The following is a 288,358-nucleotide window of genomic DNA, read 5'->3' as shown; positions in this document are numbered from 1 at the left end:
ATGATATCTGCTGTTTGTTGAACGTCTACTATATTATTCCTGTGCCAAAGCCTTATGAATATATCTCTAATGCTTTCATCAATCCATAAGGTAGACATTACTGTCAATTTTACAGATATATTATATGTATACATTATTCAGGATTTGAACACAGGTCTTTTGGTACGAAGTCCAAGCCTCTCCCACTTCAAGATGCCAACTCTGAAATAGGAACAAAGGCAGATGTGCACTCTGTTTACTCTCAAAAAGACCTGAGGTTCGTGTCAACCTAACCCCAGGAGTTACAAGAAGCTTTGTGACCTCATTGACTATGGGCGGAAGGCTCACCATGACACCAGGCACCCCCTATATGCAGAGTTTTCTTTCATCCCCTCTATATATTCCACAGGACTGAAGAAACACTCATGTACCTTCTGCTGCCTATTTCTTCCAGGGAACAGGTGTACAGGTTGGCACTCTGACCCTCGAGCGTGAACAGTGACTTCATTCCAACACTTGATGTTTAGTTTTAAGTTACTGTATCCTCATGCCTCTGGCAAAATGTTACACCAAGCCCTGGATTTGCTTCCAAGTGTCAGTAAAGTCCTGTAAAACCTCTCCATTTACTAGTAACTGACCCTTAAGTGCCTTCCACTTCTGTTAAATGCTCCAAATAATACCATCTGATGAATCAAGACAAGAATCAATCAATCCTTGATCCATTCCTTCTTTAGTCCACAAATACTTACTGAGCACCCACTTGGCTTTTGTAAAGGGCATGCAGGAAGCACCAAATAAAATAAATGGCAGTAACTGCTACTGTTATTGAATTTCTTTATCTTTCTATGCACATAGCCAAAATAATGGTCTTCCAAAGATGTCTCCATCCAAATCCTCAGAACTTGTGAATGTTACCTTGCCTGGCAAAAGGGACTTTGCAGATGTTAGACCTTGCAGGTTAAGAACCTTAAGATGGGAGATGAGCCTGGATTATCAGGGTGAGTTGAACATGCTCACATAGGTCCTTAAAAGCCTTTTCCTGCTGAGGTGAGAGGCAGAGGAAGACATGACCATGGAATAAGGGTCAAAGGGATACAGTAAGCTTGGTTTTGACAATGAGAGAAGAGGCCATGAGCCAAGGAATGTGCATGGCCTCCAGAAGATCAAAAAATACAAGGACACAAATGGCCCTCTAGGGCCTCCAAAAAGGAACACAGGACCTCCAACATCTTGCTTTGGCTCAGTGACACACAGAATGGTAAGATAATAAATTCATACTGTATATCTGTGGTAATTTGTTACAACTGCAATAGAAAACCATACACACTACAACCAAAAAAGAAACAGTTCTCCTAGGCTTCCAAACAGCAGGGGAACTGATTTTTTAAAAGTATGTCAAGGGTAAGTATCAATTTTTATGCCTAAAAAATTGGAAAGTACAAGAATGTAATGAATAATATAATAAATATTAGTACTGGATACACTTGGTGCCAGCTGCAAAAATACCCATTGCATGTATCACATTGCAAATCTAAAATCAGTACACAACATTAGTAGATTAAAACGAGCTCCCTCACTAGCTGGGGCAAATGGTCATTCCTAATAATCAGCCAAAAGAACTCCAAACTGCTCACCAAGATCTGCATCAATCACTTGATTTTTTAACTCCAAATATTTTTGTGGGTCACATTTACCTGTAAATTCACTCTTTCAAAAAATGTGTTTTCTACACAGACGATTTTACCCACCGCAAGAGGAAAGAAAAAAATGACCGAAGTGGCCAAGAGAAGAAAAAAATTCATTTTCTTGCAGTGGAGGACTTTGTTAAAATGAAACATCTTTCCTGTGAAATGGATGCTGATACAACACAATAGAACACTAATAAAGACCTTTCATAATATTTTTCCTAAAGAGTACTTGCATTTTAAAAATTGTCTTTTATATCACCCCCCAAGTGATGCTTAAAAAGATAAATCACTCCTGAACAACAGGTACTTTTTCCTTGCATTTCTGGTTAACTTTCGTATGTTTTTGTGAAGTTATCTTCAGTTAACAAAATATAGTTAAAAGGAATAATTTGTATGATTTAAAGAAGAGCTAATAAAGCCCCAGATTTTCCCAAGATAACACACGTGTGTGGCAGGCTCACATTTGTGCTTAATAACTGGGAAAAAGAGTACTTACGTTTAATATTTCACAAACAATATATTCGTTTTATGCACATTTAATTCATGCAATTTTAAACCTGAGCTTCTAAATATTCACTAGTCACTTCATAATAAAAATTGAATGTATCATGCTTTTAGACCTGGGGTGGGGATGGGGTGGGGAAACAGTATATAAATTTCTAAGAAAATGTGTGTCTATTCTCCCCTCAAGAAAAAGGAGGGTAGATCAAGAAAAGGTTGAGGGTGTCGGGATGTTGGACTGTAGGTGAGCAGGTGTGGTTGTTGAAAGGGCCTCTAGTGAATTGGAAGCTTTTAAAAGAGATTGATTCTCTTAACTAATTATTTCAAACAGGCTTTTAAAGGTATTAATTACTTGTGGAAAAGATTCTCCATTTGCTTCTAAATTGTTTCTTTGGATGATTCTTTGCCTATAAAAATATCTGGGGTAAAAGTGAACATTCTGTCACCATAATTTTTAAATGATATATTCAAGCAATATATGAAAATGCTATATTTAAAATTGTGTAAAATACATATTTAATTAAAATTATATAAAACATTTAAACTTATATAAAATGCTTAAATTGTATTTTATATGTAAGATGGCATATTTGTATGTAAAATCATTACATATATTTTATGTTAATGTTAAGATATGTTAATACATTGATATAGTATTGTATTTATTAATAAAAATATATGTAGACATATTTATATACATGCATAAATATATGTAAACGCTAGATTGAACACCTCTTGAAAGTCTGGTTTCTGTTTTACAAGGGCATGTGTGTGTATATGTGTATGTTACATATCTATGAAAACTACTCAGTTTATGTTGCAGAATTGTATAAATTATAATCAGACACAAATCAGTGTCTGCATTACCTTCAAGTTGTTTATTCAAGACTTTTTCAGTTTGACCTGCTAAAGGCATTTGAATCTGCATCAAAAAGGCATCTTTGGTTGTTGCAAAGTATCTCATGTACATCGAATCTAGTATCACGGGGGTAGACAACCTCTGTCATCAAGTCACAGGAACATCACAGACAATCCTATATTGCCTTGTGACTTAGGTCTTGAGTTTTAGCAGCCAGGGGCATCCAGGTTCCCATGAAAATAATGTGCAGCCCCTCAGACACAGCTGCCTCTCACTGTGCAGAAGGAACAATTTCCAGTGACAACAGGCCATTTGGCCAATTCGCTGGCCAGAACTCAGAATAATGAGTCAGAGACAGCAGAATAAAGAAACTTAACACTCTTGACCTTAACAAGTAGGGTAAGGATCAGTCTTTCTAAATGCTCCTTAGTAATGCCATTAAGTAACAAAATAACATTAAAAAAAAACCCACAGATGCTTTGGTATTTAACTACTTTATCTTAACCAGTACTGGCCAAAACTTGTATGAATCTTCCCAGTGCCACCACGTCCACATCTTTTTCCACAGGCACATTTGAAACAAAAAAGAGTATCTAAAAAAAAGATAATTAATTGTATCAATTTTATTCACTCCTGTTAGATTTTTAATAACACCACAACTATTCACCATCACTCATCCAGAGTTTTACAGGCTTTATCACTAATGTGAAATATACGTAGGCCAGTGACACAGAGAAGGAAAAAAAACCAACATCAAAAATAATCTCAAAATACATTTTGAAACACTGAATGAATATCTAATTGTTAAAACCAACACAAAAGACTAAAGCTTTTCTCTCGATGTTCCCAACAGGATAATAGAGTCTAAGAGCTGATAAACACAAGCCAGGAATTAAAACTAAAAACTACCCCAGGTCAGAAATGAGACTACTTTATAATTAGAGAAAAAGAGTACTGGTCCCCAGTGGAGATTAAGAAGGAGATGGTTTCTGAAAATGTACATAAGAGCGACAAAAATAAACAACTTCCACAGTCTGGTGGCACAATTCTGTTCCCTGGTAATGGAAACACAAGAAGGAGCCTCTAACAAGCTCCGAAAATATGTGTATGTGTATTTTAAGCAAAATTTAGCTTTCCAGACAACTACGTTTTTCTGCTGGAAATAATGAACTAACATAAAAATGATATAAGGATGTGTGTAAAAAGGACGTTTCAGTGAAACAGGTTGAATAGCTTCATAAATTTACCAAAGATTAAATTAAAGCTGGATGCGTCAGATGTAGTGATAAAACAATTTGGGGCTGTTCCTTCTTTAAGCAAGAATGGTTTGGGCTTTATCAGAAACCAGGCTTGCATAACTAATCAGCGGCAGGAGCAGCCTAGGCTCTGAAATGGGAGTCGCAGGCAGCCCCTTGCAATACATATACGCAGAAAACTCATTCCGTTTGATATGCCTTGTTCTTGACCTAAATGCTATAGAAATTCTTCCTTGGGGTACATGATATACATGAAAAAGTACAACTTCTTTTTAAAATGCCATTAGAATATTTTATTGTGTGTGGACATACACTCTTGTTACTTCTAAATGCTATTCTATTGAGTACAGTTTATATTCACTGGCAAGGCAAAATCTCTAGGGAAGCCAGAAAGGGAATGCAATTTCTAGTAATAACAGCTCACAACAGTGAATACTATCCACTTATCCCCACAATTTCCAGCTATTTTGGACTCCTTTCTGAATTAACCTTTCATATCAAAAGGAGCAATTCTGCACACTAGAGACTCCGGCACAATTTCATGCATAATTTATTCACTCAGTTCAACATTAAACGCACAGTCCTTGACTTTGTCAAGGTGGATTCTGTTGGCAGACTTCACAAGCAGCAAAACAGGAGAAATGAGATCTACAACTCAACCTCTTCACCTATTCTGTCTAGTGAGAGATGGTGGGTGGGGGTGGAGGAAGGAGAAAAATAAGGCAAGATTGCAGTACAGTGTGTTGTCTGTAAAATCCCTGGCAAGCACATAGTATTTTCACATCACTAGTCTCTCAAAGGTTTGCTTTTATTTAAGTGCTCCCCACTGCCCCCCCAAAAATTAAGCTTCAGTTCTGTTTTACCAACAAAAAGTCTGGGACAATTTATCTTCCTGACAATTCCACCATGCATGGGAAAACAATACTTTTATCCTGGGTTGCTTAGTTAGGCACTGTTGGAAGAAATTACTGGAAGCTCTTATTCAAACAGACCCACACATTAGCTTGAGGTCATATTAGAAGAGCTCACTTTAGAAATTTAAATAACACAGACTTTCCAATGAGATCCCATATCCCAGATTTGCACTCCCAATTTGGTCTTCAAGAACTTAGATACTCATTTTCTCTCCTCAGCTACCCATTTGAACCCCCAAATGAGAGATGTGGGCAACCAGTTATAAAAACGGAACCCTGATAAGCCATGAAATGGTTCGGCTAAAGCGTTGAGTACACAGGAAACCAATTTTCTGTCCTTCAGAACACAACTCATTCAGAGCCATTCTATCCAGACACCTGAGTTCAACTACTGTCCAGGCTGAAACCCATAGGTTGCTCTATTTCTCAGTCCCAGTGGATTACTAACTACTTTGTTCATCCTGTAGCAGCAGGTTTTTTTCCTGTTAATGATCACCATATTTGCATTTAATATATGTCAGCAACTTCACTAAGGGCTTCACAATCATTACGGAATTTATTCTGTCTAATATCACCATGAGAGAACTCTTAACATCCCTATGTTACAGATGAAGAAACTGAGTCTCAGAGATCCTAATCACCACCTCCTCTGTGGCCTCACTTTCCCTTGGAAGGCAAGCTGTGAAACTAAAGCATCAATTAAATTTTAACACCAAAACAGATACTAATGATTTCCCTTAATACACTGGACAAAGTGAATTGGTCTCTAACTTGAGCACTTGCCCTTTCAAATATTATCTTCCAGAAGCCACGGCCCACTTGCCAAACACGTGGATAATATGGGGCCCAGGGGTATACAATGAGACACCTTTGGAAACACCACAAAATGCTGGAAATTCTCATGCAGGACACTGGGGCAAAAGGCTTTAAAATCTAAACTTTCCTTAGCTGACTGCCCCAACAGTCTAGTTAGAAGAAGCCTGAAGCATATAAATTGGAGCCTTACCAAAACTGAGCCTCACTTTTATAATTTGCCTTTAAATTTACTGCAAGACCATGAAAATTAAATGCCTCTGGAACCTTCAAAGAAGCTCGCTGAGAGTTTAGCTGTCCACATGGGTTACCCATTCAGCAGCCTTTTTATTGTCTAGAGACAGTTTCTGGATTTGGACCAAATCATTGAAATCTGAAAACTCAGAGGAGGAGGGGGAATAAGACGGCGGCGTAAGAAGGCAGGTCAGGAACCTCTCCCCACATACACACCGAGCAAGCAACTACAGCAAATACAGGTGACCCTGAAGATGACCTGAAGACTGCAGAAGGACCCAGGTCCTTCTCCCACCCCAGCCGGCAGGCGGGAGGAAAGGAACAGAGCTGGGAGGGGCTAGGTGCCCAGAACTGTGCACCCCTGGCCCTGGAGATCTGCTGTGGGAACACAGGTCCACATTGCACTGGGTTCTGGTGAACAGCAGGACTGGACACCAGGGACAGTGGAACACTCCTGGGGGGCTGGGACTCCAGTCACTTGAGGAGGACAGGGATGCTCTGCCCATCCAGAGGCAGCAGTTTGAAAGATTTGCCAGCAGTGGGAGGGGTACCAGAGGGGTGAGGGTTGGATGGAGCTCCCTCCACAGTAGAAAAGGCAGGTGAATGACACTTCCCGAGCCCTCCCTCAGCCCAACAGGTGGGGCGCTCAGGGAAGCCCCAGATGCTCCATCCTTCGCTGGCAGCTCAGGCCAGACGCGCTTCCCTGTAGACCAGCCTGCCGGCCCACTTGGCCCAGCAGCATCAGACTTTGCTGCCTGGCAGGCAGAGGGACATTTTCCCAGCTTTCTCTGCCCTTTCTCGGCCCAAGCTGGGAGGAGCCCATGAGAGCCGGCTCCGAGCGCTCCTCCCTCCTCCCGGGCAGCTTAGGCCAGTGACCAGCATCAGCGTGCCCTGCCGCTGCTCCCCTGCCCCTCCCGCGCAGTAGCCCAGCAGCCCCACCATTGCTGCAGGGCAGGCAGAGGACGGCCCCCCACCCCAAAACGATCCCAGCAGAAGTGCTGTTGCCGAGCTCACAAGGGGCCAGCTGAAGAGAACTGCCCTCCTCGGCCGACTGAGAGGGACCACAGCTCACCCCACATACAGAAAGAGGACCCCTCCCAAAGCCCACTGACAGCAGCTGGAGAGTAAACAGCCTTGAGCTTCTGGGCACCACAGGACACCTTCTGCATAAAGCCATCACTCTCTAAACCAGGAAGCATAGCAGATCCATCTAATACACAGAAGGAAACACAGAAACCCTATGAGGAGACAGAGGAATATGTTCCGAACAAAACTGCAAGATAAGACACCAGAGATCACCAATCTTCTTGATAAATATTTTAAATTAACAGTCATAAATATGCTTCCTGATCTGAAGAAAAGCATTGGTGATCTCAGGGAGAACTTCAACTAAGAGAAGATTTGAAAAAGAGCCACACAGAGCTGAAGAATACAGTGACTGAAATGAAACACACAATGAAGGGAATAAATAATAGGCTGCTGCGAGTAAAGGAGAGAATCAATGAGATGGAAATTAGAGAACGGGAGCACAACAAAGCTGTGGAACAGAAAGAAAAAAGAATCCCTGGAAATAAGAGGAGGATAAGAGAGCTGTGTAACTGGATTACTGTCTAACTCCATACACAAAAGTAAACTTGAAATAGATTAAAGACCTAAATATAAGACATGAAACCATAAAACTCTTAGAAGAAAACATAGGTTAAAAACTTCTTGAACATAAGCACGAGTGATTTTTTTCCCTGGACACATCTCCTTAGGCAAGGGAAACAAAATAAAAAATGAAAAAGTGGGACTATATCAAACTAAAAAGTTTCTGTACAGCAGAGGGCACCATCAACAGAATAAAAAGGCAGCCTATAGGTGGGAGGATATATTTGTAAATAATTTACCCAATAAGGGCTTAACATCCAAAATACATAAAGAACTCACATGCCTTAACACCAAAAAAAAACAAATAACCTAATTAAAAAATGAGTGGAGGACCTGAACAGACACTTCTCCAAAGAAGAAATTCAGATGGCCAATAGGCATATGAAAAGATGCTCCACATCGCTAATTATCAGGGAAATGCAAATCAAAACCGCAGTGAGATATCTGCTCACACCAGTTAGAATGGCCACTATCCAAAAGATAAGAAATAACAAGGGTTGGCGAGGATGAGGAGAAATGGGAGCCCTCCCACACTATTGGTGGGAATGTAAGTTGGTGCAGTCACTGTAGAAAGCAGTATAAAGGTTCCTCAGAAAACTAAAAACAGAAATACCATATGACCCAGTAATTCCACCTCTAGTAATTTACCCAAAGAAAACAAAACCCTGATTCAAAAAAATATATGCATCCCTATGTTTATTGCCGCACTATTTACAATAGCCAAGATATGGAAGCAACCAAAGTAAGTCCCATCAGTAGATGCATGGATAAAGATGTGGTACATATACACAATGGAATATTATCCAGCCATAAACAAACAAACAAACAAAAAGAAGAAATCCTGGTATTTGCAACAACATGGATGGACCTAGAGTGTATTGTGCTGAGTAAAATAAGCCAAGCAAAGAAAGACAGAAACCATGTGATTTCACTTATTTGTGGCATATAAAATCAAAACAAAGCAAATGAACATAATAGCAGTAGACTCACAGACACTGAGAAGTGACTGGTGGTTACCATCAGGGAGGTGTTGGGGTGAGAGGATGAAGAGGGTGAGCAGGATAGAAGGGCACAGTAATTCTCAATCATAATATAAGTTGGTCATGGGAATGGTAATACAGCCTGGAGAATACAGCCAATGATTCTGTAACATCTTCCTATGTTGGCAGATAGTAACCGCACTAGAGGGGATGAGGATTTAATAATATGGGTAACTACTGAACCACTGTGTTATATACTTGAAACCAATATAAGATTGTATATCAATGATACTTCAATTTAAAAAAAGTGTGTAGGTTTTCAGTTTATGACCTTTCAACTACAGAAATGTTGATTTCCACTCTGATGACATATCAAAATGAGCTTCAGAAGCATCATTTTGCCCTCAGTTCCATTTACCCACCTCCCCAAGCCACTGTGCAATTTGAGATGATTGACAGGCAGCTGGAACATGCATCAGACTCTTTGGGTTCAAGATGCAGTGGCCGCTGCTAGCGTCCTTGACACTGCTGCCCTCATCTCCCTAGCTGCAGCATTCCCAAGGGCCATGAGCAGCCACGGCAGAGGCCTGCAATTTCAGATCCCGGGAGCAGGACCTCAAGCTTGTGACAATCTAGTCACAAAGTTTCTAGAATTCTGTTTATCAAAAGCTGAACAGTATCATAGGGCTTTACTTCCTGATTATACTTGGAAGAATGTCAGCTCCTTTGCTTCCTAGCCTGTTGACCTTGGGCACATGTTAACCTTTCTGTACCTCAGATGCCACTTCAGGAAACAATCTGAATAATATCTACTCCAAGGAACCATTGTGACAATTTTCAGTTGCTTAACCCACTGCCTGGCACAGAAGAGTTCCATATGCACAAGTGACATTTATTTGCCTTTGGTGTATGACATCAATTTTAATTTTAATCTTCACCACACATCTGTGAGGTGGTTACTATAATATCTGTCATATAGATGTAGAAACAAAATGCAGAAATTTAGTTACATTTAGTGTAAATATTGCCCAGCCGGTAAGAGGGGAGCTGAAATTTGAACTCATATCTCTTTGACTTCACATCACAAAAAGTATAAATCACCATACCATGCTGCACACTATTAAATGTTGCTAAAATGAGCTTCACAAGACTTGACAAAGTACTGAGGAGGGACATGGGAAGGGCCATAAACTTAGCTTGCAACTAAATACTTTTAATTCATTACTATTTATTTCTGCATCATTCTCCATGCATTCCACAAGTCTCTCCAGTTGGTGCTCCACTGAGATTCCCTCACCCACTGACACACCCAGCTCCCAGCTGTTCTGAGAACACTGCCAAAGGGCTCATACCTGTGATCTTTGCAGATTTGCCCTTGACAGATGGAAACTACTTCCTCTGAGGCAGAGACTTCCACAGGGTGTATTAGTCAGGATTCTCCTGGGAAACAGAACAAATAGAATGCATGTAGAGAGGAAATTTATTTTAAGGAATTCCCTCACACAATTGTGGAGGCTAGGGAGTCTAAACCTGCAGTGTGAACCAGCAAGCTGGAGGCCCAGGAGAACTGAGCATGTGTTTCTAACCTGAAGGCTGGCATAGAGACCCAGGAGAGTTAATGGCGCAGATGAAGTCCAAAGGCAGCCTGCTAGAGAATTCCATCTTGCTCGGGAGGCTTCTCTTATTTTGTGGCATCTAGACCTTCAGCTGATTGGACATGGCTCACCCACACTATGGCAAGCAATCTATTTTATTCAAAATTCATAGATTGAAATGTCAATCTCATCCAAAAACATTTTCTGGTTGACACATAAAGTTAACCATCACAGGAGGTTGCCCCCAAGCCCTCCCCATTCAGAAAGCCCTTGACAGATTGATACAGAACTCAAAGGGTCCACATAGGACAGCTTTATGGACCAGACTGAAACTAGACACTGCATGAGACCATATCCTGGCTTGGATTTTCCCTTTCCCTATTCAGCCTCCATCTTTCTCCCTCACAGGCTTATGGAAAGGAGCTCTCAGCAATCATAACACAACTAAATAAATCCCTACCTTAGGCTCGGCTTCCAGGGAAACTGATCCAAAACAACCCCTATTAGCCCCTGACTGGCTCCTGAACCCCGCACACTTTTCGTTTTACTTGACTCCCCAGCCACCAACCTCTAGTTGTTTGCCTCATTCCACATGTTTTATTATAAATTAAACTACTCTGACTCTAGCTTTACCCTTCTGAAAAATTGCCCCTCAACCACTTCTGATTCACAGTCTTCATCTGAGTGTGGGGATGTGAGAATCCAATGTGAAAACCAGTGCTTTAAGGAAATTTTCATCATTTTTTTCAGCATTTACTACAATTGCATTTACAATGAGTGACAGTTACCTGGCCTCTCATTCTAAAGCTGTGTTTGAGGCACAGGATGCCAAAATGTTTTTTGTTATAAATTACCTGATGCTAAGATCCACAAGAAGTTTTTAAACCCCTCCTGAATGAGGTTAACAAGAAACCACCATAAATAAGCAATTTACCATATACTCATGGTATTTTGCCACTCCACAGCAAACAGATCTGTTTCAAACGTGTTAAGTCATATTCTCTGACCTTTTCCCTCAACTGTAATAACCTCCAATGTGGTATGTGAGGTTCATATAATTGCACGCCTTAATATGGCATTCAAATCCTTCCACACTCTTTGCTGCAACAACTTTATTAACTTTAACTGACAACCCATCTCTCCACATAAGAATGGTGTCTTAGTCTATTTGGGCTTCAGTTACAAAAATAATAAACATTGAGTGGCCTAAACAGTATTTCTTTCCTACAGTTCCAGAGCCTGAGAAATCTAAGATCAATGCACCAGCAGATTCAGTGTCTGATGAGGGGCCACTTCTGGGTTCATAGATGGCCATCCTCTTGCTGTGTCCCCACATGGATGAAGGGGCAAGAGAGCTCTCTGGGGTCTCTCTCATAAGGCCATTAATCCCAGTCATCAGGGCTGTATGCTCATGACCCAATCACCTCCCAAAAGCCACCTCCTAATACTATCACATTGGCAATTAGGTTTCAATATATAGAGGCATCCCATCCACCTGATCTGACAAGCAAAAAGCTGGGTGACAACTCCAAGTTCACTGTCTTCTGCAGCCCCCATGTAGTCACCACGTCCACTGAGCCTACTGTGCCCACATTTCTCCAGTGTCCCCTCTTCCTCATTCACATTGCCTCCTAACTATTTTCCTTGCCTCTCACCTCTGAGCATGAGATCCCTGCTGAGAATGTTACCTGCTATCCCTTACGTGATAGTGCTGAGTCCTCCCCACGCATTGTAAGACTTTTCATGGTTGATTCCAACACACCTGTCTGGCCTTTCCTACTTCCTGGATCCCTCAGCCCAGCACACCCTGACCTTTCCCGGTTTCCCACGTGTCCTATCCTCTTTAAGGCTCCAAAAAACACTCTGGTCCTTGGTGGCTTCCCACCATCTGCTCCGTCTATCCAGAGGGTAGCCTGTCCCTCAGTCCACACACATCCTCAACAAACTCCTACTCACCTCATTCAAGCCCCAGCTCAAATGCCACATTCTGTCTTTGTTTGGGTTGAGGGCAGGTGGCTTAATGAGCACAGGTGGCAGGAGTGCCAAGTGGGGAGAATGAGAAAGAGAAGAAGGAAAAGTAAATGAAGCTGCAGTTTCAGGGTTGTTGCTGTGGGCAAGGGCAGGGCCTCGGAGAAAATCCTAAGTGTTACTTACAATTGTTCCTTCAAAGGTGGGGAAAATGGGGCCATTAACCTACCGGCTTTCATTCACCCCATTGGCGGGAGGTTGCCTCTGGGGGCATTAACTTCCTGCGCAGTTCACTGTATTTCCAGGTCCCGAGGCTTCATAGGAAGCTCTTGGGCAGAGGAGCTGAGAGGTGCAGCTTGTGCTTTCAAAGTGGCAGAGCTACTCACCTGTCAGGGCAGCAAATCAGAGGTGGGCAGAGAGGAGCTGAAGAAAGGCCCCCAAAGTATCTGCTATACCTTCTTTTCAACAGTTTCCCTATTCCTCCAAACACAGGAGTTCCTCCAAAATCCTCCACACTTCGCCCTGCTACTTAGAACTTACGGGGATTGTCTCTTGACTGCTCTCTCTCCTGAGCTAGGCTCTGAGCTGCTAGAGGGCGTCCTGCTAGGAGAGACGTTGGTCCCTATTTCAGTTCCTCAAATGTTCGTTAAATGAAATCAATCAGTAAAGCTTTTCCTAGGCCATAGCACTAAACAGCTAATTCCACATATTTTGAATATAGATAAAAAAGATAAGGTACCAACCTGTGAATGTGAAGTTTAAGATCTGTAGTCCTAGCTGTCAAATATACAACCAAATACTTTCGACTCAATTCAAACTGCTACAATAAAGTTGTTTTTGTCCCAGCCTTTGTAATTTTAAAACTAATAAGTAACAGAGACAGAGGGAGCAAAATTCTCTAGGCTGAAGGAATTTAAAATATGTGTGTGTGGTATTTTAAAAGTCACTATTCAATATATCTCTATTATATTTTTAAAAAATTTGTTGCTGTAAATTCAACTGACAAAAAGTTACTTTTAAAATAATTTAAACAAGTGGCTATGTATTTTTTCTACTACAGGCTTATTCAAATTAATTAGAAAGATTTCTTTTTCTGTACCAATCTCTTTCTACTTGCTTGATTTATCCTGATATAAATTTAGTACAAATATGGGTGGATGTTCAGAGGGGCAGCATAGAAATGTTAATTGTCTGATCACAATAACAATCTCAACTTAATCCCAGACAATACTCATCTCCAAAAGAATCATGTTCGAAAATTCCTATAAATTTAAAATGGAATTCCAGTGCCTTTGACTGAGTGTGCCAATTTGCATTATTTTTCCATTTGATAAAACATATGGTTGGGAAAATGTGCATTGCACACAAAAATGTGCAACATACAACTCATAAATAATTTTTAAAGTTAAAATAAAATTAGTATATAGCTGTTGGCTTTTGATAAAGTTAGGCACAACATTCAATAGCTATTTGTTGAGCATATGCCATGGGCTGGCATTGTGCTAATGGCTGTATTTATTATTAAGCACTCAGAGCCATTCTGTCATTTCAAGCTCCAAAATTCCATAGTGTTTTAATACCTTATCATTAAACTCTCTTGGAAAATCAAGTTGGTTCCATTAACCAAAGCTAATCAATATCCCACTAATTTTGTATACACCCCAAATAAAAGATTTGTTTCCTTTCAAAGATGTTTACCATCAGTTAAAGGTGAGAGTCACTACAATTTTAACCAATGCTTATACTTAGATTTACATTTCATTGCCCAGCAATATTTTATATGTAGATGTATAGATATAATACATAAAATCTTAAGTGTACAGTTCAGTGTCACTAAGTACATTCACAATGTTGAACAATCATCACCACTATTTCCAGAATTTTCTCATCATCCCAAACAGAAACTTAGTAAACTCACCATGTCAGTATGCACTACACAATAACTATCCATCCACCTCTCCTCCAGCCTGTAGTAACCTCTGTGTTACTTTCTGTCACTATGAATTTGCCTATTCTAGGTACCTCATATAAGTGGAATCATACAGTATTTGTCCTTTTGTGTCTGGCTTATTTTACTTACCATGATGTTTTCAAGGTTCATCTGTGTTAGAGCATGTATCAGAATTCTACTCCTTTTTTGGCTGAATAATATTCCCTCACACGTATATTCTACATTTTGTCGATCCATTTATCTGTTGATGGGCACCCAGATTGCTTCCATCTTTTGAACATTGGGACTAATGCTTCTGTGAACATTGGTGTGTAGGTACCTGTTTGAATTGCTGCTTTCAGCTCCTTTAGGTATACACATAGGAGTGTAATTGCTGGCTCATACAGTACTTCTATATTTAACCTTTTGAGGAACTGCCAAACTTTTTCACAGAAATATATATATTCCTACACACATGCACACATATATATACATATATATATATATTCTCTTTATATCTATACATATTCTGAATATACATTCCTAATCAGCTATATGTGATTTACAAATATTTTTTCCTATTCTGTAAGTTGTCTTTTTGCTTTCTTGATAATGCCCTTTAGTACATGAACATTTTTAAATTGGATGAAATTCAATTTATCCATTTTCTTTTGTTGCAAATGTATCTGGTATTATATCCAAGAAGTCATTGCCAAACTGAATGTCATGAAGATTTTCTTCTAAGTGTTTTATTGTTTTGGATCTTAAATTTAAGTATTCGATCCATTTTGGGTTAATTCTTGCATAAGATTTAAGGTAAGATTCCAACTTCCTTTCATTCTTTTGCGTATAGATAAGCAGTACTCCCAGCACTGTATGTTCAAAAGACTGTCCTTTCCCCAATTTAATTCCTTACATCCTTGTCAAAAAACAATTGACCATATACGTGAGAGGCCCTTATGGGAATATGTGAATTTATATATGTGAATTTAGTCCCAGTGGGTCAGTTATAAGAAATAAGCACTAGAGAACAAGAGCGACTCAATTAGATGAACACATGCCTATGGATCCTACTTAAAATACACGAGCCTTAATTTCCTTATTTGTAAAGTGGGGTTATTAAGAGCCACTTCATGGTGTTGCTGTAAGAAGTAAATGAGATAATAATGTAAAAGAACTCATTGGAATGTGTAGCATATGGTCAGTACTATCCCAGTGGAGTTCTATTTTAAACATATTATTTATCTTTTCTTAGGGAAATTGTGTGGTACATACATATCTTCTCTGGCTATCATTGTAGAAAGAGAAGATTCTCTCTCATGAGAACTACTTGCTTAGTGTCATCTCTGACTGTGGTCTGCAGGATTCTTCCATCTTACATAAAATTATAAAGATGGAGACACAAGTTAGTGAGTCTATTATAAAGTCTATATGAATTATAAAGATGGAGACTCAATAAAGATGGAGACTCAAGTTAGTGGTTGCTTCCCTCAATCACTTAAGGGCCAAACAGGAAAATCTGATTAAGACAATAGATAAACAATTTATTAAATGAAAAAAAAAAGAAGTTTATAAAATCCTTGTCTTTGTATCTAAAACTAAGCACTCATATGTTGTAACTATTTGTATCATTTTTTTTCTTATTCACATCTGTTCAAATTTATTGGCCCTCTCCCAACATAAATATTTCCATAGAGTATGAACCAAACTTAAGTTCATTTAAAAAGATCATTAAAATTAGATTCTATCCTGACAATTGAAGGAGTTGGAATAAGTATGGATTCAAGAAAACATTCTAGAAGTGAGAATCTATCAGGTAATGGAGAGATAAAGAATGATTCCTAATATAGTCTACAAGCAAGGATTTCAACCAAATTTTCCTATTAGAAGTTAAAATCACTACCCCTAAAGCATTAACTCAATATAAAACCATTTTTATCAATCAATTAAGGCATAATTAGAAATACAATGCTGTCTTCTGGTTGAATGGAAAGTGTAGATCCACTATTCTAGCTCTTAATAGAAGAGAACTTTGAAGGGACATTAAAATAAGAAAAGATAACACATTCATCTCATTCACTGTTTAAAGACTAAAAGTAATGACACTTTTAAAACCCTTCAAACATTGACATGGCACCCAGGTAAAGATGGAAAAATTGACTGTTATTGTGTATATGTTTGATGGGCGAAAGGGATGGATCACATGTATTAGCATGTGGCAAAAGTCAATCAAATGGGCAATGAAATTGTTGTTTTCAAATCAGCCTTCAACTCAATGCTTACAATCTTATGTGATGTGGGAGGAGATACAGGTTTAATTTTAAAACACATGAGCTTACATTGTAGCTTACTGATTTAGTTCACAACATCAGGAATCAGATAGTCCAAACACCAGATCTACTATGTCACCTTGAGCAAGTGACTCATCTTCTCCATGCCCAAACTGCTCATCTGTCAAATGGGCTTAAAAACTGAGTCTGTCCTCAATGGGATAATGCATGGAAGCACTCTAGCAGTGGCTGGCCATGCCCAATGCATTTTAGTGATTATTACTTTCATTATCATTGAGGAGGAAAAACTGTTGTGTGGATGATATTGGGACTTGCATTTCTTTCCTTGGAAAAACATTAAATACATCTTATTTTGGATATCCCCAAAGAACGGGAATGACCCTATCTAGAGAGGCTTCATTCCTAAGTATTAAGAAATGATTCATTCACAGTTTTGCTTTCTTTAACACAAAAAAGAATATACCACACTGACCAACGGAATGACTTCTACCAGAACATTCCATTAAATGTCTCATTTCACCTCACAATTTCTCAAATTTAGAGTTTGAGAACTAATGAATAACCAGGCAATTTCTGGGCATGGATATGACACAACTCTGTGGCATACACAGGAATTTGCCATCCACCCACATACCTTTTGCCAGAACAAGAGTCTCCCAGCCACAAATCCTGCCAGTTAGTCCGTTGCTCTGGCTGTAATCACAAGAACAAGTCTTAGGAACGTTTCTCTTGGACAAAGTAAAGAGCCCATAGTAAACATTGCACATCTAAAGAAGCACAGGGTTCATCATCTCCAAAATGAGAGAGAAATAACTTGAGTAGAGAGATTTAAAAAAAAAATTTACCTCCCATGAGGGAACGCATTAAATGGATTTTAACTGAAAATGTGAAGCCACTTACATTTCCTTTAATACTGCCTAAATGTCTGTGGCAAAAACTGTGAAATACTATTTCAATATTACCCCCAAATGAAAATGGTTTTAAGATGTCTTCTGCATTCTTTGCTGGTGCCCGAAAAGAAATCACCACATTACCTTGCACTTTGCTCTTAGAGTCATTAGCCTTAGACAGCACCATCAGTTAAGAAATTTATCATCAGTACTGTCCTTCACACAATATATTAGTGCAATACGTTATAAGAGCACTTTAGCCTGATGATGTATGGCTCCTAAGATGGCAACACCTGGGGATGAATGGGTCTAAGAATGGACCTGCAGTAAGAGAATATGTATAGATCCACCTTATTCTAAAATAAACCAGTATTTGTTTTTCTCAACCAACCTCACCAACACTTGTAATAATCTTTACAACTTCCCTGATTTAAAAAAAGACAATGAGTCCATGACATTAAATTGATTTTTCATGACAAAGAAGGAAGGTTTCTAAAATTAGTGGGTTGATACATTTGAGGGATAACCTAGCACAAGCTTGATGATAAATTTCAATCATGCCTTTCAAGAAAACTCTAATTTAGTCCACCTCTTGCTCACTTAAATTTTTCAGTAGATTCTCCAAAGGAGAGAGAGGAGATTAACGTCGAGTGTCTTCAAAGGTATTAGAACAAAAATTGAGTCACAATTAATTAGTCCTTACCAAATTCTAGCTTTCTACATGGCTGATGATACATTTTTTCCAAAGCTCAGTTCTCCCATTCCCATTCTTCAAAGTCTTAAATGCTGTTCTCTCCATTACTCTGCCAAAATAGGATGCAAATATTTTAGCTAAGTACTGAAATACATCATTATGAATATCTCAAATTTAGAGTTTTAGAACTAATGAATAACCAGGCACTTTTACATGGTTGTGACACAACTCTGTGGCATACACAGGAATTTGCCATCCACCCACATGCCTTTTGCCAGAACAAGAGTCTCCCAGCCACAAATCCTGCCAGTTAGTCCATTCCCTCTGGCTGTAATCACAAGAACAACAGTCTTTTTTCTTAAAGAAAATTATGGCAAATTAAAATGCCTCCATGGCCCAATTCATGGACGCTAGAGAAATCTGCAGGGCCACGGACTTCTTTGGGAAATGAGTTTCCTGGGCCAATTTTACAAACTTCTCAGCACAGTTTGGGAACTGGCCATAGTTTCCCATTTCAAGCACAGGCTTCCAGGAGTCAGTGCTGACATGATGCTCTAGTCCGACTTGCTACCCTACCCCATCATCCCATGGTGCTTCCTTAACCGCAGCTCACCAATATTCCTCAGGCTATGAGAGAAAGAAGATTAAGAGAAGAAAATGCTATGCATAGAGGATCCTGCAGTTAAGTGCAATTAGTGTATTTCCTCCAACTCTGTTGACGGGCCAACCAGTTCAGAATCTTAGTGTGGTGAACTCAGAAGAAAAACACTCTTTTTGCTCCATTCCCACCATATGAATCTCAGAAGAGATTTGGGCTCTCAGCATCTCTCAACCTACTAGAAGATCATCATTTTGTCTGACCTTAACAAGCAAACTCCTTTCCTCCCACAGGACGTTGTGGAGGGAGAGAAAACCCTAGTCTAGACCACTTGTCTATGGTGACCGGAGACTTGATATGTTTTCAACACCCCTGCAGTTTGTCATCTTACAGTCTCTGCCAAAGCAATACCCTATGTTATTTGTTACAGATTTACTAAACCACCAAGAAATCTTGATTTCAGTGGAAAAGAAACAGAGGCAGAAAGAAGTACAGACAAGTCAGAGGAACAAGACAGAGAGGGATAGAAGGAAGAAGGAATGAAAAAGGAATGGGTAAAATAAATAAATTGCTGAGCTTCAAACAGTTTTATATTTAATGAGCTGAAACTCTTAAATCAGAAATCCTATTCTCATAAGTTAAAAGGCAACATATTCAGTTTATGGAGAATAGTATCGAATATCATCTGCCAATGACATTATTTCCTTTCATGAAATACATAGAGAACCTTTGGCAAAATAAAATATTTAATTAAAGAACATATTATTGTGTCAGTGAATAATTTCCCAAAATTATTTCCTCCTTTTTCACTTTTGTGAATTATTAAGCTTTCACTTCTTGTCATTTCCATTACCCTAGTTTGCTGTTTCCTGTTTCCTCTTTTCAAGTTGTTTCTGAGAATAGGATTTCTGATTTAAGGTGGTTGTTAGCTAATTAAATACAAAAACAACCGGAAGCTCAGTATTAATATGAAATCATTGTATTTATTCCGAGATACCTTTTCCTAGACTCTTTCCAACAAGGATGCCTTAAAACTTTACCACACCCCCAGCCCCCAGACAAAAGGGGTTTAGTGGGTTTTACTTTAAAATAATATGTTCTTCCCTTCTAGTTGGATGTTAGCCTGTGATTGTCTCTCTGGGAAGCTCGAAGCTTCTTCCAGCCCCTTCACTGCTTTCCCAAGAATGGGACAAGCCCTTGACTACACAGGCTTCAGGCCGTGTTTCTCTCATCTCTCCCCACATTTGACTAAATAGACCCAAGGAGTCAAATATTCTTGAATTTTCTGTCTCTCTTACTCCTTTTCCTCTGTCTGTCTTTCTTTGCCACCAAGGTTAAGATCCAAGATTTGCATGAGATAAAAGGAAATGGATTATTGGATTTAGGCTCTCGTTCCAGGAAAATAAAGCAGTCTTCCATTAGGGCCAGCCTAAATGGCAGAGTTCTGCACTGAGGTGTGGAGTCAAAGAACCATCTGGCCAGACAAGAACATTCTGATACTTTCCTTGGCCTCTTTCCCACATGTATCTCTCAGGGGCCTTGTAGAGAACAAAAGCTTAGGGCAAAGCAAAATGCAGCTGTGAGGCAGCAGAGTGTATGGCCTGACTGGTCCCCTGGCAGCAATGGCTTTGCTCTTCTCTAGACCAAGCATCTGACTTTCTCCATATGGCATAAGTAGGTTACTGCAAATATTTTATTTGATGGCATATGATAAGTCATTGCAAATATCAGCTAATTTTACTATTATTCTTAGGATATTGCTCTAATATTGCCTACTAGGTCCGGCTCCAATCAGAAAGGATAGGCAAAGGAAAGGAAAAGTAAAATAAGGGAAAGAAAGTAAAGGGAAAGACAGAAAAAAATAAATTATTGTAAGATTCCTAGCCATGGAGACAGGAAATTATTTGGTAGTTTCCACTGAAATTAATAATACTTAGGGAGCCAGCTTCAGAAAAGACTATGAAATGAGTTGAGATTTTGCACTTCTGACATCATGTTTTAGGATCTGATTGGATGCCACATTTAGAAGGAGTTTAGATTCAATTCCTCTAATCATTTTTTGAATTTAAGGGCAACCACATGAAGATATCAACCCAGGTTTTTCATCACATGAAACATACCCAGGCAATCTTTTCTCCAGCTCTAGAATAAAAAGTAAAAATAAACACTATTTTTAAATGACAGAAGCTATTCCATTTGAAAATGACGGCAGCAGATATTTTGTTTCAAGGTGAGAAAGTTAAACCAAATTGAACTTAAGGAGTCGTATGAGCCCTTTAGTTGTACACCAAACTTAGACGAATCAGTGAATTCGTTACTGATATTCTTGAGAAACAACGTGGGAAGACAAACTGAAATGGTGAGATGCTACAGTCTAAAGAGGCCTTGATTCATCTGATCAATTAGAATTGACTTTGGAATTTATGATGCAAGCCAGAATCTGACACAGATTTTGCAGTAAGAATTGAAATTAGTCCCATAAATGTTCCCAAATGAAAGCACAAAAGAACCAAAAAAGAAAACCAACCTCACACACAAGGACTATCAGAAATCCTCAGGTGTTTATTTTTTGTACCAGCTGTGTCACAACACAATTCCTTAATTAAATTAATGAGATCCATGAAATTTTTAAATTATATACATTTAGGGACCAGTGGGGGACATCCCATTGTCATTTGAATCCTGTGAATTTCTGTAGAGAAGAAATTTTTAGAGATCTCCGTATATCTCAGTCCCAACTCAAGGACAACAGATTACTGAAGGAACAGAATCTTTAGGTTGGTAACAGAAGGCTTGTCTTGTTAATGGATTGCCTTCTGGCAAGTCTACTTCTCAGCAGGTGACATGAGACTGTCACCTACCATGGTGGCTAAACAGGTTTAGATGTCAAAGTCTTTCTTCTCCTTGATAGGGACAACTTCTTTAAAAACGTTGATGAAGATTTCACAGGTTTCTTTGAAAATTATTCTTAAAAAAGAAATGGCTCCCAGGCTATATCCATGTACAGCAATCAGCCTCAGCTGTGAGCAAGTTTTTTAAGTCAAGATTTCTGCTTCCTAAGAACAGATTTGTAGAAATCCATCTAAAAACCTTATTAATTGAAGCAGGCTACAGGCCAATTACTCCACTGGCTTGAAAACAATCCCAAAATAATAAAATGTATAATAGCCGAATTCTTCCCTTGTTAATAGCACCACAATCTGAGAAATCCTTTGAGATGTTGCACTAAAGATGATTTTGATATTTAATGACAATTCATTACAGAAGACTAAGGGGAGGTTTTGAAAAGTAAAAAATATATATATATACACACACATATATATATATACACACACACATATATATATATTATAAAATCAGGTATAATAGATACACATTTGGTATTATTTAAACAAGCTATGTTTTCTTTGACTGCTTTTTTAGCATTTTGCCATTTCCTTATTTTCCTGCAGATGTGTTATTTTGTAGGTGGGTGAACTTCATCATTTTCATAGACTAAAATTTTTTTAAATAGGGTGAATGATTATAAAAACAGCAGAAGGTTACAAGGCTGAACAATAGGCTATATGCCAACTTCTTTCTTAAAAAGTAAACATATCAAACAAAAACTAAAGCAAATCTAAGAAGAAAAATTATGTACATTTTTAACTGAAAATGGAAATTCATTTTATTAATTATAATGGCAGGAAATGTATTTTGGTAGCCTCTTACTAAGTTTCCTCACATGCTCCTTCCCTTCCCACTTCAAGTGCACACACACACACATCCACACACATACACAGGGAAGTCTTTCCATGAACTGATGATGTGGTGAAAAGAGAAAGAGCTCTGAAGTCATTTACTATAAAAAATAAAATTATCCTGATACAAACATTGCAACTAAAAGGGTAAAGCATTTCACTCACCATTACCAACTTTTTCAAAACTTGGGTCTGCCATCACGTCGCTCTGCAGAACTGAGAAACTTGCCTAAACGTTTTAAATCTGATCCCTTCACTGGTAAATAACAGCGGGTGCATGTACAACAATACACATTTCATATCGCTATTGGGGAGATAATGAAATGATGTCTGTAAAGGGCTTACCTTGCATCACGCCTCATGAATTGTAGAGGATGCTAAACAACAGCAGCTGCTATGATAATTATTGTTTATTATTACTATTCCCATGAGCTAAGGGGGACAGAATAAGGCCCAACTCAGTTCAACTAGATCATCAGAAGGTGGAGAGAAGTGGATGGATGGAAGCGTGGGGGATGGGCAGCTGGAAGGATCTGCATCCCACGCAGCAGCCGGGAGGGGAACATGGGAGATAAGCAACACCTCCTTGACAAGTCTGCCTGCAGACAGGCCCCACTGTTGACATTTGCACTGCCACACATGCCACTATCTCCAGATTGGTAGGCAAGGGACTCAGACTGCTTTGGGTGCTATAACAAAGACATCAAACACCAAATGGCTTATAAGCAATAGAATTCATTTCTCACTGTCCTGGAGACCAGGAAGCCCAAGACCAAGGTGCTGGGTGATTCAGTGTCTGATGAGAACCCACTTTATGGTTCAAAGACAACCTTCTTCTAGACTTCTTCTAGCTGTGTCTTCAAATGGTGGAACGGGCAAGGTTGCTCTCTGGGGTCTCTTTTATAAGGGCACTAAACCCAGTCATGAGCACTTCACCCTCATGGCTTAATCACCTCCTAAAGGCCCCACCTCCTAAAACCATCACCTAGAGAGTTAGGTTTAAACATATGAATTCTGGGAGAACACAGACATCAGTCTGTAGCAGCAGCAATGAGGAGACCTGTGCAGATACAGGGCATTTGGCTAATTTCAACTCCTTTCGCTATTTCCCATGAAATGTTCAAGTTGTACTCTTTCAGCAAGGGTGCTATTGAATCACCCTGTTCCTGTTGGATTTTCACTTGCCTTTTTAACTTTTAGATCTTGAGTGGGAAAAAGAGTTGAGGGAAGATAAATGAATAAACAGAAGCATAAAAAGGCATAAAGATAGCTTTCAACCCCAAATTTATTATGCTTAATCTACATTTTTCTGAGATTCACCCAGGGATTGCCTAATCACAGACACAATCATGAAGAGTACATTGCAGAATGCCAGCTTTTGGCTGAGATGTATGGTGTACTTTTGAACTCTTCCCTTAAAATCTTTGGAGATTCTTAACCTATAATTGAGGAGCCAAGCAGTTTTCTGAGCTTCCAGTTCCTGGACTTGGGGCAGCATTTCATCACCAAGAGTGTCCCAAGTATTAGTAATTGTTACACAAGCTGTTCATCAGTGTTCATTAACAAAGCCAAACAGGGGACCTCATTGCAAGACTTCTGAGGGCCTTCAGCATGCTAATGGGAGACCTACATTCTCCAAAGAGGTACTTCCTTGATCATCCAAGACATTTTTCACAGAGCATTTCATGGGATTAGTGGTCTCCCAAACACAAGAAAATGCTTGGGGAAGTCCCAAGATGGTTTTTCACTTTGATTTAATATTTTTGTCTTAACTTACTTAGATACGGTAACCCAAGTCCATATTATCTACTGCAGGGAAGAATTTAGAAGCCCCGTAATCATTCTTAGTAATGTTGGTATGACATTCAAGGACAGAGATCTTTAACTGAATCCACAAGTTTGAGAGAGAGATGTGAACAACACATGAAAACCTCATGTTTGACTTATGAAAAAGCCTTTTTCTCAAACTCCAGTGGACACCCTTGAGAATTAAGGCCAGAGGTTACATTGGAGGTTGGAGGAAAGTCTGGGCAATTGAATCTGCTGCTGAACATATTCTCCGTAAGCGGTACCTTTTCAGGGTGTGGAGAAGGTAGTCACAGGCGGGTGCCTCTGATGACTGCTCATCCCCATTCCTGGCCCACAGAGCAGAAACAAAGCATCTGGATTTTGCTGGAATGTGTGGGCTTCAGAGAAAGGTAGTTACTTTGCCTGGCCTGTAGACAGATACGTCCAAGGATAGAATGCATTTAGGTCCGGAGGATTCAGGGAGCATAGTCCCCAAAGGCAAGCAATTTCTCTGAAGTCTCCTCATGGTGGACAAGGGTTAATTGTGTCTGCAATCCCTTCCTCCTTCTTCAGTTACCAAATGTGTTTTATTTTCCTTTTAGGCACTTCCATATCTTGGGGGTATGACCAGGGAAGAGCCCATGAATTCTAACATCATCAGAAAGCAAGTTACTTTAGCCAATTAGCTTTCCTCTGTACTATGGATAAAATCCTGTGTCACAGACCAATGTGTGGCACTCAGAGTAGGAAGCTCTCTCTCCCAGTAGAAATAGTAGAGGCCAAGGGTCATCAGCTTAGAGGAAAGACCATCAGTGACATCAGAGCAGAGATGGATTCCCTGAATGAAGCCAACACAGAGGAAAACAGACTAGAAAGTTGGGAAAGGAAAGATTGCTGATGAAGTTACCCGTTGGTACTTTATCTGAAATACAGCCCTCCAAAGTTTCAAATTACAGGAGCAGGAATGACTTTTCCGCTTAAGCTAGTTGAAGCTGGGTTTGTAAAGCTTCAATAAGAAAGTGGCTGAATAATCCACTTCTATTCTTAAAAATTCATGCAAAATTTGCATTCTCCTTCATAATACATCCAGGTTTGTTTTAAAAGAAAACTATGTTAAATTATTTACCTTTGAGTAAAGTTGACTTTCCAGGAAGATGCGCCATGTTTATATAGTGTCTTCTCAGCCCCTCGGCTCTGCTGAGGACCCCGTTTTGAGTTGCATGGTGGTAGCATAAGAATTACATAGTGCATTTCTCAGTCCTTCCAATCTTTCTATCCTAAAGTCAAGGCAAGGAAAAGCTAAAGAAAAGAAGATAAAAAAGAACGACACCCCAAGTAGGCTTAGGCTTCGACTCTTGGCCTCCTTTGCCTGGAGCCCTGCTAACTGCAATACAGCTGAAGTTTTTTTACCACTTACTTTGCATCATATGCTTTATCTGTATGATCTCAGTTATCATAATAGAATTTGAAGTGGTTACTATTATTAGCTTTAGTTTATAGATGAAAAAAACTGAAATTCACTCAGGTTTAAACACATGGTACTTTTAAGATTACAAACCTAGTAAGAGAACCTAAATCAAAACACTAGTCATAATCATCATCATATTTATTGTGTTCCAAGCACTGCTCAAGTATTTTACATAAACAATTCATCAGATAGATATTATTATCTTTTACTCAAAAGTGGGAGGCCAACTTAAAAAATAACTGATTTGCCTAAAATCTCATAGACCATGTTTCAAAACCAGGTGGTCTTGCTCCAGAACCCACAGACTTGGCCTATGTACTATCTTCTTTACTTGGCTTTTTAAGGTAGATGAAAAGGAACAACAGTGATTGCTTCCAAGACAGAATAGGTCCTGGAACCCTTATCCCATTCCATTTCCTGGAAGAAACCAGAATTTCTAAGAAAGCAAATAAATCCTGACTTCCTAATAAAAATTAAAGATAAGAAGCAGAAACTTGCTACACAAGATCACACCTTTCTCTACATCATACTCAAAGTTGCACCTTCTGAAGTGTGGCCTGGTATGTGTCCTCTGATTTGACTGGGGCATACCAAGCCTCTTCTTGTGGATAGAGTGGAAAGAGGCAAGTAGGTATATTCATTTCCTATTACTGCTGTAACAAGTTACCACAAACTTAGAGTCTTAAAGCAACACAAATTTATTATCTTAAAGTTCTGGGGGTCTGACATCTAAAATGGGTCAGTAGGACTAGAGTAGAATCTGTTTCCTTGCCTTTTCCGGCTTCTGGAAGCTGCCTTTGTCCCTTGGCTTGTGGCCTCTTCCCCCATCTTTAGAGCCAGCAGTGTACTATCTTCAAATCTCTCTTACTCCGACTCTCCTGTCTCTTTTTTGTCTATCAGGACCCTTGTGGCTACATTGGGATTACCCAACTAACCAGCACACCATCTCATGACCCTTAGTCACTTCACACAATTATCCCTGTCTCTTCGGGGCCAAAGCCCAATTGCCTTTTAATCCAGAGCACTGCCACTTGTGGTTGCAGGATGCAGACACCTGATGGAATTAATTTCATCTGCTACTTCCCACCTAAGTTTCCACAGGTATCTCTTTGGTAATTGTGCTTTAAAACATGATGTGAATAGTGATTATTTCCTTGTTTAGGCCTGAGATCACTGTGCTTTCCATGCTTTATAACAGCAAGTGGTTTATTTGTCTTGTAGCTTACTTTCTTGGTTTCCTTCCCAGGTCATGTTTGAATGGGCATTATCAGATTTTCCCAATCTTTGTTTTCTTTGCCATTAGAGAAATAGTACTGAACACCCACATGTTTCTTTTCAGACACTTCTTAACCAATTGACTTCACGTCTATAATAAAAAAAAAATTAAGTCTATGTTCATTTCAATCTCACATGCAATTATGAGATCTCTTTTCTCCCTTGAATTTTAGGTTAAATGAAAGCAGTCATGGCCAATGTAGGCTTTTGTTAAGATTATAGACAAATTATATATGACTAGTAGAAAAAACAAAATTCTCCCCACCCACATACAGGGTCTGGGGAGAAGACAAGTCCTCAGTTTAAGAATGCCATTGGTCAGACCCTAATTATAATTTCAAAGCTTTGGCCAAATCCTTAGGTATTCCAGGAAGACCTGGAATGGAGTTTAGAGGAACAGCAAGGGGGAAGTGAATTGCTCTATATAAGAAAATGAGACTCTTTTTCTTTTTTTCATTTCCTTAAACAGTAGTCATAGACAATCCATAAACAAACAAAAGTAACGATGTTCTAGTATACTTTATGAAGATAGGCGATGGGCCAGATTTGGCCGTAGTTTGCTAACCGCAGGTCTAGTATTTGAAGTCCATAAACTCACCCTGACTCATGACATGTTTTTCCTTTTTTGCTTGAGCTAAATTAAGTTGGGGTATTAAGTTAAACTGTATTTCAATAAAATTGATCTCTTTTGTACTTTACTATATGCATTTGGAAACATTAACCTGAGGCATATTCACCCTAGTGCCAAGGGATCTGAGGCACACAAAAGGAACCCCTGAGGGACTCCCCAAAGTATGAAAAACAGTGCTTTCTATTACATAGACCAATCAGGAGCCAATTATTCCTGAGATATTGTATATGATGAAATTATGAATAGGTTATTAAAAGGAACTGAGGAGGTTTAACAGAAACCATAAGCAATGAGAATGGCATCCCTCCTCTCCTAGATGCTACTCTGAGAGCATCAGCAGCCAAGAGAACAGGACTGGCCCAGGCTGACGCCAAGAGGCATTTCTAATGATAAGGTATGATTTCATTTCCTTTGGTAGTCAGCACCGGAGCAGGAAATCATAGGGACTTTATTAAGCACGAGTCCTGGGTTTGAATCCCACTTCCATCTCTCAGTTGCTGTGGGTCTTTAGACTACTATGTGCTTCATTCCTGAGTCTCAGTTTGTCAAACTTCATAGGGCCCGTAAGAACACCAAGAGAAAGGACACAATGAAGAAAAGGCAGGTGCTCCACCCACATTCTCTTTGTTCTTTCATTTGCTGTGGTTATTGGTTTCCTTTGGATGACTATTTAAAACAGGAGGGTGAAGCATTCCACAAATGTGTAGGAGCACAGCTGCTCATTTAGCATTTCAGGTTTTTATTAAGCAAACTGATAAGATGTATATTCTGTAATCAGTACGTGTTCTTTTTTTTCCTAATGACACTAATCTGTTTTTATCTTAGTCATTTAACTGAGTTTCATGATTGGCACAGGCAAGATTTCAAGGATTTAAATAATTTGTTTGATGTTTTTGCTTTTAGGCATGTTTGATTATTTATTAAAATCGATAAAATCAGCTGTGTCAACTAGTTATTAAAACTATAATTCTTTTATTGGCTAATACCAGGAGGGCTGAAGCAAATGAAAAAGTAAAACATTACATGAATTCTTGATTATAAAGCAAGCTTCTATAGGGGTGGCCTACATACTTTGCATACAGCCTGTTTAGAACAAGTCTGTTCTATCTTTAGTCAATAAGGAAAGGACCAAGTGGGTAAGCATATGTGCGGCTCCTGTTCTAATTTATGCTTTAAAATAAATACAAGTTTGAAAGAAGCAATGTGTTCTGGTCTTCAGAAAAGAAATACGAAATACTTGCTAAGGGAGAGTGGTAAATAGTATCCAAAGATAGTTTCAGTCAATTCCTTCCCTCCCCACATAATGTAAGTCGCTCTCACCATCAAGAGGTAGATTCTATTCCTCAACCCCTGAATCTGAGCCTGTGCTGTGATCTGCTTTGACCAGTGAAATATGGTAGAAGTGACACTCTGTCAGCTCTGTTCAAGGTCTTCTAAAGGCCTTTAGGATGTACTTTCAATGTAGGAAGCCAGATGCTAAACTCTAAAAATGCTTAGGCCAGAATACTAAATGATGAGGCACCACATGGACAGAGAAAAGACACATGGAGAGGCACAGAGATGCAATGTTATAGACAGGTAAGTGCCATCTTCTTCTACTTCCAGCCCAGCCCAGCCCATATGGAAAAGAACTGCTCAGATGAACTCTACCAGAATTCCTGATGCAAATGTTATGAAAGATAAAAAATCATAGTTGTTTTAAGCTCCTAAATTTTAGGGTGGTCTGTTACCCCAAAAAAGTAATGTAAGGGAATGGTACAACTTTTCATGTAATTGCTCAAAATAAAATATCTGGTTGAATAAGTGAGCTTCTATTGGCCTATGATTATCTGTTCCCTTCAAAACAATGTCAAAAGAAAGAGCTCTGCTGGTGGGAGGAAAAAATGGCAGTGTGAGTAGGGTGGTGGAAATCTCCTCTCAAAACCATATATATTTTGAAAACACAGCAAATACAACTATTCCTAAAAGAGTGACCAGAAGATACAGTACAACAGCCAGGCTACATCTGTGAGAACCCAACATCTCACAGAAAAGGGTCAGATACAAAGCCATGATCCAGCAGGACCCAAGCAATCTCCCTACCCCAGCTCACTGGTGGGAGGAAAAAAATCAGAGCGGGGAGGGAGTGCAAGCACAAAACTTCTAAATCACCAGCCCTAGAATCTGCCCTGGGAGCACAGACACACATTACACAGTGCTCTGGATATTAGAGGAGTGGAAAACCAAAATCTGAGACTAAGACTGCAAACAGATGCCCTCATACAAAAGAAAAGCAGGTACTTTAAAAGTCTTAAAGGGACAAGGCTTAACAGGTGGACAAAATTTTCCTGGCACACTCGGCCCAGCAGGCTGGGAACTTTAAGGAACTTCAGGTGCCCTAACCCCTTGGTTGGCAATGCAGCTCCAACTCCCCTCACCGCAATAAGCAGTCTGCCATTCCTTACCCCCGCCAGCACAGCAAGCAAACCGTGACCCACCATTGCTGCAGACCAGCCAGGGAACAGCCCAGCCTACAGCAACCACACAGCTTAACACAGAAGCTTCTCCCTGCACACCACTAACTGGCCCAGACCTAGAGGCTGCTCCCTGCAGGCAGCTGACTCGCACAGACAGTGGAGATGGGCACAGAGTTCTGGAAGCAAGAAGGGGCTCAGTTCTCATGGCAGAACACACGCCACTCACCTGTGACCCTGCCAGCATCCCAGACCATCCAGAGAGCCGCCCTGCCCACAGCAGCCTAGGGGATTAACCCAGATGCTGCGCCCTGTGTGTGGTTACTCAGCACAGACAGTGGAGACAGGAAAGGCAACCAGCAAGCAGGAAGGGACTTTGTTCTCCCAGCTGACACATATGCCACTCACCGCTGACAACTCCCAACACCATGAAAAGGCAGAAGAACCTTGTTAACCTTGTTCAGTCCAAAAGCCCTCAAACAGCAGAGAGGGGGCTTGGTAAGACTGAAATCACCAATATCCCTGAGAAAGAATTCAAAATAAAAGGCATAAGCATGCTGATGGAGCTACAGAGAAATATTCAAGAGCTAAGGGATGAATTCAGGAGGGAGATAACAGAAATGAAACAAACAATGGAAAGATTTAAGAGCAGACTGGATGAGGTAGAAGAGACTGTTAGTGGAATAGAAATCAGGGAACAGGAATTCAGAGAAGCAGAGGCAGAAACAAATAAAACGATCTCTAGGAATGAAAGAATATAAAGAGAACTGTGTGACCAATCCAAATGGAACAATATTCGCATTATAGGGTACCAGAAGAAGAAGAGAGAGAAAAGGGGAGAGAAAGTGGCTTTGAAGATATAATTGCCAAAAACTTCCCCAAGCTGGGGAAGGAAATTGTCTCTCAGACCATGGAAGTCCACAGATCTCCCAACATAAGGGACCCAAGGAGGACAACACCAAGAAATACAGTAATTAAAATGGCAAAGATCAAAGATAAGGACGGAGTGTTAAAAGCAGCCAGAGAAAGAAAAAAGATAACATACAAAGGAAAGCCTATTAGGCTATCATTAGACTTCCCAGGAGAAACCTCACAGGCCAGAAGGGAATGGCATGATGTATTCAATGCAATGAAACAGAAGGGCCCTGAACCAAGAATACTGTATCCAGCAAGATTATCATTTAAATTTGAAGGAGGGATTAAACAATTTCCAGATAAGCAAAAGTTGAAGTAATTTACCTACCACAAACCATCTCTACAATGTATTTTAAAGGGACTGCTCTAGATGGAAGTATGCCTAAAGCTAAATAGCTGTCACCAGAGAAAAATAAAACTACAACAAAGAAAGTAGACAACTAAATACTAACTAAATGCAAAATAAAATCAGCTATCCACAAAATTAGTCAAGGGAAACACAAAGAGTACAGAATAAAATACCTAACATATAAAGAGTGAAGGAGGAAGCAAAAGAAGGGAGAGAAATAAAGAATCATCAGACTGTGTTTATAATAGCATAATAAGTGAGTTAAATTAGACAGATAGTAAAGAAGCTAACCTTGAACCTTTGGTAACCACAAATCTAAAGCCTGTAATGGCAATAAGTACATATCTTTCAATAACCACCCTAAATGTAAATGGACTGAATGCACCAATCAAAAGACACAAAGTAACAGAATGGATAAAAAAGCAAGACCCATCTATATGTTACCTACAAAAGACTCACTTTAAACCCAAAGACATACCCAGACTAAAAGTGAAGGGATGGAAAAATATATTTCAGGCAAACAATAGGGAGAAAAAAGGTTTTGCACTACTTGTATCAGACAAAATAGACTTCAAAACAAAGAAAGTAACAAGAGATAAAGAAGGACATTACATAATGATAAAGGACTCAGTCCAACAAGAGGATATAACCATTGTAAATATCTATGCACCCAATACAGGAGCACCAACATATGTGAAACAAATACTAACAGAATTAAAGGAGGAAATAGAATGCAATGCATTCATTCTAGGACACATCAACACACCACTCACTCCAAAGGACAGACCCACCAGACAGAAAATAAGTAAGGACACAAAGGCACTGAACAACACACTAGAACAGATGGACCTAACAGACATCTACAGAACTCTACACCCAAAAGCAGCAGGATACACATTATTCTCAAGTGCATATGGAACATTTTCCAGAATAGACCACAAAAAGAGCCTCAGTAAATTCAAAATGATTGAAATTCTACTAACCAACTTCTCAGATCACAAAGGTATGAAACTAGAAATAAATTGTACAAAGAAAACAAAAAGTTTCACAAACACGTGGAGGCTTAACAACATGCTCCTAAATAATCAATGGATCAATGACCAAATTAAAACAGAGATCAAGTAATATATGAAGACAAATGAAAACAACAGCACAATGTCCCAACTTCTGTGGGACACAGCAAAGACAGTTCTAAGAGGAAAGTATATAGCAACCCAGGCCTATTTAGAGAAAGAAGAACAATCCAAATGAATAGTCTAAATTCACAATTACTGAAACTGGAAAAAGAAGAACAAATGAGGCCCAAAGTCAGCAGAAGGAGGGGCATAATAAAGATCAGAGAAGAAATAAATAAAATTGAGAAGAATAAAACAATAGAAAAAATTAATGAAACCAAGATCTGGTTCATTGAGAAAATAAACAAAACAGATAAACCTCTAGCCAGACTTATTAAGAAAAAAAGAGGGTCTACACACATAAAAAGAATCAGAAATGAGAAAGGAAAAATCACTATGGACACCATAGAAATACAAAAAATTATTAGAGAATACTATGAAAAACTATATGCTAACAAACTGGATAACCTACAAGAAATGGAAAACATTCTAGAAAAATACAACCTTCCAAGACTGACCCAGCAAGAAACAGAAAATCTAAACAGACCAATCATCAGCAATGAAAGTGAATCAGTAATCAAAAAACTACCCAAGAACAAAACACCGGGACCATATAGATTCACCACTGAATTTTATCAGTCATTCACAGAAGATATAATACCCATTCTCCTTAAAGTTTTTCAAAAAATAGAAGAGGAGGGAATACTTCCAAACTCATTCTATGAAGCCAGCATCACTCTAATACCAAAACCAGGCAAAGACCCCACCAAAAAAGAAAATTACAGACCAATATCCCTGATGAACATAGACGCAAAAATACTCAATAAAATATTAGCAAACTGAATTCAAAAATACATCAAGAGGATCAGACACTATTATTAAGTGGGATTCATCCCAGGGATGCAACGATGGTACAACATTTGAAAATCCATCAACATCATCCACCACATCAACAAAAAGAAGGACAGAAACCACATGATCATCTCCATAGATGCTGAAAAAGCATTCGACAAAATTCCATATCCATTCATGATAAAAACTCTTAACAAAATGGGTATAGAGGGCAAGTGCCTCAACATAATAAAGGCCATATATGACAAACCCACAGCACATCATACTTAACAGTGAGAAGCTGAAAGCTTTTCCTCTAAGATCAGGAACAAGACAAGGATGGCTACTCTCCCCACTTTTATTCAACATAGTATTGGAGATCCTAGCCACAGCAATCAGACAACACAAAGAAATAAAAGGCATCCAGATTGGTAAGGAAGAAGTCAAACTGTCACTGTTTGCAGATGACATGATATTGTATATAAAAAACCCTAAAGAATCCACTCCAAAACCTCTAGAACTAAACTGAATTCATCAAAGTTGCAGGATACAAAATTAATACAAAGAAATTTGTTGCATTCATATACACTAATGATGAATTAGCAGAAAGAGAAATCACAGAAATGATCCCATTCACAATTGCATCAAAAATAAAATACATAGGAATAAACCTAACCAAGGAACTGAAAGACCTATACTCTGAAAACTATAAGACACTCTTAAGAGAAATTAAAGAGGACACTAACAAATGGAAACTCATCCCATGCTCTTGGGTAGGAACAATCAATATTGTCAAAATGGCCGTCCTGCCTAAAGCAACCTACAGATTCAATGCAATCCCTATCAAAACACTGACAACATTCTTCAATGAACTGTGACAAATAGTTTTAAAATTCATATGGAACCACGAAAGACCCCAAATAGCCAAAGTAATCCTGAGAAGGAAGAATAAAGCAGGGGGGATCTCGCTTCCCAACTTCAAGCTCTACTACAAAGCCACAGCAATCAAGACAATTTGGTACTGGCACAAGAACAGACCCACAGACCAGTGGAACAGAATAGAGAGTTCACATATTAACTCAAGCATATATGATCAATGTATGTACTTAACAGTACTGATCTTAGAGGAAAAGCTTTCAGCTTCTCACTGTTAAGTACATTGATCAATAAGTACTAATTAATGTATGATAAAGGGGCCATGGATATACAATGGGGAAATGACAGCCTCATCAACAGCTGATGTTGGCAAAAATGGACAGCTACATGCAAGAGAATGAAACTGGATTACTGTCTAACTCCATACACAGAAGTAAACTCAAAATGGATCAAAGACCTGAATGTAAGTCATGAAACCATAAAACTCTTACAAGAAAACATAGGCAAAACTCTCTTGAATATAAACATGAACAACTTCATGAACATATCTCTAGGCAATGGTAAGAAAAGCAAAAATAAACAAGTGGGACTATATCAAGCTAAAAAGATTCTGAACAGCAAAGGACACCATCAGTAGAACAAAAAGGCATCCTACAATATGGGAGAATATATTCATAAATGACATATCTGATAAAGGATTGACTTCCAAAATATACAAAGAGCTCACACACCTCAACAAACAAAAAGCAAATAAGCCAATTTAAAAATGGGCAGAGGATCTGAACAGACACTTCTTCAAAGAAGAATTTCAGATGGCCAACAGCACATGAAAAGATTCTCCACATTGCTAATCATCAGAGAAATACAAATTAAAACCACAATGAGATATCACCTCACACCAGTTAGGATGGCCACCAGTCAAAAGACAAACAACAAAAAATGTTAGTGAGGATGTGGAGAAAAGGGACCCCTCCTACACTGCTGGGGGTATGTAAATTAGTTCAGCATTGTGGAAAGCAATAAGGAGGTTCCTCAAAAAACTCAAAATAGAAATACCATTTGACCCAGGAATTCCACTCACAGGAATGTACCCTAGAATGCAGGGGCCCAGTTTCAAAAAGACATATGCACCCCTATGTTTATCACAGCACTATTTACAATAGCCAAGAAATGGAAGCAACCTAAGTGTCCATCAGTAGATGAATGGATAAAGAAGATGTGGTACATATACACAATGGAATATTATTCAGCCATAAGAAGAAAACAAATCCTACCATTTGCAACAACATGGATGGAGCTAGAGGGTATTATGCTCAGTGAAATAAGCCAGGCGGAGAAAGACAAATACCAAATGATTTCACTCATCTGTGGAGTATAAGAACAAGGCAAAAACTGAAGGACTAAAACAGCAGCAGACTCACAGACCCCAAGAATGGACTAACAGTTAACAAAGGGAAAGGGACTGGGGAGGATGGGTGGGAAAGGAGGGATAAGGGGAATAAGAGGCATTATGATTAGCAGACATATGTAGTGGGGGGCATGGAGAAGGCAGTATAGCACAGAGAAGACAAGTAGTGACTCTACAGCATCTGACTACACTGATGGACAGTGACTGTTATGGGCTATGTGGTGGGGACTTGATAATGGGGGTAATCTAGTAATCACCAGGCTGCTCATGTAATTGTATAAAAACAGAAAGAAAGAGCTCCTTTTCTGAAACATTGCAGGGGAGAGAAATGCCCAAAGTGTCTCACAGTGGAGGAAATGATGTTGGTCCAGGAGTTTGTCATGTGAAATTAGAGAGATGTCAAGAATTGTTTGGGAGTCTTGGTGGCCCTAATAGAGTGCTTGTATATAAAGAGTTAACTTATTAGTCATAGGCAGCTCTTAAACAAGTCCCTGCATGGACACAGCAGCACAATAAGCAGGTTAAGGTATCAAAAGTATATATCATACTTAAACCTGAATTGTGTCCACAGTTTAGCCTCTGCTCATCTCCTACACACACACACACACACACAAAAAGAAGTTGCTCTTAACCTTGTAAGAAATTAAGTACCTAAGAGAAGAAAGAGAATAGGTAACAAATATATAAAACATATGCAAATTAAAGCAGTATAATACCATTATCACCTGTCAAGTGGCAAGTTAAAAAAATTAATTCCCAATGAAGACAAAATAAAGACATTTTCATTTAAAAAGACTAAAAGAATTTGTCACCAGCAGATGCTCACTGAAGAATATATTAAAGAGGGTTCTTCATACAGAAGAAAGGTTATCCCTGGTGAAAGAACATAGGTACAGAAAAGAGTGAAAAGCAACAAAAATGGTAAATAGTGTGGATATGTCAAAATGGATACTAAATGTATATAAAGCAATTACACCAATGTTTTATGTGCTTTTGCCATAGATAAAACTAAAGTGTATAGTATCATATTAATTATTAGGGGATAAATAGCATTAAACTGGCTAGCATTATCAATAAAGAAGTTAAAAGTACTGATGTTTGACTTTGACAAGTGAAGGAGAGATGTAATAACCATATAAATAACAAAAGACTATGAGTAAAACTTCTAAAATCCTAGAGAAAAATATGAGAAATTAAGAACTCTTTAATTCATCTATAATAATATCAAAAAAAAACAGGGAAAAAGAGGGAACAGACTGGACAGAAGACATTCTGTATCAATCATTGATAATATATTAATCATATCTTTTCAGTGATAAAATATCAATTATTATATTAAATATAAATGTACTAAATGCTCCATTTAAATGACAAAGAATATTTGACTGGATTACAAAATAAAATAAAACAAAAGCCCCTATAAGCTGTTTCAAGGGATGAGAAAAGTAGGGTGAAAGCCAAAGGTTTTAAAGAGAAGAACAATTTATGACATACAAACTAAGAAAAAGGAAGCTGTAAAATAACACAAAATAGATTTTAAGTTAAAAGTACTACAAGAGATAAAGTGAGGTAATTTAAATAATAAATATTTAACTCACTAGAGAAGCACAATAATTCTAAATCTGTATGCACCTAACAACTCAGCCTCAAAATATATGAAGCGAAAATGGACAGAATTATAAGAATAGGAAAATCCATAATCATAGTAGGAAATTTTAACATACCTTTCTCTGTTACTAACAGACCAAGTAAACAAAATCAATAAGGATATAGAAAATTTGAATAACACAATTAGCAAACCCAATAAAGCAAACACAGAGAATACTGCTCAAAAGCAGAGAAGATATTCTTCAAAGGCATGCCACAATTGACCATATAGTGGTCCATGAAGCAAACCTCAGCAAATTTCAAAGGGTTGAAATCATACAAAGGATGTTTTCTTACCACTAGCAATTAAATAAAAAATCCAAAACAAAAAGTGAAAAACCACATATACTTGGAATTTAAGAACTATATCTGGTGGCATCTACTTCTAGCTATAATAGAATTGCTTGCTGATAACATCTAAAAGCTTTGAAAACTTCTAAAAGCTGAATAAAAAAATAATTATGAGTGAATGTAATTCTACCACATTGAAGAGAATTATAAGTGATGGTAGTTGGCTTTTCTTTGTGTTTACATTTATTTTTCCAGTTTCCTAAATTCAGTAGAAAGTATTTTTTCTAAAGTCAATAAACTTTACCTTTTCACTTGCAACCATAAAGAGTTATTACAAATAAAGTTCCATTAAATTTTTTCCATTATTATATATTCTCAATCAATAGTTACAATAGCAAGATTATTCTCACTTAAGGGCCTTCAACACTGATGCTATTAAAATATACATATTCTTTGGTCCAGCGCTTTCACTTCTAGAACATTATCCCCCAAAATATATTCATACATATTCAAAATGGATATACAAGAATATGTTCTCTATGGATGCACATTCTGAATTATTTGCTAGCACAACCCTAGGAATAACTAAAATGTCCACTAATAGGGGACAGTTAAATAACCATGATACAGCTATCTCCTACTTTTCATAGTTCACATTATACCACTTCATTTTTATGGAAGATCTACGTTAGTACCTGTTTTCACTAACCAAAAGAAATCCAAAGAGGATCTTTGCTTTTATGAAAAAAGGTGAAAATAGCGTTCAGCATTTGTTTTGCAACATGCCATTACAGAGGCAGCACGTACCCTGGGCAGCAGGAGTGGCCCCACCAAGCTCCTTCCCAGGGAACCACACTCAGCATCTCAGCATCCAGCTGCCAGAGCTTTGACGTGTGGTCTCTGAGCATCTGTGTTTTATCTTGATTTTGTGCATCCTTTAGTATGCTGTTTCCTAAGGTATCAGAAAAGTGAGAGGTTATATTTTGGGTTTAAGAACTCTCAAAATTTTTTTCCATATAAATTAATGGTAATTGCTTCATTATGCCATTTTGGCTTAGGTGAGATTTCATAGGAACACTCTAGTTTTTGGAAAGTGGGGAAAGCCTGGACAGCGATACGATGGAATGCCCTTCCGGTATTAACAGAGAATGAGATTGGTCTCTATAGTGTATGTCTTTGCTTAAATATCACTGAATACAAGCAGCAAAAACTCTGTACTAGAGTACTTGAGCAAAAGTGAAATGAATTAGAGCCATATGAGATGGTCCACCGAATGGCCAGGGGCCTAGAGAGGAAAAAGGGTTCCATCATCTCGTCTGGACGCTAGCAGCACCCTTCAAACATTGTTTCAATCCTTGAGTCACTCTGACATTCACTCCAAAAAAAGAGAAACTTTGGGTCACATACTGAACCTTTGGCTACCAGAGAACAAGGGAGATGATTTACATTCCCAGAAGAAGTATGCAAAATGAGACAGATGTGATTCACCAAAGTAAAATCAAGGTGCTATCTGGAATATTTGGAAGGAAAAAAGAATGTTATACAGTTTAGAAATAAGTCCTCTATCCACTACTACAGGAATAAAACAAAACACAAAGCATATGTATATCACCATTTGTGTGTTTAAAAATGGGAAAATACATATTACGTGGATACATATAGAAGGTATTCTTAAATAAAAACAAAACACTGGAGACAACATGTGGATCCTCCATGAGACTGTCACTACGACAAGGGCCAGAACTGTGTGTTTCCAATGGCTAACACAGGAGGCTCACAATAACTACTTGCAGACCGAAGGCGAAAATGTAAGTCTAAGGAGAGCAGGGTGAACAAGGAAGACTTACTTTTCATATATTGATTTTTTTATCAAGTGCCTGTAGTTCTCTGCCAAATAGAAAAGGGGTAAGTAGAATTAGTAAGTACAACTATAAGTATTTTGAAAATTCCCTACTCTAGGTAGTTTGGGAATCATTGTTCTGCCTCTGCCCCACTCCTCTGAACCATCCAGTGTGTATGTGCTCAGATAAATACAGGCAGAAGAGAACTCACTGTCCAATAGAATGAACCAGCTTCACCAGGGGAAGCTGCCCCCCTGCACTGCACACACTGCAACTCAGCCACCCTGGGGCCTCGGGAAATAATGACTGTGAAAAGATAAACAATCAAGGGTTATTTGGTCATCACACTGGGGCTCCGGCTCTTTAGAAGTCTGCACCGATAGCAAAAACATTGCTGAGTGTCTAAATAATTTGAATGATATTAGTAGGGAGACCCTGGGAAGAGGGAAACAACAATGGCTTGATGACAGCAAGCTGACAATGGAACAGACTTTCGTGGGCTGTGATGATTGTAAAAGCAAACAATGGTGATATTGTCCTTCTGGTGTTATTGTGTAATGCTGTAATTTATGGATGAAGTGCAATTTCAAACAAAATAAACAGACTTGAATTTGTTAACTAATACAGCAAGCATAGAACATTCTGTTATGTGAAACAAAAAATGGGAATGTTTTATATGCCCCTGCTAAACAGAAATATGTTTATATTTGGCATAAAGGCTTGTTTTCCATGTTTTCGCTAGCTCTTTCAGAATATCCTTTCTCATTTAATCTTGAAAACAGATAAAAAGTGGGTGAAAGAGGAATACTATCAATATATATGACTATACAATTATTGCTCTAGAAGTTTAAGGAGAGAGAGAATATTTCACCAGCCAGAGAAAACTCTTCTGTGAAAACGTCAATTAGTTTACTCATTTGACAATGTAATGCCTCTTCGAACCACAGATACCAACAGTGAGGGCACTCACTGCTTCTCTATCACAAGGAGTTTATGAGGACATGTGGAACAATTTGGTTTCAGCTACCCTCATAAAAGAGGAATCACTTCTATCTAAACTATAAAAAAAAGCATGTGTATATCTCAGTAAGCATTGTAATGACAAGTTACTACTATTTATGGAAATCTTGAATTAACCTTAGCATACTGAACAGAGGGTGAATTATATATCTTGCGCCTCAGTGCTGGCAACAGTGCCTGGCATGTAGTAGGTCATCAATAGCTATTTGGTGAATGAGGAAATATTTGATTCTTCTGTGGACACGGCATTGTTCTAAGTTGGGGATACATCTGTCAAAGAGAAAACGGAGTCTGAGACAAGATTAACAAAGACTGTTCATGCATAAACTTGCAAGGGAACCCAATGGCTGTCACTTTTGTTTCAGGAGGGATTCAAGGGTATTAGGGCAGTAAGTTTTATAGAGTGAAAGGAAAGGTAAGACCGTCTCTGACTGGCCAGGGTTCTATTAAGGTGGGGTTTGGGGAAGTCAGAGTGACTTTCTACAGGTGTATGTGGCAGTCCTGGATCGGCTATAAAGGGGCAAGCAAGTAATTTGGGTATATTGCTGAAACTAATCTTAGGGGCAAAGGGTTTTCTGTAGCCAGCCATTTCCTAGAACACATGGTATTCATTGAGGTGCATTTTTCATATTCAGACTGTCACAACGGTCCTATATGAGAAGCTGCCTGCCACCTGGGTTCTCTTTCTTAAAAAAATGAAGAAACAAATAAACAAACAAAAAAAAAACCCAAATTCTGTCTCTAAAGTGGCAAAAAAAAAACACTCCTAGAAACTCTAAAAATAAGTGAAAAAAGATTTTAAATGAAAACTAAAAAGTACCACTATTATGCCCAAATCCTAAATGCAGTAGAAATAAGAGAGTGATAGAACTTCAACTATTCATGAGAATTCAACTGAATAAATTCATTTTTATATTCATGTTTTATTTAATCATAGATGTGGTCTCAGAACAAAGATAAATAGGTTCAAAATGTTACTGAAATTTGGGTGGTATCAATGAAACATTTCCTGAAGAGCAGGACCTTGTTTGTTACAGGTGTTACTATGTTTATTGTGCAAAATAGCCACCTAAAAAAACAGACAAACAAACAAACAAAAAAAGCTTCTAAACATTATTTAGAAGTTAATTGCAAGGATTAACAACCTTTCTAAAGCCTTTGTCTTTATTAATTTATGAAACAGCCTTGGGTTGGGGGGCAGTGGGAGTATTAGAGACCATGGGAAGTTTTGAGAAATTAAATAGACCTTTGGCTTCATGCCCAGAAAAAAAAAATGTCAGCTCTGTGCAGAAAACCAGGCAAAAGATAAAAAAGATTCCATTATATCTATAACACAATCTTCTTATGGCTTTAGTACAAGTTTCTTCTCTGCTAACAGAAGTCTCTGCAGAAGGTTTAAACAATCTCAACAATTTCATTATGTGAGTGTAGCTAAATCCAATAATGTAAAAGGGCTAGAGAGCCGTCGCATATGCTCAGTTCCACACCCTTTCCTTCTAGGGGAAGTCAAAGAACTTGGCTCTCTGGAAACTGATTCTACTCTGATAGCCTGCGGCACAAATCTTGCTTTGTTGACATCAACCCAAGCTCTCCTGAAGACACACAAAGAGAAGACGCCATTAGAATTTCTTGTGACCCTGCTCTGCCAAATCCAGCCTCACATAAATGAATGAAAATGCTTGTTACATGGCCCAAGAAGCTACTTTGTCCATTTGAAAATTAATTAGACCGTAGCTAGAGGAACAACCATAAGATGCTTTCCCAATGTTCTTAGATGGATGACCCTGGCTGAGTTCCCAATTTTAACAAGTTTACCCTAAAGCAAAGACATGACCTTTTGACTAAGCTAGAGCCTACAATTATAATACTTTCCTGAGTGGTAGCCAATTGCCAAGCACAACCCCATCAGAAAAGGAAGTTAGGAATAGAGTAGTTAAAACTTTTATTACATACAGTTGTAATGACAGATGTTCTTAAAGGAAATTTTTCTCTCAAGGAGCAGATTTAGTTACATAGTGGACTTGGAAAAAATGTTAAAATCTTGTATATGTCATGATCCACGCTAGGTTAAGATTCCTTGATGGTATAGATTCTGTTGCTCCTTGTTGTATTTACGCACAGTGGGACTATGTGGTCGGTAGATTGACTAGAAAAATGAAACAGACCCACGTGTAAACCTGTTTTTGAAAGTGTCAGGCTGAGGGTGCTTGTATGACTGCTATGGATAAGAGAGCATCTTTGAATATGTAAGGTTATGGGCTGCATAATCTTATACATGAAGAGACTAATAGCTACTTTAAGAAGTAATCTGTTCATTGCTACATTAAGAAGGTCCTTCACAAATACTGGGTACAACAATATAAATGATGCTTAACCATCTATAATGTGGAGATAAGGGCAGAGATCAAAGGAATTGGACCTTTTGTGTGGAAAAAAAAGTCCACAGGCTACCAAAAGTAGAGAAATTTTGGAAAACTTGCCCAACCCACAAGTCCTTTATTAATAAAAAGTCTTGGAAGTTGACTCTGTCCCCATGGTAGCTGATTGACACAAGGATAGACATCTGACCCCCATGGAGCCAGTTCATTGATATCTTTCTCTCCATTGGGCTCTTTCAGTCTCTTCTGCACGTGCTCTTTCTGGGCAGACAACGGAGAGCTTTAGGCACGATGACGAGGCAGAGAACCAACTGGCCTGTGGGAAGAAGGAGAATAGTTCAGGTGTTGAGGGAAGGACAGAGACAGGAAAAGGTCATTTTAGCTTTAATTTCTTGATATGTAGGAAGATTATCAAAGCCTAAAAACAATGGAGGCCACCATAAACCCTCAAGAATTCTTTCCTCTTGCCCATCTCCCACCAGGAATTTATATAGTTTAAGTGCAGAGACACCAGCACATAAACGAACTTCTTGGGTTTTCCTAATGTAGCTAATTATTTTAGGACAGGTCTTCCTGCGCTCCCTAACTCTAGATCCTTTCTGTGTTCTTCTATGGCCTTAATAATTATGAATCATCATCCCTACCTACATTCCCCTGGAAATAAAGTTATAGAGGTCTGGGCTCTGGAAGATCTAACAGGGTCAGAAATCTCTTGATGGTGTGGTGCCATGGATGACCCTGGAAAAGATGGACATTAAATTCCTCTGCTCATACTAGACATGGGAAAGGACTTGTGTTGATTCATGTAAGTCTGGTTGGACAGGTAATTCTCCCCATAGAGTTAGAGGAGTCACATTGTTCTCTCCTGTGGAGTCACTTGGCTTCTCCAGGATGAAACATTTCTCAAATCGTACAGCAGGACTGGCCAGTTTCAGATTATCTGGACTCCACAGGAGGCCACCCTGCTAGCAAGCAGAATAACTTGATTTTCTCAAGACAACCTGGTTATTCTGGATGTGCTGAGGTGCTGCTCTATAATTCCAGCAAGCTTGCCTTTAATTAGGCTCATTGATGACAGATTTTTGTCACCATGCTTTTATGAATAATTTGGGTGTTTTCACCCTCTGCCCAAACAACTAGAACTTTCATAGAACATCCAAAAAGCATCCAGAACGATAGATGGTGTCAGAACCCTGTCTCACAGAAGGGACCTTTTTTCCCAGGTGGACTGAGTGAGAGAGGACTACGAAGAGGCGGCACAGAGACCCCCAGGCTAGCTAAGAGGTCCAATAACGAGCATGAAAGATTAAACAGAAAGACTTACCTGACAGATATGCAAACAAGACTCATCACAAATTAAAATGTTGAATATAAAAACACAAATCAATAATAACAATAATAACAATTTGTATTTTCCACGATGCTTTAGCATTTTCAAAGCACGTTCATATACCTTATCACAGATGAACCTCACAACAAGGTTGAAAGAGACAGTTAAGGTATTATCCTGTCCAGATTGCAGATGTAGAAACTGAACCTATAGGAGGTTAAGACACTTTGCTAGAAGATGCAGAATTGTGAGGAAGGGCACACACTGAAGGGTCATAGAGACCTGGATTGCCATTTGGGTTCCCACCTTTTAGTAGCCAGAAGGACTGGGACAAGTTGTTAATAATCTCTCTGTGCCTCCACTTGTTTATCTATAAAATTTGACCAATACACAACAGCTAAGGACTGTTCTAAAAGCTACAAATGCATTAAATATTCTCCCAACAGCCCTTTAAGATAGGACCCCCATTTTACAGATAAGCAAAGATTAATTAACTTATTGAAGATTATACAACTAACTAGCAGCAGAGGTGGGAACCAGGCCCAGGCAGGGCATCCCATGCCCATGCACTACTGCAACAGATCCTCTAAACCTCATTTGTTAGCTGGTGCAAAGAGTAATGACATCACTAGTCTATACTGTGTCTGGCACAGTGAGAGTTCAGTGCACAGTAACCTAGAGCACAGACTAGTATGTGGCACAAAACAGGGATCAGAAATTACTCATAGGGTACATGAATGAATAAGGCTCATATTCAGAAGTCTTCTGGTGAGTTGAGGGAGGAAGGGGTCAAAACAGAGCAAGAGTTATGCATTCTTACCAACTGTAAAGAAATACCATTAATATGAAAGTTAAGACTTTGATTAAAAAGGCATGGTTAGAAGCAGATTGAAAAACACAATTGAACCTTCAGGGTTCAGACTGTAAGTCAGTTCAAAAGGTGGTAGAGGTCTGTTTGGAGTATGTACGCCCTTGTTCACCTACCAGGGCATCCTCCTCCTTTCTCTGACTCCAGCGTTGCCCACACCCCCAGCCCAGCCACTATCCCTCAGAGTTTAGAAACTGGTTCATCCTTGCAGACACCTTACCAGTTTGGGGGCTGAATGGAACATAAACCTCCTGACTCCTATCTCCATTTTCTATCATCCCTTGTGACCTTAAATGCTCCCAAAAGGATTCCGAAAATGGACTAGGATCCAAATGAAAGAACTAGATTGAATTTAGGCAGAAAAGTGAGAGTGTCCTTTAAATGCCAAACGGCGTTGCCTTTGGCATAACAAAGGAGTTAAAACATAATTAAGATCTGAAGGCTGATTACAGGAATGTGTATGATTATTTTTATTATTTTTTCTCTTTCTATCTTTGTGATAGGATGTGATCAACCTCTGCCATGCTCCGTTGCTTAGTAGCAGACAGCCAGAGTTTTAATTATATACTAAAATAAGCTAAAGAAAAGAAAACTGCTTTATGTCTAATACGTATATATCAAGAAAGGCATGTGACAGCATCTAAATTGCTTTAGTGCCTGATAAAGAGTGCCTCCGGCAGGGCTGTCATCAAAAGATCACGGATGGAGTAGGAAAGTATTATTAATAAAGCTGCTACTCTATTTATATGTCCTCCATTGTTTGTGATTCCTTGTTAGAAGCTAGAAATGAATTTTTATCTACCACTAATTTCATCAGGTTTTTTTTTTTTGAGTCAGAGGGAAAAAAAAAACTTTTGTCATTTGCACTGCCAACCCTAGTCCTCCAAATAGAATTCTTTTCACTCCTCCAGACTGGCAATTCCCAAAATATTATGTCTCACCATAAAAAATTAAAGATTCAGTTCATTCATTCTTTCTACATTGAACAAATTGATGTTCTAGCAGCAAACCTCAGAGGCATTTCTCTGCCCTCATAGAGATTAGATTTTAAGGGAAGGAAAAGATAATAAATGAGGAAAACAATGGAAAGATAATCTCTGACTATAACAAGGGTTATAAAAGAAATAAACTATATTATACTATTAGGATTAGTCTGAGCTGCAAGCAACAGAAAACTCAAGACCATTTCACCTTAACCAAGGTTGTAATCCAGCCAGTATGTATTAGGGTAGAGTCAAACATTTTATTTAACACTGACATCTATTCTGATTGATCAGGGTCCTCTTCTCTTTGGTTGGTTCAGATTAATATGCTAAGCAAACTGAATATATGTTGAATATTGATTTGGCTTAAAATGTTTATTTTTCTCTTTCTCTCACTTTAATTAAAGAAGGCTCTTCAGAGCGGGTAAAGCAGTTTTATGAATTCACCAATTTCAACATATGGCTTCCACCTCATGGTCAAAGATGACTGTTTCTGTTCCAGCCATTAAACATGATGAACAAAGGTGAGAAGAGCACCATACTCCCAGCCTGGAGGATAACTGAGTCTTTCTCTCAATAGCCAGAATACAGCCCATGGCTGCAAGGCAAGCTGGAATGTGTAGCCTTCATCCTAAGTGGTCATCTGCCCACATGGAAAGCATGCAGTAATTCTATTCCTAAGGAAAAAGGAGAGCAGATAGACAGGTAGTGAATGCTGCCACACAAGATGATATGATAGAGACTAAATGATGCAGAGGGGGCTGCTTTATATAGGATAGTCAAGGCCTTCTCAAAAGCTAACAACTGAGCTGAGGCCAAAAGGATGCAAGTGGGCTTGCTATAGCATCTGGAGGAAGACACTAAGCAGAAAGAATGTCTTAACTTTAAAACTGATGGACTTCTGCTCACAGAATGATGCTGGCCTCATTTTAGAAATAATATTATGCAACTATGCAGTTTCCCTGGGCTGGATGATAATGTTTTAGTCCCTAATTCTTACTTCTCCAAATCTCAAAACATGTTACTTTATGGGAATTCTTGAGTTATTGAAAACAGTCAAACACTGTCACCCTATAATTTTGAACCTGGTAAGAAGATGGTAAAGAATACATTTAGTAGCAAAATAATATTTGATACCTTATTTAGAAATGTGTCTATTGGTGGGGGAAGGTAGCCAAGCCAAATAAATGGTGCATCTGGTATGTTTTAGAAACCAGGAGTGGTGTAAATAATACTGGGTTCAGAAAAAACTACTCATAAATTAGGGTATTAAATCACAACTCACATTACAATAACATGATTTGGTTTGGTGCTCACTGGAATAGAACCTATCATATGGAACTAATGTGATGTTTTGTGTGACTGTCACATTAGTTATACATTTGTTACGTGACTTTCGTGGGTGCCAGAATGTAATTCACTGGAATAAACAGAAAAGACTAGTGGCATTAAAGGCTAAAGCAAGGGGAATTTGCCTTCATTAAGCCTTCCCATACTGTAATTAAGGTGACATTACATCCAGTGTATTTTCTTAATAAATACCTTACACTGCCATCCAACAAAAGAAGAAATCAGTAATACTATTTATTTCTGAAGATTTCACATGAACAAAGATCATTATGAAATAGCTTTGGTCTAAATGTATCATGCAATGGCAACATGCCCTATTTCAATAATACAGAGATGGTGTGTGTGAATATATATGTATGCACATGTGTGTCAAGCTTTCCTCTGGAGTCTGTTGACCAGATCACAGAAGACAACTGCTGCAGAGATCATTATCATAGGTTTAGAGGAAGAAGCTCTGAGAGTGGACTTTTCCTAAACTAGCCAGTTAGAATGTAAGCTTCATTTTTTAGGGCAAAGACTATGTCCTTTTATACCTCTATAGCTCCAACACCTAAAATGATGTTTGACATACAGTTGCTCAATAAGGTTTAATAAATGAATGGTTACTCTCGTTCACAACCATTTCCACTTACTGAATGCCTCTCTAAGTCCTATCCATGTATTTGACAGAAACCCAATATATAATGTCAAAACAGAAATCATAATTGATTATAAAGAAACCAATGCATTTAGTATTCAGTTGTATACACCTACCTCTCTCTAGAAAATTACCTCAGTATAAAATGTTAAATATATGTCGTGAATGTGAATTGCAGTAAATATATTTAGGTGTGCAAAGAAACAGAAATGGTTTTATCTTTCTAAAACTAGACTGGACTTCTAGTATGAGTCTTCCACCTCTTACTAAGGGGAGGAAGGCTAATCTTTTGTCATTTGGGAGTTCCCTTCTTTTTCCATGGGGCTTTGTCTAAGTTTCACGGGAATGTGTAGACAAGAGGCACTGGGGGAAGAAGGGCATCATGTCTTCATGTCATTCTTTCTGGTCCTCGGCAATGGGCCGTGTGGGTCACTGGGGAGCCTTTTCTCATCCTCCTCTGCAAGGGCCTTCGAGGATCGGTTCCTTCCTTCTTTCATTCCAAGTCTTCCTAATGGGTGCTGTGTAAGGCCCCACCTTACCTAAATACTCCAACCTTTCTCCTGCCTCTCTAGGAACTCATCTGGGGAGAACTTCATGTCTATTCTGCTCAGACCTGTACAAGTATTTGACAATTTTGCCACTTCACAGGCTTTGGTCTAAGTCACAAAGCACAGGGCCCAGCTCCTCAGTACCCACCAAGACCTCTGCCCTCATTACTGACCTCTTCACCCCTAACTAGGGAATCTTTCTGGAGTTGGTTAAGGGAATCTTTGTATCCACATATTTGTCCTACGCTGTGAGTTTTTTTCTGTTTTCCTATAAATAGCCTTCTCTATTTTCCACTTGCTGAAGAAACATCCCTTTTCAGAGTCCCTGAGCCCAGAAAAATCAAGCTCCGTGACACTGTACATAGATCAAGAAGGAAGTTGTAAAATTGAGGGGAAGTTTGGTTCGTTTTACAAAGATATTATTCTACCAAATGGCGCAGTTTGCTGGATCAAAAAAAGGAGGGTTAGGCAGGTTTGGGGAGTGGGCAATAACCTGGGGACGCCGTCTAGGCTGTTGGAGGAGGTGCTGAAGAATAACAGAGGGATGCTCTACAGTTCAAGTCCTGGAGGTCAGGAGTGGTCAAAGGTACACAGCAATCAAGGAAAACCAGGGACCAATAACCAGAAGAACCTGAGTGACAAGTCCTACAGATGGAACAGAGAAAAATTACAGGAGGAATGTTTAAACCAAAAAAAAAAAAAGACCTGTAGTCTTTGACATGTTTCCCATTCACAGTGGTGTCTGTGCCCCTCCCCTGGAATCCGAGAGGGCTGGTGATTGCTCTGATCAGAAGCGCAGCGGAAGTCACATCTTTTGACTTCGATGGTCAGGTCATAAAAACCACACAGTTTCTGTCTGGGGTTTTTGAAACACTTGCTCATGGGCTGCTTCTTCTCAGAAACCAGCCACTGTGCTGAAAAGCCCAAGCCACATGGAAAGGCCATGTGTGGGCACTTCAGTCAATGGTCCCAAGTGAGCCAAGCCTTTTAGTCACTACAGCCCATGGGCCAAACATGAGTGACAGAACCTCCAAATGTTTCTATCCCTCAGCTACTGACCCACCACCCACTGCTGGCGTCTTTCTTCCCTGCTGAGGCCCCAGACATCACAGAGCAGAGCAAACACAAGCCACCCCAGCTATGTCCTGTCCAAATTCCTGACCCACAGAATCCGTGAACATAATAAAGTATCTTTTGTTTTATGCCATGATTTTGGGCTGGTCTATTATGCAGAAATGGGTAAGTGGAGCAGCTGGGAAACAGAAATAAGAAAAACATCAGGAAAGCAATGGGCTGGCTGCCTTGCTAGATTGGAAGTCCAGTTCAAGAAAAAAAAAAAAATCAGCCTCTAATGGCACAGTAAGAGCTAATATTTATTTAATGTTAATCTGTGACAGGCACAAGTCCTTTGACATGTACTAATTCATTTTGCCTCACAACTGTCTGATGTAGATAGATACCTTGCTAAGTTTGTAAGGTTATAAGTGGAGGGCATTGAATGCAAACCCAGTCTGCCATAGGCATCCACATTCTTGACCTCAATATGGAGCCTGGTACAGCCCAGAATGTGTATGGGTCCTGCAGAAAAATCTGTAAACTTAGAGAAGGTCCTATCAGCCTTTTTAATTGAAAAAACAAAAACATGAAATGATTGACCCTTTCTTTCAAGGAAATCTATTTGAAATATAAGGAGAAAACTGAAGTTTGCATCTTACACCATTTCAAGCACTAGGGTCAAAAGCAGTTCTGGCTTCATAGCCACTAAGATATGTTGGCTAGTAATAGAGTTATTGTTTTATAGAGAAAAGGTAACTATTGTTTGAAAGAAAACACTGTAGTATAAACACAACTGGAGAGAAAAAACAACGGCCATCAAATGTTGCCACATATAAGGGCAAAAGAGTTTTTTATATTTTCTTTCATTACTTTTTACACAAGCTTTTTGAGATGGGTAATTCTAACTCCATTTTCTAGTTGAGGAAACTGAGACTCGGAAAGCTAAAAGTATCTGTCCAAGAAGTTATTACATATCCCAAAGCCTTAAAAAACGATGAGAAAACATAGCCCTGTTTTTCTACAGCAAACCACAACACAGACAATAGATTTGCATTAGTTGCATTGTTTCTGCTATGATTTTCGATTTTGGACAACGCCTATAACACTACACTCGGCAGTTCCTCATCTCAAACTAGATACCACTAAAGAAAAAGTTCAACTAACAAAAGAAATAAATATTCAGGGCTATTATCTTATTTTTTATAATAATCTCAATAAACAGATAAAATCTGCCTGCAGGTTTCACAGACCAAAATAAGATACACTACTCTAAGTTGTTATTGCTCTTATTTTTTACTCCTTCTATTATAAAAGAACAAGTACATCTCATTAGCTTTTTTTTTAGGAAATATACAAAAATCCTTAGATCACTTTTGAATTCTACTTCAACTATTCTCATCCAAGCTATGAAGGGGAATATAATTTGTTTTTGCATACCCAGGGAAAAAAAGCTCATTGATCTAGATGATTTGACTAGTTAGGCTCATAGGAAATAGTGTTACTGAAGAAAAGAGGAAAAGGAAGATCAAGAAAAAGAGAAAAAAGAAGAGGAGAAGGAAGAGGAAGAGACATTTCTTCCTCTTAATTGTAAAGCATATAGTGTATTTGTGAGCATAGCTGAGCTGTAACAACAAAAGATCTCAAAATGTTGACATGCGTTTTCACATGGCAGATGAGAGCTCAGAGGTCCTGGGCTACTGGCGCAGCTCTGCCCTAGGCCACAGGGAGCATCTACCCCTGGGCCCCAGAATGCTGGCTGGTTCAGTTCTTTCCCTTCCTGACCAGTAAGAAGAAGAAAGGAAGAAGCTACTTATATCCCATTAGCCAGAATGTAATCCCATGGTCCCACCTAGTTGCTTGGGAGGCTGGAAAAAAAAAGGAATCCAGCAATGTAACTATGAGCTGAGTTCAAATTCAGAGCATCCTATTACTGAAAGGAAGAAGAGAAAACAGCTGTCGGGAGACAAGTTATCCTATTATGCCTTGTCCAGGGGTTGAGAAACGATGGCCCAAATCTGGCCTGCCACCTGTTTCTGAATAGCCTGTGAGCTAAAATTGTCTTTTACTAATGAACATTTATAATTAATTTTATGCTAGAGAAAACTGACTCTGAGCCCCAACTCAGCAAAATGTCATTCTCTCCCCAAAAAGAATTATATTCTTCTCATGAGTGAACATGTTATAAAAAATTGTACTCAATTACTAATTATTTTACTTTGAATCTCATCAATGAAAATCTCATGGAAATTTGTTTTCTCTCTTGTTATACAAGTTCTAACAATATCTTTAATTTGCCTCTCGGTCCACAAAGCCTATGGTATTTTATTTTCTGGTCCTTTACAGAAGTTTACTGACTCCTGTCATAATCTGAGCTGGACTAAATGAGTGTTTCTGAAAAGTATAGAAAGAGGGATGGCTTACAAGTAGCATAACAAAAACAGAACCTATGGCCCCAAGGGGTCTGTCCTGTGTTTGTAATCATAGTAAAACTTCTTCAACCAAGTCACAAACCCAGAAACTTCTATTAGCCAAGATCCAGTGGAAATAAAAGGAAAGTAGGGGAGAAAAAAGTTAATGCACAACCCAAATCACACCATGAAGGTTTATGCATTACACATAAGGACAATCCCCAGATCTGCACATAGGATGCATTTTCCTTGTACAAGACACAATTCTGTTAACTGTTAATGCCTTAGCTGGATCAGCAGTTTGCCCAAACCCACAGCAGAGCTGTAGCAGTAAATCTGAAGGGTTTGGGAGGAAAGAAGACAGAGTAAGAGTACTGCCTCTAGGGCTTCTTAATACAGGGACCACAACTCTATTCCACCCTGGAAGCCCTCAAGGTCACCACTGCATTACAGCTCAGTGAAAGAATGATCTTAAAGATGACCCTGTGCCATCAAGCACAGGTAAAATTATATTCAATATTTTCTATTTCAACAGGCAGAGAATAATACACTTGAGAAAGTCTATCATCAAAATAGTGAAGAGGACATTTTGACCATTTGAAGACATGTTATCTGTTATTTAATTCATACAAAAACTCCTGTAAATATGATACAATGATGTGCTTGTAAACAGATTATTTCTACAGCCCTAGCAAACTGATTTTTTTAACCTAGTTCCTTTTTCCAATCTTCTTTATGCTTTATGTTTTTTAAAATAAGACTACAGTTTTATTGACAATATTACGGCAAAATGTGCCAGTCCTTGTCTACTGATCACAGGTATGACTACTGAATAAGCAATTGACAGGAAATCAGTTCAAATTAGTTTAAGGAAGGTGGGGGTGAGGAGGAGGAGGACAAGAATCAACTGGCTATGAAAGAAATGAACATGGCGTGTCACGAAGATACATGGGGAGCTTCCTTTCCAAAAGGTGATCAGTGAGTGCCCTCTTCTCTAAGGAGGTAAAAATCTAAAACCTAAATAGTAAAGAGAGAAAACAAATGATTTATGGAGCTGTCCTTGGAGTATCTGAGGTCACCATTCTTAGTTTCAGCCCTGGAGCTTTTTGTTTTGTGAACTAGTAAACCCTACTTTGCAGTTAAAGCCAAATGGGAGTTTGGTTTCTGTCCTGGGCTACTGAAAAAATCCTGACAATCCAGTGGGCTATGGACATGACCTAAGAGTCCATGTGTATTCGGAGAAACTTGTGCTTAGCGAGTCTTCTGAACATTTTATCAAAAAGCTTGGGTCCTTAGTTTTCCACCTGGTAGAGGGCTGAGTAGGGGTCTGAGAGCCAGAGAACTGTTTATGAAAAGCTAGCCATGAAAGGTGGGAAGGGTGAGACAGCTATAGGGATCAAATACCTTCTTTCCCTCCCTTGCATCATCCTGATTCAAAGGTAGAGGAAAAGAGAATTCCAGATGGATGCACCTGGGAGCAGCGAGAGACTGGCAAAGGTAGAGCCTGCCCAATCTTCTGGAAAAATCTTCAATGAGTAGTAAGTATCTGTTGTTTGGCCTACCCAGAATCTTTTTGCCATTTTAGGGGCGGCATGCCCCTTTGGAGTCTGAACAAATCCCACCTTCCTTTCTCTTGGTCCACATGGTTGAGGAGCTGCTGAGTGAAATTTACTGGAGTGAACCTTGGGGCGAGACCTGGCCAGGTAGTGAGTTCCATTCTTCTGGTCATGGTGATTAGACTCAAGTAGGCCTGATCCAACTCATTCAGGGGCTTTGCCATAGAAATGGGAAAGAGGTTCTGGCTTAAAACTGGACTTTCAAAATGCTAATGGGTTCCTCACAGAGGAGACTTGGCTGCAGGGAGGAAATTAGAGACAAAAATTAGAGACAGGAAGATTGTGTCCCTTAAATTCAGGCACGCATAAAGTTACATTTGCCATTTGGACTTTGTGGCAATATGAGCCAATAAATTCCTCCATTTCACTGGAGTGAAATTCTTTTGTGTGCCATTTATTCCCAGGCAAAGAGAGAGCCTGAAAATATATATATATTTAAAAAAAGACACTGAAGGAAAGAAATCTGTGATCCTATTTGTAAGTAGTGAGAATATTGCCAATGTGTTTTTCCTCAGACTTTGTAATATAGGGTAGTTCAATTCTAGAACAATCTTAGGACTGTAATATACTTCAGGTAAATGATGATCAATATAATTTTTTTGGGTTAGCCTACAACCAATAACTGAACCTATGAGATATGACCTAGTCTATCTGTTAGGATTTGCCTGTATTAAAAAAGAAATCACTGACAAGACTACGTAAATTCTGGAATACAATTCTTCTTAACTTCCTTTCACCAAAAAAATAATGAGCAGGACCTAAAATTATAAACCAATTCTAATGTACCAAGGTCTCCACCCTACTTCCTGAACATCAGGTGTCTATTTAAAGGGTTAGGAGACATGCAATATAAAAGCTTTTTTTTTCACTCATAGGAAAAGTACACTGAATATGAGCATAAGGAAGCTTGTATTTTCATTGAAAATGAGAACAAATTACTTTTTGAAGTCAGGAATACTAATATTTTAATGGCAATAGTTTCCATAACCAGAATTTTATATTTTCATTGGAAATGAAAACCTAATCTATTCAGGATAATAATATTTTAGTGACAATGGTTTCTATTTCTATTTATAGAATAATAAACAAATGCAAGCATACTTACCTTAGGAATCAGAAGACATTCTCCTTATCAACTCCATATAATTTCTGTACAAGCTCTGAAATTTCCCAAACTATGTCTTTTGGAACCATTGACAGGTGTTTTACACACACAGACACATACACACACATACACACACACACACACTACCTTGTGGTCAAATAAGTTTGGGAAACATGACATATTATTCCCAATCCTGAAAACTTTCAACACACATTAGCCTATTTTAGCTGGTGAGAAGTCTTGCAGTAGAGGTGACAGCTCAAATTTGTTTAACACAGCATTTCCCAAAGTTAACTTCCTCAAAATTAACCATAGTATTTTGCTTCCTACCCCTACCTCCAACCCCAGTTCCCAAAGCAAATTTTGGAACAGTTTGTACAACTAGTTCCATAGAGCACAGTTTGGGAAACACTAGTTCAGTGGTTTCTGTTTACACAGATTTTACTGTCTGAATAATATGTAAGGAATTTTGAGTGACACTTGCTCCCATTTGCATATAACTTCAACTGACTCCATAATTAGAAATTTTAAATGCAAATTTTTCGAAAGCAAACTGCTTTACCATTTAGAAATTTTGCGGAGATTTATTTGGATTTGGATACAATTATATTGCTTTCCAGTATATCTGACATAGGTAATAGGCTCCAAAGACCTATAAATATCAAACACAAACAAGATTAGCCACATCTTAGATTTATGTATAAACAAAGGCTTTATGGTGCTAATATGGCAAATGTACTCTGTGCTTATTTTTATTTTTTGATACATGCCTCTTGGGAAAACTGGGAATGGGATGGAAACTTCATTTATATTCTGCACAGGATGTATATTACAAATTCATGCTAGTGTGGGCGAGGACATGAAGCCATTGCTCTTGAGCCTCAGATGTGGCAGCGAAGAATTAGGAGATCATCACCATCTCTTTCTAAATATAATGGAAATCTAACTTTACAACACTCCTCTTAAGCTTTCCTCAGCTACTTGGCTATGCATTAAATCTTGGCATACACAAAAAAATAAAAACAGGGTAGTTCTAAAGGTTCACTTATGTTGGCTGGATTATGAAGATTAACTCCTCAGATGGTGTTCCAAAGAAGACATCAAATGTAAGTATAATTGAAAATAAAACCTGAAAAAAACATTTAAATATTGATAGGAAAGTGAGCAGATAGGATATAGTCAAGACATCCCTCCTTAGATATATAACATCACTGTATATCATAAGGAATTAAAAAGTATAATTCTCAAGGAAATATAATAGAGATTTCAGCTTTAAGGCATATTTTCTGGAAGTAATATAGTATAATTCTCATGGCAGAGGCACATGCACAGAGTATATACAGATTTAGTACAATTTAAATTTTAGGTCATTTGTGAAGATGTTTTTAAAAAATGTGATAAATTGGGTTTGTTATTAATTCTCTCATAGATTCTAATCTAGAGACAGCAAGGTCTTCTCTAAAGTGGCCTGAGGCATCTGACACCTTACCAATTCACACAAATAGTAGTTCTAAGCTAAAATGGAGCATTTCTCACAGTATTTGCTTTATTTTACATGCCACTGTTGACACACATGATGATTTCAGGTGGTCCAGAGAGTCAATTCTATTTTAATAATGAAGGTGAATATGATGATAATTCAGCTACCATTTATCAGTCATTTACTATGTGCTGCCAAACAAAAATTCTAGTGTATTAATTTGGTTAGACTTTATAAGAACACCATGTAGTAGCTAGCCACTATTATTATCTCCAATGAACAAAATGGAAAATTGAGGCACAGAGAGGTTTAGTAACTTGCTCAATCACACTGCTGGAAATGGGCAGAAATAAAATCCAAACTTAGGAAATTTAACTGAGAATCCATACTTCATCATTTCATGGATATATTTGTCTTTAAAGTGAGTTTACTTAATAATAAATTTAAGAAATATAAGCCTCTGGATATGAAATAGTCATATAAGTTGTAGGTAAATGTTGATGTTCAAGTAACAATACTATAACATAATTATGTGGGGAATTTGAGGCACAGGTAGGGAAGCTAGAGGTCAAGTATCCTTATGGATTGTGAAGTGAATGTTAATAGGTAAGCCTGACAGGTAAGAAATTTGGGTTCAAGACCTGATGCAGATCTCTCAAGATGAACAGCTCCAACTTCCAACTTACCTGCTTTCAATGTAGCTCAAGAAAATTCTTTTGTTCAGATAGGAAATCTTCCTACTTTTACATATTTTTAAGACATCACATAATCACATTTCTATGGGAAATATAAATAATTCAAACAACTCTGAAAAAGAAAGAGCTCAGTTATTGTATACTACAATTTAAGGAAAAAAAAACAGACTTAAGAAAAAGCTGACAATCACATCAGAAGCATTACAGGAAGTTTCTTACTCATTTTCTCCAGAGGTTAAACCAGAGTATTTTTTTAAGAGGGCAGAAGTTTAAGGTCTAGCTAGGGAATAAAGACATGTTTTGTCTGACACTTCCCAAGTCAAATCCAACATTTATCAAATGATTCTTAAGTGCTATATTTAAAAAAAGAAGAAGAAAAAAAAAACAGCCAGGAGCTGGCAACCTGGGTATATTAAGCTTTCATTATTATAAAGTTATATTTTAAAAAATCCAATATCCTTTTTGTAAATATGCAAGAGTTTTTCTGCCAATTTGTCTTTTTTGTAAAGCCACCTCTCAATGGAACATTTTAAATAAAACTCCAGTATCTAAAATGAATTCTTGGCATTTGGGAGTTTAAAATCTCCCCAAATTCAGAGGGGGTAAAAGCTGCATAATGATAGTTCGTCTGAGTGGAAGTCACAAAGTAATAAAACACATTTAAAACCAAGAAGCAGTATCTTAGAATGGCATTTTAAACAAATAAAAAGTACTTACTGGCATCTTTAAATTTTTCATGCAATTTGTTATTCATTAAATCAGAAGACAATATGTGCTCCCATGTTTGATAAGGCAAACAATATTCAAAATTGGCATTAACTGAACACAACTGGCCACCACTATGTGAAAAACCAAATGCTTTAATGAGGCTATCAAGAACAACAGTTCAATTATTTCATTGGATACATTAATATCGATCCATAATATACAGTGCTATGGACCATACAGAAATTATTGCTGCATCCAACAGCAGGTGACTATTTAACATTACAGTACCAAGTGTCCGCAAGAGACAGTCATTTGTCATTTTTTTCAAGAAATAGGGTTTTTAAATATACTGTTATCAACATTAACTTTCCCCCAGTGCATTTTTAAAAAATGTTAGTAAGTGCATTCCTTTGTGCTTTATTTTATGTCTTTTAACTTCCTATGTATTTTATTTGTTCTTATTGCTTTATTATTTAAAAACAACCAGAAAGAACTTTGTCATCCTATATGTGACCAGGTTGGTTGTATGGTTTTTGGCAAAGTCAGAAGGTTTGGTATTTCCATTGCCTTACCCAGAGGCAGGTGGACAAGTTTGGCATTTTGGTTACTCCATATAGAGACCCAACCCTAAGTCACAATTCTGCACCCAGGGATGGGGGGAGTGGTGTGGATCATTCTGTCATTGTCACAAAATGGTGAACCCAAACCACTACCTCTTGGCTTAACTAGTCCCTAAAGTGAATCCACACTCTATTTGGCAAACAAGAAATAAATAAAACCACCCCTGAGATTGCAGCATTCTCCTGGGCTTTCTCACCTGCCACTCCCAGAAATTGTCTCTTAAGAAGGGGACAGAGAAGCAGGCAATGGTGAGCTCAGGAGTTGCGAGTCAGGTCAGGGCAGTGGTACAAGATGCCATGCTTTCACTCAACAAAGCTTTCTATCAGGTTGCTTAACCCGGCCACATTCCCTGGACCATGAGTTAGTCAACCTCACTCTATTTTTAAGAACTCTTGAAATCAGCTAAAGAAAACTAGCATCATACCATTATGATTTTCCACTTTTGCATCCAGCTCCCCTCCCCCCATATAAATATGAAGAGAAAAATAGACAATGCTATGATTGTATCAATGAACACTATGGTACACTTTGCTGCTCATGCAGATTTGCATCACTATTCTAGGAAAAGAGCTATACAATCAAGTGGGTTGAAAGAATGGGAACTAATTTTCCCTACCCCCTTAACTAATAAAGCTATAAAACTGATAGCATCATCAATGTTTCCAAGGATTCTCACTGCCCAACATGCATACGAACGATGCAGTTGATTATATTCACATAAGCCATCCATTCATACATCTGACAATCACTCCTCTCTGAATTCTCCAACACCCATCACCAGTTCACATTTGACATTTAAACTTGTTTTCTTTTAAAAAAAAAAAACCCTCCTGAATAAGGTTTCCTGATGAAAGAAGTTGGCACTGTCACTAAAATATATTTAATATTAAAAATATCTGAAGGAAACTGGAAGCTCTTTACATAGGCACCATGCTATATGTTCCCCTTGACTATGGATACCTTCTTGAAACTTTCTTCTATATTACAGTTCAGTCAGTGCTAGTCCAAAAAAGACTACTGTTATATTTAAGGCACTTCATTCTGAATGGATATGCTTTATGCCACTTCCTATTCAACTGTAGGCTGCTACTGAGAAATTCCATTCCACAGCCTGGCTCTTAACACCACATGTCATCTGCATGAAACATCGAGGCCTGACAGAATACATGTAACACTACTGTTATTGCATAGGACTACATAAGTAGATAATGCACTGAATCTAACTATACAGAGTCACTGCTTGTGAAAACATTGTTATCAAGTAACAGTAATTTGCCAATACAGTATTTCTTTCTTTAAAAAACTTCAGCAAGTTTGCTGAAATAAACCCCAATTTAAATGACCATAATGGGCATGTTAACACTATGGCTATCAGTCTCCAAGACTATTGCCACATTTCTATCACTAAAAATAAATATGTAAGTTTATTATTTCTAGGAAACTGATTTTAACCTGTTAATATTATACCTTACATGTGTGGAAAAACAGTTCTGGTGAGACTGGAATATACAAAATATTCACAAAGCTCTCTTGAAACACAAGACCTTGCATGAAAGTTTTCTTTCACGCATGTGTACAAAGAATGCGGGAAACCACCAGTGAGATGTAAAAATAGTGAAAACTTGCCATTTTAAGATGCATATCCTTACAAATTAAGACAAACATATTGAAAAGAATGATAATAATAAAGAAACTGTACAAATCAAATGAACAGTAAAACATAATTTAAAAAATAAAAATAGTAAAGCCGATTAGAAATGCGCACAGTTGGGTTTCCTTATCAAAAGCAAAATGGAAGGAAAAAAAGAAATAAAATTTTCAGTGCTCCTCAATATTTTACTTTGAGAGGACATTAACTTCCATTTCAAAATAAAGTATATCTTATGAAAAACTGAGTCACACTTATTGATGAGGGAAGCTAACAGCACACAGTGGCTGAGAGCCTTGGTCTGTCTCCCTTGAATTTCAGTTGCACCTAAGTAAGGTACTAGTTACACGTGTTGACCAAACAATCCTTGTGAAAATGGTTGCATTTTTTTTCTTTTACAGAATATAGTATTTATTTAAATAGTTTGCAGTATAAAGAGTAAATGATGCAAGAAAGGTACTGTATCTTTAAGGCAGTACCAATAAATCGATACATTACAAAATGGAAAAGGATTAGTGTGGATTTCTTTCCTGCTTTTCTTTTTTCTCCTCTCTTTCTTTCTTTCTTTTTTTTTGGCTGCTTTACATTCTTTTAATTAAACTTTACATTTCATTTCCAAAGAAGTCACAGGCATAAAAAATCTCAAACCCAGTCTCCTCTTAATAAAAATTAACAGAATTTCTCTGATGCAAAATCCTCTTGCTCAGAAATCTAAATTCTGGGGTGAATTCAGTTCACAGATACTGTACACATACTGTACAATACTTTGGAGGCATTTGTAGTTGTAAAATAGAATATACAAGTCTGTTTCACAAAATTCTAAAAAATAAAATATATCCTGGGCTATTGATAAAGCATGAAAAAAAAAGTCATATTAAAGGAAAATTATCAAGAAAACCCCTTCAGGTAAATTGTTAAATCTGCTGATCAAGAAAGGAAGCAGTTTGTGAGGATGCAGAGCAGGAGGATTTGCTAACAAGCATGCTCGGTTTCTTCCATGCTCATACTGCTCCTTCGGCTGCTTGTCTTGGAAGCTCCGGGGGACACTGATGAAAGAAGTGGGTCAGTTACGCCAACAGGAGAAAGAGTGTCATCCATCAGGATGTCTTCCAGTTTGGATCCCATTTTTGTGGGGACACTATAGGCTTGGCTGCTCTCGGTCCCCATTCGGAGGTTGCTGTTGAAGGTGATGGAGCCATCTGTGAGATCAAGAGTTGTTGTACAGGGTACATCTGCATGATGCTGAAGGAGGTCTTGGGTGCAGTTCTCAAGAGTGGGTTCCTGCTTGATGATCCGATTCACCAAATCTGGAGAGCAGAGACCCGTGGATGGAATAAGGGAAAGTCCATGAGCTCGAGCCTGCATTTCAAGTTCCTAAAATGAACAGTGAAAATCAGACAGTTCAACAGGTGGAGCACGGAGGACTTTGGGACAGTGAAACAGCTGTAGATGATACCATAATGATGGATACATACCATTCTTTTGTCCACACTCAGAGGATGTATGACCCCAACAGTAAGCCCTGCAGTAGTGTCTTTGGGTGACAATGATGTGTCTGTGCAGGTTCCTCAAGTGTAACAAATGTACTGCTGTGGTGGGGGATGTGGGTAATGGGGAGACTGTGTGAGTAGGGGGGGCTGGGATTATGTGGGAAACTCAGCACCTGCTGTTCAATTTTGGGGCCTAAAATTGCGCTAAAAAGTAAAGTATTTAAAGAATCAGACACTAGAGGAAAGCAATTATTAAAATTATTTTTGCTCTTTTAAATTAATAAATGCAGTATTTCTAGAGTATAGGGACCACTGGTGGTACATAGAATGATTTTTAGGAGGTATATGGATTCTGTTATGTATTAAGTATAGAGACAGTCTCTCACAACTGTTAATATTCACAATGAGAAGCAGTTAAAATACAAAAATAAGATTTGAAAATGTGAGCTGATTAAAGGGAAATATTCAATAAATAATGTAGTCTCTGTGGTCCCTAGCCTGAGCAGACATATCCAGCAGTGCCACAATGAGCTTGGAGGGTACTGGGGTTATTTTTAAATTCTAAGGGAAATGGCACCCAACAGTGAGAACCATCCAACTCAAGGTAGTTGGCAATCTCAGTATCAGATTGTGCCACATTCTTTTCCATCACACCTTAACATTAAGGCCGGGTCTTCGGTGGTTGCTGTGATAAAAATGCAAATACAGCATGAAAATCAATGTGGAATTGAAAATGAGGGTGACAGTGTCCAACCTGATTCCAAGGCTGGGAAAGCTGCGCAGTGTTCCCCAAGTACACACATCCCGTTAGTAGTAGTGTGGGTGCTTAAAGGGAAAATAAAAATGCCCACTTTCCTTCAATGTATATGTTTTATATATATATTTTTATTTTCAACAAAGTATTTATTTGTTTTTCCTGAGAGACAAAATTCAGTACAATATTTGTTTACATAACATCCAATATTTTCAAGTGGCTGCAAAGTTGTTAGTCAGTATGTGGCTAAGTAATAGGTGCTTTGGACCTAGCAAAGAAATAGTAGGTATTGCTTTGGTCTAGGGTGCAGTGAAAGAGTTACAAAGATCCTAAGGCACTGTGAACACATACAATTTTGGAAATAATGGCATAAGTTCTGAAGGTTCTACACAAGTAGCTGAAGTTCAAAAAGTATTATTGAGTCCATCTCACCAAGGCCAAGGGAAGTTTTTTGGTTTTTGTTTTTTTAATTTCACAAGAAAGTTCTCATGTGTAAGATGAGCAATTTCTTCCTACACTTTCTTCATATCCTTCCTATTATGGGCTGAATATGTGTGTGTGTGAGTGTGTGTGTGTGTGTGTATCCCCACAAAATTCTTATGTTGAAATCGTAACTTCTAGTACCTCAGAATGTGGTTGTGTTTGGAGAGAGCTAATTAAGTTACAGTGAGATCACTTGAGTAGGCACTAATCTAACATGCAGTAGGATTGATGTCTTTATAGGAAGAGATTAGGACACAGAAGACACATAGGTAAGCCCATGGGTAAGCATAGGGAAAATAGGGCCATAAGAGAGGCCACAAAAGAAAAAAACACAAAAAAAACCCTGTCTGCACTTTGATCTTGGATTTATAGCCTCTAGAATTGTGGGAAAATAAATTCCTGTTGTTTAAGCCACCCAGTCTGGTATTTGTTATGCAGCCTGAACTGCCTAATTCACTGCCTCAGTGTCAGAGAATCCCCCCATCCCCCATTTCATAATGCCTTCCAAGCAAGCTCTTTCCCTTTCCCTTTCTGAGGGGCCCTCCTAAAATGAACTGTAGAGACCCCAATTGACTCCTGAAGAGCATTCTGCTCTGACATACTAATGCCACCCTTTTCATGTTTGTGATAGAATAATACAGTAACAATAGAATATACATTTGAAGCAAGTCACCTTGCCTCATGCAAGAGGAAGAAGTACCTTCCAACATGTTAGAGCCTCTCAACTTTTGCCCACAGCCCAGAAATAAATGTCCTGAAAAGTAATGTTACATTAAAGGTTGTTTGACCTGAAGATCTTTCTCTGGATACAATACAAGGAAGATATGGAAATCTGAGACATCACACAGGTATCTGCATATTCCTTTACACAATCTCCAGAAACACAAGTAACTCCACGAATCATTTTAAAGCCTTGGGCCATTTAATAAAATTACAGTTCCAATGATATTAAGGCTTCATGCTCCTTCTTCTGTGAAAATTTTTGCATGCCTCACTTAGAGTGAAAATGAAGGGAAGCCCTTAGGCTGAAGCTGAAAACGTGCACTGTTATAAATCTACCCCAACATACTAATAAGAATAGCACCCCCACACGTGTAGTTTGTCTTTAAAAAAAAAAAATGGTTGGATTAAGTGAGGCAAACATCTTACTCTAACCGTTTATGGTTTAATTAAAAAGTTTATCAGCTGATTAAAGCATTAGACTTCTAAATAATGTGAGAAATCTCATCTAGAGAACTCAGGCTCATTGCATTGCAGAGCATTCCCGATTAATGTTTTCCATGATATGCAAAAGTTTTAAAGACTGCCTCACACTGTCACTGGAAGAAACCCAAGACATTTCACTGTGGAATTTCCAATTCACATATTTCACAATATTCATATTTCACATGAATATGTTTGGGACCTTAAAACCTGGCCTCTCTTTCAAAACAGTTATTATATTTTATATTTGTATAAAGAAATAACACATCAGTACAAATATAAATGGGTACACTAAGTTCAAGAGACTAAAGAACCATAGCTACTTACTGAAGGGATGGAGCACAAAAGCAACAACAAAACCAAAAAAAAAAAAACGAGGGGAGAGGGAAAGGAGAATTTGCAAATTACATATAACCTCTAGTAACTACCAGGATTCTATAGTGCGCCCCTAGAGGAGAGCTGATTTCTGCCTCCTGCCCCATGGCTGAACATCACTGCAGAGAAATGAGAAATGGGACACATAGAAATGTCAACAGTGGGGCATTAAAAAGAATGACTCCATTCGCTAAGTTCAGTGTCTGGGATAACACCACTAGATGAAACACTCTGGTCTCAGAAGTGCCACAGTTTACACTGATATTCTGTAAGTAGTTCCGCCACAAACCTGAAAAACAACCATTGCTCTATGGCAAAATCTGATAAGGGGTGGGTGCATCTCAGGAAGAAGGTACACCATCGCTGCCTCTTCCAGCAGAATGAGTTCAAGGTCAGAAAGTAAATTAAAATTACTCATGCAAGCTCATTTGGTCATTGGCAGAGACATAGATTTTCTTTCTCTTCTTGAAGACAATTTCAGAGCAAGTTGTGTCTTTACACTCAGCATGAGAGACTAAGCACCCAAGAGAAGTACCAGGAGCTGCTACTAAAGAGGGACCCCATTTCATATTTACGCAGGTCCATAATGCTCACTAAATAGAGTGACAGATGAATTTCACATATTATTAAAATCAGCATTTCTCTCTCTAAAGAGTAGACAGTGTACATTAAAGATACATATGGCATAATTTCATAATATGTAACTTTTTCCAAAATTTTTATCTTGATGATAAAATACTCTGGATGTCTCCAACTTTCCTAAATACATGGGCTTTGACCATGGCCTAAAAAGGCATATAGTCCCCCTTGCAAAATACTATAAAGCATCTTTGTCTGTAACAACCACAATCAGTCCTCATGGTTCCAGGTAGTTATTGCTAGAGACTGAATATCTGTGTGTGCTCTCCTCTTCTAGATTGAATGTCCATGTGTCCCATCCTCCCCTAGACTGAATGTCTGTGTGTCCCCTCCTCACCTAGACTGAATATCTGTGTCCCCTCCTCCTCCAAACTGAATATCTGTGTGTCCTGTCCTCCCCCAAATTCTTATGTTGAAACCTAACCCCCAGTGTGATGGTATCTGGAGGTAGAGTTTGGGCTGTGATTAAGTCATGAGGGTGGAGAACCCTCATGAATGGGATTAGTGTCTTTAGAAAGGGCCCTAAGAGAGATCCCTCACCTTTCTGCCCTGTGAAAATATAGTGAGAAGACAGCCATCTATGAACCAGGAAGTGGTCCAGACACCAAATCTGTCTACATGTTGATTGTGGACTTCCTAGCACCAGAACTTGAGAAAAAAATGTTTGCTGTGTAAGCCACCAAGTCAATGGTATCTTTGCTATAGCAGCACGAATGGACTAAGACAGTTATGTCCTATACAGTTGCTATGAACAGTGAATTAGCAAATACTCAACCATTGCTCCTGGAGGAAATACAGGGTTAGTTTTCTGTGAGTGTCTGGTCACACATTTTCATCAACCAATCAACACATAACCTTGTGTTACGTGTGTTTTGTTTAAAGCACTTAACTTAATAAATAATGTTGAATCATTAACACTGAACTCACAGCCAGCAGCATTATAACTCACGTCTGAATAACACAATCTACCCAAGACACATCACAGCCTTCTTGGGCTTAGGAACAATAAACAGCATTTCAGCACTATGCTTATGGGTCATTCTAAACAGCAAAATCACCCACAAACAAGACAAAAATGTGAAAAATATGGCTCTGAAAGACTACAAAAAGGACAACTGTCTACAGGGTGAGCTGAAATAAGCAAAGAGGGCATGGCTTTGGTCAGCCTCAAGGAGGAACAGTCACATCTGGCAACTCCAACTTGCTGCTCTGCTCATACCCCCGGATGGCTGTGAAAATGCCACAAATATTGATATGGGGGTTACAAGTAAATTTTTGTGAGTAGGCAAATTCATAAATAGGAAACTCATGAATAATGAATATCAACTGTATTGGAAGAATGAAAGTCAACTCCCCCTCATGGCTCATTATACCCTTTCTTCTCCCTTCTCTGAGTCAGTGACACGGAGTGAACTTCACACATCACATGCCTCGTACCTGTATTCTGAGCAACAAGTGCCGGTTGGCGTGCTCCAGTTTTTTTTGTCGGTTTTCAAGTTCCTTTGCACGTTGCTGTTCACGCTGTAACTTTCGGATATAGTCCACGGATGCTTTTAAGATGGTTCCCTTGTTCCAGCGCATGTCTCTGTAATGAAAGCAGAAGCAAACAGATTTCTTGAGGATTTCCAGCTCAAAGAAAATTCAATATTCAGAGCATCCCAGTTCTACAGATGTGATAACAATTAAAAGTTGATAATAGCTATCATTGAGTACTTGCCACGTGCTGGACACTGTTCACCTACTTCTTATACATCTTCTTACTTAACCCAGACAAGTACCTTGAAAGAAAGGGTCATTGTGCATGAGTTGAAACAGTGACTATTTCTTACCCTAGGTCACAGAGCTACTACTGTAAGGGGGAAGCAGGGCTTAATTTAGGTTTGTAGATTATAAAGTCAATATTCTTAAATACTATATTAAATAGTTACAGATTTCTAGGACTATCAAAGTTAACTCACTGAGACAGACAGAATAACCTATGGTAAAAAAAAAAAAAAATCCATGCGTTCCCACTACTCGATTGTGTGCGACATCAAGGTGCACACTCAAATTTTATCATGAATATTCATGGACAGGTTATCTAATCTCACTCCATCTACGTTTCCTCACCCATATATCAGCGATACTAAATTTGCATGAGCAGCCTCATAGGTATGCTACTGGAATCAAAGGAGGCACTTTATATGAATGTGCTGTGAAAAGTTTAGAAGTCAATTCAAATAATGGAGCAAGCATGTGTTAAGGGCTCGATATAATAATTGCAATGGTTATCTTTAAAAGGCATTTGCTCTGTGCCAGGTACTTTTTAAGGTGTTTCACGGCTCATTTAATCATAACAACATCAATGGGTAGGCACTAATATTATCCTTATTGTACAGATTGGAAAATGAAGGCACAGAGAGGTTAAGTGATTTGCCAATGGTCAATTGCCAACACAGCTTGGAAGAGGCAGAGCCAGGAAACCTGAAGACTGGCTCCAGACTCCATACCTTTAACTACTACACTATTCTTCCTCTTATGTGACTAAGTCCTCAAAACAACTAGACTAGGTAGGAATATTCTGATTCCACCTCATTTTTTAACAGATGAGAAAAACCAAGTATAAAAATTCAATTATGTTCCTCAAGGTCAGACATCTAGTAAAGGGTTGCTTTGGAATTCAAACCCAGACAGCCTGAGCTTGGTGCTTTTTAGTTTTTTTATCACTATAGCTTCTAATGCACGCATATATGAGAAAAGAACGTCATTAAGGATATCATTAGGTGTAGGTAGAAGTGAGTTGAAAAATTTAGAGCACTCCAGAAAAATAATTAAGAATGAAATTATCATTACATAAGTACTAGCTTTGTAAGACTTTAATCTGAGCTCTTGTATAGATGATATTTATCATGACAATGACAATGATAAGGATGAAAACAAAACCAATTGAACATACGGCAAGTCTACCGCATTATCTATAGGGGCTTAAAGCAGATCGGAAGTATCAGCTGGGACATGTAAATGGAGGGCCATTAAAACAAGCCAGCAAGTAATTGATCCTCATAAGAGTTATATGAAGAACAAAACAGAAGTTCTCCCACGAGAGGCAGTTATGGCCCCCAGAGTGCTCCTTGCAGTTGATCTCTGGGGTCTGAGCACCAAAGATGGCAACCCAGGGAGGTGTCCTGAGATCCTCAGAGTGAGCACAGAGCAGGTTTGCTCAATGTTCAGCACTGAAATCAAAGTAATAGAAATGTTAGCAGCCAGAGAGAAATGTAACTATAATGAAAGATGTGTTACCTAGACCAATAAGGTAAGAAACCAGTACTGATAATTCAAAGCAGCTACTCAGTTTTTCAGAAGTGACTATTTCAACCAATATCTTGGGTTTTGCTTCCTTGTGAGACCCAATCAATCAATTATACTTTTAGACTTACAGGTAGGGTTTTCAAACTTTTTCTTTTTTCTTTTATAATGAGAGTGACCCTTTTACCACACAAACATGTACACAGGTCCTCAATATATACGTCATTACAAACAGATCTGCTCTAGGGGAGGAAAGGGTTTAGGGTCAGGACCCTCGTCAGCTAGATTGTGTCTCCATAGCAGCCTGAGAGCCTGTTCTGGAAACCTGGTATGGGAAAAGCCCCATAATAGACTATAGTTCATAGTATCTTAAAACAATGCCTACAATTAAAGATCATTATCAGTTCGGATTATAAACACATAAGTATTTCTAATATAATAGAGAAAGAAAATACGCAAATAGAGCAGTCCCATAATTTCATAATATGTTGCTAAAGAGATTCACATGCTACAGTTTAAAAGAATATGCTCACAAGTGAAAGCTGATAAAGAACAGGAAAATGGGAATTCAATTTCAACTATCATGCAAGACTGACTATAGGAAATGAAGGTCACAGCCCCTTCATAGGATAAATTTGTGCAGTAGAACTGAGAATTTTAATGTTTTGAGTTTCAAAATGGCTTTCCTTGAAATCTGCGAAAGCAAAATGTTGGTGATGGAAATTGTGCTTGAACATTCATCAAAACCACCTTACAATGGGCAATGGCTTTATTTTATTTTGACACAAATTCCCTGACAATAATGTGAATAGCAAATTTAATAAGCCTTCCATGAATAATGCTTGATTTCATCTTTACATTTTATTAGATAGCTAAAAGGTCATATTCAAAGGCTAATTTCATGGAATGCCTGTGGGAGCCATTAAAATGTATACATCCTCTAGCACCTTACTTCAAATGGGCCAATTTCTAATGGATGAAGACTGTATATTTGTTGTTCTATTTGCTGACATTGCTGGTAGGAAAATTATCCTAACAACTGTTATCTCTGAAAGGAGGAGGGGGTAGGGGACAGAGACTGTGTGCTGAAATCCAAATTAGCTGACCTGTACTTATAAAAGGATGAAAAATTACTATTTTTTCTGGATTGGTAAAATGTACAAAGGGCATGCAAATTTTTTTTAAATTGACCTTTTGTCTGTTAAATACTGTTAAACTTCAAGTCTCCCACATCAGCTTCGTGCTTATAGACAGTGTCTGAGTTGGAGAGCAAATAGTCAGCAAATCTTGCATTTCCAGCTACCGAAACTTCTGTCTGGTATGAACTGTTAGAATTTTTTTAGCACGTCAAGAGTGTTCATTTGCCAAGGATTCTCAGAATTCAGAAAGTCACCTCCTCACAACCAAAGCTAAACAATTCATGTCCAATAATCCTTTTGCATAACTTAGTTTACTTCTCTTGACATTTTAGTTTGATGAGATTAACCAAAACAAAGGTGTAAGAAATATTCAGAAAAGGAACCAAAGGGAGAGGGGGGTACTTCTTTATGTAGTTTTTATGACTGCACTTTTTGCAATACATGAAATAACATTAAGGTCTGAAAAAAACAGACAATGCAGATTAACACTGAATTGTACTTACGGATCATTTGACTTCGGAATCAAAGTACCTAGTTCTTTAATACGATCATTTATGTTAAATCTTCTTCTTCTTTCAACTTCAAAAAAGAGCACAGGAAAGGGCTATTATTAGTAATGGTACCACATACACATTTAGCATATCTCATTAATGGCATGTGCATATTAACTTTGCCAGGCCACAACAATCTGAATCTGTATTTACCTGTTACTATCATGTTTTTGGTACTGAGGGTAAAGCACTTTTTGAAAAATGAGCTACCTTTGTACAGAACTTTATCATTTACAAAGCCCTGAAATGGTAATTTCTTATTTGATCCTATAATGACCCTAAAACTGGAATTAGTATCTTCAGTTACAAATGACAAAACTACCTTGGAAATATTAGGGACTTGGTGAGGACACCAACAGTAAGTGGGGAACAGGCCCAAACTCAACCCTGATGTGCCAGACCAAGGGTAGCAATCTTTCTACAAAGGACCAGAGAGTGAGTACTTTTGGGACTGTGGGCCAAACAGCATAACTGATGACATGTAGGTGTTTATATAAGAAAGAAAAAAGATTTCTATGAATTTTTAATTGACAGAATTAACAACATGATATTAACCATGGCTACTTTTTGCAAATCAAGTCTACTGACAGGAAGAAATGGTTGCTGAATTTTGAATCTTACATAATTTTCACATATTACATATTATTCCTCTTTTGATTTGTTTAACACCATTTAAAAATGTAAAAAACATTCCAAGCCTATAGGTCATAGAAAAACCCTGCTCTACCCAGTGTCAACCAAAAATATAACGCAAGTTGCAAATGTAATTTTAAATTTTCTAGTAATCACGTTAACAAAATGAAAAGAAATAGGTGAAATTAATATATTTTAAGCCCAATATATCCAAAAGAGTATAATTTCAACATGTCATTTATATAAAAATCAATAAATCGGATATTTATTCTTTTCTTTGTACCACATCTTTGAAATACAGTGTATATTTTACACTTACAGCATATCACAATTTGGACTAGCCTCATTTCAAGTGCTCAACAAGCTGATGTCGAGTGGCTAGAGTACTGAATAACACAGCCCTAGAAGTTAAGTTTAGCATGTTAACTATACCATGCATCCTAACAGCATTTCTATTTTATAAATCCAGTTGTATGTTTACCTTCTTAAATTATCATCTTCTTAAGAGAGGGTGAAATAGCAAAGCATATGAGGCAATAAATATTTCTAATTTGAAATGACTTAAGGTCTAATACATTGGATTAAAGATGTTAATATTTTCCTTTAAACATTTTATAATCTAATACATACTTACGTTCAACCTAGTAATATTCTGTACACTTAGAGAAATAATATCATTCACAACTTTCCCAATATATATTGCATTTTTTCCTACCTGAGTGATTATTCCTAGGATTAAATCAGTTATACATAGTAGTCTCATCATTAGGCTTTTATTAAATAGACATATTAAATGATACTCAATGATTCTGTAGAAGAAAATTTTGGACCTCTGACCTTCTAGGGAACCTCCTCCAAAACTCTGAAGCATGACATGTTTTCTTATTTTTCCAAGCATATAATAATCATAAAAATACAAATACTAAAATAAAATACATAAAGTGAAATAGAAGTCTTCTATGATCCAGATACGGCCACTGTTAAGTTTCTCATGTACCTTTTGTGATTATCTTTATGCTCTAAAAATAAACACACACAGGGTGTAGATACACATCTGGGACACAGTTACTAAGACTCTTCTTTAACCTTATTCACTTCCTGGTGACCTCATTTAATCTCATACTTTTAAATACCATATACACACTGATGATTCCCATAATTGTGTTTCCAACCAAGACATCTCCCCAAAGCTGCAGACTCAGATGTCTCCACGTGGAAGTCTAACAGGCAGCCCAACACTCCAACATGAACTCCTGGTGTTCCATGCTAAACAGCTAAACCCATAGGCTTCCCCACCTCACTTAATGTAACCCCACCTTTCCAGTTACTTAGTCCAGAACCTTGAAATCAATTCTTTACATTTGTTCCCCGCACATCCCACATCTGATCCATCATAAAAATCTGTTGGCTCTACCTTCATAGTATTTCCAAAATCGGTCCACGCCCAACCTTCACCGCTAACTGATAGAAGCCACCATCATCTCTTACCTGGATTACCGCAATCCCCTAACTGGTATCTCTGCTTCACCCACGCCCACTGTCCCCTACCTACCCCTTTGGCTTATCTAGAACACAGCAGCCAGAGGGAGCCTTTTTCAAACAAAAGTCACAGCATGCCCATCCTTTGCTGAAAAGCCTCCAATCATTTCCCACCTCACCTAGACAAAAGCCAGTTTCTCAAGGCATCCTAAAAGGTCTGGAGGGCTCTACCTCTCTGATCTCATTTTTTACTCCTCTCCTACTCTGACCACATCTTCTATTGTGACTCACCTGTGTTCCCACTCACAGCCCCATGGGCTGCTTGCCATTCCTCAATCAAGTCGGACACACTCCCTACTTAGGAATTCTTACAGCTGTTCCCTCTGCCTAGAACACTCTTCCCTAGACAGCTAAAGGATTCTGCATCCATGTACATCAGGTGGTGACTCAAATGTATCTATGAGCCTTCCCTGACTACCCTACTTAGAAACCACCTCCCATTCCTATCCCGATACTCTATCCTCTCAACTACACTTTGTCTCCTCATAGAACTTTCAACCACCTAATATCTGCATATGTCATTCATTCATTCATTCAATATTTATGTTTTTAATGATGGATTCCAAGCACCCACATGAGGCTGGCACAGAGTAGACCTTCAATAATGATGTATTAAAGAAAGAATGATATGGTTAAAGTGGAATTACACTAAAAACAACTCTGCATTTATCTTTACTCACTTAACAGTATATTGTTGACATCTTTCACTGTCAACATTTAGATGTGCCACATTTTTTTTAATTCAGTGACTTCCCTCCCCAATTTATATTTTTATTTTAAAGTGATACATGCTTGCAAAAAACTGCAGAACATACAGAAGTGTAAAAAATAAAAAGTAAAAGCCAATTCTTCATACCATCTAGCATCTACATGCCCAAGGAAACTGTCAATGATAAGGGTGACTTCTAGATTCACACATTCCCCATGCACACATTCATACAAACACACACACACACACACACACACACATGCATGCCTGCAAGCAAAACCTGATATAGTGTGTTCTTTTTATATAATGGGATATTATATATATATATTATTCTGACACTTGCTCTACTCACTCAGTAATATATTTGTACATGTTTGCCTGAGTTGGGTGAAACAGACCAACACCAGTTTTCTTAAAAGCTATGGACAATTCCTTATATGAATATGCCATAAGATATTACAAACCCTCTCCTGATGAATATTTAGACAGTACTAATTTCTCTCTTTTTCAATAGCATATGAATATTTTTGCCAGTGCTTGCATGTATGTTTTAGTCCTGCCATAGTACCTATCTTATGCTGAATACACCATCTTCAGGTATTTACTCCCCCATATCTTTTGTCTGCCCTGATTCAAATGTAAACTCATGAGGCTGGGGAACTTGTCTGTTCGGCTCACTTCTGTAGAAAAAGTGCCTCATATACAATAGAGCTCAATAAATAAATGCGAATGAATAAATGAATGTATTACTTTGTACATTTTGGCAAATACTCTTAAAAGACAAATTTCTGGAAGAGGAGAGCTATGCCAATGGGCCATCTAACCTTGAGTATTAATTTCTAATAGATGAGATTTTAACATTACTTTAGAGCCCTCAGAGTTTGAACCAATTGTGTTTTTTCACTTTAGACAACCTTAACCTTGAGAGTTTAGGGGCCTAAGTAAAGGTGAATATTGTTTTTGACTATATCCAACTTAGTTTTCCAGATTTCAGACAGGTGAAGTTTTGAAAAATGACCAATTATCGTATTTCTAAAGTATTTTAAAACAAAAATGGTCTTAGAGTAAAATCACTTGGGAGCTACGAGAGATCTTAGAAATATTATCAAATTTTTTGATTAAAAGATGTGGACAGCTTCTCAAACCTGAAATGGGAAGTAAAAAGGAAAATGTCTATTCAAAGAAAGAACTCACCCCCTCCTGGGCCCAGCAGTTCATTGCTTAGCACATAACCTGGAGAAACAAAACCCCCTGTACACAAAGACGCATATGCACATTGTTTGTAAGGAAGAACTGCAAAAAACATGGACACTTAGCAGTGGGAGGATTACTACATATCACACAGTCACACTGCAGAAGAGTACGCAACTATTTTTGAAAAGTAGACAGAGCTAGATTAGCAACAGCCAAAGGTCTTTAGGACATACTGGTGAGTAAAAAAGCAAACATCAACAAATATTGACAATATGATAAAGTTTGTGTGAACACATACACAAAATCATGCTATTTATTCAAGGGGTGCATGCGTATGTGGGTCTATTCTTAAATACATGGACAGAGGTTGGAAAGACAAACAACAAACTGAGGGGGAAAAAATGACTATTTCTAGGGACCAGAAAATAATTCTGGCCCTTATTCTATCATCTTAAACGCTGGCCTCATTCTATCAGTTTTAGAAGTAAAAAATGTTTACACTTAAGTTATACTCTTAAAAATCAATTTAGGTAAAAGAGGATAGAAAACCCTGAGATGAGAAATGCACACTTACGCAAACTATTCCTTACCTCTAAATCCAATCCTTGTTATTTCCTAACTGTGCAGCCTCTTTTACTTATGAAACAAAACCTTAATTTTCATAGGAAAAAGTTAAAAGATTTGATCATGAGTAAATCAAACACATAAAAAATTTACATATTAGAAGACCTTTTTTTATAAGTCACAGGTAAAGTCAGAAATTTGGGAGGCTATCTCACCAGTTGACTCCCCTCCAGATGTTTCTTTTTTTTTCTTTCTTTGTTTCAAATCTCACTGGAGATGGTGATCCCACATCCCCTTTTGTTAATAAGTTCCAATGTGAGTAACACTTATAATTGGGTAGTTGGGGATCAAGGCTCCCCCTCACCACACAGACACGCACATGCACACACACCATTACCATAAGCAAGGAAAATAAATACTTTTCAACATGCTGAAAGAAAAAATCCAATTTGATCTCAGAGTATATAGGAAAAATATATACCTTGGTTTCCCTGAAAAATAATTTCATAAAATTGTATCTTTAACAACTATAGGCATCAATTTCCCTTCAAAATTTCTGGGAAAATTTTCATGTAAGCGGAAACACCAACTCCACTCTCAAACATCACAAATATAAACCCAACTTACTCAAGTTGTGATTGTCCTTTTTTTGCCTCTCTTTAGCCAATGCTCTTGCTTCTGACTCTGTGGGAAAAATACACGCTGTGCACGTGAATGAAGTAATTAGAAATTGGAACTGTTCAAGGCACACAAAAACATAAAATACAAAACATCTCATTTTCTAAACATATAGAAGCTTATTTGACTTGACTCTAAATAAAAACACAGTTTTAAAAATTATGACTTTTAAAAAGCTTGCTTTTTTCAAATGTAATATATAGCCAACAAAATGCAAAAACTTGGCTTCTACAAAATGGTAAAATACCAGTAACAAAGATGTCCAACATGCTGTAAACATACTAGGAAAAAATAAGTAACTAGAAAGCTATGGAAATTTGCCGTTTGTATCCTATTGTCAGTAATCAACTTTTCTTTTCAGGCGACAGAACTTTTCAGTTTTTGATGCTTTTGTAACACACTGACATGGAAACTGGGTAGAGAAGCTCCCAAACTGGATCTTTAGCTGATTCATGGGAATGGACTAATTTTTTTAGAACTTGGAGCCAAGTTCCATCAGAACCTGCTAGAGTGAAATCAGGAGTAACTATTTACTGGTCTGAGTTTACAGAAACAAAAATAGGAACAGGGTACAGAGGCATTTGGTGACAACTCCATTTGGCCTATTTACAGTATCTCTTGTGAAATTTTTGTGGTAAGGGATTACTTTTTGCCTTTAAAGAGAGAAAAAAAACACAGAATAAAACGTTTGATTAATCTTAGGATTCAGAAACCTTTGTTACTTTCTTTTCAGAAGTGATACGTGAAACACTACACTACCATAATTCAGAATTATACCTCCAAATAGAAATCTTTTTACCAAACTTTAGCCATAGAAACATATGTATGCATATGTTATTACATACATGTATATATACGCATATATACTATACATATATATATCTGTATTATATAGTCATGAGTATATATGCATATACATTGAAATAAGTCAGCTTCTGAATTATTTCTATATATTCAGAAGCTGTATTATTTTACTTGCAAAGGTGGTCAACCTAAACCATTTTTTATTTTTTTCTCACACACAGGCATTATAGGCAGCTTTTATTTACACACTCTCCACTTCAGTGTCTTAACTTTTTTCTTGTGGTCTTTTGGTTTGCTTTTGTTCTTTGTTTTTTTGTTTTCAGCTTGCCAGCCCTGCCCTGCCCCCGTGGCTTTCTGCCTGTCATCCTCAGCCCACCAGCTGTGAACCAGCTCTGGTCGGCAACCCAGGACACTTGTTGCCATCCAGTGGGCAGCAACCACCTCCCTGCCAGCAAGGCCAGACTCCTGCCCTGGGGAGGGGACTCTCTCCTGGGCGGGGTACTTCCCCAGTCTTAGGCTGTTCTTGAGTATTCATCCTCTCTTAGTAGCTAACTGCCTATACGTGGTTAACAATTATTTATTTTAAATCTTCCATGTTCAAATTGCTGCATGCTCTCTCCTTCCTGATAGGACACTGATACAGGTGGGAAAACTGGACAATAAAGATGATTTTCCCACCCTCGTAGGTCATATCTGTTGACTCCTAAGCCTGTTCTCTTATTGCTGCATTGTCCTGCCTCTCAAGCTATTGGTGGTTAAAACCCTAATTCATGTACATTTTCTACTTTTGCTGGCATTTTAACCCTTGTCCTGTCTGGATTGGTCATCTTCTGAAATACCAGTGACTCCAGAATATATTTATTATATAATAGTCCATTTTATCTGCTCTTTAAAAAATCAATTTATACCCCCTGCACCCACTGCTCCCACCTCATCCCTTGCCTCTGTTGTTTTCTTCTGTTGTTGAATAAACAATCATACACAAAATTCAAAACTTCACTTTGTCCTCAAGTAATAAGAATTTTATTCATGTCAGTCTGACCATACTGTATCATTATTTAATACAGATATTATTTAGCATATTTTCTAACACTTGGTACTTTCCCTTCCTGGTAGGGTACCTATTTGTTTATTAGGTTTTGATGGTTTTTACATACTAATTAATTTTTTTAACCCATCAATGTTTTTTTTTAATGTCTTTCTCCTGCCACAATCTTCCAAAGTATGTTTTTAAAAAGAGACCAGCGAACAGAATAGGAATTTCTGCACAAAATCTAGGTTCCATTCCCTCAGTCTGTTCACCCAATCCTGCAGGATGCAAGGACCAAATATTTAAAAGGGGGATGAAGTGAGGGCAATAAAATTTGGCATGGTTGAATGTCAGTTCTAACATAGTTTTGTCATGTCCTAATGGCCAAATGCCTTCCCTAAAGCATTAAACAAAATAGTGAAATAGGTAATTCACACTTGCCTCAAAAACATTTTATAATTTTATTTTTACTCTGTGTAACAAATCTTATGCACATGATACAGCAAAAATATCAGGGGGGTGTATGAAGATATAAGAAATACAGTCTTGCTTTATCCCAACTGTGGGCTTGAATGTGTGTCAAAGGAAATGCAGACCAGGGTTCTCAAACTCAAATGCCTCTTGGGGCTTGGTGAGTAACATAAACAAACCTAAGATTGTGTGGTAGCATTTTGTAATGCAAAGTGTTGCCTGCTACCCTCACCCCAAAGGGAAGAGCAGCCATAGACACAATAATGGGTATCATAGAGTAATGGTGCCATGGAATAATGGTGGTCCTAATTTTCAGTATCTTAAGAAATACTAGAAATAAGAATTTTTAAGTATAAATCCTCTATCTGAAATATTGCTCAATGTTTCAACTGTTGCATAGACCTAAATAAGTATGTCAGTCAGTTAGAACTAGCTGTAGGTCACTATTTGGATAGCTTTGCTTATCAGACAGTTAAAAGATGATCCCCACTAACAAGCACATGTATGAGGGTATTTACCTGTGAGCTCCCTTTTTATGTTGGGAAGATTGGCTGGACACGAGTTGCTGATGGTGAGGCCTGGGGGTGGCAGACTTTGATTGCCATAAAGGTCAATCAAATTTCCAGAGACAGGTAACTAGAGAGAGAAAATCAGAGATGGAAATGAATAACTGAACAATTCACAAGTTATTCAGCTAAAACCAATATCCTATTCCAGACTATTTAAAAGAAGTAGTTTGATGTAAAAAGTCATTTTTAAAATAAGCATGAAATGTTTACCTTTTCATTCACTCACATATACACTGTCTACCTAACTTTGAGAGAAAAATGGATGTAGAATCTCACCCATAACATGGTGATACTACTTAGTTTATAGGTTTATTCCGAGCATGGAGACAATGGATAATGTGGCAGACCCACTACCTAGCATATATCGTAGCATATAGAAGATGCTTTGTAAATGTTAGCTCTTACTGCAAAATAGGGTTCAATGGAGCTTGACTTTTTCACCAATTGGGTTTTTTGCCTAAGTCAATTTTCTTCCTTCCCTCTCCCCATCAATCCCTTCTTCTCCCTCCTCCTTTTATAAGGAAAAACAATAAAAAGTGTTTTCTTTTTGGAAAAGAAATCGTTTCCTTATTGCTAGAGAAATTATTTTCCTTGAAACTGAAATCCTTCACAAAGCCACGAGAGGGAGCCCAATGACTTTAATAAAATAACACAAATTTGCACTTAAAAAAAAGGAAAAGAAGCAGTTAGCTTTTTCAAACTGGCTTCTCCTCTTGTTCTGAATTGAACATATTGAAAGTAATGAACTTATTTTTTCCTAGACACTGACTTCCTTTTGTCATAAACGCATGTCCCTGTAACTAGGTCACTGAAGGAATCTGAGGTGCCCATTTGTATAGACATCAGCAGCCCAAGACATACCCTTTTCCCACCTCTTAACTACAGGAACACAGTTTAGTGACCTCACTACTTCCACAACAGAAACTTCCTATATCCAGTTTAATTCAAACAATTTCTATAACTATTTTTCGTGGGTAAGAATTTATGTCATTTAGCCCTTCTTACCTTTAATTATACTGTTTGAATTCTACTCTGCATCAGAGAAAAGCAAATACAGATAGCATTTAAGTGTGATTAAAATGTGTAGTGACCAAGAGGCATTAGTAAGAATTGTACTGCAATATTCTACCTCTCATTCTTTCAAATGGTCATTAACATACAGATGAAAATATCCCACAAAATAAAAATAGAATCAGATGTGTTTCCCCTCATCAGTATCCACTGGCCTCTATTATCATCATGACTTCTAAATAATTTATGAACTAAACCCCTAGCTAGAGGTGGGAGGGGCTATACCTAGAATAAGGTACTTTCTGATAGGTTAATATGACACTCTTATATGATTGGTTCTGGGGACAGGGAGGACACAATGAACAGAGCACATCTCTCTTCTACTCAGTCTTTTTTCCCTTTTGAAGGCAGGATCTAGGTACATAAGATGTAACATACATATAGCACAACAAAGATGCATATAAACAATGCATTATGATCATTTAAAATGCCCTTGAACCACATTTCAAGGCCTTCTAGCTAAGAAACTGATAAAATTTGACTTTGCTTACTAGCTGTCATTTCACTAAGTAGTTTTATTTGAAATAAGTCATCATGTTAGGGTCGGGAGTGCCCTGTTGAGTGCTCAGTTCTATTCTTGTCCAACTTAACACAGCAGAGTGAAAGGCACTCAAACGTCTCCATACAGCAGTATGAAGAGTCAGAGTTGAAACTTATAAAGCTGCTATGACATCTCATGACTCCTCTAGATTGCACAGATTTATCCTTCTATCATTCTGGAGTTTCAGGTTTTGGGAGAAGTAATGGGTATTAATACACCAGGAATGTGACTTCAAAAGTCAATGCAACAAACTAAAAAAGACTTCTTCCCATAGTTCCACAAATACAAATCACATGTACTGTTTCCAAATTGCAAATTGTAACTAAAACATGCAATTGTGCTATGATGATTTCTTAGGGACAATTAACAGACAAGTGGTATGTGAAGCTAGCTTTAAAGAAAACCTCTAATTCATCAAGGATCTACTATGAACAGACATGAAATTACAAGCTTCTCCAGGATAAGAAATATTTATCAACCACATTCTAAAGTAAAATGATACATTACATATTCTTAATAAGTGCAAAAGCACAGAAAGAGAGAAAGAGGGGGAGAGAGAGAAAAATTAAAAACTGGGAATGAGACAGAGACAAAGACACAAAAGTGGGGTGGAAACAGGTAGAGAGAGATCCATATACAGAGAGAGAGAAAGAGATAGAAAGACAGACAGGTGGGTCGGGGTGGGAGAGACAGACTGGGGAAGACCCAGAGAGAAACTGATTGGGAGGGCAAAAAACTTAAGAAACAGTTGCTGTGACCTGCGTGGATGGACAGCAGTGGCCCCCACAGAGGGAGATGAATTAAATTATCTATACCAAGAAGCCTTACCGGGCACTCTACTGAGGTCAGACATTATTACCTCTAGTGGAAAAAGCAGCTTATAACCCCTTATCTAGTTCTCTAAAAGATTTCCCACTTCAGCTGCTTTTCCAATGCTTGCTGATTAGGAGCTGGTAGCATAGAGCCTGCCAGAATATTTTACTGAGAAAAAAATAATTTTGTGGACACTTACTCTGTGCCAGACACAGAACTAAAAAGGCACCTTCAGTATGTTACTGTACCAATCTTACAGAAGAAAAAAAAGAAAAAGCCACAGTTCTAGCTATGTCTGAATGGAGGTTTTTAGTAAGAAGTTCATGCATCATATTAATAGCCATATTTGGGGAGTAGTATCAACCTGCCAATATTAACCAATTAGAAGTGCCAATTTCCAATTAATCTCTAAGTGGACTTAAACAAATAACCCCCATCCCTCCTCCTACACCTGCTGCTTGCCAGCCAAGTGTGGATATTCAAATTTACAAATGAATAGTATAGCATTTGGCAATCTGGGCTCAGGAGTCAGAGACCCTAGTTTAAAACCTGCCTCTGGTACTAACCTGCTGTGTGACATTAACTTCTCTGAGGGGTGATGTGGCCCTTTGAAGAGTGGTGATCCTATCACCCATTTCACAGGGTTTTATAAGAACTAAAAGAGATAAAGTCAGTGAAACAGTGCCTGCTACTTAAGTGATTGATAAGCTGCTGTGTTTGCTAACATTATACTTCCCTAGAAAATTATGTATTTCTAGAAAATTTCTATTCCCATTCTACAGTTTGGACAGTCAAGCTAATTTTCTCTTTGATCAGCAAAACCACCTGCTGTGTTAATTACCAAGTATCCAATTGACCATCACACCAATTTTACTCGACTGCAATACAAATCTAAACACAGCAATCAGGAGATCTGCAGGGCTGGAGTGACTAGTCAGAACCCAAAATCTGTGCTTCCCCATTGTGAGTTTTCCCCCCTTGCAGTAGACACTTGTCAATGTCTAGAGACATTTTTGGTTGTCACAGTTTGGGGGGAGATGCTATGGCATGAAGTGGGGGGAGGCCAGAGATGCTACTGTACATCCTACAATGGGCAGGCCACCCCCTACAACAAAGAATTATCCATCGCCAATGTTCATAGTGCCAGGGCTAAGAGCCCACGCCCTAACTGGTGGCTTAGGTCTTTGTAGTAACAGCTGTTACTCATTGAAGCTACAAAAAAGGAAGCTTGATTAAATTAATACAGCTTTCTAACTAAAGGCCAGTCTCCTAACCATGCATATTAAAGAACGGATTCTATAGTTCTCCTTCTGGGTTAGAAAAATACCCCCCTGAACACAGTTAAGATCATAATCAGTCAAAATAACACCTCTGGAGCTAAGAAAGAGGAAGCGGTTTCTTCTGTTAACATAGATATGTATGTCTTTGCTGGGTTTTTATCCAGCACATTAATCTGATGGACAAGATTTCATTTCCAGCATACAAGTTACAGGATGGACAGATCAAAGCCACAGTCTAATTGGGACAAATAAAGAGAAGGTAGATACACATGGTTCTGTGCCTCCAACTTGGTCTAAATTATGTTCTTCAATGTTCTGCTCCACCAAAATGAATATTTTTCCAAGCAAATGATCATTGTAAAATGTTATTATTTTTTTCTCTCTGGATGGTCCCCTTCTCTGAATATCAATTGAGCACTGTTAGCACAAGAAAACTGGGACTTTTATTCTTTGTTTGTGATGGTACAAGAGGGCCCTTGTGCTCTCAGAATGGTTATTTCTAGACTGTAATTCCCTTAGGATAGTTTCCTCTCTAAGTGTTTCTTCCACTTTATGTTTTTTAAGAAGTTGACTTGAAATAAAGCATTTCAAAGAATAACACAAAGGGGGTAAAATGCCTGACATAAAGAATATTAAGTTTAAACTTTATTATGGGGAAAAAAATTAAAATGTTAGTAAGTTGTAGTTTTATCATTTAATTGTGACAATCAAAACCCAAATTTATCAAGAGTAAGAGCTAGTAACTAACATTCAGTAAGAGCTTAAGGAGCATTCTAAATGCTTTTTGTGTAACTCTTAGAATTTTCACATGGATTCCATTGTTTTATATGCTATTATTATCCCCACGTTCCAGGCAAGGAAAGTGAGGCAGAGAGGTTAAATAACTCACTCAAGAATATATATTAAATTCAGAAATCTAGCTCAGAGTCTATGTTCTTAACCTATATGTTATATCATCTTTCCCCTAACAGCAAAATGTTGAAATAGTTTGTCATGCGAAGGCTCTGTTAGGACCACATTTAGCCTTTTCCACGGTGGGAATATAAAAGAAAACTGGACAAAGTAAGTGATTTCTAAGGGTGGCTACAGGCTACTCCTCTCCTGGCTGGGAATGAATTCAGCTCTGCCTAGGGGATCTCTCTGATCTGGGAACTCCCCTGATATGACCCCACTGCTCCTGAATTAGCCTTCTCCAATTAAGGTCTAAGGTGGTCTCTTCTTTCTAGACTGGTAAGCCCCCGAAAAGAGGAAGCAAACCTTACTCGCCTGAGCCCACAGTACCATGCCCAGTGCTGGTGATGTATCAGGCTAAGTCAATCTGAAAATTAGTTCAGAGCAATCAGATAACAAAGGAGTAAGATGACTACTCTAACTCAGACTAACTGAGGAGACGTGGGTATTGGGTCTAAAGGAGAGACACAAATGGGGGTCATGACAACTGTCTTCAGAAGAGTCATGAAGACAAGTTCTCTATGAGGCAAACTGGGGCCCATGTCTGGAATTCACAAGGACTTATTGTGAGGAGTATCTGGATTGTTAAGTATGATGTTATTTTAACATAGCGCTGGACACATTAGGTGCTCAATGAATACCACCTGAATAAAATACTATCAAAGTTATTTTATATTATAATAAATTACACTTATCAATTTAGACATTTTTGAGCACAATTTATGTTTCCAATGTTAAATGTGATACATATACGATGACTATGTGAAGGTGGTACAATTGTCAGTCCCACTTTACAGATGGGGAAATATAGGGCTTCAAGAAGCTAAGTAATGCAAGGTCACACAGTGAATGGCTGACTGACTTGGAGTTTGAATCCAGATCTGATCACAAATTCTAACTCCTAACCATTGTGCTTTACTGCTTTTCTTATGGGTTAGTATCTTTCATCGGAGGATTTTAAGAAGCTGTATTTCTGATATTTTTATGGTGAATGCAGAGGATGTATGTGTGAGTACTAGTTTGGCTCAGATGACTGCAAAGGTCCTCACTACTGGAGAAAAAAAGCAATAATTTTTTTTTAACTATATCAATTCTATAGTCCTCCTGAGTGTACCCAAGTATGCACTTGATTCCACTGGCAAAACGACCACCCCCATCAGCAAAGTTTTTTGGGTGACTAGGCCATTGCTAATTAATGCTGCTAGGGAGTTGAACACATTGTAAATAAACCCATGTCTTTGAGTATATTTATAAATTCCCTAGTGTAAGCTCCCCCAAGTGTTTTGCTCATGTTCATCCTAAGATTCTGACTGCTGACAAGTGAAGCACAGAGTTGGAAGCAGAAGAGTTCCACAAAAGTCAACCACGAACTCAAAGAGGGTGGGGAGAGTCTGGCATGGAAACGTTTGTCACAATAGAAGAACATTAAGTTCTTTCAAAATCAAGGGTAAGAAGTTGGCCAAAACTAAAGATCCTCGGAGAGGTTTCCAGGAGAGTCCTCACCCCTCAAGACTTTGAGTAACTGAACTTAAAGAACTGGACCAAGGTGGCAAAAAAAAGAAACTTCTAGTGATAAAAATTTAGTTTACCAAGAACTTTGGTATAAATCAAGGGCGGTCATGTTCCCTGGCTGAGAGAATTATAGGAATTCAGTCTTTTAAAAAATAGATATAGAATTTACCATCTTAAACATTTTTAAGTGTACCGTTCAGTAGTGTGAAATATAGTCACACTGCTGTGAAATTGATCTCCAGAATGTTTTCCTGCAAATCTGAAACTCTATACCCATTAAACAACAAGTCCTTGCAGCCCCTCTCCCCTGTGGAAGTTAGTTTTTAAATTCTAGTTATTGAAGAATGTGACAGTCTCACGGAAAAGCTTGCAGAAGAAAGAGAAAAGGATTGGACTTAGCTATTCAAAGATCTACTGAGGGGCCCCAACTCTGACACAGCCAATCTATGAATCTTGTGCAACTAGCTAACCTTTTCTAACCCTAAAACTGGGGGCAGTGATACCACCCCCAACTTCATTCAGAGTATTATTTCAAGAATGACACTCACAGAATTATTGCAAGGACCAAGATTTGCATTAAGACTAGCAAAGAGTAAGCATAAGATACAAATGTGAGGAGTAAGAGCAAATAAATACAGGCAAGGCTTCCAATTATAGATGGTAAACAGGTAACATGTAAGAGCAAATATGACTACTGGTTTATTAACTAAAACTGGAATAAATTTTGCTGTTGAAGAAAGGTAATTCAAATGTCACTCTAGCACTTGTGCTGAGTAAGGTACTGTCTTTACAACCTGCATTAATTTTTCAGGCCAACTAGAAAACTACTGTATAGAGTACAAACCATAGCATTTCCCTTGGTAGCTCTGTACTAAGTGGGGCTTTAGATGTCAAGGGGAAGTGGGAGGCCTAGCATCCTACTGCAAGTATACTGGACTCCAGGGAATGCAGAGCTTTATCATGGGGGTACTGATAGACTCATGAGAAATTCTTAATTTCTGATGTTAAAGTCACTTATTTGTAATCCTGAGATAATTCACTTCTTTATTAATAAGAAATTTCTCAATGAATTACAAAGATTAACTAAAGTTCAAGAAATGGGAGAGAACACTATAAATATCTCAAGATTTTCTTTAAAAAAAAGTCACCAATACCGTATTTGCCATTTGTAAGGCAGGATCCATCAAGCTCAGGATTTCTTCATTATAACTTGACTCCAGGCTAATGATGTCATCTATTACATCATCCATCTGCAGGAAAAAGGGCAATGGTGGAGATATAAGGAAAAACTGTGCAAAGCAACCCAAGGAGACTTATGGCCTTTTCTTACCCAAAGAAATAATGCTCTTTAGTTTGACTCTAAGAAGTTACTTTCTCCTAAAATATCAACATTACTGAAGGCCATTAGTACTAAAGGGTGGTAAGGATGACATCTGCAACCAGCAATTAGTGAGTGATTACTAGGTGCTAGGCACTGGGTTCAGGGCTTTTCATGGACTTATTTATCCCTGACAATAATCCTATCAGGGTCGGTCTATTATTGTATCAATTTTCCAGGTGAGATAAATGAGAAGCAACTTGCCCAAACACATCAAAGGGCTAGAACCACAATTTGAGCCCATGCTCTCAATGGCTATGTTAAACTGCCTGCCAGGATAGAACCAGGAAATCACATCTTAAACGATGGATACCAGTTCCCTATTGTCTCTAAAGACTATTCCCCATACCCTTCTTAGACCCTCCTTGGAGTAGAAAAATACAGGTGGTAATCAGCCCCTGGCTCCCATCAGGGAATGTGGGACACCGTGGCTATCAGGCCACTGGCTAGCTCAGCACTGTTCTTACAATGATTTGTAAAATTAGTTTCTCCTTGTACAGCTGCCAGTGTGCTCGGTACTCCCCAAGGAGTACGCCAGGACGAGGTTATCATTACAGTCGTGGAGATCACATTCCCACTAGATCAATTTTATTCCTGAAGTACCAAAACATCAGTTATGATAATAAACAACAGTGATTACATGTGCATTGCAGCAGTTGCAAAGACAAGTCTGTGAAAACATTTCTTTGTAAACACCTTTTATATTCGAGCCAGTTGGTGTGTTGTGTGTGTGCACACACACATGTCTGGATCTTAGATAGGGCTTCATAAGTACACAATGAAATCTCAGCACTCAGAGGAATGCTCCTTGATGTCTTTTTGCCAAGTCCAATTAAATAGGAGGCTCCAAAGTCATGGGGCTCGTTGGAATCTTTATCTTCCCTCTTTCTGTATCAGTGGCAAAGACTAATCTTTAAGAGCCTCACTGGGCCAATCTGTAAAATGGGGTTAATAATACTCATTGCCTTATTGGAGTCTTATGAGATTTCAGGATAAACCATATAAAGTGTTCACAGTGCTGGGAATATAATAAGGATCCAAAAAAATAGTGTTATTCAGTGATCCCTGAGAAGAATAATGGGAAGTTCAGTTTTTAATAACTGCCAGACTATTTATGATAAAGTTCCATTTTTAGTCACACCATTTTATTTGGGTTTTTGTTTTTTGTTTTTAAGAGACGGTTTTCTATTTGAGTCAGTAAAAAGGTAAATGGGCCAGGGGATTTATGTACGACCTCTGTTTGTAAATATTTAATTTTACTTTACAGAAATAAAAGTAATGGGCTTGGTGTGATAGAATTTTTTAAATAATTTGTTTCTCTTCTGATACAAGCAACACAAGGTGAGTTAATAGGAAATACAGAAAAGCAAAAAAACTGTTAGCTTCTTTTTTTAGACACCAATGCACACATTTTAAAACATAAATATACTAACAAATGGCTGTAGCATAATTTATACATCCACTAAATAGGATGTCATACAAGAACCTTAATTACTTGGGAAAGTATCTATGGAATATTATTAAATTAATAAAGTTTCCAAATATATATTCCATGAGATTCTATTTTAGAAAACAATATATATACACATGCACACACACACCAACACACAAAACTTGGTTTTCCTAATAGCCTATTCAAGTTGCTATCCCACAGATTTGGATAACATACCTTGATGATGGTGTCTAAAAGAAGTACAGCATTTAACATTTTGGTTATAAAAATGTATGTATTTTAAGCACTTTTTAATGACTTCAAACAACTTAGGGAAAAAGGCATTTTAAGTTTCATTTCCCTGTTCATAGCTTTCTCTATTAAAAAAAAAATCAATGGAGAGGAGAAAAAAAAAACCTTAAGTCATCGGGAAGGTGTGATTAGCCACAAATATAGATTCTCATTACAAAGTGTTACATCCTTGGGCTGCCAAGCAGTTCAGTACCTGCATGCACGACGCTCGCGAATGCGTGTTCATACTTGGGCATTCGCTCTCCACCCTGTTTTGCTCTTCAAACTTATAAAATCCCTGCAAAAACACAAGCAAAATCAGCCCATGACTTGGATTTGCAAATGACTTTTCAATGACATGTTTACACGAGGCTGATGGTGTAGCAACAGGATGAACTAAGCTTTCAAAGAGAGTGGAATCTGTCCGAGAAATGAAATAATGAAGGAAGAATTTCCATCACATTCGGCTTGATAAATGACAAATATGGACAGAGAAAAATAAGACAGTTGGTTTGGGCATGGGGAAAGATTTAGTCTCCCTAGAAATCAAATCAACCAAATTTCAGAAAAGTCACCTTTGAAATCACATAGACATTTCAGAGTCCAGTAAAACTCCATTAAAATGAGGCTCATCGCCCCATAATTTGGAAATAACAAGCATTAAATTACAACTCTCCTCTTAGGTAATTTTATGCTTCAAATTTTGACGCAACAATTAGCTCGAGGTGTGTTTGAGTCTTGTCTCCAATCCAGCCTTTACAAAAGCAGATTTAACGGCAGCAAAAATTTGATAATGAAAGTGAATTTATCCAGCAATTAAACCTTTGCTTTTCTGTTAAATTCTCCTGTGATATATTGTTCAAATCCATCCACGCACATTCTGTGCTTTTTTTTTTTTTTCAGACTTGGGGAGAAATAAAAATAATATTCCAGACATTCACAACAAGCGGAACTTCTAAACCGCCTGTCCCACACCTTTTCTATTTTTGCTTTTCCTTTTCCACCTTCCCTTCTCCTCTCTCTGCATTTTTACTGCTTTGTAAATGGAAAGGCATTGAAGAGAAGAGAGCACTCAGATAACATAGCGGAAACAGGCTGGGAGAGAAGGTGTCCTCCCCTCCACGGTCCACACGGGGTGCGCCAGGTCCCCCGGTAGACGCATAACGCAATAACCCAGTGACAGTGAGAAGAGGCTGCACTGTGACAGCCAGGTTGCAAAATCTGGGACAAAGGCCAGTGAATGTGGCCCTGAGGACAGACTAGAGTCAAGTGTGGGGATAATATGCAACAGACAGTATTTTAGTGTAAGAAAACAGGAGAGGGGAGGAGACATGAATTACCTCTTTGTCACAGTTGGAGTTAAGTGTGAGCATGGCCATAGGGCTGTTGGGCGCGCTGCTCCCCGGCACTGGTGGCATGACATGGTCGCCAGGCTGGTTTGGACATGGCAAGCTCAGGACTTGGTTGGCATGTTTATTTGCTAAAGTGGTAGAAAGGTACTGCTTTACCTGCTGCCTTTGGGCTTGCTGTATGTGGTACTTGGTGGGGTTTTCGAGGTGGGTCTGCACCTGAACATAGCCACGGAGGGAAGAGAAGACAGCGCTGTTATTTGTGAGTTTCGGTCAGCTCTTTTTTTCCGGCACAAACATGAGACTGGCCAATCCACCAACAGAATAAATTATTAAGCCCCTGTTATGTACCAGGCACTGTGCTAATGGATTTTGATATTACTGAAGTTTAAAGTCTAACTCTCAGGATTTGGGGTAATACTTTGCCCTGTGTTGTTTCCTTGCTAATTAGCTGTACATTTTAAAACCTTGTGCCCTTTTACTCATGTCTAATAATTTAAAGTTTGTAACTATCTGTAGGACAAATATTTCACCTACACACCTGAAAGGGTTTATTAAGATCAGAACAACAATGTAGGGAAAGGGTATAACAATTTATTTCACTTTCCTTGGCAAACAGCACAGCTTTCTGTTGGGAGGCAAAAATATTAAGAATCAACTGTAAAACGGTGTAGAAAATAAACAGAAACATTCTGATGATTAAATCAGCTAACTGTGGATTAATTCCTCCCACTTTGATTTGTACATGATTATTCGGCATTTTAATTAAGATCCTGAACACAACACAAAAAGCAATTCCACATTAAACAGTTTCTTTCAAAAGTGTAACACTTACATGTATGTGTTTTTAAGGCATGACTAGTAAGCCACCAAGATACTTTTCTCCCTTCCTTATAAATGTTAATACAGAATTAGAAATGCTTTAAAAAAATCAATGATATTCAATTTCAAGTCACTTTTTTCCTTTATAAACACAATTTAATCTTACAAGCTATTTACAGGAGCAGATGGAGAGAGCACAGCCATGCACTAAGGGGAAAAATATCCTACTAATATTTGCTTTGTTCAAAACCACATTGAATTACTTCTTAAGGTATCAAACACTAAACAGCATTAAACCAGTAGACTTGTACTTACTGAAAATGTATCTATCACAATAGCGTGAAAACGTGAATTACTCAGTTTATTGCATTTCAGACTCTAAATATGGATAAGAATAAAGCTCACCTGATAGTGATTATATTCTAGCATTTCCAGCATATCGTTTTAGGTGGCCCCAATCCAAGGAGAAACGGTAGACTATCCACTCCCTCTACTTTCTGTAATTCCGATTCAAAGACTGACTGGCATAGAGAAGGCACTACAAACAAGGTATCCTGAGACACCACCGGAAACTCTATCACAGCAGCCCTGCCTATAATAACCTAAGCTAATTAGTTATGCATGTAAAGAAAAAAAAAAAAACAACCATTCATTCACACAAGGGACTTTTTTTTTTGGAAGCCCTACAAGTTTGTTCTTCAATATCAATATCAATTTTTCCCCTGGTTTGACGTCAGGCTTTTTTCATAAAAATAAAAGAACCTTTTTAAGTGATGAGCTATCAAAGTCAAACTAACTGTCAGATCAAGGCCAATTCACTATTCATCTTTAGTTCCAGTAGTATTAATAGACGATGGTATTTCTCTTTCAGCAATAGGTTAAAAGCAAGATGCCCCCTTTGGAGAAGACATCGCCTAAGCTGCTATTACACAAAACTTTTCTAATAGCTAAATAATTTTGCCACTGCCAACTGCAGGAAATCCATCTTTTAGTATGGAAAAGTCTCTGCTGAATTTTCAAGTTCAAATCTTATCTCATATCCTGGTCTCAATGTGCACCTTTTTTCTTAGCTGGATAAATGTGTAACTTTCATACTGACCTCTTATCAGAAAAAGGGGGAGCCATCCTAAATAGAACAGGAAAAATACACACACGTGCGCGCACACACGCACGGAACTGGATGTATGTTTCTGTGGAAAATAAAAAATAAATACCTCCCTAATTTAACCCTGAAATTGGGAAGCATGAAAATTTTCACTAAAAATATTTTATTACAATTATCAGGGCTAGAGAAGAATGAAGGTTATCATATACACAACTGAAACATATTTATCATCCATTCAAACCATTATTTACTGTTTTTATGTGCTAAACACTGTGCAAGGCATAGAATGTACATTGTGAACAAAGAGACATGACTGACAGCTCTATGAGACTTATAGTCTGGAGCAAGGCAAAAAAGAAAAAAAGCAAACAAGCAAATACCTAAAAATTATAATAAGTGGTTAATATTCACTGTTGGAATGGGGAGATATTTTAAGCCCCAAAATTTGAAATTCAATAATTCTGTCCAAATGCCCAGGATAATGAAGTTCTTTAGGTTGACAATCTCAAATTGTTTCAAATGACTGATCTAACATGCACACAGAGGTTCACAGAGACATTTTAAGTTTCATAAAGGGTCCAGACACGATAATGATGAGGACAACAGACATTACTAAAATAAACATAAAATGAGGGCAATGGGTGTAATGTGCTTATTTCACTATTACACTTAAAAAAGAAAGGGCTGCACATTTAAAAATAAATGTTAATTCACTGGCAGATCCTTATTCTTTAATGAATTAGAATTTTATGCTTTTGTAAGGAAAGAAACAACTTCCTCTCTATTTAGCATTGTCATTGAGGTCTCTAATATATCTAGGTTGGGTTAATCAAAGTGGGATGTATTTTGTAATTTTACTGTCAATGCCTTTTTGGTTTTCAAGTAAGTTGAGAATAGACTGGCTGTAAATATAATGCAGCAGGCAGAAAATCTCCAATTGTTTCCAATCTAAACATTTAAAACAGGTAACATAAATGAGGGACATGAGTTGTAGGGTAACAGGGAGTCGTGAGGTCTGTGGCTAACTAGAGCACACATGTCTCATCTAAAAGAAATAGCTGCTATAAGCTGCAGTTGATGATAGACATTTGGTAATATCAATCCAGTCAAGCTAGACCTTCTGATTTTTAAGTTTAGCTGGCAATCTTACCTTTTTAAAGTGAAATCTCCCACAATAAAAATTTGATATCTAGTCATTTGATTTTTCACATTTGTAAAAGACGAGTCAAACATATCTGTCGGCTGGACTCAGCCTATAAGCTACTAGAGTATGGCCTCTGCTTTCCACTGTCCAGGAGGCTACTCTTCTTATCTACATTCCCTGAGGCATGGCCTGGGTTATGAGGAGAAGTTGGTTCCTCTTCTGAAATGTTAGTGTCATATCCAGGCATTTCCTGGTGCTTCTCTGAGAGACAGCATGCCTAACAGCACATTCAACAGAATAGTTAAGAATTTGAAACCTGGGTTCAAATGTGACTTTGCAACTTCCTATTTACATGACTTTCTCTGCAAGTCATTAAATTTTCTAGGCCTTCATCTCCTCATGTACCCAGTGGGGATGATAACAGAGGCTGCCTAGCAGAGGTGTTTTCAGCATTAAAGGAAATCTTACCTCTCACAGGCTTAACACATGTCTGAAGCAGCAGTTCTCAAACTTTTTTTGTTTTGGAACCTCTTTAAACTCTTCAGTTTTATAATGTCTATGTAGGTTATTTATCAATATTTACCATATTATGAATACAAACTGACCAAATTTTTAAAACACAAGATTACACACACTACATTATGTTCCACTGGCCATCAGAATAATGATATTTTAATACTCGGGTAGTCTTTGTAAATGTCTTTATATTGCTGAGATGACCATGGAAAAAGGAAAATAACACCTCTGTATTATTATGAAAATAGTTTTGACCTGTCAGAATCTTCAGGATCCTCTAATGACACTTCGAGAACTGGCTGAGAACACAGATAGTACTCTAGAATTATTGATGCCCCATCCCAGCCATGTTGTTCAGCACTGTGTGTGTGTGACACAGCCTCCATGTGCCTTGCCTCCCTCGTCCAAAAGATGCTAGAAGAAGATAGTAACTCTGTCCTAACTTCCTCTATAGCATTATTATGAGGCTCTAAAGTCCTCAACGATTTTAAAAGCCATATAAATATAATGTTCTGTCTTCAAGCATACTAAACCATAACTTTTTAGTTAATGGCTTCCTTTCATTAATTTTTAAATAGCCAATCAAACAAGCATACAAATGGAATCATACATAAGGGCATTAAATATCTGCATGATTTCCTGATAATTTTTCCATGTTTTTGACCTTCGCACTATCCATTAGGAATTCAGATAGCAAAAGTTGGGTATTGCTGAACACTCAAACCATAGACCATAAAATAAAGCTGGTATATTTCATCCTCCCTCAAAACACAGTATATTGCTGATATAATTTATATTTCACATAAATAAAAGTATGTTATTAGCTATCTAGATAAAGTGCAAAAATCCAAAGGCTTTGAAACTCTTCTTCCTTTTTACAGCTACTTTCTTTTTTAGTTTTTTTTCTTTCTTCATTCAGATCTTAAATCAATAGCAAAAGAATTGGAATGGATCACCTTCTAATGATCACATTTTAGCTTCACCACTTCCCAGTGACATTGACATGTTATTTCCCAACAGTTTTATTCTAAAGAGATTCTGGAGCACATCAGTGTATGATGGGGCCTATCGATATGCCCATCCTGCCTGATAAAAGAATTCACTGGAGGAAAAAAAGAAACGCCCCAAATGATGTCCACTCTTCTATTCTCTCAACTATTTGTAAACCAGAATTTAAGTAAAACTGAGTGAGGAATCCCATAATTCTTTCTGTTCATAATTGATTCTACTTTTTTGCTAAGTTAGTAAAGTGTTCATTTTTCTCCTTTTATGTTGAAACAGAACATGCCCTTCTGCTCAGCATATTTAAGGAAAATTAATGGGATTATAATTCAATCAATTGCTATCCACTACCACCACTATACCACCATTCTTTTCATACTGTTTCTTAAGTGACAATTTACAGAGAAGGTCAATTATGTAATCACCATCCCTGAAAAAATGATGAAGTGGGGAAAGTCAGCTTTCTTAAATAATTTGGGCAGAGTCTTGCCCAGGAACACATCTGATATGCACCAAGGTTCTTTTCAATCCCACAATTATAATGTTATAGAAAACTCAAGCCCAGAATACATGTTCTCAGATGCTAAGTTGCACTTTCTGTACCATCTGTACAAAGGTATCCTTCACAAAAAATAAGGACATCAAGGATATGAATCCTTATGTAAGACAGAGGAATCAAAATCAGGTCCAAACAAAAAAGCAAAAATAGAGACCTTAAATAAAGGAAAGGGAGAAGGGACTAACATTGATAAGCCAAGTCCTTTTCCCTGTCCCAGGGCTCTGTCTACCAGCTCACCCTGGCCTGCTCCCTAGTTTTTTAATTTAATTTTATTTTATTTTGGTATCATTAATCTACAATTACATGAAGAACATTATGTTTACTAGGCTCCCCCCTTCACCAAGTCCCCCCACATACCCCTTCACAGTCACTGTCCATCAGTGAAGTAAGATGCTGTAAAATCGCTACTTGTCTTCTCTGTGTTGTGCAGCCCTCCCTGTGCCCCCCATGCACTATACATGCTAATCGTAATGCCCTCTTTCTTTTTCCCCGCCCTTATCCCTCCCTTCCCACCCATCCTCCCCAGTCCCTTTCCCTTTGGTAACTGTTAGTCCATTCTTGGTTCTGTGAGTCTGCTGCTGTTTTGTTCCTTCAGTTTTCCTTTGTTCTTATACTCCACATATGAGTGAAATCATTTGGTACTTGTCTTTCTCCACCTGGCTTATTTCACTGAGCATAATACCCTCTAGCTCCATTCCTGTTGTTGCGAATGGTAGGATCTAGTTTTTTCTTATGGCTGAGTAATATTCCATTGTGTATATGTACCACATCTTCTTTATCCATTCATCTACCGATGGACATTTAGGTTGCTTCCATTTCTTGGCTATTGTAAATAGTGCTGTGATAAACATAGGGGTGCATCTGTCTTTCTCAAACTTGATTGCTGCATTCTTAAGGTAAATTCCTAGAAGTGGAATTCCTGGGTCAAATGGTATTTCTATTTTGAGCATTCTGAGGAACCTCCATACTGCTTTCCACAATGGTTGAACTAATTTACATTCCCACCAGCAGTGTAGGAGGGTTCCCCTTTCTCCACAACCTCGCCAACATTTGTTGTTGTTTGTCTTTTCAATGATGGCGATGCTTACTGGTGTGAGGTGATATCTCATTGTGGTTTTAATTTGCATTTCTCTGATGATTAGCGATGTGGGCCTGCTCCCTAGTTTTTGCAAACATTCTTAAGAATAGATTTTACAGTTTCAAATGGTTGGGAAAAATTCAGAAGAAGACTATTTGATGATACATGAAAATTATATGAAATTCAAATTTCAGTGTCCACAAACAGTTTTCTTGAAACAGAGCCATGCCCATTCATTTACTTTTTGCCCATGGCTGCTTTCCTACTACAACGGCAGAGATGAGTAGTTGCAACAGAGCCAGCATGGTCCCCAAAACGTAAGATACCTAATATCTGGATTTTTACAGAAAATGCCAATGTCTCTGTAAAAAAAAGTTCTGCCCAACCAGAACCCAGTGTTCCTACCAAACAGAAGGTTTAGCAAGACTTGGAGGAAAGAATAGGGTGATATTTCTAAAGAGAAATAGTATATGTGTGCATAATTTTATAGTTTTTTTCTATATTGCCTAAACTGGACAAACAGCCATGTAAGAATGTAGGGTATCTTTAATTACTTTAAGTATACCACTTTTCAGATAAAAAAATAGGAACTGAAAAGAAAGCGAAAGATTTGCCAGGGTTAGAAATCAAACCAAGGTCTCCATTATTCTGTCCCCAGTAGCAAACTACAGAAACACCCCCGACTATTGACCAGTTTTGATGGAGGGCTTTAACTGAGTAAAGAGGGGAAGACAGAACTGTTTAAACCCAAGGTGTACTCACATACCCTATGCGTGCTGACACAAATATCTGTGAGTTTATATCCCATTTTTATTGGTCTTTATACTTCACATTACTTCCTGTACTAATACTTTGTGGGATCATTTGGCTCCCAAATTCAAAGAAATGAGTTGTAAATGTGTGTGAGGAAAAGAGAGCTGATCAATTTTTCTTACAGTTTTGATACTGTAATAGAATAAACTAGACCAGCCCTACCAAAAATTCCTAACAGGTCTTTCATCCTTAGCTAATGACCCATAAAACAGTGTGCTTATTATAAACTGCAAGGCAGACATGTTTTGGGTTTAAGACAAACAGTATTTAGCAGCCTCAGGAAAAAAAAGGTATTATCATAAGAAAACTCCTACTATATATATATATATATATATATATTATTTTTTCTCCTTCAGATCAAAATAAGCCAAAGATCACAATATAAAAAACATCAAGTTTTTCTCTCAGCCAAAAAGAGATCTAAGAGTGGTAGCCATCTGCCTGAAGAATATTTATAATCCCAGAATAAAAACATCACCTTCAGAATCAAATTCCTATAAGAGAAGCAGCAAAACCCAATAATCTTTACTCACTTTAAGAGAAAACTGCATTTAAAGGTCCTGTGCTCTGAGGACTATATCAGTCATTATGCATGGATATGTCATGTTAAATAGCAACATTTTTTAAAAATATAGGAAACAGAATTAGCATTTATTCACTCAAAATTGCCTACCATGTAGCAAAGACTGCATTTTATATACACTTCTAATTTAGGTGAATTCAAAATTAAACTAAGAAATCACTTGGATAATCTCTTCAAACGGTTTTGTTTTCTTTCTTTAATCACATGATGACAACTGATTGAATACAGTAGAAACAACTATGAAATAGATCTGATTTTGATCATTTTAACCTCTTCTTTTAAGTCGTTGCCATCTGAGAGTATACCCAATCGCTCTCTGGCTGTATACATAAAGACCTAAATACAGGGTTGGGTGCGAAATAGTGTGTGCATAAATCACCTGCGATCTTGTTAAATGCAGTGTGATTCTGTAGGTTTGCGGTGGGTCCCAAGATCCTGCATTTCTAGTGAGCTCCCTGGGGATGCGCACCCTGCTGGTCCCAGGACCACAAGACACATTGAGTGCAAGGCTTTAATAGTCTCATCTGGACTTCTAGCATCAAAAGAATTTATGTTCACCATTTAACAACTATTGCTTAAGCACCAGCCAGGCAACAGTCCTAACCTTATATAGGATGTTCAAGGAATGTCTCACAGAGAAGGTGGTATTTAAGCACATATCTGAAGTTGGGAGGCAATGAGCCCAACAGATAGATGGGAAGAGTATCAAGGGCAAACTGCAAAAGTCCTCAGGTGTGAACAAGCCTCCCCTGTTCAAAGAACAGCCAACAGGATCCTAATGTACATTCTTTACTTGGCTTCTGATTTCCCATACTTGCCAGGTTTTCCCTTTACCTCTTCCATCATTTCTTCTCAGTCTCCTTGGCTGATTTTCTCATTTCTTTTAAATGTCAGAGTGCCTCAAGGTTCAGAACTTGGTTTTCTCTATCTACACACACGGCACTGGTGATCTCAGCCTGTCTCACGGATTCACCCTGACTCAAGTCTCTGAACTTCAAATGCATCCCTACCTGCCCACTCTACAGCACAATGTGGAGGCCTGAGGACATCTCAAACTTCACATCCCTTCCAAGTCAGCTCCTCCCATGGTCTTGTCCATCTTAGTAAGTAGCAACTCCATACTTCTATTAGGTTGAACCATAATGAAATAACCATTTTTCAAAAATGGTCTTCATATGGTTCAACCTACTTGTTCATTCCAAAAACCTTAGTCTTTCACTCCTTTTTTTCCTTCACACCCTTTACCCAATCCATCAAGTAGTATTGGTTACACCCAGAATTTAAGTAATTTTCACCGTCTCTACTGTTACCATCTGATCCAAGCCACCATCATTTCTCACTTGGATCATGTAATTTCTCCTGCTATCTGTTTCTGCCTTTGCCCTCTTGGAATCTATTTTCAGTATAATAACTAGAGTGATCCTTGTAAAATATGTCAGATCATGTCACTCCTCTGTAATGGTTCCCAATTTATCTCTGAGAAAAAGCAAAGTACTTACAACGGCCTACCAGTCCCTAAACCAGTGCTATCACAGCGCTTGTTAGAAATGCAGTTCTTGGACCCCACCCCAGAGCCAGTGAATCAGAATCTCTAGGTGTGGGGATCAGAAGTCTATGTTTTGACAAGCTCTCCAGATAGATTTTTATGTACACCAAGTATGAAGATCCCTGCCCACTTTGCCTACTTCCCACTCTACCCTGGGATTGTGACCTTTCTGATCTTGCTTCCCACAAGGACCCTAAGAACTTATTAAAAATCCCAACCTACCCCTGCCAGCGCTCCAGATCCCTGTACCCTGCTCTCTTTTATACTGAACATGGCCTGGTCCATAGCAGGCACTCAGCAAATATTAAGAGTATCAATGAATGAATGGAGCCAGTGCGGCAGAAGCACATGAGGTGGGGAGAAGAGAAGCTAAGAAAGGACAAGGTGTCAGATTGTCCAGGGCCTTACAGAGACTGGAGGATAGGATTCTGACAGCCTCTAGAAATATCCTAAAGCAACGGAGAAGCCACAGATCCTCACTCTTCCTAATTCAGGAAGCTCTGAAGGAACTAGTCTCCAAGCCAGACTGGAGATTGCCCCCTACTTGATGAGATAAAGCATCCTTTCTCTCAGGGTCTACCCAAAGATCACCAATTCTTATCACTCTCATCTATGAGGCTTAGGGCCCTGAAGGTCTAAGACAAAGGCCAGGGTCTGGGGACCTGGGAATTTGCCTCTGTCTCTAAACTGCAGACATGTAGATAAATCATATGTATGGCATAGGACCCCAACCATGTGGCCCCTGGGCACAGTGCATAGGTATGGTTTATTGGCCTACCCGGTATTTAATTAAAATTTAGGAGTTTACAGCAGAATTTGGATTTCTGTTTTCTCTGGATAAATCAGAAGATCTAGCAACACTGAACTGCATTCTAGAGGCCCAGCAGTAGAAGGAGTTGAGAAACATGTTTCCTCTTTTGATGGACCACCTGTTCATTTTGCCACAGTTCCACCACTCCTTCAGACACTGCAGGTAGTCTGCTTCACTCATTCATCTGCCTGACTCCTGAAGGCATTTCAATTGGCAACCTCTGCCTGATCCTTGCACACTCCATGTTCCTGCAGGTGCTTCCAAATCAGATGGAATGGTGGTGGCATACATGCTTAGAAAGCGACATCAAATGAACAATCTCACATGAAAAAGGGTGAGAAAATAAAATGAATTGGGAGACCTTTAATAAATAAACTACAATACATTGATGTAAACTTTTTAATGGTACACATCCATCCAGCAACTAAACTTGTAAGGGGTACAGATTTAAGTGCAAGGGCCTTATCTGTAAAATGCCCCAAATCACTACCCTAGGGCCAAAAGTCTGGTTTTCTTTGTAAGGTTTAATGGGGACACAGTCATGCCCATTCATCTACATACAGTCTTTGACTGCTTTCAATCTATCATAGCACTAGGGCAGAGTTGAAAAATAGACTATGTCCCCAAAAGCCTAACATATTTAGTATCTGGCCCTTTAGAGAAAGTTTGCCAACATTACTCTCTAATAACAATTACAAAAAAAAACTGGAAACAAATATCTCATAACACACAATGGATTAAATCAATCATGAGGTAGCCATATAAATGCAGGGCTCCCCCAACCTCAGCACCACTGACCCTGGGGCCAGACACTTTTTTGCTGTGGGGCTGTCCTGTGTGCTGTAGGATATTCGGCAGCATCCTTGGTCTCTACCCAGTAGGTGACAGTAGCACCTTCCCACCAATGCAGTTGGGACAAAGCAGAAGTATAACAGGACATAAATGTCCTCTGGGGGGTAAAACTGCACATAGAGGGAAAAATGCAGTCATTAAAGCCCGTTATTGAATAAAACTATTCAATGAGGAGTAAAGTTCATAATGTAAGTAGGAACATAAAGCAGGTTAGAAATTTAGAAATAGAGCATACACTATAATCCTAAATGGGTTTAAAAGTATTGTTTATACATATGCTTAGACAAAAAAGCCCAATTACAAATCATTCAGCAGTCTTAATAGTGACTATCTGGGATGATGAAATTATAAATGATTGCTATTTTATTGGCTACTTTCTATATAATATACATGGAATTAATTTTATAATTTAAAAGAGACTAGAAATTCAATAAGAATTAGATTCTGTGGATCTTGATAAATAAAAACATATTCAGACAGAATTCCTATATTGAAAATTTGGCAACAACAACAAAAAACCATGAAATTGTTATATAATGATGAATTTGACTCATTTCAATTTTTTCTTTAAATTTATCAGACTAAATGACCCTGTTATGTATGAAATTTTTAGTCTAAAATTAAAGCCCAGAGAATTTGAGTGTGTATATTTGACACATTTTTATGGCTTTGTAAAGGGCCATGAGTACATGGTTCAATGGTAGGTACCCTTGTAAGAGCCCATTGTAAGGACCTTCCAGCTACCCCCCCACAATGGGACTTGTGAGCACAGCATCCACGTGCTACAACTGTTCCATGTGCCCCAGTTTAGCACTGCTTCAGAATTGCAGACGCCTTTTTGTTTCAGCAACCCCCCTGCCCAAAAAAGGCCCCTATTGTTTGCAGTTTATCGGGTATTAGAGATCACTATGGCCCAGGCAGCAAAACCTCTTTTCATAAGGGCCGACACTCTGGAGAAATTGGCAGTGGTCAAGTTTGTCAGAGATGAAAACATTGCCCTGGGCCTAAGCAAAAGGTCAGTCAGAAATGAGTGCTGCTGGTTTGAAGGTCAAGTCCACATGAGCTGAAAACTGGCAAAAAAAAAAAAGCCACTTCATAATAACACAGATGTCAGGGTCTCTATCATGGGCCTGGATTTTTGAGGAACTGCATTGTCTTGGGTAATTCCTAAGACTTCTATAGATCATGTGATAATGAAATTCCAGTTTCAGGAATTAACAACCTCGATAAAAACAGCAGCAGCTCAAGAGCGCTTTCTGACCGTGCGAAGCGCTGGGCTGAGAGCTCTACAAGCAGGCACATGCACCAAACCCCATTTAACAGCTCACCCGTGTGAGCCCCTGGGGAGAGCAGCAACTAAAGCAAAGTCCCTGATGCCACAGAAAAACATATTTAAGTGGGGAAGCAGAGATAAATACAGTGGAAACAAATCAACAAAGGAGAATTTCCTTCAGTGTCACAAATGCAATGCAGAAAATAAAGAAAGCCACTGGGTGAGAAGAAATCTTCTGTGGGGTGGTGCCTTTCCAGCTGAAACCAAATGATGTGCAGAAGCCAGGTATGCAGAGAACCCGAGGCAGGAAGCAGCGCGGCGTGTTGGAGAGACAAGAACACCATTAAAACAGCCATGTGGTGTGGCTAGAGCAGGGACCAGGGCAGTGTGGCAACAAGAGAGGCAGTCAGGGCCAGAAGTTAGGGAACTGTAGGCCTCTGAAGAGAATTTTTTCTTTTCTGCCACTTATAAGAAGCACTTGGGAGGTTTTATGCAGAGAAGTGACATGATCTGAAGAACATTTTGTAAAACATTACTTTGGGCTTGATGGGATGGGAGGTAAGAGGTGGACACAGATGGAACAAATAGCCTCATGCAGCTACTACATATATGAGAGGTGATGATGCCTTGGACTCAAATATTAAGAAGCAGTTGGGTATGAGATAGATGCTACCAGTTCTTATCTCTGGTTTCTTAGCTTGCAACAAATCTATTTAAAAATAGCACATACATTAAAAAGCCATTTTATACAGTGCTCTGAAAGATATCACACCACAATCAAGAGGTTATTATAAATAAATGATGCACACAGTTGTAAAATATCCTGTATATACCTGCTTGGGGCACAGAGGATAAGTGTTAGCCAACTGTCAAAGGGCAATGGAGAGAGGTAGTCTAAAATTGCTAATATCTGGCTGAAATTTCAGAAACATCTGACTTCAAATCATAGGCAATTTGCTTAAATGCTTTGAACCTCAGTTTTCTATTGGCAAAATGAGACCATGGATACTACTACCTATTAGTTGCTATGCTTGATTAGTTTAAGTGATAACAATGTATACAAACTGCTTAGCGTGTAGTAAATACTCAACAAATAAATAATGTCCTCTACTGTTGTTGGTCCTGGAATTTCTGCTCTCATATTCAGGTGTTGGATTATTTAGCTCATCTATCTTAAAAAACATAAGGCCACCTTGAAGAAGTGGAGAGGGCAAAAGAGACAGAGCCCACCTTTAATCTCTTCAAGGCACCCTTTTATCTTTTTCTTTTTAGCTGATGCAAATACCATAGATGGATGCTAAGGGTAGAAACAAGAATCTTAGCACATGGGATACTTGCCAGACGGAGTATCATACAGAAGGCTTTTGTGAAATCTCTCCTGCTCCCAAATTAGCTAGCTCAGTCATTAATTCTTAAAACTAGATTTTAGGGAATCTAGAAGTTCCGGAAAATTGCATGCAAACTTTTGAGAGTGCATTTTCATCTGCAAAAAAAGACTCATCACACTGTGTTAAGAAAATCCTCAGAGGAATTTAAAATATGCTGAACATCTACACAAATTTATAAAGGTATGATATACCCATACAGAACCAATACATGTAGTTGGGGTAGTCTCATTTGGATTTCTTTGTGTGACAAAAATAATGAATGGCTGAATGGCAGATGTGAAGAACAAAGGCCAAACTACCTTTTTTTGGAGGAGGTAGGAATTTTGAAAGATGTACAAAAATAAGATATATTCTTATATCCCATATATATACTGGGATTCTTCATAATGAGGAGAAAGAATTAAAAAGTGAAAATGAAGTAATTACTGAGTGCTTATTTTGTGCCAGGTAGTTTTTCTAATATTTTTCATGTATTCACTCATTTAATATTGACTACAACCTTATGAGGTAAGAGCTGCTGTTATTCCCATTTTAGGAATAAGAATACTGAGGATCGCTCCTAACCACCATACTAAATGCTTCCAAGTTATGAGTCATCTGTAAAATTCCTGTTTCCATATATCTGGTTTTGAAACTATAGTGAGAGTCTTTAGGACAATTTTATCTTCTGAGTACTTGTTTTCACACTTCCATTATAAATAAGCCTCTTTTTAACAAGTGATCATCACCTGGTGGACATGGAACATTCAAACCAAAGCTGTGCCCGATTCCTACAGGAACAGAAGCAGGCACTCAGGCCAGCAGTGGGTAAAAGCAGACAGGACTTCACAACAGAGAAAGTCAAAGTGAACATTTGTTATGGGAAAACTGCCTCAGGACATTGAGTAATTCAAGGGTTGATGCTTTTTCTTTCTTTCCTTTCATTTATTTAATTTTGGTTGGGAAGCGAGTTGTGGCGGGGGTAAGAGGGGTTAGCGGGCAAACAGATTCTTCCAGACTCAATAGGAATTTTTGTTAACCAAAAGCATCTAAGTATCATGGGATTTTTAAAGGAAAGGTTAAACTATTGTATGATATAGTAATGTCTTTTATGAGAAAGAAAATAGGCCACTGTATCATTGAAATGCCTGTCACCATATATCTATCAAAAAAGTTAGGGAAGAAGAGAAATGTCCAGATTACTCTTTTGTAAGAAGGCCCACTGTGCTATGCAGTTTGGGTATAAGCAACAACAAAAAGAGATGGTTTAGTCAGTCTCCAACAGTCTATATATTATGTGCAGCAGAGAGAAAGAGGCACCTCAGTGTGAAAGAGAACACCTCACTCCTCTCCTCAAAGGGCTCATAACTGTAGAGTTAGGGTAGAGACAGCAGGAAGGGAGACCCACACATAACTTGTATTTAAGGTGCTCCTACCCCTTAAGACAGTAGTTCTCAACCATAGGCAATTTTGCCCTTCAAAGAACATTGGGGAATATCTGGCAGTGGTTTTGGCTGTCGCAACTCGGGGTACGTGAGATGGACGATGCTGCTACTGGTATCTGGGGTGTAGAGACCTCAGAAGACGCTAAACATCCTGCCACACGCAGGCCAGCTCCACACAAGAGAGAACCACCTGGCCCCACTATCGACAATGCAGAGGCCCTGTTGTGTCAAATCCCCACGCCAATTCTCTAAGGGGTAGATTTCAGAAAAAGGCAACAAAAAAGCAGTGAAACCAAGAATGGCATAGATACCTCATAAACCACTGATGTGTCTCAGTCGGGTATCTGAGCTGCATAGTCAACAGTCATTTCGAGTCTTGTATTGACATGCAAAGGACCTGTCTTAGTTAATTGGAAGGAGGAGGGAATGTCATCACTACCGTAAATCGCTTAATTCAAAACCCAGGACTTCATATGAGGTTGAGTTCTGGACAGCAATGTGGAGGAAAAGCTGTTCTGGTAAATTGATAATTATAAATTAAATACAATAATAATAGACTGTGCTCTAAAACTATACAGAATCAAAGTGACCAATACTAATTATTCAACAAACACACTGGGAACCTGCTTTGGTGTTTCTGAACACCACCTATGAGTACATTGTTGACATCAGGGGGTTTCACAAGTTCCTTCTGTTTGATAAAACACTAAATAAAAGAAAAATACAGTTTGCAGATTCTTAATATTACAATGTTACACATAAATCCTCCTTATTCTCCCAAAATATCAATAACAAAACAACAGTTTTTCATTTATTTATGTCCTTCATCTTGTAAAATGAATTATTTTTTCAATATATTTTATGAGCTTTCAAAAGTATCGTTTCATATATGACACAGACTTTTGTTTTCTAGCTGCTTTTAAAAATATTTTTTAAAAGTGTAGCAAATGCAGATAACTGTTAAAGTTGCATCATGAAGGAGAAGTCACATTGAGCTATTCTTCCTATTTTTGTATATACTAAAGTTCTCCATAATAAAGAGTTATAAAAAAAAAAAACTGAAATTAGTTTTTAGGTGCACACACACACATGCACACACACAAATGTTGCCTTGGTGTAAAATAGTTTAATTCCGACGATTTCAATAGCAAATTCTTTGTGGTCTTCAAGATTCTAGATCTAGTTTTCTTTTGCAATCTGCCTCCCTACTCCATACATTAATAAAACAAAAACAAAACCCAGCAAACAATTCAGAAAGAGAAGAAAAACAGAACTGTTTGTATCTATGTACTGCATAGTGACTGAACCAAAGAACAGAAGAGTTGTTTGTTATATAAAAAAGCAAGTTTATTTTAAGAGGTTTACATTTCATTAGTACCTACTAAACTAGGCTTTGTATCCCCTCCTATGCTTAGTACATTATTCATAACAGGTATTCAGTAAATACCTTTTCAAATGCTGATATGAACTTGACATAAATTAATATGAACTATCCTAAACTGTTCATTATTTTTACAGGTAAAGTTCCTCAGAGGAAGTCGAGCTCAGGCAGGGTTCTCTTCTAAGTCCCCATTTGACAGCCAGCAAATTATTACCACCCAAGCCCATGCAGAGCTACCAGCCCTCAGCAATCACCCTTTCTCACATACTTACTCACCCAACACTGCACAATGATGGCACTGACCCACTGCTCCAATGGAGCAGGCCAGTGTCACTACCACCTCACAAATAAAGTATTCTTAAGTTAGAGGAAGTTTAACAATTTATGCAGAGACAGACCAAAATATACAATGGAGTGTCAAGTTCATCTGCTAATGTGTTCGTGACATGGTCAGATTTAAATACGCTCTTCTGAAATGCAAAATGTTCTTTGAAAATAAAATTATTCAATTCTAATAACAAGTATTGATGAATATGAATTGTGTGTGTGTACGTGTGTGTGTGTGTGTAGTGTCTACCTGCGTACACAAGGACAAGAGGAGGGCAACCCCAACAGAAACAAATGGAGAAGCCCATGGAAACAACAGCTCCCAAGAACAAGCCTTTCTGTTGATTCACATTTCAAAAAGAGAGAGAATTTTCATTCGAAGTGCCATAATCCGTTGTGTCACAGTTAATAAAAAGCAGAGTATCAAATCTATACTGTTTTCACGAAAACCAGTTATAGCTTTATGTCATCCTGAATATGGAAAGGCTGAGCACGCACCACCACTAAAACAATTCAAGGGCCTTTGTTTTATCATGCTATTAACACGTTTGTTAGAATGATATAAAATCACTGGCTTAGTTCACACACTGATGACAATCACGGAAGTGCCCAGCTCTACCCTCCCATCCAATGAGCTGTGCTATTATTTATATCTAAAAAGAGTCGACTGCATTATCATAAACGAGATGCAGTCCATCACTGTGCATGATGATCAAGTTTCTCAAGGGCTGAAATCTGAGTCACCTTCATGCAAACTCAACCATGCTCTATTGTCTTGCTCCATTACCTCAACTTTTTCTTTGGAACTGTAGAAAAATCTTACATTACAAATGCAGGGCAAATGAAAGCTCAAGGAAGAATTCATCTCCTAAGGAAAAATAATGGCATATAACAGGAAATGCAACACATGACATGCTTTCTTCACATATTTGGAAAGAAATGTCATTCAAACTTTAGTAATACTACCATGTTGTTCATTAAACAATGATAAAATTAGCTCATTAAAAAAAATCATAAAACAATAAAGTATAAATCAAGAACAAAAAGCCCTATCTCATTCTTTTCAGTTTCTGCTCTCTAGAAGTAATCATATTTAAAGTTTATATGTATGTTTCTATATTTCTAAGCTAACAAATAGAATTAAAAATATAACCACATATGTATAATACAATTTAAAGCAAACATTTAGTTATATGATGCATATGTTTCTGCAGTTTTCTTTTTTAAAATAGAAATATAACATAGACAACTTTCCAGGTCGACACAGTTTTATCTACCTCTCTTTTTTAAAGCAGCCACCTACTGTCAAATTCTATTAATAAAAGCATTTTTATTCATTCCCAGATTGAAGGGCATTTAGGTGGTTCCCCATTTCCACTATCATAAGTAATGCATAACTGCATGTTCTTGCATTCATGAACATATTGCACTGTTAAACGAGCTCAGGGGTGTGGAGTCTTTACTGCAGAAGGCAGACGGGCAAACGGGGCCTGTTTTACATTATGACAGATGCTGCACCAATTCCCTGCAAAAAGGCTACTCCACTTATATTCCCATCAACAGAGCATCTGAGTGCCTATTTACCCATTTTTTCCCCAACACTGACTCCAACAGATTTGAGAAGCTTTCTAACAATTTCTGTGAGCAGCTTTAAGAATGGGAATTACATTTTCTTTAGGAAAATGTATGCAGCTTGACCTCAAAGAAATCACAGGCAAAGTTCCTGCCGTAAATGTAACTACAGTGTAAGGGAAAATAACAAGATAAAAGACTACTGAAAAATATCCAAGACAGAATTCAAAGAAGCTAACCAAGCAAAGATAGTGACGACAAGCTTCTGTGATAAAACACTTGGGCCATCTCTTTGGTTGAAAGGTGCCCTCCTTTATGAAAAAAAAATTTTTTTTCATTGAGATATAATTGACATATAATATTATATTAGTTTCAGGAATACAGCACAATGATTTAATGCAAGTATACATTGTTAAGTGATCACCACAATAAATCTAGTTAACATTCATCACCACGCATAGTGACAGTTTTTTTTTAATTTTTGAAATTTGTGCAGAATGATACAATTGCCATCTTCCTGCCCTCCGGAATGAAAGAAATTAAAATATTGCCTGTTTGCTTTGGGTTAAATATTGGAAATAAGAGTAAATCCCTCAGGTTCCCTTATCCAGTCCCATTCCCCATCTTCCTCCCTGAATTCATTGTGTATCAACCCAATCCAGTCTTTATGCGTTTTCATCTTAGCATACATAAAGTACCTATGTTATTTTGTGTGATTTTCTTTTTTAAAAAGTACATACATCTTGACCATCACTATGGCATAACCAACATGCTCTTTTTTCACTCAACATTATGTTTCTGAGATCTGTCTATGATGATACATACACAGCTAACTTAACTGTTTTCTTTATATGATGTTCCATGTAATCCATTCCCTTATTGATAGACATTTAGGCTGACTACAAATTGTTGCAGTTACAAACAATGCTTCAATGAACATCCCTGTGCATGTCTCCTTTATAGTTTCTTTCTAGTATAAACCTTGAAGTGGAATTGCTAGATAGTAGGTTCCACACATTGAGAATTTTATTAAATAATGTTGCCGAAGTGTTTTCAAGGTGTTTGTACAATGTTTCCGCTAGCTATGTATGAGGATCCTGATTTCTCTGTTCTGTCTTAACATGGTATTATCAAGCTTTCTAACTTTTACCAATCTGATTGTATGTAAAATAGTTATTGCTTTAATATGCAGTTCTCTGATTACAAATCAGGTTGAACTTCTATCAATCATCTATCTATATTCTTTGCCCTTCCTTTTATCCAATTGTTTTCTTACTATTATTAGGAGTTCTTTATATATTCTAGGTACAAACCCTATGCCAGTTATTTATGTTATCAACATTGTTTTCCTATTTATTGCTTGATTTTTAACTTTGTGTTTCTATTTAACTACATCTACCTTCCTTGAAGAATGGATGAAGAATAAAAGCCTTAGAAAGAGATCTTTCATTTTCATTTGTCCCATTTGAGCTGTGCTTTCCTCAATTTTCCAAACTAAAATTTAAAAAAATATAAAGCATACACTATTTGAAAAATTACTTCAAAGGAAATTATTTTTAATAATCTTGTTACAGAACTAATCCATAAATATTGTAATAAAATTGTCAATCTATAATATCTGGCTTCTTAACACTGGAAAATCAGCCTTTTTTTATTAATGACAACTTTCGAATAGATTCACTATTCAAACACAATCATTAACTATAATATTCAAATTTAATAAATATTAAAAACTTATGTGAAAAAAAATCAGCTCTGCAGCAACTCAGTTTGCCTTTTATGTTAAAGTCATGGAATCCTAGCATCAATATCCCAGCTTTTATAATACCTGAAAGTGTGGTTAAAACTGAACAGAATTTAGCAGCTGGTAAAGGAAGTCACCATATCCTATAACTATAAGCATCAAAGACATATTTTCTAAGAACTTGTTTCATATTTAACAAGTTTTATCACATAAATAATCTCATGTTGGAAGGAGAACTGATAGTACAAAGGAATTAAATGATACAAATCTACAGAAACTGTGTTTGTTCATGTAGGAACAAATACCATCAGATGGTTCCTTATTCCTTTTTGCAAAAGAGAAAAATAAATCTTAAGAGGAATTGCCAGATAAAAGGATAGCTTTTGGTGTATTTCACCAAATTTCATCCAGAAAAATGGTACTGGTTTACATTATTATCAGCAGTCCATGGTCCATTTTCCCACATCTTCACAAGGGACTGAATTTCAGTGTTGTAAACAAACTACAAAAATACAAATAATGTGGTAAGCAAAGAAAAAGTCTTACTATTATTTTATTCTTACATAATTAACATTATTTTACTATGATTTTTATTAAGAATAAAGATTTTGTTATGTTTGTTAAAGTGCAACAATTTTTTTTGATTGTCAGATTTTTAAAAGATTCTACCACCCAATAATTTTTTTAATAGGGTAGTGGTAAAGGGAAATGCTAGTCAATTGGTAAACTCAAGCCAAATAAAGGAGTGACACATGATGCATAAGAGTTCTGTCTTATTTTTAATATTTTATTAGGCAAAGCAGAAAAATGGGGGAAAAAAAACATTTTTCCACTATCTACCTGCATTGAACACAGAGATGATGAGACATCTCTATGCTCAAGGAGAGTCATGCTCCTTTGGTTCAAAATGGTATAAAATTGAGCTACACCCCCAGAGTTAACTCAATAGTCTAGCCAACCACTAGGTAGATAGCCTACCTCATATCTATGTGAGATAGATAACCATGTTTCTCAGTTATTTATCTCAATCCATTCTGGATGCTACAATAAGACCAAAAGGCACAAGAGTGGGGCAAACGTAGCAAGGCCTCCTGAAAAAGTTTTAGAGGAAAGAAAAAGACTTGAATGTTTAGATTTACTTTCCTTGCTTTTGAAATAGAGCCATTAAAAGGATAGGTAAGTCGCTCCCTTCTTCCATTCAAAATTTATTTTTAATATTTGTTTTTGCATCTCTTGAGTTAACTTTGGGAAACTCTTTGAGCTCAGCAGAAATATTTTTTCTTGTGTTCATGCAGATATTATTTATTCTCAAGAGCAATGACTAACTAAACAGGGTGTTTGCTCTCATTCATTTACAAGGTTCCTGGAGAGGTGAGTGGATAAAAATACCAGAAAGGAGAGCAAGTGACATAAGCTAAGGTAAAGCAGATGGTCTACTCAAACTAATCAGAGCATTCAAACTGCCAAGGAAAGAGAGGTCAGGATTGCGTTGCCTGTCTGAAAACAAAAGTAATTTTAAGAACAAGTTTTGTCATTGTGATATAGGCCATTAGTTTGGTATCAAAGGAGGATACTACATCCAGCTCATGGACTAATCCATCTGTATTATTGCAAAGTTGTTCATCATATGCTTGCCTCAATAAAACATAACCTTCCTAAAAGAAGAATCTTTGTGTTTGTTCATTTATCTGTTTGGCTGTTCTCTTCTTATTATCTATACATGCCTGGCACATAGATACTCAATAAATTTGTGTTGAATTACTCAGTGAATAAATGATCCATTTATTTATTCAAGCACTTTGACCCAAAGGGCCCCATCTCTAAATTCCACAAGACTTTTTCATCCAATGGTTCAAAAGAGATCATATACAGGAAAGTTTTGGACACAGAAAGTAAGTCTTCCAGAGATCAATGGTCTATTTAAGTTATATTTCAAGTTTTGAATCCCATTCATTCTTTTGTATGAAGGACATTATAGAACAGTGGTCAGGAACACAAGATTACTTGGGGAAACAAGGATCAAATACAGGCTCCATCACTTCTAACTCATTAGCCTCAGACAGTGGTTTAACCTCTCTCCAAACAAAAGAGGCAATAACAGCACCTTCCTCACACTGACAAAGTACCAAATGCATTAATTTATGTAAAGTATGTAGCACAGCAACCAGAATATATTAAGTAGCCAATAAATAAATGCTGCTTTTATTGTGTACATGTGGTCAAAGAAGTAGAAAAGGGAGTATGCTGACAGCTCCTATTATAAATCACACCCAACAGGCTATAAGTTGTCAGCCTCCATTCTAGACTCTTCCCACTTGGGCATCTTATAAAATAAGCAAATGAAAACCTACCCACAGTCCTCCTGGACAGATTCTACAATCTATTTCAGAATCTACCAGGGTTTAATTAACTTTGTGACAAATATTCTGAAGTTACTTCCTAAGTGATAAATAACTATATCATTTAAAGACTATGTAAATTAAGATTTAGAGAAAAGTAAACATTAAACAAATGGGCTTGTACATAATTCATCCCTCTGCTATTTGGGAAAATTCTAACATATCTTAGATCAATTATCTTAAGAGAAAGACACGTAGCAGAATTCCAAATCATGGCATTTATTAACCAGTTAAAGCAAAGTTTCAGTTTTACTTCTCTGAAGATTGACATTATATACATAATTATTAATCATTAACTTTACCAAAAGTAAAAGAAAACAAAAACAGAAGAACAAATTTTAGCGCAAACCTGACTTTAAGATGTACAGAATGCTTAAATCAAAACAGTTTGGTATTGGTATCAAGATACATTAGTGGAACAGAAGAATACAGAAATAGACCTGCACATACTTGATCAACTGATTTTTGACAAAAGGGCAAAGGCAGTGCAATGGAGAAAGGACAGTCTTTTCAACAAATGATGATGGGACAATTGATATCATATGTAAAAAAATTATTTTGACCCCTATCTTGCAACATATTAAAAAATTAACTCAAAATGAATCATAAAACTTGAAGCTATGAAACTTCTAGAAGAAAACACAGGAGAAAATCTCTATGATCTGGATTAGACAAAGACTTCTTAGATAAGATGCCAAAAGCATTATTAATAAAGAGTAAGTTGATAAAGTGGGCTTTGTCAAATTAAAAACTTCTGCTCTTCAACAGATGCTATTAATAGAATGAAAAGACAAACTACAAACTCGGAGAAAAGATTTGCAAAATATACATCTGAGAAAGAACTTCTCAATCCTGAATAGAGGATTCTAAAAATACAATGACAACAACCTAATTAAAAAATAGGCAAGTGATTTGCACAGACATTTCACCAAAAGAAGATATGTAGACAGCAAATAGGTAAATGAGAAGATGCTCTATATCATCAGTCATTAGGGAAATGTAAATAAAAACCACAGTGAAATAGTATTACATACCTACTGGTATATACATAATGCCTCTCAGAAAATTAAAAAGACTGACCATACAAAGTGTTGTAGAGTATGTAAAGAAATGGAGCTCTCATACATTGCTGATGAGAATAGCAAGTGCTACAACTGCTTTGGAAAAATGTTTGGCAGATTTTTAAAAGGTTAAATATACGACTAGTGTAGGATTCAGCTATTCCATTCTCATGTGTTAACCCAACAGAAAAGAAAGAATGTATTCATACAAAGAGCTGCACAGCCATGTTTATAGCAGCTTTATTTGTACATTATAGCAGCTTTATTTGAATATTTAAAGACTGAAAACAACTCCAAATATCCACCAACAGGTAAATGGAAGAATAAATGGTGGTATACCCATATAAAGGCAATACCAAGGAATGAGTTACTCATGCATTCTACAACACTGCTGAATCTTAAATTAATCATGCCTGAGGGGAAGAAGTCAGATGCCTTCCCTGCCAAAAAAAAAAAAAATACAAAAGTATAAACCCGTATTTATTAAACTCTGTCTATAATGACAGAAATCCAATTAGTAGTTAACTGGAGGTGAGGCAAGAAGGGCCGAGCTGGGTAGAAGAAGCATAATAGAGGTAACAGTGAAATCTGAGAGGCGAGGGTATGTTCATATCTTGACTGTTGCAAGCATTTCACAAGTATACAATGTATCAGAGTTTATCAAACTATACACTTTAACAACACGTGCAGTTTATTGTTTTGTAAACCATGCCTCAACAAAGCTGTTTAAAAAATAAAAATTAGTTGTTACTGACACTGTACTATGATGTGCTGTGCTCACACTCCTAAATAATATATTGTCTCACATATTCTTACCTGCCTATGAGGTAAGTATGATTTACTCCCATTTTACAGAGGAGTGAAGGGAGGAAATTATCACTTATCGACTGAGATTTCTTCCTCTCAATTCAATGTGCGTCATACTGACAATTAATATTTCCTAGGACTGTCCTAAAAACCATGGGGCATTGAAAGATATAGCAACCATGTGGTCCTGCTGTCACATTGCTTATGCTTAGAAAGGTGAAAATAACTACCGGTAGCAGAGAGATGGAGGTGGGAAAAGGAAAAGACAAGGAATTTTTCACCAAGAAGGCAGTGTTTGCACTGGACCTTAATGAGTAGACAGAATTTGGCCAGGATGGATGAAGACAGAAGGACAGACCCAAAGAAGACATAACAAGCAAGTTCTCAACATTTCTATTTCTGTTTTTCATGCTGGCCAGTGCCTGGTTTGGGCAAATAGAGAAATCCTGAAAATGATCAAACACCTCAGCTCTTCTTCCAGTCTTCAGTAGGGCTAAATAGTGGGGTGGTTAAAAGACAAGAAGTGCCATTTTTTTAAGCTATCATATATGTTTTGTTTGTTTTGCTCACTATGGTATCCCAGTGCCTAGTACCCTGCTTGGCATATAGTCAGAACTAACTCAGCATTTGTGAAATGAATAAAAATTCCAGACAGGACAAAAGGAGACAATAAGTAATGAGCAATTATAGGCAATACTGCTTCAAACAACCATGGCAAAATCTAGAGATTTTACTCAAAATTTGCAGTAATGATAACAGTAATATTACCAGCCATTAACAGTTACCAAGCACTTACTTTTTTGCATGCATAGGCATTATGTCATACTGCCAACAAACTTACACCGTTATGTCCCACAGCCTCACATAGTTATTACTGCCTTTTGCCAGTGGGAAAACAGAGAGATTTGTAATTTTGCTGCCAAAAGCAAACATCTGGCCCTCTAGAGAGGCAGAATCAGAAACCAGGAGATTTGATTCCAGGGCCTCTTGCTCACACACTCCTGAAAAACCTTCCACACCATGGCAGAATTAGAATCTATGACTTCTAGAAGGGAGTTGAGTTTCTAAATTCCAGCTCCACTGGATATTAGAAAGGACCACTGAGTCTCAGTTAGTGGTAACTCATCAACACCCCTCTGCTGACCAATGATTCAAAACCAAAATTAACAAAGAAGCTCCCAGAGACAAGGCTGCTGCTTGGCATAGTTAACAAAAGGAGCTGCCTGCAGAGATGATTCTCGCTGCCTCACCATCCAAGTCCTGGTGAGGCTCAGAAGCAGGTCTCAGGTCACCGAACGGAACACAACTAACAGGCCAACAGACAAGACCCACCCATGACCAGTGGTCTAAACCAGGCTTTGCTTATCATCAAAACCAGTAGGGAGGTTTGTTTGTTTGTTTTTTAATTAAGATTGAAAGGGCAATTCCACACTCTAGGTCTGTGATTTTTTTAAACAATCTTTATTTTTAAAGCTCTCTAGAGTATCCCAATGATTAGCTAGTTTGGAAATCATTCTCAACCACAAACTAGACCCTCCTCCTAGGAAAAAACTTTTCTTATGATGCACATTGAAGTTTCATCTATATGGTTTCATAATAACTGAAGTAAAAACCATTAAATGGAGTCAACTTAAAAGGGAAATCTAGTCCCAAAAGTCTTTGAAGACTCAGAGATCACAGCTTATAATTATAAACTCTGCAAACAAAATCGGAAATGATGAAACATGATAAAAAATATCACTACTGCATTACTTCCATTATTCTCTGTTTTTTTAAAACAAAAACAAATCAGTGGTTTATTTTAAAAATCCAAAACAAACCCAGCTGGATTTTTTTGTTTGTTTTTCTACCTTAAAAAATTAAGTATATATTAAAAAGTTCCAGAGGCAATTCCAACTAAGTAACATGCATTGCTAATAACCAAGTCAAAAGGCAAGATTTCTAAAGACAAAGAAGTAAATGTGTTACCATCTCAGTGTTTCAGAGTTTCTGAATTTAACTAGAGACTCCACAGTAATTAAAAGTAGTATTTTTGTCAGAAGATCAAACTAACGTCACATATTTCAGAAAAAAAAAAGCCTCAGGCTGGTTTTCAAAGGGGTCTGTTTATACCAGAATAACCTATGAGCTCTCTGTTTAACCCTTCATTTGGAGGAAAATATAAATCTTCCACATAAGTCCACTGGACAGCTAGATCAATCAAACATAAAAATCAAGGGTAAAAAAGTGAGCCATGAATTAAAGTGCAACCTGGTTCGGTTAATATTTACTGAGCCTGTAGTATGTCCCACTATCTTCTAAGCGCCAAAGCCCCAGCAGTAAGCCAAGTCAGTGAGATCCATGTTCTCATGAAGTTGTAATTGAGCTTAAACATGTATTAAGTATGGAATGGTTATGAATTTATATAAATGGAAAGAAGATGAAACAGAAAAAAATTATCCATCACTAGAGAAAAGAAAAACTAAAGGGAACAACCACACAACATGAATGTATTTCTTTCCAGTGGATATTATGACTCAAATGTAAAAGGTGATTTTTTTAAAGTCAGATATATGTGTAATAAGATGTTACCTCTTTCTGTGTTAGCATTAGTGGTATTTAGCTTCATTTAGAGCCTTTTTTTCTAGATCTGAATCTAATAATGCAAGTATTCTGGCTCTTTTTTAAAAATAGTGGGGTTTTTTTATATCAGTTCCAATGATGGCCACCTCTCCAGTTTTATTTTCACCAAGGATAGGGGACAGGACACAATCCAGAAGGAAGGTCCCCTCTACACAAGCAGACGGCATGGGGCCACATGTCAATTTCTAGTGCAAAACAAATCTTACTGCCACCCCTTGCTCCACCTTGCCAGACAAGGCCAGGGCAACATCTCCCTCCACTAGCCCCACATAGGCACAGGTGGAACAACTCCAAGTTTGTAATACTTGTACTTGCAAGGGTGACACAAGCTGGGTAAATGGGTCAGTTCATTGTCTATACAACGTGAGCTCTTAATGACATAAGGATGGAGCTACACTCATCAGACTCCACATCTTAGAGGCTCAAAGCACTTCCCAAGTCTTTCTACGAATCTCTGATTTACATAGGTGGTGACATGTTAAATGCCTGATTTCAGAATTTACTGTAATACTGATTAGTTTCTTCATCTGGTTACAGCCTATGCAGAAGTGTGGAGCTACGCAGGACAGAACCAGTTGTCCTGTCTCAAATGGGCCATCGGGGGAAAAATGGTTCAGCAAAGCTAACCTCCATGGGTTCACCCACTATTCATTCTAAGTGCATTCTGACAGAGATAATCTTAAGGAAATTTAAACTTTGGGGGTTGGGAGAGATATGGAGGATGAAAAGAAGAGCTGAGTCAGTGGCATAATGGCTAAAATCTTGGGTTCTTACACTGAAAAGGCTGTAATTTTTTACAAACCCATGAAATTTATCTAAACCTTGGCAAAATAAAAATGTTTAAATCTGCTATTAAAAAACACACTTTTATTATTTTTAAAAAAAGAGCCAGAACACTTGCTTTATTAGTAACACAATATTCAGATTTAGAAAAAGGCTCGAAATGAAGCTAAATACTACCAACTTTAACACAGAAAGAGGTAATGTCTTATTACACATATATTGGACTTTTTAAAAATCACATTGGTTCATATCACTGCTTATTTGGTTAAAGAACAATTCCATTTATCTAGGAATTTGATCTAGGAAGTTTCAAATTATAACCAAAACCCAAGTCATAGAAATATAACAGTTATACACTAGCAACTTCATCCAAAGAGCTCAAAGTACTTCACACATATCTCATTCCATTCTCACAAGCCTTTTTTTTTTTAACTGAAACAACTTTTCTGGGGAGATTTAAAAAAGGGGGGCTTCTTATACTGAACATATTTTAAGCCCACTTTTCCTCTGCAGATATTATTTTTCCAGGCAAATTCTTCTAATTTTAATAGGTATAAATTAGGGACTTTTGCAAATACTCTCTCTAAAATAGACATTGAACAGTCACTTTTCGCTCTAGCCACCCATGGTATTTTCCCCCTCATCCTTTACTTGCCTCAATTATGTTACTTTATGCTTCAACACAGTACCTAGTCAAATATTCAAAACACAAAGTCCTCTTCATACATTCACCTAAGCTGCCGCTTCTTTACTGAAGAAAGGGCTGGCTGCAGGCTTCCATCTACTTGTCACCCTGTTCTATCAGCTTTTGTCAACTCTAGCTCAAAAAGAAGGTCACTGGTTTGCCAAGCGCCAGCCAGTGTCACCTCATGAGTCAATCAGGATGAGCACAAAGAACAAAAATGTGGGAGGTGTGTGGTTAAACAGCACCTGGAAGGATGAGAAGACATTCAGGTAATTGTACCACACGTTTTATGCAAAACTAATTAAAAAGACACTCTTGGAAAAAAGATGGGGGCGGGTTAGAAACAGAAGAGTGTAGGCAAGAACAAGACAAGGAAGTATCACAATTTTTTAATTCCGTGGAAAGGTTATCATTGATGCAAAAATAAACTGGCTGCAACAGGGCTGGGTAAGGTGAGAGTTAAACAGAGCACAGGAAAGGGCCCCCCACCCACTGTGTGATGGGAAGTGTGACACAGAGAGCCCCCACCAGCGCCCACTGCTACCTTCCCTAAAAACTGAACAATTCTCCCTCTCTATCCATGCTGGCAGTAACCAAGTTCCCTTAATATACAGACTTCTTGGGAGAAATCACATAAGCTACTCTCAGCAGCTTTCCTGATTCATCAAATCTAAGAGCATGAGTACAGAAGGTGAGTAAACAGCTTTTTAGGAGAGAAGTCTCTAAAAACACTTGTCTGCTTCTCAGTCATTTCTCCAGGCCAACCCCATGGACAGACATCACCCAGAGGTAACTCAAAGCTAAAGCCAGGGGCCCTTAAGACCATTCCTGTCAGAAGTCACTGCATTTTTTTCTTTTTGCCTAAAATTGGTTGATCCAGAAATCCAGGTGTCTTGAAATAACAGCATATACACTTGACAAGGACATTATTCTCAGGAAAGTTTTCTCCAGGTGATTTCAGGAGAAACTTCCATGTTGTTTGCCAAGACAGGCATAAACTGTATGTGAGCTGGTGCTTCCCTGAGGAGCTTCAGTGCAGCCACTCTCAGACAGGGGAAGGACACTCCCCTGCTACGGGAATCCTTCTCAGGACGTCCGCCCACGTTGGTTCAGGAAGGTATAACAGGCTCACACTTTCTCTACAATAGTAAGCTCACTTCCTAAAACTTAAGTCTGGTTTCTCCGGCCAATCCCTTTCCATGGCTTCCCACTGCTCTTGGGATACAGACAAGACTTCTTAAGATGGTCTGCAAGGCTGGTGCCCTGGACCATGCGCACCTGTTAGCCCTTCACCACACGGTTCCCATATTCCTGCTCTCTGCACACGACCACCTGGACTTTACCTCTTGTGCCCTGGAGCCTCTTGTTCCTTTCCACTCTCAAATGCGTCTCACTGCAGACTGCACAGAGCTAACACCTACTCTTCCTTGAGCTCCAGACTCACTTAGAGAATTCTTCCCTGCCCAGCTCTCCCCTCTCCTTTGCTTTCTATTCCCACAAACCTTCTTTCTTTCCTCCACAGTCCTTGCTTGTTTTTTTTATTTTTTATTTTTTATTTTTTAATAAATTATTTGTTTTAGCTGTTGCTGTTTCTTGCCTTAGTTTTTAAATGTCCAATTACCTTTCCGGCTGGTGCTGGGGACCTTGGCTGACTGAATGTCCATTTCCCTCACTTAACTGCAAGCCCTGAGAGAACAAGGACCCTGTCTGGTTTTGCTCAACATTGGATCCCTAATGCATAGATGCCCAATAACTGTTTGTCAGGTAAATAAATGAACATATACTTGTTTCCATTTCCTATCTGCTCACCGACTCAATAAACTGGCATCTCTATTTTTTCCTTCCACTTTTCCAAATCTACTCTTTCAAAGGCCACAGCAGTCTTCCCAATAAAACAATACAATGGACACTTACACTTTTTAATCCTCAAATTCTTGGGCATACCTGCCATATTTACAAGACTGGTTGTTTTTCTACCTCAAAACTTTTCTGCCACACCAAGTTTTCCAAGTTGTTCTTTTTTTTTTAAAGTTCTCCAAGTTTTGTTCCTAGTCTTTGCATCTCTTCATTTCTCCATGTTATGTTCTTCCCTCTATCACTGTATTCCAGAGTTCTTGAGACCCACATCTTCTCTCATAACACTCTGCTGGTGACTTCATACTCTCCCAGGATTAAATACGTACTATACTACTGAGTTCCAAACTTGTTCAGTCTTGGCTCTAGAAACTGATGGATTATCCTATCCTGACCACATGACCCCTGCCTGTCTCCAGTCTCCCCACAAAGCACAGGCAGCCTTCTCTTTCTTCTTTGCCTGCTCTCACTTGCCACAGAGGGCCTTTGCACATGCAGTTCCCTCTGCCTGAAATACTCTTCCCTCGTCCCTTTACCAAATTAAAGTCTACACCCTCTTCAGACTGTGAGACAGATAAATAAAGAAAGCCTTCTCTCTTTATTTCAAATCCTCCCATCTAGCTCCCACAGGGGTGTGCCCTTCTCCTTTCTGGTACCACTGACACTGTAACTATACATTCATATCTGTGATTATTTGATTAACATTTGTCTCCTCTATTATCAGTAACTTCACAAGGGCACCTAAAAAATCCTCAAACTAAGAACAATGTCTTGTACACTGTATTTACTGTTGGCACTCAGTAAATACCAGTTTTATATTTTAACTCCCACTGGCCATCTTTATAAGAATTAGCACAGAATAATTGTGAACAGCACTGGCTATGAATCAAATAGACTTTTAGTTGTGTTACTTTGTTCATCAATTCATTCACATTCACTATTAATTCAATAAGAATTTAGTTATTAGGACTTAGTAGACATTGGACACAATGTAAAATGCTCATGTTCAAAGGTGAACAAAAGAGACAGGATCTTAACTCTTACAGATTTTATTCTTAGATCTACACTTAACCCTGTGGCTAGACCAGCAGTCAGCAAACATTTTATATAAAGATCCAGAGAGTAATTATTTTTAGCTTCGTGGGCCATAAGTTCTCTGTTGTACTACTCAATCCTCCACTATAGTAAAATAGCCATTGGCCATATGAAATTGAATGAACATGGTTATGTTCTAATAAAACGTTGCAAAAACAAGTGGTTGGCAGAATCTGGCCGATAACATTGTTTGCCAACCCCTGGTATAGACCAATTTCATAATCTCTACTATGTTCAGTTTTCCGCTATGGAAAAAATATATAGTATCATGCTGCCAGCCTTCTCCTTTCTATCAAACAAGGTTCCATTCGCTTTACCCCCTTGATTCTCTTTTATTAACTAGTGCTTTCTTCCTATGTCTCCTGAGACTTCTGGAGTCAATGCTTTAATAATCTATTCCCCAAGTTGTTTTTATAACTTCCCACCCCATCTACTGCATTTCCCTGAAGGTAATCCCACCAATTCCACCAGCTCCCAGAGGCTTCTCCCTGAACATCCCACTCCTCTAAAATGAAAATAAACAAACAAACACAAGCACATGCCATCAGTGGCTACCCACCACCTACTGTATCAGATCCATGGTCCTAGGGGTCACATGAAGGGGTCCTTTAGTACATGGCCCTGCTCACCTGTCAGCTTCACCTCCAACACACTTTCAGTCCTATCTTCTACTTTCTTGCATTTCACTGTTTCACACCAAAATCCAAGATTTATATTGCTGATTCACTCCTCTCCTCATGCCATGCTCCCTTGTCCTAGTGGATCTGGTGTGACCTCACTTGTTCTTCAAGGTTCCATTTAACATTAACTGCCCCAGAAATCATCCAGGGCTGAACCACAGTCCCTCTGGATGCTCACAGCACTCCCCCACCCAGTAAACCGACTGCTTTCATCGTTGGAGAGGTAACTTTCAATGTCAGAAGGCTTAATAGTACTGGCTAATATTTATTGAGTGCTTTCCCACCTGTTGTTCAAGACTCCACTCAAAGGCAACCACCTCAGGATGTGTGCTACATACTTCACAAGCATTAATGCATTAAATTAACATAACTCTGAAATTGATCAAGATTTTTTGGATCTAATTCCATCTACACAGGCCTGAAAAATATCACATTCTGCAAAATCACATACTCTGAATCAACATCACATATAGGGGAAAAAGGTTAGGGGAGGACCTCTCAAACTCTCTGGACCTTTGTAACCAGAGCATGAATAACAACAATCAGTAACCCCTACTTCAACACCAGCTGGTTAAATTTCTACCGGTATTTGCAGCCAGCTTCACAGTTTCAGACCCTGAGACTCCTGATCCCTCCCTTCAAAAGGTAGATCATGGATGGTAAGTGCTTCAGTAAAGACAATTGCTTTAAAAATTAGAATCTGATCCTGAATATAGTCTTCTCTGTGAGTACACTGTGTTAATACAGGGAGAAATGCCTTTGAGCTGCTTCCTCCACACTCTGATCTTCTCCAAAGAGCAGAGCATGGTGGAAAGGCAAACAGTTCTCAAAGCCCAAATTCCACAAAACCTGCAGTAGGGGCAAGTGCTTTGCAGTGGCTATTCAGCTTATTTTAAAGTCTTATTCTGTGGCTAAGGCTTTCTCTTTAAATATGATTAAGTTTGCCCTTGACTGCTTCAAGCATTTACATGCTGTAGAAAATGAACCAAAACAAATTCCACTGTACACTAGCATGAGTTCTTCATTTACCAACAACACTTGAGGTATTCATATTATAGAAATGTGTGACACTATAACAGAATGGGGTATACCGACACTATACCCATTTTACAGGTGAAGAAAGCAAGGTTTAGACTACAAACTACATCACCTACCCACCCAAGATTACCTAATGATAGAACTAGTATTCATGGGAAGGCTGCTTAATTTCAGATTTGTGCATTTAAGGAAGAAAAAAAGAAGAAGAAAGTAAAGAAAGGAAGAAGTGGGGAAGTGGGGAGAAAGGGAAGGCAGGAAGATTAACATCCATAAAGGTGTCCCCCAAGTGAAAAAAAGAGAAAAAATTGAAAGATCACTGAAAAAGGAAAGTCTTTGTGGAAAAAAAACTAGTCAACACACATACATACACATATACACACAATCTCTCTTAAAAGGAGACTGGAAATCAGTATTAATATGGAAACTAAAGAAAAATCAATAAAAAATACATAGGACATGAATCGTATGCTCCTGCTCTCATACTCAATGACCGATTTTAAATAAACATCCTTAGCCACGACTTGTTTTCTGCTTAATAAAGGAAAGAAAATAAAAGCTATGAATATTCTGTGACCACAGATTTTGTCAGAAATGAATTTTCATGTTAGAGATTTAGGAAGCCTGAGACTTACATATTTAATATGGATTTTATGACATCGGTGTAAATACACTCTGCAGTTTTGTCAAGTCCCTGATCTATTCCTATTAAGTCTATTCTCTGCTTAAAAGGCCTTCAGGAAAGTCTAAGAGATGCAGTCGTAGCCATATTATAATTATATTCAGTAAAAGACATAGAAACAAATTAATAGAACATCTAAGTAACAATAAGAGGTTTTCAAACTCACTTTTTACCATGCTCAAGGAGAAAATGGTGACTTAAACTACACTGGAACTGTAAACATTATATACATTGAGGTTCCTTATCCTAACAACTGCTCTGTGTATCTAATACTTAAAATCAACCTAATGTTTCTTTCAAGGGCTTTTAAAGTCCTCTGTCATCTTCATCCTATCATAAATGAAATTTCAGGGATCTAGGTGGGCACCTCTCAAGGAAAAAGAAGAGACAGTTGGTTGAATGTCAGAGTTAGGAGGCAAGTCTGAGATCAGCTAATCAAATGGGGAGACTGAGGCCCAGAAAGGCAACTTCCCCAAGGTCACTCTGCAGGTCCAGGCATAGACACTATGCATACATGTTTGCATATATGGGCTGTAGTATCAATTGCAAAGTAGTGAATATTACAAGATCTGTTGAAGGAAGCCTTTGGTCTTATCTCAAGACAGTACATATCATGGAAATAAGATAAATGGCTTAACAGCAAAAATAAAGGTCAAAGAGTAGTTAGCACTGAGTACAAAATACTCAAGGTGACATGTTTCTAAAAGGAAAGAATGAAGAGGAAAGATTAAAATTTTATACAAATTGTAAGAGGAGTGAGACAGCAGGATCTTAGGCCAGAAAAACAAATGTACATATGTGAGGAAGAAGTAAGGCAATCCTAAAGCATATGATTCAAAACACTTGGAGACTAGATAAAAATAATTATGCAACTTGGTTAGCGATGAAAACTTTCTGAACACAGACAATGGCTTCCCTCTGGCTCTGTAAAGTGGGTCTTGGGGCTTGAGGATGAGAGGCTGTTATTAAATGTATTTTGAATCTCAACTTGCCTAAAAATAATAATGCTTTCAAAAGTGGATAGTTAAGATCATACACAGTCACTTACATTCAACCAAAGTTCTAGAACCAAAATTGTTGATTTTTCAGCTAATACTTGAAAGTTTAATTTCAGAATCAGGGAGCATTTTGACAACCTGACACCTGTTAATTTTTCTTGAAAATTTAGTTTCAATTTTTTTTACCACTTTCCCCAGAACTTTCTATAAGTGAGGATTTAACAGTTGCTCAATATAGCTGTCAATCATCAAAACAATATTTAAGTATTTTAAGTAACTGATGTAATTTGGGGTAAGGTAAGAACAATCCCCCTCCCCGCTACAAAAAAATAAACAGTATTAAGGGAACCTGCATAGCCAGAGATTTTTAAGAATACAACTTTCTTGCTGCTGACATGCAACTCAATAACTGCCAGTTAAAAGAATCTTTATACAAGAAATAATCAATCTTCCCATGTTTTCCTCTCTCTGCTACCTGCTTTTCTTCTTCCTTCCTAATTACAACCCTTAAATAGAATTCGTGCCTTATATCAAATTCACCGAGTATCATAATTCCTCCAAGTGGTAAAGATACCTCAAGACAAATGCTGGGCATAGAAGCCACAGGGCATAAATCTGCAAAGAAGTAAAAAGCTAACCTTTTCAAACAATATGGCTTCTCTCTCACTTACCAACTTTACATTCCCCTGTATGGCCCCGGGAGATGACTGGTTAGCCAGAGACGGGTAAGATTCCTCAAGGAAGGAACAACCTAAGACAGGCACAGTCGCAGGGGGGCCATCAGGTGAAAAATTGGGGATCAACAGAGGTGAGGCTTAGAACCTCACCCCCCACTGTTTTGAGAGAAATCTTCTGCATCCATGGATGTTTTATTGCCCTTGTCTAGCTTGGATTAACACATAGTCTACAGGCACACACCTGATCATCTACATTTGCTCTCTTACAACACTAAACTATGTTTTCTACCTTTATCTTGCATCTACCTACCACTTCAGCATTTCATTAAAATAATAATAATAATAATAATAATAAAGGGAGAAATGTGGGATTCACATATAAATCAAGTATAAAAATCAAGCGAATATTCATATTTGACCTGATTGTTTATAGTTCATAATGAGTGATCAAAACCGAAAGTTTTTGTGACGACTGCCCTGTACTGTTCACCATGTAAGAACTTATTCACTACGTAAGAATTTGTTTACCATGTAAGAACTTGTTCGTTATGCTTCAGAAGATTGGAGGTGGATTAATGATTGTGCATTGAGCTTGGGGTGGATTAATGATTGTGCATTGAGCATTGACTCCCCTATACAGAATTTTATTGTTGTTAACAACCATTTGATCAATAAATATGAGAGATGCCCTCTCAAAAAAAAAATACTAAAAGGTATTACCCAAAGATAAAAAAAAAAAAGAATCTTTATACATCTTACATATCCTCTAGAGAAATCAACTCCAGATTATATGTAGAATTAACTTTCCTCACCTTTGCCAAAATTAACCTTTTAATCATTTCTCCAGAACCCGTTACATGGTTCAATCATTGTGGATTTGGGTGTATGTCTCTGATTGAAATGCTTATGACAGTGATCAGCATTACTGTGCCAGGCACAGTGCTAAGTCCTTTGCAAGTATTATATCACTTTCTTCTCACATTAACTCTATAAGCTAGGGATATTTATGATCCCTGTCATACAGACAAGGGAATGAAGGTTCAGAAAGCATCTGGACACAGCCCATCTAACTCTGGAGCCCATGCCCCGAAACATGTGTGCTGCAACTGGAAAGCAGGGATAGCACATAATGAAACCCTGTGGGCAAGAGTTCCTTAAATGAATTTGTATTGAAAAGTGGAAATTCTAACAGAAAAGCAAAGTAACTCTAGGGAACAAGGTTCATGATCAGGGCAGTTTACAAGGGTCATTTTAGGATTATTTCTGATTTTCTCCTCTTAGTAAGAGGGTGGTAAGAAGATAATCTGTGTCTTCTGGTGGAAGAGAAGTATACCTCATGGCTCCTTCATGAGCTATGCCTCTTCTAAGGCTCAACTTGGATCCGCATGCTGGGCGTGCAAGTTAAGGACTCCAGCACCAGGGAGAGCTGGTCCTTTCCGTGGAGCTTCCAAAAATGAGCAATTGTTTTATTTCAACTAGGGAGCAAGCTGGCCACATGCACTGGATATACTGCCTTCAGGCAAAAAACTAATACTAAAAAAGGAAAAAGAAAGAAAAACACTTTCTGTTGATGTCAATGCTTCAGTGTAACAGGCAAAGCCAAGACTATGGCCACGTCGCTGAAGACCTTTGATGTCAGAAAATGACCATGAAGGGCCTGCTGCTTGTGAAATGACAGATGTTAGGGTCCCTCAGACACTCCAAAAAGGCCATTTTCTGTTACCATTTAACTAATCCAATTTGAAAAAAAGGAAAGTAGTTTCCAAAAGTAGAATTTAAATAACACTTGATAGTTTAAAGAAAGATTTCCTAAAGGAATGAAGTAGCTCTTAACCTTTTTAAAAAGTCAAATATTTCAAGGCCCTCTGTGAATAAGGAGTTGGGCTTTCGTTTTCATTAAGAAAATGTGTACAAATGAAAAAATGAAATACATGGCTTTGGTATCAGTTTGTACTTTGCTCATCAGAGCAGAATCACCATTTATTTGAAGAGGAGATGTGCAGGATATACGTGTTTAAATGAGGAATGCATTTAATTTTAAAGTGTTATGGACAAATGGATTCACTGACCCCTCAGAGGGCCTTCAAAGGCACAACGGTTTCTGTAGCGTAATGTGGGAACCATTGTGTAATTTTAGAGTTTCTTATTTTTGTTTTATCTCCAATCATCTCCCTAAGATTTGACAGGATTAATTGACTTATCAACTTTGTATAAATAATGCATATAATGGAATGTACCCCCTGCACAAAAGACTCTTTAGAGCTAACATGTATTTTGCAACTTCCACTGATCAATTTTATCTAAAGGCAACATTTCCTTGGCTTGCTTCCTCCTCCCCTCTTTCTCAAAGTGTCTACCTGTTGGAGATCTGCCCTAACTCTTTATATGTTTACTGTAGGTCTAAGAAGCCCTACAGTAAAGAAACTTGGCTGACCTTATTTGCACTAGCATTTCCCAATTTTTCTTACTGATTTACAACTTCCAGGTTTCTACAGCAGTGATTCTCAAACACGAGCATGCATTAGAATCTTCCAGAGTGCCGGCTCAGATTAATGGCCCCATCTCCAAGTTTCTGGCTCAATAGGTTTGGGATGGACTCAGGGAATTTGTACTTTCAGAGCTCCCAGGTGGAGCTGCAGGGCCTGCACACTTTGAGAGCCACATTCCCAAAAACATCATTTAGGGTTAAGTTTCACAAACCTTAGTGTCATGTCAAACTGAACGAGGATTTTTATATCAAAATTAAATGTCCTTTCATAATATTCTGGTTTTTCTCTCCTGTCTATGAGATATCAGTAATTCTAAGTGTCAATAAACTTGTGTCAATGAACATAATGATCCATACTCTTAATACTGAATTATGAATACAATCAAGATGCCAACTAATGAGTTGAAAATTCTTGAGGTATATGATTTTAATGTAAACCTGGAAAGCTACTAGGAAAACTGAATCAATTTTACAATGGCCTGCATGTTTATTAACTTATACTAAGATGATAATAAATTAAGTAACTAGTATGAGAAAGCATGTAATTGTAAACTAAGGAAATGATAAAACCTGACAACAATGTGAATTTTTCTTTCTGGAGGTCATTGCATAATTAATATTTTTTGTTCTTTCCTGACTTTCTTGCTTATTGTAATTGAACAGAATGCAACTTTGTAGGCTTTTAGTATAGTATGAAGAATGCATTAAATCTCTCTAACAGTTTTTATCCAATGTAATCAGCTCATTGGTTGCATTAGGAACCTAATAAATAACAATGTTATAGAAATATAATAATAAATAAATAAATAACAATGTACCTGATAAAATATGAATTATCATTTTAGGGGTATTATTTCTAGTTTAATCAATGGTCAATAACTAAGGTCAAAACAGAAAACTTGGGTAACTGGTGAATAAGAAAAGAAGGAAAAACTGTTTCAGTGAATTATCAGCTGTGCTGCAAATTTCTAAAAATACACTGCAAGTTAACTGAGAAAAGAAATTATCTTAGCAACATTAGTGCAAATAAAAATCACATCTAAAACTCCACCAAAGAAACTAGTTTTCAATACTCCCAATGTTAATTTAGCTAATGAACAGTTAAAAGAATAAACTAGGATTAACTAATCGCCTTTTTCTTCAATGTCTCTTTCGCACCAAAAACACTGATGAGATGCTTACATAGTCCTAAGATTTTAGACATCTTTAACATGCTGGACAGGCACTATGTAAGTGTGATGTGTGTAGGTTTGAAAAGAAACTGTATAAGACGTGTGATTAACAAGTCAATAGCTGCTACCTTCATTTCACAGATGAGGACACTGAGGCCCAGAGAGAATAGGAAACTTGCCTCAAATTACCCAGTTAAGTATTGGAGCTGGGCTAATTCTAGATTTTCAGTGGAGATGCTGATTATGGTTTTATCTCAAAGCATAAAGAAATACATAAGTTGGCATTAATGGGAATGTGGCATCCAACCTATAATGTACAGCAGTGTTTGATACCAAGGCTACAAGGCTCAAGTCATAAGATTCTGTACTTTTCATAAATTCAATCTTTTAAGAGTAACCTGACTGTCATAAATATCACCAAACACTTAACAATGCTGGAGGACCAAAGCCATTACTATAGCCTGTCTTACCGGATAAAGGATTCAAATTAAATTCCATCAAACCACAGTGAGCCAACACACTTTGACAAGCACCTCACATCCAAAACCTCCAAGAGCCTGGAAATTTTTCTTTTTCTAATTTGCTCCCCTTTTCTCTTTACCAAGAGACAAAAGGAAGCCCAGCAAAATGCTGAATGGGGTATAAGAAAACACAACAAAGTTAATAGGGGACTACAAATGGCCCTTCAGAATTTGTAAAAACACAAAAACAAGAGGGCGCACTTCCATCGCTGCACAATACTGCTTTTGTTTAAGAGCCAAGTCTCAGTCTTCAAACGTGTTGGTAATAAATCAGCAGGCATTATTTTAAATCAACTGGTTTTATGAAATAAGCCAAGAGTTGAAAGAGGCAGGACTAATTACCAACATTCCTTGATGAATTACTTAGCGGCCTGTGCTAAGTCAATGTGCGTCTACTTCTTGATCCCCAGTTTTATCCCGTACTTATTTCCCAGGAGGTAAAAAGAACATGTGGCTAATTAAGGCACCAATCTCCACAGCCAGAAGCACTCAAGGTAAGATTTCTTTCGAAAAAATGAAAAGGTTCTTTGCTTGGAACTTATTAATCTAATTTTTACTACTTCACTAGCAAAACAGCTCTAATCTTGTCACCTTCAGGCAGTCTGAACCACCATGCAAGTGTTCAGAAAAAAAAGTTACATATTTGTAATTTAGCCAATAAGAATTTCTTAAGCCTTTCCTAACCAGCAGGAATGTCTCTGGTTTGTCGCTTCTAATTAAGTCTCAACAAAATTTCTAGCTTCTAAATTTTAATTATACAAAACTCAGGGCCAACAGGGGAGATTATGACAAAGCTGTGCCTGGTGATAAGGTAGTAGAAATCTGAACTTTGCTTTTCATGTTGGGCCTCTTAACTAGTTTTCAAAATTATTCACAACCTAGTGATTCAAATTATTTTATTCATTTAAAATTTTTAAGACCCTTATGCTTTGCTATCTTTACTGTAGTAACGGCCATTTGAGTTACATAATGTGCATAAATCTAGTAAACTCCCGACAGAGGAACTGTGCTGCTTAAAAAATTGTGGATAAAAAGAAGTTTGCTAAGACTCCTAAATAAAATGCATTAGAAACACTCATTTTAATTACATTAGGAATGAATGCATATACTCTCCTACTAAAATAGTAATAACAATAATAATAATAACAACAAAATCTTTCACTACCACATCTTCCAATCTCAAAACCCATTTCAGAGATAAACAGTAGAAACAATTTGTTATAGATTTATTTTGATCCTTGTCTGGGACATTCTCTATTTTTTAAAAGAGTGACTAAAACAATTCTTTTTGAAGGACCATCCACTACTTAAAAGCCTCCTACTTCATATGCTCCAATTTTGATTCATCTTATTTTCATAAAGTTACAAATTAATACACAAAACTAACTTTATAAACAAGTTATGAAAAGCTAGTGTATTGTCAGGAGCTAAATTTTTCATAAAGTTCAGACTGATCCTCAAAGAAGTCAATAAACAGAGACATATCCAGGGCAAGAGCCAATATTCTAGTACTGACTGCAGCTATGACCTTGGGCAAAGCCACTGCACTGATTTACATATTTTTAAACAGATCCTACCCACTTACTTTAGTAGGGCAATGTTAAAATTAGATTTTGCTTACACATAGCCACAATCTCTATTGTTCAAGAGCATACCTATAAAAGGTTGTCTTTCAAATATAGGTCCTTCCTTTAATTGATGGGATGAAGTAGGTATGTGTGAAGAAGTCCCATGACCTTTTCATATAATAATAAAAGATTTATATATTATTATTTTATAATGTTAACATATAATAATAATATAAGCTGACATTCATTTAAAAGCAAACAAAAGTTTTTACTTTTAACTTAAATTCCAATTTTAACTGCTAAAATATAACAGAAGCTGTAATACTGCAAGGGGTAAAGGGAAGAAAGACTATAAATGTAACCATAATCTCATATTAAATTTCATATTAAAAGATGTGTATGACTATCAGATTGATTTTTTTAAATATTTTTAAATCATTATTAAAATATTTAATATTTTATTTTATAATATTGATTTTTATTTTAATATTAATAATATATAAATAATATATAAATAATATATATAATATATAATATATATAATATATAATATATATAATATATAATATATAATATATAATATAAAGATATTTATATTATTAAATATGATATAAATAAAATATTTATATTAATAAATTTTAAAATATTTTATATTATTAAATATATTTTAAAATATTTTATATTGTTAAATATATTAAAATAAAAAATAGACATATTTTTAAAAGTATTTTAAAAATCATTTACAACAATACAAATGTATTATTAAAGTATATAGAACTATAAAGCATATGAATTGTGTTAGCCTGGGCCAACAGAATCTTTAGAACATAAGTGATCTTGAATTATGATTTTTGGAGGTTGTTATAGAAACTCTCACTTGGGGTGCTTTTTGACCAATAATGACTATAAACCATAAGCTACCGCTACGGTCAACATGGCCAGGTGGTCTTTTTATACAGTAAGAACACATCCAGGTTTTTCATCTGGCATATCCTGGAGATTGAAGGATATACTTGAATTATTCAAATGGATGGCCCCTTACCAATTCCGAATGCTTAAGAGCATGCACCCTTCTGTTAAACCTGTGGGACTCCTCTTTGGTTTCTCTCCAAGCTCCCACTTTGCTCTAACACACTGTTACTCTGCTGATGCGTTAGAAACATTAGGGTATGTCCTTGAGGACTGTAGGAAATACAGAGGCAGCAGGGTATGTGGTTGTAAGTAAGTTAGGCTGTGGAGTCTGTGTGAGCACTGATACTCTCTCCATGCCTCAGGCTCCCCATCTGAAGATGGAGCTCATCCTACCTATCTCATGGGGCTGCATATCTGTGTATGTACTGTCTTTCAGAGGGTCACAAACCATTGTAACATCTAAGATTTGCTGCCTTCCCAGAGGCAAGTTTTTGCACCCCTCTTCCTTTCACTGGGATAGGGGCATAGCCAGTCTCACCCGTTGAGGATGCATGCTCTTTATCACATTAAGAAGAAATGACCTTTCAGAGCCAGATTTTTTTTAAGAAGGCCTCTTCCATTTTCAGTCCTCATTCTAAGGCCCCAGACCTTCATATCATCCTTAAGAGGCTGCCCTGCCCTCCAAAAGTATAGAATTTTGAGAGCTGTTAAATGAAAAGAGACTGCGCCTATTAGTATGCCTTCATTTAACAGCAGGAAAAGGGAAGGAGCTGAGCAGGTGCCGCCTCATGTTAACCCACAAGATGACCAGAGTAATTGCAGAGTGGCTCACTGTGAAGGTGATAAAGACCCTACCAAACGTGCATGGTGCAGGGGTCCACTGAGCACAGCTGACCTAATTACAACCTGAGGAAGTCAAACTACCCAGATACTATTGTAACCCTAGGCCACATAAAAATGGCCCTGAGTGGTCATAGGGGGAGAAATTATTACCATTTTGAGCCAATATTACCAAGGGAACATGTGATTAGAGCTGACGTTTCAATGTTTTCAGGAAAGTGGATTTAACTCATAGGCTTAGCTGTGTCAAGGCTGAGTATTTTGTTTCAGGTAGTTGCTCCCGTAGGTCTGCCCTTTCCAGTGGACCAGTTCTAAAAATCTAAGCAAAGATGACTTTTGTCAGCCAGCATTTCATTACTAATTACTGGTCACTAAAAGCAGGGCAGACAGAAAAATAACATCTAAAGTTAATTAATGGACATTTACTGAGATTCTTGTGCCACTTGGGCTGGGTTAAGCTTGATTTTACCAATGTAAGACAACTCTAGGGCACTCTTCTTGTGCCAGCCCTGAGATTAAGTCCTCACTCACCCCCAAGCGTTTGTAAGGAAGCATGGTAAGCAAATGGGCCACCAGGCAGTGCCCAAGTAAGCTGGTGCAGCCCTGTAACACCGGAATGATCTAATGCCTGTCAAAACACAGAGCAGAGAGTCCCCATTCTCCCTAAGGAAGAACAGAGTTTGAAGCAATATTCTCAAAAGCAGAGACAACTCAGAAGACAAAATTCTATTTCTTTTGTTCTATTTGAAAATGTGAACAAAGACAAAGGTAGAGTTTATGTCTATTCGATCAAAACTGCCTACTGTATTTCTTCAGACCTTGCTCCACAAAAGGCGACCACAGGGATGGAAGGCAGCAGCAGTTAGGAAGCAGAACACTGAGCTAACAGCAGCCCCCTCCAGGGACATGGATGGAGAGAAGAGGAAGGAAGGGGGGTTTCCTGTTGGACATTTCTTCTGCACTGCTAAAATCTGTCCCAAGTTAACAAGAATTGTCTGTCACTTTTTTTAAAAAATCAGTAAAAATGAGTCTTAAAGAAAAAGAAAATTACCTCACATGTGACACTCAACTCATCAAAATAATATGATGATGAAATTCAAAGACCCAATGGGAAATGGGGTGTCTGGGGGGATGGGATCAAGAGCTGTTTGTGGACTCGGAAACTGAGTTCCTTTGTCCCCTTGAGGAGCATGTGGCCTTACAGCCACCAAGTTTGATCCAAAAACAAAAGGACACTGAAATCTATAAACAGTTGTGAAATCGAGGCTCACAGAATGTTGGGGTCACACTGACTGGTGACAAAAATACATGATGGCCCACAGATAAACATGAATGAATGCATGATGGCCCAGGGTATGGCACTGGAAGAACTGTCGGATGTCCTTTCTTATGGGGACAGCACCTCTAGCAACAGATTCCCTAACTAAGCATACCAAAGCAAGTCAATCTGAGATGTGCTGAATCTGTTCCTGTTTCTTTTATAAGGTGCTGCACCCTAGGCTAAATAAATCAGGAACAAAATCTAAATGCATAGTGGGGTTTGGAAATAACTTCTGCTAATCTGTCACCGAGCAACCTAGTTGCAACTCCACACACCCTTTTCTTCCAATTTCTGTATTATACTTAAATAATAAGAAATACCTTGAAAATTCTACACCAGGTAGATTTCAAGTTACAGAGAAAAGCCAGCAATTTGGTCATTTACCCTTTCTCTCTCCCTAGTAAAATCACAAAGACTGTTGGGTGTGAAACAGGGTGACAAGGAAGCAGGACTTCATCCCAACTAGCTGAAATAACTAAGCAAATGGGATGCCACATTATGAGACAACCACAAAATAAATGCCAAGTAAATTTAGTTTACAATGTAGATGGCCCTGGCAAAAATGTTTCTGTATTTGATAAACAGCACGCACCATAATTTCTAATTCTACAGCAATCTACCCAACTCCTAGCATTACCTGAGATGACTTGGAAAAAAAGAAAAATTCAAAAAATATATGCTTTCAAACTAAAAATTTCTGAAAGCTATACAAAAAGCTTTTTAAAGTCATGCAACTTTTCTCCTAAGCAGAACAGAAAGTTTCAGTGTACAATCTACTCTAGAGAAGACCTTGCCTTGAAATTTTTAATTCCAAGGTGAAAGAAAGGAAGGAAGGGAAGTAGAGGGGAAGATCCTTGGCAATTCTCTAAAAATTCCTGAACAGAGAAATGTTTTCGAACTATAAACTAATGTTTTCAAGCAATAAACTGGCAGAGTACATGTTGTGGGAGGAAGTGGGTAGAGAAATTCTGATGAACTTGCCAGTCCATTATCAGAGCAACCAGATGAGAAGGTGAAAACATATGCTTGATGAGTGCGTGGACAAGAACACCGTGGTTTGGACCATGACGCTTCTTCAGCTATGAGATCTGATACTGTCCACAAGGTCTACCCCAGGTTCCTCTGCTTTTGTTTAAAAGAAGCAACATCAAATTTTTCAAACATCAGGTTTGACTCACATGAGAACAAAACTCACCTGCAGAAGAAACTGCCCCCATTAATGGTTCTTAACAACTTTTTTATTAATTCATAATTTGAAATACAAAGTGTGTTCACTACAACAAAAAAAAATGCATTATGCACTCCCAAGTATTGGTTAATTTATGATAAAGAAGCATCCATAAATTACCAAATCCAACTGAGTATGACTGTTCTTAAACCCAGAGGGTATCTCTAATACTTAAATATATAGCAATTACATAGCAGTAAGACTAATCATTCAGTGTCACCCGACATGAAGTCCAGTAATAGGAATAAAAGCCAAAAATTAACTAAATCAATGTAGAAACCAGAGGCTAATCTTGCAAACTTTCATGAACTTACAAGACTGAACAATAAGTAGTAATGCAAATTACCAACCTCTAATCTGAATCCCAAAGACTAGACCTTAGCTTACCAGATGCTATCAGTATGTTTTAGACATGCTTTATAAAGGTTCCGATTTTAAGTATAACTCTGCCAAAGAAAAGGATTAACCTGAAAACACTAATTTAACTTTCGAAATCAGTCATTCATCCCACTGATGGTAAAAAGTTGGTAACTGGATTTGGTGTGTTTGATATTCTCTCAAGTTTTCTTGCCAACCAGTGGGAGATGGAGAGATTTAACCAGGATGCTCAAACACATGATAGAACGGTCTGACTGTACATAACTAACACCACTGAGAAACAGGTATGTTCTGTTTCAGCAATTTAAATCTTTAAAAATTCAATGAAAAATACTCAGGTTACACTATCTATTCAATATAATCTATATCATACTGCACTCAATTTGTATACTCAGTACTACTCATTTCATGAAAATGTATATTCATAGAAAAATAGTCCAAGATTAAGCAAATTATCTGATTTTTCTATTAACCATTTACTTTATAAAATTATGCTTATAATTTAAAAACTATAAAAGGAAAAAGAAAAAATGATTTTTCTCAATTACCTTTCTATAATAAATATTTCATAATATTATTATACAAAAAACTTTTATGAATACATTAAATATTTTTATACCATACCAAGTCTTTTAGGACCTGAAGCAAGCAGTTACAAGGTTCTTTTCTTAAAAATGCTGTTTGAATTTCTTAGAATGTCATCTTACATAAAATCATATATTTTTACTTGGGCTTTCTTTTAAAGGCACTAAAATATTTAAGGGTCTAAATAGCTATCAAAACCATCTGCATTGCTAGGCCAATGATTCTTTCTTTTCATTTATATGACACACTTTACTATTTTATATAACTGAAGTATAAAAATGTACAAGTTAAAGAAACATAAACTATATTCAGTATGCAACAGATATTAACCAATTGCTCATTTTTAGTTAGATAAGTTCTCCCAGTTCTAATACTTTATTTGTGCTTGAACTTGGGACATGTTCCTGGCATAACTAAATTGAGGATTGTAGCTCAAGCCAGCATTACCAACACAACAACATATAAGGAAAAATGGGTGTATTATTCAAACCATTTAGCAGAGATTTTAATTTTAATCATTTTCAAAAGTAACATTTTAAGTAATAAAAACATGTAGGAATAATGTCCATTTTTAAGATTATTTAGAAATTATGTTTCAACACATTTGTATTTGGGTAATTTTCTCAACATCAGAGGCAACTGCCTTAATAAGAATACTGATTTAAATTAGCATAATTTAATATAATATCATACATTACCTTCTAATTGGACATAAACCACTACTAGCACAAATCCATGTCATCTCTCCTAAAATTAGTCTTTCAGATTTAAAAAGTAGACTACTATGGAAAATCAAATAGGCATATTTCTCCACATTTTATTGTTTTTCAATTCATACAAAACTTCAAATAATCTAAGGTACAGACAAAACAAATATGATTCTTGTGAACACCAGACAACTTAAATCTTAAATAAATCTTAAATCTATAAAAGCTTAGTGATCGTCAATTTTCACCCAAGCAGAACAGAAATACTTAATATATAATCTATTTCCAAGAGAAAACCTTGCCTTTACTTGGAGGGTGGGGTGGGGGAACAGGACAGAACATCCATTAATTGTGACAATGTCCAGAACTGCGAACATTTTAAAGTTTTACGCTAAACTCGTTGGATCTTTTTGCCCTAACAGAATTTCAGTTGGTTTTTCCATTAAAGATTTCCATGATCTCGTCACTACATTGAAGAGTTTTTGCAAATAAAAACCATTGACTTCCAATTTGTTTTTAAAGAATTTCTTTCCTATTTACTGGTAAGGATCATATATTACTTCCCAAATGTAACACATCATCCCCTCTATTTGCTTTAAAAGTAAACTTTAAATAGTGGGAGATGTTTTTATCTGGGCACACAAATGAATGCAAAGACCAACAATAAACTACCAGTGTGTAAAGTTCACATTGTTTAATGAACAATTACACTTAGGACTCTTCAGAATGAATCAATTATGTGAATGGGTTAATTTTTTTTTTAAGTTCCTTATTTTCCTTTTAACTTTCCTTGCATCAGTCATATTTAAGAGTTAGAAGATTAATCTCTAAACAAGGAGTATCTCCCAATGTGTTGTGGAGGACACATGTGTGAGATAGAATTCTATTCTTAGACTTGTTACAATTTTCCCTAGTAATTAGGAAGCTATATGTCCTTGATAGAATGAGACTAACAAGCTCCTGCAGTTTCTACTCTTGCAAAAAATCAAAGAAACCCAAAACAGACAACTCACATCAGTTAAAGGATTATGAAGTCTGGTTATTAAAGTGTAGAAAGCTCTTCTACAGTTTCATATCTGCAAAGACTTTCTAGAAGAGTCAGATTCTATAGCCAATATTATTTACTAAATAAAAGAGGAAAATTAAAGAATAGTCATGGGAAGTTTTGAGGGAAAAAATATGTATAAGTTATTACAAGAGGCACATTTCAGCCAACTTGTACATTTTAAAAATTTACCAAAGAAGGATGGAAAGATATTATTACAACAGACACCTATTCCTACTTGCAATTTCTCATGGAACAGCAATATTTCTCCTCCATTTAGTGTGGGTTACTGTCAAATTTACAGTTAGTTTCCATCCTTCTTTTAAAATACAAGGCCATGTAGGATTCAATGAAGTTAGCATTTACAAATATTATTCATATGGGCCCATATGACCAAATACACATTCAGACAAATAAAACACCTAAAAAGTGGAAAATGTTGGTCTGAAGAGGGCTCAGCCCAACCAGAGAGAGTGACACTCACATACCTTAAGGACTTCCATTGGCACCTGGGTGGCAGAGGGAAGGGTGGTGGGCACACTGACGTTTATGGCTGGTGTCTGACTCACAGGCACTCTCTGCTGCATGAACTGGGCCGCCTGCAGCTTCTGCTGTTGCTCCCTGCGCTCCTGCTCCTGCATCTGCTCACGCATGAGTTGCTGGCGTAGCAAGATGCGTGATGTCATACTGGAGGAGCTTATTGGAGGCTTGGAGGCCCCAGGATGCTCCTCGGAACTGCTGTGGGAAAACCGAAACACACATAACATTTAGTTTCTAATGAGACCCTTCGTTTGCATTTTGGGTATCCTAAATTGCACCAAACCATGAAATGAACCTGTGCAAATATAATCAAGTTGCAGAATAGTAGTACTCCACATAATTGAAAATCAAGAGGTGACAGGATTTAAGTCATTAGCAATTGAATTAAAATAAACCAGCTTGATTGCATCTAGGCATTTTTATCATGTGGCCTAATTTTTTTCTGACATTTTATACTGTATACTACTCATACCGCCAAATATAGTGCTGCCATATGAAGTGCCAAGAAGCGATGTGCCTTTATGGCACCCAGATTTCCACATTTAAAAATAAATCACTTGATTTGCTTTTTTATAACTGAATCTAACCAAACTACTAGTTCTACATGTTATCTAAATTCCTTAAAGATGTCTAAAATGTTTACTAACACAAAACAGTTTAAAGGAAGGTGAATTTTTGTCATGGGAAGTTTTTCTAAGATATGGAAAGTAAAAATCATCAATGAAAAAAGAATTTGGACCGGAATGTTGACACTGAACTCGACCTTAGTCTTTGGGAATGGGGGCAGAAGACAAGCTGGTTTGACAACCCAATTCTTCTCTGCCTCGTTTTCATTGTACTGCCTTTTCTTCAGATTCATCTTGGCATGCCCTCTCCTGTATGTGCTCAGCAAGTTCCCCATGAAGCCTGAGTTTAAGGGTTTGGCACTTAACTGAATCCAAAATTACTGAAAATGCTTAAACACTAGTCAAAAGTTAAGAAGGAAGGACTCACTAATTTTCCTAAATGTGGGTATCCATGGATTATCTCACCACCTCAAAAACATGAATAAGTCTTCAAACGTTTTTCTGCCTTAGTTACCATGCCCGGAAAAGAAGGCTAACAATAGTTGTTTACCCACATACTCATTTAACACAGTGGTATGTGTTTCTAAAAATTCTATTGCACCATTTATATTTTAAAGCCATACCTCTAGGGGTTTTTTGAAGATTAAATAAAATATAAAATAAAGCACATAAATCCCCTAGAACAATGAATGCCATGTAGTACTGCCTCAAAAAAATGTTGTCCCTATATTACCTGAAAATTTTAATTATTTATATATTTCCAGCAATATAATTTTCTTTAAAGAGAAAAAAAAAGATTTCTGCTTAGAGCAAATACTACAAAGTTTTAGTACCTAAACAGAAAGTACCACTTGAGAAATTATTCACTCCTGAGTAAGTCATTCTTCATGGGGAGTATTTGCACCTTTACTGTCCTTTGAGTATAAACCCAGTATTGTCTTTACCTTCTAACAAAAGGTCAAACAGAGCCTTTAAATCATTGGCCACCCTTATGAGCTCCTTAAAGATAGGAATCATCAAACTCTACAGGTAACAAAACATTCTAAAGGATGAAAAAGTGTTTCTGTTTCATTCTCACACAGTTCTGGAAAACTACATAATAAAAATTATACTAGCAGTTAACTTATTCACCATAGGAAATGAGTTCCATAAATTGTGATAGGTTCATGTAATGTAATACTATGCAGCCATTAAAAATGATGTAGAAATATGTTTATTGTTGGAATAAAAATTACACAGTAATCTTAGAAAGCCATTTTTTACAAAAATGTTCACTGAAAGAAAAGCTGTAATGATAATGTTATTCTGAGCCATTACTATTATTATTAAAATATTTGAAGAAAACAATATTTTCAAACACCTATAATTTGTTCATATATAATTTGACTCAAAATTTTAATTTTCATTGCACAATTTTCTTAAGAAAATAATTCAAAATGTGGAAAAAAAGATACTTACAAATTGCAAAATATTCTGAACCACCTAAATTTACCCTCTAATATGAAAATGGTTAAGTAAATTAGCAGGGAAGATGTTGGTCAAAAAGTATAATCTTTGAATTATAAGATCAAGTTCTGGGAATCTACAGCACAGTGACTATGGCTAATAGTACCACACTGTATGCTTGAAATCTGCTAAGAGCGTAGATCTTAAGTACTGTCACCACAAAAAAGAAAATAAATAGTAATGTGAGCTGGTGGATTTTTTTAGCTTAACTATAATCATTTCACAATGTATATGAATATCAAATCATGTTATACATCTCAAATATATACAATTTTTGTCAGTTATACCTCAATAAAGCTAGCAAAAAAATAAAACTATTTAAAAGATCTAAGCATAAAATAGATAAAAAAGAAGTAAATTATGATACATAAATTTGGTAATATTGTTTTCTAAGTGCACAACTACAGAACAAAGTGAGAAATGCGTGCAATTAGAGTAAATTTAAAAGTAGGATTTGAAAGTGTATTTACATTCTAATTTAAAATAAGATGTATATATGTACACAAATGCATATACATGACAAGCAGGGACTGTATAAAGATTATCTTAATTGCCAGATTAGGAATGGAAATATAGGTAAATTTATTTTTCTTTCTAGTTCTCCTAAACTGCTATAAAGCCATACTGTATTTTTTTCAATGGCAGAATATATGCCACTAATGTAAGACATGAAGAAAAAAGACTGCAGTGATCAAAGTCACCATTGGCTAGAAGAAGGGAGCCTGGATCCATCGGGAACAGTATTTTGACAACAGCATGGGGAAGCAGTGACTGAATCCAGTGCCCTGGTTCTCCTGAAAGTCTGCAGCATCACGAAGACTTACACCCTCCTTCCTTTATAGCTTCTTACCAATGCACAAAGATTAAACAATGTTAATACCTGGCTCATAATTTTAAGAGAACACACTCATCCACATTAATGAAAATATCAAGCCATTACTCAAAATAGTCTATTCACCAAGTAAGAGTCTACTAAAAGAGCATCAAAAGAAAATGTATTTTCCCACTATTGAGTATGTGTTCAAAGCACAAGTATACTTTCCTAAACCAAGAAAAGCGGGGGTGGGCTATTTAAAAATAAATAAATAAATGGTCTTACTATTCAAAGCCTGTCAGGTTAAAACATTCTCAGAGAGACTGATCCTTTTGATAAAAACAGGAGCAAACCTTTGTGCTGTAGCAAATGCAGCTGTGGAATAATCGCACTAATTAGCTGCTCAAGACAAGCCATTGGCTGTGATAGTGGGAGAAAAAATCCGTTCAATTAACAGTAAAGCATTCTTGAGACACATTAAATTAAAATTACCAGTTATCAACACACCAAGACTTCAGACTTCAAGTCGACAACAATATCATTTAAAGCATTTACTGAAATATCCTAAAAGAAAAAAAATTCATATTTATACAGTAGACCTGCATAAATAAATTGAAACCCCACTGAAGAAAATCTAGCAGAGCTCAGCTAATTGACATTATTTTAATAAATCTTCTAAAAAAAAATACAGGCACAGGAAGATACAGTCACTTCACACACTCACTGTGGGACATTTCCACGATGTTAAAGATGACTCCCAGATTCTCAGCTTTACTCTCCATCTTTTAAACATCCCTTTCTCTTAGAAATAATTGAATCTGCAATTATCACCTTAAGGACAAAAATGAAGTTATCTTCACTTCAAAATATTATCAGGACAAATGAACATTATGTTTAAAACCAAAATCAAGGATTATTTGAGAACATTTAAAGTCGCTAAAAGCTTATTTTTAAAATGAGGATCTGATCCTTAAACCACTAATGATAAGGAGAGTTGTCCAAATGTATTTCATTTTAAAAGCTAGCTGAACTCTTCCAGGGCCCGTGAAGCTCAGCATGCATTAGATAATCCTAATTCTGGGAGTCTGATTCCTTTTAATCAGATTATATGTAGGTCATTTATTCAACAAATAGTTGAGTGTTTCCTCTATGCCAGGTGCTGGGAATACCTGTTTCTAATCTCATAGAGGTTAAAGCCATGGTCACATAATTTTTCTGAGATGCCTTAAAATTAAGTCAATTATCAAAGTTACTTGACTCTTTTAATTCCACATGGTGAGGTGTACATCCCACAGTAAGAAATCACCCTTTGAAAGCCAAATGAAGGAGAAGCAAATTCCTTTACTGGCACTTATCTCAATCACTGAAGCCAAATACACAACTTCCCTGACTGCTGGGAATTGCTCAATGGTGACTCAAGGAGGACAGCAATCCACTGGACTTAAACTCTAGTTCAGTCACTGCTGAGTTGCCTGATCTTTAATGAGCCACTCAACTTCTCTGAGCCTCTGCAAATCCCACGCCCATAATGTGCTACGGTGACTGAGTGAGCTAACGTTAGCTCAGTTAAAGTGCTCATCTCAGCGGCTGGAATACAGACACCAGGCAGCCGTAAATGTGACTTCAGTCCCTATCCTGATAGCTACATTTACATTTTCAACCTTCAAAGTCTCCCCTTTCTCTTTGACAATCTATGTATGTGTACATGTACTCTGGTTTATCAGGTATATTCCTAAATTTAAATAGTTAATTCCACTGCTTTCACCAACCATTTAAAGATAGCAGACATTCCATGAAACCCAGTACCCTGCCATCCTAATGACATCTGCCTGGTCACCCCTCACCTTTGACAGTGATGCCACTACACCTCTGCTAGACCTTGCGAATCAGTCTCTGCTCTCCCCCATCATGATCACTCAAGGCAGGAATCTGGTTGTGAGTTGAAACTTAGTCTCTAGGCAGAAGGAGCTGATAGACTTTTCCCTACATTTTCTCTCTTCAATTCCTCCAGCAGAGTCCAACTCTGCCACTTAATAACCTGTGTCTGCAGCCTAGTCCATCTCTTTGAGCTTTGGTTTTCCTTATTTACAAAGAGTAAATACATCTGCCTCTCAGTGCTGTCATGAGGATTAAAAGTTGCAATAGATGTAGAAAGCTTAGCACAATGACTAGAACATAGTCCAGTAAACTGGAAGAGTTAAAAAATTAGTAGTAAAAAAATAATATAACATGCTACTTCTTATTTGATGCGAGGAACCAATTTTGTGTAAGCCTATATGCAAAGACTGGAGCAGATCTGTCTTAAAGTTTAGGCAATCCCCATTTAATTCAGACAACTTGCCAAATTTGGCAGGAGTGGAGAGAAAAAATAATTTATCCTGTATTTCTCTCATGAGCAATAAAGTGACAATCCAAGAACTTTTCTCCAGGAAAAAATGAATCTTTATTATAATCATTCAGTTGATAGAGCTCAAAGCCTAGCATTTGCCTGCACTGAGGTAATATAATTACGTCCAGGAGAGCACAAGAATGGCTGATGGTCACACACACAGTAGAAACACAGAAAGGCACAACAGTATTAACTTCCTGTACTGGTGAGAAACTATATCACAGATCAGTTAAGCTACAGGGGTTTCCAAATACACAAGACTGGCTGCCACAAAATCAGCTGAGCACTCTTATCTAAAATCCAAATGCCCAGTTACCATCCTGGAAATTCCAATTTCAGGTTAGGTAATGCCCAGGAATCAATATGTCTACAAAACTTGTGCAGCTGATTCTGATGCCTGGCCATGTTCAGAAGCAAATAGTAAAACACCCAAGATCACCAATCTGTTTAATAGGAGACCTGGGACATGAATCCTCATCTCTGATTCTTAGACCAGAATGCCTTCTTCCCTATCTGAGGAAATTCACATTCCATTCCCCACCTCCAGGAAGCCTGACAAGAAAGAGCTCTGAAAGGTCCTTCTGATACTGAATTCAACACATTGAATGGAATGGGCAGGACTACTTACTCCTGCTAAATGGACATTAAAACCAAACAGAAACATCTGTCTGGAAGCCACTTTTAAATGACAGTCTGGGCACCTAACATTTCAGAATGATAAGCACATTCATTATCTTAATCTTTCCATTCCTTCCAGAGTAATCACTTTGTAAGTTCAATGATGACATGACGTTTCCACTATGTATAGTAAAAACAAGTACCAGTAAGAAAATGTATTGCCATTTGTACTTAAAATAGCTGAGAATATGGCCCACGTAAATGTGAAAGTACCAGATTTCACAGTTTGGTTCCAAAACTTGAGATCTTCTGGACATCTGTCATCATCAACCTTGGGTTTTGGTGGTCAAGAAAAAAAAAAAAAGAAAACCTGCCAAAATCCCAGCTTTTTCTGGTAACATTACCAGCTCCAACAATAAATACTACAGGTTTCTGGCAGAGAAAATTAAAAGGCTTACAAAGTGCAGCTTGTCTTTCTCCTCTTCTTTCCTTCAACGAATAGTTGAATGCTTTCCAAAGGCCAGGTTCTACTAGACATGAGGGTATCATGGTGTCCAAAGTGGGCAATAATTTTGTCCTCTGGAGCTCTGATACTGACTCAACTTTGATTGTACAAAAGGAGGAAAACATTCTAAAAAGTAAGCACCACCATCATATGTAAGTTAAATGTGAAATATTTACTTTTCAACACTTAGATCTCAATTAGATGTTAGAGACTCTCCATATCTATTCTGGATTAATACTCTTTAAGCTAGACCTTCAGCAGGTAGCAGTAAGAGTAACCTTAATAACTGATTAGATCAAAACCAAAGAGAATTCAACTAAGATTTCCAATATATCAATATTCTTCAAAAGAGGATAACAAAAAAATGATACCTATATCCTGGAGTCTAGGAAGGAGAGAATAGAATTTCTTTATATATATATTTTACCCATAACTTTTATTTTTTGTTTTTTACATGCTATATAATGTAATACAACACTAGTACAGAGTACATATATATAATTATAAATAAGATAAAAATAAGTTGAGAGATTTTGCTTGAAAAAGTATTTCTTTTACTAGGACAGATGACCAAAAATGTGTAAGAGACTTCTGTAATGATATGACCAATATTCTTCCAGGCAATTTTCATCATCAGATTTTTTTTTAGTTGTTTATTTTCATCACTCCCAAAGAGTTTCTCACTCTATATACTTCAGCTAAGGAGAATGTCAATCTCTTACTGAAAGATATTTCCACCAAGGATATGAGAATGTCATTTCCTCATTTTATGACCATGACTCCATTTTTTACAGATGCCACTATGGGTTAGCACACTCTTAACTCAATTCCCTTCAGGAAATTGCTTGTGAGAGCCACACCATCAAAAGGTTAGCCATACCATAAAATGACATGCCCCAACTCAAGCTTTCTGTCTTTCCTATCAAGCTTCCTTCTACTCGACCACACTCTAGTAATCTTACTAACCCTCTGCCCAATTATGGAATTCCATTCACATCTAGCTGTCATGTTTTTAAAAGGCTCTGAAAAACTCATCCCCTACAAGGTATATGTAATTGATATGGCATGACATTATACCCCACCTAGAGCATTTTAAAAGGAAGAACTGTTTTTATTCAAAACCATGACAATGTTACAACAGAATTGAGATATAAGTGAGAAAGTAATTAGAAGGATCTTTTTAAAGATAGAAAGCCTTTCTATCCTTACTCAAATAATTGCTCAATCACAGGGCATGATCTGCTTGTCCAGACAACATCGTAACAGGTCAGAGAAGATTCAAAAGCCTTTGACTGCCATCACTTAGCAATTACTGCATGTCTAGGATATATCTACCAAGATACGAAATTTGCAATACTGTGTGGAAATGAAGACAAAAGTATGAATTATGGTCTCAAGAGCACTGAATGAGTGCATATGCCATAGTTTAGGAGGCAGCCTTACAAAGTGGTGGTCACATGTTATTTATGCCTTCCCAGCATTCTGTCCCACTTCTTTGGTAAAGTTCCCTGATTTCACCTTGAATAACCAGCCTCCACACTTTCAGTTCATGAGGTTATGGTGGTGTTAGTAACTCCACACAAAGGCACACAACCCGGGCGTGGCCAATCAGCATAACCATTAAATGAGCTTATGCTCCAAGATGGTCCAATAAGAGTCAGACCTATGCCTTTGACTAGAAATTATTGGGGACAAAGAATTCTCTTTCTACTAAGGTTTGGGAAAATATTAGGATGTAAATCTGAAACCTCCTGAGCCTCTCTGAAAAAAAAAAAAGCCAAACTAGATCAAACAATGATATGAACTGAAAGAAGAAACAGAAAATTGAGAAGAAGGAAGAGCCAGTATTTGGAAAACATTCAGCATCTGATCAAACCTTTCCTGAAGCCTTCATAACTCTGGACATTGGATACTGATTTGCAAAGGTCAGTCAATCTTCATTTTACTTAAGCCAGTTTGATGTGCTCTGGAATACTATAGCCAGTTTTTGTGACATTTTAAAAAATATCAGTTATTCTCAAAAAAAAATCAAAGTTTCAGCCTAAGATCTATAAATCAATATAGTATCCATTCTCCTATTTTCTCCTCATTTTAGCCAGTACAGTACCACTTGCATTTCCCAGCTTTTCAGGAGCTTATGCTGGCTTCATGCCTGTTTTGCAAATGAAATTTAAGCAGAAATGTCATGTGGTACTTCCAGGAATTCTCTCTAAAGAGATACCCATCTTGTACTTTCTGCCATCATCTCTCCTAGAATTTGGCTGTAATGGCTACAGCCCCAGCAGCCACTTTGTACCACCAGGATAAGACCCAGACTTAAGGATGGAGCCAGAATGTATTTACCCCTTCATGACCAGGTGCAGCCAGCTCCATGAGGGCAGAGATTTTTTTTTTAATGTTTTATTAACATACGGACTCTTCAGCACCTAGAATACTACTTGGCCCATAGCAAGATGACCTGCTATGGTCATTTACTGTTTCTATCCTAACAAATACCCCACCTGTTAAAATCAAATAATACTAATTAGTATTGAAAGACCTTTAGTTAAACATTGCTTGAATGATCCAGTGACAGAGAATACATTTTTCCAAGGAGCCCAAAGCTCTAGGGACCTACTATTTTTTTCCTTTTTTTTTTTTATTTATTTATTTTTTATTAAGGTATGATTGATATACACTCTTATGAAGGTTTCACATGAAAAAACAATGTGGTTACTACATTTACCCACATTATCAAGTCCCCACCCACACCCCAATGCAGTCACTGTCCATCAGTGCAGCAAGATGCCACAGATCCACTTTGTGCTTTTTCTGTGCTACACATTCTCCCGTGATCCCCCACACCATGTGTACTAAACATAATATCCCTCAATCCCCTTCTCCCTCCCTCCCCATGTGCCCTTCCACACCCCTCCCCTTTGGTAACCACTAGTTCATTCTTGGAGTAGAGACTTACTATTTTTCCTTAATTCTAAAACAAACTCTTTCACTACAAGTCAAAATAGATCTTACAGTCAATGTGTATATTTAGTAGTTTTCTCCTCCTCCAAATCAATAGTGAACTAGAGACACACAAATACATTTGATAGACAAATACTGTGGAATTAAACTACTTGTGGCTGCTCAGAAGTTTAAAGAGTTAAAGTTTGGGTAATTCAGAAATCTGGGCATTGGAGAAACCCACTCAATAAAAGGCAAAGGAAGAAAGATCAATTCAGTCACTATCTTAAATGAAAATCCATAGAACATAACAGAGAATAGCATAAGCCCTGGGGCCAGAATAACTAGGTTGAAATCCTGACTATCATTTCTCGGTTATACAAGTTGGGCAGGATTTCTCACAAAATGGAGGTAGAAAAAAAAGTATCCTTGTCATAGAGCAATAATGAAAATTAAATATGTTAATACAGGCAAGATACTTAGAATGGTGGCCAGCACACAATATGGACAATAAGTAAAAAAAGCAATGAATTCTTCTATAACATTTTAATTCCTGAATTGGTTTTTCTCTGAGCATCTTGATATTTCAAAAGTAGTGAAAACCTGACAAGTTATTTTCTAGAAAGCCAAAACTCTCAAAATATTGCCTTCTGCTATGGTGTTCCTTTGCTTTTCTAAAGGGAAATACAAAATAAATTTGCACTGTGTGCCCTCCCTAAAAGAACAGACACAAAGAAGTTAATGGGCAACAGCTCAGGAAACAAGTTGTGTCAAACATGTAATTCTGAGAGTCTATAAGGGAAGCATACTTCTATGGTGAGAGTTATAGTCACCCATAAAAATAAATTCAAAGCCAATCAAACAAAAATAGTTGCAATTAAGAATTAATTTGGATATGAATTCAAGGGTCACATCACCACTGTCCTTATGCTACATCAGGATGGCATGTTTCATCCATCCATGCCATCTATTACTTTACCTAAAGTTAATATTAAAAAAAATTAGTAAGTCAGAGTACATTCCTGCGGGGTATGACTCACAAATAGCAGCCATCACCTTCATAACTACCATCTGATTTACAAAGCAGAAATTTGTAACATTTCTAGCATAATGATGCTTTAAATACAGTACATATACGCTCTTCATAAAGCACTCTACCATTTCAGAGAGATAAGTAATTAAGCTGTTTCAATGACATAGAGAATGAAAAAATATCTAAAAAAGCAAACTCAAGACAGCAAAAACAGCACAAGAAAGTACAAGTTATTTTAAAAGCTACTCTAAGAACATTTAAAGATGTATCTGCTGAACCTTATAACGTTAACCACACTTAAATTTGGGGGGGGGATTTTTTTTAAGAATCAATTTCTAAAAATAGTTCTGCTGCTTTGAGTATTTTTCCATTATTCTTGCCATCTTTAGGCACACCTTCACAAGCTGCTGGACATAATGCTTTTCTGACTTAATCGGAGCCTCTCTCATGACCCAGGAACGTTCAGTAAATAATTATTAAACTCCAGAGGTGGCTTTTGCATAAGTTGATTTGCTTGAATGCCTATTCACTTAGGAACACAGCTTTTAGTATTGTTTTCAAATCTTATCACCTAACACAGAAAGTAAATGTTAAAGGGAGTGTGGTAGCTATCATCCAGTTAGTATTTGTCCATTTTAGTATTTTTGAAACTGCCAATTTCAAACTTGTTCTACATTTATATGCCAGGCAGATGATGTTTGGATGTTTTGTTCTATTTCCCTCTAAAAGAGAAAAAAAAATGTGTGTGTGTGTGTATGTATATATATCACACACACACACACACAGAGAGAGAAATGCAAACAAGATCTTTATTAATGTAACTGTCACTATTCCACAGTCAGGAAAAAAAAAGAGAGAAAGCAAAAAGCCAAAGTGTTTGTAATGGGACAGTTTTGACAAATTTTACTGCTAAGCATACTAGTTTTCCTGAGGAAAATCCTTTTTTATTCATAACAAAGCTGTGCTGCAGTCTGCCCTGTGATCATAAATCAAGCTCTGTTCTAACTCGGATTTTTCAAGCAGTCATTTTTTTTGGCATTATTAATTTAAGACCAACATTCAATTTTAAACAAGAAGGCAAAGCTAATGGGCTAGCATTTAGATGCCACCCCCCACCAAATGAAGAGTGTTACCCTGGTCAAATCCACCTACTAGAGGCTAACAGCTGAAGCTGATGAAAGCCACAGTCACAAAGTAACAGTTCTAGTATTTTTAACTCCCAGTAAAACCTTCCCTTTCTCTGTCCTCCCCCTTTAAAAAAAAAATGCTCCTGCCAGGCAGTCCCGGGATTATTTCCAGAATAAAACTTCACTTACAGATACAAGCTTTCAAAGGAGCAAGGCATGAACATCTGAACTCTAAGCGCCTCCATCTTTTTTCCTTTAAGGTGTTCTGCAAGCCCTTGGCGAAGAGTGAAAGTCAAAGTTAGTCCTGGCACTGGCTGTGTCACTAGGGGTGGCTCCTGATAAGGCCCTGGAAACTCCAATCCAAACACAGCTCGTGCTACAACGGTGCCTGGTGTCTGTCTGCAATAGCAGACCTGTTTAATCCAGTACCTACTGTACCTGCAGGACAAACGGCTGCCTCACACTGCAGAGGGGCTCTGCAAAGACCAAGGCACAGCCTGAAACCCTACCCAGCAGCCAGCAGAGCACCTTGGGATGCTTACTTAGTCTTCCCGGGCGCAGGTGCCGGTTGAGGCTTGCAGTGGCTGCGCGTTATTAGAGAACTTGAAAGGAAAGGTAATTTCACATACTGGTGAATTTTTAATACTTAATAGAGTCACGCAATCTAGGAGGGTTGTGGGATTGCTCGTGTCCCTTCTCATTTGGGAGAGCTCGGGCATCAGCTCATCACACACTGCTAGCTGTTTTGCATCCATGCAGAGGCATTTTTGGAACAGGAGCTTGATGACTGAACATGCTCTCCTGCTGGCAGGCTAGAGATCCAGACATTCCTTCCCTCAGCCCCCAAGAATATATGAAGGGCTTCCTTGCCCATACCTGGTTGCTGCTTCTAATCACGGGCACCATCATTCAGGACAAACACACCTTTAGGCCATTTATCTGTGTATTCTTGAACTGTCATCCAATTAAATTCTGAACACACAGGTATACAAGAAGAAAAAAGAAGACATGCTCTTGAAAGACACTTTAAAATTCTAACATGACAACATGAATATTACCAAATATTGATGTAGCTCCTACAGACTCAGCACACCAAACATGTCCTGCAGAGTTATGAAAACATGTGTTTCTCCCTACACACAATTCAAAGGTAAGAATAAACACATCTGACATCGACAGCTGTGTACCTTGGGCAACTTACTTCACCTCTCTGTGCCTAAGACTTTAATCTCCAACTTCAATAGTGGGAAAAACAATGCAGTCTCCATACGCCATAATCAAACCACAACTCTAGAGTATAATGAAATTATCTTTGTTTTTCAACTTTCCCTTAATAATAGGAAATATCCTGCCAGGAGTCTGAGAGAAGCTGTTTCTGGCTTTTTATTCTTTGTTCATTTGTTCACTCATTCATTCATTTCTTTGTTTAATAAATATTTATGGAGCGCCTACTATGCCCCAGGGACTGTGTAAAGTCTGAGTTTACAGTCTAGTGGGATACACATGTTAAATAAGCACTCCAATATATAATGATACATAAACTAACTGCTACAGGGAGCTGGAAAGACTTAAAATGTAAAGGTCAGAAGAGGCTTCTCTTAGGCAGGGACCTCTACGCTAAGATGAGTTGGGGATAAAGGGGAGTCTTCCAAGCAGTGGTAACGAGATATATATATATACATACACACACGCGCACACACACACACACACATATACATGCAAGAACCCTGAGGTAGGAAGTTAGAAGGAAGATCCACTGTGGCTGGAGGACAGAGAGTGAGGGAAAAGCGTGGCATCCATGAGCCCAAAGCAATGACCAGGGCCAGACCATTCAGAATCTAATGGGCAAGGAAAGCCCACTGATTCTGATCTGAGATGAACAGGAAATCACAAAGAGGTTGTAAGCAGGGGAGCAGTGGGCTCATATTTGAATTTTTAGGAAGGTCCCTGTAGCTGTTATATTGACAACCAACTGACCTGCTGCTGTACCAGTCCTGGTAGGAGGTAATGATAGCCCACAGCAGGGGAATGGGGATTGCAAAAGGAGAAAGGGTGGAGTGCAGTAGAAAAAAGTGAGCAAATTACCAGTAAAACTAAAGATCAATAAATTGAAAGAACAGGGATGGGAAAGGGAATCCAGGTCCCTGATGCAATGGTTGCATTCATTAACAATAGTTACTGAGCACTTCCAACACACTAGGTATTGTGCTGGGTATGGGGGTAAATAGATGACTAAGAGGCTACACTATTCCCCTTCCTAACCTACCCCACCTCTGTCTCCTGCCCCTAGCACAGTATGGCATAAAAATGAAGACACAGGTTCTGGACTCAAGTTATCTGGGTTGAAATCCCACTTCTTACTAATTGTCTGACCTTGTGCAAATTTACTGAACTTTGTTTTGTCATCTGAGAAAGGGGAAATAAGTGGCTATCCTATATGTTATTGTCAGAATTGATGGAGATAATACATGTGATGTGTTTGGCATAGTCTCTGACATAGTAAGCTCTCAATTAAAAAAATAACTCTTATGATTACAATTATGGTTAGGGCTGCCATCCTGGATTCACAATGACCAATCTAAAGAACCAAAGGAAATAGAACAGAAAGGAAATAGAACAGAAAAGCCATAGAAAAAGTGGAAGAGCAAGGAAAAGAGAGAAGGTAGAAAATTATCATAAGAGGACCTTTAAGGGATTATCTTTTTAAAAGACTGAGCTGGACTCTCTCCAACCCTGGGCACTATCTGAAACTGCGTTACATTAGAAGGTACCCGGGTAAGTTTTAGAACTGCAACCTGATTTATTACATGCTTACACACAGGGAAAATCTGTACCCTCCATGGGCTCTCAAATGTTGACCATGAAACCAATGGTATCAGTTCCAGCCATTCCAGCAGGGACACAGTGTGATGCCAATGCTCCCCTGGCATGTTCAGCCAATGACACTGCCTGACTTTTTACCCTGGACAATCTGTCACCCCAGGAAAGTTGTCCATTGACTGTTTATGTAAGTGCTTAAATATAATTACCCTTAAGGGGTATATGTTCAACTTACTCATGGTACTTCAGAAAGATCTAGATATTATACCTGAGTTCTCAGATAATCTTCTTGGACACAGCAATGAAATACCTACCAGCAAATTGACTAAAGTTTGACTTAAAATGTGCACATCTTCCGTTATCTACAAAATTCATGAAATATTACATAAATTTTCCCAGTACTAAAATACTGTTTTTAAGGTAGTCACCCAATTATTCAGCAAACTGTCTCCTAAGCAGCAGGAGCCACATCTGTTTTGGCTTACTGTTAATCCCCAGGGCCTAGTGGAACAGAGTCCATAGTTGATAGGTATAAGTATCTTTAAAATGAATCACTCTGTAATATGTAAGTAATTATTTTGTGTGTATCTTTACTATTCAGATGAGTATGGTAGGTACTTTTACATACATATGCATACACACACATACACACATACCTACATACGCACACACCCTAAATTTAAACAGAAACTAAGAAACAGGAGTGGAGTAAAAGGAAAAATTCTACTTTTCAAATGAAACACTGAATGCACATTGAAAAAAATCCATACTCTAATGCATTTCAAATCTTAACTATTACTTCTTGTCCCCAACTCCAGCAAATCAACTAGAGTCATCAGAATTTGTACTGACCTTTTCAGTGATGACCTTAGCCAAAATAGAACTTAAAACTATCAACTATCCAGTGACAACTAACATTTCTTCGGATGCTGAATTTGGGCCTCAAAATCTTTTTGGAAGGAAAAATTCAATCACTATGTTGAATGAGGTAGAGAAGAGATAAGAGGCTTTACTTGTTACCCTGTCTAAAACTTAGCTGAAGAAAAGTAGGACCACTGTTATACCACAACCAGAATTCTTCTTATTTTATCTGGGTGTCCAATGTTTAATTGCCCCCAAAGCATGCCACTTTCTTGTATCTTTTCTTTTGATAGTCATCACTCTTTCCAGTAAACTCATACTTCTACTCTCCAGCCTCAGGACAGTTAACACTGAAGGCTTATTATGTGACCCATCAGCTACATCCTACACACAATTCAGGAAACAACTACTCAGTCTTCAAATCTTCCGATACCAGCCAATGGTTCCCAAACCTGTATTACTATCAGGTAAATAGCTGGGAACCCTTCTCCCACCTCACCGCCTTAAAAATCAACTCAGGAGCACTTAAAACTACAAATATTGAGGATCTTTCCCCAAAGAACCTAATGAGACTCTCCAGGGGCTTTGGAATTCAGTATTTTTTTAAAAACTTTCTTATAAAAGCCTAATGTAAAGTCAGACCTGGGAACCACTAATACAGAATAGCATATTATAATATATATAATTATATGTAATACATTCTATGTATTCTAAGAGTGACAGGAAAATACCCAAGAATGTAAGCTCTCTTTAGTTGTTAAATAAAGGTTTCTACTTGCACAGTTAAATTCTTTAAAGTATCCACTTGCAATTACTATGGATATACTTTGAATGCTCAGTCAAAGTCTGATTATGAGGTAAAAGGAGCATGAAAGTGGTTCTGAAACCCCAACAGTACTCTCAACAGTAACACATTCAGCCCCTCTTCTCCACACATAACATGAGGTTCCATCCTGAGGGAGTCAGATGCCACTAAACGGCCCTGTAACTCCAGCATGCACTGGGTGGCCCAGCACTTGAGAAGCACTATGCTCAGAGCTGAATGGACATAGAAGAAGCCAGAGGCTCTGTGTTTCAGGGCCTCACATCAGAAAACCCCAAAACTCACAAACACATGCCTGTCCTAAGCCTGGGCAGAGAGGACAATGCCCAGAGGCTTCCTCTCCCTCTTCCATGGACTCCTCCACATGGCCAGCCCCTCCTCATCTTTCAGAGGGCAGCTTAGAGGTTTTACATCTTCCTCAGAGAGGTCTTCCCTTCCCATCCTATCCAAAACAAAAACACCCACTTCTGTGTTCTGCTCTCTCTGCAGATGTTTGTTTCTTTCTTTTACAGCACTTAATCCAACTTGTAATCATTTTATTTAATTGCCTCTTGTCCTCGAGGGCAGGCTCCTTTGAGTTTATTTTATTCTCAGTGTCTGGCATATAGTAAATGCTCAATAAATATTTGTGGGCTGGCTGGCTGACTGAACGAAAAGAAGGAAGAATAGACAGATGAGTGAGAAAAAGAAAAAGATTTCAGGAAGGGAAGGTCTTATGACATAGAATTTGAGGTGGCATTAAATTAATTAGGAAGGAAGTCAACAGGCATGAATAGGATCCACAATTGTATTCTCTTTGGAAGCTTTTAGTTGCTGAACACATGGAAAAAGTAGTGGGACACAAAGTTAAAAGAAATTGGCCCAACAGTTCTAAATCTGAAACCCTCACAGTCAGACTGAAGGATATTTTTAATGACTGCTTATCTGCAGAAATAACTGTTCAGTACCACTCAATCACGTTTATCTCTTTCATCCTGTTTCTATTTTTTTCCTACCAAGAACAGATCTCCCTGAAACAATGATGGTACAGCATCTTCTGAAAGACTGCTCTTTGTATCTGACACACAAAGAAGCCCTTTAAGGGTGAAAAGAAAAATGCAGAAAAGACCAAGATGACCCAGGTAAACTGGATTTGGGGTCACGCTGACATTATTAAAAGAACAGTTTAGATGCTTATACAAACATCCAGAGAGAAAAATCAATGGTTATTAAAACTGTTTAGAAAAATCTGTCCTGAGAATAAAAATATAATCTACCAAGAGGCATCTCAAATGCTTTCAAAGTAAATTTTTGAGCCATTAATGGAGAAATACATGTAATAACAGCTTGGTCTTTAATGTAATAATCAATACAACAGAGATTAATTCCTTATCTTGAGCTTTCTGATATTCCGTTAGAATTCACTTCAAAAGAAATACTTGTTCCTGAATTAAAGGGACTCAGAGGCTGTTCCTTTGTTAACCGGAGTATTCGCAATATACAATATACAACAGAAGCCAGCTCACGGAATGACACAAAGTTGGGAAGGAAATGCTGATAAAATTATGTACTTTTGATAGCATGTCTTCAAAACGGAATATTTAGAGAAGTGCAATTTAGTTTCCTTACCCAGGTAAATAAGCCGAAGAAGATAACATTATTGCCATTGTGTGTGGCAGGGTGGGGGGTTGGGGGGCAAAGCTACTCACAATAAAATCTTCTACTTCGGGACTTTAAAATCATGGTGTTTTTTCTCTCAATTTAGTGGTTAACTCCTAACTCACTTAAAAAGGAAAATGTGGACTTCTCTTTTACTGTAGTAACTTTTTTAAAAGTAGTTAAAGACTAAAGTTAAAAGTAAATAAGCCCCCAGATGTCCCTGCCATCCTCTTAAAGGATTGAAACAGGAGCACGTACCACTGCCGTCAACATTAAGACTTCACAGTTTCTTTGTTCTTCCAAGCAAGAGTCCAGACATTAAAATATTTTAAAGCAATATAATATTTGGGTATTAGAAGTGGCCTGTACAAACAGCTTTGCTGAGGTCCTGGCTGCTTAGGTAGGTGAATCTACCCTTCCCAAACTTCCATGTCTCAATGGGGATACCAGGGCATCAAAAGCTCAACAAACTACCTAAATCCTTTATAGTCCATGGAGGATCTGGAAAAGAGGATGAAGATAAAGAAAAAGGGGTGATTTGTCAGCCAGGCTTTCTACATGAATTTCATGTAAATTCAATATTTGTGATCTAACAGTGTGGAAAGGTAGAGATAGACTGTTTCTTGTAGACAGTCATGCTATGGTAGAAGATGTTTTGGAGGTCAACAGATCAAGGTGAGAAAACTCCAATTTGTATAAGAAGGGGTAAGGATCCAGGGAAGTAGTTTCAACCTGTCAGCAGGAAATCTCTGAGGAGTTTACTGTTTTATAAGTAAATGAATAGCTTATACATCTCTTCTACAGATATAACCTTACCACCATTTTTCAGTTGGAGACAACAGTGTGGTGGGGCAATAGAGACACATACATAGATGCACAAACCCACACATTGTGTTTATCTCATAGCTTTATCTTGGGCAAATCATTTAATTTCTGAATCTCAAGATTTGCATCTTTAAAATGGTGATATTAATATTACCTATTTAACAGATTAAGGTGATGATTAAATGAGGTAAGTTATGAAAAGTACTTGTCACAGTGCCTGAAAAAAATAGCTCTCAAATGCTACACAAGGAACAAGGACTCTGTTTCAGAATACGCAAGAAAATGAAAGGTCAACCCTTAGAGATGCAAAGAACTTCAAGTTTTAAGGCAAATAAAAGTTATTATTTGGAGGCAACAATGAAGATGCTTTTGAAATATGATGTATTTTTGAAGAAGATGCACAAATTCAAACTACATGTAAGCTCAGGAAAGGTCCAGAGAAATTTCTGAACAGTACATTCATAATGAGTAACTCAAAACTAAGATGTTGCAGGTGATATATAACTTCTTCTGATAGTAGACAACTACTTACACCTTTTCAATGGTTATTTTAGCTACAGACAAAAAAATATTCTGCTCTGTGTGCCGATTATGTTTTTAACTTGTGTTTTTGTTATATAAACATACCCAGAAGTCAAGCAGGACATTATATAAATAAGCCAAACTTTAACAAACTGAACCTGTGATCAAAAATAGGTCACTTTGTGTTAAGTTGGTGTTACTAGTCAAATTTCCCAAATATCTAAACCATCTCAATACTCACGCTCTTACACTAATGACATCCTGTTTCAGTTATGCTGAACAAACAGGAGTTAGAATGAGAAAAATAATATTTGCATAGAAATCCTTCCTGTCTGTTGATTAAATCCAATCAATCATAATAAACTCAATAGGCATTAGCATTCTGTATCTAATTTACACTCTAAGGAGTTTGCCTATAATCGAAGTATGTATTTATGTTAATAGTAAAATGTTAAAATAACTAACATTTTAAATTAATAGTCTCTGTAATTTCAAGTAATATTGCCATGAAGAGACAGAAAGGAAAAATAAAATCTTTGCTTAAAAAAATTAAGAAGTCACATGTTCTTAAAAAAAAAAGTTACCTAACAAAGCTACCTAATTCTCACCTTAACATTTAATGAGCATTAATTATCTTCCAGGTATTATAGGCAACAGTGGTGACAAAGATGAAGATAGTAATAACCACTCCCAGTCAGACTTACCTAGGTCCTAACATCAAACAACACTGGTTCACTTTTAAGAGCTATGGACAAAATCATGAATAAAAGATAGAAAAATCAGTATATTCTTATGAAAACTCATCCACTCAACAAATATTTACTGAGTACCTACTATGTCCTGGTTGCTGTTCAGTGGTCTTGACAAACATCGCTGATATCAGAAACTTTAGATTCCAAAGAAAGAATTATTTTGGAGCAATCTGAATGCTCAAATCATTTATTAATGTAAACAGACAGTTTGGAAATTGGGTAGATGCGATTCTAACAATCACAAACGCAAATTCTAAAATGCGAACCTCGCACTGGAGCCGCCTCTTCAGTTTTAGTCTGTGCCCCACTCCCCACCTACACTATGAATTCCGTGAAGGCATAAACCATGTCTGTTCAGTTTGCTTTTTCATTCTTGAAACCCGCACAATTCCACACCCAGAGGTGTCCAGTAACTATGTGTCAATGGGTTAAATGATTAATTCATTGACCAGGTGCTTCTTCTGGCTACCTTTGACCATGACTTACCTTAAAAAAAATTAGGGAATGAAGCAGGCTTCCTTAAATTTACCAAGCATGATTTTAATTAATGGCATTCACTAGAAAGAAACATACAAGAAACAATGTTTGTCCTCAAATAACTTAATCTAGTTGGACAAAAGAGTGAGAAAATGTGAAATATCCAGATAATTTATATTTGTTAATGGGAGAAGAAGAAATAAGGAAGTGCTCAGCATAGAGTTATTCAAAAAAGGCTTTTTAGGTGAAAGAAGGCCTTTGAAAATTTGGGGGAAAATGATCAACTTCTTTCCTTTGGCAAAGATAGTAAATCTTAAGCAGTTTCTCAGAGTGTGAGATAAAAAATGAGCTCAAATTGAGACGCACAGACTCCGCATTAAATAACCATGGAATTACACAGTGAGAAAGCCCTTTCAAATTTCTTTCATCCCAGGAAAAGTCTCTGTTTGATGCTAGTATGTCTTAAATCTCTCAACACTTGCTCTTTGTAACAAAAAAAGCTCAGATCTCAGGCTCAGGCCCTTCCACACAATATATACCTTGTAAGAATCTAACAATTTTCTTCCAGTTTCATTATAACATTGCTACACATACTTCCATTTGTGATTTCCATTTATTACACCACTTCCTTAAAATATTTATATTTTATATATATATAAAGTTCCCATATAGTAGAAGACAGCAAAAGTCATGAAGTTGGCATGAGAATGGGTAAAATCTGGGAAACACTGAAATGAAGAATGTGCCAGAATCCTTCAGTGGAAACAGGAATAAACACAGTCTAGAAATAGTGGCCTATTCTATTGTAGTGAGAAGCTAACAACTACAAAGAATTTCAGTCTGATAAAGAAAACCATGTTGGGCTCTGCAATCATGGTAAGTGGACCTGGCCCTAATCACTCCCTAACTGTGGAAAAGGAGCATGACTTTCAGATAAGAATCCATACAGGAAAAACAGGCACCTGGCCAAGTAGGACTGAGAATATCACAATGGAAGTAACACTTCACGCTTGTTGGTAATGCCTGTAAACAAGACCTCATCCAGCAAAAAAAAAAGACAAGGCTGTTAGAACAGAATGTAGGGCATGCTCAGTGTTGATGCTTCAGTATATAATGATCTTTCTTCTCATGCTGTGAAGTCACTTCTGCCTGTGTTATCTCCTGGGGCACAAATAGAGCTTATAGTCCAGTTTTATTTGGGTTTGTTTTCTTTCTAATTTCATAATGAAGTATCAAAAGAGATGCCTAAGTACAGATCTTTTTTTCCTTCTGATTGTATAATACTTTCACACACTAGAGGGAGCCAATTTTATAATGCTTTGGGATTCATGTACAAATTTGTGTTGTACTTGAAAAAATTCATACACAAAGTTTTGGGAAAACAGTGTACCACCTAAATGTTTTTTAATTTAAATTTCTTAAGGCTTAATTTTAAAGATCAAGAGGTCCCAACATTTTAGCACTCTGCACATTTTCTATGTCAATATCAATAATTATATAAATATGTGTTTAAAATATATACATCTTTTAGTTTATTTGCATTTTTAGCTTTGATTTATTAACCTGTATTTATAATAACTTTTAAAATGACAACTTCAAAAAATAAATTTTTTTTTTTTTGCTTTGAGAGAAATGGTAGCAATTTAATTTATAAATGCAATAAGCATGTTCCTTTCATCTGACCCATAAAGTAAAGACTATCTCTAGGATAGGAGGAATTAGGAAAAAAAGAGTCACAGGTGGGTAGAATGTGGACTGGCAGTTCATGAGAATATAGAAAATAGTCACTGCCATGGGGCGAAACTGCTAACACACTTGCAAAGAGAAAACAGCTTATCTCCAGGACCAGGAAAGGTCTACTGCCATAAGACAAGACTATACCACTGGTCCACAGTCACTAACCTGGGGCTGGGATGGGACAGCAGGGAAGAAAGAGGAAAGTTATGATTTTCTCTTGTCAGTCATAGTAACTCAAGGCTGTTCATTGAGTCTTAATACTTCAGAGCAGTGGTTCTCAAGTGGGGATAGCTTTGTCCCCAGGGAACATTTGACAAAGTCTGGAGACACCTTGGTCACTGCAAATGGGGAGGTGGGTGTTACCAGCATGCAATAAGCAGAGGCCATGGAGGCCACTAAACATCCTTCAGTGCACAGAGTGGCACCCCCATGGCAGAGCTCACCCAGCCCCAGATATTAGCTGTGACAAGGTTGAGAAGCTCCATTTTAGAGTAAGCACCTCTCCATACAGGAGGTGAAGTAGTTCCAACTCACTGTAAGCATTAAATAACTATGCAAAAATCTGTATGTTTATAAAGCAGTCTTTAAAGTCTGTGGGACACAGTACATTGATGGACTTGATCTTTCACATATGCCCCAGTATTTGGGTCAATGCAAACAATTATTTTGAGTGATTAAAGCCATCACAACTGGGATTAAAGATTAAGGGGGAATAGGTTACTAAATTAAGTTCTATGGACACAATTGACTACTACACAACAGTGAAAATGAGCGAACCACAACTACATGCCTCTCTATAAATAAAATAAAAACTAGTTGAATGAAAAACGATTAGGCACATAGAATACTGCCATAAAATTTCATCTGTTTAAAATTCAAAGTACAGTTCAGACATGTATTAATAGACAGTAAAACTATAATGAAAAGCAATAGAGTGACCAGCCTAAAATTTAGGGAGGCAGTTAACCCAGAGTAGGAAAGAGAAGAGGATGTAATCAAAGATGAGTTTCTAGAGTGTTCTATATCTTAAGATATAATGGGTATGTGGTTATTCATTTTATTGTTCTTTATTAAACTGATAGGTTTTACACACTTTTCATATGTATTATATATTTAATAATTTTTTAAAACATTAAAAAGTAAGGAGTTGTAAGGGAAGTGAAGAAAGAGAGATAGTAAGTATAGGTTATTCACCAAGAAGGATAATAGTGAATTTTAACCTACCTGGCTAAGGTACTACCAGGTTAGAGGACCCACTCTTCTTTCTGATTCACACTGCACAATTCAGTTACTCATCACACCTTATCCATCAACCACCAAACTGCCTCTCCTCTGTCCTCACTGCTATTCTGCCATGATTCAGCTCTGGCCCGGACTGCTAAACTTTCTCCCTACTACCCTCAATATACCCACATCTCTTACCAAATAACTATTCCTAAAGCATGGCTTTGTTGTTCTCATGCAACTACTTAAATACAATTAATGGTTCATCATTGCAGAATGAATGAATTTCAAATGTCTTATTTAGATGGGCAATAAAGGTGAACTTACCTTTCTATTCTTAACTATTATAAACATTCCAGGCAATATAAACAGCACACTCATTCTCTAACCTTAGCTGTATGCTCTTACTTGGGTTGTTACTCCTGCCTAGAGTACCCTTCATGCACTCATCACCCCATTCTATCAAAAGTCCTACACATTCTTCAATAGAATGAAACAAAGATGCATTATCACATGCAGCAAGGGATGGAGTAACTGTACCATCCAGACACTGCTGCTGACAGTATAAATTGGCACAATGACTTTGGAAAAGGTTTGTGGTATCTACCAAAGCTGAAAATATGACCCTATAATTCCACTTCTTGGCACACACCAAAGGGAAATGTATGTGTGTTTACCAAAAACCATACATAGCAATAATGTTCATAGCAGTACTGCTTATAATAATGCAAAACTGTGGGCAACCAAAATCCCTGCAGCAGGAGAAGAAATAAATAGTAATATACTCATATAATGGAATATTCCATGGGAATGAACTACTGCCACATATAACAGGGATGAATCTCACATATATAATGTTGAACAGAAGAATCCAGACATGATAGTACATGCTGTACAATTCCATTTGTGTGAAGTTCAGCGGCACCCAGACATTATTAATCTGAGGTGCTGGACGTCTGGACTGTGGTTACACTTGGGGAAGAGGTTGCCTAGCAGAAGGCACATGGGTGCTGGAAATGGTCTGCCTCATCAACTGGGTGTTGATTACTTGATGAAAATTCATCAGGCAGTATTCATTAAGGTTTGTATACTTTTCTGCAGGAATGTTATACTTTTGATTAAAAGTTTACTAAAAAACATCTATCCAACAGCAGCAGACTCACAGAACCCAAGAAGGGACTAACACTTACCAAAGGGAAAGGGACTGGGGAGGATGGGTGGAAAGGGAGGGATAAGGGTGAAAAAGGGGCATTACGATTAGCACACATAATGTGCAGGGAGTGGGGCACAGGGAAGGTAGTACCACACAGAGAAGACAAGTAATGATTCTATAGCATCTTACTACGTTGACGGACAGTGACTGCAATGGGGTATGTGGTGGGGACTTGATAATGGAGGGAGTCTAGTAACCATAATGTAGCTTATGTAAATTGTACATTAATGATACCAAAATAAAAACATAAAAAACATAAAAAATAAAACATCTACCCATTCCTTAGGATTATTCCTTAACAAAACCTTCCTCATTTTCTTAAAAAAAAAAGTCATCGATGATCCCAACTAGCTGTCTCTTCCTTCTCTAGGTTCCCATTACAACCTTAAAATTACCTTATAGTGTTTTGTGCATGTTTACCAGTCTGCTACACCACTGAATATTTCCTTTACAATTTTCCATAGAGCTTTGCATTATAGTAGCTCATCAATAAATATTTATTGGATTTAAATGACTTTTATTGCCCCTTTCAAAGCAAGTCCACATTTCTGAGGATGTTGGGTCAAGGCCATCAGTCCATTTTTGTTTCTTTGTTTTATGTATATACCTCAGAATTCACCTTTCTTTGGCATACAGTTCTATAAATTTTGAAATACATAGCTTAATATAACTGCCACTATAATCAACATACAAAACAGTACCATCACCTCATCAATATACTCACCTCAGCTGACCCTCTGAAGTCGAAACATACCCAACCCCAAGAAGCGACCTATTTCTGTTCCTATAGCCTTGTCTTTTCCTATAGAATGTCATATAAATGGAATCATTTAATACCTGGCTTCCTGAGCGAAGTTGCTTTCCCTTAGCAAGTGAATTTCAGATTGATTCATGTCACCGCAGGTACTGGCAGCTGGTTCCTTTGCGTGGCTAATTAATATCCTATTGAGTGAATGAACCAGGGCTCGTTTATCCTTTCACCAGTGAAAGGATATTGGGGCTGTTTCTAGTTATTGGTTATTGTAAACAAAACTGCTACCCACTTTTAAAAGTAAAAAAAAAAAAAAGGACAGTTGGAAGTAATTTATCCAAGGTCATTTAGTTACTAGTGACAAAAAGAAATGGTATATACTTAACAAAATAAAAAAAAATGGAGTCAACAATTTTCCCCTATGCCAATGAATCCAGCTTACAAAATATTTTCTATAGAGAGATTTCAAGTTCCATTTTCTATATTTAGTGCACCTTAATGGTCCAGGGCTCATAAGTGTCCAACTAAAGCACTTTTCTAAAGGCTGCTTCTCGTCAGTGTGACCCTATGGCTGCACTATATGAATCATGCGTACGCCTTGCTCTATGTACAGCTATTCATCAGTGCCATGCAAATAAGTGATTATGACCTGCTGGCCTCTGCCTTTCATCTGACATACTGGACTCACCTGCGATGCACACCGGGGACGGAAAGTGACAGGCCTGGCACTCAGGGGCTCCAAGAACATGTGAGGAAAAGGGCTACTGCAATGAGTATGTGGAGGGGTGGCTACAGCTGCAGTTTTTTTTGTTGATTTAAACACAAAAAGCATATGTCCAAGTTCTCAGGGGCAGAGTGCCCACATCACAAAATTTCCATTAGCTGGCATTTTGGGGTGCCCGTCTGTGGAGCCTGAGTCACTACATGGCCAGGGTTGAGGCCACAGGGAAAGGAAATGTCCAAGAACAACATGTCAGGAAGGTATATGAGCTACACTTGCCCCCGACGCTAGTACAAGCACGTTGGTTCTAAGCCTTTAAAACATAACCGTGGCATGATGACTCTTTTTGTAATATTTCCATGAGAACCACTAGAAAAATCATGAGAACTTCATCCTTCAGCCCCTTTCAAAAGTTCTTAAGTAATAATAATAATTGCAGCTAATTATGGAAGGAACGCTATGACTCCCATGCTAAATAAGCATTTCACATGTAGTACCTTGTTTTAATCCCCAAAAATAACCCTCTAACTTGACTATCATGATGTCCCTTTTACCAATGAGGAGAGTAAGGCTTTGAGAGATTATATCACTTGCTGAAGGGTTTGCAGAGAAGGAATTCGGTCCAATGCACAGCCTGAATCTGACCCCAAGCTCTTAACCCAGAAGCTATACCACCCCACAGCCCTACCTGTAAATACATACATTTACCCTGATACCCCAGAAATATTATATTATTATATCCACCCAAGGAAATAAATACAAATAAGAAAAGTTCCTCTCCTCTAGGTCCTCATTAGTTGGGGATGGGTGGAGAATCCTATAAACAATATCTTAACCTTTTTGTTCAAATACTTTTCTGAGACACATATAAAAACAGACTGTCTCCAGAAAATTCATACAGGCACAGACACACAAAACTCAACCAAATGCTTAGGCCATACCCTAGGAATTCCTGGAATACTTAGGTTGCTGACTATTAGCTGCAAATGGTTGTGCTTAAGATAGGAGCAAGGTATTGTGAGAACTCAAAGGAGAAAGCCCAGGGTAGGGAAGTCATGAAGATTGAGAGGAATTCACCAGGCAAAGAAGGAGGAGACTTGGATGGAGAGAAACTACATGCTTCAGAAAGCTGTTGGCAAGAAAAAGATCAAAAGAGGAAAGAGAAGGGAAGAGGGCAGATAGGCATCAGGTCACTGAAATATTCCAGGCATGAGTTTCCTCTTTCTAGAAAGGATGTGGGGAGATTGAGCTATGAGCCCAGGCTCTGGATCAAAAAGAGCTGGGTTCAAATCCAAGCTCTTCCTTCTCTTATTAGCTGTGCACCTAGGGGAAAATTATTCAACCCCCCCTAAACTTCAGTTTCCTTATCTGTAAAATGAGGATAAGAAGAGTGCCAATCATTGAATTGTTGTTCATCTGGAAAATGGGTTGTTACAAGGATGAAATGAAATCGCTATCTAGCATGGCGTTTGGACAAGAAAAGTCATTACTAAAAGTTAGTCCCCCTCTGCTTCCTCCTGAAAGAGGGTAAGTAAAAAAATATAAAATAAAAAAGAAAGAAAAGAGTGCCAATGTCACAGGCTATTGTGAGATAACCCATGGAATAATGTATTACAGATTCTTGGCACAGAACACCTGCAATGGTGTGAATACTCAGTACACTGTAGCCATTATGATAAACAACATCACCACCACCATCACTGTCACCACAGCCTGACACTAACATGGCCTCACAAAAGGAGCTCCTTCATAATAACAGAAATGAACTCCTTGATGGATGTTTGGGTCAACCTGCCACATTCTCAGACACATGAAGTACTGCAAAAGGATCTCTGTCCAAATAAAATTCCAGTGCAAAAAGCCACCTCTCAAAACACTCCCCTTGTAAACTCACACCTTATTACTTATTCTCATTAACCACATAAAAATGTGAGAGGTGTACTCTAGAGAAGAGGGAAAAACAGAAATTATAATGATTGTTGGTATACTGATGGTGGATTTCAGTTTTTAATATCATCAATGTCTGCTCTATTCCTAAGTGAAAATAGAGATCATTTGCAGGAGCTACAGAAATGTTACATATTATTGTCGTTACTCTTGTATCCATACCAAGAGTCTGAAAACAAATTCTTACAAAGCCTTTCTGCACTCAGTTCATCTATATCATCATTCCTGGCATAGCATTACTTGCAGAAAGTGGAAAATGGTACAAAATGATCTACCTAAAGTTTTCTTAATCATTGTTTTCAGTAATACTTTAAATTCTTCATGTGGTCTAGGAACTAACATAAAAGGCTAATATACTGGAACCCACCCATGAATGCTCGAGGAAATGAGTAGAGAATATTTTGTTTTGATTCCTCAGCCATGGTAATAGACAGAACATTCATGAAACCCTTGCTCTTAAAAATGTTCCACGGCCAGCCACTATTTGCCAGAATGATGTTGCCATACAGTCAGTGCTGGAAAAAGAAAGTCATCAGAAATACAACCATCCCTACCTCCCCGAGAAAGCTGGCCAGGATCTCTGCTTCTATCTGCCATCTAGGCTGACTACAAAAATCACAATGTTCCCCTCACTTTAAATCACTCAAATGAAAGGAAAATGCAGAGATTCCAAAGGGCCCCCTTAACCCAACAGACTGTTACAAATTTCCCAAGTTTCCTTTCAGCTTTAAATTTGTTCTCCTGCAAAAGCATAACAATAAATGAGTTTGTTCCATGGAAAATGAAAATAAGCAGAAAAACCAATTGTCCTAGAATAAGAGGTAGAAGAGTCATTTCTGGGCTGGAGACAGAAGGAATGAAGTGAAGCTGACAAGAGAATAATGCTGTAAGCCCATCATTAAACGAGAATGTGATGGAAAGAGCTGATAGGCTGTGAAGCACGTGTACTGTTAGAAATGCAGTTAGAATATAGCCACATCTTGCAGTATCAAAAGAAAGATTCATGTTAGGAAGGAGTTCCTAATAACTTTCAGAAAATCTGATGAATTCTCAAGAAATTGAACCAAAGCAATCTTTGAGGCATACACAAGAAAACTAGAGAAATGTGACATACGAAGTAGAGCTTTCCCTCCATCTAAAGCCCATCCTATGTAAAAGAAATTTCCAACCACAGAAGAGATCATCAGTCACTAATGCCACTACCACAGTCCAGTTAGCCTCAGTGCAGTCTTCCCAAATTTCTGATTCTATACCTGCTAGTTATGCCTTCCTGTAAGCAACACACTCTAAGGATTAAGAACACAACCCCGGGACACAAACTACCTGGCTTTGCCACTTACTAGCTCTATGCTTTCCATTTCCCCATCTCTAAATGAAGACAGCAACTGAATGAATGAAAGCAAATAAGACAGTCACACTATGCCTGGTTTTGACACCATTTCTGCCTTTTTAATCTTCTCTAGTTCTAGTGAGTCTTTCTTTGGAAGGAAATAGGAAGAATGTCTGATACCTTTCCAGTGTGACTCCAACACTGCTCTATGAAAGAGGTGAAAACATAAGCTTGCTTTAACATTATCCACTCTGTAACACATATTTATTAAGCTCCTACTATGAGCCCAAAGGTCCTACTTTAGAAGTTGAAACATACAAATGAACAATGGAAATAACAAAGACATAGTCCCAGCTTCAGTTTACCTCCCAGTCTCCTCAGGTGTGCCCAATATTTAGTTAAATTTGGGAAACTGCCTACCAATCAGTTAGACTTGTGCTTTCATCGGGAAACCTTGGAATAACCCCAAGTCCCTTTCCTGGGTCACAGTTGTCTCCAGTGGTGCTTTATAGATGTGTCTTGCTAAGCAGAGATCAATATGGAGCCACCATTGAAGAAAGATTCCCTGGGTACGTGCTTCAGAGCTGGCCACATTCACTGCCATTAATCTGTAGGATTCTGATATACTCTTAGCTAAGGCCCTGCTTTTCAAATGCTTTATATGCTTTTAAAAATCAACCATGTATCTATTAATTACACATATATTTAGTTCACACTTAACGAAAGCCAAACGCCGGACTTGACCTTGGGTAGACACTGGTAAGAAAGACATGGTTCTTCTCCAATGGAGAGTCTTAGCTAAAAGAGATGAGCTCACAGACATGGTCCAGAGGACAAAAGCAACTGATCCCAATTCCCACCATTAGAAGGTAGCACTGAAATAAACACCGTGTCTAATGCCACATGCAAGCATGTTCCCCCCTCCAGGGCTTTACTCTTGCTGCTATTCCCTCAGCCTACAATACTCTTCCCCAGACAGCTGCATGGCTCACTCTTCAGTTAGTTAATTAACATTTCTTTTCAGAAAGAACCTCAGAAACAAAGTCTAACCTATCAGCCCCAATAAACAGGAACTCCTCCTGGGTTTATCCTTCTTCATAGCACTTAGCACCCGCTAGCAGAATGTGAACTCCAGTAGGACACGTATTTTTTCCTGTTTTAGTCAATGCTCTATCCCCAGCGCAGAACAGTGCCTGGCACCAAGGAGGTGCTTGTAAATACTTGTTGGATGAATGAACCCAGAGTTCTTTCTACCTGCACATATACACACCTATGACATGCCTGCTGAGGAAGCTTACAACCTTGAGTTTGGGGAGAAAAGGGACACTGAGGAGAATCCAGTTGATTAAATGCAAATGTATTTTATGAAATATAAAGTGCTGAGAGGCTGCAAAGCATGTGGAATGTGACTATGACAGTTAGAAAATATGCCAAAGTATGGAATATGCTTAACCAGCAAGATGTGTTAGGATTGTGCAACAACATGTATTAAATAACAACAGTTTTCCTACCGAGAAGATGGAAGGGTACAGGACAAGTGGCATTCAGCCTTAGTGTCATGGACATAACAGAGGGGGGAGGAAGTGGTGAATTAAACATAAACCCATCGAAGGGCAAATGTGAGCCCATTCATGTCGGGTCTTCATATTTCTAAAAGGAATATGGAAATCATGAAGAGTATGTGAAAATTAACATTTCTATATTTTGATCAATTCAGAGCTGTTTTCAACACCAGTTGGGTTACACTACCATCCAAAAGCAAGACTCATAACAGCATGTCTCCAGACTAGCGGCCCCTCTTGTGTCTCTCAACCACTTCACCAGGAGCCACAGCAGTCCACAGGCAGGGGCTGAATGATGCCTTCTCATGCAATTTGCAGTTGCAAATAACCTCTAAGGAGGTTCACGGTGTCCTAATGCTTCCTCTTAGGACCAAATGAACAACTACTCTAACTTAGCTTTTCAGTTCTTAATGCAAGACCATGGGAAGTCAACCAATATCGCACACAAACAACATTTTCTCAGACCCTCTATGAAGAATTACAAAAATAAACAAAACCACCAAGGATTACAGATCTCTGAATGGAATGAAATCAAGTAGACTCTAACACAGGTCAGAGAAAGACTGAAATCATTTTAAACTCTTGCCAGGAAAAAATAAAAAATAAAATGATCAGAGAAGGAATAAAGTCACTTTCTTACTTTTACTTATTTTACCTCATTTCTTCCCAAAAGCACTTGAAGCAGCTTATGTAAAAGCACACAGCATCCCAAGATGAAACAACAGAAAATTAACGTGTGTGAGTGGAAGTAATAAAGTGAAGGAAAGAGATTTCAAGAAAGAAATAAAACAACCTAAAGAAAAACATTAGTAAAAAAAATGCAACTAAGAGTCTGTACATTTTCTGAAGGTGGCTACATATTGCCTTCTAAGACAGGGGCACAGAGTACAACAGCTACAGAGACCAGACAGTTATAATAAATTAGTAAAACAAACTGAAGAGTGTCTGTTCTATTTTAAGAAAAATGGCATTGCTTTACTGGATCCCATGGTTGCCATGGAGACATATGAGCCGAGATCTGATTTTTCAATAGATGCTGGAAATTCAAACATACTTGTGTAAAATCTTCTCATTTTCCAATGTTGGCAAACTAGTTTTTCATTTGGTTAAAAAAAAAATTTGTGGGTTAAAGAAAACATGCCTGTGACCATAAAGAGGAAGAAGAAATGATCAATTACATGACTAACTATATCCATAAATAAAAGCCCAAAATTGTGTAGAAGTACAGTCATTTGTGGTACCAGAACCAGAGAGACACTTCTTGTCTTTATGAAAGTAACACCCCAAGACAACACCCCATACAGTCAAGATTCCCAGGGTTCTGTCTTATAACGACCTTCAACAGAGGCTATGGCATAACACTAGGTATGACTGAGTGAACATAATTGTGGGGCTGGGGTGGGGACAAATTCTCAGGTACAGATATTTCTGCTGGTCTGGATTATTTCAGGTATAGATTCTACAGATTGCCCTTAACTATTTTTTTTTAACCAATTAACCATTTTGATGGATGTAAAATTCTCACACCTTTCTTTAATGTTATTTCACAAATCAAAGCAAAAGCCATTTTGGAAAATAATGTTGCAAATGACATAAATAATGGATTTTCACAACAGCAATTGGTAAGTCTTGAGTAGCACCATGTTCAAGGTTATATTCCCTAACAAGAACCTTGAGTGAGGTCTTTTATTGGGTTGTTGAGTTCAAGGCTGTTCACTTTAATGGACAGTCCATCTGACAGTGGGACTGAACCCTACAAATGCTGAAGAACCTGTCCTGCCTCCAGTCACAGGCCAAGGAAGGAAACACAAGTAGGACCAAATGTCTCTACAAAAGGACACTGTTCTGTGCCTATTTCAGGTCACAGACAAAAGGGAGATCAAGTTCTACACCACACAGAGATGCTCTATGGAATCCCTATGGTAGTGAGAGGGAGGGTGGATTCCAAACAGGCTTTTGACATACCTAGAACTAGTGCCACTTTCTTTCACCTATCTCATGGACACTTAGTTCTGCTATAATGCTTGTCTTGAAAATGTAAATTTGCTCAAACATGACTGATACATTAGAGAAAAATTTGAGCATACCCAAATGAATTTTGGTTTGTTTATGCATGATTTTGTATGCAAGGAACACTAGGAGAATATAGAAAAATACACCCAACTCAATCAAACAGTGTAGGGATAAAATGCACACACCTCAAACATCTACCAGCTACATCAGTTTACCATGCATATTATGTGCCACACCCATTCATGTCTGGTGCTACAACTGTCCATCCATTTCACGTAAGCCTCCTTCTACCACTTCATTATAATTTACAAACTGTAATCCTTCCAACACCAACTTCCACAAACAAACACCAGGTCTTTTCAAGGCAAACTACCAAGCTGATTGTTGTATTTACATATTGCTTAACCATTTAACAAATATAAAACTGTCTATTGCTTTTATTAAGTTCTTATATTTTCTTTTTTAATATGTCACTGATGAAGTTTCTGAGTTTTACAAACCATCCCCATTATTCCTACAGTATCTATAGTATCTATTACATGATTTTGCATAGCTGGTGATCTTTTAGAAATGCACATGTTGTGTTATATCTGAACTGACTCTACTGAGATTCTATATAAGATATTATTTGAAAAAATTACTTCAGCTAGAATGTAAGTTCTGTTCAAAGCTACCCAACTCGAGAGGACATCATTCACATCATATTTGATGTATACAATTTTTATTGTAAATTAACCCAGCATTTAACAAATAACTATGTGAAACCTAATATGCATCATGAAAGAATTATGTACCAAAGAATATATTTGCACACTTTGAAGAATTAAAGGAAAGCAAAAATACATAAAAAATAAAAATCATTCATTCTCTCAATGTGCAAACATTTTGATGTTTTTCCTTTCAGTCTTTTTTCTTTGTACATATAACACCATTATCTCTGCTATGGGCACAATTCTGCCTGCCGCTTCTAAATCAAATGTGCTTATTATTCTAAAGAAAAAAAAGTGTTGCCAAATTGAATTAATCTTGTAGCATTAACTAAGTGCACACTACCTGCTCAGCACTCTGCTCTGTGACATACAAATTAGAATACTCAACAAACTATGCTTAACCACAAGCAGAATTTCTTAAAGTTACCAAATTTGGCAGAGTTGCAACATGTCTTGCCCTTAAGATTAATTACTATTTTCATTCTAGTTCTAAGATTTGTTAAAAATATAAATTATATAAATAGCACATTTGGAAAAGAAAATGGACTAGCATTATTAGTCCCCTACAAATTAGTTTCCAGAATTGCATTCTGCCCTTGTATCTGTCACCTTTTCAAACATTGTATGACCAAAATTAACTACACAAAATAAAGCTGTATTTGAATATCTCTATGTAGTCAATACAAAGTGCATACATTATAGTGTTGTGGAGACTGCCTACTAATTTTCCCTCTTTATTACTTCCAGTAAAGTTATTTTAAGATGATTTTGTTGTGAATATGATTTAAGGAGTTTAGTAAATTACAGGGAAGATACAGATAGCTGTAGATACAAATGTAGATGTGTATGTATCAAAGACTGGGCTCAAATATATATATTCTTGAATTTTCTCTCCTAAAAAATGTGAACTATATCTGTCATTCTACTGTTTAAGTTAAATTCCCCAACTAGCAACAAGTGACTGGGAGCAAAAAGGTGTTAAGGGTTTCATCCTATCTTATTCTTTGATGTGATACTAAGGTACACTGAGAAATGAGGGCATAAGACAAAATCAAAAGAGGCTAGATAATCTGCTCAGAAACCACTGATAATTGGTTTTACTCTTCTCTAAAAAAAAAAAATTCCTCCTTGGCTAAGTCGTTATTCAGGCTCCGTATCAGGGGAGGGAGGGAACACTCGAAAAGGTCACAAGCTACATCTTCAGGTGCTAATCTCCACCACAGTTTACTACCCTCTCACTGAAAAAAGATGATTAATTATCTTATTATAACAATTTCTGGGTGGTAGTTGAGCTGTCAGTCAAAATCCCTGTCTCTTTCAAAATACCTCTGTGTGTGTGTCATGATGGATTAAGCATTTCAGCTCTCTCCAGGAAATCAGTTCTCAAACTTCACAGCAATTCTCCTTGTTTTACCCATAGAAGGGTTCCTGGAAGGGCCATGTTTGAGAAGGAGTGAAAGTGAACCCCCTAAGTTTTCCACCAAAGCATGTCTCCCAGCAGAGGAGACTCACATGCTTGCAAGGAGGACTGGAAGCAAGGTCTCGTTTGAATTCATCATCAGCAATGGAGATGTCACTTTGCAGCCTCTTACTTCATCGCCCATTCTGTTCTATCACATACCCTTGCTTATACTACCAGGAAAAAGTTCCTAAATTACTGACCAGCTGGATTACTGAAACTTTTGACCCTTTCCCAAATATTCAAGAACTACTGAAGCTCTAGGAAGATGGGCCACATTAACCTTCAACTCCATGCAGCTTCAGACTCCAGGGGGTTCAAATATTTCTAGGTGACACACACAGCATTGAAGACCTGCGTGCTTTAATTTTTAAAAGCCCTACTGTGAATATTTTCATTTAAAAAAATCAACTGAAATTCCCTTACTCATTTTTATATATCAGTCTTTCTTGAGGTAGGGCCGCATTTAGAGTAGATCAATTTTCTCTTTTGTGGGTAATGAATATCAAGGAACAGAAATCTTGAATCAGGGACCCTTCTGAGCCTGCAGAGATGTCACTGCCACTGGGAAAAGCTATCGGCCACAACCTGCTCCAGCCTCACATCACAGCGACCACCTTCAGCCTGAGAGCTGGGGGAAGGGGAGAAGAGCAGTACAGCCAACCCACGGCTGCCAGGATGCAACTGGGCTCTTTCAGACCCTCCAGCCCATATTCCTCTGTACCCTCTTTTGTTTAGAGAACTACTCAGACCCCATTATTCATTAGAGAGTCCTAAAAAGGTACAGGAAGATAAAGTCTTCAACTGTTCTAGACACCGGAAGGAAAAAAGCAGCCACAAAATGAAAACTGTCTTTTAAAAGTAGCTATGATTAAGCATTAAAAAAAAATCACATGATTCTGCCTCCCCACCCCTCTATAGCTAATGAAAAGGGGCATTTAATATCCAGTGGGAAAACCAGTGTTTTTATAATTTCATCAGCTATTACTACAAAGCTCATTTGTAAGAGCTTGGTAAATCCTTTTTCTGACCTCGAGAATCAACATTATCTCGAGTCAGAATCCACAGATTATTCTAATGTTGAATGTTCTCCTGAGTCCCTTTAAAAGAAGAAGAAAAAAAAATGAATTTCACATTGACTGATGCATGACACTGTTTTAATCCCCACCCCCCAAAAAAATGTGCAGGTTGAAACCACTGTAACATGTCATAAAGCATCAGTAATGGCCACTCAGCAGAAGCTCAACCATTTTTAAGGTCATAAACAAGCACATAAATTGTGCTACACTAATTTATTGGAAACATCCTCTTTAAAAAAAAAGGGTCACAAAGGGCTACAGTTCAATCACATTGCTTCCCACATGCCAGCCACAGAACTTACACATGACCTTTACAATTCTGGTTACAAATCCTTTCAGCACTTGGGCATTCAACTTTAAAAATTAAGGGGAGATGTGGCAGAGCTGTAAAAATCAGTAACAACACCAGACTATGCTGGAACAAGATAAATGCCTTTCTCAGAGAAGAAATGCAGATACTGTTAATTTAAAGAATCCAATGCAAAAGGCAACAAGTCAGATCTCCTTTACTACTTATACTTCAAACCCAGAAAAGCAAAATCAGACTTACCCTGGGAAGCCATCCTATACGCTGACTCAGAAAAGTAGCCTGTTGACAAACCAAAAACAGCTACAAACCAAAGCTCCAAAAACTCTCTGGGTTTACTCCTCTCATCCACCAACTAACCCCTGCTACTACGTATGCATCTGGCTTTTGTTAAAGAACTTCTGCAAATGTACAAGGGATGAGTAATCATTCAGACTTCATAAAACATGCCAAACCCATCACTAATCACAGTAGTTTCATTTACTCATCACGTTTTTGAGTGCCTTTATTTTCTTTTTTAAGAGAAATTAATGTTTTCACCAATGCACATTCCCTGCACATGCTGTCCAAATGGCAGTAAGCTGCCTTGTGTGTGTGTGTATAACTTTCTCTGGGTCCCTGTCAAGCAGTTAGTAATGCTGAATTAATAAATAGAGGCATAGCCGGCTTAACTATCTTTTAAAATTAATATTACCAATATTTTCCTAAATAAAATAAAACCTCCAAATTCTACTTTGCCCTCTTTCATTGAAAAAAGCAGTTGTTTTATTATAATTATTATTAGAAATACTGATGCATATGAAGCATAAACTCCTCCCTGTGCCTCCATATTCAATTCCTTCTCATAGAGATAATCACTGTTGATGTATCATTCCAGAAATTTTTATATATGTATTATGCATGTGTATTCTCTTTCTTACACACATACACATACACACACATACACACACACTCTCTCTCTCACTTAAAAAAAACTCTTGGGTACTGAGATGGGTCTTGGATCTTAGAATTTTCCAGATTTCATAAAGACAATACAGTATATGCACAGTATAATATCCCCAGTGTGATCAAAGCAAGAGCTCATAATCAAGTACATTAATATTTCTGCCAGGAAACATATGAATATTCAACTAAGTGGGATAATAAAGACTATAAATAGACTCCTGTCATTTCAGGTCAGGTAATTCTGCCAAATAAGGATTAAAAAAAAAAAAGAAATCCTTCAATGTTCGGAGAATTGAGTTTCAGAATTGTATCTAGATAAGGGACTTCAGACCTATAGTTTTTCTCCCAGTCACTTACCAAGTTTTAAGAACTTTATTTTTATTACAAATGTTCATCATAGGAAATTTAAAAAATATACATGAATAAAATTAAAGTCACCTATAAAATCTCACTACCCAGAGAATTGAGCTTTTATTCACTAATGTACTGAGTGCCTCCAGGGAGTATAGGCTCAGTATTCTGTGGACAGATAAAAAAAAATCAAAGCAAATGTAATTCGTATTTTCAATCATGGTAGACTGTAATACCAATTTTAAGTAATTAGAAGGCACTGTGCTACCAAAGTTCACAGGAGGTGTTGGGTGGACACATTTTATCTTTTCAGACTAGCATCTTTTAAGATATTTCTTGTGTTTGGAGAATTCCCCTTATGAGTTAAGAGGGAGACAGATACCGCTTTAATTTTGGAAGCCATATGTTCACTTTCCCAGACTCCCTTGTATCTAAGATGAAAAAAATGTGCCTTCAGTTCTACCAATCAGATGTACCCAGGCCAGAATGCACAGAACTGCACACTGGCAAGGAAAGGAGCAGCTACATCTAGGAAGGTCTAAGGGTCTGCGCTGGCTGGATCTCGGGTGCACGCTGTGGTATCTGCGCCTAGCAGCAGAAACATCAGTATCTTAGTTGGATCCATTCTACAGTGTGCTTGGGGTACAGCTCCTTGCTACTCAGCCTCAGGCCTGCTTCTCTAGCCTCCCAGGGCTCCTGGGCTCCTAGAAATTCTATAATAAACTCTCTCTCTCTGCTTAAACTAGAGTTTAGTTTTTCTGTTGATAACAGCAAAGAAATTTGACTGCTACAAGAAGTAAGTTTCTTTATACAAGGCAAGGCAGCATGATGGAGTGAAAAGAATGAAAGATAACTGAAAGCCAAGGAGAGCAGCTTTCAAAATTTGACTCTTATCCCCATCCTATATCAATTGTCTCTGGACCATGGGAAGATTAATAGATTGAATATCAATTTCTATCTGTAAAATAATAATATCCACCTTGCAAAACTATTCATGAGATAAAGATGAGCTCTCTCATTTATTCACTCACTCGTTCATTTAAACATTTTATTGAGCTTCTATTATGTGTACATGCTGTGCTAAATACCAGGTACTAGGGTGGCCAAATGTAGCAAAGAAAGCTATCAGTCATCAAATTAAATTTGAGTTTCAAATAAACCACAAATACTATTTCAATATAAGCATGTCCCACATTTGGGATATACTTATACTTTTAAAAAATCCCATATTTGTGACACACTTACATTAACTATTATTCATTAGGATCTAAACCCAAATTTTTCTGTGTGTCCCATATATTCATCTGGCAATCCTACAAGGTACAAAGGGGTGCTCAAAAAGAGAAAAAGCCCTTGTCAAAGATTCTCAGTCTAGTGTTGGGGGTCAGGGAAGGCATGTGGATGGGTAATAAATAGGCAAACAATACATTCCCAGTGTAAACAGAGAACAGAGCTATGAAGCTGATAAACTGAGCAGTAAGATGGAAATGAGAAAAGTGTATTTAAATATAGGATTGTTAAGGCAAGGCTTGTCTAGGAAGTTAACTATGAGGAAAAGATCATGCTGAAGGATATAAAACCTCACAAAATAGTAGAGCATCTTTCATAAGGCCTAGTACACCACTAGCATCTCAAGAAATGTTCATTTCATTTTTTGGCAGAGCCAAGACTTTACCTCTCTTGGCTCACCCTAGATGCACCTCTGGGATGGAGAAAGAGGGTAAGAAGAGATATAAATTGACCATGGAAGGCTTCTTCCTTCACAATGAGAGGCAGCCACTATCTGTTTACCTCAGGAGAGGCCCAAGGCCAGAACTCCAACCCAGCTCTCCTGAATGCCTGACCCACAGAAACATGGTAGATAATGAAATGATAATAATTGTTTTCAATCACTATATGTTAGCATGATTTTTTATGCAGCAATGGTGACCAAGTAGTGGCAAGACTGGGAAGCATCCATAACTCTCAGACACAGCAAGTGGAGGTATAAACTGGGACAAGCACTTTGGGAGACAGTTTGGCAGTACCTAGGAGAGCTGGACTTACATGTGGCCCATGCACCACTCCACCAGCACAGCTGCGTCTCTAGCTCTTCACAATTCCCACCGCACACTCTCCCTCCCACCCTTCTCTGCTGGATTTGCAATACTCCCACCCACCCACCGATCACCCATGTAGAACTCAGGGTAATCATTCTAGAGCTCACCTTTCATCGTGCCATTTTGCTGCTCAAAAAGCCCCCCAAATATACTTAATAAACATTTGCTGATTGATTCGTTGTTAAGATTCAAATCTGGGAGTTTTACTAAACTGGCACAGAGGAAAAAAGACAGAAAGAAAGTAACCCAGGCACTCAGAGATTTACAAGGCAGCTCCTTGAAATGCCCTCCAAAAAACTAAAACCTTTGCCAGAAACCATAACTGCTGTGAAATACATATGTGGAAATACCTCTCAAGGTTCCAGTTGAGTTACCTATTGCTATCTGTTCAAACAGAATGTTCCCAAGAAAGACTGAGTACTGTGATAATGGTAACAACCAACAACACATCATACAGCAAAGAATGAACTTCAAACTGAGAGGGTTTCCACTGCACAGCAAGGGGAGGAAAACAGTTTATTTTTACCTTGGAAGAGGAAGAGGAAGAGGAAGGGCCCTGAGAAGGGCAAGGAAAACAACACTTAATCTTCTCTAGAATTTTCTGCTGATGGCTTATTCTCTGATGATCGTTAGGGACAATATCATTAATGGTGGTAATAATCAGTGGGAAAAAACATAATTCTAACTGCCAATTAATCTGTGCCTGCCACGTGCCAGACATTCTGCTGAGCCATAAGACACTTATATCATCATCTGCACTACTAAAAACAGTATTTATGCCAGGCACTGTGCTATGCACTTTACAAGCATCATCTCCTATCACCCTGATAGCAGAAAGTTATATATTAGCATTCCCATTTTACAGATGAGGAAACCAGCGGATGGAGAGGTCCACTAAATTGCTGCAAGTCTTATTCATAAATGCTTTGAGGGTTGAGGGTAAAGTAAGATTAAACATACAGCAAAAATCAGTAAGAATAAAAGAAGAAAATTGCTCATGGAAATATCTGAAACTTAGAAAGAAAAACAAAGAGATTCACCAAAAGCCAATTTATAGAAACACAGAACTAAGATTCATGAAACCATAATCAATGAGATGTACATAGAGCAATATGAGAAATCTCAGCCAAACTGGCCAAACTTATATTCGATGTTGTATACTGTGTAAAGCAGTCAGACCTCATGTTCATTCATTCATTCATTCATTCATTCATTCATCAAATATGTACTGAATACCTACTATGTGCCAGACACTGTTCAAGGTGCTGAGGATACAGCAGTGGACAAAGAGTCAAAAAAACTCACTTTTGTGGAGTGTCAGGGTGGGGAGGGGAAAGTGTACAATAACCTCAGTAAGTAACTAAGCCATATAAGGTGTTAAAGGTAGCAAATGCTAGGGGTAAAAATAAAGAAGAGCAAGAATCCAAAGGACCATGACAGGGGCAGGAGAGAGATACAATTTTAAATACTGTAGTCAGGGTAAGCCCAGAGGGTGACATCTGAGCAATGCCCTAAAGGAGGAGAGGAAATGTCTCTGGATAGTTGGAGGTCAAACATTCCAGGCCAGGCGAGACTACCTGATGCCCTGGACCAACAGTAAGGAGGCCAGTCTAGCTACTGCAGGGAAGGCCAAGGGAGGAAATGGAAGGAGATAAACTCAGATTAAATAACAGGAGCTAAACTACAAAAACCTCTTCAGGCCATTGCACATCAATGATTCTTCAGCTCTGGGGGTCACAAACCACTTACAGAAGCTAATGAAAGTTAGGGATGCTCACCACAGAAAACCCCACATACACAAATGCTGCCCTAATTCCAAAGGGTTAACACCTCCCAATGCTCCATCCTGGACTTTCAGGATTGGAATGTCTTCCCACAAGAGATCACAGTCCCTCATGCTGAACCAAGAAATATACTGAATCAAACTCTGAATTTAATGGCATACCAAACAGGGACAGTAATTCAGGATGGTAAATACCAAAGCTCTTCCAGTCTCTTAAGCTTCGTTTGTTTCACTGTGCTCCCCAATATGAGGAGGCTGTGCTCAAGCATCAATGGCCCTAAGGGAAGCAACCTCCATTTGTCACCCAGGAACTCTTACTTTGTCAGCAATAGCATGTAGACACAAAACCACAACCATATCAATAGTGATCTTAACATCTGTGATGTGGAGGAATGCATGCGTTAGCAGCCCAAATGGAACTGGATGATACTTGGAGCTAATGTACCATCTCATAGTTCATACATGTCTGTTTTTATGCATATACATGTGTGTATATATGTTTATATATTTTAATTTTTTCATATAAGCTAAAAGAGAATGGGAGTGTTTATCTGTTTTGTTACTGCAGAACTCCCAGTGCTTAGAACAGTAGCTGGCACACAGTAGATGCTCAATAAATGATGAATGACTAGATAAATCCAAAGAACTGCCTCTGTAAATCATTCTAGGAAATGTGGATCAAAATGTCACAGTTAAATAGACATAACAGTTACACTGGAAAGGTTAGGGAATATGGCTTAACTAAAGATTAGGAAAGCTCAATGCACCATGAGCCACAGTAGTCCATGTCATAAATCATGTCTGTAGAATATTATAAATTACAGCACCTTCTGCCACAGTAATTTGGTTTCTCACCAATGCTTCTCAAACTATTTGTGGCACCAGTTTGTCTGGTTGTTTTTCTTTTTTATTCCAATCCATTATAGACCAATACATTTGTAAGCTATAATAAAAATGAATTGTTAGATAAATAAGAAAAAAAATCTGACACTCTAAATAAATATACAAGCCCAAATTTATGTTAGATTCATCAGACCTAAAATCACTCTATCCAACTGCTAGAAAGGTTTCTGAACACTCTCAATTTCTGTTTTCATCTCACTGTCAACAGCAACACACAGTTCGTGAACCATTCCAGGTTGTGAGTCCACACTTTGAGTAGCATGACTCTTATTAGATCATACACACAAATGTATGTATGTTGGAGAGCATTCAGTTCAGATGCCAAAGTTTTTGTTGTCCACCTGATGATGAAAAAAAATTTTGCTTCCTATTAAATTTCTGTCAGATATTTATTTCAACTATCAAGGAATAAAATTAGCAAGTCAACAATGCTCATATCAGACACCTAAGAATATGCTTACATTGATTATGACTTACTTCAAAGCACCCCAAGATGTAAACATAAAAATTAGGATCCAAATGTTCACTTTATAACATATCCTACAATTAGTAAAATAATTATAATGAGATTTATTTTATATACTTAAATACCATAGTGATTTTATATTAATACATTTTTAAAATATAATCTTTATATATTTATCTTCTATATTTATATATCTGTAGCTTTATAGAAACATTTACCATATAGACTTGTGTGATAAGGTTTTTAAAAATTCCATTAAAATGATAGACACTTGGACTATGGTATGCTAATCTTCTTAAATTATCCTTCATCTTAAAATATCTTTGAAACTATATAAGCATAATCCTGAAAGCTCTAGTCATCTGCAAAGCTTCCTTAAGTTGAGATGAGTTAATGATTTTCCTTAAAGTCCAACTAAACACACATTCCAGAGGAAATGCACACTTGAGGCTGAACACGGACTCAATACTGACTGATTTACTTATTAGCTGGCACCCATGCAAGTAATCCTAGCTTTAGGCCAATTGTAAATAAAGGCAAGGATATTCTTGATTATGTTTAAAACATGAATTTTCTAAAGGCAAGACCACTGCCTTTAAGCTCCACAGAGCTTCTATCATATCATCTGACACAAGGAGTAAATATTTATTGTATTACAGGATGAAACTTGATTCTTCACTTCTTACAGACTACAAGGTCACTGATGCTCAGGTACACTTTTGTGAGAAACAGGAAAATTATCAGGGTGCCTGGGCCACTGACATGCAGCCTAGGTCTTCTGTCTACCTTGTGTATTGCTTGTTAGCTCGTTTGGCAGTAAATTGACGTAAAGGTCAAAAAAAAAAGAACATTGGGAGTTATATCCCAGAGATCATATCTCTAATTCAATGAAAATATTTAAAACATGACTATGCTGCCCTTCCTTGCTAAATACTTTCCTACTAACTGCCCCCCTCCCCTGGGAAGTTTTTATTTCCCTCCCACTGATAACAGCCTGGGTCAGTGAAATGCTCTGTGGCCAAGGAAATGTATGTGCAAGTGGAATGTGTCACTTCCCAGAAACGTTCTAAAAGCCCTATTTCCCTTTTCCTTCTGTTCAAGACATAGATATCCCAAATGGGTGCTGCTCCTGAAGCCTGAGTTTCAGAAAGAGACATGCAAAAGAGCACTGCCTATCTGAGATTTCTGTGAGTCACTAAAAGTTTGGAGTCTTTTCTTAAAGCAGCAAAAGTTGGCTGATATAAGGACCTCCTCTCACTGTGTATCCAGTCTTTAGAGGAAAAGTCCGGACAAGAGAGTTTGTTGAAGACTTAACAATAAAGCTGATTCTTAAGTTCTTAGGATAGGAGTAACTGGCAGTGGCAATCCTGGAGGACTATCTCACCAACCCCAGGTAGCAAGGATTATACTAGTGAGAAGCTGAAGAGGAGCAATATTAGCATTCAGAGGCTGGTGTGAGGTGAGGAGGATGTGAACAGTGACAATAAGAAAGGATGCCAGCAAAATCACACAACATGGGATTATGTGCTCAATGGTCCATCTCTATCCACAGACAACAGGTTCCAATAAGCAGGGCCCAGGCTTAGTTTCCAAAGTGTGATATGCATTATCAATGATGGTATGTGAAATGTTTTGATGGTAAAAAGTAAATTCTTTTAAAATATTGTTACAAACTCCTTATTTCAAGTATTTGCATCTTCGGGCAAAGCAAAATAAAATAAGGTGAGCTGATTAAAGGAAAAACAATAAACAAAGTGTATTATAATGGGAGCATATGGCAAAAACTGATAAGATAACTCAAGGATAAAAGAAGTCTGGTAAAAATTGTCTTCTTCTATCTCTGTCCCCAAACCTGGATTATAGCAGGCAAGTAATACACATGCCATAGAGGAAGGGAGAGGGAAGACAGACAGCATTCAAAGCATGTGCAAGCTTTGAAGAAAAAAAATGGGAACACTGTGTACAAGCAACAGAAAGCAAACAATAAACTATGGGGATGCTTTGCTATGATTTATAAAAGTTTAATTTAAACAACAGTAGAAACTTCCATCCTTTAAGTATTTATTATGAGCCAAGTACTATGCAGAGCATTCAACATTCCATTCATTTTTTTTACAAACCCTGGAAGACTGGAATTAGTATGCCCATTACAAATAAGGAGAGAGGCTCAAGGATGTAAAAACCTTGACAAGGTTAACACACAGTTAATGTGTTTGCCCAGTTCCAAGCATGTGCCCTTAACCCCACACTATGCTGTCTTCCAATGCCCAAATGTTCATTAGTAGCACTATTCATAAATATCTCAATCCAGAAAACCCTAAATTCCCAGTAACATTGGACAGAATAAATATACCCCAAAAGATTCATACAATGAAATATTTTACAGCAATGGGAATGAATGAACTACAACTACTCCCAGCAATGCAGGTAAGTTTTTGAAACATAACCATGATCAATAAATACCAGGCAAGGCAAGTACTACTGTATTGTTGATTCCACAAAAGAAGCAAAATTAATCGATGCTGTAAGAGTCAAGATGGTGACAATGCTTGGGAGAGGTAGCCACTAAAGGGCACAGGGAGGGAGCAGCTGGGGTGCAGGTGACATTAGATTAATTGATCTGAATGCTGATTAACAGGAGTCCAACTTATAAAAACTTCATCATGCTAAATACTTACAATAAGCACACTTTTCACTATATATACTTTAATAAAATATTTTTAAAGTCAAAAAGTTATACACCTACTCAAAGCATTTTCTGCTTTAGCCTTTTAGTGTTTTTAGACTCGAATATTATTTAATAAAGTACATGGTTTCCCAAGCCTTATAAATCTGAAGTACAAATGTAAGAAAACCAATCATTAAGGATTTAAAAGTTAATATGTTGGAGTCAGGGAAAAAGAACTGACAAGGAATCAAAAAATCTGTCGTGGTGTATCCTGTTCCCTAACTAGGTACATATCTTGACAGCAAGGCACTTAACCTCACCTGTGGTTAGTTTCCCCATCCCAATATTGAACGGATTAGACCAGATAATCCTCAATGCACCCCATTCAGGTCTTTTCTTTCTTTTCTGAGCCTTACTTATACTTGCCCATATCACATTGCTGCAGCATTCACACAGAAAAGGGGAACAAAAGAGCAACTGCTCACAACTCTCACACGATACAGGGTAGACGGAAACAAATTTGACATGTACATTTAATCAACTTTTGATTATCAATATAGATATTACAGCTCTGCAGACATCTCCAGAAAATGAATTACCACTCACCAACTGGGGCCCGTCTGCCTTGCTCACATATCCTGAAGCTTCCCCACAAAGCAGAATGGCCAATTTGTCAGACAAAATCTTTTGTGGATTTTTTACTCTAGTATCATCAGAACCACTAACCTCCTCCCTTACTACAGATTTCCAGATTTTCCTAAAATGTTTTCATCTGATTAGAAGAATGCAGAGAAATATATAACAGCATATACATTCTTATTTCATGCTCCTTTGTTCAAATCCATCAGACCCTTTCATCTACTTACATTTGCAAAGCTAGCACAAAACCTAATTCTATTGATGGGACCCTGTACTAACCAGGGTCCAATCAGGTGAGAGAAACCACACAGTAATTTGAAATGGGGTAAGTTTTTCCTAATGATTTATTAACTATAACAAGGGATTATTAGTAAGAAGTAAATAAAGACCTAAAGTGGAATGGCAGCTTTACAGAGCAGCCACTACCCAAGGGCTGAGACACAGCACTCAAGGGAAAGCCTTCCTCCAGGGATGCGATCCAGGTCCTGTGGGCTCATAACATGTCAGGGAATTCACTGTGGTGCTGCACCACTGGAACTCACTGGACTCCATCCTCTAGGGTGCCAAGGAAAGCTGGTCACAGAGAGCCTGCTCACCAGAGTCTCTCTACTCCAAAACTGCCCAAGTAGGAATGCCACAGGAAGCTTCCGGCTACTAGATGCCACTCCGGCCAACATGGGCTATAGGAGCCTGGCACTGGAGTAGCACCAATGCTACAGGAGCTGGGTGATGGAAAGGCCATGTGCACTGCAGTGAACAAGCATTGGAGATGTCTCCCATGCTGCAGGAGCCAGGAATGCTGCCGAAGGCAGGTAAGCACACACCCCAGTTCCAGGAAGGAAAACTTCCGCCTGCAGTGTCACCCCAGCCCCCTTTCCAGATAAAGCTTAACATCCTGCCAGCTGGCAAAGGAAAAGCATTCAGAGTCCAGACCCATTTTCACAGAACAGGCTATAGTGGGTGAATATGACCTGAGAGGCAATACATTCATAACCAACACAGACCCTAAGGCAAGCAACTGCAATAAATCCTAATAACCCAACATCCCACATGGATGCCCCAGATATTAACTTGATTCTGTAAGTTCTATCCTGGTTACAGATGACAAAACTGATTTAGAAGAAGGAAAATTCTCTTGTCAAGAGGCAAACAAGTATGACAGCACAAATAATAGAACTACTGCTGAGTTAGGTACAGGGTTCTTGTTTCCTGGGATACACCTAAATTATCTTCTTTTTATTGCATACTAAATTTATACCACAACACTTTTTAGATGGACCTTAGGCTGGCACAGATGTTGATAATACCAGTCTTCTGACAACTAATGATACTTTGAATATCAAGTCGCTCACAGAGCCATAAATAATATTGCTCATATTTTGACCTTTGCTTAGCCATTTATACAAATGTAGTAACTGTTTTGTATCAGGATAATTTCACGACTGGGTATGTGTCAGTCATAGCCTTTTTTCTAAGCTCTGGTCATTCAGCTAGCCAAAATGAAGGCAAGGGGGCATGTTTTAAACCAGAAAATAAAACACCGTTAATGATCCACATGCTCAGGAGAGCAAGATTAATAATCAGGAAAGGATTACAACAAAAGGGAAGGTCTAAAATAAAAGAAACAAACAGCTGTCAATAACTCACTTTGGGGCAAATCACAAAATGCAGGCTTTTTAGAGAACATCAGATCTGAGGGAAGACCCTGATGCTAAAAGAAATAGAACTATCATAATCCATATTCCCAGAAGGGGGGGGAAGGGGAGAGGGCATAAAAGACTAAGATTCGAAACCCAACTACACGCTGCATACAAGCAAAAGCCCTTAAATAGAAGGTCACAGAAAAGTTGACTGAAAAAAGGATGGAAATAAACACACCTTGTGAAAGCCAACCTAAAGGACTCAGTAAGCCTGGGCTGAATAACAAATTTCAGTGGGAGAGAAGAGACGCTTTAGGAAAGAAAGAGAACAGAAAATAAGGAAATTACAGGGAAAAGCAAACAAGTGTTTTGTGCTAGTGTGTGGGTGGGTGGTGGGGTGAATTCAAAATCTGGGAAATAACTTAGTCACCATTTCACAGCACAGTCCAAGGAAAGAATGGAGGGTGAGCCACACAGAAGTCCCTGTTATTCTCTATTTCACAACTCAGCTGCTTTGTCTTCCCAGGACTTAATTTTTCAGTTTCTTTTTTTCCTTTTGATTTGGTTAGGTTTGGTCTTTTTTTTTTCCACCGGAAGGTAAGCTCTGTGAAGGTAGAGATGTGTCTCTTTTTTAAAGTTTATTTCCCCCGTATCTATGACAGTGCTGGAACAGAACAAATACTCAAGAAATATTTGTTGGGTGAATTAACAAAATCTAAGAAAGGAACTTATTATTTGATGATGTATCTAATATCAAGTGTTGCGCAGCAAGCACATTCTAAACCAAAGGTCAGCAAACATTTTAGGTAAAGGGTGAGTAAATACTTTAGGCTTGGGGGCCTACATGTAGTTTCTATTGCATGCTTTTAATTTTGTTTTGTTTTAACCTTAAACTACTATTGAGTGTAAAAACTTTTCTTAGTTCTATGGCTCTACATGAACAGGTAGCATTCTGTATATGGATTACAGTTTGCTAATCCCTACTGCCACTACCATATACAAATGTAGAATGTAAGAGCAAAATATTCTTAATTTACACATACTACCAAGAAAACCTGGCTTATACTTTTGCTTTCATGGATAGATTTTTTTTCCCCATTCTAAGTGGAGAATGTAGGACCTAATATAAGCCTTGATGGCTATCCACTTATATTTTAATTTTTCAATCTAAGTCTGATTTGATGTTTTTGAAATGTATATTCAAGGGCCTGAAACAATAAAATGCAAAGTGAGCAACTTGCAGGCCTGCAACCAAGAAGTCACCTTGAATTCCAGCTTATGGTTTCTGCCATCTCTCATTGTTTCCCATACATCCTACCAATTAGATTTTAAGTTTCAGCAACCTCTTTAGTTTTTCAGGCTTTATGACTCAAGCTTAGGGGGTGGGGGAGAGGGCAGCGACCCACAAAACAAAGACTTCAATGTCTCCAGAAGCTGAGAAAATTCCAGCATTGTCAGGGTAGATACTATTTATAACCCATTTAATGTGTACACTGTTGAATGCATTTTCAAGTGGAGAATATCCAACCTACACTTCAGAATTCCTTGCTTTGGGAATGGTGAAGTCCGGTAGCATTTTTTGAAGGAAAAAAAAAATGAACTCCTTGCTATTACTATTTTATAACATGCAGCATCATGTGACAGAATTAAAAGGTTCCTGTTTTTGACTCACCTTTGACAAGAAAGTGCCTCATTGCTATGAGTTTTGAGCTTAAGTTACTGGAAAAATGTGGGGTCGGAAAATATCCTACAACTAGGCTGAAAGAAAAAAGTTGCGGAAAACCCCATTTAAGTTTTTTCCAGAAACACACACACACACACACACACACACACACACACAGCAGTTATCAAATGTGTGTATATGCGGCCTATAATTATACACATATTCTATTTCTATGTTTGTGCTTTTCTCTTATTGCACAAGAGTAGGATTCTCCAGGAAAGTATCTTGATACACTGCTGCCCAAGGTACATGGTGTTTGTTGGGCAACCCAGCATCAGAGCAAACTTTCTGCCGTGATTGATTACAATGGAGTCTGCAAGTCCTGCACATGACCTCCATCCCATCCATGGAACCCAACCAAATTAATTTTCTCCTGTGCCAATTCTATCACATCCTCTGGCTTTACAAAGAAGTTTTACCAGGCCATCAGAACCCAGAAGGGACTGAACATTTTTGTCCTGACAGAAACTTAAAATAGAGCTTAAAAATAAAACAATGAGAATTAATTTTTAGCTCTGCAAAGCTCTTAGAGTCTAGAATTCTCTTTTATAACTGAAAAAAAATTCTATTCTTGCTTTTATTGCTACATTTAAACTTCAAGTTACTAGGAAATTCTAAGATTTCAATTCCCTATCTGACCTGACATATTTCAGAATTCAGAATAAATAGGACTGTCAAAGTATAAGTTAGACAAAGTTCCCTGTACATCCCTGGTAAAGATTCTCCCTGAAACAGTACTTTCCAATTGAAATATAAAGCAAGCCACATACATAAGATCAAATTTCCTAGTAGTCATATTAAAAAGAAAAACAAAATGCAATAGGTGAACTTAATTTTATTTCATTTAACCCAGTGTGCAAAAATAATATTTCAACATTAACCAGTATTAAAAATTACTAATGATGTATTTTATAATTTTTTTCATACTAAATTTTATGAAGCCTGGTATGCATTTTACACTTAAACACATCTCAGTTTGGACTAGTCACATTTCAAGCACTCACGAGCCACGTGTGGCTAGTGCTACCATATTGGACAATATAGCTCTAAGGACTTCTTTTATGCTCCTTTGAGTTCGCTCTTCAGATCCAGAAAGTTCTACTTGCATTGACATGGCTGTCATCGGGAGACATTTGGAAAAATGTTTGAATTTCTTGGACAAGTTCACACTTGGGCCTCACTCACTGGCATGCCCACACTTTGGGCCATCTGTTATAATGCAATAATGCCCACCCAAAAGAAGGTGCCTGTTTCAGAATCAGACATGCAACCGCAGCAAAGAGATTCTCCTACTTAAGCAGTTTCAAACTCTGAACTTCTGAACTTCTTTGTTCCCAGGTGCTGCATCTGGATATTTAGCAGTGCTTAAATTAGTACCATTTTTGAGATACTGTCTTTGAAAGAGGGAGAAAAAGCAAGGCTGAACTTTTTTAAGCTGGGCCTTTGAGAAAGAAGGTTACAGGAGCACGAGTTAAAATTGGAGGACACACTGCACCCTTTAGATGGCATTTAAAAAAAAATTACGACTTAAAAAGTCCGTTTAGTTGTGAGCCTTTGTTCCCATTCTACCCTAACCTCAACAATTGTAGTTGCTCTTCTCAAACCCTTACAGGATTCTCATGTTCACATGTATGTATTTTTTTCTTCTTAAAGGTGACTCTTACTGAAATTTTACTCTAGCAATCAGATAGTATTGCAGAACAGTGGGCCTGACAACTGCCACTTTTTATTTGAAACATTCACTCTTTTTAATTTTTTTTCCAAACCATGTGCAACTTGGAAGAAAATTTTAAACTAATATATTTAAAGAAAATTAACCTAATAATACCCATGGGCTCTAACATTGCTTCTCTTGTGAATAAACACTTTACATATGAGTTTAAAATATACCTTTGACCCCAAATTCTCTTCGTGTTTTATGAAAATACTCATTAAAATATTCATAAATATTTCATCTAAAGGCAGTATTTTCCATTTAAAAATTGAAATATCTAGTGACAATACTAAGTCAAAAGCCCAAACTATAGTTGATTCATGTACTCATTCAGCAAATATTTACTTACTGCCTGTTATACCAGACACTATACTGGTGCTACATAGATGCTGGGGAGATGGACACAAACATGGTCTCTCCTTCATGGAGTTTAAAATCCAAACTGGAAAGATGAATAAACAAATAGTAACAGTAAGGATATGAGCATTACTATTGAGGAACTGTAGAAAGTAAGTAGATGATAGGTGTATGAGTGGATGGATGGACAGATGGTTGGATGAGATACTGAAGCTAAGATCTGAAGGATGTATAGGAGTCGGCCAGGAAAAATGAAGGAAGAGGGGAGGGGTTACAGATGAAGGGAGAAATCAAGTGCTAATGCCTGGTATAAAGGCAAGGGAGTGCACAGGAAGCCTAAAGAGGAAAAAATCAAGTATGGCTGGATGACAAAAAGAGTAACAATGGTGGGAAGAACAACAAGGAAGAAAGTGGGGGCTCCATAATTCCCTTTAAGTTGCATGGACCTTGTCCTAGCAATGAGAAGCCATCTCAGGGTTTTAAGATTTATGGCTCAGAAGTGACCAAATTAGATTAAGACCACAGACTAGCTCAGAAAAAGGTCCTTCCATTGTGATGTCCAATTTCAAACTTAGGTAGACCAGCCACCAGGTTTTAGCCTAACAGAAGTTATTGCAAAAATATATAGAGACAGAGAGGTGTTTTTGACCCCAAAGCATAACTTCATATTCTGGAATTGTCCAAAGGTAAGACACAATGCAGGACATTGTAACTGCAAAACGTCTCTAAAAGGATTACTATAACATGAACTAAGGTAAAAGCTTTTAGTTCCAACTTGAACATCATTTTTATTATATTTGTTTTTAAAATATTTATTCGGCACCATCCAGATCTTTAGATGTTATTTCAAATATTTGGCTGAGTTAATTTTTTTAGAAATAAAATATCTTGGATTCAATTTAAGACCTTTTTGTAGTCTTGCCTTTCTCCCTTTTGTCCACTTCTCTTCTCAGAAAAGAATTGCTTTCCTTTACTTGATATTTATTTCCAAACCACGTTTTCATGCATGCATCAATACCACACACACATTCATTAGAGTATATGGTAATTTTCTATATATATATATTTTTTAAAACTTTACCTAAGTGGGATCTATCCTACCCATCATACTACAACTTGCATGTTTAATTCAATTTTTTAAACATATAAATCAGGATTCTTTGAGAGGATAAGACAGGTTTTTTAAAACTTTGAAAAATTTTGTTGGTACCAAAAGAATGAACACAAATGTAACATACCCATCACACAGCTTAAGAAATAAAATATTAAAGACACAATCAGGTTGATTTTTAAAGACATTTTGCACACAGTCTTCAGGAATTCTGTATCCCTAGAGTCTACGTGAGAAATTTCAGAACAAGCATCAACCTCTCTGGCTACCATGCCTGGAAGTTATCAGTGAATTTTTCTATAACTTCTCTGATGGTTCTGCAGATGGAGAAAAAGAAAATCACCTACTTCCCCTTGCTCCTATCACACTTTGGTGACAATTAACTGCCACAGACCTTGCAAGCACCTTGACTTTCTAACACAAGAATAGCATTTTATTTGTAATATTCCCAATTAATGGTGCAAATAGAGTCAAATACCACCACCCCCACCATGACTATCATCATCATCATCATCATCGTCAACATCAAAGAATGAGCCTTAATATGCGTCAGGAGCTATACTAAGCATTTTACTTATACTAGCACATATAATGCTTATAAAATCAAAAGAAGGGTTTCTATAGATAAAGCAACTGAGTCAGATACTAAAAGACTGCCAAAGATTAAAAGATAGTAAATACTGGAGACTAAATTTGAACTTCATGTGTCTGTTTCACAAGCCCTGATCTTAACCATTACATAAAAATAATATTAGAAAAAAATTCCACTTCCAACCATGTAGAGTAGTTCCAGAATTACCTCTTCCACTATAATTAACTGAAAAATTAGACACAATACATAAAACAACAGTTTTCAGTCATTAAATAACAGGCTGTGATCCCTGAAGGAAGAGAAACAAATGAGACGAGCAGTACAACCACTCAAGCTTTCTGCTGAGAAGTACTTTCCAGATTATAAGGCAGAGAAGGTGAATCTGAACAGAGCAGAGCAGAACAATCTCACTGAGTTGAGAAGAAAAAAAGCTGGGAACTCAGGGGCGATGAGATGGTTAGAGTAAAGTAGGCCAGAGTACAAGAAAGAAACTGCATAAAACAAAATCTAGCAATCTTCATAGGGGTTGCCTGGAGTCTGTAGCTAAATAGCAATATGCATATGTAGAAGGTGAGCCTCTGCAAGGTTGGGCAAAGAAACAACTACTAGAGAAAGAACAACCACCAGGAAAACAACATCTGTCAAGAAGCTGTAACATGAACAACTTTCTGAGCTCACCAAAAGTTCAAAGCCATTCAAGGTTCAACCCACCAAAATGAAGACACTCCATTAATCACTTGCAGCATTGTAGAGACTCCAGAAAAGCCACACCTTGGGTGTATGGATAAACAAGGCCTACAGTTAGGCTACATTAGAACAACCTCAAAAGAATCAAGCTGATCCTCAGATAAATTAACTATCTTTCAGGAAAAATTCAATACTTTTGAAAGAAGACAACAAAATCCAGAAACATTCACAATGACTAGCATCCAATAAAACATTACTAGACATGTAGGCAAGAAAGACTTAATACTGCAGGTCCTTGGGTGCTTAAACCCTGTACATTCCAAAGAAAGGCCTGTCTTCAGGACTGGGCTTCTTGATTCCTAGGATTTAAACTCTGAGCCCTTGGATTATTCTGCTTGATAGGAGTGTTTTTGTATGCCTGAGGCCTTGGACCATGCTATACCAGTTTACCAGAAAAGTGCATCCTAGAAAAGTTTTCTTAACAGCATGACTTAGGATGAACACCTGTTTGTGCTGGCAGTGGTGTGAGTGACTTGGAATCTGAGTAGCTGACATAGGTTACACAGGCACTACATGATCTCCAAGAACAATCCTGAATACCGAGGCTCAAGTGAACTTCCTTGGTTGGCAACCCTCTGCACATGTTATCAAACATTGTTGCTGGAAGAATTAAGTGAATCCCAATGTGACTCTACCTGGGAAGTATGCACCTTGCTTCTTTATGTACCCATAGATAAATAGCTGGCATATATCTTTCATATACAAAGATAACCAAAATTTCAAACTACACACACACACACACACACACACACACACACAAATGGCAGTAAAACTGACAGGTTAAAATCAATGGAGAATGGGAAAGGACTTATTGAATTAATCAATAAATCAATACTTCAGTTGTACCTTAGGAAAAAAACCCCACAAGATCAGGTCATCAAACACTGGAAATGTATCAGATACATTGGGAAGATGATCAAAGCCTATCGAGAATTGATTTTTTGAAAGGGAAATCACGAAGCTGATGAGTCACACAATGACCTGACTAGCAGTATGTAACTCTCTTCCTAGCTTCCATGAACCAATCATACACCATTTACCCCATGAATAGAAGGTCAGATGAAACAATAATCAATCATAATGCTGATAAGCATCTAATATCTTCCAGGGACACTTAAACTAAACACCTTGACTCTCCACTCCTCCAGTAGTTCTTAATGTGTCCCTAGAAAATAATGGATTAGCAATTCTCTTTCGGGGCCCTATTCCAGAATTATACCTATGATCTTTAAATATTTTCATTTTTTATTCACTATACCAATCAAAACAAAAACAAAAGTACCCTCTGAAAATTAATGATATGAAACTGAGCTGAATTCTAAAACCCTAATCAACTTGTCAGAAATTTTTTTAAAAGAACAGAATTATGCTCTATTCATACCTCACTGGAAATAATATACTTTACACCTTTTCAAGAAATCTTAAATAACTGGCAGCTAAGTAACTCCATAAAAGCTGCTAATGATTCAAGAAACCTGTGGTCCAGAGTCAGATTTACAAGCAGCATTTCATGATCTTCCTTTCCCACTATAAAAAAAGAAACTCATTTGGAGTGCAAGGAAAAATGGCCTATGTCTTTCCAGCATTAAAATCTATCAAAAATTCCTGTACTTTTGCCTCTGACATAAACTGAATTTGTAATTGGTTCACAGAAATGGAATGATATTAATGTCCAAGTATATTGGAAAGTGTAACAGCAATTCCCAGAAGGAAAATTATTCCAATTTGTACAAATAAATGCATCAATAAGAGCAAAATATTTTGTAAATGTTCTATTTACTGATTGATCCAATCTTCCTTTTATTTTATCTTATCTTTCCTAATTACCTGACTGTGTCAGTGAAAAGTTACCTTCAAGAGTAATGTGGAAGGATAAGAATATCTTGTCTGAGGCTTAATGGTGTCCACATGCTAAGTATGTTCACTGCAGGGCCAATTTCATTCAGTACTGAACTCGTGACAACCTTACTATTCCAATCATAAACCTTCCCTACTGTCTGCCCAACCCACTGAATGGGGACAACAAAACAATTTGGTATGTGCCAAGTGAGGACAAGAAGGAACCAGCCAGATCATCTGCATGCGTGACCCACTTCCTGTCTTCACTGAACCCTGAGAAAGGAAAACAGTAACTTCATCATTGCCTCCTGACACACAGAGTTCTGTTATCCGTATTTTCAGCAGAACTTCGTGAAACAAATTGAACTATACCTAAAAATATTTATTAGAAGAACTCTCTGAGGAAATTTGGGAAAGAAATAATTAGAAATTCTGAGAATGAAATAATAAACCTTGGCAGAAAAATCAAGCTATGAACATTAAAAATTGACAGTAGTAAAGTATTCCATTTAGAGTTAAATTGATACTTAAAAATTTGGTCCTTCAGGCATATTTTGTAACTCAATCTTTCTTCTCTATCTCTGTCTCTAAAAGCAAACACCTCAAAACTCACATTCTCCAAATTCTCCTGTTAAGGTGATCCCCTCACTGACCTTTTCAAAGGCGTTCTCCTTTACCTTTTCAAAGCATTTCTACAACTGTAATCTAATTTTTCATTAGACCATCCCTGTGAGATTGCACCATTCCCATTTTAGACAAACCCAGTAGTGTCAAGCACCTTGGATAAGGGCACTGAGCTATTCTGGGACAGAGCTAAGACTAGAACTTACTATCCTCATTCTTTCCACAACATTGCACTATTTTGTTTATTCTCCTTACCCCATTGCTATTTTTATGATTGCCACCATTTGTTTCTCCGAAGTTTCTACTCAAAGCAATTGGGGTTGCAAAGGACAGAACCCCACTGAGGGAATACAAGTAAGGAGAAATGGTAAGCAAACAGCAGGTGACAGCACACTTGCCCAAGGACAAAATTAAACACAGCTGGGGCTCTGGGACTGGAACCAGGTGAGGTCTGAGACAAAGTTCTCCTTGCCATCTCTCTCATGGGTCATCTAGTTGCTTTCCCATGGTCTGTGCCTCTTCATGCATACCTAATCTATTTAGTCTCTCTTTGCATGGTTAGCCATGGCTCACACATGGTCCAAGTTGATCATCAAGCTCCTACATCCCATCCTCATCCTTCTGTGTTTCACAAACTATATAATGTTTGTATCTTAGTTGTCTGATGGCCGTCTGATGGATTGGACATTCATCACTGGTTTGATTAGCTATGGCGAAGGGAGACAACAAGGCAGCAGGCCAGGAAACCATCTGGGCACAGCTAATTCACGCACTGGGGCATTAAACCAGTACATTACAGCACATCAAAATGCTGGCACTGGTGCCCTTGCTGTAGTTAGCCAAACCCTTCATTTTAAAGATGGGAATACTGAGGTCTGCATGGTGAAGTAACTTACCAAAGGTGACACAAATGCACTATGGCATTAATGCCTACAGTCCTATATATTCTGGTTCTCTCAAGCCAAGTATTTTATTTTAAAACCTATCACTGAAATTGTTTAATCCATAGCTAATGGCATAGCTCCCTGTCTCATCAAGCTATATATCTTGATATGGAAATAGAAATTTATCATTAACCATAATGTGTAAGTACTTATAAAATATTCTTATCTTTGAAGCAGTAAGTAAGTCAACCATAGCTGCCCATTAGAATCACCTCAAGAGCTTACTACCAGTGCCCATGAACCACCCTAGACCAATTAATTATATCAGAATCTCTGAGGGTAGCCTCCTGACACTGGTATTTTAGTTTTTAAAAGCTCCCCAGGTCATTCCATGTGAAGTTGGAATTGAAAATCATTGCTTTGGAAACTTAAAATCAATGTGCAAACATATCTACAGAAATTCTTCAACATCTCTAACTCAATTCAAAATCAGGAAAGGTCTCAAATAGTTTAACAACATATTTTAGATCACAAATTTTAGACAAACTTTGGATAACAATGGCTAGAGATGTCATTTATTGATCACCTACAATGTGTTTTACAAATATTAAGTAGGCTGTAAGCTCCATGAGGGCAAGGACTTGGTTTTGTTCTCTGTCACATTCACAATGTACAGTGCCTTGTACACTGCAGATCCCTAATAAATATTTGTTGCATGAAAAAAATGAATGAGTGATATTATTTATCCCTCAGAGTGGCCTGTGAAGGTAGGCATTACTATTAGCTTGTCACTAACAAGAATTTTTAATTGACTTAATGGACTTAAAGCAACACATGTGCTCCACTTAATATGCTGATAATGTTGAAATTACATGTGTTTTCAGGGAGTCAATCAAAACTGATCTTTTGATCAAAGATCAAAACTGGTATATTTAAAAAGTTATCATAAATACTGGCTCAATTATTTAATTTCAAATGAGCATACTGCCAACAAATAAATCTCTGGACTAACAAGTTCATTCTCATCAATAATCCAGGAACCCCACTTAGGGCAAACACAGTTTAAACTTTAGCCACATATCTAATTCAGTGTGCAAGGTTTTAAGAATTGGATGGAAAAAAGTTATCCACATTCAATCTAAAATATGACTCCATGCTTAGTAATGAGTTGTCAGACAGTAGTCAGAGCCACCTGAACTATCCCTCAACACTGGCTTTGGGCAATCTCAGGGCTAAACCCTGCAACAAGATACCAAAATCTGTATTAAGCTGCTGAAAAATAGCATCCAGTTCTTCTGGCCAGCCAACGCCGGGCTCAGGATGAAAGACCAAAGGTAGATGAGCCTGCTTAAAATACTCAGCTCAGAAGAAAAAACAAACAAAAAACAAGGGAACAGACAGTAGATGAAAATGACAATTTCTAACAACATCCTTCCTCTCCTCTGGCCAAGCAAAAAAGACTGCTAGAGGAAACTGAATCTCTATGTAGGAACTGGAGTAAAAATTTCATAATTTGCCAAGATAAAAGAGCTAAGCAAAAAAAGAGAAACCTGTTGAAGACCCTCTGCTTCTTTCTTAGTAGGAGCAATATTTCTGGAAGAACATTTCAGATACCATTTAAGAATTTCAGAATGCCATAAAATTAATATTAATATCTAGGGAGTAAATGGAATTTTGCTTATGTTAAATAAATTCTGCTGTTCTGAGTACAGTATCTGAACTAAGATTACAAGATGGTCCCAGAGATAGTCCTGGTTCAACTGTTACTTAAAAAGTGTGCACACCATGTCAGCAATACAGGCGAAAGAACACAATAAGAATCCCAAGTCTAGGAAAGAAGCAAACTACAATATTTTATCATTTGGCAAACTATTTAATTCTCAAGGTTAGCCGGATGTTTTGCCATGTACAAAAAAAAAGTATTCTACCCACAACATTATGTTCTACGGAGAAAGATATACTTAGTCCACTGGTGTTTATACACATTCACGTGACCCTGTGGGTTTTTATTTTTAATTTATAAGCTCTATTACATCACACTTCAGTATGAGCAACAGCCTTATTAAAGAACCACATGATAAACCAGTTATGCCCAATGTCTAAGATGCACCCTGGTAATACATGAAGCATCTGGAATCCTTACCTTAACCCCTTTGATTCAACAGGGTATTATTTATAAAATTATTATTCTGGCATTCCAAATGATACCTTAGTCACACTGCCCTACAGACTAATTAAGGAGAGATCAGGGTAAAAAATCAGTGGCATAGCAATGCTAGTTGGGATCATGCTACAGTTCAACTCTTGCCTAAGAATGTAAAAGGCTGTCTCCTCCCACATCCAATTTATTCCTTACACTGTTCTTCTGACACACACTACATGATACCATGGTGACACCAAAGAGGTAAGATATTTTCTGAGTTTCTGACTTCTCAGAAACTATCACCAATCACTTAAGGACTATCTCAGAAGTCAGTGAAGCTGGCTCTATCTGTTCTGTGGTTTCTGTCAGTGCTTCCATCTTTAATACACAAAACAGGCTGGCTGGACACACTAGAACTGTATATCATTTAAGGTGGGCACAGAAGATGTTTAAACACCCTTCATTTCCCATAATACTCTGTTACCAAGTCCTTTTGAGTTTTGCTCCAAAATACTGCTCATACCCATCCATTTGCTCCAACTTCCCTAGTTAAAGTCTAGTTACCATTCTAGTTAAAGTCACCGTAGTCTGTTGGTTGAACTAACACCATGGCTACCTGACCAGTTAGTACCAACCCTGCCTCATCCCCCCCTATCTCCTCAATCTCTTCTTCACACTGCAGCCCAAATGATCTTTTCAAAAAATAAATCTAATCATGTAACCCACCCAACTACTTTTTCCCTATCTCCTTTAAATTCCATAATGGCTTCTCCTTTTGGTTAGCGTAAAGACCTAAATCCTTTCCAGGGCAGTCAAGGCCCTGTGTGGTGTGGGCTCTACCAAGCCTCTTAGCTTCACCTTGACCATGCTCTGCACTGAGGTCTATGCCTAAATTACCCTGGTCTTGCCTTTCCCTGGGCATACCACACTCCCTTCCCAGCCAAAGCTTTCTGCACAGGGTTTTTCTTTCTGAAATATCCCACCCATCTTCTTCTACTCTACTTTCAGATCTCAACATAAAATTTACTCCCCTAGAGAGGCCTTCCCTAGCTCCAAGACCAGGTCAAATTCCCTTATTATATGGTCTTTCAACATTCTTTACAGCTGTAAATTGATATTTGTTGTCTGATTGTTGGATTAATCTGTCTCCTCTATAGGTTGCAAACTCCATGTGGACAGCCCCCATGCCTGTTGTAATGAAGGTAACCATTCATCCTAGTTTTCCTGAACAGTCCCAGTTTATTCTTGTTGTTCCACAATAATTATTAAGAGTGCCATATTTGCCTCTCAAAGATATCCAATTGGACTAAAACTTACATGGTTATCTTAGTTTTAGTTCATCACTGAATCCCCAGTAACTACAGCTGTAGCAAGTATATAAAGTAGTCAGTAAATATTGACTGAATTATTAGTGAGTATAAAATTTAATTATGTAATTCTTATCAAAAAAAAAGATATCTGCCAAATGGCTTTCCAAATACCAAATTGTTAAAAAGAGAAAACCATCAAATATATAGCCAACTCTTAATAGTCTCTAGCATTTAGAATAACTAAGGTTAGATCAACTAAGATCAACTCCTGAGAAGCAACTTTGTGTCCATGTTATTCCAAAATGGGTCACTGGAAGATTAACTGCTTGAGGAGGTCAGTACCTCAAAGACTACAAAGAATACTTTGACCCACATAAAAGTATTGAAGTGGTTTATCCACCACAGAAGTGCAGTAAAAAGTATGATGCCTTAATTGCTACACCTAGTAAACAAAGTGTTGCCTATATATATGTACTTGTAGACAAGTGAGACTCATCAAATGCAATCACAGGTGCAGAAGAAATTAAATTGTATTTCCATTTATTAATTGGCTTTAATAATATAAAAGGTCTTTGTTGAACAACCGCCTTTGAAAATGGAAATGCAAAATTAAGCACAGTTCATGTATCTGCTTTGGGCACTAGCCCATATTTGATCATTAATTCCATCAAAGCAGTAATAGTTCAGGTAAAATATCTCCTAACTATAGTTGTGAATTCCCCATGAATCACACTGAGAAATAAGAGATCCACAGACTGCCAAAGGCAATAAAATAACATCCAAGCGTTCCTCAAGGCTGAGGTATACTATGTCATCCCTAACATAACTCCAGAGAGCTACCAGAGGAATTTTAAATAAAAGAGAAGTCAAGCAAAAAGACCACCAACCAACATGCTGGTGGAGATCTTCTAATTTAAGAGATAATCTGGCCCAAGCAGAAATCTTTTCTCGGGGGCCTTTCCCTAGAAAAGGCAGACCCCTTAATTGTTTTCCTTTATGTTGAAAATTCTGAACAATCTATGCAGCCAAGATAAGAATCTTTAACAAGAGAACTAGACAGGGATGAGTGTGTAAAACCCTCTTCAAAAGGAAGCTGTGCATCAGAATTTCCTTGCATTACTCATTTTACTGGCTTGTATTTTTTCCTTTCTTAATTACACATGGAACCAACTAACAATAATTGTGGTTTTGATTACAAGTTAATAGGCTTTCAGACTTTTAAGTAAAAGAGGTAATCTTCAAATTACCTGAATTTTTCCTTTAATACAAAGCTTCAGAGAAAACAGCCTGAGTTCTGAGCATATGGGCTTAAGGATCCACGTATAATGGTCCATAAATCTTACTGTTATATGCACAACTTTATAATGGGCTAAAGATATTTTTCTGGGGAAAGTACCCTTAGCTTCAAATTGTAAACTGGTTGATTCTCAAAGTTAAGAACCTTTTTATTATCAAATGAATTCCTCATTAAAAAAAAAATCTCTGTTAAAAGAACAGTGAAATGACACTCTCAGTTAAAAAAAAAAACAAAAAACAAAAAAAGTGTAGAATTGTAAACTGATATCCTGCACTCAAAATTTGATCTGCAAGGTAGATTTTCACATAACTAGTTTACATTAAATGGACTACATTATGATAGCTGTATATGCCATGTTTCCAAAAGTGCATTTATTCCCTCACCAAAGTGATTATGTCTATTATATATAATTTAAGCATTAAGATATAGTGAACAAAATTAACATTTTTCTTGCTCTTATAACATATATAGTCTAGTGAAAGTGATGACAATAAAAAAAGCAAATAAGTTATTGATTTAAATACATGATCACAGATGTTCCTAATCACTATGAAAGAAACCAATTGGACAAATCTTTAATGGGAGCAAGAGGGGACTGTAACAGTCTTCTTGTTTTTAGCTGAGAGTAACTTCAAAACGTCATGTTACCGTTAGAATTATAGTTAAGAAAGTGAGTGGTTGTTAGGATATTAGTTACTTTAAAGGTGTAGTTTCTAGCCAAGAACAAAAAATTACAAATGGGGAATAAATGGAGAGGAGGTTAAGAAACATGTGGCAAAGGATGAATTATTTTTCTAATTTGAAGTGGTTAGCTAAGAAGGCAAAAGGAAATTATAAGGTCATAAAATGTTACAAGACAAAATTATGTCATATTATAGACCCAGTTTCTTGTTAGTTTAAATAGAACAAGCATGAGGGGAAAAGTCCAAGAATGATTCCTATAACATCTGTCTGTATATACATCCAGAAAAATGACAAGCTTTATTTAAAAAACTAGAGTTAGGATCATTAGCAGTGCATGTGCACTAGAGATGTGTGAACCTCTGTGTATACACAAATGTGGCTTCAATGTTCTAATACCAAAACAAAGCTGTTTCACAGCTTTTCAAATTCCAGGGACAAGATCCCACATGGTGAAATGTTAGGGCTGGATCAGACTGGCCTTCCACAAGATAGCCAACACTCCATGTCTTCCTTGCCCTCAGGGCTCTCTTGCTAAGGATAGTTTCTACCCCTCTGGGCCCCTCTGAGAGCCTTCAGAAGCTCTTGAAAAGCAGAGCAAAAAAGTTCAAAGTATATAAGTCAGGGCCAAATAAAAAATCTTGCCTTCATATACCACAAAAGCAAATCACATTTTGAAGCTATCAACTCTTAATTGCACTTGTGTGAACAAACTTTCCAAAATTCCCACAGAAAGAATGAACACAAAGTGCCAGCATATACTGTTTTAAAGAGATTTAACCATAAAAACATATTAAATGTTGGGCATGGAAGAATCATAGGGAAAAAAAAAAAAGGCAAGTGGTAAAGAATGGGGAAGTGATGAGAGAAGCCAGAATAAAAAGGAGGCTTCAACCCCAAAAGTGTGCAGGGAGTTCAAACAGATTAAATATTAATGGGAGGAGAGGAGAGGAGAGAGAAAGCAAATCAAACTGGCAAAAATTGATTAAGAAAAAAAATATTGCATTATTTGTCATTTTATGTATTTTTAGAACTTAACAAAGAGTTGGCTGTCCCATATTGAAAAAACTAAACTGTTCAGACAACATAAATACATTTAAACTGTTTTAAAGGGTTTGATGACTCAGGAGTGACCAATGAAACTGTGCTCTGTGGTGCTGAGTTCTTCCTTATGTATAGCACAGCATACATCTGCCTCACAGATTCTTTCTTCTATTTAGACAAGAACAGAAATACAGATATATAGATATATAGATAACACACACACACACACACACTCACACACACTCACACACACTCACACACATACACATGCCTAGCTCATTCATGATGAACAAACACTTCTAAGATAGGGACTTCCCAGCATCAGGGAAACTGTTTACCTCTTACTCACTATGGGAAAAGCTGTGGTTAATTAAAAATAAATAAATAAACTGAGTTGTGGGGGCATTGGAGTTCATAATAATAACAGTAGCAATTCTTGCTTTTTCATGGGATCAAAGCCAAAGTGTTGACGATCAAGGTTTCAATTAATCTTTTTGAGGTATGTTTGTGCACACTTGCTTTCTAACAGTAAAGCAATTTGTCAGAATAAACACATTTAAAATAAACACTGCTTTATTCCAATTCCAGTCTTTTTTTATGTCAAACATTTATTTTTTTGAGGGAAATTAGATGTTTTATAATACTTCCTACCAAATTCAGCAAACTACCTCATACTAAAATAATTATTTAAAGTAAACCACATGGCTCAGTAAATATCCAAGGAAGATTCTTCTTTCCTGAAGCATTAATCTCAATTCTGAAAGTCATATGAGACACAGACCAATGTATCTACTGTTTCTGAAGAGATTTTTACTGGTAGTGAGAATGATATCATTGCAAATTCTTTCTGAGGGGTATATAAGCGTTCCTGGAAAGAAAAGCAGAAGGACCCATTTCCTTGAGTATGCAGTGCTAGGACCTAACACGTTCCTAGCAAGAGGACAGTAGGTAAGCATATTTGAGTGATCAACAAATAAATTAATGAAGATTACTGTGAGGGTTCCAATAGACAACCTCATAAACTACAGTGTCGTATACTGAGTCATTTTTTTTCTCTTCTTAGGTTACAGTTCAAACATGTTCTCTTTCATTTCTGAGTGATGTTTGCCTTGCAGAATAGAAGTTGCAGGAGAATACGGACTGTTAACTATCACAGAGTTGGTGCTAAGTGTTTGGAGAATTAATGATCAACATATGAGTCAAAACTTAAATATCAAATCAATACATAAATGAATGGTGAAAGCCACATCCCTTTGGTTTCTCTGGACTCGGTTTATCACCCTCCCCACGAAACCATATTTGAGCTTCAGGCCGTGAGACTACTTTAAAGGGACTTTGTAAAACTCACTTCATTTCATTCTGTGGATTCTCATTAAGAAATGGAATGGTTTCAAGGGGAAAGTATAAATATATGACTCAGAAAAGTCAGTTCAAATTCTGTTTCTCTACATAGAACATACATGACTCTTGGGCAGAGTTTCTCAACGTTGGCACTACTGACTTTTCAGGCTGCATAATTCTCTGGCATGGGGGCTGTCCTGTGCATTGTAGAATGTTCAGCAAGCATCTGTGGCCTCTACTTACTAGAAGCCAGTATCACCCCACAATGGAATATAATTTGGTCATAAAAAGGAATGAAGTACTGATACATGCTACAAGGAGGAACCTTGAAAACATGCTAAGTGAAGGAAACCAAGCATAAAAGGTACATGCCACACATGCCATTTATACAAAATGTCCAGAAAACAAATCCATAGGCAAAAAACAGATTAATGGTTGTCAGGGTATGGGGGAACGGGAAGTCAGGGCTAACTTTTAATAAATACAGGGCTTCTACTGGGGGTGATGGAAACATTCTGGAATTAGTGGTGGTGGTTGCACAAGATAGAGAAAACACTAAAAGCCATTTAAATGGACATTTTAAAATGGTGAATTGTATTTCATGTGAATTCTACCTTAATTTAACATAATGCTAAAAGGGAATGGTAAAGACTAAAAAACAGAAACACTGAACTTGCAGATGTGCACTTAGTTACTCAGCCCCTGCAGCCACACAGCACCTGACAGTGTCCTCAGCACAAGTTTCTTCCCTGAAAAATCTCCCCACTCATGTCAGTGACATGAACAACAGAAATGAGAAGCCAATGCTGAAGCTTTAAACAATGAGAAATGGTTAGGGGACCACCCTTTTTCATTTCAGAGTAGGGAACCACATGAAAATAAAGTCTATTTTTGGCAGAAGAAATAGTAACACGGTGACAGATACTGGTAAAGGGAGGGGGAGCTTGTCCTAGGAAGGGAAGACATCATAAAGGCTAGATTGCCATTGTTTCTTTGATCATTTTGGTATGTAAGTTTGTCTGTGTAAACAAACACAGCATCCTAGATGAAAAAAAGAAAGTGCTGTAAATCAGACCCCAAAAAAGAAAGGGAGCAAAGATAACAAATGCTTAAACCAGAAAAATAAGAACTATAGCAGAGGAAATAAATGCACCATTTTCTATCAGGTCACTTCTCAGCTATTTCCTCTTTCCAATACTCAACAAATATTTCCTGCTAAGCTTCTTCCTTCCTCCCTGCATTTCTTCATTTGCAGTTCTTCCTCCTCCATAAACAACACTTGTCCTCCATGGAAGTGCCATGACCATTAGCTAATCTGCTTTCTTTCTATGCGTTCTCCCAGGGATGAACTTCACACCCCACAACCTTCTCTATTTCCTTAAATGTTTCCCAGATAGTTTCTCTCACTATATCAGTTATTCATCCATTATTCACTCCCTCCCACAACAAATGAGTGTGGCAAGGAACTCAATGAAGATACAATGGTAATCCAAATCTGGCATTATCTGTGCTTTTTCATAATTTATAGTCTAGGGTGGGACAGAGAATTCTTTCAATGAGCAAACAAAAAATGACAAGTGACTTAAATAATTAAGTACAAGGTAAAGTAAGGGGAAGTACACGAATCTATAAGGATATTTAATAAAGGGATGAGAAGGAAAGTAAAAAGGTAAAAGGGGAGGTGAAAAGATGTCAGGACTTTTCCAAGGAGAATAAACAGCATATGCACAGGCTCTATGCAGTGATGCAGGAAAACACATTTGAGAAATAAATGAAGTGCATGGTGGCTGAAACATGGAACTGTGGAGAAGCAGTGTGGGGGAAGAGGGGGTAGGCAAAAGCCAGGTCATGTAAGGTCTTCATACCAACACAGTGCAAAGGGTTAGAAGGCTATTGCAACGATTCAGAGAGAGGTGATAGTAGTTGGGCAAAAGAAATGCAGCAAAAAATGTTGTGATGTAGATACCTAGTCAAATAATTTAAAACATGAGAATAGTAAGAGCAACCATAACAGCAGCAACAGCTGTCATTTCCTGAATGCTTATTACATGCCAAGACCCATGTTATATATTTTAAACAGATAATCTTTCTTGCTCAAACTTTGAATGGTAAATACTGTGACCATTTTGCAATCGAGGAAACATAGACTCAGAGGCAGTTAAGTGACTTAAATCACCTGGTAGAGCCCTCATGCAGCTGGAATGTGAGTAAAGTCTATCTGCCTGGCTTCCATGAATACAACATAATTTCCTTATAAAAATAGTAAAAGCATCAACTTTTGTGAAGCCAGGAACTATGAGAGCATGTTTAAAATCGGCTGGGCATTTAATTTTCCCAACAGCTGTACCACACGGGTGGCACCGTCCCCACTTCAAAGATGGGGAAACTGAGGCAGAGCCAGGCCAGTTGAAGGCATAAATTGGCTACATGAATGTCCCCAGCCCAGAAATTCAAAGAACTGAGATTTATACTCACTGAAGACCAGAAAGCTCTGAAGGGTTTTCCATTTTCAATTAGAGTGCTGGTTAATTAAAAACTAAAACTATGAGTCACCACTTTATCTGTAATCAGTTTAAAGCCCTCTGTAAAATCTAAAATGTATGCTGCCTCTGAAATCAGCAGTCATATTTTTATTGTAATCTCTGACCCACAGCATTGGGAGTCCCAGATTTGTATCACTATGTGTCATCACTTCAGTGACAGTTCATAAAGATAACCTTGGTTATAGATAAAAAACACTGTGCATTTCCACCAAAATGGGCAGAAATGACTTTGACAATCAAATTATCTATGGGAAATCATATTATTTTTCCTTAAGTATATTTTGAAACTGATCAGCATTGCAAAACCTAGGCTGCAAGTAAATATTACTTAAAAGGAGGAAGATATTAAACTATAAGAATTCAAGAAAATTTCTAGAAGAGAGTGAGACACCCTGAATTCCTAAATATTCCAATGTTATAATCTGTCTCCCTTCAAAATGATCATGCTGCAATAGGATCTCTTTTTCTTTTTCTCCCATTGAGTCCAACAAAATAGAAAATCCTTCCTATTTGGCCAAAAGAATCATTTTTTTTCCTATAAACCGTTCAATCTCAAAAATATTTAGTGAATGACCTTTAATATCATACTAGATGCTATAACAAATGTTCTATATGATTTGAAGATATCGCCACCCAGGTCACAAATACCTCTGTGAATATGTGCAATGTGAAGACACGGGGTTAAAAAACTACATAGACACAGATTTTCATGTTTCCCTGTATCACCCTAACCTTCAGCTACTGCGACAAGTGTAATCCAGTTTTCCATTCACATGTCATTAAATTGGTTTGACAAATAGCCAAATAATCAGAGGCATACCCTTTGAACTAAAATACAGTGCAAATTACTGTATTTGCTATTTTAAAATAACTTGTAAACTTAGAGTAGAAGACTTTCTCTTTATTAGTGAATTTAGCTTATATTAGAGTCAGAAACCCTACAAAAAAATAGATCTTATGAAGAAGGAATGGTTTCCGCGACCTTTATCATCTAAATGTAGTCTTTGTGCTTCTGCTTTAACAACATAACCCCTAGGCATCCCCTGTTTGTGGAGTTTGCCACAAGTATTTTGAAGTGTTTAGTTTGTTGTCAAGGCAACAGATGTGGACTAAGTAACAAGTCAGTCTGTCCCAGGGTTTGTTTCACAACTATCCTAAAGAGATGTTACTTTTCAGCTTCACAAACGACAGTGAATCACGGCATTAAAGTTTTTACTACCTGGAAAATTATTTCGAAAGATTCCTCACAGGCACCGAAAGAAAAAAATACTATCATTTCAGATCCCTTTTTCCACCAAAAAGGATCATTGCCATAACACTCAAAGGACTAACAACTAAGCCCAATACTAAAAAATAACAACAAAAAAATAAAAATAAAAAATAACAACAGAAAATTTTGTTTCAAAAATGGATTTTATATAATCTATGATGTTCTATATACTGGTATGATGTGAACATGAGCAAAATAAAAAGCAGTCACAGATTACCTTAAAATGTGCACTGTATAACTTAAAAATATCTTAATTTAAAATACATAAGATTGGTTTAATGTATTAGCTATGTACATGCATTCAAATTCTATGAATAGGTTTTTTTAAATGATCTAAGAAAATTATTTTTTAAAACCAAAGGTAATCTGTCTGTTATAGGAAGAGTGATACAAAATTTCTGTTTTTATAATTGGAAGTGTTCTATATGAGGCTTTCTTAAAAAGATGCAAAAGAACAAATACCGGTTGATTTCATATTCATAAAGTTCAAGAATAGGTAAAACTAAGAGTGATAGAGGTCAGACTAATGGAATTGCTTTGCTGGGGGGATAAGGAGGTATGGTTACTGGCTGAGAGGGGCCAGGAGAACATTCTGTAAATATAGAAAGTAAACATTCTAACTATCTGGGTAGTAGCTACATGGGTGTGTGGTTATGAGGGTGTAAATAAATCACAAATACAAAGCAGCCTAAATGACATTACCATTTTTTTTAATGCCTGTAAATTCTAATGTTTGCCTATTTCCTTGACAACAAAACTATCACAGCGAAGATGCCAACACAGAGCGTGACAACTGAGTCTCAACCATCTTAACTCACCATCAAGGGAAAAGAAGGGAGATGCACATGGCTTACTCCCCAGCCCACAGAAACATGAGTATGTTTATAGTCACTAATTTGAAAAAGGCACTAAGTCAAACCAACGCAAGGCCATCTGACTTTTTGTAAAACAAAACAAAACAAAAACAAACAAAAAACATGCTTTGATATGGGGTGATGGTTCTAATTAAGGGCCTGATGCCCAGCTTTGTTCAGATACAGGAACACACACCCTGTTAATTAAACAAATCAACCACAAACAGTTGTAAAATGTGAAGCTACTGAAATCATTATACAATGCATCTTTTTGCAGGAAAAGAAAAACATAGAATATGTAGAGAATGGGGAGCTGGCCCTCTAATGTTAGCCCTAAGTGGGACTGATGTTGCCCAAGGCCAGAAGCTGAGGAGACCTAGTAAGAAGAGAGAGAAGAAGGGGCAGCAGGTGGCCGGCTTACCTGCATGCCACTACCTCCTACCCACCTGGAACACCCAGAGCACTCTGGGCAGGACTATCACACCCTGGGAAGTGCCGGAGTCTCATTCGAATAAAACAATGTACGACTCAAATAGCCTTCCCCTCCCATTCCCATGCTTCTTTAATTTGAGTAGGTGTTGCCCCAAACACAGCCAAAAAATACTCAAACTATTTGATTAAGATAGCATTGCTTATAAGGGAGGACCCTACTCTATGCATTATACATTACAACAGTGGTTCTCAACCGGGGTGATTCTGTGACAGGGAACAACGGAGTTTCTGGAGAAATTTTTGGTTGTCACAACAGGAGCAGGGGTTGGCATGCTGCTGGAATCTAGTGGGTAGAGAGGCCAGGGATGCTGTCAAATATCCTACTAGTGCACAGGATGGCCCCACAACAAAGAACGATCTAGCCCAAAGTGACAATAGCGCTCACTTGAGAAACCCTGCATTTTAGCATAGATAGCCAAAGTGCAAAGAGTCCAAGAGGTAAATTAAAAAATTAGCAAAACTCATAAAACTAGATGAAATCATAAAGCAATAAATAGAAGCAGAATGAAAAATAAGAAGCTCTTTACCTTTCCTCTTCAAAATCATACGGGGTAAAAAAGCCTTTTCAAAAATAAGTGCAATTAAAATATGCAGAGCTATTTTAGTGGAGAGGGAAAATCAGTAAACAATCTGAATCAATCAATTTGGATTATGTTGACTTTGTTATAATAAAATCATACTAGGAAATATTCTACAGCCATTAAAAATAATTACTCTTAGCTCAATGTACTGATTTGGAGAGATGCCCATGAAATAGTGTCAGAAGAGTAAGAAAGTTACTGGACGCCATATACAGCATGAGTCTACTTTTGTAAAATTTTACACAAATAAATGTTTCTATATACATACAGTTTTTTGCCTGAACAGGGGAAAGATTGCTGACACAAACCAAACCGTGAGTATCAATCTCTTTAGAAGTTCAGCATTGGGGATGTTAAGGAGGAAGATTAATAAGACTCCTCATGTGTTGTTATTCTTTTGGAACTAAAAAGAATTATAAGGTCAACTGAGTTAGGAAGAGAGAAAGAGCAAGTAAAGGAAGGAGGAGGAGAAGGAAGGGGACAGAAAAACAGAGAACATCCTGTAATTGCCGATAGGAAAACTTGAATCTGTTATTCCTGTTTTTACCAGTGAGTGCTGCTGTTGACCAATTTAATGGATAAAAAGCAGTGAAATAACCTTTCAGAAAGCAACAGCAAACATCTGACACTGTTCACTATCACACTCCTGCAGCCAGTAGTGCACGATTTGGTTTAAGTGGCTTGTTTGGTTTGGTTTCTGTGATCCACTGCTCATCTTCAAATATCCTGTACACACAGTGATGGGATCAACAACAGTCATATCTCTTTTCAAAAACAGAGACACCAACTGCACTAGATGACAGCCTCACTTCTGGTAAGCGTAGATAAGGATTCAGCCCATTAGTATCCCCACTTTAGGAGTAACTTTGGGGCACAGGAACCTAATTACCCAAGTCCATTACCAGAAAGTTCCCTGAATACCTCCATTCTACCAGTACTGGAAACTAAGTCCTCCTCTACTGTTGGTCACTATTATTCAAAGCATCAAACTGCATTGTCTGAGTTCTCCTGAACAAATGAAACAGACCTGGCATGAATTTACAGAGGCATTTGTAATAATACCTCATGCACACATACTTACAGGCACACATGAATGTCATGCAATGTGTAGCTTTGAATAATGTACAACTGATGTTTTTCCAGTACTTTGTTCTCACTTATGATGGACAACACTGCCCCTATCTTGAAAGACAATATTTAAGACACAAGATTTAAAAAATTGGGCCAGTTTGAAATTTTAACTAGCCAAGATTTTTATATTTTACACAAGCAACCATTCTTCCTAACTACACATGAAGAGGTATAGGCCCTTGGGTCTCCAGATTGCTTTTTACAGATGGACATTTACTAACAGAATGAACATAAAAAATTATAAAACATAATGTGTTTTTGCTTGCAAGAAATTATTTATTACTGTACTATTAATCCAGTACTAGTAAAATGAACTTAGCATTTATCTCTTCAAAGTTATGGCACTCAAAGAACTACCACACTGTTAGAAGAAAAACAACTTGGAGAACTTCAGCCGTTCCTGAGCTTTCTTTCAACCCCAGAGTTGAATCACAGTTGCGAGGCTAGATTTCACAATCCCCCTAGGGTCTGTAAAGATGCTGGCGCCAATCATAGCATTTCCCCTGATTAGCAAACTGGCTTTAGACCCATCAAAAACTTTCACATTTGAAATTTAACACATCTATATTTAGAACATGACTTGTAGGGCAGCATGTGCTGCAAGCAAAGCAGCAAAGGAGAAAAAAAGCACTGAGGCTATATTTGTTCCTATAGAAAAACAGAAATCATAACTGTTGGACCTAAAACAGGAAAGGCTGCTTAGATATTGTGACCCTATGTACTCAGTACAGGACCAGCAGAGCATCCATAATGCATTATTATGGGAAGCATTTGAATTGAGAAGTTAAATGTGTTAAACCTATAAATACCATGGCCAGGCAGCTAGGATATACACACGAGCCCTTGGGCCTGGCATAAGGCATTAGGGAAGGAGAGAAATGCATTCTGAATTTCATGCCCAGTCTGAAAGATGCTGGCTACTCCTCAACTCCAGCCAGTTGGTGATTGGATAGAATGTGGGCACAGAGTTTCCAGATTTTTCCAGTTTTCCAAGAGAAGCAACTTTTATGTGAAATGTCCTAATTTTTATAAATGTTGACCATTAATACATATTTTGTCAAAAACAGATTGTGGGTCCCTCTGAATGTCTGTAGACTCAGGGTATGCAACTTTGAGTAAGATGTTCAAATAACTCAATTATTAGTTAAATGAGCATCAGGAGACAAACAATTTAATTTTAAAAATCTAGTTAAATAAACCACTTATCATAAAATTTACCATCTTTTAAGTGTACAGTTCACTGGTGCTAACTGCATTCACATTGCTGTGCAACTAGTATCTAAAACTTTCATCTTGCAAAACTGAAACTCAATACCCAATAGAAAACTACACTTTTTCCCCTCCCCCAGCCCCTGGCAACCACCATTCTATTTCTGGTTTCTATAAATTTGATATCTAGATGTTTCATATAAGTGGAATCACAGAATATTTATCTTTTTGTAACTGGCTTATTTCATATACCATATAATGTCTTCAAGGTTCACCCATGTTATAGCATAGCACATATTTTCTTCCTTTTTAAGGCTAAATAGTACTCCACTGTGTGTGTGTGTGTATACATATATATATATATATATATATATATATATATATATATATATCTCACATTTTGTTTATCTGTTCATCTGCTAATAGGCATCTCAGTTGTTTCCACCTATTGGTTATTATGAATGGTGCTGCTGTGAACAAGGGTGTAAAAAATCTCTTCAAGGCCCTGCTTATTGTTCTTTTGGATAAGTAACACCCAGAAATGGGATTGCTGGATCATATGGTAGTTCTATTTTTAATTTTTGGAGAAATTACCATATTGTTTTCCCTAGCATTTATACCATCTTACTATTCTAACAGTGCTCAAGTTTTCCAGTTTCTTCACATCCTTACCAATACTTGTTAGTTTCTGGGTTTTTTTGTTTTTTTTTTTTAGTAACAGCCATCCTAATAGTGGCAAGGTAGTATTTTCTTGCAGTTTTCATTTTCATTTCTCTTATTCTCTTATGATTAATGATGTTGAGCATCTGTCCATATCCTCATCAGTCATCTGTCTGTCATCTTTGGAGAAATGTCCATTCAAGTTCTTTGCCCATTTTTTTTTTTATTGGGTTACTTGATTTTTTTGTTGTTGTTGAGTTGTAGGAGTTCTTTATATATTCTGGATATTAACCTCTTATCATATATATGGTTTGCAAGTATTTTCTATCATTGCATAGGCTGCCTTGTCATTCTGTTGATTATGTCTCTTGACACAGAAAAGTTTTTAAGTTTGATGTAACCCTACTATTCTATTATTCCTTCTGCTGCCATTTCATTTGCTGTACATCCAAAGAATCAATGCCAAGTCCAATGTCATGAAATTTTTCATGTTTTTCTTTGGGAGTTTTATAGTTTGGGATCTTATGTTTAGATCTTCAATCTATTTTGAGTTAATTTTTATATAGTATAAGACAACAGTTCAACTTCATTCTTTTGTAATTGGATATCCAGCTTTACCAACACCAAGGATTGAAGAAACTACTCTTTCTCCATTTTGTGGTTTTGGCACCCCTATCAAAGATTACTTGACAATGTATTTAAGTCAAGCTTATTTCTGAGCTCTTTATTCTATTCCATTGGTCTATTTGTGTGCCTTTATGCCAGTGACACAGTTTTGATACTGTAGCTTTATAAAATGCTTTGAAATCAGGAAGTATGAGTCCTCCAACTTTGTACTTTTTTCAGAATTGTTTTGGTTACTGGAACTAATGCAATTTTTCATTAAAGAATCTTGGGTCATATTTTTCCAAGACCAGCAGTGATAAATGCTCTCCTTCAATCCTCTACCACTGCTTATATACAGAGGCACAAACTTCAGATGAACTTAAAGGTGTAATGCAACTCCCCAGGAATTCCAAGCTTAACAATTGATGAAGTAGCCTTGAAGTATCCTAGCTTTGCTACTGGGGAGAATTGTGATTAAGAACACAGGGCCCAGAGTCAAAAACAGCTGTGTTTTGGCTCCCGCATTTCCTATCTATGCAACCTTGTGTATATTATTTAATCTCAGTTTCCCCATCTGTAAAACGGAGGTAATGATAGCACCTCCTTCCCAGCGCTGTTGTGATTAAGAAACAGAACAATGTAGATAAAGCACTTAACACAGTGCTTTCCTGGCATACAGCACTCAGTCCACTTCTGGATACTACCACATTCTTGTAATTTATGCCTCTCAATAATAACTGTTTTACTTTTATCCATGGTGTAATTTGTATAGAATAAAATATAATTTAAGGCATCGAGGAGATCCACATGAAAAGAGATACCTTTAATTTTTGAAGTATGAACTGCAGTGTCAAAAGCAAGGAGCAGTAATATTGAGAACAATATGAAAGAAAAAACACAGATGGTAAAGCTGGATATCCACATACAAAAGAAACCTCAGATACATTCATCCAAAAGGCATTTGGTATAAAAGAACCACTGGCCAGATACAGACCCATTTTATGCTTTATAAATTTAAAACCAAAACACCAACACTTTTCAGCAAGCTAAAGAAGAGCATTACTCAATTTGGTCTGGTGTAGCCTGTTCTTCTAACAAATGAAGAGGAACTTGAAACTAAATAATTTAGAAGTTAAACCTTCATCTAGTCATTTGATCATTAATAGGCAGTTTCACAAGTAACTGTTAACATGAATGTATAAGAGAAAACTATCAGGTAAATTGTGTCCTTAGTACCAACTGTTACAATCTGCATCCATTCTTAATTACTTAGGAGATTACCCTGATTTACCTCTAGGATACATACTGCTTTGGCAAAGTTCACTCCACCTTGGAATCTAGGAGTGGAATGTGGCACCATTGCCTATAATAATCAATCTGAACCCATCATTAAAGGCATTGGCTCATTAATGGGGACATGACTTAAGTCTGATAGCTGCAGAAAGGTTTGGTTATCTTCCTTGCTATTCTCAAAATCCCCCCCTCAATCCGCCTCTCTCCCTCTTTCTCTCTCTCTCTCTCTGGATATCGAGGAGAAATAAGTAAGTAGTCACAGGAGTATTTGGGGAACATACTGACATGAAGCAGAACCAACAATATACTAAAGATAACATGACACGTGGAGGTAGAGTGGACTAGATCAGAAACCAGCTGCCTAACAGTCGCTCTAGGCCTCTGAGTCAAACAACCCCTGAAGTTCAAAGCAACTCTGAAAGGACCTGGAGTCTTCACCTAAATTAATCAATAAATCTTTTTTGCTTGCATTGAATTTTATTTCATTCACAGCTGAATGGATTTTTACCTAACACAATGATCAAACTCTAAATCTAAAATAAAACTTAAAACTTCAAAGGATATATGTCCCAGATGTATGTATCTAGGTCTCTGGCCTGAAATATCTAGACACCAAAAGGATAAGGCCACACAAACAAATATATGGCTCCCACAGTCTCAGAGGAAACTCAATGTTACCCAACTGATGGTCACTTATCATCTACCTATAAAAATCTGAAGACTTGACTCCTGGAAACAATACATATTTTTTAGGTCTATTTCCTTTCCTCCCTGAGTAAGATAAGGTTATTTAATCTGTCCTGCTAGGATATACATTCATTTTTTAATGTTAACCAAAACATAGGAACTCTGGATATTTCACATGACATTTGGAAGACCCTGGACTTCAAGAGCTTCTTTCTTCTAAGAAGCCCAAAGAGTTTACACTCATTCACTGTCAATATTCCCATAAAGTAGGAGCAGGTCTTAGCATCCCTGGGGGCAGCACAATGAAGCTCTGATGAAGGTCACCAGGCACTGGGCAGCTGCAGAGTGAAGCCAGTTTCTGCTCTGTTTTGACAGTAAATCATGCCTCAAACCTGTGTTGGAGGGGGAGCAAAAGCAGAATAAAATGATTCACATGTTTGGGGTTTCCCAAAGTGCACATTAGCAAATATTCCCCCTTTGACTCTCCTCCAGAGCCAAAAAAAGCAGCAGAATTCTGTAGTCAAGTAAGTCTGAAAAAAGGAAGAACTAGACAAAGATACTCTCAACTGGACAAAGATAAACAAGTGTGTTGATTGCCGGGCATTTCATAGCCTTTAATATGGCTGGTATACATTATACTTGAGAAAACTATCTGATTAAACGTAGATACATATAAGAACTGAGAAAAGAGCCTGGCAAATATACATTAGCTCAACAGATGTCACCAAAAGAGGCAACAGTAGACAAAAGTCCAGTGACGAGACCAATTGCATTGGTTAGAACCCCGGTTGTACCACGCAGTAGCAGGATGACCTTTCTGCATCTGTCAAATTGGGATTAAAATAATACCTGCCTTAGAGAGTTGGTTCATGTAAAGTGCTTAAAGGGCGCACAGGAAGCACTCAATAAATGTTAGGTGCTGAGGTGCTTTGTAGCTGTTGGTCTCCAAATGCACATTAGAATGTAGTTTTCCAGATTTATTTGATCACAGAACTTCTCATTTTCTTTTTCATATGACTTCCAATGCTTTAATTATTACCTCAGTGACCTCTGAACTCAGGTTCTTAAATTATATTTAATATCCTTCCTTTTCCCGTAAGAAGGCAGAAATCACCATGGATGTGTCTAACCTATCCATCTCTTACTGTCTTAACCCACCCTCCCAACTTTTCATACTCCAAGATTCCTTTGTCCCTTTGACCATTCAGTAGATGGGCATAGTCTCAGGCTGAGGGTCATGCTCCATTTCCCAAGGCTGAAGTTTCTTACGCCATATTTCCCCCTTAGTCAAAACCCAAACTCATGAAAAATAAGAAAAGAGAGTCTCAGGTCCTAGGATTACGAAGTAAAAATTGATGATAATGTGATTTAAGGAAGAAAACAAACCAGTGACAATGTGTACTTTGGCCAAAGAGAGAACAGTGCTGTAGTCAACTGCACAGATTCAGGCATCAGAGAGATCAGAGTTCAAGCCCTACTTCTACTTCTTAATAGTCAACTGACTTTGAACTTATTATCTATCCATGGACATGAAAGACGGTACTTAGCTCATGGGGTTGTTGCCAATTTAAATAAGATAATGTATGTGAGGCACTTAGCCGAGTGCCTAGCACATGGGAAGCATCAATAAAGGTTGGGCTGGCTACTGCTATTAAATTGCTGCTGCCGTCATTTAAGGACACAACTGCCCCAGCACGCTGTGACTCACTGCTCTTCTCTGCTTCTCCTGCCTCAGCCCTCTGGAGGAATGTGCAAGCCCCTCACGGGACAACCTGAATTACACTCGGCACCGTGTCCATCAGCTCGGCTCTACAGCCAAGGGTTCTCTGCCAGTACAAAGCTTTCATAGAAGAGACACAATAGGAACATAATAGATTTGTACCATTAAAAAAAAAAAATTCAACTGTAACACTTCGACAAAGATAAAAAGCTTGCCTTAAGCAGCCCAAACAGAAGCCAAACAGTTAGGTGCTGGAGCCCACAGGCCAGACCAGTCTTTCCACACTGGGATACAGGACCCTTGAGATTTACCTGCGGGTCTCCAGTGGAAAACATACTTTTGATCTGACACTTCAGAGTAATCACAGGAGTTTCTTAACTTTACAACACTTAAATTATGACTTTCCTATGTTGACAAGTCTTTCATGAAGAAGACTGCCTCTAAAATCATTATCTCGATCGATATACCTTCAAGAGTACCCATCCAAATCACCTGGAAATGTCCTAATCTCTAGCAATCCAACTTGTTATTTACTATGGACTAAAATGGAGACTAGCTTGCTAGTTCAGTTTCTCAACAAAGGAATTTCTCTTATATGGGAGGTGGGGTTCACCTGTCAGGAATGCTTTTAATTTAAAACATCCTATTTTTAAAAATCCATTAAAACCTCTAGTTTGCACTGTACTTAAGATATCTCAAAATCCTTGACACTAAAAACTGAGGGAGTCATTACTACCTACCCTGAAATTCCAGAAAATCCTCAAAATGATTTCTCAAAGAACTCTTAATTCTCACCCCAAAATGCAGCCTCTACAAACCTTAGAAATGTCTACATTAAATTCTGGGATTTACAGAAAGGACTCATAAATTGCTGAAAAGCATTGATTACAACATCCACTCGCAAAGAAAGCCATGGTTCATCCTGAGAAAAGAACAAACAGCATGGTGTTTCTTCTTGGAGATTTGTTATGGAGAACAGTGAGTGTTGGGGAAAAAAAATTCTTCCCCAATGGCTCCTTTTATACATACCACAAAGGAAAACATGAAATTGGGATAACTGCTAAAATTAACAAAGGCCTTTCGTTAACCATAAAAAATATAAGCAATTAAGAATAACCTTTAAAATACTTTTCTTTGATGTAGCTGAGGGATGAGGAGGAGAAGGAGAGACAGGCAAGAGAAAAAAGGAACCAAAAAAGACAAAATTAAATTGAATCTTTATCCTCATGCTGATATACTTCAGAGCATGGATCTCAAATGATGGTGTGGCAAAGAATCACACAGAAGCTGAGCAAAATGCAGTTCCTTAGAACACTCGAATCAGTAGGACTGTAGTCCCAGGAACCAGGAATTCATATTTTTAAGGCTTTCCCAAATGATTTTGACACAGGTGACCCTCAAAATACACTTTCTGAAACACTGTTTTTAGATACACAGGAAAAAAAAAACATATATCCTGGATAATGTAAAATATCCTTTATCAGAACCTTGCAAATAAGTATAATAGAGTATCCCATAACCCTTGGCAAAAACTTCAATTGGAGTAGGTAAGTCCTCAGTCAGTATTTGTGGAACTGGAAGAAACTTAACCCGACTTGGCAGTTTAACAAAGGATATATATATATATATATATATATATATATATATATATTCAACATATCCACACACACACACATATATATCAACATATATGTACATATTTGACCTAGTATACTGTAGTAAAATAAAGTATCTTATCTTTTTTTTCTGCTTATCCAACATAAACCAATAGTCAAGAATAATTGGGATTTTTAGACAAATGACTCTACCATATTGCTTGCAATTTAAAACTGCACAGATGTGCGAGGGAGACAAGAAGCATCCAAGCAAAGTGTAATTTCTGGCATCTGAACTTTCCCATAATCCATCAGAGGATACGGAGGTCTGTTCTTCTAAACCAGCATTGTTCTCACACCTGGAAATGAACCATCTATTCATATGCATGAATTTAATTGGACAATCACTCTAATGGAGAAAGAGAACTCTAGCTGCTAGCTGCTACCTAGGAAAGAAGGAACAAAGCAAAAAGGTGTTTATCAAGGGAATCGTCTTCCCCTCTCACCACACAGGCGCATTATACTGAAAGCAGTATAAATTAGATAAGAGTAATTTTCCTTATCACTAGTAGGAAATCCTCTGAGGATGTTTAGGGCTCTATTCTCATCTCTGTCAAGGAAATGAGTAAATTTTTATGTTCTTAAGATACACAGCTTGAATATAATCTCACTCACTATTTATTATTTGTAATTTCAATGAATTCAGATTGACTATTCCTAGATTTATTGAAGTAGATAGGACAAAAACCAGAGAGGCCCACTGAAAAGGGTTAAGAATCCTGCTAGAAATAAATGTAGGTAGAAAATATTTAACCAAGGAATGATCTGAAAAAAAAAAAATTAGGCCCATGATGGAACAGGCTTTGAAGGGTGAATTGTCATATGCAAAAATGTAGTGCACACCCTATGTAATGTTGTTTGGGTTTGGAAGTTAGAACTAGGTTCGAATCACAGCTTGTCACTTAATTAGCTATAAGACTATGGGCAAGTCACACAATCTACACTTAACCTCTGTGTCCTCATCTGTTGAATATAAGAATAACAGTAACTAATAGGGCTGTTGTGAAGATAAAATTAGATAATGTACGGGGAGTTCTTGGCACACAATAAGTATTCAATAAATGTTAGTTTGTTATCATTCTAAGGGTCAAGGCATGTGGGTGTGAGGGGAATTTTACCCTGGCATCCACTGATTGACAGGAATGATAAAAAGAATTTAAGAGCTTGTGATGCTACAAGTCAGGGGCTGAAACAATTAATTCAAAGTGGCTCATTATAAAAATTCAGCTCCACAAACAACTCTAAACTACTATAGCAGACTGAGACTCATACAAGGAGAGCCATGTGGACTGTGCACTCCACCAATGCCAGGGGCTGCCTTTCCTAGACCATAATCTGAACACACCTCCATTATGGGGGGATTGAACCGTGTGCTCCAAAAATTCGTATATTCAAGCCCCAAACCCCAGAACCTCAGAATGTGACCTTATTTGGAAATAGGGTTGCTGCAGATATAATTTGTTAAGATGAAGTCCCACTGGAGTAGAGTGAGCCCCAAATCCAATGTGACTGATGTCCTTACAAAAAGGAAAAATTGGGACACAGACACATACACACACACACAAAGAGAAGCATGTGAAGACTTGGAGTTATATTACCACAGGCTAAGGAACCACCAGAAGGTAGGACATAGGCCAAGAGCATCTCTCTCTCTAACGCTTTCAGAAGGAACATGACCCTCCTGATACCCTGATTTCGGACTTGCAGCCTCTAGAACTGAGACAATAAATTTCTGTTGTTGAAGCCACTCAACATGTGGTACTTTGTTACAGCAGCCCTACCAGCTATCTCCCAGAGCTGTTGACCCCTAAATCCCTAGTATAATGGACTATGCTAGCATGAATTCCTAATGAATTTAAGTGTCCGTCAATTAGACAGGAAATCTATTCTGAATGCTTCAGAAACAGAGCTCAGTGCAAAAGGGGAAAGCACATTCAGGACACAGCCTGTCAGACACTCAACAACGTATGCTGCCCCTACTGCACTGGTGCCTCCGGAATTCTGCAAGGCTGAGTGACAGGAAGCTCAGCCTGCTTGCCTGCCAAGGCCAGTTGCTATGGACAAAGGTATTACTGCCTGCTTTTCAAACACAAAGCTTCCCCCTGTTCTGACTTGTCTAAGCAATGCTTCTAAAACTTTTTTGGTGTCAAAAATTAAATGCAAATTTGATTAATGCCAATAGCCCTGCATCAGAAAAACATACTTTACCCAAACATTTGCACACATTTTCAAGGGTCTAAGCAGGGCCAGCTCAATGGTCAATGACTTGTACAGTTCCATAAGGCCCAGGCTCAGTTTAATGTTCTGCTCTCACTGTCTAGAAATTCTTCATTTTTAAATAAGGCATCCCACATTTTCATTTGACACTGGGCCCCACAAATTATGTAGCTGGTTCTAGGTCTTAGGAATACAAAGTGCCACGATAATGGACCTTTAGGCCACACCTATTCAGGGCCAGTAAAAATTTGTAATTCTTATTCAACAGACATTATTTGAGGGCCTCTTCTCTGAAAGGACAAATGATTAGGGATGCAACATTAACAAGCTGGTCACATATTTTAAAAACACACACACACTAAAATCAGAATAAATCTGTCTAATCACTTGATATTTTTTAAGGTACTAGGAACCAAATTGCTACAAATGATTTATGCTTCCAAAAAAGCTATTAACCACCAGATTTCTCCAGAATCACAGTTACCATTTTTATGTACTTTAAAAACGTCCGAATTACATGGACTGATAAGCAGGAAAATTTGCCCTATCTTCCCAACTTATCTTAATAAACAATGTCACCAACATCTGGACATGTTGATTTCAGTTGTACATAGTCTCCAAAGATGGCCATCAATCAACCAAACCAGGCCCCCCAAGAATCCATACCCTTGTGTAGTCCCCTCCCCTGCATCTGGGCTGGTCTCTGACCTGTGTTAACTAAGCAATGTGACAAGAGTGATGCTCTGACACTTTTGGACCCAGCCTTAAGGAGACCGAGAGCTTCCCCCTATTCCCTTGTGGAACATTTAATCTGGGGAGCTCTGAGCCATTGTGTAAGAAATTCAGTTACCTGCTAGAGAGATTACATGGAGAGGCCACGAGACACCCTGCAACTATATGAGGAAGAAAATGTTCCGACTGCCTCAGGGCCCAAAGTAGGTCTCCAGATTTCTCCAGCCCTGGCCCTCATCTTAACTACAACTGCATGAAGGACCTTTAGCAAAACCAACAGAAGAACTGCCCAGTTGACCCCAGTCAACCCTCAAAATTGTAAGAGATTAAAAAAAAATGGTTGTTATTTTGACCACCTAATTTGGGAGTGATCTGTTAACACAACAGTAGGTAAATGAAATAAGCTCTAAATATTCTGTGAAAGAAAAAAGGGTAGGAACCGGTAATTCGTGAGGTGTATCTATCCCACAGATGAGTGCTAGTTAATGTGCATCTTTCTCTTTTATTAAGTTATATTACATAATAACATTTAAAAAGTGGGAGATCTCACAAAAAAGTCTAGATTTCTGACTTTTGAGAGATCAGAATACCAGCCACACTGGACCTACACTCCCATCTGGCAATAACCAATGGAAGCAGAATAGCACACCCTCTCTCCCATGGCTCACTGCCTTGTGCAGTCTGACAGTTTCCACCTGGCCCACCTCCCCTCAGTCACACCGCCTGGTCTCTGGCAAATCATCTTTTAACCCCTACAGGGCTTAGCAGAATGACTGGCACACAGCTGGTCCTCTATATCTACTTGTTGAACAACTGCACAAAGCACCAACTACTCTTACCACCGCCACACGATTGCTAAGTTCCTACTTCACGTAGGTCCTCCTCTCCCATCCTATCGCTGTGTCTTCCTGTCCTCTCTTAAATCACGGTGAGAACCACCTGAGGGCCTCCTGGCGGCATGTGCACCTCCAATCCATTCCAGCAAAGCTGTCCCCGGATCACACGCTTACAAGACTCGGGCATGTCATGCACTCCCTTCAGAAGACTTCAGCTGAGCCTCTGGTTGTGCTATTGTACCAGATGTTACCTGGGGGAATGTGGGCAAGCGCATGGGACCTTCCAGCATTACTTCTTAAGCCTATGTTTTAGGAACCTACAGGTATCTCAAAATAAAGTTTACTTCTTAAAATCTATGAACATTTTAAATGTACATATTCTTTGACCCATAAATTCTACTTACATCAAAATTCAACTGGGATCAATTTTTTAAATGTCTTCAGTTGCTCCCCATTGGAACAAAGTCTAAACTCACTCAGCCAGACTTTTCAAAGCTCCCATTTTTGTCCTTTCTTGAAAACAATAAATCCCCTGAATCTTCAAACACAGCCTGCACACTGTGTGCATCTGTTCAGCCTGGGGCCCTCCTGTATTATCCTGTATACCCGCTGCATTCTTCAGCATGGAGTTCAAACCCCACTTCCACAAAGGCTTTTTAAAGTCTCCCAGCAGAAATTAATCTCTCCTTGTCATACATGCTGATGGTATTTTACCTGCTGCTTCAGTGAGCCCCAGCTACCCTTGTTACAGATGTATTTTTGTATATGTATGTGGTGGGCACAATAAACCTATGTCCTGCTTTCATCCCAATTTCATAGAATAAATCAGTTCAGAGAGATTAGACAATATTCTCAAGATCACACAGCATAGTAGAAGGCTTGAGATGCCTCTCTCCAAAATCTCTGCTCCTTCTGCTAGACCTCGGGGCCCAGAAAATTATTTCTCTTCAGAACCATTGTTAGGGAAAAAAGTCACTAACAGAATTCTGCAAATATTAGGTGGTGAGACTCTTGAATTAAGCTGGAATAGAGAACAAATATATTTGCATCTTATGTTATCCTGAACAATCCTTCAAAAAGAATGAAAAAAAATTTCCCCTCACTAGTTTTAAATGCAGAATAATTATATCCTTCACAGATACAGAAGTCATAGAATGGGGTATGACATTTTCCACCATGCAGTCCCTACTTTTACTTGCACATCAGTAACTGATGCCAAATGGAATTTTCCACATTTGCTCTAATACCAAAGAGGTTCACTGAGAGCTTCAGGATAAGGAAAATTTGGAATAAATTTGAGAAAAACTGTCTTTTCTCAAGGGTGACAAATTTAGTCAGGTAAGGGAAAAGATGTGTTTAATATGTTTTAAAGATAATTCAGAGTTGTATGTGTTTAAAGACAGCTAACGAAAATAGAGTCAAACTTTAAACACACTTTATAGTTTATATGTTAATGAGAAATTATAGCTTGGGGCTGACTGCAGACTTGAGAGAAAATGTGCCCATTGAAATTTTTCATCCATGCTAGTAAACTCCTCTGCATCCTCAAACATTTCATACCCTCCATCCCTTACCAGAAACCTGGCTGGGGCAAACTAGGCAACTAGCCGCAAATGACCAGATGTTACCATTTGTCACAGTTCTGGCCAGTGAGATGCAAGGAGACAATTACAAGGGGTTCCTGGGGAAGCCTGCATTTTTCTGGTACACGTGCAACCCTATTTTTATTTCACTTCTTCTTAAAGCAGATACGATGCCTGGAGAAAAGCAGCCATTCTGCACCCACAAGGTGAAACACATAAGGAAAAAGCCAAGACAAATCACTGTAAGGCTATTTCTGACAAATGGAGCCCCTAAAAGAATGATAGACCCCTGAGCCTCTTTTATGGGAGATAAATGAATCCCTATTTGTTTAGGGAACTGTTAATTGGCTATTGACTTCATGCATGAAAATGTAAACCTAAATGAAACACAAACTCTGTGCACAGAATAGTGCCTGCCCTCGAGCTCCTCAACTGACAGCTGTTCCATCCTTACACCCCACGCACAAGGAATCCACTCTCCTCAACCTGTGTTGCTCCCAAGAGTTCCATCTCCATGAACAGCGCCATTGTGCTACCCACCTGCTCCCGTGAGAAATCTGGATGCCAGTCTTCCTCCCTCACTCTCTCTCGAAACTGAAGTCCAACCAATCACCCAGGGCTGTGCTTCTTCATCCCCCTGCATCTTTCCATTCCACCTCCTTCTCGCCATCTCTACAACAACCATGCAAGTCCAGGAGAGCATCACCTCCTGCCTGCACTGCCCCTCACTGGGGTTCCTTGTCACCACCCTCTGCAGTCCATTCTCTGTGGCACCGTCACAGTGATCTTTCAGAAGCACAAATAGCACCTGTAGCTCCTAAAAACTTTTCCATGTCTCTCTACTGGCCTTCAAATAAAGCCTACTCTCCTAATCATGACTTAAAAAGTCCTCCATTCTATGCCCCAATGACAATGACCTTGAAATAACTTTCTCTCCATGTCCCAACCTTCAAACCATCCCATCTTCTCAGCAGATATTTGCACATGACTGGAGAAAGACTGCCCACATATTTTTGATGGAATAACTTTACTCATCCTTCCAAAACATAAGATCTAGGAATTTCATCAGCACTTTTGACTTGAGAGTATCTGGTACAACCATTTGCACTTCTCTGAACCTCCTACTGCTCAGTGCAGGCTCCCACCTTCCATTAAAACACAGGGACTTACGGGTCAAACACTAGTCAAAGCCCTGCTTTTCTCAAACACCACTTATAGCTCTGTACTATAATCACTCTTTCCTTACCTACCTTTAAAAAAAAAAAAAAGAAAAGAAAAAAAGGAAGTTGAACTTAAAGACATATTGCAAAACAACACAAAAGTTTAAAAATGGATATTGTAGAAACAGTGGCCCAAATGATTAAAGTGGAAAATGTTACCAACACTGGAATCAATGCTCAGCCATTTCCGGTGACACATGGTTATGATGCATGGTTATCAGTCATAAGTGAGATTTAACATCAGAAATTTAAACAATGTCAAAACTTTATGAACACAATCTCAACTAAGATACAAAACAGGTACAGATTTGACTTAAAACGTGGTTTATGTAATGGCTTTTTAAAATTATTTTGGATGTTTTATTATTTTTGATGCTTCCTATGAGTCATTTTCCATGAATATACAACTGTCCACTTAATACTGACCCTGACTAACTTTGATCTTTTGTGACCTATAAAACTGAAAGTGCATGACTATAAGACAGTTATTAAATATGTTCAAATTGTTGAAATAATTTTATTTATGTAAGTAAACTAACAGTTACAGTAGACCTCAACATTATTTTCCATACAAAAATCATGTTGATTTCCACAGAGAGCTTATGGAATTCATTTTAGAGGATAAGTGCTACATAAACCAGAAATATTAGCAATAGCACTTAAAATAATGGAAACATAATAATGATAGTAACAATTACATGAAAAGTCTTCCCTTTAGCTCTGACTTAGTATTTTCCATGTCCCAGGCCCTAGATAAACGCCTTACATATGCATTATCTCATTGACTTTGCATAAAATGTGGCACTACAACTAGAATCATCCTCATATTACAAAAAAAGGAAACAAAGGCTCAAATAAGTTGGCACCTTCTTCATCATACATCTGGTGCATGATGGAAACTGACGTATGACCCCAGACCACCTATTCATAGGACCCAGTCTTCTTAATCACAACTGCAAACATTTACAGAGCCCTTAGCAGGTACAAGGAATTGACAAATACTCAGTTAATCTTCGTAACAACTGTATGTCTCAGACATTGTTACTATTTTCATTTTACATATAAGAACACTCAAACATAGAAAGATTCAAGTTACTAGGACAAGATGGCCCAGCCAGTGAGGAACATGTCCAGGATTCAAATACAAGCCAGGGCCTATCTTCACAATAACTCTGAGGTAAATGGCATTTTTATGTCCACTTTACAGATGGAGATTCTGGGGCTCAGAGAAGTTAGTTCAGCTGTCCAGGGTCACACAGCCAGCAGAATATAAAGGAGAAGCACTGGAGTATCACTCCCCACCTCAATTTTTTTTCCTGAGGCATGAGTGCCTGGGAAACACGCATCAGATTTTCCACCTCTTTAGAAATATTCAGTTCGTGTAATTTAGGGTGTGACTATTCAGAGATACCTTTAAGATATTCTTCAGGAGCCAGTACAACCACAACACACACTGCAGAACAATGTCCACTTTCTCTACAAATTAAAAATGCCAACCTAGCCTGAGAAAAGCCCATCTTTGTGATATGAACACTTAGGACAGTTTAGAAATAAAGAAAATCCACTCTTGTTTCTTTTTCTATATACAGGAAGAAGCTTTGGTTTTTCTTCTAGAGAAAGTACCATTCAGTTTTCTATTCCTGTCCACTTTAAAGTCCCATTATGTAAGCCAAAACAAACCTCTCTAAAAAAGCATTATGAATTTTATTAAGAAAAAGCAATAGTTTCTCTATTCATTTTTAACAAATAGAATGGATGAGAATCTAAACAGAATTAAAGCTCATTTCTGGAAACAGAATTAAGGAATAAAAATGCAAATACAGCAAAATAAATTGATAAATCATAGCCCAACATGTCAAGCTTATACCAATTAAAGAACGCTGATTTGTGTGTGTCATCGAATTTTGGGTTTTACAGAGACAACTTCAATAAAATTCCAGAAAACCACAGAGTTATGCTGGAGACAAAAATCACATCTTCAGCATCCTGAATAAGATACAAAGTCAGTTAAGTCATTACCCTTAGCCTGAGTAAGCAAAGACATTTAAAATGAATAGATAAGTGAAAATGCAGAGTTGGCCTCCTAATCATTTATTTTTTCTTTTATGGACTCATTTACTCAATAAATATTTATACAGTGCCTATCAGTGTCAGGCCCTGAGCTAAGCTCTGGGATGACAATGGTGAACAAAATAGCTGTGCTCCTTGGCCTCATGGCGTTGGGAGCCAGGCACTGATCACATAGATAAATACAGGCATACCTTGGAGGTACTGTAGGTTCAGTTCCAGACCACTATAATGAAATCCGTCAAATGAATTTTTTTGGTTTCCCAGTGCATATAAAACTTATGTTTACACTATAATGTGGTCTATTAGGTGTGTAGTAGCATTATGGTAGAAAAAAATTAAAATACTTTATTGCTAAAAATTGCTAACCATCTTCTGAGCTTTCGGCAAGTCATAATCTTTTTGATGTTAGAGGGTCTTGCCTTGATGTTGATGGCTGCTACCTGATCAGGGTGGTAGCTGCTGAAGGTTGGGAAGGCTGTGTCAATTTCTTAAGACAACAGTGAAGTTTGCCACATTGATAGACTCCTTCTTTCATGAACAATTTCTCTGTAGCATGTGATGCTGTTTGATAGCATTTTACCCACAGTAGAACTTCTTTCAAAATTGCAGTCAATCCTCTCAAACCCTGCAGCTACTTTATCAATTAAGCTTATGAAATATTCCAAATCCTTTGTTGTATTTCAACAATCTTCACAGCATCTTCACCGGCAGTAGATTCTATCTCAAGAGACCACTTTTTTGGCTCATCCATAAGAAGCAACTCCTTCTTAAAAATTCAAGTTTTATCGAGAGATGGAACAATTCAGGCACATCTTCAGGCTCCACTTCTAATTCTAGTTTTCGCTGTTTCCACCACATCGGCATGGACCTCCTCCAATGAAGTCTTGAAGCCCTCAGTCATTCAAGAGGGTTGAAATCAAGCTCTTCCAAACTGCTGTTCATGTTGACATTTTGATCTCTTCCCAAGAATCATGAACATTCTCAGTGGCATTTAAGTGGTGAATCCCTTCCAGAAAGTTTTCAATTTACTTTGCCCAGATCCATCAGAAGAATCACTATCTATGGCAGCTCTAGCCTTACAAAGTGTATTTCTTCAATAAGTCTTGAAAGTCAGAAGGACTTGATCATGGCTGTAGAACGGATGCTGCCAGCAGGCATGAAAACATTCATCTTGTTGTCCATCTTCACCAGAGCTCTTGAGTGACCACGTGCATTGTCAATTAGCAGTAATATTTTGAAACACATCTCTTTTTCTGAACAGTAGGTTAAGAATGGGTTTTAAATACTTGGTAAAAATGTTGTAAATAGATGTTCTGTCATCCAGGTTTCTTTGTTCCATATATAGAGCACAGGCAGAGTAGACTTAGCATACTTTTTAAAATAAGGGTCCTAGGATTTTCAATATGGAAAATGAGTACTGGCTTCAACTTAAAAGTCCCCAGCTGCACTAGCCCCTAACAAGAGAATCATCCTGTCTTTTATAGCTTTGAAGCCAGGCATTGACTTCTCTCTAGTTACAAAAGTCCTAGATGACATCTTCTTCCAATATAAGGCTGTTTTGTCTACATTGAAAAATCTGTTGTTTAGTGTAGCCACCTTCATCAATTATTTCTGCTAGATAATCTGGATAATTTGCTTCAGCTTCTACATTAGCACGTGTTGCTCACCTTGCATTTTTATGGAATGGAGATGTCTTCCTCCTTAAACTTCATGAACTAACCTCTGCTGGCTTCAAACTTTTCTTATGCAGCTTCCTCACCTCTCAGCCTTCACAGAATTAAGGAGAGTTAAGGTGCTCTGGGCTAGGCTTTGTCTTAAAGGAAGGAATGAATATTATGGCTGGTTTGATCTTCTATCCAGATCACTAAAACTTCCTCCAATCAGCAATAAGACTGTTTTGCTTTCTTATCACTCTTGTGTTCATCATAGTAGCACTTTTAATTTCCTCCTAGAGCTTGTTTATATTCACAAGTTGGCTAACTGTTTGGCATAGCTTTCACCCTGTCTGGGCTTTTGACATGCCTTCCTCACTAAGATTAATCATTTCTAGCTTTTGATTTAAAGTGAGGGATACACAACTCTTCCTTTCACATGAACAATTAGAGGCCATTGTAGGGTTATTAACTGACCTAATCTCAATATTCTTGTTCCTCAGGGAATAGAGAGGACTGAGGAGAGGGTGAGAGATGGGCAATGACCAGTTGGTGGAGCAGTGAGAACACACACAAAATTCATTAATTAAGTTTGCCATCCTTTATGGGTGCAGTTCACAGCACCCAAAACACAATCATAACGTCAAAGATCACTGATCACAGATCCCATAACAAATAGAATAATAATGGAAAAGTTTGAAATATTACAATAATTACCAAAATGTGACACAGAGACACAAAGTAAGCAAATGCTGTTGGAAAAATGGCACTGATAGACTTGCTTGATTCAGGGTTGCCACAAACCTTCAATTTTTAAAAAATGTACAATCTGCACAGCACAGTAAAGTGAAACGCCATAAAACAAGGTATGCCTGCATAGGATAACTACCTAAGTAATCAAGTATGTAAGTAAACAGAATGAAGAGAAAGATCAGGAAACCATAAAAGAAGAGCACAGCAAGCTAACTCAGATGAGGGCACAAGGAAGTGGGTGAGGAAGCAACCTTTAATCTGAGACTGAAAGATGGAGTACCAAATAGTCAGAAGAGTGGTAGGAAACGGTTTAGGATGGGAAGAAGAATGTGTCTAAAGGCCTGAGACAGAATAGAATGAAAAGGAGGCAGTGTGACATGGGAGTCAAGAATTCTTGGCTCTGTTTTCAGCTTAGGTGTTAAAGGGCTGGCCTCATCCTTCTGAGTCAAGGCACTTATAACCGTGGCAACTCCCCTTGGCAGCCAGGCCTTCAGCACCCCAACGTATGTGAGGAGCCCCAGCTGAAAGGCTGAGGTGAGCCTTCCTATCTTCTGGGAAGTTTTTTCCAGAACCCTCAACCTGGAAACTTAAAATTTTTCTAGGCTGCCCAAGACAATGCCAGTTAATGGAACCTGAGGAATGGATTATGTCAGTAGGTTAAATAACTGAGGCCCCACCTTACTACTGAGAGAATCCTCACGGGCAACTGGAAGATAATGCAAGGTTAGGACAATACTTCTCCACAGGGGAGATAAAGGAAATGATCAGTCACGTGTCTATCTGGGGCACCAGTCTATAAGGGACACTAAGATATCACAGGAAGTGGAAGAAATATTCTGATGCAACAGAGAGAGGGTTGAGATGCCCAGAGAATATTCTTGATTAATAAACATGGTCCCTTAACTGCCTTTAAAGAGTTAACTGCAGAACCTTGATGTGCTTAACAACTTGATGGAAGTTAGGGTAGAGCCAAATTGATAAGGCTGTAGAACAGAAGCTACAGGGCCCCTGGCACTTCCCACCCTTCATGGCACTAAGTCTAACTGGATGACAAAAACAAACTTAAAGAATACTGGTGAAGGTACACCTGAAGATTAGTCTACCTGGGACTCCCACGGGCCTCAGGCTGGCCAAGGCATCCTGTCCTATTGTGTACCATGAAGAATCCTTTGTGGGGCACTCTTTTACCCAGGACTGTCTCCCCCTACTCAACTCCTTGAGGTAGAAGTTGTGCCTTCTTTATCATTCTATCCCAACTGATAACTCACTGTAAACCTCAAAAAATCAGCTCTATTTCCTGTAACAACAAAAAAAAAAAACAGTATCAAGGCTACATAATAAATCTTATAATCTGTGTTTTCACCCATACCATTTAGTCTGTGAGCAACCTTTAACCTCATTATATAAAATTACTTCCTAGTTTGTAAGGTTTTCAATGTAGGATATTTATGGAAATTTTCAGGAAATTAAATAAAGTACAGTAAGATAACGGACACATCTAGGATCCAGCTCTCCATACTCAAAGAGAAATGTAATCAGTCACAAAATTGAAATACTCAAATTCACTGAGACGGGAGGAGGCAAGGCGGGATATCAGTCAATGCTGATAGGCAGTATCAAAACCTGGGAGGTCAATGAAAATTACCTAGTCCACTAGTTGTGTTTTATAAGAAGGAAAAAAATTGAAGCTGATAATGCTGAACTAATATGCCCTGACCTGGTGCCAAAACCATGACTTAAATGATCTCCAAATTCTCAGAACACTTTTCATCACCGACCTGGGCTGCCACCTGAACTGGGCAGATCATGTTTCTCCTCTAGCTGGGTATCTGCAATGGCTCCCCATTTTTGTTAAGTGAAAGGCAAAGGTCTTGACAAACCCCTATAGGGCCTGTTTCCACTCAGATCCCACCTCTCCCCTGACCTCATCTCCTGCCATTCCACCACTCTCCCCCTTTGCTGAGCCTGTCTCAGCCATGGTGGCCATCATGCTATTACTGACTCAGGTACACTTCTGTCCAAGCCCTGTGTACCTCTCTTGGTCTGCTGAGTTTTTCCCCAAAAAATACTGGCATGATTCACTCTCTTACTTCCTTCTGATCTTTCCTCAAATGTCATTTTTTTCCAGTGAGGCCTTCCTTGACCACTCAATTTTAAACTACAAGTCTCCCCAAACCCATCCCTGCTTTATCTTCTCTCTAGCACTTATCACCATTTAACATATTACATATTTTATTTATGTGTGTGTTTTTTACAGCCCTCCCCTCTGCCACATGGAAGCTCCGTGAGTACACAGATTTTCAAAAGTCTGGCTCACCACTCTACTCCTCCAACCTAGATGAGTGCCTGGCACACAATAAAACCTCAGTAAATATTAGTTGAATAACTGGTTATATGGATTGATGGCTGGAGTTCAAATGTGGCCCAAATCCAGAGAATTCAAGAGCTGTGAAATGTCTGATGTGTCTGGCAGCTGCTGGGACGCAGCCTGTGGCCTGGGTGTCATCTACTATCACTATGTGCCCACTCTAGAACTGGCATTCACTGATGCCCTGTGTGAAAGTCAGTCAACTAAGGAATGAAGTGACATAAAGACTTGTCAAAACAAATCCCCTTTGAGGCTGTGTGACTCTAGGCTGAAAAGTGAAATAGCAAGCCAACATTTTTTTTTTATCAGAAACAGGATGCTCTTACATGTACAGATGCAGAAATCACTTCTGAATTGCTTCCCTTTGCCCTTCAGCTTAAGAGGAGAAGGGGATGATTTGCTTAGATTGGATACCCCAAAAAAGAGACTAGATTTCGAAGACTTTCTGGCATGAACCAAGATTTGCCATTAAGCCTGAATGGCTGGCACTGCTGAACCTCCATGCATCATTCTAAATATAAAACGCCAAGCTTAAATTATAACTTAATGACAGATATATAAAGGGAGATATTAATAGCAGACAGAAACAAGACTGTAGGAACCAAGAGCAGATATTAAAACTACATAATATTTGGTCCAGCCATCAAGAAAAAAAAAGTAACAATTCAGACAGACCCAAAGTAACATAAGCAGTTTATGCTCTTTTATGTTTAAGTACTCAAAAAAGGTTTGTATCCAGGGTTTATTTCATCTCACCAGTACCTGAAATAGTAAAAACATCCACAAACAAACTACCTGTCTGAACTTGGTAGACATGGGCTAACCCTAATTTGCAAAAATTAAATACCAGGGACCACGAATGCCTTGCTGATTCCCAGTCTGACTTATACTCTATCACACAACACACATACAAACAGTAAACTGGGGAAGTTTTCCATTCACGGGCTCAGCAGTCCTTGTCATGCACTGGGCATGCAACCTAATCTAATGCTTTTCATGGTGTGTCTAATCTCTTTACCAACATGAACCCCCTCTCCTTTTTTTAATTTATTTGCTGGAGAAGTTGGGGTTTTATCTGAATAAGTTCCAAATACTAGGACAATTTTTAAATGGCATTAATGTCACAAAGAATCATTTTCCAAAAGAAAGCAGAAGTACTAGAAAAGAACTAATTGAAAGTAAGTATGAAATATATTGAAAATATTTGTAAGTATTTCAGCATTTGCTACAATAGTAACTCCTTTAATTTCCAGGAATCCAGATTTCTATCATTAAATCTAAGATAGGTTCAGCTCCTTTCTTAAGGCCATGATGACTGAAGCAGGTATGTGTGTGGAAAGCCGTCTGTGGAAGCCTCCTCATTTGCTAATGGCACACTGCAGGGGAATCATTTAGGACCACTCAAAATTATTAAGGCTATTAACTCTGTCTGGGGCCAAGTCTAATATACAAGTGTTATCCCAACAGGAAATGAGTTAAACTAGCCTTCAAAGTCATTTAGGCAACTCAGAGTGTCTTGCAGAAGCTTCTCATGAAATCCTCTTGCTGTTGATTTTGCCCAACTTGAGTCAGAGATCACTGGAAATGTTCATGGCAAGCAAAAACCCATATTCAAATGAGTGACTTCAGTTAGTTTTAAGGGACTCACTGGGAGAATCACTAACCATTGCCCAAGTCTCTGGCTGCCTCACACACACCAACAACAGGTGCATGATAAATATTTAAGTAACCAACATGGAACAAGTCCAGCTCCACCTACACAAAGTCACATCTCTGATCTGGAAATTCTAGACCATAAACAAGGACACATGAGAGAAAAGGATACAGCCAGTTACAATGCTGTATATAATTTTTGTCAAGTTTAAATAACACATTCATTTCAAAATGTGGCCACCTCCAGGTCAGTGTTAATGCTAAGTCTACACCTAAAACAATTCATTTCCCCAATAAAATTGTTCTCATCTTAGAAGAGTTTCTCTCAGATATGACCATTCCTAATATGTTCCCTACTCCACTGGTTCCTCATATTGAATCACTTCCTATGTTCAACCGTCTGGGACCTGGCTTTACTTGCCTTAGACTCTGACCTTATTTATTCTTTTATCATCTTGTGTCTTGCATTGCTGCTCCATTTAACACTAGGATTTTTGAGAGCCAGAACTACACTTTTAATTCCTCTCTACCCCTTTGTAGTTTCTTTATGCCTGGTAGATACTCAGTAAATACTAGTTGAACTGAAAGGATCACAGTCTTGGATTTAATTCTCTCCAAGTCTCCAACTAGACTAATAGCTTAAGGACCAAACCTACTTAAAAATTAACTTAAATTTTAAGTGCAATGAAATCACTCTAAATTATTAACCTAACCACTCGTTTATTTTCCTACTTGGAAAACCAAGCCAGCCATAGGGAATGACCTTCTCTGGATAGGTGACTCTAAGAGTAATGAGGTCATTTCCTTCAAAGATGATGAGGTTTTCAGGATTCTCCGGAATGCATACCTACCCATTAATGTGTCATTATTAATAGTTCCCTCTGGGTAGAAGCAACCCTAAAACATTTCAGAATATTCAAGCAACTTCACGCTGTATACACAGGTAATCAACGGTAATCTCAATTTGACAGTCCCACTGCCTACACAGGTATAACCAATTAGGAGACTGATTTACTACAAATACTAGGAAAAGTGCCATCAAGTTTTTGTAACTATTTCTATGCTCATGTCCCAAGGGTCACATTCACTGTTTTTGCGTAAGCAACCATACACATCTGAGAAAAAAAAAAAAGGATGAGAAGGTAAAGCAGCAAGTTTTATGTCAAAACTAGGGTTGCCAGATCTAACAAATAAAAATATAGGATGCCAGTTAAATCTGTATTCAGATGAACAAAGAGTAATTTTTTTAGTGTATGTAGCCTAGGGAATCTTTAGGACATACTTTTACTAAAAAAAATTTTTCTTTATTCATGTGAAATTCAAATTTACCTAGACATCCAGTATTTTAACTGTACTCCAAATGCAGAAATTGTATTATTCAGTCTTCACTTTAAAAAAAGAAAAAGGAAAGCACATTGTAATGAATGCATTTTGTGATGCCTTAACTTTCAGAAAGAACAGTTTTTTAGAAAGCTCAATATAATGATGGTAAGAAAAATAGCTGAGTAAGGTATATGGAGTGCTATGTGCCAGGTAATGCCAAACCCTCCAAGTGCATTATCTCATTTAATTCTCAACACATCCTCATGAGGTAGGAATTATTATTATTATCATTATCATTGTCATTGCTTTACAGATAAGGAAAGCAAATACAAAGAGAACAAGTTGCCCAATGTCATAAAGTAGTAGAGCAGAAAAAAAGCCAGGCACATTTAACAAAAGGGCTTACATACCCAACCGGTACCTCATTTTAGAGGTAAAAAAGAAAATCTCAGTCATTTTCCCAAACTCACAGAGCTGCTAATCAGTATAGCTAGAGACTCAAACCTAGGACAGTCTGATTCCAGAGTTTTAGTCCCAACTACATACCACCTAGCCAAGTCACAAAAAATGGGCAAAGTGCACTTCCCACCTAAGCCAGCTGCAATTACCACGGTAATAAGCCAGTGCTTGAGCCTGTTCCCTAGGAATTTTTATCAGATCCACCCAGCTGAATTTTCACTCCTTACAATCTAAAGATTATCATGTGTTGGATAGAGAATGTGGAAAAGATTTCTCTTTGGGGAAGAATTTGTTGTTACTGCCATTACTGTACGTAAACAGCTCTTTAAAATGAGCCACTTATCTAACGTCTTGGTGCCTTAAGGCAAATTCTTGCTCCCACACATGAATCCCTAACACCAACAGTAACCTGGAGCCCAGACATAAAGGCCAGTTTAAAGGAGCCACCAAAGCCAGCTTCACGATCTAATTATGTGTGAAAGACCCACCAGAACCAAGATCTTTCTTCTTGGATCTAGCAATACATAGCTGAGATTATTCAACACAAAACATCAGAGTTCAGAAAATATCGGAAGATACATGGAATTTTTCCTGGAGCAGATTTACCTCATATGCTTATTCTAGGTGTTTGTTTACCTCTGGAATGAAGAGAGATGTCTTTAAATTAGGATGTGTGTGTGTGGAATACAAGGCACATACAGTGTAATAGTTTTCTAACTTTACCTCAAAACTTACTATAAGGAGCAGAGAGCATGTTGGTCAGAGTATGAGTTAGCTGAAGGAAAAGGAGGGCTTCTGTGGATAGGATGGGCACTTAGAATTTTGCTCATGTAAGTTATAAAGAATACATAGTATCTATAATTGTCCATGTAATTGACCATCTCCTGTTTAGAATATAGGCTTCTTGAGGGCAGGGGCCATGTCCATTTTATTCACCACTGTGTTTCCTAGGTACATGGTAAAGAACAGGGATCCAACTATGTGATGAATGAACAATCACTATTGTCAACAGTAAGCAGTGTACACACAGTCTTAGTTTTGCCCACACTGCCCTTGAAATCTGGGATCAAGGTTGCATTATCCCCTTGCAATCACAAGTTCTCTTCAAGGCTGAACAGTGCACATGTATTATTATTTCTCACAAAGACTGTGAAACTGGAACCATTCTAACTGGCCTCCATGACACCGGATCTGGCCATCCTTCAACCTGTTCTTCATTTGGCAGCCAGAGTGCTATTCCTCTGCTTAAATCTGGCCATGCTCCCTGGTGTTTCTGCCATGATCACACTGTCCCAAAGGCCCCATACTGTGCTGTCTCCTATTGACCTGGAATGCCCTCTGCTCATCTGCTTGGCAGTCATCTGTCAACAGTGACCTCAAACTTCATTTCTTTTATGATACGTTACTCTTTTCTTCTCCCCTCAAAGGAACTGACTCCCTCCATCTTTTGTCCCCAAAGGTACAATTATGGACCTAGCCTCATATTCATGTCACTCTGAGTTCTAAGAAGGTAAGGCTCATGTCTTATGGGCCAGCCACTGTACCAACCAGCACAGTGTCTGGCATGCAGTAAATGTTCAACAATCACATTCTAGATGGATAAATGGGCTCTGGGGATTAAAAATGAAAGGCTTTGTCAATCTAATTGTTTCTTGGTACCTGACTCCACCAAAGGAATATTGTCTAGGCCCATTCATTAAGTTCTATCTAAATCTCCTAAATCTACATGAAAAATTAATGAAAGAAATGACAATGGTGTGTGCTGCTGTCATTATTATTATTTAAGTGAACACCTGCTGACCAAGGAATTTCATAGAATATTGCCTACTTTTAAGTAGGTTTGCAGCACCTAAACTGTAATGACCCAAAACCAAGGAACCATATTAAGGGATTTCAGAGAGAAGGTATGTCTGAGACAGCAAATCAGGTTCAATTCTAGTATCCATGGGGGGTTGTGAAAGCTTGGGACACGGAATTCAGAAGGGCCCTTGGCTCCTCCTGGGTTCACAGGACAGAGCGAGGTGATCGTTGGCAACATGTCACTACAGTGTAGCTGAGGAAAAGAACAGCAGAATACCACACAATCACTCCAATCCAGTCCTTACCCTTCACTGTATAAAAGAGGAGACAGAGTCCTCAGAGTCACACAGATCACTTGGTGGCACAGCCAGACCTGGAATCAGGCCTCCCAATACATTCATTCATTCAACATTTATTGAGTAACCATTAGGTCCTGCATGGTGCCACTTGCTGGGATAAAATGATGAACAAAAACCTTCATGAAAGTTAAAAACAAGTGAAATTTAGTTTATTTGATGCCTAATCCTTAGGTCCTCTGAATACCTCATATGTTTCTAACTCTTACTTCCTCTCAGCTATTAATCTCCCATTATTATATTTAGTGACATCCCCTACATAAATGTAAACAGTTCAACCAATTCATAACTATTCTTTCTTTCCCTCCTTTATTCTATTATCTGAACTTTTAAAAACTCACATTTAACCAAAAACTCCACATATTTGAAATGTTTTTCAGCTAGCTATACCATTTCCAAATCTCAATTCAAAGAATGTATCATCACTATGTTAGAAGGAAGTGTTGACTAAGGGTATACGGACCCTAAAGTGGCTACTTTCCGGGGGTTGAGCAATCCTAGCTTATATTCAGGAACTCAAATCGGTGCTTAATAGTTCTTACAGTAAAGAAATTCTATTTTTTTTCCTAATCCAAATCTTACCACTCAAAGCTAAACTAAATCCATTCCACCACAAAGACAACAAAAAAGAAAAAGTCAAGTTACCATCTTACATCAAATAGTATACACATATGATTTTAGTCTTCAATTCTTTTTAATATCTTTTTTCTCTTTTAAAATCTGAAAAATTAATTAGTAGGAAAATTAACCAGGAAAAAGGACTGCTCTGAAATTTTAAATAATTTGGCCAAAAAAAATCTTTTTTCAAAGAAAGTAATTCACCCAAAATGGAAATATATCTGTATTTATAATTTTCACTAAAGACTTTCCATTTTGACTGAGTAAACATAGGATTTTCCAAATTCAAGTTGGTTTACAAAATCCTGAGACACCTAGTAGCACTTATTTCCATAAAGTAAAAAGACACATTCTGGTCTTACTGTAAATAGGACGCCAGAAAACAAAACTAATACTGTGAACAAACAAATCTTAGCTAAAACTCATTGAAATAATCCAAATGGTTTCCATTCCAGGGAAAATAGTAAGTCAGCAGTTTGCATACGGCTGCCTTTTCCAAATACACAAAATAAGCAAAACCACCAGCAGAGGAAAGTGCAAATGCTGAACCTTTTTCTATTTCTGTTTCCACAGAACTGCACTTTGATCAATACCACTGCCAAGCAGTGCTCAGCCACCATTTATATGCACACATCCAGGTGGCCTCTGACATCCCATCCAGAAGACCAGAGAACTCCCAGGGCAAGGCTCAGGAAGCCATCACTTAAAACACAAAGACTGATAAGAAAACCTGGGCCTTAGACTGCAACTGCTAGATCAAGAACTAGAAAGCCCAAAAAATAAATGTCTGAGGGTGTCAAACAATCAGAACTGCCACAAAGAACACTCAGATTCTAAACACGAAAACAATAGGGACAGAGCTAGGCATTCCGTAAAGAACAAAAGGCTCTGGAAAAAAATAATAAATGAATCGCAACCCTTCCCCTAATACCAGGAACAAGAGTTGGCAAAATACTGTTGGGTAAAAATATTCTACTTAAAGGAAGTATTCAAAACCCTTCACCCAGGATAGAAGACAACCCAAGGTTCAAAATCTTGAGTGGGGAAGGTCTGTCCAAGGTTATGAAAGGGCACATTAGAGTAGCATCCTGAGCACTAAGTTATTTTTGAAGAATAACATTAACAGAGAAAGGAAAATGAAAATTGTTTTAACTTCAAAACAGAGAACTTACTTCCAAATCCCCATCCTCCTACAGGACTTAGAAGGACCATAATTAGTCAAGAAAATAGCAAAATGAGGAAGTGGTATTCTCTTACAATTTCTGTTAATCCCCGCCAGCTGTAATTTAAGAAATTCAGTGACATCAGCATTTATACTGAATCCAGCAAGAATGACAACTACAACTGCAGAATGAAATGAGAGGGGGAAGAAATATGGGATGACTGAAAAACACATCTGAAAACGTGGAAAATGAATTCACTTTGCAGTGTATCACTCCAACAGCTTCAAACACCAACACTAACAAAAATCACATAGAAAGTGGAAAAGGAAGCATAAGCACTCCAAACCTAATCAAATGATCCCATGGAACTTCTGGAAAAAAGGTCCATTCAAACAAGGAAACTGAACATTTCTAAAAACAAACAGAAAGCGACCTGGCGATTTATGAACAGTAAGAACCAAAGATTCAAAATTACATAAAGATGGTCACTCTTTGAAAAAATCAGCTATACAAGAACCTGTAAATTGAGTTAGCATAGAGTCCATGCCATGATCTCCTTTTCCCAGGTAGAGAAAATAGCTCATGGGAAAACCACAGAAATATTTCAAGGCGGCCCATTTAATTTCAGAGATGGACCAGAACAGGTCTGAATTCCCAACATAAATGCCAACCATTAGCTTTTACTCAGCTCAGAGTCAAAGGGAGAAGAAAACCACACTAAACTTGACCCCCAACTACCCGACAGAAGAAAGCTGAAAACACTCACCAGGGCCGTGTTGGCCCTTTGGCTGAACATTGAATCCGGTGAACTGTCTCAGAAAGGAGATTATTATGAAGATGTGATTGCAGCTGCTCTGCCACACACTTACATGCACCTTCTCTCAACACTAGGAAGGCTAAATTAAAGATAGAGTGATAATTAATAGGATCCTTGGCAGCAGGAGACGGCTTCTTTAGCAAACCAGTAATTGCTGCCTACTTAAAATGACAGGGAATTCAGCCAGGAAGGAGGAGGTGCTAATGATGGGCATCATAAAAGTAAAACAGACTTTACATCAACAGGTTGCTTGGCTCCCATTCAAAACTACCTCCTTATCTATAGATGTGGTTAATGATGATACCAATTAAATCTCAAATCGTAAGTAGGAGGATTAGAGATCAATACTCCTTCCAGAAATACCACCAGATGCAAAAACAGCAGGTGAAAATAGATCTCCCCTCCACCCACTCAATCCCCTCCACCATGTAAATGTCAGAAATCCCTTATTTGATCACAAAAATAATTATCAATTTTCACAACATGTCATACTGGAAAAGAAATTTTTTCCCCAAGTGCTAAATTTTGACTTGGACATCCCATAAATGGCCACTCCTCCTGTTTCAACTTCTTGAAAATATCCAGGCTGTTGAGAAATTTTTAACAGTGGCCATAGATACAGTTTATGCCCTCTATTCTGACACTAAAGCAATTTCCTTGTTTGTAACCTCTCTAGAAAAAAAAAGGTGTTTATTTCAGAAGTTGTTTATAAGAACAACTGAACATTGTTGGCAAGGTACAGGAGAGTTAGCACACAATGCCTCCAGTTTGAACCACCAATTCTAGGAAATAAGACAGTACATCAACCTGCTAAACTGACTATCAATCATTCACCTAGACAATATTCCATCCGAGAAGAACAGTGCCTACTACACACTCCCCAGCAAGAAGCAAATAAATGTACCTCTGACATCTTTAGATGCTGGAGAGACAAGGAGAGATGAGGATTCTATCTTCTGCCACAGGGACATGTCTATAGAGATAAACCAGGGCAGGAGGCACATAGTTTCACAATGACTAATGCTGACCAAAACTCTTCATAAAATCAGCATCACAGGTAAAGACCCACCTTGTTCACTCAGGAAATCCCTGGCTTTCTGACGGTGCTGCAAAAGATGCCCTGGTGGCTCTCCAAAAAAGAAGATTACAAGGCTAAGGACTTTCCAACAAGACACAGCCCAAGAGTCCCTATTGATAATACCTCATGGAAATCTTCAAAATTTCTCACAATAATTAAATATACATGCAAGGTAGTGGATTGGGAGCAAAAGCATTGGAGATTCAGATGATTTACACTTTTCTTAGTACGACTGAGAAGTAAGTAGTTTTTATTTGGGGGTCTTTCACATCTCCCACTAATAAAGAGGAAGAATGCTTTTACACTCATTCTGTGAATCTCTAGCCCATCACTGATGGAACCCACTAAGTATATGGCTCACCATTAAAGCCATCAACTAGTATTTTTATAACTTCTTCCTCTCTATTAGATCATTATATCCTTTTATTGAAAATATTTAATTCAATCATTTGCAATGACTAATGCTCTTAATACCCACATGTCAAGGCAGAAGTTATGTTCATTACACAACATTATGATGTTTCAAGACCTTTGGCATTCAAAGATAAACAGTCCAGAATGGAACAGACTGGCTACAACTTTATGAAAACACACAAGAAAAGCAATTAACAAGTCAGGCTGGGAGGGGTTGGGGAGAGAGAGAAAGAGAGATGAGTGAAAAACATCAAGATGTTAGGAGCTGCATGTTCAGTGGTGGACTGTAGGTTGGCTGTATAGACAAGAATTCTTGATGTCATCAACTAGGAACAATGGAAGATCTTTAATGAGGAAAATCTGTAACTTATACATCACACCCACCATCCCATCTTTTGTTACCTTTTTTGGAGCTTTCACAGCCTAAAGTCTTTCCTTCTTTAGAAACAGCTTTGAAAACAAAGGACTATGCAGTCAAGCATGTTGTGAGCACCTTTAATACACAGATCTATTTATCTTGGATTCAGATGTTCAGCCACACCCAGAGTCTCTTGTCTTTACTTGATCAGACACCTAGTCCTCTTTCTATTCTAAAATCAACATGAGTTGTCACCCCTGATCACTTCCTATTCTGCCTCCCACCCTGGACCCCAATATACACAGAAAGAAGAGCGGTAGGGTGGATAAGTTTGAAGCTTTCAAGTCAAATGGTCCTCAGTTTAAGTCTTGGTTCTATCCTTATTTGAATGACTTTGGGCAAGTGACATAACATGGCAAAACCTCAGTTTCTTCATCTATAAAATGGGATCCTGCCTACCTCATATTATAATTGAATTATAAAAAGAATCTGAAATGTTTAACACAGTACCTGGTAGACAGTAGGTACCTTAATATGTATTTAATTCAACTAGATCTGAATTATTCACGCCTCCTGTTTCAACTTTTTGACTTTTCTAACACAGGAAAACTCTGGAAAATAAATACACAGGTACCACCTTTCTTATCCCAGGACTAAGACAGACATGCACACACACATGCATATGTGTACACACATACAAACCAAACAAGCCATTCTTTTTATAATACACAGGATATAGCACAAAAATGCAAAATGCAGACTTCAGATGCAAGCAGAACAACACGCAACTTTCATTACTATAACCCTAGTTAGTTTCCATTTCCTAAAGGCAGAGGACAGGAAAGCACTAACATAAGGCACAGCCTGTAGCAAGGGCTTTAAATATGTTAGGTGCTGCTGTTATCATAGTTATTTGTGTTTCTCTGTTGTTATTAAAACGTGTAATCTATTGGCTATGCAACTCAAAACTACTAGACCTACTAAAAACAATTATTTGCTTCCCTTCTTAAAAGAATTCCAAGAACTCCCAACAAGTACCATTATAAACATTAATGGCAACTATGGGGATAATTACAATATGCTAATTTTCAACACACTGAGAAGACTCATCACCTTTATCTTCTAGACCATGAGTAAACTAAGCCTGACTTCAAAAACTGCCTACACCAGAATTTCTAGTGCATCCTACTTCTTTCTGCTGGACTCAACAATGGTCCCCACAGTATGTTTGTGCTCTTTTCCCAGGTGCCCACTCTCACACTCCACCTTCCTACAGAATGGTAGAAGTTGTATCAAAATAAAGAATAATAAAATTGAATAGTCCTACTCAACTTTAAAGATCTAGAAGTAATGAGTCATTATTATCAGAAAATAAACTGGTAAAAATGGAAGATCAGGGTCCTGGAAAAGCTTTATTAATGTGGGTTCATGTATAATCCACAACAATGTTAGAGCACTGTTTTAAAAAAATTCTCCCCAGTGAGCATTTAAGCTCAGATAAAGAACTGCGAACGAAAGATTCAGGAAAACAATTTTTAATACCATCAACCCTCATTATCCATGGTTTCCCCATTTGCAAATTTGCCTACTCGCTAAAATTTATCTGTAACCCCAAAATCAATATTTGCAATGTTTCTGCAGTCATTTGCAGACACAGCCGAGAGGTGAAATATTTGAGCAGCCCAACAAGTATATTACCAACTGAGGTCAAATAAGGTGACACTCTGCCTTCTTGTTTCAGCTGTCATAAGGTAAAAAAAGTGCCTTTCTGAGGTCTATTTTGTGCCATGAATTTTGCATTTTTATGTTTTTTTGTGTGTGAGTTCACTGACCAAGAGGGCCCCCGAAACTAGTGCTGAATTGCTGTCTAGCATTGCTAAGCACAAGAAGGCTGTGATGTGACTTTCAGAGAAAATACAGCTTTTAAATAAGCTTCACTCAGGCATGTTAATCAAGAATATATATTAAATAAAATGTCTTTAAAGAGAAACACATATAAAACAAGGATATATACCAATAAGCTAACAAAAAGGTTGTAACCACAGGCTCATAGGAACCTAACCCTGTACATCCCCTAGGAGCCATGGTGCAGTATTCCCTAATAAAATGTTTGCGGTGACTTTATAGAACATAACCACCACAAATAACAAGAATTGGCTGTAATTTATTTCATCTCTGAGGACCAACAGTAGCGACAACTAACTCAGTGTGTTGACTATTCATATACACTAGCCATGTTACACATTAACTTCTATAATCCTCACAACTGTTCCAATAGGTAATGCTGTTAACCCTATATTTTACATGAGAAAACTGAGACTCAAAAAACCTTAACAAGGGCCTATAGCTAGTAAGAAAAAGGTCAAGATAATTTCTCACACATTTTCCCAAAATAATTTAACAGAGTTCTCAAAAGTTACTGATGCCTTCCACCACCCTAAAGCACTTAACTGTAGGTTCTTTTGCTTCAGGATGTATGTGTGTGTGTGTGTGTGTGTGTGTGTTTCAATCACATGGAAAGAGGAAAATTCATTTTCTCTGCTTATAAGAGTCAGGACAGGAACTGTTTAAGCACGAGTCAAGTTTCAATTAGTCATGACAATACCAGAGAAAAACTGCCAATACTGAGAAGCACTGCTTTGAGAATCCTATATGGACATGTATCACTGTGTGTATGAATTCTCATGAAGATGGCTCCCATTAAATGGTAATCAAATTAGTTCCCACCCCTCTGCACGCAATAGTTGATAGCTGAGGGAACTGGCCTAGCAGACTCTTGAGCAACAAACAACACCTGGGACAGGTCTGAAAACTTGCTGCATAAATCCAAACATTTGAGAACTGACTGTATGTTGGGGATTTTTAAGATCTGAAGACCCAAATTATTTATTTACTTAGCAGCAGTGACAAAACAATGGTAGAACCAGCAGGACCTCACAGATTAACCACTTCTTCAATCCTTATATAAACCACTAAATGACACCAGTTAGTAGCACACAGGTGCAGCAGCAGGCCCAGAGGGGCAGTACTGAGGTACAACAGTAAGCGCAGCAGTAATGGGGCAGTAGCCGGCATCTACTGCACCCCATCGACAGATAATACTCTGCTTACCTTGCTGAATTTTCAAGGCAATGTGATAAGGCAGGTGACCTCAGTATCTATGTAACACGTCTAAGCTGTAACTGATGAAGGCATCCACTTATGTATGCAATATAATGGGAAAGATGGTTACTATTAGGGCCAAACCTCCTTTCTGCTTTCTAGTGGCCAGATTAGCCACAGGTGTTGGAGAAAAACTATGAGGATCAAGAAAAGCAAGCTGTCTGATTGTGGTGATCATTTCACAATACATACATATATGAAAATATCAAGTCACATGACCTCAATATATACAGTCCTTATTTTAATTATATCTTAATTAATAACTAATTCGATTATATGTTAAGCTGGAAAAAAGAAAAGAAAAGCAAGCTATCAAATCAATATGAATAAAGACATTTAAGTTTTACCAACCTAGCAGTATCAGTTTAACCAGTAGATGAAAATTCCCTTGGTTAACTGAAATGGTCTTTACAAATGCAAGGGAATAAAGCAAACAAGTTTTCAGAAAATTCAGCATAAAGGCCAAATAAAAGCAAGTGTAAATCTAACAGCTCCTCTAAGAAATAATTCTTTTTTTAATTAGGTTCTCATCTTTAAAATAGCTGTACAATGCTACTAGAAGAAAAAATCCTAGAAGAGGAAAATAAATAAAAATTCTGAGGTTTGAGAATACAGGGCATTATGGATTATATTGGATAAAGATAACTGTATAGAGGCTGTCATGTTAAATGTGAAAAGACAAAGTAGGAATTCACTAAAGACAAAGCTGAAGCATAACAGTTAGGAATGATAGATACCTGAGTGGTGAGAGCAATGGAGCTCAGCTGCTACACTGCCCAGTGTTGTGAAACCTAATGAGTACATCTTTTTATTTATTCTTCTACCTAGCTATACTCTATGATTATGATGAAAGGTAACATGTTGATAAAATCAAAGATTGCTCTAGCAAAAAAGTAACACCAGACCTGTAAATAGCACGTGCCGTCTTTAAATACCTCCCTGTCAGGCATCCCACGGTTCACCACTACTTGACCTGCATCAACTCACAAAGACCTTGATGCTGGTTATCAAATTTTAGGGATCATTTAAGTTCCTCTGCTCTTCTATATACCCTCTTCTTCCCCTGCTGCCTTTGAGATATTTTCTCCTTGTTAAGGTATCTGAAACTAAAAAGTCATTTCAACAATTCATCATTGATGCTATGGATACAGAAGGAACCAGGTACTGATTACTTTTGGGCTAAGCAATGTACCCCTCTATTTCTCTTAATGCACACAGTTACCCTATAACTTAGATCATATTATCCAGATGCCCCATTTAGCCCTCTGTTGAAACAAGAGTAACTTGCCCAAAGAAAAAAAAAAACAGTAGATAGTCAAATTAGAATTTAAATTAAAAATGTGTCTTACTCCAAGGGTTAAATCCAGAACTTCAGACCTATTGGACCAGAAAGAGCTGTAAACCAGTTTACAAGAAAAACAGCAGGGCTTTTTCTTTGGAAAAGGTCAGCATGCAGAAACAGAAGAGAAAAAAAATCAAAATGCTTTTGTCTCAATGGATTAGGGGTAGGTTGAATTTCCTGGTAAAGTAAGGAATCTGGAAATTTTCTATAGACTCTATTTGTCTGATACAACTTTGGTCTTGCCCTTCCCTCTCACAGTCTGCACCTCTCCATCGGAGAAGGGAGAGACTAAGAACAAGGGGAATGACTCCAGGATGTCAGGACACCCCTATGTGTGACAAAACAGATGCTGGCTGGTCGCAGTCATTCCGCCCCTCTGTTTTGAAAGCTCCTGCACTCTATAAACTGTCTGGAATTCATTAAGACAGGAAAACAGGCTGACAGTCCGTATTTCAAATTTTATTCAGCAGAAGTTTTGTGAAAAACAATTTGGTCATGTGGACGTACTCAAAATCATCACCTTGTTTTTCAACCAAATCTTTTAGTCAAGTGACTGCAGTATGCTTTAAGTTTCACTTTTTGAGCCTAGCATCTACAGGATCCTTCGTGATGTTAGCTTCTGAGATTTGGGCCTGAGATCCTCAGAGTAGTAAAAATTAGGGTAACTCCAAGTCACTCAGAGATCACATTTAGACCCAACCAAAAACCCTACCAGGGGTCACTAACGTAGATCAGATAGCTAACTTTCTAGAAAGGACTTTTCTTTTCCTTTTCCTTTTTTTTTTTAATCAGTGAGTAATTTTCATCAGTGATCATCTCTGGCCTGGCCACAAGCAGTACTGCATTTTTTACTAAATGTATTCTAATTCAAGGAACTTTTCAACCCAAAACAGCAATACAACTCAATACAGAGACACAGGATGCACAGTAAAAGCATTAGGGTAGTGGTTCTCAAACTGGAGTATAAATCTGCATCTCCTGGGGGAGTTGTTAAAACACAGATTCCTAGGACCACCATTACAGGTTGATTCAGTATATCTGGGGCAGGGTCTAAGAATTTGCACTTCTAACACATTTCTGATGCTGAAACTGCTGGTCTGGGGGCCACATTTTGAAAGCCAATGAATGCACTAAGGTGATGGTGGTGGATGCGTTGTTGGGAAATGGGGTAGTGACTTCGCTCAACAAACTTGGACTAGGAAGCATTGCATAGAGCTGGGATTCAGGCAGTGTATAAGCTTGGTCAGTCCCCATTCAGGTAGCAGAAATCCAAATTAACCATGTCTACTCAGAAAAGGAATTTATTGGTTAAATAGCAGAAAAGTCCAAGGCTAGGACTAACTAGGCCTACCAGGAACAGGACATGATATAGAAGTGAAGACACTACTAGGACCATGGCAGTTATGGTTAGCTATCCACCAAAATATGTTCGCCTTCCTAGGACAGAGGTGTTACTGCCCAGCTGGTATCTATATATGCCCCGATCCTTATATCCAGATGCAGATATGGCCCTTGACAACAGAATTTGAGCAAGAGTGATGCCTGTCACTGTTGGACCTCAGTTAATGACTTCTCTTTTTTCCTTTCCATCACTGAACACAAAGGATTCCAGGGTCATAGGCAATGGCAGAACCAGAAGATGGAAGGACCTTGTGTTCTTGATTTGCTATATGGAGGAAAGCTGCCTACCAATGAGGACCTACTACATGTATGACTATGGCATGTCACTTTGTTACAGTAACTAACATCAGCCCAATAGAAGGACTTGTTTTTTATCTTGGCCTCCAAGGTGTGGCTTTATTCTCATGCTTGACACCTTTCCTAGCTCAAGTCCAATGCATATAAAGGAAGAAAGTCTGTTAGCACCCAAGCAAAATCCTGAGATTCATTTTCAGTAGTCAACATGCACCCACTGAAACCAATCTCTGTGATGAAGGAATGTGGCCAGGCCTGTATCAGTTCTCCACTCCTGGGGCCATAAAACTGAAGCACATGGGTTGAATATATGGGAAGGGGATGTTAGAAGAATTTGGAAAAGAGACTGTGGGCAGGCAAAATAAGTGTCCACTAGAGGAAATCTGTAAGTAAGTACAGGGAAGTTGGCTGCCAGTGAGAACTGACTGGAAAGACATCAGGTATATGACCCCAAGAGTGTGAAAGAGAGGTACAAAAGACCAGCAGAATGACATGTAGTATAACTGACTCCAAAACTAAACCCCTATGAATTATCCTTGCCTTTCACCCCCTGAAGTTAAGTCATACATTCTAGTGACTATGATACTATGACCATGTAAGTACCATCGAATCTTCCTACTCATTTCTGCATCCACAAAGATTTACTGCTTCCACATGACATCAGTATCATCAGAATTGCATTCCAGGACCCCATCATTTAGCATTTACACATCTAGTACTTACCTAAACAAAACATTATTAGCATTCATCTACCTAAAGAGCAGTGGATGAATGGCCAAAGCTAAGATGACGCAAGGTATGGTTCCAAGAAGTTCTGCACACCAATAGCCCAATACACCACAGCCAGTGGCCAATCTCCCACAAGTCACTGCCCAAGCATATTTCCTTGCAGCAAACAGGCAAACTTTCATTTCGAATGGCACCAGGAATCATGCCAAGTTGCTTACATTTTTAGGGACTGTTTTATGTAAGCTACTTTAAGCTCCTCCTTGAAAAACAAATAAATAGAATTTTCAAGAATTCCTGGCTGGTGTCATCCTCTTCCCTTGAAAGTAAATGACCCTAAACTATTTTAATGCTTATTCACAGTCATTCTCTGCCAAAATCATTATAAATTAGTTACAAAGGGTTCTACTGGCCAAAGTGCCAATGTTCTAAATTTAAGTGGCACAGTTATGCAGGCTCAGTAATACACAAGAGCAAAGATAAACCCAAAGTAATACCTTTCCATCTTTTGCTGATAAACTTTAAAAGCTAAAAAATAAAACAACAATATACCAGTCCTTCTGATGGAGAAGGCACTGTTACAATACCGTGTCCATTCATGGACTCAATTTTAAAGTTTTGGGGACAGTCACCGGCAAGCTGAACAGCAAAGCCACATCTCAAGGAGGTTCTCTGGTAACATCATTAGGATTTCTCTAGGTTCTAAGTTCAACAGGAAAACCATCTTCAGGGTTTCCATGTGCTATTCCTTTCACCAAGTTTCAAATCTCCAGTTATAAAAATAAAATGTATGTTTCGAAAAACAGACTTCTGAGAATGAGTCAGCATTTAGGAACTTTTTATAATAAAGGTACCATAGTAAATAGAGCATCCCTATCTGTCTGTCATTTCATAATTTTATATATAACCTCAGCCATCAAGCTAAATGAATCTTCTCTGCTTCAAATTTTCTTCCCACTGAAGCAAGGTAAGCTTCCCAGAAGGAGAACCTGTTCTACAAATATAAGCTACACATGTTCCCAACAGAGGGGATGACAACTTTTCCCTTGATCACATAGGAAAACAGACGAAGGAGTACAAATGATTCAGCAAGTTGTCCCATTTTGGGGAAGAGGTAGGGGTGGGTAGGGTGAAAGCCACAGATGCCTTCCTGAAATTGCTCAATAACCCATAATTTTCTTTTAGAAGGACAAGATTCTACCAGTGCACTCCACAGACCCATAACTCACTCCATTTAAATTTAAAATATTTGCTCTCACAAGGCTCGGGATTTTTCCTTTTGCAAGTTACCACTTCCATGAGTATTTGAATTAGAGGACACAGCCACTGAAATGCCAATGCTTTTGAGCTTTTATTTAAGTAGCTGAATGAAGAGCCATTGCTTGTGGATGTCCATGTTGATGAAAGCTTGAGTGGTGTGTGGGAGGAGAAGCTTCTTCTTTTTCATTTCTGCACCAACACTGATATTTTCACATCAGTGTAGACAGGAAGCGTGATCTAGGGGCTGAAACACAGGACTGGGAGTCAGGAGTTCTACATGGGTTTTTTGTTTGTGGTGTGTGTGCATATTTTGTTAAATCAGTCTCAGGCTTTCCATTTTAATCCTAGGTTACTTGGACCTCTCCTGTGCACTGAAAAGTAATTAAAAGTTCAACGAAAAACCAATCCTAGGCTAGGCATTAGGGAAGCACAGTCAAAACATGAATGATGTCAGTAATAAGATCCATCTCCACTTTTAGTCCAGAGTTAGGTTTATGAAGATAATCATCAATCTGACTCACTCAACATTAGGAAAACACTTAAGATCAAGTCATAAACACAGGGAAGGTTAATGTCTGTATTTATTTCTCCATTATAAATTTATTACCTTAAATCAGTCCCATATGTTTTCGTGAGCATCTACAGGGTCCTTCCTGATGTCAGCTGCTTTACATGTGTTGCCTTTTATTTTCACAGAAACCCAGAAAGGTAGCTATGGCCTCATTTTACAGAAGAGGGAACTAGGGTTCAGAGAGACTGAGTAACCTGCCCAAACTCATACAGCTCATGAGTGGTAGCACTAAGACTTGAACATTTACTTCAGAATTCAGATCTTGCCTCAAAATCACTTTCTCCATGTGGTCATTCGCAATGACCCAATATAATAAAGCCCCTTCTTTCCCAGTCACAGTGTTACTGACACCCTATTTAGCTTTCATAGCACCAAAAATCATCTTGCTCATTTATTTGGTTCATTAACTGTGTCTCCATCTCCAGGATGGAAGCACCATGGTAGCAGGAACCTTGCCTGTCTGGTTCTACACTTCCCTATGGCCAGCACAGAGCCTCATACACTGTAGGTCTTTAAATAACCATTGGAAGGAGAAAGAGAAGGGAATGTAAAGAAGAAGAATACATCTGGTCCTCTGACCCCAAAGTTATATTGCCTCTGATTAAAATGATTGAGGGACATTTCAGAAGCACCTTGGGGAGAACAACAGAGTCCTCACAATTCTGAGGTGTCATTTACCTCCCTCCCCAGGACTCTGCTGCTCCCCCAGATACTGCCTTCCGTTCAGCCTGCCCTGGTTCGACTTCCAACTCAGATGGAAACTAGCCAAAGAGTTACCATCCATAACAAATTCGGCACAGTGCCCAGAGCCTAAAAACCCCCAGAAATGTTGGTCATTGAAGAGAAGAACCTCATCGTTCATCATTCTGAATGTCTGGACAGGTGCCTCGTGTGAACACTCCAAAGGTGGACTTTACTCTCCATGCCATGGATGAAACCCTGCAGTGGGGAGATATGTATCAAAGAAACAAGGGAGCCGTGTTTAAGAACCAACTTAAAAAAATAAAAAGCCTGATCCTCCTCCCCAGATCATAAAGAACAGGAAAAGGGGTAATTTCAACAGAGACCCCGGACCTGCTTGCAGGGCTTCTGGCCCTCTTCTGCATCAGTAAGGATGCAGACTTCATGACTTGGCATAATTCCTTGCTCCAGAGTACACAGGCTCACTAGGCTCACAAAAACCTTTTTATGAACTGCTAAATTGTCTTTACATTATCAAAAATTGTGATAATTGCACTTAATATATGCCGTATCTTCTTGATTATTTCTCCAAATAACACATATCTGGAGTTGAGTCAAACATATTTTTATGATTTACTTTGCTGAGACAAACCTGACAGCAAAGTACATTTTATACTTAAAACACACAAACACACACACAAAACAAATGGTTGCTTACTGTCCTTGAAAAAAATGACAGAAAAAAAGTCAGCCAAGGATTTTTTTTTTCATATTATTTATCCCAATACTGCCAGTTCTGAAACAAAGCAGTTGAAGGGAGAAATTCAGTAACTTTTATTTGTCCCAAGATACATTTTTTTACACTGAGGTCCTATTCCTGACAGTAAGCACATGTGACCTGTTCTAAAAAAAGGATATTTTCCACTTCTTGCACAACTAGAGCAGATATAAACATCAGCCTGTGCAAACTGCACTGCAGAACTCAAAGGGAATTAAAAACACACACACATACATCCACTTAAATAAATGCTATAAATAGCAGTACTCGGAAAAAGGAAATCTCCAACAGCACACAAAACCAACACTTAGAAGCCCACTTTAATCAAGCTTTCCATCTAATCACATCACAAAACTAATTTGCATAGTAAGATTTGAATATGTGCCAGGTTAAGGCATCTCAATCTTGCCTATTTTGCTGCAAATACATGATTCCATAGGTGTTTAAGTTATTGTTATGAGAAGGGAAAAATTATCATGGTCAATCAAGTAGGTAAGAAGGAATTGATATTACTAACATGTGCAAGGCACTCTGCAAAGCACTTTTACACGTTTTATCTCAACCTTAACTAACCAACACTAAGAGTATAATGTTCATCATCCCATTTTACAGGTAAAATGGTAAAGCAACAAAAGCTCCAAGAAACTAAGTGTGTTGAACATAGACATAATGGTTAAGTGGCAGAGACGTGCTTTAGTACAGCTCCTTCTGAACCTGTCCAGTGCACCCAATCTCTTGGCCACTATCAGGTACACACAGACGATGAGGAAGACCTGGGAGTCTGAAGAGACATTTCAAAGGCAACTAAAAATGCTGAAAGTCTATTTTAGGCTATGTCCTCCAAGGTGCCTAGCATTTTATTTAATGTTGCAGACAGATATGTTTAACCTTGAGTACTAAGTATGCCATGACCTTCACGGACAAACTCAAATACCCCTGTTTGTTCACAAAGCTGGCCCCTGACTCCCCTTCTTCTGTTAAATATCAGTTGCTGATGCCCATGTCCCACAGCCACCATGCTTCCTCTTCTACATCTAGCTAGGCCCATGTGTTCTTTCCTTTACCATACGGGGAGTTTCGGAGAAGGTACAGAATGATGCGCCTTTGCATATCCCACCGCTGTGTGCACTGCCTCTTTCTTACATGGCCGTACAGACCAGTAGACCAGAGAATGGGGCTACAGCCAGATGGCCTTGATTTAAATCCAGGCCTATCTACTTGCTATGCCCCAGTTTCCTTCTCTGTAGAATAGGAATAATTAAAATACATGCATGCAAGGTCAAGTGGGAATTAACTTAGCTCATATAAGTAATATATTCAGAATTGTTCCTGGCATGTAGTAAGAACTGTTTTTAATGTTATAATTAATCTTATTATTGTTTAAATTTATATCACCATCTCATGCCAGTTTTACAAAGACTAAGTTAACAGATATAAAAACATAACAGGGGCTGGCACACAGTACAGGTTCAATAAATGTTAGCTATGTTTACTGGTATTAATTTGCACGTTCTAGGACTCAATAGATAATGTGTGGAATTGAAATTTTGTGCTTGTGCTGATGCAACAACTGCTTATTTTTTAACCAAAATAATTTCTTAATTTTCATGGGTCAGATTAAAAATATAAAATGCAAAAAATATATCTGAACAACTCATTAGAAGGAAAGCAAAAAAAAAAAAGAAGAGAATTTACTACAATTGAGGTAATTTTATTGCATAACAACACTGGCCTTAGAGAAGAAAGCCAGAGTCAACTACATGCAAACACTTTCCTAATATCAGGACTCACTGCTAAGTAATAAAGAAATAGCAAGAACAACATTTGCTAACATTTGCTGAGCATTTACTATGTGCCAGGCATCATGCGAATACTTTTCCAAAATGAATGTCACAGTTTAATTTTCTTAAGATCCTTAGGAGGCAGGACCCATTTTCCAGATGAGGAAACTGAAGTTAGAGGTCAGCCTGCCCAAGGTCACCAAGCAGGTTAGAGACAGACCGTGATGGCCTAATAATGCTCTTAATTTCCATGTTGGCAGTTCCTTGCAGTGTCCCTGCAGGACAGAGAGAAAAATCAAGAAAACCAACAAAAAGATTGACAGTTTTGTTTTACCAAGAATGAATTATTATTTCATAAAGAAAGTGTATTTTTAATATGAACATAGGTGGAAAAATCTCAGAATTAATCCAAGTAATGGCACTGGCCTCAATCAAAATATGTGTGTGCCAGTGTGTGTCACATTAATAGTCTTGGTCTTTCCAAATGCCAAATGATTTCCCTCATCTGTGGAGTATAACAATGAAGCAAAACTGAAGGAACAAAATGGCAGCAGACTCAGAGACTCTAAGAATGAGCTAGTGGTTACCAAATGGAGGGGTGGGGGAGGGCAGGTGGGGAGGGAGGGAGAAGGGGATTTAGGGGTTTTATGTTTAGTACACATGGTGTGAGGGATCATGGGAGAACAGTGTATAACAGAGAAGGCACATAGGGGATCTCTGGCAACTCGCTACACTGATGGACAGTGACTGCATTGGGGTATGGGTGGGGACTTGATAATATGCGTAAATGTAGTAACCACATTGTTTTTTCATGTGAAACCTTCATAAGAGTGTATATCAATCATACCTTAATAAAAATTTTTTAAAAATAGTCTTGGTCTTTCTCATTTCACTGCAAACCTGTGAAACTTCACACACCTATGTATGAAGCAGCATTTGGGAAGCACTACTGTAGCCTGTCCAGCCATTATAAACCTAATATTTGCTTTCATTCCCATTCCCATTTGCAGGAAGTTAAATAACACTTACCTAAAACATTATGAAAACCTTAAGAGAACAAACTGGACTTAGATTAGGCCAGTTCTGAAGTCTGTCCAGGAAAAGGGCATTAGTAACAATCAACTACAAAGCCACAGAATTTAGCACCAAGTAAACGAAACCAAAGGATCATGAAAGATACTACCAAATTTTAAAGTGATTTTTTCAGGTCCCAAAGACCTACAGAGTTCCTCTGCTGCCAGGAGCTCACTCAACTGCTCCACATTTGTGAATCCTGGGTTCATATTCAGCACTTTTCCCCTGCCAACTCACCAATCAGAGCTTATTCCCATGAGAACACACAAAGGTTTCAAAAACCTTGTTGAGGAAACCAAACTACAATCAATTCTTCATTAGAACCTTTTCTCAGTGTGTCTTCCTTTCTCAGTGTGTCATACTGACTCAGCTCTGGCAATCAGTATGACCAAAAGGGGGCTCACAGTATCTAAACCCAGCAGCTTCACAGTTCTAAAGGCCAGGACATTCAGGTTAGGAAAGAAACAGCTTTCCTCATGAAACACGAGCTTGGCCAACTGAAGGATATATAAGCTCCTCTTGGAGGAAACCTTGGTGGATACCTTTTTTAAAAGGAATGCAAGGTTGAATGCAAAAATCAGGACCAAACGCCTCATTCTGAAACCCAGTACTAGAAGAGAAAGCAACACAGATTCAAACATCATTATTGTGCCAGGCATTATTCTAGGCCAGTCATTCTGAAACAGGGGTGATTCTGACCCTCACACTCTGGGCATTGTCACACCCTGGGATTGGGTGTTCCTGGCCTTCAGTAGATGGAGGCCAAGGAGGTGGCTAAACACCCTGCACTGCCCAGAACAGTCCCCACAACTAGGAATGATCCAGCACAAAATGTCAATGGTGCTGAGGTTGAGAAACTCTTCTAGGCACCAGAGACACAGCAGTACAGAAGGAACAGAAAGAAACTCCTGCTCCCTAAGGAGCATATTAGAAATATACAGAGTTGGTTACAATGTAAGTACTATGAGGAAGAAAAGAGCAGGGCAAGGAAGATTAGAGTTTGGAGGGATAGCAGTTGTAAATAGCACGGTCAAGCCAGCTTGATGGGAATGGTATTTAAAGGAAGGCCTGAAGCTGGTGGGGGAGTGAGCACTGCGGCTCTCTGGGCGAATGACCGTCCATGCCCAGAGAGTACAACGCACAAAGGCTCTGTGGTGGATGGGTCTGGAGTCTTCCAGGAACAGCAAAGAGCAGAGGGAGCCAGAAGACTGGAAGCAAAAGATGCTGAAGTTAGAGCTGACACAGAGCTTGACCATATATACAGGCTGCTTTTTGCCATGTTAAAGATCTTGAGTTTTACTGAAACTAGCAATCATAAGAGGGTTTTGAGTACAGAATGACATGATGTGACATGTTTTAACACAGCATTTCTCAACCTCAGTGGCAACGATTTGAGGCCAGATCATTCTTTGCTGTGGACACTTTTCTAGGCAATACAGAATGTTTAGCCGCATCTGTGGCCTCTGCTGACTAAAGGCCAGTAGCAACCTCCTTCGGTTGTGACAACCAAAGATGTCTCTAGACATTGCTAAATGACTCTTGGGGAATGGGAGGCAAAGTCACCCCCTGATTGTGAACCAGTTTTAACAGAAACACTGTGGTTGCTGTGCAGAAAATCCACTAAGAGCAGGTAAAGGTAGGAAGCAGGGGACCAGCTAAGAGACTAGTAGAAGGACCAGGGCAAGGGCTGGTGGTAGCTTGGACCAAAATGGTAGCAGACAAGTTGGTGAGAAGTGGACAGAATCTGGACATATTTACAACTCCAAGAGACAATCTGGAGAATACAACTGATCTACAGAATGGCTACAGCAGTCTTAACCTGTCAATCTCAACTTCCCCCAACCCAGACTTAGAAGAAGCAAGGTGCCTGGCAGACTTAAGACAAAAAGCCACTAGGAGTCCCTGAACAACGTGTAGTCCTCTTAGAGTCACACAACAGATGCCGGTGACAATACGTTAGACAACTGTGGAAAACAGTATAGAGAAATTTTGCCAACCCCATATATTTATTCACAGATTTTATTTAACTGGTTTATTTCAAAGAGCATGTGTCTGCTCCACAGACAAGTTTTACAACAACTTTTTTAATTTAGCCTTTCTCTCCATACCGGCTCTGTCCTGCACCTGTTTCTAGCTTCAACGTGTGAAAGCCATTGCTTCCCACGTACCCACATTTTTCCTTACATGTGCTGTAGCTACCAAGGACGTTCACCCTTGGAAGTAATTTTCTGCCGACTCTGAAAAAGAGCAGGCCCAGATCCTTCAACATGAGTTTCATGGCATTCATTTGGGTTTTTCCAGATGGTATTTTCCTCACTCTCTCAAACTCATTTAATGTTATGTATCAGCTACCATCAAAAATGTTCCAAACAGTCCAGTTAATTCATTTCTTTCAGGACACATACAAGACACACACACACACACACACACACACACACACACACTCTCTCTCTCTCTCTCTCTCTCTCTCTCTCTCTCTCTCTCTCTCTGCCTCCCTCATTCTGGCCATGTAAGCATTTGCTTATAGAAGCAAAAGCAGAGACTGCTCAGTAAAACACTGGTCCCTTCAGCCGAATTCAGATAAAGCCCCAATGAGCATAACCAACAATACCCTTTACACAATATTACTCAAAACCCCCAACCCCCAACGCACACACTCTATGCTGAAACACAAAATAGCCATTATGAAGGGAAACTACCAACTAAAGGCTAGTTTTAGGCGTCTAATTGCAAAGGAGGTTTCCTTCGAATCTTAAGCATCTGCAAAGAGGCTGCTTCTGCAACCCAGTCAGTGGATATGCTGTTCCCAGATTTTCTTCCCCAACTTGGACTCAGTTTTGACACAGCCCTGAAGGAAACAAACCTGGATCAGATTTCCATAAGTACCAGCCTCCTGCACTCCAGAAGCAAAGATGACACTACCTCACTCCTGATTCGGTTGCCCTTCTTCATTCCCCCTAATTTCTGGACCCCCTCTGCCAGCTGGGTCCATTCTCCCAGGCCCTACCCACAGTGAGGGGCCAACAGGAAGGTTTGAGGTGGGTGCAAAGGCGCTGCTGGAACTTCCAGTTATAGCCTTATCTTATCTCGCAACTGCAAGGGGTGAGAATAAAACCTTCTTTATTATCACAACCTCAAATGCCCATCACCCTCTTAGTAAACAATGGAAATGTGCCGAGTGGCCGGCTACAGGACAGAGAAAAAGGAAGCTACCCAACCCATTGCGACAGCCATATGGGAATGGAGGTAGCACAGAAGTGGGCACTAGGGGTGGCGCAGCGCCAGATGAGCGGGTGTCTTCATTCCCCTCCTAAAAAGTTCTTTAAGTCCCCAGCAGACGGCTCGGTAAACGCGTGTCTCCGCCAAGCACAGGACAATCCCAACACCATCCAGTCCCGGGGCTTCTTCCCCCGCAGGGAAGGCCTGGATTTGAATGGGGCCGCGAGCCCGGGGATTTACCCGGAGCGGGGAGCCGCCCCCCGCCCCGCCCGGACCCGCGCGCCCAGGTGCCGCGTCGCCAAGTCCGGAGGCGCGGCTCAGGGAAACCTCACCTGCAGGCGGCGGGGGCGGGTTTCCCCACGGACCCGAATTCTGTGAGGCGACAGCTGACGAGCGGATTGCTTCCCTCGAACGTCGCGCCTCAGTCCACCCCAAACTCTCCTGGGAGTCCTCAACCCGCTGTATCTCCAGAAGAGGGGCTCAACTCAAACCCCCTTTCCTCCTCACAGCTGGGACAGCGGGCCGGGCCAGCGCTCCCTTCCCCCGCGCCGGCCCCGGGTCGCTCCCCAGCCCCCACCCGGTCTCAGCAGCTGGTGTCCCCGGACGAGTCCCCTCACCCGGGGGGGCCGTCCCGGGCTGCCCGCGGCGCCCCCGAAGTGCGCTCCGCCCGAACCCCCGGGGACGCACTGGCCCTCCGAGCACTGCCCCAAGCTGAGGGGGCAGTTCGCCCTGCACCCCGAGGCAAGGGCACTGGGTCCTTGTCCCATTGCCCGGGCGCCCGGCTCTCCTCACCCCGACGTGGGAGGCGCGGGGCCCCCCGGCCGCCCGCCGCTCCTCCCTACAGCTGTGTCACCACTCACCTGCTCTTCAGGGGTTGACTTTTGAGTTCGTAATAGGTTTTGGGCTCTTCGTGAAACTCCTCCCCGACTTCGAAATCTGGCACGATCCCCGATTCCGACTGCATGGCTCCCGCTTCTCGTCCAAGCACTGCGCGGCAGAGAGAACGGAGCCGGGGACGGAGGGAGGTGGCGGGGCCTGGGTCCCCCGAGCGGTGCGCCCCGGCTCAGTGCCCAGCTCAGCCCACTTGCCCGCGCGCGGCCGCCCGCCCCGGCGCGGTGAGTTTACACTCGCCGCGGGGCGGGAGGGGCGGACGCCCAGCGCTGCCTGGGATCTGTAGTTCGGTCCGGACGGGACAGCCCCAGCTCACCCCGGAGGCCGCTCCTGGTGAAACTACAACTCCCAGAAGGCCAGGCGGGGGGCAGTGGCAACGTGGTGGACACCGCTAGTGCAACTCCTGTTTGGATTCATTGTCAATGTCAGAAGCTCCTCTCCCTCCTCTCTCCCCACTTGCTTCAAGGGTAAGGACTTGGCTGTTTAATATTAATAAGAACGGATTCAGCCCTCTCACCTACCGTCACCCTCCCTCCCAGCCCCGACATTTGCGAGGGCACGCCAAGGGCTTATTTAAAAACAAACAACGACAAAAAAAAAAAAAAACACCAACAGTGAAGGGTTGGCCCTAGAAACTTTTAGCCTGCCTTAAATAAAAAGACTTGCTATGAGCCTGCACGCTTCTCAGCGCTGCTGCGACATATCAACTTGTCCTCGGATCGGAACAGAGTGGACAAACTCGCCTTCACTTTGTAATTAAAACGTTATTGCAGAAATTGTTCTTCTGCGTTCTTTTTCTATAATGCAGGCTGAGCTCTTACAATACTATTCATCCAGCTGAGTGGCTCTTTCCCTTTTATCCAATTAGTCACTTGTAATCTAAAGCAGCACTTGAAAGGTTCGGTTAATTTAAAAAGAAAGTTACAAAACAGCGTCGTCACTGTCTGCTTTTAATTTCTAGTTGGCTGGGAGTTCAAACGAGATTGTCCTAACATTGCAGGAGTGAAGTGGTGGGGTACAAACACTCTACAAGTGTCAACACCCTACCCCCGTACCCCCCACCTCGCCTTAGCTTCCCGGCACTCACTGAGGTAACAGAATTACGGGCTTGGTTGTGGATCGTTTGTGCTTCCAGTCCCTCCCTCTGATTTGCCCCAGCCAGGATGTGTTCCTTCTTTTAAAAGTGTGTTGAGGCGTCAGGGAGGCAGTCGAGAGTTAGAGGGAGGCGTTTACAGTTAGAGCACGGTGAAATCCCAAATCCTTCTCTACAGCGCAGTGTAATCTTGGACATGTCAACTTGATTCCTAGAAACCTCAATTTCCTCAACTGTGAAAAAAGATTGGCAAACCTGTTTTAGAAGACGTTGCAAGGTCAAAGGCAAAGAAAGTGATGTGTAATCTATAAAAATTCTGTTCAGTGCTCATTCTTTTATTTTCCAGGTCTTGACAATACTCCTATCAGGCTAACATTTCATCTGTGTTTGTCCTTTCAGAGGTAACAAACTAAATGATCATCCTAGGGGAAAACTCTAAGTGAGTAGAATCATGGTTGGGCATCTCCCAAGGGTTGCAGGTTTACACATTTTGCCTTATGATGCAACATTTTAATTTCACATCAGAAAAATCTCCAGTAGGGTGGGTTGATTTTAGAGTCAAGGATCTCAAGCACATTTGGGAGAAAGTGCAGAAGGTATACCATTTTATGGTAACAATTACCAAAATCCCACAATATAAAAATACAAAATCCCAACATTTAGGTCCTTTGCTATACCATTAAAATACAACGAAATATCTGAACACTCCTGAGAAAGTGGGTTTTATGTTCATGAATGTGGAATCCCAGATTCCTTAAGAGATGGACAGCTGGGAATTAGTAATTAAAAGTAAAGAAATGTTACTCTTCTCCCAGAAGGAAGATGAAAGATAACATACAAAGAGAATACTCAATTTAGACTTCTAGTTTTATCTTGATTCTCAGCTAAAGGTGCTCGGATGTGGGAGGAGAAGCTGATTATCATAATAAGTTGGGGGTATTACAAGCTTTGTTCTTTAAGGTATCATTGATATACAATCCTATGAAGGTTTCACATGAGCAACATTGTGGTTACTACATTCACTCATATTATCAAGTCCCCACACACACCCCATTCACTGTCCATCAGCACAGTAAGATGCTCTAGAGTCACTACTTGTCTGCTCTGTGCTATACTGCCTTCCCATGACCCACCTACATTATGTGCCCTAATCAATTTGCCCCTTAATCCATTTCTCCCTCCCTTCCCACTCACCCTCTACACCCCCTTTGCCTTGGTAACCACTAGTCCCTTCTTGAAGTCTGTGAGTCTGCTGTTGTTTCATTCCTTCCGTTTTGCTGTGTTTTTATACTCCACAAATGAGTGAAATCATTTGGTACTTGTCTTTCTCCACCTGGTTTATTTCACTGAGCATAGGGTATTACAAGCTTTTAAGGGGTATGGGCCAGAGATGCTATGTACCTTGCACAGTGACAAACTTTATTGTTCAAATATTAGTGGCACCCCCATTGAGAAACACTGGAGTCTTCTTAGTCATTTGGTTTAGCAGAAGCTTTTTCATGAGCAACAGTACAGAACCACCTCCCCCGGAAAATACAGATACAAACAATATTCTCTGTGTAATGTTAGCCCATTGACCCCCTGAAGGCTATCAAGAACTTCATGTAAGAACTGCAGCTTATAACCATTTTAGAACCATAATTAAACAGACCATTACATCATTGATTATATTACATAATGACCCGCTAGACGTAATGGCCCAAACCTGAAGGGGACAAACTATCGTGAAAGCTTAAGAACCCTGAATTTACCTCCAACTACATACACCTTCCAGAGAAATCCCTTGCATGCAGAGCCCTGAACCAAGGTCACCCTGAGGTACAAACAGATAGCTTCTGTATTTCCCCTACACCGTTTCTACTCCAGTAGATCAGGAAAACTTCTCTTCCATTACATGTGGCAGGATTATTGATTCCGATGCCCTCTGCCACCCAACAGGAAAGGGTATGTGACCTAATCCTCCCCAAGAAGTGGGCCCCATTTCCTCAGCCACAGTAATTCTTTAAGGGATAGACATAGAGCCCTAACATGACCAGAAATCCTCCTTTAAACCCTTCTGCTGGGGCACAGGGGATTTTTGGAAGCATGGTGCTAGAAACAGGAGACTTGGAGCTAATTATTTGCAGTTACATAGAGAAGGTAATCAAAAAAGAGAGAGAATGCTATAAGATCAATAATCAGAGAGGTAAGATATTCTTGGACTTCCCAGATAAATGAATCCAAAAAAAAGTTAGTTTCTTTGCTTTCTCTGGTTTAGGCTTGTCTCTTGCAACTAAAAGAGCTTTCGAGTAATCACCCTAAAATCCTTTCAGTCCTTTAAATGGACAATTTTCTATGGATGGCCATACCATTAACCCACATAATAGAAAGTTGGCCAGACAAATGACCCCTGGAATGTCTCTTCATTAATGAATTAAATCTTAGGAGTAGATACTTCTTTTTTTAAAAGGTGATAAAAGTCAATAGTTTCATACAGTTCAACCAAGGAGTGTGCATATTAAAAGCACAAAAGCAAGGGCAACAGATTCTAGTCTAATTACTGTCACTAATAATATGACCTATATTTATCTAATACTTTACTTTTTGTACCTGCCTGTCATGTGTACCTCATATTTGAGCTTATAAAATCCAGCAAGTATAGATGGGCAAGGATCCGCATTTTAATATGCAATGGACATGCACTACTTATGGCCATGGCATTGTGTTATGTACCCAGACTGCCAGAATGTATTTGAATTCCTCCCTGCACTCAACTGAGGCAGAGTCCAGGAGCTGAGCTTTTAACCCAGTGAGAAACCACACATAAGGCAGCAAGTGCTAAGCAGTAGATAATTGGTGTATGATTTGTACTCATATCCATTTGGCTCAACATCTATCTATGGAGCATCTACTCTGGAAATAGCAGTGTTCAGCCATAATGATCCATGTACTCAGGGTACGGTCCCTGCCTTATCAGGAATAGGAAAGAACGTGATTTAATGGATAGAGTGATAGATAGGAAATGCTACAAACATTTGAGAAAGGGGCAACCACAGAAGGCAGGGATGGAGATGAAGTGAAGGACAGAGATGTGGTTAAGCTACATCTTAAAAAAGAAAAACCTAGGATATAAAATGTGAAAGCTGACTCTAATCAAGCCCCTAGACCTAACCACCAATTTACAGAAGGATAAAAAAATTGAGAGAGGAACATATTAATAATGCCAAGAGGATGCAATCAGGCAAAACCAAAAATTAAGAAATTCTTCAAGACATTGAGAAATTCTTCAAAAGACAAACAGCATGAAATAAAGGGGAAGGAATAAATACTATATATTTTTGAAATGATATTAGAAATGGGAATTATAGCTCAATTAAAAATGTACTGGACAACCCACAGCCAGCATTATACTTAACAGCGAGAAGCTGAAAGCTTTTCCTTTAAGATGGGGAACAAGACAAGGATGCCCACTCTCCCCACTTCTATTCAACATAATACTAGAGGTCCTAGCCACAGCAATCAGACAACACAATGAAATAAAAGGCATCCAGATTGGCAAAGAAGAAGTTAAACTGTCTCTGTTTGCAGTTGACATGATACTGTACATAAAAAACCCTAAAGAATCCCCTCCAAAACTACTAGATCTAATATCTGAATTCAGCAAAGTTGCAGGATACAAAATTAATATACAGAAATCTGTGGCATTCCTATACACTAACAATAAACTAGCAGAGAGAGAAATCAGGAAAACAATTCTATTCACAGTTGCATTAAAAAGAATAAAATACCTAGGAATAAACATAACCAAGGAAGAGAAAGACCTGTACCCTGAAAACTACAAGACACTCTTAAGAGAAATTAAAGAAGATACCAATAAATGGAAACACATCCCATGCTCATGGATAGGAAGAATTAATATTGTCAAAATGGCCATCCTGCCTAAAGCAATCTACAGATTCAAGGCAATTTTTTCATAATTCCAACAGCATTCTTCAATGAACTAGAGAAAATCATTCTAAAATTCATATGGAACCACATAAGAACCCAAATAGCCAAAGCAATCCTGAGAAGGAAGAACAAAGCTGGAGGGATTATGCTCCTCAACTTCAAGCTCTACTACAAAGCCACAGTAATCAAGACAATTTGGTACTGGCACAAGAACAGACCCATAGACCAGTGGAACAGACTAGAGAGCCCTGATATAAACCCAACCATATATGGTCAATTAATATGTGATAAAGGAGCCATGGACATACAATGGGGAAATGACAGCCTCTTCAACAACTCTTGTTGGCAAAACTGGACAGCTATATGCAAGAGAATGAAACTGGATTATTTTTTAACCCCATACACAAAAGTAAACTTGGAATGGATCAAAGACCTGAATGTAAGTCATGAAACCATAAAACTCTTAGAAGACAACATAGACAAAAATCTCCTGAATATAAGCATGACCAACTTCTTCCTGAACACATCTCCTTGGGCAAGGGAAACAAAAGCAAAAATGAACTCATGGCACTACATCAAACTAAAAAGTTTCTGTACAGCAATGGACACTACCAACAGAACAAAAAGCCATCCTACAGTATGGGAGAATATATTTGTAAATGACATATCCAACAAGGGGTTAACATCCAAAATATATAAAGAACTTACACACCTCAACACCCTAAAAGCAAATAATCAGATTAACAAATGGGCAGAGGATATGAAGAGACAGTTCTCCAAAGAAGAAATTCAGATGGCCAAAGGACACATGAAAAGATGCTGCACATCACTAATCATCAGGGAAATGCAAATGAAAACCACAATGAGATATCACCTCACACCAGTAAGGATGGCCAACATCGAAAAGACTAAGAACAACAAATGCTGGTGAGGATGCGGAGAAAAGGGAACCCTTCTACACTGTTGTTGGGAATGTAAGCTAGTTCAACCATTGTGGAAAGCAATATGGAGGTTCTCAAAAAACTAAAAATAGAAATACCATTTGACCCGGGAACCCCACTCCTTGGAATTTACCCAAAGAACACAACTTTTCAGATTCAAAAAGACATATGCACCCCTATGTTTATCGCAGCACTTTTTACAATAGCCAAGATATGGAAGCAACCTAAGAGTCCATCAGTAGATGAATGGAGAAAGAAGATGTGGTACATATACACAATGGAATACTATTCAGCCATAAGAAAGAAACAAGTCCTACCATTTGCAACAACATGGATGAAGCTGGAGGACATTATGCTCAGTGAAATAAGCCAGGCGGAGAAAGACAAGTGCCAAATGATTTCCCTCATATGTGGAGTATAACAACAAAGCAAAATTGAAGGAACAAAATAGCAGACGACTCAGAGACTCCAAGAAGGACCTAGTGATTACCAAAGGGGAGCAGTGTGGGAAGGCAGGTGGGGAGGGAGGAAGAAGGGGATTGAGGGGTATTATGTTTAGTACACATGGTGTGGGGGATCATGGGGAAAACAGTGTAGCACTGACAAGGCAAATCTGTCGCATCTTACTACACTGATGGACAGTGACTGCATTGGGGTATGGGTGACTGCAAGTGGGGACTTAATAATATGGGTAAATGTACTAACCACATTCCTTTTTCATGTGAAATCTTCATAAGAGTGTATATCAATAATACCTTAATAAAAAATTTAATTCATTCATTCATTGATTTAAAAAATGTATTGAACAGTGTCTGTAATGGGATATGTGGTGGGGTCTTGATAATAGGGGGAATGTGCTAACCAGATGTTGCTCATGTGAAACCTTCATAAGATTATATAGTATATCAAAGGTACCTTAATAAAAATTAAATTAAATTAAAATTTTAAAAAGTATTGGAAAAAAAAGATGTATCACTCAGATACATTGTATAGACTTTATTCAGAACCTGATTCCCACAAATCAATTGTCAAAATTCATTTGGGAAAAAACTAGGAGAGAATGAACAGGAACTAGAATTGGATGATACCAAAGAATTATTGTTACTTTTATGAAGCATGGTAGTGGTATGGTACTATGCTTATCTTATTTTCTTACCTGTTATTCAAAGATACATCCATCCACTTATGGGTGACATGATATGATGTCTGGGAGTCTCCATAAAATATTTTATCTCCTCTCCTTCCATCCCCAAACGAAGTATGGAAAGGAAAGCTGAAACATGAATGATAAAATGTTGAAACTGGGGAATGTGTTATAGGAGTTCACTACACTACTCTCTCTCCTTTTGTGTACATTTGAAATTTTCCATAATAAAAAATAAAACAAACAAACAAATGAGAGAGAAAGAGAGGACACTGTTATAATGACTTTTTAAATGGGGTATAATTTCTGGTAAAATTAGATAAAAAGGTATGTCATTTAAAATGAGAAAATGGACATGAGGAAAATATGGAAGCAGAGTTGCACATGCTATGTTTGGAGGGAAAAAAACAACAGAAACTATGGTTGAATTAAACAGAAAGGAAATTACTGAAAGCGTACTGAGCAGCTCACAGACCCTCAGGAAGGAAGGTGGAACCTGGCACAGAAGCTGTACAACTAGGAAAAACTCCAAAATCTATGCCATAAAACTGGGCTATTGATGACATCACCAGTACCACCACTATGTCACTAAGCATCACAGCTTGCACCTTGGACATTGGACACAGGACACTGCCTAAATGCCTAGATAGAGCCACAACCACCTACCAGGAGAAGGATTCAGCAAAGTCCTGGCTACTTCACCTATTTATCATCCAGTCCAAGGTCAATGCTTGATTTGATTGGCAGATAAAAGTCGAACTGCAAGACATGCTCACTACCCAAAACCATTCAGTACCCTCGTTCTCTCATTACTTTAGAGACTTAAAAACTATTTTGCAGTCTCTCTGGCAGCAATAAATTCAATTATGTGTACAGAAACCTGTAAAGCTTCCCCTCCCCATCCTCTTTTTTAACAATTTAATTCAACTTTTGTTTCTCTTTGAAATGCATTCTAATAAGCACAGGATTAAACAGCTGAGTGTATTCAGTTACTCAAAAAGAAGGTGAGACAGGTCCAGGTTGAAGAACAATGTAAGTAAGAGAAAAATGCTCAGGGAAAAGGATGATGGGGCAGGGGTGTGAGGCAGTCAAGTTTTCTGCACCAGCATGTATTTCTTTCACCCACCATGTTCTCCTTATATGTGCCAAGACAGTGGAATATATACTCAGACATAGGCCTGCCCCAAGAAAACAAACTAAGCTACACAAAGTCCAGACATGAAACATATCAAATGGGAAAGTGATTAATTATCAAGGCATGAATCTGCTTAGTGACTTTGTACGGTTCTTTCACTTTTTTGGTAGTGGATTTCTTTGAGAATCTGATGAAGGTCATAGGCCCTTTTACCAGAGAAAAGGTCATGCTCAAAATATCATTTGCAACTTCAGAAGTACCATGTTCCACCACCCTGTGGTCATCTACTGTTCCTCCAGGAGTCTGTGGATCCCGATCTTCTAAATATATTGTTTTTACAAGTGCTGTCTAAGGCAGTTTTCTAGAACCTCTGGCCCTGGGCAAGGGGTGGGGAAAGAGTGTTATGGTGAGGAGACCCAGAGAGGAAAGTGGTGTCTGCCCTTCTCGAAGTGTTGCCCCAGAACCAAGTCCATCAGAAATACTGGGGGTGCCAATTAAAATGCAGATTTTTAACCCCAGAACTAGAACTACTAAACCAGAATCTCAAAGGGATAGGGGTTGAGAATCTGCATTTTCAGCAAGAGAGCCAGCTGGTGCTCCGGCACACAGAAACTTTAGAACCACCACTTTGAGGGATAGCATCGAGTCAGGCTGAAAGAAACCACACCAAAAGGAGGGTACCAAAATGAGGCTAGGTGAAAGGAAAAAAGAGATTGATTAATAAATAATCCAATACAAAATTTGTGAGGCTTGGATCTGAATATAAATGGCAACCTAAATGGGTAAGCACTGGCTGAGAGCTGGAAGGTGATTTAAATGGAAACCTGTTTGATCTCAACAAGAGCTGATGGCAGTGTAGCAACTGAATACAGCACGGTTAAGAGATGAACTGTGGGTTTAGGAATGGTTTGAATTTGTTCAAAGCTGTTAAAAAAATTATTCTGACACCTGTTAAAGAACGTTAGAGCCAAGTTTATTCGCGGGAACTATGGCCGTGGATAGAGGGACTATTGCAATGGGCTTTTATGGTCCAGGAGAGAGATTAGACTCCACTCCCTATACAAGAAACAGTTGTAAATTTATAGCAAAGAAGCAGAACAAGAGGGCAGGGGAGGGTGGAAGGTGACTGGTGGGTAGAAAATTACTAGAAGAGTAGAGTAATTCTTTGCTAAACTGACCTAACAGGATTCTTGCTGAAGGCAAGCTAAGATAATCAGATATTCCCCAGGGGATGGTGGGGGGATGACAAGGTGATCAAATATTAAGGGTGATGATGCTTGGCAGGATTTTTGCTAAAATTGGTTGATGCAAAATAAAGCCCAAAAGTCAAGGCCTAGCTGGGAAGAGGATTCAAGGGAGATTGACTAAAGTCTGGTGGAAAGAGTCAAAACAAAAAGGGGCCTTTGTAGATCATGAATCCCAAAGCCAGGCCTGTGGCAACAGGTGGCTATCACCTCACAGCTACCAAGCAATGGAAGAAGAGTGGGTTTACCTGCATGGACTTTGAGACTCAAAACCCAATGCTGAGCATTTAAAGAAGGTCCTGCTCTTCATGCTTGTTTCAAGGTGTCTGAGGCAAAAGGAACTGGACTAAGGACAACACAAAACATTCCGTGAGATAATCTAGCAAAAAGATGGAATATATACACTCAAAGTAAGCACTTCTGTTTTCTCTTTTCCGCTAAACAGCTATCAAAGTAGCCATGTGACTGGCTTTTATGTAAAATATTAAATAGATTTATCCTCTCATGAGAAAAGTAATAATGTTTATTATATAAAAATTAGAAAAATGTAGATAAGTAAAAGGAAAAAATAAAACAGTGTAACTCCAGGGAGAAAATATGTTCCCAGCCCAGGGCAAATTACCTTTGAAGCCAAAGTCAGTCAAAGGAAGAAATAAAGTGGAAGAAACCCGTTTATTGTTTACAAGCAGTCATCCACTTCTGCTCTCCTGTGTCTCTCGCAACCCAGCTGCAAAATGGGACCCCACCCAACCTCTCCGTTCCAGATATACCCTCGCTCCCCCAACCCTTGTAATCACCTATTGGTATGGGGATGGACTACTTCTCTCCACACCTTGGAAACACCTACTGATATGGAGATGTACTAAAGCCAGGCAAGAGATTCTGGAAATATTGCAATTTTACCCACAAATAGATTCCCATAATACCACTATCCAGAGATACTTGTACTTAGATATATGTCATTAGATAGATAGGTAGGTGGGTAGGTAGATAGATAGATAGAAAGATAGATAGATAGATAGATAGATAGATAGATAGATAGATAGATAGATAGATAGACAGACAGACAGACAGACAGACAGACAGACAGACAGACAGACAGACAGATAGATAGATAGATAGATAGATAGATAGATAGATAGATAGATAGATAGATAGATAGATAGATAGATAGATGATAGATGGATAAACAGTCTCTGCTTTCATCTACTCTTACCTTTCATCTATCGAGCAGCTTCCCTTGTCTACAGCATCATTTTAATGTTTCTAAGATATATTTTCCATTATAAAAATTGACTGAAGTTTATTTTTCTAATCTGTGCAATGTTGGACCTTGAGACTGTCCTCAGTTTTTCACTATTACAGTAAATACAAGTTCACTATTATCTAGAAGCTGACTCTCTGCTCTCATCCACAATAATTGCTAGAAATTGAATTGCAAGGCCAAAAAGCACACCTTTTTGAAATTTCGCCCAGAGGGATCTTTCTGGAATACAAGGTTCATTTTGTCTTCTATTTTAAACCCTTTCAGGATCCCCATTACTACAGAATAAAGACCAGGCTCTTTAACACTGGATGCCCAGCTACCCGTGACACAGATCTTTTCACTCCTCTTGGCCTCTTAGATCCTTCCCTGACTTCCATATTAAGTAGCTCCAGTCCCCTCAGAGTGCTTGAGGCTCCTGGAACATGCCCGGCTGTTTTCTCTGGGAAGCCTTTCTCTTCCTCTTTGGCTCAACACACCTCTTTAGCCTTCAAGACTCAACTCAAGTGTTACCTTCTTCAGGAAACCCTGCTCTATTCTGTCAACCTTTACTGGGTCCCCAGATTGGTTTGGGGCCTGATTCCTAAGTTCCCCAAATACACTATCTGCAATACTCTGTATTTTAATTATCTGCTAACTTACTGTACATATCCAGCCCCACCACAACCATGCACACATACCCAACACACCTGTACCCAGCCCAGACTGAGTTCCTTGAGGGCTAGCACTATGCCCACGAGAGAGATGGAATAACTGTCTGTTGAATAAATGAATGGATTAGCCATCAAGTACAAGAAAAAAACATTTTCTAGCAAACCCACATTGTTCCTTGCTGTACTGATAGCAATGATAATGCAAAGGAACGTGGATTTTTCTTAGATTTTCCACAGAGTCAATTTGTACATCAGGCAAATAAACAATTGATTGAACAAAATAACTTCCCCATTAGTAGGATTCTTTCCTAGTCTAAACTGATTTATCAGAGTAGAATTTAGCTTGTGTCCCAGTGGCATTGCTGATAAGGAGGGTGAGATCTCTTCATTAGAACAACAAACAAACAAGTTTAGACTTGCTAGTTGGTGATTTGGAGAATTAGCATGCTAGAAAATAAATGAATGAATCATATTTAGCACTTATTAAAGGAACTAAAATCAGAAACAAAAACAAGGCAAGATGCATGCACATTTCCTGTGGTAAATGTTACAGGGGTAAACCTCAAAGGATTTGATGTTCCCATCTATATTAACACAAAAAAATTGTCAGAGTTTTTAAAGACAAGGACTCCTTTGTCAGGTTACAGATGAAAATATATTCATCTTTGTTTCCCCCTAGAGCCTAGTTGGACTACAGTCTCAAAGTGCTACTGTGGAATTGATTTGCCAAAGTAATATGCTTAAATATCAAGCCCCAGGGGCCAAAGGTCAAGCAGTTAGGAAAACAAAACTTCCAGCCTGCATCAAGGCCAGAGATGGAGAGGTCCCCAGAGAGTTAGCTCTTAGAGATGAATTAGAATGGGCGTCAGGGGATGGTCAGAAGACTGCAAAAGAATTAATGCCTGCAAAATACATAGATCATAAACCAGTGCTTGACACATGATAGATTCCACATAGGATTTTTGCAAAAAATCTGTTTAGTACTTACTTTGTTCCAGGCCTACAATGAGAGAGACTGGTTGACTGATTCATCTAAGAGTTTAGGAAGTTTGCTCAATTTAGGCAAAAGTAAAGAATTAAGATGTATACCATCGTCTGACCTCTTTTTCTGCATCAGAAGGGCACACAGGCTGCTTTGAACCAGGCTCCACTGCTTACTGTCCATATGACCTTTGCCAAGATACCTAATTCACCCTAATTCTCAATTTCCTTTTTTGTAAGAAGGGGATAATAGAATCAAATTAGTTGTTGTGAGAACTAAATTAAATAAGGAAGGGAATAAATAAGGAAAAACTAAAACTAAATAACAAAATCAGTGTAAAGCACTTTGCTTTATACTGTCTGGAATGCTGGCTAATTTTGTATTATTATTATTATTAGTGTTAATTGTGGCTATTGTCATTGTTCTTACTCTTCCTTTGACCATACTTTAAGTTAGAATTTAGGACTCCATTGATCTATGTGTGAGACATAAAAAAGCAAAGAACACTTTCTGTTTCTCATGTCAATTCACTTTAGGTTTAATTATTATTTTTTTGTATGTGTTTAATTTTCTTTTTATTTTGTTATCACTAATATACACTTAACATGAGCAACATCATGGTTACTAGATTCCCCCCTTCATCAAGTCCCCACCACATACCCCATTACAGTCACTGTCCATCAGTGTAGTAAGATGCTATAGAGTCACTACTTGTCTTCTCTGTGCTCTACTGCCTTCCCTGTGTCCGCCCACTACATTATGTGTGCTAATGCCCCTTTTTAAGGTTTAATTTTTTTTAAAGAAACTTTTCTTGTAACTATGAAACATACTACACTTGGGAAAAGTACATATAACATAAATGCATTCTTTTAGAGATACTGATTCTGGTCCACTCATACTACATTTCCTCCAAGAGGTAACCATTTTTACGGTAATCTTTGCCTTCTTTTCTTCTATAATATTAACACCTAAGTATGCCCCCTATGTGGTTTATTTTTACCTATTTTGAGACTTTAGATAAACATAGCCCCCAGGGATCCTGGTCTCCTGGTGGTCTCTTCCTACATTGAATCAGTGCTGTTGTTCTGTGTGACCAATTTCTAAGGCTATCATAAAAGTTTATTACAGTTTCTCCCTAGCTCTCAGTTTTTCATATTAATATATACTCATATCATAGTGATTTAGCCTACATAGTATTTCATTACATCAAAAGTATATAAAATGGTTGTGAACCATCTCTGGACTTATAAGTAAACTTTTACTGGGTTTGCACATACCCCAAACATTTATGTTGTATGCAAAATATATGTGCATTTTCTAGTGAGGGATCCCATATCTCTATTCAGATTCCCTGAAGGATCTATAATTAAAGAAGAACAAAACAGAGTTGAGTCACAGGATGAGATGACTGTGAAAGAGAAGCATGATTATTCTAACCAATCCCTTCTGGATCATTCTGTTCCCAATTCTCACTAGTATAAACAGTGCTGTAAGTGAATTTGTGAGTATTTTTTAGTTTTGCTCTTCAGAAAACATGAAAGGCACCGAAGTACTGTGGTATCATTGAATCTCCATATGTTGAAAATTAGGTGAATGTATTGCAGTTCAACCATCTACCCAGTGGGTGTTTTCTCAGAGTCATCAAAGAAGAGATTAGAAACGCTGAAGCTTCACCAGCTCAGTTAGCCCGTCACTGGCTGCCAAACCCGAGACATTGTTACACAGAAGAAAAGCAGAAAACTGAGAAAATTTATAATAGAATGTAAGTGATAAAGACAAGTAAATCATAAAGACAGGGACAGGATGAGGAAAACTGAAAAATCAGTGCAACGAAGAGCTGCTTTTGATTGAGTCAGCCTTCCTTCTTTCCTTCTCCTAAGAGCACCTCCCTTTCCTTTGAGGACCTGCTCCACGTCCATCGAGGTGGTACCAGCTTGGCAGTCAATCAGCAGTGCTCAACTCCTTCTGGCCAGAGGAGTAAACTGCTGACCTAGACTCGAACAACAAGCTTCTGTCTCGCAGAAAGCTGAATGTCTGACAGAGAAACCCGAGGAGGGAAGGCTCCTGGAGCTGAGTCACCCAACAGCAATGCCTACAAAACCAACCCATGAGTTCTTCCACAGAGATTCCCCCCAAGGATGCTGGGTTCCGCCATTCCACAGACAATGATTGCTTAACTCTTCCTTTGATCTCCGAGCTACACAATACTCTTCCAAGGAATTCCTCCGTCTTGCTTGAGATAGTTAGTAGGGGTCCATTGACACTGATCCTACTACAAACACAAATCCTACTTCAGTTAAAATTAGACCCATAGGTACAGTGACAGCACATGGACCACCCCTTAACTTTTGTCGTTGAGTAAAAGCACACAAACACATACACAGGCCTGATCACGTCAGGATCTGGCTAAGATCTCACAAGTATTAATGATACAGACAGAACCACATACAGATTTTTCCTCAGCAGAATATAAAATTCTTAAGAACAGAGATGTTGTCTTATTTAGAATTGAGTACTCCTTCCCCAAAACAGTGAGAGGCACAACCTAGGTGTTCAACCAATGGTTGTTGTTAATGTTTCATCATTGTTGTTCTTGTTTTCTGCCTTAAACAAGGAGAGGTGTCCAAGCTATACTGTTAAATAAAAACACGAGTGGCAAAATACTAGGTGGTGTGTGGTACTTTTTTGTAATTGAACAATGCCCTGTAATATTTATAACTGCATAGTGTACTCCATTCCTCTGTGTATGTGGAGAGGGGTGATTCCTTATTACAGTGACTATCAGGTCTCAGCACCAATATTCCATTTTCCTCCTTCCAGGCATATGGGAACTCTCTGCACCCTTGCAGTTAGATAATATCTGCTGTAATTCTCCACTAGATAGTTACTTTTTTTCCCTTTCAATATTTTTTTCTTTGGAAGAATTACTAAGTCTAGCACCCACCCAAGAGGAGGAGACTTAGCTCCACGAACATCTTGGGTGCTCACTTGCTCTCTCAGCTCTGTGGGAAGTCAGCTGCCATGTCATGTAAGCGACCACATAAAGAGGGTCATTTGGTAAGAAACAAAACGCTCCTGCCAACATCCACATGAATGTGTTTGCACGTGCATTCTCCAGCCCCAGCCAACATCTCAACCATATACTCATGAAAGACTCTGAGCTACAAATACCCAGTTAAGCCGGACCTGGATTTCTGATCCTCAGAAACTATATAAGATAGTAAATGTTGGTCATTTTAAGCTTCTGTGTTTCAAGTAATTTGTTGTACAGTAATAGATGATGAATTCACCTGGCAATAGTTTCATCTCTTTTTTTTTTTAGCTTTTCTCTCCATATCTGCTGTGCTCTTTACTCTCTTTGAAATTAATTTCTCTTAAACTTAATGCCTTTGGCTGAAATGTCTACTTACAACTTCCCAGGTTATATCTCCTTAGTTCAAGGCCCCTGGCCACCCTGAATTGCAATCTCTCAGTAATAAAGTTTAGGGATAGAGAAAGTGATTGATTGGGTTTGAATGGGTCACATGACTGAACACTCTGGTACAATTCATGTGAATGAAGTCAAATTGCATAAACACGGGTGCCTGTGGTCCATTCCTCTGTGTATTTGGAGAGGGGTGATTATCAGGGAAAGAGGGTTAATATGCACCAGGCCATCACCCCACTGGTATCTAACCCTATGTGCCTGACACACTCAAAGAAATGAAAGATGAGACCTAAATTTCCCTCTGGATACCATATTCAGGAATTGGTGGTGAAATTAATGTCTCCTCAGGCTCTCCCAAAACAGACTAGGCCTACATCCATATAGCTGGGTTGATTCCTCCTATAAATGGCAGGAAGGATAATATTTTTACAAACAAGGGGTGACCTCAGAGACAAATGTGTGAAATGTAGCAAGCTATGTTATAAACAATGGAGTTTATGGCTGTGTAATCCCAGTCTCCATGGACATCCAGGGGTATGCTCAGCCCAAGATTCAGTAAGTCTTTGATTTGTTTGCCAGTAAGGTGATGGCTCTTTCAAGTATTGGTTTAAAAACAAATACACTGTGAGTGAACTCTTTAAGGCAAAGCATGAACAAAAGAACATATATCAGGATAAATTAATACTAGACTTGGAAGAAGTTCCCTTAGGGTTTCCAGATGTTATAGTATAGCTCACTTTGCTGGTTGGTGCCCAGCAATATCAGCAGGATGTTAAGGGCCAGTCTTACTGAAATCTACCTCTGCATGAATGGAGATGGCAAAATTTATGTCACACAGTAACACTTTACAGGTGGATACAATTTCTGACACTGCATAGATGAACTAAAATTAGCTTTTGCAATGTAAGAACTGCCTAGGATTTTCAACTGCTTTGATATTTTCATTGAGATACAATTAAAACACACACACACACACACACACACAAACATATCAGAGTGACTGGAAAGGTGATAAAGCAATACATAAAATAGACAAAATTCAGAATGCGTCACCAACATAGGTCACGTGCAAACATTTATTTCAAATGCTACTTAAAATATCCTTGAGATTAAGGATGCAAGACGAATCCCTTTCAAGTGCAAAGTTATCTAGTTCAGTTCACAGCCAGCCTCCTGCTAATCATTCCCTGCAGATCCAGAGAGAGGGCTGATCACACTGATAATCAGGATTTGCTAAAACAAAACCAAAAAAAAAAAAAGTCTCTGAGTCATCAGGTTATAGCTGGAAAACATTAAAACTGCATGAGCTGCAGACTTCTATGAGTTCAAAATTATCCTTTTCCCTTTTAAACCTGTTCTCTTGAATTTGTCTATGGAATTTCTGTGCTTCTCTTCTCACAGCTCTCATGCTTAGAAAGAATCATACCCCAAACAAAGGCAATAAAACATGGCTCTCACAAGAATGATGACTTTACTATCTACAGAGAGGGAAAACCCAAGAGGTGCCAAAGATGACACTGAGCAGCTCATGTGGTTACACTTTCACTCTCAGCTCCATTTGTTAGGGAAACACATTCATTAGAACCATTGCCCTCTGGCTTTCAGGTGCTTTGGCCAAAAGGAGGCACTGATACAAGACTGAAGGACAAGACAAGGGCAGAAGCTGGAGGACTTCACTCTGCCTCCCAGGACACCTGTGGCATGGCTATGTGTCCTTTGCAGCTCCCTCTCTGCAGGACAGCCTCTCTCCCTCTGATCCCAGTTCCCACCTAGCAGCCTATTATGATTCCAGCTTTGGCTATATAGCTCCAGATCCTGGGTTTGGGCAATTTATATAATTTTTCTCATCAATTCTAGGGCTGGTACTGCTTCCTGCTACAATCTCATGTCCCCTGTTTCACTTTCCAGCTCTTTCATTGCCTGTGTAAACAATTCCCTATATTAAATCCTCTCCATTTGAGATACCTAGAGTAACAGAGTTTTCTTATCTGGACCCTAAATGATACAGGGGCACAAAACCAACACATACACATATTCAAAAGTCAAAAGTATCAAAATTGCATGATTAGATGAGTAAATTGGATAGTGCACTAAGTGTCCGCACAAGGCAGAAATCAAAGAGGGCCAGAAATTGGGCTTTCTTGTGGTTCATCGTGGTTCTCACTGCGACCTTTCTTCTATATTTTGACCTTTCAGCTTCAGTCTCTCTAAGTTGCAACCTCTTCCTCTTAGTATTATCCAGCCAAATTTCTGAGGACTTAAGTCATGTCATTCTCACCATAGGATGCTAATTAGACTAGTCATTGGTTTCCCCCACTTATGGTCCAGTCAACCTTGGCCCCAAAAGGACTGAACATGACGATAATGATAGCTGACCTTTACTGAGCTTTAATTACATAGTAAAGAAACCTTTAATCAGTTATCTCATGTAATTTACAAAATAACCTTACAAGATAGATGTCAATATTACCTCCATTTTCAAGATGGGGAATTTAAGGCTGAGAATTTAAATATTCTATTCCAAACACGGTTGCCTACTGCTGCATCTTCTGTAAGAATTGCATCTTCAGTGATTCTGCTCCTCCTAAATGGCCCAGGGATTGAAGGTCCTACTGATACTGTGGACAGTGGAGGAGCCTTAAGAGGCGGCCAGGCTATGGAAGGTTGTGCAAACCAGGAGGCACATTTAAACATTTATTAGATTCTCCATTAAGTAAATGATATTAATATAAAGCATAACCTTTGTAGTTAGTGGCAATTGATTCCATTTTATTTTTAAAAGAAAGGCCTACTTCTAGAAGGATGTGAAGAACTTCTCCTGTTTAAAATGAACCTAGTATGAATATTGTGTTCATAGTCTGCATGTGAACACTATTATTTGACACCCATTAATAATTCCTATCATTAAAAAAAAGCAGAGTTGTTACATTTCAAAACTGAATAACCACATCCGCCCCAAGTAAACAGCATTACCATCTACCTCTACTGCCATATAACATGTATAGAAAAACAATTCTGGTTATTTTTACCAGATTCCCTAACCACAGCCCAAAGCATTGCAGTGATCTTGCCTGAATATCGTGTTGAAAAGAATAAATAACAAAGTCTCTCACAGAGTGATTAGTAAGACTGTCTTTCTACACAGATACTTGCTAAGGTTTTTGTTTTATTATTAATTGCACCTGTTCAAAGTAAAGGACCTCTGGGGTTTTGAATGAGTCAGCAAAAAGCAAAGTGGAGCCCGTGATCCACAATCCCCACACCCTGATGCGCGCGTGTGCATGTGCACTCACACATGCATGCGCACACACATACACACAGGTGTATGCCTTGACTTGGCTCCCTTGTTGGAAGGCAGAAAATGCAAACCTCCATCTCCACCCAGGGAACTGTCCCATGGAATGAAGAATAAAATGAAAAAAATTCAAAAATACTGCCCAGTGAGAACAGCAGCCTCGTACCAACTCAGCTGGGCAGAATTACAGGCAACCAGTGAAGCAGACCGAGGAGGAAGAGCCAGGCCCCTGGTGACATCAGTCCTTCAGAGTTCTGCCAGCTCCTTGAAGGAGCATTTCTATAGAAGGATGGGGTCCCACGTTGGAAAATAGAAAAATCACACTTTCAAACTTGATGTATATCAAAAAAAACAAGAAAGAGTGTCCTGCCTTCTCACTATAAAAGGAAGTCTTATCAAAGTGTCAAGGGGCAATCTGAGCATCCTTGGTTTAGAATTTGAATGCAGTAATGTGCCATTTCATTCCATGGGGAGAAATTCTGAGAAAAAGTAAAAAGTCCATCTGAATCTGTTTTAGTTTCAAAATTCAAGTTCACTTCCTTCGTATCCAAAATTCATGGTGTTATAAGGAAAACACTACTGAAAAATCCAGTCTTATCTCCAACTCTGCAGTGTTGGGCACAATATTTGATCTCAGTTCATAAAATGGGCATATAATCCTTGCTGTGTAGACAGGGGAAATTATCAGTCAATATGTGCTGGGATGGACTCTGGCTGGTCAGTGGTGCTCTCACCAATACCAGCTGTTAAATATCTTTAATGTCACACTTACAGGGAGGTTGTGGAGATGCAATGACATCATATAACAGGACTTTAGAAATTGTTAAACACTCCTTAAGTACTGCCTTGAAAAAGCTACTCTGTGTGCAACCTCACCCACGAGAGTATTTGCTGAGTCAGAAGAATAACTTGGACCATTAACTTCAAGATAGCACTGAACACCTATGGATAAGGCATTTTCTCCAAAGGGAAATAAAGCAGAGTCCCTGCCTTCAAGAATCCTAGTCTAGTACAGAGATTGATTTGAAGAGAGGACACAGGAACCAGTCTGACAGAGCTCCCAATAGGCAAAGTGGGACAATTTAAGCAACAAACTAAACAACTGTATTGGATTATAACTCCAAGAAAGAAAGAAAGATTTAGGTGTCCATACTGATACAAATACATAATGAAATAAATAAATAAATAAATGGGGGAGAAGAAACATATCTTCCCTACAGAAGAATTTCAAATAATGTATGTTGATATTCCCTCTCTTAACTAACACCTCTGCACTAGATTTTCTTCTTTGGGGACTATTCTACTATAGGGTCTTACAGTGGGCAATTCAAGCCCTCTCTCTCCCATGTCATCACATACATTTTCTGAAAACTATTTTGACTTTGCTTGTGGAGGAATTCTCCATTACTTGTAATCTTGCAGGTGGTGGAGACGGATGGCTATATTCAAAAGCTACCTCCAAGTGCTAGTTCTTATAACAGAAACAGAGGACATCAAATCCTGCCCTTTCTCCAACATATACCTGACCCTGACGTCTATCTCTCACTGTAAATCTCACATGCATGATGCAAAGATAAAGGGAACCTTTGGAAGTTGGAACATTTGGTGGTATCCTCAACAATCTTAAGCCACAAGTCCCTGCTACCAAGCCTCTGAGATTTCCTTGCCGTCTTTCAATCCTGTTTCTCTAGCCTGCTTTAAATTCTGCAAGCCCTTCATAGCCTCCAATTGATTCCCTTTTAGACTTGAGATAGCTGGTGTCCATTTCTGTTGCTTGTGACCAATCAGCTGACAGGTGAAAATCCTATATTCATGTTTACCCAGCTAACCAGCACAATTGTTCTCAAACAGTAAGGTGTCTCAGAATCACTGAAAGTCCTTGTTTCAAGTGTCCATTCTTAGAGAGCTCATTCAGTAAGTCTGAGGTGATGCCCAGGAATCTGCATTTGAGTAAGTGTTGACAAGCACAAAGTAGTTACTTGCTGGTCTCTACTACTACACTATGAGCACTACATAAAGGATTCACTGATCTATGCCTAGTACATAGCCTGGCACATAGTAAGATCTCAGCAAAATACTTTTAAACACAACATTCAACCTCAGTACCACCAGAGCTCACAGGCAAATGCAAAACCACCTTTACTTTTTATGTGAAGGCTGACCCTCCCCTCATCTTAATGGTGGGTGGCATCATCTCAGAGTTCAAGGTCTGCTAGATTACATCAATTAGATACTAATTCTCATGGCCAAATAAGTTTGGAAAATGCTCTGTACCAGCATGGTTCAACAGAAATATAATGCAAGCCACATATGTACTTTCAAGATTATGATAGCCAAATTAAAAACAGTGAAAAGAAACAGGTGAAATTCATTTTAATGTACTTAATCCAATATATCTAAACTGTTATCATTTCAAGATGTAATCAACATAAAACATTTATTAATGAGATAGTTTCTCTGCTTTAGTATTTTATACTTTCAGCATATCTCTACTCAGATCAGCCACATACCAGGGGTTCAATAGCTATGTGACAAGTGGCAATTAATTGGACAGCACAGCTCAATATACAATATAGTTCCCTTAAGGTTGCACAGAGCAGATTAGTTCATTAGATGCTCTGAGAAATTCTATCCTAAAATTCTATCCTAAAGAGATTTGCTTCCCTTTATCTCAGAATTTCTCAGATTTGTATGGTCATGAAACATATACACACACACTGATTTTAGAACACCTATTTAAATCCCACAGAGTTAACCCTTCTGAAAACATTTGTTAAAACACACACACACACACACACACATACACACATGATTTTTGGACCAATCCAAAAGTAAACCACTACTGAGATGTCAATATATGCAGTAGAATCTAGATAACATGGTGAGGGTATACATAGGAAGGACTGACATAGTGTATGGGGGTGTGTATGTGTGTGTGTGTGTGTGTGTGTGTGTGTCTCAGAGAGTGTATGTGGGGAGGAAGGATATGTGAGGGTGTGTGAACTGTGTGCCCAAGCTGGAAATTGCCAACAGAATATTGTTAAAGCAAAATTTAAATGTGTTGTTTTCCTTCATGATAGTGAACTAAGATAAAATTCTACTTATTGATTTCCTTGTGCAAATTACACTGTGCAGATGAATGCTTTAAATTTTTTATGTATAACCTACAAACAACTGGTTGGAGACAGCAGGAATTTTAGCATTATTTTTTTTTCTGCTTTTGTAGCCCTGGTAAAATTTATACAGTTAAGGATAATGGGAGAAATTTCAGGAGTTACGCATTTGACAAAAATAATAACTTAGAAGCCTATATTAGGCTTCCTTATATTTAATGGTTAGAGTGATACCATATCTTTATAAGCTGGGTTTTTGCCAAATGGTCCTTCTTACTTTTAGTATAGAAACAAAAAAGCCAAAAGCACTATCACTTCTCAGAAAAATCCTAAACCATCTTCCAAAAAACAGCATGTTATTAACTCAGTTACTTTTTTATTACAATAGCATTAGGAATATACTCCAAATGAAACATGACAAAACAACTCCCACGGGAGGGAGAGACTTTGAGTTTCCAATGTGGTGTCCATCCGTAGCTTGGTGTGTACAATGGGAATGTGGCCAAGCAGGTCCCTGAGGTGCTCATTAGCTGTAATGGGAGGGATATGGCCAAGGCACATAATCAGTGCACAGCTTGTGAAGTGTCAGATTTTTCCGGGAGGCCAATTAACATGTGAGTGATCAACACTTTTGTCATTTGTCATTTGGGGACCTCTTGTTTGTCAGAGAGTGTCCTTCTGTCATTTTTAGTTGGTTGTCATGCCACCTTTTTGAAAGCAGAATACTTCTTTCTTTACAGATGGGTAAGATGGAAGATTATTTTACTATCATTACCAGGCTGGCAAAAAGAACCAAAAATTCCTCAGCAACTTTCGTTACTCCTTTCAGAACCAGAAGGTGGGTTTGAAAAACATATGGTGTCTTCAGATAACCAATGGTGGAGTCATTTGGACTTTGCTTTAGAAATTTGATGACAAAAACATCTCTTCTGCCAAGTACTTTGAGATTGATCACTGAAGTCTAAATTTGGTGGAGCCTGCTGCTGGCAACCTGAGGTTGGTCTGGATAAAACATATGATAGGACACAAAAATACCCATTAAGCCAAGTGTTCATGTTCTGATACGGCCCCTGTGATTCATGGTGCGACCTTGAATAATCCTCTCACATAGCTTCCCTATCTGTTCAATGGGTAACAAATTCATGCTTCACAGAGTACTGAAGCTTAGTGAGTTAGTATAGATAAACTGAATTTGGAATTGTCATGGTGCTGTTTATTAATCAGATATTCAGATTTGAAAGCAGGGAAAGACACAACTCATAAAATACTGAGTTAGGGGACTGAGAATGTTAATTAAGCGTTTTATAAGTACCACTACCGAAGACGGCTGTTTATAGTCATGTATTTTGACAATTGTGCCATCAACACTGATCTTTGATGGGAATCAGCTGCAACAGGTATTTCTAAATGAACAATATTTGCCCTAAATGGAATGAATGATGCTTTTCAATAATTAAAGGGGATAGGCTTGTGTACTTCTGTAAACATGGTGACACAAATGAGTTCAAAATAGGAAGCTTTTTATATCATGAATTTGAGGAAAATAGAAACTAGAATCCAAAAATGTATTACCCAACATTGGAAATAAATCTTTTATTTCTTTGATGGTCTACCTGATGAAGTAACTTAATTTTAGGGGCTATTTTGTACAAATGTTCCTCTTTGAAGTAAAGGGGTTGCTCATTTTTTGCTTTTTGAGTTTTGTGTGTGTGTGTGTGGGCGGGGGTGCGTGTGTGTTTACAGCATACATTAGTTAAAGTTACTTATGCTACAACTCTGCCTTAAGCACCAGACAGACATTAAGAACTGTGTTTTAAATACCCACTGCATAGGAATAAGTACTTAGTGTGTGCTTATTTATGATTTTTTTTTTGTTAGTGCAATAACTAATTGTAGCTTCTAATGTAATTACTGATTAAAACAGCTTTGTCTGAGCCATTGAGGAGAAGAGAAATATGTAGTGTCAGTGTTCTGAAGTCCTTAACAAACACACAAGAGATTCCTATCAGGGTCTTCCCAGCTCTTGATTCTGATTTCTTCACCTCACCTCCTTGCCCAAATTCAGGCTAACAAAGTTGCTATTGTACTCACCCTATCCAGACCTGTCCAGAGGCTGTCAAAAGTCTTTTGGCAGGTAGGTACCTATAACCCAGTGTGTCTCCTACTGCCTAAATTCTGGCCTAGCACACACGCCAAATCCACAATCGTCCCTTGTGACTCAGGGCTCAAGCCCATTATTTCAGGTCTCTAGCTCCATAGCTCAGTCTGAAACTTGCTCAGCTCTGGATTTCTCAAGGTGGCATGTGGCAACCATGGGAAATGTGAACCACAGACCTCCATCTGCTGGGAGAATTATTACAAAGCCCCAGCCACTATACACTGAAGGGCATCACCGTGCTTGGGCTGAGGCCTTGCTTCCTATAGCCCATGACTGAGCACGTGGGCTCAGTCCTGATAGGCACAGGCCTCCTCTGATGGCTGATGTTGGCTACAGTGCTCCTTCACTCCTTTATTGGGGACAGATTTGCTGTGAGAGCCAATGGCTCCTGCAGCCTCTGCATTTTCTGTCACAGCCATTTCCTACAATAAACTTTGATACATTTAATCCTGACTTAGCATCTGTTTTAGAGAGGACCCAGACTATAACATACAGAAAGTAGGCGGTTATATTAAGGGATGGCAAATTGTATAGGATACCAATCCTACGAGGAGTTCTGGAATTGGAACAGTCCCCTCTATCTCAGTGGGATGGCTTTTAGAGCCTCGTACTAGAACTTAACAGTTATAGCCAATAATTATGACATCAGTCAGTAGTTCAAATCCCAGCTCAGTTCCTAGCAGTGTGTCCATGGGACAGCTATTTAGTTTACTGTGCTTCGGCTTTCTTATCGGTAAAACAGGGATAGTTAAGAGGATCCACCTCAGAGAGTTGTTACTAGAGTGAGTAAGAAAATTCGTATAAAAGATCTTCACACAGTGCTTCATGAAAAAATTAATGTTCAATAAATATCAGCTACCATTACTATTAACTAAGAGTGAGGCTGCCTTTTCTCCTTCACAGTCACAATATGTTGAATAATTTATTATGTATCTAGACAGGACACAGCAATCAACTGGGAACCCCAGGCTATTATATGGAGACTACCAATTAAAAAAGCAAGGATGTCAGATGTCAGAGTAGATTTTTAGCCCCAGCCAGTAAGTTGACCCCCCTATTGGGTTTGAATCCCCTGATTCAATGAGTTCAAGAGAGGGGCCCCATGTTCTGTAGTATTTCTCTTCTCCTCCTGACACGAGGGAGAGGTTTTTGGAATTGCTGTCCAATTTAAAGCTTGACCAATTTAAAACTGACAATTGCCTGCCAGTCTGCACTATTCAAAAGATGAGTGATAATGAGGAGTTTCCTAATTATCAGGGTTTCAAGCTTGTCAGATTACATATCTCTTATTGAGAGGTAGCTAATTGGTACTATCACAGAGAAAATTTTAGAAAGACCTAAAGAATAAGCAGATATTGAATTCAGTTAGGATGACCATTTTCTATTGTTTCTATTTGTAGCCTTCTCATATAAATCTTCCGTTTCTCTGTTCACATGTTGAAAGAAACGGGGTTTTGTCCTTCCTCCTTTTACTTCAATGGTGCATTGGTAAAAAAACTTTGTGGAATATTATTACTACTACTCATTGGAGGGTTTTTAAATCTAAATTTGAAATCATACAGGCAACATCTCACTGGATCCATTTTTAGGACTTAATACCATTTTGTGAAATGAACTGGGGATTTTTAAATTGAAGACAAAGTTTCATATCTAATCCTGCTATTTACAGTACATAGGAATGTGATTGGCTGATGTCGCTACTCAGAGATTCAGTTTCCTTACCTATAAAACACAGAAAAGAGCATCTACTTCACAGAGGTTTAAATAAGGTAAATTAGATAAAACCATAAGCATACTAACCACCAAGAATATACAATGGAGAAAGGACAGTCTCTTCAATAAGTGGTGTTGGAAAAACTGAACAGCCATATACAAAAGAATGAAACCCAACCACTATCTTACACCATACACAAAAATTAACTCAACATTGGCTAAAGACTGAACGTTAAATCCTGAAACTCCTAGAAGAAAACATAGGTATAAGCCCCTTGACATAGATTTTGGCGGTGATTTTTTAGATCTGACACCAAAAGGAAAGGCAACAAAGCAAAAATAAATAAGTGGGGCAACATCAAACTAAAAAGCTTCTGGACAGCAAAGGACACCATCAACAAAATGGTAAGGCAATCTACTGATTGGGAGAAATATTGCAAATCATATATCTAATAAGGGGCTAATATCCAAAATATATAAAGAACTCATATAACTCAACAGCAAAAACATAAACAATTGGATTTTTAAAAATGGGCAGAACATCTGAATAGACATTTTCTCAAAGAAAACGTCCAGATGGCCAACATGAAAAATTTTGAACATCACTCATTATCAGGGAAATGCAAGTCAAAACTATAATGAGATATCACCTCACACCCACTGGAATGAATGTCACCAGAAAGGCTAGAAATAGCAAGTGTTGGTGAGGATGTGGAGAAAAGGAAACCCTTGTATACTGTTGGTGGGAATGTAAATTAGTGCAGCCACTATGGAAAACACTGTAAAGAGCCTTTAAAAAACAAAAATAAAGTCACCATATGATCCAACAATTTCATCTCTGGGTATTTATTCAAATAAAACAAAGCACTAACTGGAAAATAATATGCAGTCTCAGGGTCACTGAAGCATTATTTACAATAGCCAAGATTTGGAAACAACCTAAGTGTCCAATGGCAAATAAATGGATAAAGAAATAGTGGTATAGATATAATAGATATAATAGAATATTATTCAGTCATTACAGTTTTACTTTATATATTTAATAGCATTAAATATATAGGAAAATAGCAAGTGTGTATGAATTTCTAGTTTGGGTATAAATAATAGAACAACAGACGGACACAAATACTTGTCTATGCCAACATTCCATCTCTGGAAGGTGTATCAAAATTGACAACTCCAAGCACCTATAAGGTTGGCAATTAGAGCACTCTGGCCAGAGAGAAACTTTCTTTTGTACAGTTTGAATTTTTACAAATGTATGAATATTTTATTTAAAAGAGAAAAAGAGTGCTGAAATGATTTGTGAAACTTCTACATCTGTCATCAGGAAGCTCATTTGAAAATGCTGGAACAACCCTAGAATTGAGGAATTTAGAATTGGCAGGAAATTTAAGATTACCTTTAACAGTAACTCCAGTCCTAGCCACTTACCAGAATCACCTAAAGATCTTGCTGAACAAACAGATTTGGGGGCCCTATCACAGAGCTGCTGATAAGGAATTCAAGTATGTGACAGAAGGTAAGCAGATGAGGAATTCATTTTCAAATGTCACATTCTTGCTTTCTGTTCTGATATGCAGACAGGTTTGGAAACCACTGGTCTACAGCAAAAATCTCTCAGTTCTTTCCAAGCTACTTAAGTATTCAAACTAACTTGAAGTGTCACAGCAGTGTCTTGGGCCCATGGCTAGAATTGGTAGGGGTGGCAGTGGCTGGGAAAAAGGGAAGCAAGGCTAAGGGCGACAATTACTAGACATAGCTAGAAATACATGCAAAAAATTGCTGCCTCAACTATTATAAATTTGGGGCGATTACTGGAAATTTCTTTTGATAAAGGAATTCTGCTGCTAAGAATATTTGAAAATTATTTTTCCATTGAAGGGAAGTATTTCTATAACATCATGTGCAAGCAATGGTCCAGCCCCAGGTGAGCAAAGCCACTTCTTTCTTTCTATCCTTATTCTCCCAACTGTATGTATGTATACATGTATACACATACAACAGGCAAATGTGTATGTGTAGTATACTGATTAGGAACTGAGATATCTCCATGTATATTTCCTCCACCACAAAGGACAGTAAATTTTTTCCATAAAAGGCAAGAGAGTAAACAGTTTGAGCTTTGCATATTATATGGTCTCTGTCTCACCTGCTCACATGCTTTGCCAGGGTAATGTGAAAGCAGTCAGATGAAAGCAGTCAAATCTGTAACTGAGTGGAAATAGTTCAGAATCAGTAAAAATTTACTTGTGGACACTGAAATTGGAACCTCATACAGTTTTTAAAGACATTAATTTTTAGAGCAGTTTTATGTTTACAGCAAAATTGAGGAAGGTACAGAGATTTCTCATAGACCCCAACCCCACATATGCATAGCCACCGCCACTATCAACATCCCCCACCAAAGGGTATATATTTTTTTAACCAAGGATAAACCTACACTGATGCATCATAATCCCCCAAACTGCATAGTTTACCTTAGGGTTCACTCTTGGTGTTGTACATTCTATGGGTTTGGACAGATGTATACGATGTATAATGATATAACCATTATGATAATCACATACAGAGTGTTTTCACTGCCCTAAAAGTCTTCTGTGCTCTGTCTATTCATTTCACCATCATACCACCCCCAGCAACCACTGATCTTCTCACCGTCTCCCTAATTTTGCCTTTCCTATAAGGTCATAAAGTTGGCATCATACAGGCTGAAGCCTTTTCAGATTATGCATTTAAGTTGCCCCCATGTCTTTTTATGACTTGAAAGCTCATTTCCTTTAGCACTGAATAACATTCCACCGTCTGGATGTACCAGTTTATTTATCCATTCACCTACTTGAGGGCATCTTGGTTGCTTCCAAGTTTGGGCAGTTATGGATGAAATTGCTATAATCACCTGTGCACAGGTTTTCATGAGAGCCTAAGTTTTCAACTCCTTTAGATAAATAACAAGGAGCAGGATTGATTGTGTAGTAAGAGTATGTTTAGTTTTGTAGGAAACCATCAAAGTATCAACTTCATGTAATTTTCATGTATCATGAAATCATATTCATCTTTTCATTTCTTTTCTTCCATCTAAAAATGTAAAAACCATTTCTACTTGTGTGGCATACAAAAACCAGGGTGGGATGGATTTGGCCATCCTTCAGAAACTTGGTGACTGTTCCTCTATCATCTTGTTTAAATGGCTTTTTTTTTTTTGCTTCTTTGACGTTGGGCCAAATTATTCATCTCTCTTAGCTTCAGAGTGCTCAGCTTTAAAACAGAGGGTTTAGTGGGCCTCATATAACGGAACTCTTTGAGAATTATGTTGAAAGATATATGTCTGGTAGTATTTCTTGTCCATACACTAATGCATTTACATTTTGTTGGAGTTTTACTAGTTAGAATTCTTTCAGTAGCAAGTAATTAAAAAATAATTCATTCTGGCTTTGATAATAAAAGATATTTGTTAGCTTAGACAGCTGAAAAGCTCAGGTATGGCTGCATCAAGAAGTTCAGGCAATGCCATTGGTAAGAGATCCCTCCCCACCCCTCCACACTGTTTTCCACCTTGTTGACTATATTCTTAGACAACTTCTCTTCCAGTGATGGTATCTGGCAGCCCCAGACTTACACCATCCCAAGTTTACATTCAACAGAAAAGAGGTGTACCTCTTTTTTAAATTAAGGTATCAATGATAGACAATCTTATGAAGGTTTCACATGAGCAACATTGTGGTTACAACATTCACCCATCTTATCAAGTCCCCCCACACACCCCACGGCAATTACTGTCCATTAGCATAATAAGATGCTACTTGCCTTCTCTGTGCTATACTGCCTTCCCCATTATGTGTGCTAATCATAATGAGGGGTGTATCTCTTTTTCAAGTGCTCAAGGAAAACACCAGAATTAGCCTTGATAGACCAGATTTGGCTTGCCTTAGAGTAAATATCCATCTCTGAATCAATCACTGTTTTTGCATGGATGTCATATTCTGTTGACCAGGTCTTTGTCACACACGTACTCCAGGAACAGAGAGTACAGGGAAGCTGAAATCGGCTCCATCCAAAGACATGAATTAAGACTGAGAGAAAAATGGTTCCCAAAAGCATAATCAGGATGCTGTTATCTGATGAAGAAAGAATGGGCAGTAGACAGCAAAACTCACAAATGCCAACTTCAGAGCTCTCATCCACACAATCTGATATCATTAAGAGTCTGGTCTAATTTCTTCCCAAATCCAGCATAATGGAATGCGAGACATTTGCATAACTGTTGATTCTGTTTCTGTAGATGTTGTGTTTTTCTGGGATGTTTCACAATGTCTCAAAGAACCATGTCTTTCCAATCCTTATGTTCTTTATCTCTCCAGAAAGAAATGACTTCAGAGAAATAAATCTTGGAGGCTTAATTTCTCTCAAGAGGCCTAATGTAGATAGGGCTTCCCTTGCTTGCACCATTTCTTTATTCTCCACAAATTTTTTCCTTC

The 288,358-nt window shown here is 38.2% G+C and overlaps 1 protein-coding gene across 13 annotated transcripts; it reads right to left on the bottom strand.

Moving 5' to 3' along the window:
* Window positions 1–57,782: 57,782 nt before the first annotated feature.
* MITF (melanocyte inducing transcription factor) lies at window positions 57,783–258,897 on the bottom strand. 13 transcript variants are annotated; one of them, XM_073230897.1, is made up of 12 exons: window positions 258,879–258,897; window positions 257,761–257,887; window positions 137,219–137,468; window positions 88,807–88,866; window positions 88,639–88,731; window positions 87,513–87,596; window positions 85,352–85,447; window positions 77,979–78,096; window positions 75,105–75,179; window positions 69,791–69,866; window positions 66,301–66,448; window positions 57,783–61,293 (listed from the first exon to the last, which is right to left on the bottom strand). In XM_073230897.1, coding segments are annotated over exons 1-12 (1,530 nt in total). In that variant the 5' UTR covers window positions 258,880–258,897; the 3' UTR covers window positions 57,783–60,891. The 13 variants fall into 13 exon arrangements, with proteins under 13 accessions (XP_073086998.1, XP_073087000.1, XP_073086994.1 ...); XM_073230899.1 differs by lacking the exon at window positions 258,879–258,897 and adding exons at window positions 250,218–250,306; window positions 257,233–257,359 and having other exon boundaries at window positions 88,639–88,866; window positions 257,761–258,096; XM_073230893.1 differs by having other exon boundaries at window positions 88,639–88,866.
* Window positions 258,898–288,358: the final 29,461 nt, after the last annotated feature.

The sequence above is a fragment of the Manis javanica genome, chromosome 3, assembly GCF_040802235.1.
Source record: "Manis javanica isolate MJ-LG chromosome 3, MJ_LKY, whole genome shotgun sequence".
Taxonomy (NCBI): domain Eukaryota; kingdom Metazoa; phylum Chordata; class Mammalia; order Pholidota; family Manidae; genus Manis; species Manis javanica.
This window is presented reverse-complemented; position numbering and strand designations above follow the sequence as displayed.

Excerpts from the sequence above, each read along its gene's own strand:
- MITF (XM_073230893.1), bottom strand. Across the intron at positions 88,867-137,218 it reads TGCCAATGGAAGTCCTTAAG|GTGCAGACCCACCTCGAAAA; the intron begins GTATGTGAGTGT and ends GGCTATGTTCAG. Across the intron at positions 87,597-88,638 it reads ACTCCAACTGTGACAAAGAG|GGATTTTATAAGTTTGAAGA; the intron begins GTAATTCATGTC and ends GTGTTTTTGCAG.